We start from the raw sequence: 288,358 nt of genomic DNA on the forward strand, positions 1-288,358 counted from the left end.
TAGTTAGCTTCTGCAAAGAGCAAAAGTCCCTGGAGAGGCAGCTCCTCAGAACTGATGGATGGTACTACAGGCAGCAATCATACAGCCTTAATCCAGTCAGAGGCAGTGGCCTCCGAGTTGAATTTTTCAAGGTTCTGTAGACCCACTGTCTGGTCTGCTCTTTGCAATAACCTCTGAACTAGAGATTCTTGTCCCAATTCTACTGACAAGAGGTGGAAGCTCAGAGGGGATGGAGGACTTTCTGAATGACTGAGCTAAAAGCCAAGAGCTGAACTGAGGTTGGTCTTGGGCCAAAATCCGGAGTCAGAGATGACAGAGGGGTCTCGTGTTTGCCCCCAGTGCTGGGTTGGCCCGAGTTCTGGCCTTCTGTCTGCATGGTTGGGAAAGGGTTCGGTAGCCTCCTCATCAGCCCATTGCCATTCCTTCTTGTGGAAGACAGTTTCACACCCATCGTCTCATTCTGGCCCTGACATCTAGGGGGTGTCTGTTCTGTTTTTCAGGACCAGAAAGTGAGGCATCACATAGGATGCCAAAAAGAGGTCAGGTGAGTCTAAGGAGCAACAGATGACAATGCCTGGATCCCTGGGAGAGATGTCACTGGTGTCACCCTCTGAATGGTTGCAAACTGAACCTTTAGGGACAGAAGTTCAAGAGAGGAACAGCCCAGGGGCCAAGTCTCCAGTGGCCATAGAAAGCACCACCCCCCACCCCCGGCTCCTCCAGGCCACGTCCCTCCAGGCTATGCTCCCAAGTGGCTCCCCAGAGGGGTGTGAGTTTGGGGCTGTCCTTAGGTCTGAGGGGTTCAGACCTAGGACCTCAACACTGACTGGGTAACTGGGGTCAGGTCAAGGTGAGGCAGGAGATAGATGGGACCCAGGCTGACCAGCTGGAATCTGTCCCCTGTAGATGGATATACCCTTAGCAAGAGCAAGGAGGAACTGAATCCTGCTTAGATGAGATATAAAGAGACCATATATTTCTCATTCTTCAGGTCATGGAGACACCGCCCCCCCATCCCCAACTACACATGCACAAAAAATTCCTTAGAGGTCAGAGAAGGCTTGTGCTAGAAAAACCCTTCCTCTCTCACCCCACTGCTCATCCCTTTAGACCAATCACCCAGCAAGATACAGGAAGATGAGCATGGTCTTCTGGAAATAGAGCATCATCCTCTTCCACCAAAAACCTCTGCCAGTTTGTTTTGTTAAAAACTTGGAGAATGTAAATGAGAATGGACTTGAGAAAATTAGACTAGGAAGAAAGAAATAGAATTTTAGACTGTGCTGATTTTTATTAATGTGGTTGAACTGAGCAAAATTCTGGAGTCCCTGGGCTAGCCCGGGCACTGGGAAAAATGCTGTTGGCTGGGTCGTTGACTGGGAACCAGACCCAGTGCTGGCCTGAGATAAGCATTTGGAGATTCCTTGCACTAATGTGAGAATACCTGGTGGGTAATCTGCCTCGTGAGGCCCCCCACCCCACCCCTCACTGTCCCCTCTGAGGACGTAGAGGAGCCTCCCTTTACCTGCTCTCTGGGCAGTGCCAGAGTCCTGAAGAGAGATGTCATGAATGCCTTCCCCCAGCTGCTTGGGCAGCTGTAGGATTTGCGGTTGCTGAGATGGGCTCTGATTTCAAAGGAAATTATGGGATACTAAGTAGCAACACCTGACTTCCGGCCATCCTGGGATGCCTGGGACACAAATAGATGAGCAGCCCCTGAAGCCCTCCTTGGTCTGTGTGACCGAGGACATGTCGAGCCTAACAGGTGGAGACCGGGGTTGAGTCATCAGTGTGCAAACTCACAGTGCGTCACCAGCCCCCCACACCAGAGCCCCTGAAATTAGAGAGAGGGATCTCCTTGAGGTAAGCCTGCCTAAACCTCACCCAAGAGGCCATGGCCATTAACAGGGGATTGTGGAGGGAGTGATTGGAACCAAGATTCTAGGGGTTTGTCCAACACTAGTTCTGAGCTTTCAGGACTAAAGACCAGTTAGTAGGATCTAGTGACTACAGCCCTCCAGTCAGAGTACTGGCTTCTGGGAGTCAAGTGACAAAACAGGCTTGTGACTGATTCCATCATATAAGAGCCTTGTGGATCTGGGATCCCATCCCATGGATAAACAGTTGGAATCCCCACTGGCTTCCCACGTCCCAGGATGAGGATGGTCACAGCAGGAACCAGCTAAGTGCGTGTAGCTGAAGCTCCCTCTTCTTACAAAAAGTATCAAAGCAAGACTGCATCCCTGATCAAGTCAGAGATGTCATTTTCACTATCCAAGACTCAAATAATGCAGATTAATTATAGAGACCTCTTCAAATTGCCAAATTCGGTTGGATCATAGAAAAAGCAAGAGAGTTCCAGATAAACATCTACTTCTGCTTTATTAATTACGCCAAAGCCTTTGACTGTGTCAATCACAACAAACTGTGGAAAATTCTTCAAGAGATAGGAATACCAGACCACCTTACCTGTCTCCTGAGAAAGCTGTATGCAGGTCAAGAAGCAACAGTAAGAACTCAACATGGAACAACAGACTAGTTCCAAATCGGGAAAAGAGTACATTAAGGCTGTATATTGTCACCCTGTTTATTTAACTTATATGCAGAGTATATCATGGAAATGCCAGGCTGGATGAAGCACAAGCTAGAATCAAGATTGCCAAAAGAAATATCAATAACCTCACAAAGGCAGATGACACCGCCCTTATGGCAGAAAGTGAAGAAGAACTAAACAGCCTCCTGCTGAAAGTGAAAGAGGAGAGTGAAAAAGCTGGCTTAAAACTCAACATTCAAAAACTTCGGATCATGGCATCTGATCCCATCACTCCATGGCAAATAGATGGAGAAACAATGGAAACAGTGATAGACTTTATTTTCTTGGGCTCCAAAATCACTGCAGCCATGAAATCAAAAGATGCTTGCTCCTTGGAAGAAAAGCTATGACCAACCTAGACAACATATTAAAAAGCAAAGACATTACTTTGCCAACAAAGGTCCATCTAGTCAAAGCTATGGTTTTGCCAGTAGTCATGTATGGATGTAAGAGTTTGGACTATAAAGAAAGCTGAGTGCTGAAGAATTGATGGTTTTGAACTGTGGTGTTGGAGAAGACTCTTGAGAGTCCCTTGGACTGCAAGGAGATCAAACCAGTCCATCCTAAAGGAGATCAGTCCTGGGTATTCATTGGAAGGACTGATGCTGAAGCTGAAACTCCAATCATTTGGCCACCTGATGTGAAGAGCTGACTCATTGGAAAAGACCCTGATGCTGGGAAAGATTGAAGGCAGGAAGAGAAGGGGATGACAGAGGATGAGATGGTTGGATGGCATCACTGACTCAATGGACATGAGTTTGAGTAAGCTCTGAGAGTTGGTAATGGATAGGGAAGCCTGGAGTGCTGCAGTTCATGGGGTCACAAAGAGTTGGACACGACTGAGTGACTGAACTGAACTGAACTGAAGAGATCTCAGGATCCTGAAGGATGACAGTGGAGTTTTGAAATTTAATCAGATTACTTAAACTACAGCTTCTGTTCTCACTGTGCTCTTTCTGATGAAGTAAACTTCTCCAGCAATGGCATCTGTGGGCAATTATTGACCTGGGAAAGACCCTTTCTCTGTTTACATGTGCAGAGGGCACCAGAGATAGTCTGTTACCTGCAAGGTCTACAGTGTTCTTTTGCCATGAGACTGCTCTCTGAGTCCTTGCATGATGTGGTCATAGGGACTGTTACCAAACCAAACTTGGGTCTGCTCATCCAACACACAGTAAAACCAACCTGCTGACACGGGGTTGTTGTGAAGGAAAGTACAGTGTTGAAAGCAAGGCGCTCAGGGTGGGGCCAAATGAGGAGAATGGGCAACTCATGCACAAAAAAACCTGAGTTACCTGATGACTTCTGTGGAAGGGTTTGCAGAGGTCAGGTGAGAGAGGGTCCTGGTGTGCCTCATCAGCTTGTGGACATTCTTTGATTGGTTGGTGATGAGATAACTGGGTGACGTTTCAGTTCAGTTCAGTTCAGTCACTTAGTTGTGTCTGACTCTTTGTGACCCCATGAACTGAAGCACACTAGGCCTCCCTGTCCATCACCAACACCCAGAGTTCACCCAAACCCATGTCCATTGAGTCAGTGATGCCATCCAACCATCTCATCCTCTGTCATCCCCTTCTCTTCCCACCCTCAATCTTTCCCAGCATCAGGGTCTTTTCCAATGAGTCAGCTCTTCGCAACAGGTGGCCAAAGTATTGGAGTTTCAGCTTCGACATCATCCTTCCAATGCACACCCAGGACTGATCTCCTTTAGGATGAACTGGTTGGATCTCCTTACAGTCCAAGGGACTCTCAAGAGTCTTCTCCAACACCACAGTTCAAAACCATCAATTCTTCAGCACTCAGCTTTGTTTATAGTCCAACTCTCACATCCATACATGACCACTGGAAAAACCATAACCTTGACTAGACGGACCTTTGTTGGCAAAATAATGTCTCTGCTTTTTGATATGCTATCTAGGTTGGTCATAACTTTCCTTCCAAGGAGTAAGCGTCTTTTAATTTCATGGCTGCAATCACCATCTGCAGTGATTTTGGAGCCCAGAAAAATAAAGTCAGCCACTGTTTCCACTGCTTCCCCATCTATTTGCCATGAAGTGATGGGACCAGATGCCATGATCTTCGTTTTCTGAATGTTGAGCTTTAAGCCAACTTTTTCACTCTCCTCTTTCACTTTCATCAAGAGGCTGTTTAGTTCTTCTTCACTTTCTGCCATAAGGGTGGTGTCATCTTGGGACTCTCAATCATTAACCTTCTGGTTCCTACTGGTCTGGGGCTACATGTTGGTGGTCACCATGTAGCTAATTTCTCCACTTGATGAGAGAATTGCTGGTTTAATCACTAAGTTATGTTTGACTCTTTTCATCTCTGTGGACTATAGCCTGCCAGGCTCCTTTGTCCACGGGAATCCCCAGGCAAGAATACTGGAGTGGGTTGGCCATTTCCTTCTCCATAGGGTCTCCCCAATCCAAGGATAGAATCCCCATCTCCTAAAATGGCAGGAGGATTCTTTAATACTAAGCCACCAGGGGAGTTAGTATCTGTAAAACAACTCACGACTATGGCTCAGGATATTATCTACAGCCTTTGAGGAGGAACTAAAGATCCTTGCCTTTTTCTTAATGGCTAAACTATTGTTCTTTGGTCCTGCTTGACTGTTTTCCTTTGTTTCTGCATTTTCTCATTTCTCTGATTAACTTTGCTGTTTGGAATTTGGGGAAGACCTAGAAGGCTAAAGCTTTTTTACCAACAAGAGGCCAGAGATGAAGGGGGAGTGAGGAGGAAGAGTCTGTCCCTGGGAAGGCTTCACAGAGTCCTGCTCAGTTTTAGGTTTTGAATTGTTCCAGAAATTATCAGGCTGGACCATTACATTGATGGGACCTGGTGGGCAGGAAGGATCAGGAGTCATCTGGATGCTTTAGGAAAACACATGTGTATCAGAGGATTTGACAAACCCCTCCTGTCAGAGCGGAGTTTCTGGAACTGGTAGGCACATCCACTCCACACTGAGGAAGAGGCACAAAGCATGGGGAATCCCTACGGATTTTGGAGACAACATATATTCTATTTCCACAGGCTACTCCGTCCCACTTACTGAATAGCCTTAACCACAGGCTCTCTGTTTTACTCTGTGGCCAGAGTAAAACAAGGCTTCCTGGATGACTCAGGCCTCCAGGCAGGGAATTCTGCCATTTGGCCCTGATGGTCCAGCAGAGTCAGGGATGCCCAAGTGTCTGTGTGACACCAGAAGGCGATGAAGGGTCCTAGACCAGCCCTGGTGGAGGAACCACAGCACAGATGCTCAGCGTTTCAGAGCCAAGCAATGCTCCCATCTGTCATCAGCAAGTAACTGTTCTCCGTTTGAGAAACAAGTCCTAGGCTGAATGTCAGCCGCTGGAGATGCCAAGTAACCATGAGCCAGCGCGAGGCATCTTGAACTGAGTGTGGTCTGAGCCATTGAGCTATAGGTTGGGTGTGCCCAGCAGTAATTAATCATCAGGGAGGTGGTTGTACACGACTGGGCTTGAGAAGATCCCGGAGGCGCAGGTAAGTTGAATGGACAGGTGGCTACCCTCCCCATGCACCAGCTCCTGCAGCGTTACTGCCTCACCCCAGGCCCATCCCATGTCCCACTGGGGAGTCCCTGTGGCCAGTCGTGTTCCCCCCCAGGGTGGCTGTAACAAAGAAATCACAAACTAGGAGACTCAAAACATAAATTTATTGTCCCACAGATCTGGAGGCCAGAAGTTTGAAACCAAAGTGCTCCTTCTGAAACTGCAGAGGAGAATCCTCTCTAGTCTCCTCCAGCTTCTGGTGGTGCTCAGCAATCCTCATCTTTCCTCGGCTTGGAGATGGCAACCTCTGCCTCCTACACCTGCCAGCATCACTCCAACATCTGCCTCTGTGGTCCCTTCGTGTGTCTGCGTCTCTCCTCCTCTTATAAGGACCCCGGTCATTATTGGAGGAGGGGCCACCTTCTTCCAATACAATCTCACCTAAACGAAATACAGGCTTCCCTGGTGGCTCAGTGGTAAAGAATCTGCCTGCCAAGCAAGAGATGCGGGTTTGGCCCTGGGTCAGGAAGGCTCCCTGGGGAAGGAAATGGGTATCCACTCCAATATTCTTGCCTGGGAAATCCCATGGACAGAGGAGCCTGGTGGGTACAGTCCACAGGCTTGCAAAAGAATCAGACGTGACTTAGTGACAACAACAGAACTAAATACGTGGGTTAATTCACTTATTTCTAGACAAGTCATATTCTGAGGTTCTGGAAGTTAGAACTTTACAGTATCCTTTTGAGGGTAGACACTATTCAGCCCAGGACACCAGTGGACTGAGAGGGGATGTCTGAGCCTGGTTTAAGGATGGCTTGGCCTGAACAGCTGATGCCAGCACTCATCAGAGTAGAGTCCATGGTGCTGTAGACTTCCGTGGGCAGAGCCCTGAAGGCAGGGGACCCCATCTGCAGGGAGGCTGAGCAGCACACCAGGTGGTCCCTGTCAACAGTGAGGCTAGACCCATCGAAGCCTGGTTCCCTGGTCATCCAGAAACCCACTAAACTAGCCAATGCCCTGTGATAAATATCTTTGTGTTTGAACTAGCAAGAAGAATCAGTGTTACAGGGACAAAGAACCCCATGATACAAGTACTCCTTTGGAGATCGGGAAAAACAAATAAATAAAGATTCATCAAAGAGCTTCCTAAGGGGAGCTGATGCTAGAAGGAGGATCATAGGGGAGGTGAAGGAGAACGGGCCAAGGGGACAACAGTCTGTGGGCCGATTTGTACATTGGCTGCCCTGTTTTCACCCAAGCCATCTATTTGCAGAGAAAGAGGAAGAGAAAATGCAGGGTTTAGAGCTGGCCTGGTTCTCTGAGCCTCTCCAAGCCTCGGTGCCTTAGCCAATGAGAGGCTGTGAATTCCAGTTGAAATATTGCTCACCGGACCCATCTCCTCCAGGCCATGCACCTTGGTAGCTGCACACACACAGGAGATGGTCAGGATCCAGGCTTCCTGGGGCTTGAAGCATAGTCAGTCTGGGAAGCCCTACTTGAGAAGAAGTTTAACACATAATGGTGAGTCCAACATTGTGGGCTTTGTTCTGGAAAGTGGAGAAAGCCCTGGGGAAATGCAGCTGGAGAGAGAACTGTGAGGAGAAGTCAGGTCCAACCAGCAGCCCTCAGAACACTGAGGGCGCAACCCCTGAGGCAGGGGAGTGTGTCTGGGACCACAAGACCCGGAGAAGGCCTGCAGAGGGGCTGGTGTGTGTGTGTGTGTGTGCGTGTGTGTGTGTGTGTGTGTGTGTGTGTGCACGTACCACGCGGAGATGCTGGACCCTCTTGGGTACTCACCTTTCCCTCAGGGAGAGGAGGAGAGAGCCAGAAAGGGCCGGATCTGGGGGCCTCGGGTCTAAGGGAGAGCCGGAGTGATTACAGGAGAAAAAGATTCTGGCAGGAACACGGTGAGTAAATTAAAGGGAAAGCGACGCAGTGAGGCAGGAAGTCAGAGGGGCTGGCTCCTGGCTGCCCTGGGCGTGATGAGGAGATGATACTGGCCCAGGCCGTAGAATGCAGCTATTATACCCGATGGGTGGCGGGGGTGCGGGGGGGAGGGTAGGCAGAGCCTGGTGGCGGCCCCAGCGATCTGGGCCAAGGGGAGAGAAGGGAATTCCATGTGTGGGATCAAGGAATCTGCAGGGGAAGGGAAGGGGGCACCAGACAGAGTGGGGAGGAGATGGCACGAGCAGGTCTCTCCTCACCAGGCCCTCCCATCCGTTAGCCACGGTCCCTCAGGATGCGACATCAGCTCGCAGGACCAGGCACTGGCAGGCCAAAGATGCTTTGGAACCAACTCTAGAACATAGAGCCGTCATGCGGCTTCTCTCCCCACAGCTGCTGTTTTCAGAGCTCCACAGCGGGGCTCACGCCCTTCTGTTCATTTGTCTAAAGTGCATTTTGCCCATTTCAGCCCCTTAAAAAAAAAAAATCTCTGCATCAGAGGCCACAGCGGTAGTGCTGGGAGCGGTGCCTGGGGCTGGATAATAGAAGGAGGACTGTGAGAGGTCCTCCAGGTGTGCTCCCCAGAGAAGGACATCTTTCTTCACTGGGGGCAAAGGTGTCCTCCATGGCTGAGCCGGTGAGAGGTGGCCCTGTCCCGGGAGTTCTTTCTCCTCATTTCCAGACTGGGTGGCCACCTCGGCCACACTTGAGGTCCTCTAACCTGTATGCACCCCAACTTCACTCCCCCCAGACCACCCCCCACGCTCTCTCCAGCTTCCCTGTGCCCCGAGCCCTAGGGGAGAGCATGACCCACCCACACACCAGGAATATGGTGGGAGGAGACCCAGAAGGGGAAAGAGCGAGGTGAGAATGTAGGAAACAGCTCTGATTAGGCCAGGGGTCACCCCAGAGTGAACCCTCCAGTAGATCTGTTTCTGAATCCAGGCATTCTGAATCCATGGACAGGCCAGCCTGAGTCCACACTGTTCCAGCAGGAAAACCTGGTAAGCATAGCCCTGTGCTCCCACTGCCCAGGTGGGCACACTGAGGCCGGAGCTGGGACCTGAACCTGGCCCCTCTTCTCGGCCTTGCTGACCTTTCTGAACACTTTTACCTCCCACCCCTGGGCTTCAGGCTGCCCATGGAGCCTGCATGCTTCACGCAGTGCCAGTGCTAGTCGCTCAGTCTAGACTAGCCACAATTTGTGGCTAGTCAGACATTTGCACGATGTCCGACTCTTTGCCACCTTGTAGACTGTAGCCAGGCTCCACTGTCTATGGAATTCTCCAGGCAAGAATACTGGAGTGGGTTGCCATATCCTTCTCCAGGGAATATTCCTGAGCCCCAGATCAAATCTGGGTCTCCTGCATTGCAGGGAGCATTGCAGGCCGATTCTTTACCATCTGAGCCACCAGTAAGCCCTCTGTGCAAAAAATAAATCTGAAGCCCTGCACCCAAGAGAGAGAGCAGAGCTCAGCCCTTGGTGAGAGCTCTCAAAAAATGGAGGAATTGCAGTAACGCAGAACTCACTAAACATCTGATCTGAGGTTCAGCTAGCTTTCGGACAGCACAGCCCAAAGTGCTGGACCCTTAGGAGAAACCAGCAGCGAGATGTTCTTCCGGCCGTGGCCTCCCATGACCTGTAGCCGCAGTGTCCATCTTCCAGCTGGCAGGAGGTGTAGCTGGGTCCCCAGGGGTTTGTCCCAAACCCAAAAGTCAGCCCAGGGTAAAGAAGCACAGATCTCCCCACCTCCTCTTCCTGCCCCTCCCTGCCCTGTTGGGCCGTCTCCTGGGTACCATTCCCTGAGCACCACTCTAAGTTTATAATTCAGGTGCTTTTTATGATTATGAGAGCTATCTGTGCTCATGAGAAACTTGGAAAATAGAGAAAGTGAATGAAGGAGACAAAGCTCACTCATAATCGCACATGTGAGCAATCATAGTAGAGGTGTGGGGTCTACTTCTAGTTTCTTTGTTTTTCAGTGTATAAAGGTCACTTTTTAAAAAATCATCTCTTGGTAAATGTCACATTGCACTTGAAAATATTTGGGTTATTTTCAAATTACTTCTGATATTGATTTCTGACATAATTCCACAGTGATAAGAGAATAGACTCTATGTGATTTCAATACCTTTAGACCATGGAATTTTTTTGCACCTTGCTTTATGTCCTTGGATACGTGTCTCCTAGTTTAGAGTCTATGGGACCTTGAATAGAATTTGTATCCTGCTCTTGTGTAAAATTTGTATAAATCTTAATCATGCTGAATTGGTTCATGGTGCTTTTTAAGTCTGCCATATCCTTCTGCTTTTCTGTATATTCATTCTGTTAATTTTTGAGTTTGTTTCTGAAACTCCAACTAAAAATCTTAATTTATCTACTTAAAAATAATTGTAATATATAGTAAAATTCTATGTAACCTTGTGCTGTATTTTCCAAGTCTCTTGTAAATGTGTGATCACACTTTCACAACTTAAAAATAAAAAAGAAAGAGGGAAAAATAGTCATACTGAAATCACATCGCCTACTGTTTTCTATGCTGGGTTTTTTTGTTGTTGTTGTTTGTTTTTGGTAACTGAATATACTATTCTGTGGATTTTCCCACATCAATAAACAGTATCTAAATGCAGCATTCACTTAAAAAAAAAAAAACCTAAAATTTTGGAGAGGTTATGATACCTGTGGTGCCTGGCACATGGTAAATTCCCATTGCCAAATAAATGCCTGCATAAAAATGCCACTTGGTCCCTGCATTCCACAACTTCCACCTCTGAAAGCTGGCTGGTCTCAGGCTCTGACTAGGGCCAAGGAAGTCTGACACGAGAGATTTGGAGGCTCTTGTGTAATGAGGTGGGCTGAAGACACTGATTTAGGGATACACGTGTGTTATCCCATCAACCCACCCAGCCAGCCTGTCATATGGGGCAACAGCTCAGAGATGGCCTATTTCCCCTAGTATTTGTCCCCTTTCTTCCTTAACATTGTTGTTGTTCGGTTGCTCTTTCTGACCCCATGGGCTGCAGCACATCAGGCTTCCCTGTCCTTCACTATTTTTAGGAATAAGGATCCTAATTTTATCTGGACACACAGTTGCTGCAATCAAGATTATGTTCCTCAGAATCCCTTGTTGCCAAGTGAGGCATGTGACAAATTCTGTCCAAAGGTTTGTAAGCTAAAGTGTTGTGTGGGGGCTTCCTGTAAGTGTCCTTCAATGAGAGTCAAAGAGCCCCTCTGTGCTCCTTACTCCTTCTCACTAACTAGAAACAGGGCATAATGGCTGGAGCTTGGCAGCCATATTGGGCCTTGAGGTGAAAACGTCTTACTGAGGGTGGCAAAACAGCAAGAGAGAAGGGGCCCGGGTCCCTGAAGGTTGTGAAATCACCCTGCCAGACTGGGACTACTTACCTGTAGAATTTTACATGAGAGAGACATTTCTATCTTGCTTTATAAAAAAAAAGTAGTGGCAAGACTTTTGGAGCCCTGAGCCCTCTTCGTAGATAGTTCCCTGGTGTTAGGGAATGTTGTTAACATTTATTGATGCCGCCAGGCTTATTATATAACTTCTTCAATTAAGTTGAATGTAATTTAGCTTAACTTAATTTTCCCAACAAACCTCCAGAGTTAATATTATATAAGTATTCTAGAGATGAAGAAACTAAGGTTCAGAGAAGCTGAGGAACTTGTCTAAATCACACAGACAATGACAGAGCCTGACTTCTCAATTTCTCTTCTCACTCTCCCTTACTGCTAAGTTCTCCTGGCTTCATTTGATTTTGCTTCTGAAAAGAACCCTACCTAAGAAAGTCAAGTTCACTCGTGGTGACTTTATTTTCTTGTTTTCTGCCAGCCTCACATTTGAGATGAGGTTCCAGAAACTGAACCAAATTTCAGGGGGTTGAAGGAAAACTTGAATCATGTTTTAATATTGGTAAATTATTTTCTTTCTCTACTTAAGACAAAAAAAAAAAAAAGCCCATCATCAGCTATAATAAATCCAACTCAATTACCCTTATTATAGTGATTACTGTTCATGCCACTCTAATTGGCTTCTCTCGGCATTTTCATTAAGAACCCATATCTTCAAAGGTTTATAACGCAGACACATTTTTACTTGGAGCTGAAATTTGACTTTGACGGCCAGGTTGGGAACCCAGGCGCCGGAGGTGCTGCCGCCGAAGAAGCAAGCCCGACCTCCGAGCCGGCCCCTGCACTTCGGATGGTGCTAGCAGTTCTGCCCAAGGGCCGGTCTCTCTGCATGCTTGTCTCCACATGGGTCTGAGTCGTGGTGAGACAACCCCCTGGGCTTGTCGGAGAGCAGTGCGGCCGTGGCCTGGCTAGGGTCAGGCTCCAGCAGGGAGCTAGCAGCTCATCTCGCTGTGAAACAGCCCCTCTGTGGGAGGGGAAGGAAACAACCCCGTGTACTGGAAGGAGGAGTAAGTAAGCCTGGGTTCAGCGCTCTCCCTGCTGTGATCTCGAGTACCTAGTGCTTGGCCTTTCGGATGCCTCAGTGTCCCCATCTTCAGAGTGGACAGTAGTTGTCGTGAGGCTCAAGTGAGATGATTTCTATTGTATTTATTTCTTTATTTGGCTGCACCAGATCTCAGTTGTGGCATGTGGGATTTATTAATAGTTCCCTGATGAGGGATTGAACCCCGAGCCCCCTACATTGGGAGCATGGAGTCCCCACCACTAGACCCCCAGGGAAGTCCCCTCGAATGAGATTCAACATGGAAAGCACTTAAGGAAAGAGCTGCATAAATGTGAGTCTCTATTATGGACCCCAAGGCTTTTCTGTCTCTCTCAAGGGGGAAGCTAGGACAGGCCGGTTTTCTGGGCCCACAGAGACATAAACGAGAGTCAGTTCTGCCAGGGGGGCATTAGGCCATCAGGAGCGGCAGCCTGCTCTCAGGTGTAAGGTTCCCAGACAGTCAAGGGGCTCCTGCAGAGCTCTGGCAAGGCTGGGTGCTCCCCTTAGAACGCCCTGAGTTTGAATCCCGCCACTCCATTTGTTCTGGGCAAATCATTCAGTTTTTCTTGGACCCACTTTCCACTTGCAGAAAAAAATGTAGATGATAACATTCACTTGTATAAAATACAGGCTGGCACAGGCTGGCCAGCCCCACAAAAGACCTATTGTGAGTAGCGATGGGCAGCGTTGCTGGATTCAGAGAGACTGGTAAGCAGGGCAGGAACCGGCCCTGCCGACACTTTGATCTCAGCCCCAAGCTCGTCTGGGACCTCTGGCCTCCAGACCTGTGAGAATAACCTGGGTATTTCAGTTGGTAAAGAATCCGCCTGCAATGCAGGAGATCCCGGTTCGATCCCTGGGTTGGGAAGATCCGCTGGAGAAGGGAAAGGCTACCTACTCCAGTATTCTGGCCTGGAGAATTCCATGGATTGTAAGTCCATGGGGTTGCAAAGAGTAGGACATGACTGAGCGACTTTCACTTTCACTTCGAATCCGGGGTCAGTTTTTACAGCAGCTAGATAGAGCAAAGGAAATGGCAACCCACTCCAGTGTTCTTGCCTGGAGAATCCCAGGGATGGCAGAGCCTGGTGGGCTGCCATCTGTGGGGTCGCACAGAGTTGGACACGACTGAAGCGACTTAGCAGCAGCAGCAGCAGATAGAACAAACTGATCCAGAAGTGAAGCGGACTCACTGGGACCACAGGTCAGTCTGCTGGGGTGGGGACTTGACCCCGTGTCAGTGTGCGACCCCCATCACCCCTGCAGGGGTCACACCCTCTGCCACCACTCCCCAGACCCAGGAGTTGCTATGCCCAGCCCACGAGTTGCAGCACCCTCCCAGCAGGCTGTACTTGGCACGAGAAGCCACCAGCACCTGGCAAGACGGGCTCCTGCAAGAGGGGCCTTACAACGTGCATGAGGGGGTCTGTGCCTTCCAGCACAGTGCCTTTGACCTTAGCAATGACCCCAGCATCAGCAGCCACTCACCCTGAGGCCTTAGTTCTCCACCCAGGCCGCGGGGCTGCCTGAGCCTCTTGGCCTCCGCTCTGGTCATTCCGGAGCCCCCAACTCCACTTCCCCACCTTTCCCGGTGTGTTTGCCTCCCCTCCTCCATGCTAACTCCCTCCATCCTCCCCTGCCCATGATGGGGCCTGGAAGCCCCTTCCTGGCTTACCCAGCCTCCCTGGATGTATCGCTTCATCCCAGGGAGATGCCGGCCTTCCGCGTGCCCACCCCTCTTCTCTCCTGGACCGTCAGTCCTTCCAGGGCACCGACTCTTGACTGCTCGAGTAGGGGGCCCCACACCCTCACTCCATTCATTCATTGGTTCTTCACTCAATAAAGTTACCTGAGCACTCACCTCACCACCCCCCCGGCCCACCCCACCCCCGGAGCCATAGCGTCTCCATGCTGCAAATACATCTGTGCGCACGACGAGTCCCGCTGCAGCTGGGGCAGACCTGCAGCAAAGTACCAAGGAACGGCCAGCCATGGAAGACAGAGGGGCCAGAGCAGGTGGGAGGCGATAGGGTCCACATGGGGTCTCAGTGATAAGATGGCTCATTATGTCAACTGTGCAAATGAAGGATAAAATCACAGTGATCTGTGAAACTGAACAAAGTGCCCAAATGGCATCCTGTTATCTCACTGGTACCTATCTTCTCAAAGCTGTGCGACATCCACATTCCAGACCTCTGGCTACGTGACCATCCCTGCAGAGAATTCTTCATTGGTATAAGGAGGACTCTGCCAGAAAGGGAGGACATTGATGCTCCTTAAGAGCCAGTCACCCTCTCTTTTCCCTCTAATAGATTTCCCTTTTCTTGCCTGACTGCCCGGCTCACTCTCTCTCTCTCTGCTCTTTCCCAGCCCTTCTTCCTGGGAGGGCTGCTGGGGAGAGGGGGGCAGCAATGAGAAACAGGGGTCCCGGTAGAGCAGAGGTGGGAGGTGGGGGAGTGGGTCAAGCCAGTGTCTGGGGACTGCCATGGTGGAAGGAGCATGATGCAAAGGCCTGAAGGCTGCCTGTGTGTGTGAAGGACAAAAGGAGGCAGGTGAGAGGCATGTGGGCAGTCAGGGGGCCTGCAAGTTATAGGCCAGGCTGTGTGGTCCCTGCTGCTCCTGAAGTGACGCTGACTCATGTGGAAAACAGATGGGAGGTCCCTTCTGCGCTTCTCCTATGTTCCAGCCTCCCAGGGGCAGAGGCAGTACGGGGAGCAAGGGGTGTAGGCACAGTGGCTGGCAGGGTTCCCACTCCAGCATCATCAGAGCCGAGTGTGGAAGGGTGGGCAGGAAGCTGAGAGGGGACAGGTAAGGCCCTGACTCAGCTGCAGGCCTCGTTCCAGGCCAGCAACGATAATGGCTAACCCTGGGTGAGGGTTGCTCAGAGAGGGCCTGCACCAGGCCAGCACCCTCACAGCAATGCTTCCAGAGGTCTTATGCTTTTTGAGAATGGGAAACAGGAACAGAGAGGTTGACCAGCTTGCCAGGATCACAGAGCAGGTAAGCAGAACTGAGACCCAAACCCAAGGGCATAGGACGGCGGTCTTTTTTTCTTTTTCCCCAGATCTCTGCATCACATGTGACTGTGTGGACCATGCTCTCTTTGTCTTCTTCTTTTAAAAAATAATTATCTATTTATATCTGTGGCTGTGTCATGCAGGATCTTTTGTTGTGGCACATGGACTGTCTACTTGTGAGGCACGGGGTTTCAGAGTGGGTGGGCTCAGTTGTTGTGGCACTTGGGCTTAATTCAGTTCAGTTTAGTCGCTCAGTTGTGTCTGACTCTTTGAAACTCTGTGGACTGCAGGGTACCAGGCTTCCCTGTCTAAACCAGCTCCCAAAGCATGCTCAAACTCATGTCTATCGAGCTGGTAATGCTATCCAACCATCTCATCTTCTGTTGTCCCCTTCTCCTGCCTTCAATCTTTGCCAGCATCAAGGTCTTTTCCAATAAGCCAGTTCTTTGCATCAGATATTGGAGCTTCAGCTTCAGCATCAGTCTTTGCAATGAAGATTCAGGACTGATTTCCGTTAGGATTGACTGGTTGGATCTCCTTGAAGTCCAAGGGACTCCCAAGAGTCTTCTCCAATACCACAGTTCAAAGCACCTATTCTTCTGCGCTCAGCTTTCTTTCTGGGGCTTAGTTACCCCTAGGCATGTGGGAGCTTAGTTCACCAGCCAGGGATCTGAACCTGTGTTCCCTGCATTGCAAGGCACATTCTTAACCACTGGACCACTAGGGAAGTCCTGGACCACACACTCTCCTGAGAGGAGGACTTGCCCGTCCCCTTCCTATTCCTTGGGTCATTCCAGCTTTATCTTCTTACGCCTCACTCTCTTCAATATTCCAGCTCTGGGGCTCTGTCTTGAGCCCACGGGTCCTCCTCTCCTGATTTCTGCTCAAGCTCTGGGGCTCCTGCCTGCCTGATGGTGATTCCTGAACCTCCACGTTCAGATGCTTCTTGGTCCCCCACAGTGGTGTCCATCCCCTGGGCAGCTGGACATCTCCACTTGGACGTCCCACCCACACCACAAAACTGTCTCTTCCAGGACTGCCTCCTGACATCTCCTCCTGCCCCAGGCCCTCCCACTAACACCTTCTGAGCCAGGGCCCTGGGGGTCTTCTTGCCCGCAGACTCTCCCATGCACCACCCAGCCCATCACCTGCCCCTCCCAATTTTGCCTCCTAAATTCGAGGGATCTCTTCCCATTCCCTTCTTCCCTTTGGCTCCTCCTACGTAAGTAATTACAACAGCCCCTACTGTGCTCCCTGCCTCAGGGCTCCCTCCATGCCACTGCCCACGGGTCCGTGCCCATTGCCCGTGCATCAGTCGGGACCCTGCTGGAATGCCCCTCCTCACGGCCAGTACCCAGCACCACCCAGAAGTGCCCCCTGCTCCCTCCAGGGTGAGTGCGGCTGCCTGACAGGGGCCGGTCCCCATCCCCAGCCTCAGCTGGCCTCCCTCCAGCAAGAACACTTGGTCCTGGCTGCCTGCTCCGCATTGTTTGCGCACCTGCACCTTTGTTCAGGCAGCCCCCCGGCGACATGCCCTGCATCTCCTCCCTCCGCTTGGCTGATAGCTACTCTGCCTTGGACCAGGAGCACCTCTCTCACCGACCCTCCCGCCTTCCCAGGTAACGCCAGGTGTGTTCTTTCAGCAGGAAGCAGAGTGCCAGGGAGCCCGGAGTGGCCAGGCTCTGTACAACGGGGGCCGGCCCGTCTTAGTCTCCCCAGGTCCACTGGGTGCCATTCAGGGCCAAGCATTGTGTGATGTCTGGTTCTAAATTCACGAGGAGATTGATTTGCCAAAACCACCCCAAAGGCTGTGATAACCCGGGGATCCTTGGACCACCTGTGGGTCTCTTTCTTCCCAGTCCTTCCTCCCCTGGGTGGGGTCTTTCCAAAGTCCTTCAGATGGAGTGACTTTTCTGCTTGAAAGAATGGTCCACAACTCTGCAGGCACCAAGCCCAGGGCTTGGCTTTCAGGCCCTTATCATCCGGCTCTGGCCCTTTAGGCCAGCCTTGCCGCCGCTCTCCCTGCCACGGCTGCGAGGGCTGTTTTCTCTTGCCAGGAGTGCCCTGTCTGGCTCCTCCATCCACTGGGGCATCCTTACTGGGCACCTTGCCCTAGGGTAGGCAGTGGGGGTAAAAAGTTGAAATTTTACATAACCTCCTTCTCCTTCTGCCTCTGTAACTCTGCTTGCCCCTTGCAAAGTCTAGACCATGTAGGTCACATAGTCTCAGAAAGTGGGGACTTGCGATACTAGGAACTGGAGTTTATCTCACTCACCCTTGTCCTGCTCTTTGCAATCGCCCAGCCCCTGCAAACCTGCTTAATCATACCTGTCCAGGCCAGGCATCCCCTTTCCCATCTAGACTGCTGTTCCTGCATGCGTGAAACCCCTTAGTTTAAACTAGACTATTAACAATTAGTATTGTCCACTACCGTCTGTCTATAAAAACTCTGTAATTCCTTAGTTCAGGGCTCAGAGCTTGGAGTGTTAACTCCTCTGGGCCCGCCGGTGTAATAAACCTGAGTTCTCCATCTCTCCGAGTGTGATGCTTGGTTTCTCGAGTACTGGTTTCTGCAACAGGGGTAAACTGTGACCTAGGCATGGCCCTGCGCTGGAGACTCAAGAATCCAGGACCACTGTGCTCTGCACTGTATTGTTTGTGTTTATTCACTGAATCAACGAGTGAATCAACTGATAAGATAAACAGATGACTGAATTCAAAGAAAGTGCCCTGGGAGAGCAGGAAGGAAGAGATTAAGGAGTGTATAAGCAATGTGCTTTGGGGCATCCCATGGCGTGGGGAATGGGGTGGGGCAGTAGTATAATGTGTGACAGAAGGAAGGTCTGAATGCAGTTTGTTATAGAAGAATTGACGCTTTTGAACTGCAGTGTTGGAGAAGACTCTTGAGAGTCCTTTGGACTGCAAGGAGATCCAACCAGCCCATCATAAAGGAAGTCAGTCCTGGGTGTTCATTGGCAGGACTGATGTTGAAGCTGAAACTCCAATATTTTGGCCACCTGATGCAGAGCTGACTCATTTGAAAAGACTCTGATGTAGGGAAAGATTGAAGGCAGGAGGAGAAGGGGATGACCGAGGATGAGATGGTTGGATGGCATCACCGACTCAATGGACATGAGTTTGGGTAAACTCCAGGAGTTGATGATGGACAGGGAGGCCTGGCGTGCTGCGGTTCATGGGGTCGCAGAGTTGGACGCGACTGAGCAAATGAACTGAACTAAACTGAACAGACTCAAGGTCCTGTCATCTCACCCAGATTCTTATGTTGAAGCTCTAAGCGCTCCTCCACAAAGGGACAGTATTGGAGCTGGGGCCTTTGGAAATAATTATGTTTAGATGAGATCGTGAAGGTAAAGCCCCCATGATAGGATTGGGGCCCTTATTAAAAGACAGACTATCATGCTATCGCCATCAATGAAGCCAGCAAGAAGGTGGCCTTTCTACAAGCCAGGAAGTGGGCCCTCACCAGGAACTGAATCTACCAGCACCTGGATCTTAGACTTGAGCCTCCAGAACTGTGGGAAATCAGTGTCTGTTGCTCAAGACACCCTGTCTACTGTATTTTGTCATAACAGGCCATGCAGACTAATACACAGGTGAAATGCCACAGTCACACAAGCTAATAGAAAATGGCCTTATATGAAGTACACCTGCATTGAGTTGACAACAGGCATATACATCCCCAGATATCCTGGGGATGTGCCCACAATGGATGCTCTGGGCTCTGGGACTGACCATGCCCTGGGATCTCAGAGGAACCTTCCAAGACTTCATGGCCTTTGCTGAAGCTGTCAACTTCCCAACTTCCTCCTCTATCCATCCTCACTGACCTGATGCAGCTCTGACCTTGTATCAAACATGCCCCAAGCTTAACTCAAGTCTCCTCATATCCAGTCCGTTGAGGAACTTCTTTTATTTTTACTTTTGAGAGCAAAAACATACATTTGAAAATTACAGAAAATATTAAAATTACCTGTAGTCACACAATTTGGAATTAGTTACGGTTAAATTTTGTTGTATTTCTTTGCATTTTGGTCCCAGTATTTACCTATGGGCATTTCCCCACAAATTGTATCATGCTATAGGTGTGATGTCATGCTGCTTCATTCTTTGGTGTGATTGTTTAGCTTAACTTGTACCGTGAGTATCTTCAGCGTGTCGGAAGCTGTTCTTTCTTTTGTGGACTTTGATGTTTCACTCCTTCATTCATTCAGCAAAGGCAGATTCTGGACCAGCTGAGCTGGTGCTGGACCAGAATGGAAAGAAATACAACAAAATTTAACCATAACTAATCAAACAGATGCGGTTCCCGCCCTTGAGCAGGTTCCTGTCCAGTGGGAGAGCTGAGCGGTACATGGTCATTTGAAGGATGACAAGCATTATGAAGGTGGATGTTCTGGTACCGAGGAGAGGCACACCCACCTGTCAGGGGCTTCTGTCAGGAACCAGTGTTGAACGGAGACCATCTGGAGGCTGTGCTGTATTAGCCAGTCAGTCATGTCTGACTTCTGTGACTGTAGCCCTCCAGGACTCTGTGACTGTAGCCTGCCATGGACTGTAGCCTGCCATGGACTGTAGCCTGCCAGGCTCCTCTGTCCATGGGATTCTCCAGGCAAGAGTACTGGAGCGGGTTGCCATGCCTTTCTCTAGAGGATCTTCCCAACCGAGGGACTGAACCTGGATCTCCTGCATTGCAGGCAGATTTTTTTTTTTTTTACCACTGAGCCACCAGGGAAGGCTGTGGAGAAGTATCTAAACCAGTGTGTGCCTGGTAGGTAGCCCAAGGTCTGGGATGTGTGTGGTACATAGCAGGGGCCAGTTGGCCCCTTCCTCCCTAGAACACCACAACAAGGATGGTCTGCGCATCCACACACTCTGCCACCCACCATCCCAACTCACCAACTTCAGAAAGCCCTGACCGCCCCTCATCAGGCCCCCAGGACTGAAGACCAGAGATTCTTTGCCTGTGTTGGAATACGAAAAGAGGATTTCTGTACAATCACCAGTGGGCTCCCAGATTGAGGTCTCCAAGGATGGGCCTGTATATAAATCCAACAAAGGCAGGTACAGTATCTACCCAGTGGGTTTATTGACTATGCCACTGATACCTATCAGACTTCATCTTCAAAGCGCGGCAGGTGTGTCCTCTTGGAGCCTGGCCCTATCTGATGCTTCAGCTAAAAGAGAAAATACTAGGGTGTGACTTGCCAAAGGGATCATGAATAGGGAGGAAGCTCCTCTGATTCCAGTATCACCATCTACACCTCTTTCTGGCATGGAAAGAACAAACCCTAATGAGTTTCATCACCCAGAGGCCTGGCCTGGAAACTGCATGCTGTCTCTACTGTGACAACATCTGGACTTCCCTGCCGTCATCTGCATCCAAGCAGAAACTTTCTCAAGGGCAGTCATCTCTCCAAGGCATTTTGTGGATTAAAAAAAAAACCAAAAACTATAATTAAGAAAACCATCCTCCAGCTTAGAAGCCCACTGTTGGAGGCTCCCCCAGCAAGGAAGGCTCTTAGGTTCAATCAGTTGAGTTCATGATGCTTTGCTGGGAGGTAGGCAGTGGGACAGTGAGATCCCAGCGTGACAAGCACTGGCTGCCTCCCCCCAGCCTGTCTCCTCTTTTTCCTCTCCAATGTGATCCTGACTGTAGTCAGAGTAAAATGTGCTCAGTCCTAGGGGTGAACCAAGGCTGGTCTAAGAAATCATGAGGGAGCCTGGGGAGGAGGGGGTGGTTGGTGCTCTGGCCTCCCTGATTTAACAGACCGATGTGACTAGTGCTATCTTGTTCCTTTTTTCCTGCCTTGAACACAGACATGATCTTAAGAGTTATGGTGGCCATTTTATAACAACAACAAAAAAGAGAAAAGTCACCACAAAAGAAGAGAAATACAGAAAAAGCCAGGACCATCCCCCAACCCCGATGGCATTCTTGAGCAGATGCCCCAATACCACCAACTGTTTACCTCTAGACTTCTTATTTTCTAAGAAAAAAAAAAAAGCCACTGTTTGTCATGATTCTACCACTTGTAGTTGAAAGCTTTCCTGATTTATCTTCTAGGTCTAAAATCTCTAAAATTCCCTAAAGCTGGTTTTGTAACTTTTAAAGTTCCAGGGGGTTTAATCTGAGTAAGTACAATTGCTGATGTGGCAGAAAGAATGTCCTGTTTCTAGGAAATTTGAAATTTTTTGAAAAAAAATTTTTAATTTGAAATTTCATTTTATTTCATAACTTTCTGAGACTTAGCACATAGATAGTAGACTTATTACTGTGCTTGGAAGAGGAAAATTAACCCACCAGAATTCAAAATCTCAGAGCCCATGGAAGGTAGGGAATCTAGTAGATCTGCAGCCCATTATGCTAAAATGCTAAAGGGCTATACACCCAGGAGGAGTGTGATCAGAAGCAAATCACCCAGGAGGAGTGTGATCAGAAGCAAATCACCCAGGAGGAGTGTGATCAGAAGCAAATCACCCAGGAGGAGTGTGATCAGAAGCAAATGTTCCCTTCTTCGCCCACTTTGGAGGCTATAAAGACTGGTTTCTGGATGCTGAGGAGGTCAGGGGAAAAGTTCATCTCTGTGAAGTTGTAACCACATGCCAACCCTTGTGCAGACTGGTAGCCTGCATCACCTGAAGGGACCAAAAAAAAACCTCACGAAACAAGTTTAGAATAAAGTGATGCTGAAGGGGACATGATCCAAGGTACATGGCAGAAGCAAGTGCAAATCCTTTCTGGAAGAATTCATATTCATCCCAGGCCTCAAAAAAAAAAAAAATTCCCACTAAGTAATTTTTCAGTAATAGCAAGCCACAATCATTGAAATATAAGGAAGGAAATGAGGCAACAAGAACAAGAAAAAGCAGGGGAAAAAAAAATACAGCTAAGCTGACCCTCAACTACATCATATGGTAGGATGATAGGGAAAAAAACAACTGTTTATTATGTTAAATAAAATGTAAGCTTAAAAATATCTGCAGGAAACAAACTATAAAAAACTGATCTGATAGATTTTTTTAAAGAACGAACATTTAAAAATATAGATGAAAAATACAATAACTGAAGTTTAAAATCTAATGAATGGATTTACTAAGAAATTAGATACAGACAAAGAGAGAATCAATGAACTGGAGAGTGGGTCTGAAGAAATTATCCAAATAACAGCACAGAGGGACAAAAAGATGAAAATCATGAAAAAGAGGTTCAGGGACTAGAAGGATAGAGTGAGGATGTCCAAATACACTTAACTGAAATTCTGAAAGGAGAAGTAAGAGAGAAGGGGCAAAGGTAATGTTTGAGGAGAACTTGTCTGAAGAATTTTCAGAACTGTTGAAAGATGCCAATCCAAAAATTTAAGAAGCCCAGCAAATGCTAAGGTTGAGCAGGGAAAAAGGAAAAGCAGAAATTTAGATTTTGAGTGCCCATGATTGCCCTGTCTCTTACTGGTGGTTAGCCCCGTGATGTGTCCATGGGGCTGGTATTACTTGGCCAGTCCTAAGACATGGAACTCCTGCCAGAGGATGAGTAAAACAAGTACAATAAAGGTATCTGCAAAGCTCTTCCTTCTTTCCTGGTCTAGGTCTTCTGAGAACCATGATCACAACAGCAGCTGAGGTGCCAGTATATCCAGATCCTCCACTGCTTATTATTTATGACATAAGAGAGATGGATAAATACTGGGAACCCCATTCCTCCAAGGCTTGATTAACTTATTATTAAGATATCTATTATGAATCCACTGTTTTCCCCACCCTGCCTTTTAACTGAGTTTCCACTTCTGCCTTTGTAGTGCCATGCTCTGAGGATTTGATAGCAAACACTCTGGGAACTCTTGTCTAGCAAAAAAAAAGACATGTTGAGAAAAGTTTAATCTTGTAAATTCCTTGAATGTCATAGCTTAGGTTTGATGTGGTCTAATATCTCATTTTAAGGTGGAGAAACTGAGGCCAGAGAAGATAAGGAACCCAGGGGAATCTGGTCCAGGGTCTCCTGATTCCCAGTCCAGGGTACCGTTCACCTTCCAGTTGCTCCCTTCTCAGAGAATAAGGAGGTAGGAGATTTCTCGAGGATGGCATTTCAACAATGGTTTGTTATAGCATGTACTAGGGTGTGTGAAAAAGACTATTCCCCAGAACTTCCCAGGGGTGACATTGAAATACAGAGATAGACACCTCAGATCAAAACAGCTCCAATTACATAACTACGACAGCAAATGGTGAATCATTGCCATGTAATGAAAAAATCAGATTGGTCACTAGGAAAAGTAAAAGGATCACTGTGGTGAGTCACTGGGCCCACCCTCCTGCAGAGTCTCCAAAACGCTACACCTACTGGTTGATTCAGAGTCTGGGCTTTGTCTTCCTTTCTTCCACATCGATGTTTCGATGTTTCACAATGGAGATTCACAAGCGATGTAAATTTCCAAAGAAGGTTGGGCCAAAGTGCCACAATCTGTCTCTGGACTGTCCTGATGGGTGGGCTCTGCACCTACACCTAAGGGATAATAGCTTAAAAGATGATAATAATAGCTAATGTTATTGGGTGCCTACTGTGATTCAAAAAGACACTCTTGAGATTTGTAATCCTGACTAGTCCTCACAACAGCTCTATGAGTAGGTAGGCATTGTCCTCATTTCACAGATGAAAGAACAGAGGCTAAGAAGGATTAAGAAACGACCCAAAACCTTACAGTTAGTATGAAATGTCAGAGGTGGGATTCATCCCAGGCAAATCCATCCTAAGATCTACCCTCTTTCTACCAGAAGAGAAGACTCCTCCAGTCTTAAGGCTGCCCTCGTGATGTAGAGAAAGGCAGATGCCCCCCACCCGAGGTTGTCACAGGAAAGGACAGTGAGTGGAGGGGCCCTGCTCCACCTCCAGGGCTCCCAAAGGCTATGTAGGAAGGATGGGCTTCCCCTTTTGGTAGACTAGAAGAGTTGAGGTGGGGGAGAAGAAAATCAACCACAGCTCTTGGAAAAGACCTTTTTTGTTCAGTGGAGAACAAGGCTTCGATTGATCTGTTGCTTCTTTGTGGACCATGTTTTACGTTAGCCATCCGAGACCAAGTGGAAAGTTCTGGAAGGCAAACTTCAAGTCAACATTGATGAGGAGCACTTAGAGGGAGGTCTCCAGGCAACCTCCTGCTCTGGCCTGTGCCACATTGTGGAAACTCCCGTGAATAATATTTATCAAAGCAGCTGTCCACTTGGCAGGCTGGGTGTGGAGCATCACCTCTTCCTCAGGAAATGCCAGCTGAGCCACATCAAAAAAACGACTGTTTTGATGGTTTGAAGGGTGATTCACTTATTTATATAAGTTACTGGCATGACCCACTTCCTCAGGCACATCTCTTTAGCATTCAGATTAGTCAATTGAGCGTGCCTCTAACCAATTTCCTGAGAGTCACAGAGACTCAGTCCGAAAGGGCCAGACCCTCTGCCTCCACTTGTGAAGTATGAACCTGAGGCAGTTTCCCTCTAACAGTGGGTTCATTGTGGCCTTGAAGGGTCGTCAAGGCTTGACAGGTTTCCCCTCAGTTGGCCTGGAGGTGGTTCTGCAGGAAGGATGGAGGGGTCTTTGCCTGCGTCCACTCAGGCATGGCCGCCCCGACCTTCCTGTCAACAGGAGCACCCCGGCCTCCCTCAGCAGCAAGCCAGACCAAGGCCACCTGAGCCAATGCTCACCTGAGTCTCTGACTCCCAGCCCCGTCCACCTCTTCATAGCCTCAGTCTTTTTGGGAAGCAGCCAATGTGTTCTAGCTGGAGACCCATGCAGAGCTGAATGTTCAAAAACAGTAAAGGGGGTCTTTGGTGTAAGAAAGGTGGTTCCCCTTGGAAGAGTTGGTGACTGGGAAGGGCCATGAGGTGACTTCTGGAACATTCTGCATCTTGCTCTGGGTGGTAGCTTCACTTCTGGAAAGTTCATGAAGTTGTTTTGCTCAGAATTTGTGCACTTACTGATGTAGTCTCAGAGTCAAAATTTTTCTTAAAAAATAAAAAAGGGAAGACATCAAGATTTCCAATTCCTTTCTTCCAGGAGGTTTCTAACTGTTTATGAGTTTGCCCACCTTCTCACCCTGCTATGACCTTGAACCCTGTGTTTCAAGGAGAGTTTCCAGGAACGGCCTTTGTCTAGATGATGAACACCTGTGGTTCTTCCTTGTGCATAAGTATGGAGGTCACTCCAGGGCCTTTGCCCAGAAGAGAGGGGATGTGCTTTGCCTTTCCTGCTCGAGAAGCATCTGGCAGCTGTAAAACAACAGCTTCTCTCACCAAAGCAAGCAACAAACAAGGTTTGCCTCATATCCTGCACGCACACACACCATTTTTGGAATATCCAAGAACTGCAGACCCATAGAGAACATTTAGAAAATTTAGAAAAGAATACAGAAGGAAAACAAAAATCATCCATAATCCTATTACCCAGAGACAAAGGAAGTTACTATTTTGACATATTTTCTTCCAGTCTTTTTTACACGTATATTTTAGGAATACATTTTTAATTGCTTTATTGAGGTTTACTTTATGTACATTAAAAGTTGCCTGTTTTAAGTGTACAGTTCAATAAAATGAATTTTAAAGGTGTAAAGTTCAACTGACTCTCGGTAAATTTACATTTGTATAAATGCGTGTAAATGATATGCAACCACCAATCACCACAGTTGACTTTGAAAGCATCCAGCACTCTCCTAGGGTCCCTGGAGAAAGTGTGGCATTCCCACTCCAGCCCCAGGCAACCACTGATCTGCTCATTGGCTCATTGTCCTTTCTGGACATTTCATATCAATGGAACAATACAGTATGAAGCCTTCTGTATCTAGCTCACCTCACCGTAATCTTCTTTGTATTTATTTACTTTTATGTATATTTGGCGATGCTCAGTCTTCACTGCTATGCCGGCTTTTCTCCAGCTGTGACAAGTGGGGGGGGGGGCGTGCTCTAGTTTCGGGGCGTGGGTTTCTCATCGCGGTGGCTTCTCTTGTTGTGCAGCACGGGCTCCAGGGCACCCGGTCTCCAGCAGTTGTGACTTCTGGGACCTAGAGCACAGACTCCGCAGTTGAGGTGCACAGGCTTAGTTGCCCCAAGGCATGTGGGGTCTTCCCGATCAGGGTTTGAATCGTGTCTCCTGCATTGGCAGGTGTATTCTTTACCACTGAGCCACCAGGAAAGCTCTGACCATAATATTTTGAGGTTCATCTACATTGTTTTAGTAGTTTTTTCCTTTTGTGTTGAATATTATTCCAGTGTACAAATCAGCTGATGATCATTTGAATTTCCTCCATTTTTGGCTACTATGAATATAGATTCTGTGAAAATTTATGTACAATTTTTTGTATGGTCATATTTTTTTCATCCTGGTTGGGTAGGTTCCCAAAGGAGAATTACTAGGTTATATGGTAAAATTATGTTAACTTTTTAGGAAAATGAAAAACTATTTCTTTGAACTTTGAAAATACGGGATGGACAAAAACGTTTGCTCATTTTTTTTTTTTCCCTGTAAGATGACTCTAGTAGCACATAGCTGTCTAGCTTCATTTGAAGCAATTTTGTTAGCCTGTGCTGTGACAGCTGTTATATCAGAATGCATTTTTTAAAAATTAGCAAAATTGGTGAATTTTTGTGTAGCCATTTTAATACTGAAGATGAAAGGATAAAAGCAAAATTTGTGGCATATTATGCTTTGTTATTTCAATAAAGGTAAAAGCACAACAGAAATACAAAGCAAAAATTTGTGCCGTGTATGGAGAAGGTGCTGTGACTGACCAAATGGGTCAAAAGTGGCTCATGAAATTTTGTGCTGGAGATTTCTCATGGATGATGTTCCATGGTCAGATAGATCAGTTGAAGTTGAAACCAATCAAATCGAGACACTAATTGAGAACCATCAGCGGTAAACCACGTCAGAAATTGTAGACATACTCAAAATATCCAAATCGAGTGTTGAAAATCATTTGCACCTGCTTGATTATGTTAATCACTTTGATGTTTGGATTCCACACAAGTTAAGCAAAAAAAACCTTTTTGACCTCATTTCCACATGTGATTCTCTACTGAAGCGTAAGGAAAACATCCCATTTTTAAAACAAATTTTGATGGAGGATGAAAAGTGAATTGTGTATGCAGGTCAGGAAGTAACAGTTAGAACTGGACATGGAACAACAGACTGGTTCCAAATAGGAAAAGGAGTACATCAAGGCTGTATATTGTCACCCTGCTTATTTAACCTATATGCAGAGTACATCATGAGAAACGCTGGAGGGGGGATGAAGCACAAGCTGGAATCAAGATTGCTGGGAGAAATATCAATAACCTCAGATATGCAGATGACACCACCTTTATGGCATAAAGTGAAGAAGAACTAAAGGGCCTCTTGATGAAAGTGAAAGAGGAGAGTGAAAAAGTTTGCTTAAAACTCAACATTCAGAAAACGAAGATCAAGGCATCTGGTCCCATTACTTCATGGCAAATAGAGGGGGAAACAGGGGAAACAGTGGCTGACTTTATTTTTCTGGGCTCCCAAATCACTGCAGATGGTGATTGCAGCCATGAAATTAGAAGACTCTTACTCCTTGGAAGGAAAGTTATGACCAACCTAAGCAGCATATTAAAAAGCAGAGACATTCCTTTGCCAACAAAGGTCCATCTAGTCAAGGCTATGGTTTTTCCAGTGGTCATATATGGATGTGAGAGTTGGACTATAAAGAAAGCTGAGTGCTGAAGAATTGATGCTTTTGAACTGTGGTGCTGGAGAAGACCCTTGAGAATCCCTTGGACTGCAAGGAGATTCAACCAGTCCATCCTAAAGGAGATCAGCCCCGGGTGTTCATTGGAAGGACTGAGGTCGAAGCTGAAACTCCAAGACTTTGGCCACCTGATGCGAAGAGCTGACTCATTTAAAAAGATCCTGATGCTGGGAAAGATTGAGGGCAGGAGGAGAAGGGGACGACACAGGATGAAATGGTTGGATGGCATCACCGACTCGATGGACATGGGTTTGTGTGAACTCCAGGAGTTGGTGATGGACAAGGAGGCCTAGCGTGCTTCAGCTCATGGGGTCGCAAAGAGTAGGACATGACTGAGTGACTGAACTGAACTGAACTGAAAAGTGAATACCATACAATAATGTAGAATAAAAGAGATCATGGGACAAGTGAAATGAACCATCACCAATCCCACCAAAGGCCAGTCTTCATCCAAAGAAGATGATACTGGGTATATGGTGGGATTGGAAGGGAGTCCTCTATTATGACCTCCTTCCAGAAAACCAAATGATTAACTCTACCAAGTACTGCTCCCAATTAGACCAAGTGAGGGCAGCAGGTGACGAAAAGCATCCGGAATTAATCAACAGAAAATGCATAATCCTTCACCAGGATAATGCAAGACCTCATGCTTCTTGGATGACCAGGCAAAAACTGTTACAGCTTGGCTGGAAAGTTCTGATTCATCTGCCGTATTCATCTGACATTGCATACTAGGTATTTTGATTTTTACAAAATTCTCTTAATGGAAAAATTTCAATTCCCTAGGAGACTGTAAAAGTCACTTGGAATAGTTCTTTGCTCAAAAAGATAAAAACTTTGAGAAGATGAAATTATGAAGTTGCCTGAAAAATGGCAGAAGGGACTGAAACAAAATGGTGACTATGTTGTTCAATAAAGTTATTGGTGAAAATATAAAGACATGTCTTTTCATTTTCCTTAAAATCCAAAAGAACTTTTTGACTGACCCAATACATTCCTACCAGCCATGTTGACATTTAGTATTGCAAGGTCTTAAAATTAGATCCAGTGTGAGGTGTAGCTCATTGTGAAATGGTTTCAATTAGCATTTGTCTAATGATAGATGAGCCATTTGTTTATCTTTTTGGATGAAATGTCTATTCAAATATTTGGCTGCTTTTTAAATGAGTCATCTGTCTTCTTATTGAGCTATATATTCTGGGTACAAGTGCTTTACCTTGATTGACAAATAGTTTTCTCATAGTCTGTGGTTTGTCTTTTCATTTTCCTAATGATATATTTTAAAGTACAAAAGATTTTTTAATTTTTGGATGAAGTCCAGTGTATCAGGGTTTGTTTTTTCTTTTACCACTTGTGTTTTTGGTGTTGTATCTAAGAACTCATTGCTTAGCCCAAAGTCAGGATGATTTTCCCTACATTTTTTGTAAAAATGCTAAGTTCTTATACACATGTCTAGGGTCTATTTTCACTTAACTTTTGTAAGGTATCAGTTAAGGGCCTAAATTCATCTTTTGGCACATGGATATATAATTATTCTAGCACATTTGCTGAAACACCATTCTTTCCTGCCATATACATATACATATCCTTATGCCAGTTCTATACTGTCTTAATTATTGTAACTTTATAACTAATTTTGAAATTTGGAAGCCTGAGTTTTCCAACTTTGTTCTTCTTCTTTTTGAAAATTGCTTTGACTAGTTTGGGTTCTTTGTGTTTCCATAAAAATTTTAGGATTAGCTTGTCAATTTCTGCAAAAAATGCCTGATGGGATTTTTAAAAATTAATTTATTTTTTGAAGTGAAAGTTGCTCAGTCATGTCTGATTTTTTGTGGCCCTATGGATTGTAGCCTGCCAGGCTTCTCTGTCCATGGAATTCTCCAGGCAGGAATGCTGGAGTGGGTAGCCATTCCCTTCTCCAGGGGATCTTCCTGACCTAGGGATTAAACCCAGATCTCATCCATGCAGGTGAATTCTTTGTCATTTGAGCCACCAGGGAAGCCCAATTTTATTTTTTGGTTGAGCTGGGTCTTTGTTGCTGCATGCGGGCTTTCTCTAGTTGCAGAGAGCAAGAGCTACTGTTTGCTGTGGTGCGTGGGTTTCTCATTGTGGTGGCTTCTCTTGTGGAGCACGGGCTGTAGGCACACGAACTTGGCACTTGGGGTATGCGAGATTTGTTGCTCCGTGGCATGTGACAACTTCCTGGACCAGGGATCAGTCCTGTGTCCCCTGCATTAGCAGTCAGATTCTTAACCACTGGACCACCAGGCAAGTCTGCCTGCTGGGATTTTGATAAGTATTACACTGTATCTGTAATTCATTTTGAAGAGATTCAACATTTATCCAATATTAAGCCTTCCAAACCATGAACATGAAATGTGTTCGTATTCATTTGTCTTTAGCATCTCTCAGGGAAGTTTCATAGTCTTTGGTGTGTAACTTCTGTTAACTTTATCTGCAAGCATATTTTTTATGCCATGGTAAATGGAATTTCTTTGTTGGATTCTTAACTGATTTTTGGAAATTGATCTTCAAATTGTGACCTTGCTGAATTTGTTCACTGTTTCTAGGTGTTTGTGGGGGCAGGGAGGTGTATTCCTTAGGACTTTCTATGCAGGCATACCTCATTTTATTGCACTTCACAGATAATGTATCTTTTGCAAACTGAAGGTCTGTGGCAACCCTGCACCCAGCAAGTCTATTGTCACTATTTTTCCCAGCAGCATTTGCTCACTTACTACATTTTGGTAATTCTTCCAAAATTTCAAATTTTTGGTATTACTATATTATCTTTGATATTACTATTGCAAACAGATAACTCACTAAAGGTTTAGATTGTGGTTATTTAGCAATACTTAATGTTTTTCTTTAATTAAGGTAGGATTTTTTTTTAGACATAATGCTATTGCACAATTAATAGACTAGAGGGTAGTATAAACACAACTTTTATATGCACTGGGAAACCAGAAAAATTGTGTGACTCACTTTATTGCTATATTTGCTTTGCTGTGGTGGTCTGGCACTGAACTGACAATTTCTCCTAGGTATGCCTACATACACAATCATGTCATTTGCTAATAGGAAAATTTTGCTCTTCTCTTTTGAATCTGAATGGCTTTTATTTCTTTTTCTTGCCTAATTGCACTGGCCAGAACCTCCAGTAGAAGGCTGAATAGAAGTGGTAAGAGTGAACATTCTCATCTTGTTTCCAATTTTAAGGAGAAAACAGTCTTTTTACCACAAAATATGTTGCTAGTTGTAAGTGTTTATTAAAGATATTTTATTAGGTTGAGAAAATGTCCTTCTGTTACTAATTCGGTGAGAGTTTTTATCATGAATGTGTGTTAGAGTTTGTCTAGTGCATTTTTTTTTCTGTGTCTATTAATTGCAGTTTAGGGTTTTTATTCTATTGATATAGTGTTACATTAATTCATTTTCTCACATTCCTGGGAAAATTCCCAGCTGGTCATGGTGTATGCTTATTTTTTATATGTTGTTTACAGTTGATTTGTTTTACTAGTATTTTTTGAGAATTTTTGCATCTATTCTCATAAAAGATACTGGTCTGTAGTTTTATTTTCCTGTGATATCCTTGTCTAGTTTTGTTATCCCAGAATTTTTGGGTTCACAGAATGAGATGGAAATTACTCCCTCCTCCTCTAGTTTCTGGAAGAATTTGTGAAGGACTGTTGTTATTTCTTCTATAAATGTGAGGTAGATTTCACCAGTGAAGTCATCCAGGCTTGGACTTCTCTTTGTGGGAAGTTTTAAAATGACTGATTCAGTTTCTTTACAATATTTAGATTATTTCCTGAATTCGTTTTGGTCACTTGCATTTCTAGAAATGTATGCTTTTCATCTTAGTTGTCTCTTTGTTGATGCAGAGTTTTCCTTGGTACTCCTGATAATCCTTTAACCTGGGCAGAGTCAGCCGTGATGGCCCCTCTGTCACTCCTGGTTTAGGGGATCTTGGACGTCTCTCTTTCCTTCTTTGGCCAGTCTTCTTGCTCAAGGGTCAGTTTCATTAATTTCCTCTTTCATGTCTCCTTTTTCTTTTTCAGCGATTCCACTTTAATCTTCATTTGATGTGTCTAATTTTAAATGCAATTTGATGCAGACAGCTTTATTTTCCTTAAAGTTGTCATAAATATTTTCTCATCATTAAGCATTCCCTACATCCAGTTTTTTAGGGACTTAAAAGGTCAGTTTTCATTCCAATTCCAAAGAAAGGCAATGCCAAAGAATGCTCAAACTATCACACAATTGCACTCAATTCACACTCTAGTAAGGTAATGCTCAAAATTCTCCAAGCCAGGCTTCAGCAATATGTGAACCGTGAACTTCCAGATGTTCAAGTTGGTTTTAGAAAAGGCAGAGGAACCAGAGATCAAATTGCCAACATCTGCTGGATCATGGAAAAAGCAAGAGATTTCCAGAGAAACATGTATTTCTGCTTTATTGACTATGCCAAAGCCTTTGACTGTGTAGATCACAATAAACTGTGGAAAATTCTTCACGAGATGGGAATACCAGACCACCTGACCTGCTTCTTGAGAAATCTATATGCAGGTCAGGAAGCAACAGTTAGAACTGGACATGGAACAACAGACTGGACCCAAATAGGAAAAGGAGTACGTCAAGGCTGTATATTGTCACCCTGCTTATTTAACTTATATGCAGAATACATTATGAGAAACACTGGGCTGGAAGAAACACAAGCTGGAATCAAGATTGCTGGGAGAAATATCAATAACCTCAGATATGCAGATGACACCACCTTATGGCAGAAAGTGAGGAGGAACTAAAAAGCCTCTTGATGAAAGTGAAAGTCTAGAATGAAAAAGTTGGCTTAAGGCTCAACATTCAGAAAACTAAGATCATGGCATCTGGTCCCATCACTTCATGGGAAATAGATGGGGAAACAGTGGAAACAGTGTCAGACTTCATTTTGTGGGGCTCCAGAATCACTGCAGATGGTGATTGCAGCCATAAAATTAAAAGATGCTTACTCCTTGAAAGGAAAGTTATGACCAACCTAGACAGCATATTCAAAAGCAGAGACATTACTTTGCCGACTAAGGTCCATCTAGTCAAGGCTATGGTTTTTCCAGTGGTCATGTATGGATGTGAGAGTTGGACTGTGAAGAAGGCTGAGCACTGAAGAATTGATGCTTTTGAACTGTGGTGTTGGAGAAGACTCTTGAGAGTCCCTTGGACTGCAAGGAGATCCAACCAGTCCATTCTGAAGGAGATCAGCCCTGGGATTTCTTTGGAAGGAATGATGCTAAAGCTGAAGCTCCAGTACTTTGGCCACCTCATGCGAAGAGTTGACTCATTGGAAAAGACTCTGATGCTGGGAGGGATTGGGGGCAGGAGGAGAAGGGGACGACAGAGGATGAGATAGCTGGATGGCATCACTGACTCGATGGACGTGAGTCTGAGTGAACTCCGGGAGTTGGTGATGGACATGGAGGCCTGGTGTGCTGCGATTCATGGGGTCGCAAAGAGTCGGACACGACTGAGCGACTGAACTGAACTGAACTGAGCCTCACGTTTCACTTTCATGCATTGGAGAAGGAAATGGCAACCCACTCCAGTATTCTTGCCTGGAGAATCCCAGAGACGGGGGAGCCTGGTGGGCTGCCATCTGTGGGATCTCACAGAGTCCGGCACGACTGAAGCGAATTAGCAGCAGCAGCAGCAGCAGCCTCACGTTGCAGTACTCAGCCATCTCGCTACTGTTACACATGCTCTCATCATGAATGATGCTTAGATGAACTTCTTTCTGCTGAATCTAGTGACTGCTTTAAGGTAGTTTCTCAATAGCAGGTTTCCTGGGTCAAAGCATTTGAATACAAATTCCTTTTTGGAAAGCAAAGTGACAGTTGCTCAGTTGTGTCCGACTCTCTGCAACCCCACAGAATATACAGTCCATGGAATTCTCCAGGCCAGAATACTAGAGTGGATAACCACTCCCTTCTCCAGGGCTTCTTCCCAACCCAGGGATCAAACCCAGGTCTCCATTGCAGAGATTCTTTACCAGCTGAGCCACTGGGAAAGCCCAAGAATACTGGGCTTTCCTATCCCTTCTCCAGGGGATCTTCCCAATCCAGTAATTGAACCAGGGTCTCCTGTATGGCAGGCAGATTCTTTACCAGCTGAGCTACCAGAGAAGCCCAAAGGGTTTTACCAACTGTTGCTCTCACTGCTGCATTTGAAAGCATTTATCTGATTGTGCTTCCATTATGGATGCCTAAGTAGAAGCCCTAACCTGGGTTTGCAGGGGCTCAGTGACCCTGGGGTTCAGGGCAGTTGCAGGCAGGCTAACTCCCAGCACAGGTCCCTCAAGCTGCCTTTGGTTGGGGGTCAGTGGGGAGAGAGGTGAAGGATGTCCTCTCCCAGGTCTGACCTCTGAGGCCTGGAGACCAGCTGGCCAGCCTTCATAATTCACCACTTTGGAGCTAATGATTCTCTGCCTCAGTCTCTGCCAGTGGGAACCTCAGTGCTGGTTCGTGGACCTCTGGGAGTACGTGATTTTCTCTGGGTCAAGGGGCCTGTGTCTGCCAGTCAGTTCTGCACATACTTGTTACCCACTGGCCACCAGAGTGATCTTCCCAAAGCATAATGAGGTGGGTTCCCCCCACACTCAAAGGGCTCTCTCTCTTTTTCTCCTTTTGAACCTTTTATTTTGTGTTGGGGTCTTCAAAGGCTCTCTTTTGTCTGCAAGGAATGGTGTGCAGGCTCTTTGGCTTGGTGGTCCCCAACTTTCCATGACCCAGTCCCCAACTTACCTTTCCAGCTTTATTCATCCTTTCATTCATATATACAACAGACAGGAGCTCCTACTATGTGCCAGGTCCTGTTCTACGTGCTGGGACATGGCAGTGGTGCAAAGGGAAACCCTCGCCTTTGGGGAGCTTCCGGTGTCCCTGCCCCCCAGCGCCCTCGCTCTCCCGCACACCTGCGCTGTAACCACGCCAGTCTCCTGTGAAGCAGCTTCACCCTGCCTTCCTAAAGCATCCACCGCACCGTCTGGCTGTAAAGTTCTGCCGCCCAACGAGACCCTTCTTTACTTTTTTAAAGAAGATTACTTCTTTGAAGAAGGCTTCCCCGGCTCTGTCTGGCCAGAGCCCAGCCCTTTGCTCACGCTAGGTCATCAGAAATGTTTATTGAATTTAAGTGTGCTGGGCTGAGGGCCAGCTCCTAGCAGCAGCTTGCGTCCCCTGAACATGGGGCAGCTTTGATCCCTCAGCCCCTTCTTACCACCTGGCGAGAGTCACGGTGGGGCTGTGCAGGATGGTGGAAGCCTGGCTGGACACCAACTGTGTGCCCCTGGCAGGCTACGCAACTTCCTGGGGCTTTGGGTGCTGCTCAGTAAGACAAGGGCTTGGGCTAGACTGGGAATCCCCAGGAAGTAGTGACCTAAACAGTTAGTTCTCCCTGTGAGAGTTTTGTACAAAGTCAAGACTCCTGGTCCTGGCCTCTGTTTCTGATCCAGTGGGCCAGTAGCACAACCCAGGAGCCTGTACTTTCAATGACTGACTGCTCAGACGTGAGGTTTGGTGTGTCCCCCCACCGAGTCCCAGCCTGGGAGGCCCTTTAGAAGGGGCTCCTCTGGTCTCCCAGGAGGCCCACGAGCCACTTGCATCCTGCAGGGGTGGATGGTGAGGAGCTGTCAGACCCAGTGGGGCTGAGGGCAGGTGCTCTGAGCAGGGAGAGTGTGCCTCGGTTTCCTCATTTGTTCCATGGGAGATCCCTGCAGGCCTGCCCCACAGGTAGTGCTAGTGTGAGGGGCTGAACCACACCTTGGGGGAGCAAGGCCCAGGCTCCGCATCAGCCCTGGTGCTGGGCTTCTGGGGGGAAAGGCCAAAGAAGCAGGGATATGACTCAGGTGGGGGCCAAGTGGAGGCTGGACCCCCAGGTGGCTGTTGGGCAGAGGTCCGAGCTAGAAGTGGGGCTGGAGCAGTGCCTGGAGATGTCTCAACGACTGCTGGGGGCTAAGGGGCCATCCAGAGTGAGAGTGCCCCCCAGGGCTGCTTTCTGCCCCTTTACAGAGGTAGTGAGCCCAGAGACCAACCTGGGAGCACCACACCTACACAGGCCAGAGAAGGTTAAAACGAGCAAGGCCCACCAGGATGCCAGACACCTTTGCCTGAGCTAGAGATTTATGCAAAGTACAAGCGAGGTCAGAGCACCCATGACCGTGGGCATCCTCTAGTCCAAAGAGCCCATTTTACAGATAAGCAAACTGAGGCCAAGCAGCTAAGCACGGGATTCCATGTTCCAAATCTGGGACCATTTCTGTTCAGCTGTTACCTGAAGCTGATGAGTTCGACTTCCTGTTGGTTTTTCAGTCCCTTTCTCAGGTGGGCCCGTGACTGGGTGCTCCTGCCTCAAGACAAGCATGGGAGAGGAGCTTCAGATGAAGGTTCTGGGAAGAGGGGCTGTGGGCAGGTTTCATCCAGGCCCTCAGCTCAGCCTAGATGAAACTGTACGTGTAACGCCACTGACCTCTGCTAATTATTTACTTCCATTATCTACCTCAAGGCTGACCTTGGACTGAGGGCTTCTAGTTGGGGACAGCAAGGCTCAGAGGTAGGCATCTTTATCTCCTTTCCACAAAGATGGGAAGAGCTCAAAGTCACACTGCCTGTCAGCGAAGGGCTGGGATTTGAACCTTGACCCTTGGACAAAGACCAAGCTCCAGAAAAGGAAGAGAGGGAGAGAAAAGATAATATAATATACACACACAAAAAGAAAGAAAGAAAGAAAGAAAAGGAAGAGAGAAATCCGTAACTTTTCAGTATGTCAAGCTTGACAGATGAGCCAGGAAGCAACCTCAGGTCGTGTGCTGTGGTCAATAGTTTTCCATGTGTGTGCACACTCACCTCAATCATGTCCAACTCTTTGCGACTCTGTGGACTTCCAGACTCTTTTGTCCATGGGATTCTCCAGGCAAGAATACTGGAGTGAGTTGCCATTTCCTTCTCCAGGGGGATCTTCTCAACCCAAGGATCAAACCCTACACGGTCTCCAGCATCTCCTGCACTGGCAAGTGGATTCTTTACCACTGAGCCACCTGGGAATCCCTAGTTTTCCATGTATCTGTATCTAATTTTCATTTCTTAACTGTGACAATTCTGTGAGGAAGAAGTTGCTGTCTCCAAGTGCAGAAGGGCGAGCAGGTTCAGAGAGAGCCACGTCCCGTTGGGGGTCACCTGGCAGTGAGGATGGAGCCTGATGCTGCTTATCACCCGTTTCTGCCTCCGCTCAGAGCCTTCTGGCTAGTGAGTGGGGTCAGGGGTGATGCTGGGGTTGATGCTGCCTGTACCTGCCCATCCTACACTCAGGGAAACAGGCTAGGAGGGTAGGCCTGACGTGGCGAAGCTCACACCACTGGCACCGGGGTTCCCACCAGCTGACTGGTCCAAGACAGATGCATGAGAGGCCGTCTCAGGGTCTGCCCTTGCAGGGCCTTCTATGCAGACGGGGCGGGGGTGGGGGTGGGGGTCCAGGAGTGCCCAGCAGATGGGGCCATTTGATACTTTCGGCTTTTGGCAAATCTTGAAGTATCACCTTTTAATTGCTTCGTTTTCTGTATTCGTTCATTTTATTTAGACTAGCCTGAGGCTCTCCAGCCTGGCGTATTAGAGAACTTCTTACTTTTTAATAATAATACTTAGCTTTTATATAGTGCGTTTCATGTTCAAAGTACTTTACAGAGTTCACTAATTAATCGGAACAGCAACTGCCACTCTGGGCAGGTTTGACCAAGTTCTCAGGCTCCTAATTGTGTGTGTGTGTGGGGGGTGATTCTTCTTGCAGTCCTACCCCCGTTCCCTCTCTGGACCCCCATTTCCTCCTGCAGCAGAGACCCTGGACCATCGGTCACAGCTTGGGCCCTGTGGGCTGGGCCATGCTCAGGGCTGGAGACTAGGAGCTGGGTCAGAGAGGCTGCCCCATCTGGGAGCCCTCCGAACTTTGGGGACCAAAGCCTGTGTGCACACGAGGCTCATGCTGCAGTGGACGCCATCGGGGAGAGGAGTCCGGAGGCCGCAGGTGGGGTTGGATGGTGGGGCAGGCACCCAGGACATGGGACCTCCTGGGCCCCCTAGAGCAGGACTCCTGGAGGAGGAGGAATCGAGGAGTGAAGAGGAGATCTTCAGGCAGGGGAGGCAGGAAAGTCATTGTTCATGGAGGGAACAGCCTGTGCCAAAAAGGCTCATGTTAAGAAGCAGGAGTTCAGTATGGCAACGGGGAGAGAGATGCAGCTGGGCATGGAGACCAGGGGCTGGGAGGTGGCGGGCGGGAAGGCCAGTCGTGGAACTGGGAGGTGGACAGGAATTGGGGCAGAGGGGAAGAAGGTCATACCTCAGGGCCACTTGATGGGAGATGAACAGGACTCAGCGGGCAGTGGGGCTGTGAGCAGCCAAAGTACCCAGTCTTCGAGGGACGGACCCCAGGAGGACGGTGTCTGTGGACCTCCCACCAGCGTAACTGTAGGGAGACGTTTACTTGCCCACTCCGCAAACAGCTCTGTGGGTCTAGACCTCTGAGGAGGTAGGAGAGAAGGTCTGGAAAGACTAAGACTTGGGATCCGGGTGGCGTTGGAGACCTGGAGTTGTGTCTGAGCTCTCTGGGGAGGTCTGCACTTAAGGAGTAGCGGAGGACAGGGGCTGAGGTGAGGAGGACGGTGTGGGGCAGAGAGTCCAGACAAGGTCAGCTGGATGGAAGCGCCTACTGAAGCAGAAGAAGGAGGCTTTAAGGACAAGAGTGTGCGGCCAAGCCGGGAAAGGAGGACAGGAAGGGCTGATGACACATGGCCACAGGGAGGCGGGAAATTAGGTGGGGACAGTGTCAGAAGATGAGGGCACGGAAGAAGGGGGCCCAGCTGATGCGCGGTGGGAGGGCGAAGGGAAGAGGTGGTCAGGCTGAGATGGTGGCGAAAAGGGCAGCAGGAGGTTGTGTGCAGAGGGGAGAACAGAGAGAGGCAGGAAAGAAGAGGGAGCCAGCTTGTGGGAGTGGGTAAAGAAGAGCCTGGGGCCGGGGTGCACTGTCCACGGTGCGGGGGGTGTGATGGAGCATGTCACAGGGTGGCAGGCAGGAGTGGAGGGCGTTCCCATCTGTGGACGCTGGTTGCCCTGGTGGTGTGTGCATGTGCGTGTCTTAGTCGCTCAGTCGTGTCCAACTCTTTGCAACCCCAGGGACCGTAGCCCTCCAGGCTCCTCTGTCCATGGGACTCTCCGGGCAAGAATACTGGAGTGGGTAGCCATTCCCTTCTCCAGGGGATCTTCCCGACCTAGGGATCGAACCTCTGTCTCCTACACTGCAGGCAGATTCTTTACCATCTGAGCTGTCAGGAAAGCCCTGGTGGAGGAGGACAGAAACCCTTCCATGGGGCAGAAGGACCCAGCCTGGCACCAGAGTCCATGGGCCAGTCCTGGACCTGCCCCATCCTCTTCCAGCAGGGCCATGGGAACCCAGGGGCCGTCGGGCTGGATGGCAGGTTTGCTGCTACGGAGACTCATCCCAGGGACCAGCCTCGCCCTCGGAGGACTCCAGTGTTCTTCCCCTCCTCCTCCAGTTGGGAAGGAGCTGATGGTCCAACTGGGGCTCCCTGCCTTCCCACAGGCTCCCGCAAGGACAGAGCTCCCCTGTTTCACTGGGGCTCCACCCCAGCGCCTGGGCTGCTCTGTTGAGTCTCTGAGGCAAGTAGAATCAGCTCCTCCCAGTTGACCCTCAGAGTGGGGGTGAGCAACAGGGCTCAGGCACCCTGTCCTAACTCCCAGATCCCCCACTCTCCACCCATGCTCCAGCGAGAGGGTCGGAGATTAGGCTCGAAACCTGCGTTGTGGGCCTAGAGGGAGCAATGCCTCGGATCCCACCTCCTGCCGACCAGATGCACCCACAGCTGGATGAAGCCCACCCTGAAGCCAGCTTGGGCCTCAGTCCAAGGAGACGAGGGGACAGCAGAGAACTGAGGATGGGCCGGAGAGCAGGGCCCATGAGCTGGATCCCAGGTCCTGTGAGACTCTGCCCTGGCTGGGGGCACACGCTGCCTGACCCTTCACCTGGAGGGGGAGAGGGGATGTCTGATTGTCCAAGACAACAACACGGTGGGGCCAGAGAGGAGGCGCTGATTCTGCTGGGGCTCTGCCAGGTCTGTGGTGACTGGGCAACGTTGCTGCCCCGCAGGGAGGGAGGAACATGCGGGTCTCGTCTCCACTCAGGGCTCTGACTAAGGGGGTGCTCAGGGCCCAGGCCCAGCAGCCTGCCGGGCTCACGCGTTCCCGGGGCTGGGAAGGAGAGGAAAGTAAACTGAACAGCTAATAGGTAAGAGGCCCCGGGCCAAATAATAATAATTAACTTTTATTGAGCATTCTGCCGGCACTCCCCTTAGCCCTTCACATGGATTTTCTCATCTAAGTTTCATTGCGGCCTATGAAAGAGGAGCCAATAAGTGATGCCCCCACTTTGCAGATGGGGAAACTGAGGCAGGCATCTGCGGCCACTGCATCAGGACCAAAGCCAGTGCTGCACTCTGGATGCTGCTGTCCACCTGTGCAAGCAGGATGCCGAGACTCGGGACACCCAGAGGATGTGGAGGGTGTGGTGTGGTGTGGGGTGGGGTGTGTGTGTGTGCGTGTGTGCAGAACAACTTACTCGTCACCCAGTCATGAGCTTCCACATGGGCAAAATGAGCACTTTGGACCAGAAGTGAGCCCAGAGTTTAACCATAAACTCTTACTCAGTGGAAATTTCACATGGGATCCCCAAGGTATAAAACAGATCTAAAAGGAGCACTTCCAGGTATGGGCCAGAGCTGAATGGACATCTTTGACCTGCCCTGGATGACTCCAGACACCCAGGAAGGGCCTTAGAGATAGGAAGGGCCCCCACGCTGCCAGTCTTTGCCTTGAAGACCTCGGCTTTTGCTGAGAAATTTCTAACTTCCTTGACAGAGTTACCGCCTTTGAGCTGTATGAAAGCAGTCCACAGCTACGCAAACCAGATAGGAATAGCCCCAGCACAATAAGTTAACTTTATTTTCAATAAACCCTGAATATTCATTGGAAGGACTGGTGCTGAAGCTGAAGCTCCAATAGTCTGGCCACGTGATATGAAGAGCTGACTCATTGGAAAAGACCCTGATGTTGGGAAAGATTGAGGGCAGGAGGAGAATGGGGACGACAGAGGATGAGATGGTTGGATGGCATCACTAATTTGATGGACATGAGTTTGAGTAAACTCTGAGAGATAGTGAGGGACAGGGGAGGCCTGGCGTGCTGCTGTCTATGGGGTTGTAAAGAGGTGCACACGACTTAGTGATGGAACAACAATTTTCAGTATAAAGACATGCAAATTAATCGTGAGCTGGTGGTTTTTTTTACTTACCATTTTGCAGCTTCTCTCTGAAATGTAGTTTGAAACCAAAGCCACTTTATAGAAAAAACCATCACCGAAACGTTAACCCAGTGGTTCTCTTTGTGAAGCCCTTGGGGCCCGGCCCCCACCCCTGCAACTGCAGGAGACTTCGAGGGTGGGCCTGGCGCTTTTGAGGGGCTCCTGGGTGGAAGAGGCCCAAGGAACCCAAGGTCATAGCCGTGCTGTATTTTTCATTTATCCATGATATTTATGCATTTAAATTCAACCTACATACCCTGGGCACAGCCTGTGTAGGGCACTCAAAATTTCAGAGGGTAGGGTGGCCCGGGGAGTGCTGCTCTGCCAGCTGGTGAAGAAGTATGTCCCTATTTTAACAGCATAGACAAGCTGGGGTGCTTGGGGTGCACACCCCCGGACCCCTATTCTTCCACTTCTGCCCCAGACTCTGCTCCCATGTTTCATGGGATCCAAGGTGGTGGGGGAAGCAGCTGGGCGATGTGCTGGCCATGCCAAGGACCTGCCAAGGCTCTCAGAGCAATGCTCAAACAAATCAGCTTGGCATGACAGCTGGCAGGGCTTTCCCAGAACCCTGGCTACCCCAGCTACAGCTGGTGACACACCTCCCTCCAGCCATCCTTCACTTCCTCCTTCAGGGCCTGGCCTCCTTCAAGTTGGTGATTCCCATTTGCATGGAAAGGAATTCTGTGACAGTGGCTTAATGCAGTCATCTAAATGGGTTTGTCAAACCTGAATCCTTGAGTTTCACCACTGGAAAGTCCCCTGGCATTAGGCAATCCATAATAACATGACCTAAACAAGTGGATGGCCCACAATGGGAACATCATTACCTTTAAGGCCACCCTGTTCCACTTCTCAATGGATCTTGTTAGAAACTTTTTCTCAGATGTTCCCCTTAGTCATTTGCGGGGCTTCCTTGGTAGCTCAGTTGGTAAAGAATCTGCCTGCAATGCAGAAGACCTTGGTTCAATTCCTAGGTCGAGAAGATCTGCTGGAGAAGGGATAGGTTATACACTCCAGTACCCTTGGGCTTCCCTTGTGGCTCAGCTGGTAAAGAATCTGCCTGCAATATGGGAGACCTGGCTTCGACCCCTGGGTTGGGAAGATCCCCTGGAGAAGGGAAAGGCTACCCACTCCAGTATTCTGGCCTGGAGAATTTCATGGACTGTATAGTCCATGGGGTCACAAAGAGTCAGACACGACTGAGTGACTTTTACTCACTTAGTCATTTTCACCCACACATCCTTAGGGCAGTCCCAACCAATGTGCATCCTTTTCCTTGGAGCATTTCAAGTGCTAGAAAAACAGGACTCAGGTGGGCAGAACAAAGCTGCCATCACTTCCACAAGCCAGTCACATGCCCCCGCCACCATGAGCGTAGGACCAGTGTCAGCCTCTGTCCCTTCCATCAAACACGACCAGCCCCTTCGCTTCAGCCCCCCAGTCCTGCTGGGTTCTTGGCTTGCTTGCTGTTCTGTAAGAGTGCTGCTAGTTTCTGTTTCAAGACCATGAGTGTCTATTTTCATTGGTAGAGTTTGCCAACGAGTCCATTAAGGTGACCTTCTCCTGTGAGAGGCCTCTGCTGGTAGAGAAAGTTGGTTTCGTGGGGAGGGAACGTGTGGCTGGCTCCTGGGGTCCCGGCTGCTCCATCCACTCAATCTTAGGGACAGATCGGGGGTGCCTGGCAAGGACCCGCTTCTCACGCTGAGTCTTGTGTCCTGGTGGGAGGTTAGATCTCCCCAGAGGTGCAGTCGTTTCTCATTCACATGAAGACGGCTGTGAGTACCAGTTCCAGCCTCGCCAGAGAAGTCAGACGACCTCTGAGCCTCGCTTTTCTTATCTGTAAAATGATGACATGTGTGCTGGTGCCTGGCGGGGGCTCAGAAATATTTGAGGGAATGAATGGACGGGTGAGTGCAGGAGCAATAGCCGTCTTACCGGGCAGTAGTGAAGACAGTCAGCCCATGCATGTGTTATGCTGCTCCTGCCTCCCAGGAGGTCCTTGGTCCCTCCTTCCTTCGTCTCCTTCTCTAGGTCAGGAGGTGAAAACCATCCTTCACACACAAGTCAGTCTGCTTTGGGGGCCTGCCCAGCGTTTCCTTCTCTCCTGACAGACGCTCGGGGCCAGGACAGACCTAGCAGTCCATGTGGTTCAAGGCTGTGGCAGCGGCGGCTTCGCAGGGTTGGTGGAGGCATGGCGTCTTTGACATTGGGTGCCTGGCAGGTGGCCTCAGCCGTGGGCGCTGCCACCCCCGCCCTCTCGGGCTGTGGAGGCGATTAGAGACTGTTGACAGAGGAAGAAAGTTAGTCAGCGGCCTTGCCACCCGGCTGCAGATGCGGCAGGCCTGTTACATCACAGTCCGCACACCCGGCTGCCTGTCACCCACCCAAACACACGGGAAGACGCCCAGCCCCGGCCCGGGCCCCGGCCAGTGAGCCATCGTGACGGCAACTCCCAACCGCCTCCCCACGCGGCTGCGGGCCCCGTCTTGCCTCGGCACCGTTGGCTTTTCTTCTCCCTGAGATTGTTACCCGGAGATTGGCGGGAATAGCCTCTCTGTCTCCGGAGGCCAGGCGGCTCAGAGTGCTTGCACAGGGCTCCATGGGATCCCTCCGCACTGGCTCCCTGGGGACCAGCCACCAGAGAGGCCCAGGGGCCAGCTTCCGATGAGTGCTGCTGTAAGCTGTGCAAACGGGCCAGGGAGGGCTGGGGTATCCGCGGACGCCAGCTCTACCACTGACCTGCTGTGACTCCGTGTGCGTTTCTAGAATCTCAAAGCCCAGTTTCATCAGCTATCCAGTGGGGATAATAAAGACACCTATTCTGCACCCTGTTTTAAGTTAAAGGGGATGGGGACTTCCCTGGTGGTCCAGGGGTTATCACTCCGTACTTCTGATGCAAGGGGCACAGGTTTACTCCCTGGTCAGGGAACTAAGATCCCACATGCCATGTGGTACGACCAAGAAAAAGAAAAAAAAAAAAGGTTAAAGGAGATAATGCTTGATCTAAGGTTGATGCAGAAGCAGGATGCAATCATATAGAAAGAAAGAAAGTGAAGTCGCTCAGTCGTGTCCAACTCTTTGCGACCCCATGGACTGTAGCCCACCAGGCTCCTCCATCCATGGGATTCTCCAGGCAAGAATACTGGAGTGGGTTGCCATTTTGGCCTCCGTTGATTGCTATAATGACACTTGACTTTCTTTCCTATACTATTGGGCAAATAGCCAAATGCAAACATTTCACTTCCATGAGAGATAGTGGTGAAGCATAGAAACAAAAAAAGCACAATCTTTGAATTACAAAAATGATTAATAATTGAGTTGGGGACAACAGGTCATGGTAAGAAGGATGAAATAAAAATGGCAAAATGCGGATAATTATAACAGTGAGGAGATGACTATGGGGGTTCATTACATGGTTCATATAGTCTGTTTTCTTGGTATGTTTGAAATTTTTCATAATAAAATGATGAAATAAAAATCAGCCTGAGTCGGGTTGACACTTAGGTCAATTCAGGACACATGTGTTCTCTGAAATGGGACATGGATTTAATAAGGAGTTTTATAGAATTTTATGAGGACCTGGTGGCTCAGACAGTAAAGAATCCACCTGCAATGGGGGAGACCTGGGTTCAATCCCTGGGTGGGGAAGATCTCCTGGAGGAGGGCATGGCAACCCATTCCAGCAATCTTGCCTGGAAAACCACATGGACAGAGGAGCCTGTCGGGCTACAGTCCATGAGGTTGCAGAGAGTCAGAGATGACTGAGTGACTAAGCACACACAGCACATTCTACAGCTGAGGTATCAGAGACGAAGGAAAGAGGGGACCTGCTTGCTCAGTGCTTCCAGTTTAACTAGAGAGACAAAAGAACAGGTCATTTTTGAGAGGTGAGCACAAGACAAGGGCCTTCCTGAGATGAAGGTTCCAGGCAGGGATGGCCTTTTGCTGGTGAGAGCAGCCTGCATAAACGTGCAGGGCCCACAGTGACCCCTGGGATGGTCCGCACGAGGGTGACTTGTGAGGTCAGAGGTGGCAGGTGACAAAGCAGGGCAAGTGGCAGGCAACAGGTGGTCACTTAGCCAGCCTGCGTACCTGGCCACTCATCTGGAGGCCGAGGAAGAGCCCCAGGGGTTCCACCAGGTAAAAGAATAACTGGCATTAAGACGTGTGTCCTAGAAAGTTCATTTTCCAACTGCAAGGAGATTTGAGAGAGCCAAAGACCAGCTGGGGAGGTGCTGCAAGGGGAGAATGTCTCACCCCAGGCTGGTAAAACTTGACAGGAAAGCTGGCAGGACTAAGTTTGACTAGATGGAGATGGGGGCAGGCCCCTGGTCGGGCCCCGGATTACTCATTGGGATAGTTTGCAGATTCTGGATCCTGGGCAGGGAAGTGTGTGGGATGGCTCCCTAAGGAGGACAAATTTGGCTAAAAGCAAAGATCCCAAAGATTGGAGGCAAAAGGAGCCAAGGACACTGGAGGATGAGATAGCATCACCGACTCAATGGACATGAACTTAAACGAAACTTGGGAGATGGTGGAGGACAGGGAAGCCTGGTATGTTGCAGTCCATGGGGTCACACAAAGAGTCAGACACGACTTAGCAACTCAACAACAGCAACAACAAAGATCCCAAGGGACCTGCTGTTGGAAGTTTCCAGGAAGTGGACGCTTAATGTTTGTTTAGCCATGGCTGGAAATGGAGGTCGAACTTGGAAGTGACGGGGAGCAAATGGGTCACTCAGGAGGAAAACTCAGAAGTGAGAAAGGCAGAGGTCAAGTCAAGGGCATCTCAACATAAAGGATGATTGGGGCAGGCAAGAGAGAGCGATGTCGTGGGAACCAAGACAGAAGGTCAGGAATCATGTGGGACAGGAATCTACCGGTAAGATGTGACATTTGCTCACTGCACTTGTCAACACAGCCACCACTGGGGACTTCTCCCAGAGTTGAGTAGGGGCTGCAGCGAGTGAGCCAGGGGATGAGAAGCAAACATGAGGTCAGTCACCAGAACCCAGATGGAGGAAGTGTGGCTCATCCCACAAGGCAGGGAGAAGAGGGCGGGGGCTGAGCAGGAGGGGTTAATTTCAGGTGGGTTAAGTCCATCCTAAAGGAAATCAGTCCTGAGTATTCATTGGAAGGACTGATGTTGAAGCTTAAACTCCAATACTTTGGCCACCTGATGCGAAGGGCTGACTCATTTGAAAAGACCCTGTTGCTAGGAAAGATTGAAGGCGGAAGGAGAAGGGGACGACAGAGGATGAGATGGTTGGATAGCATCACTGACTCAATGGACATGAGTTTGGGTAAACTCTGGGAGATGGTTGATGGACAGGGAGTCCTGGCGTGCTGCAGTGCATGGGGTAACAAAGAGTCGGACACGACTGAGCGACTGAACTGAACTGAATTGAACAAATTTTCTAGGCAGAGGGGAAAGAGTCAGGAGAGAGGAAAGGATGAAGGTACAGCCGCATCCTTCTGCAGAAGGCTCCCACCCTCTTGTCCTGAGTGTGGGGCACATCCAGGAGGCCAGCGGCAGCCTGGATCCAGTCCTGCAGTCCTGCGGTATTGGGCTGTTTATACCACAGATACCCCACGACTCAGAGGAGGCACAACTGATTGTGCACAGTTGGAGGCACAACAGAGATTGTCCTGAACCAAGTGTCTGAAGACTTGGGTTCTGGCCCCAGCTCCACCAAATCCTCAATTTCCTCATCAGTGAAATGGGCACGAACACATGAGGCCATTACCAAGCTTGGGCCAGGTCAGGCACGCAGAAGACCTCAGCCTATGGCAAGACACACATGTGCACAAGGGCAGGGTCTTCTTGTGGGGTAGCACTGGCTACAACACATGGGGAGTCCCGTGGTGCTTCCCCCCTCGGGTAAACCTTGGTGTGCCAAGGGCCAGTCTCCACGATTCCGAAGGGGCAGACTGACATGTGTGGATGTGGCCATGGGCTGCTTTCCCTCGTCTCTGTTTCCAGCTCGGGGGGGCCTCATCCATCGTGTGGGCGTTTCCAGAGCTTGCCGGCGTCCAAGGCACCGACTTGAGTTTTACAACAGTAAACATGGCTCAGCCTGGCTGGTTCCCTGAATGGTCTGGGTGAATCAGTGGGACAGCTTGCACATCCTGTTACGTATTCACCCTCTCTCCCGGGGGTTCCCCTCTTTCCAGGAAGTGATTTGTAGAAAGTCTGCTGTCTTGGGATATGCTGTCCCATCCCGGCGTCACTGTCTGAATTGCACAAACGGCCTGCCTAAGGCAGCCGCTTGCTGCAAAAGGAAGGCAGGGCCCAGTGCAAGTAAAATCCTGGCTCCTTATACAACCACTGGTGACTCTTGCCCCAGCCCATGTGCTCCAAAGGCCAATTCTCTTTATTTTATTTATACTTGAGTATCAAACTTAACTCTAGGGAAAGACAAACTTGTCTGCAAATCCACAAAATGGGTTTGTCATTTCCCTATTGAAACATGGTCTTCCTTGTGGTTTAAAGAGCTCTGTACCTTGACAGTGTATAAGACTTAGTGCCTAGGAGGGTCATTCATGGCCACTTCTACTGAGGTACAATTACAAATAAAGCTGTAACTTATTTGAACTATACAGCATAGTGATTTTTTTTATAATTTAAATTTTGGTGAAGTTTATTTATTTTTTATTTTTGTCTTTGATGCTTTTGGTATTACATTTAAGAAATCATTGCCCATTCCAAGGGCATGAGGACTTAGTATCTAACAGTTTTATAGTGTTAACTCTTACATTAAAAAAAAAAACACCTTTGACCCATTTGAGATTTCTTTTTGATATGCTGTGGGAGAATCCAACTTCCTCCATCAGCCCCAGCGCCACTGAAAAGAGTCTTCTTTCCCCCATTGAATTGCCTTGGTGCCATTGTTGAAAATCCATTGTTCATATGGGATTTATTTCTACCTTCTCAATTCTGTCCCATTGATCTCTATGTACATCCCACTATTATTATCCCTCTGTATGTATATCGCTCGATTACAGTAGCTTTGTAATAAGTTTTGAAGTTAAGAAGTGGGCATCCTCCAACTTTGTTCTTCTTTATCAATATTGTTTTGGCTATTCGGGGCCTCTTCAATTTCCACATAAATCTGTGGATCAGCCTGTTAATTTTTGCAAAATAGCCATCTAGCATTTTGGTAGGGATTGCATCAACCAATTGCAAAGGTGAATTTGTGAGTATTGCCATCTCAACAATACTATATCTTCCAGTCCATAAACTTTCTGTTTATTTAGGTCTTTCTTTCAGCAGTGTTCTTCTTCTTCCTCTTGCTCCTCTTGCCTTTTCCTTCTAGTCAAAACAGCAGCAGTGCCCCAGGGTAACACATGAGAGATGGTTATAAGCCCCTCCACTGCCTGGATGGCCCTCTGAGATGTATTCCTGTTTGTCCAGGTCCCTCTGATGCTATGGAACTAAGAACCCTAAACACAGAGGTCTCACTGGCTTGCACGGCAGCTGGGGACAATTGCACTTTGGGGGTTCCATCGCACCCTAGAATGCCACGCTGACCTCCACCCTCACACTCCGAGGCCTCAGCTTGCTGATCTTGGGTTGTTGTCTGCCTGCGCCAGGACACCAATCAAAGCAGTGACCCAGGCTTGGCCAGCTCTGTGTCTCCAGGGTTTAACTCCAGGGCTTCTGTTAATGTTTGTGGAACAAAGAAGCTCCCAGGATCTAGACAACTATGAATTTCACCGAAGAGTTCAACTGGAGATGTTCCAGGGCAGGGTTGATCCTATGGCATGTCCGGTGAATGAAAATCTTCTCTCTTTGGAATCTAAGCATTCTAAGCCTGATTGGAGATTTCCATTCAGTCTCATTTCACAGCTTGCTTCCAACTGACCAGACTCAGGGCATTTAGCTCTAACTGGGAGCTTAAATGGAAGCATTGTTTGTTTTATGACTACCCAGAGGCTCACAGATGGAACACTTTAACTGCGATAAATAATAATAATAATATTAATAATAATACTCGCTTCTCCTGGGGGCTAAGTCTTTAAATTAAATGTTTCATTTGGCTGGCGCCTTCTAACACCCGCAGGCAACCTGCAGCACTTTCAGAAGGGAATTGCGAACAGTAAGAACCATGACTCAGTCGCAGGAGAAGCTCAGGAGAATGTCATCAGTGCTGCTTCTGAGATGCAGCGTCTCCAGGGACAGAAATTTCCCAGTAGAAACAGGACCAGACAGAACGGAAGACACCAGGCACATTGTAAACTATTAATAGATCCAGAGGCTGAATGAATATGAACATCATTAGGAAAGAAAGCTGTGACTCCTCTGAGAACCTGGCTCCTCACCTGGGAGGTTCTCCCCAGGTTAGCCCATCAAGAGAAACCCTGTTGACCCAGAGGCTGACATCCCACTGATGTTCAGATACCAGGTTGGTCCACACTTCTTTTGAGAGAAGTGAGCTGAATCCTCGCTGTACTTCGCTGGGGAGCTTTTGTTTGTCAGAAACTCCAAAGTAGATGCAGTGAGTGCTGCCTGGTCTGGTCCTACACTCTGGGGCGTCTTTCTTTCTTGGGGAGGGCACTACAGAAATCAGATTTTTACAAACTCCCATCAGGCTCTGTGTGAATCTGTTCTCAAATATTTGTTCATGGTATTTGGGTCCTATGTGTGTGCTTAGTCACTCAGTCATGTCTGACTCTTTGCCACCCCATGGACTGTAGCCCTCCAGACTCCTTTGTCCATAGTGATTCTCCAGGCAAGAATACTGGAGTGGGTTGTCAGGCCCTTCTCCAGAGGATCTTCTCAACCTAGGTATTGAGCCTAGGTCTCCCACATTGCAGGCAGATTCTTTATCGTCTGAGCCACCAGGTAAGCCTATTTGGGTCTGTAGCCAGGCTCTAAAATGAAAGAAGTTAGTGGGGGAAAAAACCCCTAATGTATCTTTGTACCAGGCTGCCTTTTGGAGTTGCCACCGGCACCAAAATAAAGACCAAAAAAAGGAGGGGGTCTAAGAAAACGACCCTCTTGCCCTGCCCACATGCCCAGGATTTCTAATCAACCTCTTAGCACGTCACTCTGTAATAGGAACATGCAATCAGGGATCTGGGACCTTGAAATACAGAGACCCAAATAAACAAATAAGCCTGAAGAGAATGTCTCTACAGGAGGAAGGGAAAATCATTCTCAGGGAACTCCTGAAAAGAATGTTAATTCCATTCATGAAACAAGAAGCAAATAATAGACAAAAAGAACACTCAGAAAACAGCTAACAGTTCTGGAGGGTTAAATATTTGATATTAGTAATGAAATAACCAAAGAACAGGAAGAAGAGGTTGAACACGTGTCTCACAGGAAGTAAAGTTGAAAGGCAAGGTGAAGGTCCAGGAGAAGACAAGACCATTAACCACATAATCCAGTTAAAGACAACTCTCCCCAAAGTAGTCATGAACGAATGTGAGAGCTGGACCATAAAGAAGGCTGAGCACCAAGAATTGATGCTTTCAAATTGTGGTATTGGAGAAGACTCTTGAGAGTCCCTTGGACAGCAGAGAACAAACCAACCAATCCTAAAGGAAATCAACCCCAAATATTCATTGGAAGGACTGATGCTGAAGCTGAAGCTCCGATTCTTTGGCCACCTGATGTGAGGAGCTGACTCATTGGAAAAGATCCTGATCCTGGGAAAGGTTGAAGGCAAAAGGAGAAGGGGGTGGCAGAGGATGAGATGGTGAGATGGTATCATCAATCAATGGACGTGAATCTGAGCAAACTCTGGGAGGCAGTGAAAGACAGGGGAACCTGGCGTGCTGCAGTCCATGGGATCTCAAGGGGTCAGACATGACTTAGAGACTGAACAACGAACAACTCAAAAAATAATCTAGAAAGACGAACTGAGAAAATGGGAGAGAAAATAATGGACGAAATAATTTAAGAAAAATTTCCCAAACTTAAGGGCCTGAATGTCCAGAATGACAAGTCCTCTAGCTCCAGCTCACTGGAGGCAAGTTGTCCAGTGACCAAGGCCTTCCTGGAAAGGGCTTGCTTTTATTTCTCTGAAAACTTGTCAGCAGTCATTTTGCCCCTGAAATGTGGGAGGATGGAGGCTTCTGGGAACCATTCCTAGTTCTGGTAGGTGCAAAGGCCTTGTAGCAGGAACGGAACTAAAGGGAGGTTTAGCGTGCCCAACCCCCTCCCCCCAACATGGCTCCCCTGGTAGCTCAGCTGGTAAAGAATGCCTGAAATGCATGAGACCCTGGTTCGATTCCTGGGTTGGGAAGATCCCCAGGAGAAGGGATAGGCTACCCACTCCAGTATTCTTGGGCTTCCCTGGTGGCTCTGGTGGTAAAGAATCTTCCCACAATGTGGGAGACCCTGTTTGATCTCTGGGTTGGGAAGATCCCCTGGAGAAGGAAAAGGCTACCCATTCCAATATTCTGGCCTGGAGAATCCCATGGACTACAGTCTCAGTTGAGTTCAGTTTAGTCTCTCAGTTGTGTCTGACTTTTTGCGACCCCATGAACTGAAGCACACCAGGCCTCCCTGTCCATCACCAACTCCTGAAGTTCACCCAAACCCATGTCCATCAAGTCGGTGATGCCATCTAACCATCTCATCCTCTGTTGTCCCCTTCTCCTCCTGCCCTCAATCTTTCCCAGCATCAAGGTCTTTTCAAATGAGTCAGCTCTTTGCATCAGGTGGCCAAAGTCTTGGAGTTTCAGCTGCAACATCAGTCCTTCCAATGAACACCCAGGACTGATCTCCTTTAGGATGGACTGGTTGGATCTCCTTGCAGTCCAAGGGACTCTCAAGAGTCTTTTCCAACACCACAGTTCAAAACCATCAATTCTTTGGTGCTCAGCTTTCTTTATAGTCCAACTCTCACATCCATACATGACTACTGGAAAAACCACAGCCTTGACTAGACGGACCTTTGTTGACAAAGTAATGCCTCTGCTTTTTATTATGTTGTCTAGGTTGGTCATAACTTTCCTTCCAAGGTGTAAGCGTCTCTCAATTTCATGGCTGCAGTCACCATCTGCAGCAATTTTCGGGTCCAGAAAAATAGTCAGCCATTGTTTTCACTGTTTCCCCATCTATTTGCCATGAAGTGATGGGACCAGATGCTATGATCTTCGTTTTCTGAATGTTGAGCTTTAAGCCAACTTTTTCACTCTCCTCTTTCACTTTCATCAAGAGGCTCTTTAGTTCTTCACTTTCTGCCTTAAGGGTGGTGTCATCTGCATATCTGAGGTTATTGATATTTCTCCCAAAAATCTTGATTCCAGCTTGTGCTTCATCCCCCCCAGCGTTTCTCATGATGTACTCTGCATATAAGTTAAATAAGCAGGGTGACAATAAGCAGAGCAAAGAAATAGAGGAAAACAATAGAATGGGAAAGACTAGAGATCTCTTCAAGAAAATTAGAGATACCAAGGGAACATTTCATGCAAAGATGGGCTCGATAAAGGACAGAAATGGTAGGGACCTAACAGAAGCAGAAGATATTAAGAAGAGGTGGCAAGAATACACAGAAGAACTGTACAAAAAGATCTTCACGACCCAGATAATCATGATGGTGTGATCACTCATCTAGAGCCAGACATCCTGGAATGTGAAGTCAAGTGTGCCCTAGAAAGCATCACTGCGAACAAAGCTAGTGGAGGTGATGGAATTCCAGTTGCGCTATTTCAAGTCCTGAAAGATGATGCTTTGAAAATGCTGCACTCAATATGCCAGCAAATTTGGAAAACTCAGCAGTGGCCACAGGAATGGAAAAGGTCAGTTTTCATTCCAATCCCAAAGAAAGGCAATGCCAAAGAATGCTCAAACTACCACACAGTTGCATTCATCTCACATGCTAGTAAAGTAATACTTAAAATTCTCCAAGCCAGGCTTCAGCAATATGTGAACCGTGAACTTCCAGATGTTCAAGCTGGTTTTAGAAAAGGCAGAGGAACCAGAGATCAAATTGCCAACATCCGCTGGATCATGGAAAAAGCAAGAGAGTTCCAGAAAAACATCTATTTCTGCTTTATTGACTATGGCAAAGCCTTTGACTGTGTGGATTACAATAAACTGTGGAAAATTCTGGAAGAGATGGGAATACCAGCCCACCTGACCTGCCTCTTGAGAAACCTGTATGCAGATCAGGAAGCAACAGTTAGAACTGGACTACAGTCTATGGGGTTGCAAAGAGTCAGACATGACTGAGTGACCTTCACTTTCAGTCCCTGGACCCCCAACACCCCTCAGAACATGCTCGATCCTTACCACATTGGGGGTCTCCTGGGATTTTTCTTTGAAGATTTCATGGGAGGAAACATTGGACTGAAGGGGTGTCTGATCAGTGGAGAGGGTTACTAAAGCAGCATGAGGCCTGACCTGGGTGGGGGGATCCCACCCAGGCTGGGCCTCGTTGTGGGGAGGGGTCCCACTCAGGCTGGACCTCATTGAGGGGAGGGGTCCAGGCTTCTTGATGACTCTCCCTGGGGAACTGAGGAAAAGAACCTGTTTCAGCAGCAGGTGTTGGGGCAGGAAGGGATCCTTGGTGGCTGCCACAGGGCACACCTGTGTTGGGTGGGGGACAAGTGCTTCAAAGGGATGTTGGCTGAAGGTACAGGTGACGCCATAGCATCATCCCCTGCTCGGCTTTTTTTAAATCCCTTGTCTGACGGCACACCTGTCCATGCAGCAGTGTGTCAAGACTGGATGAGCAATCCATTCACATCTGGGGTTGGGTGTGAAGAGACCGAGGCAAGGATGACAACCCTGGCCACTCGTTTGCCTCATGGGAGAAAGCGCTGAGGGCCTTTCTCCAAGCATAGGATTGATCCGTGATCCCTGAGTCACGAGCAGGCAAGTGGGAGAGGCTTTCAAACTGAGGCGTTGGAGAGAAGCGCAGGTTAGTAATAGAAGCGTAGTGAGCTGTTCTTGATATGATTACCACTCTTGGTAATTATTGTTATTACTATTTGACCTACTCAGATGGATCCAATTAAATAAGAATTGTTTTGCAATCAGGATGTTCTGATGATGGCAAAGCACTCTATATGTGGAGGCAAGGACAATCCCTTCAGTTTACACTTCTCTATATCTGTAGGGTTACCCTACCTGTAGGATCTCCTTTAGATTTTGATCCACACAACCAAGGAGATCAAGCATGACTGCCCCCATTTTATGAGTGAGGGATTATTTTAAGCTTCAGAGAGGCCAAGTGACTTGCCCAAGGTCACACAGCAGGAAAAAAGACAGAGCCAGGGCTGGCCTGGTCTTCTGTCCCCCCATTTTACACTTCCTCCAGGATCCCAGGACATGTTGCAGAGAACCTCTTGTCAGGTGGCACTGTCCTGAGGTAGAGGGACAGCAAGTGCTGGAAGGAGCAAGGAATTTGGGTTAAACAAGCAACTGTGATATAGGTCCTTATATTGGGACATATTGGGTGGCCAAGGAGCCCCTGAGCCTTCCAGAATCTGTAGTCATCAATTGAGCCCCACCAGGCTGTGAAAACTCTGGGTGCTGTTTACTTATGAAGGAGACATAAAATTCTTACTGTCAAGGGACTTCTCTGGTGGCCCAGTGGCTGCGACTCTGTGCTCCCAGTGCAGGGGGCTCGGGTGTGATACCTGCTTAGGTAACTAGAACCCACCTGGTGCAGTCAAATAAATAAATACAAACAAATATGAAAAATTCCTTCTATTGACCGACATTTCAAAGCTAAATTACAGATTTCCTCCTGATTATAACAGCATGACAAGTTTATTATAGAAAACCTTAAAAATACAGAAGACTATGAGGAATACCCTGAAGAATGCAATGGCAACCCACTCCAGTACTCTTGCCTGGAAAATCCCATGAACCGAGGAAGCTGGTGGGCTGCAGTCCATGGGGTCGCAAAGAGTCGGACAGACTGAAGTGACTTAGCAGCAGCAGGAGGAGGAACACCCAGATCTCTCAACACTATATTTCCTTTTGGTGGTCTCTCATGAATAGATGGGTATTTCTTTTTTTAGAAAAATAATTAATATCTTGCTGTCTATGGTTTTGCATTCTATTTTTTTCTCCACTTTAACTTATTTCACAATTCTCTTCTTATGACAATAGTTTTGGAAATATGTTATTTATTTAGTTTTTTGGAAATACATTATTTTAAATGATACAGTATTTCATCATGTATGAAAACGTCTTGATTTTTGTCTTTGAAAGACTATAGAGATGAATTAAAATAAGAAAGACTATGCTGCTGCTGCTGCTGCTAAGTCGCTTCAGTTGTGTCCGACTCTGTGCGACCCCATAGACGGCAGCCCACCAGGCTCCACCGTCCCTGGGATTCTCTAGGCAAGAACAATGGAGTGGATTGCCATTTCCTTCTCTAATGCATGAAAGTGAAAAGTGAAAGGGAAGGCGCTCAGTCGTGTCCAACTCTTAGCGACCCCATGGACTGCAGCCTACCAGGCTCCTCCGTCCATGGGATTTTCCAGGCAAGAGTACTGGAGTGGGGTGCCATTGCCTTCTCCAAGAAAGACTATAAGCCTATGTAAATTTCCAAACATGAAAATTTCTCCTTTAAAAGCAAAATTACAGCAATTCAAAGAAAAAAAATCATACACACACACAAAATTGAGTCTAAAAAGCATTTGGAAAAACTTAGCATCCTTTTCTTAAGCTTTAAGTCCTCAATAAAGGCAAAGCCATACCCTATTCTTGAATGGGAAGGCATAATGTTTAAACTCACCCCTCAGGGCTTCCCTGGTGGCTCAGTGGTAAAGAATCCACCTGCCAATTCAGTAGATTAGATCCCTGGTCTGGGAATACCCCACCTGCCACGGAGCAACTAAGCCCGAGCACCACAAGTGTGGAGCCTGTGCTCTAGAGCCCAGGAACCACAACTCCTGAGCCCATGCACTGCAGTTGCTGAAGCCTGCCCACCTACAGCCAGTGCTCCGCAACAAGAGGAGCCACTGTAATAAGTCCATGCACCACAACTGGAGGAAAGCCCATGCACCAACAAAGATCCAGCATGGCCAAAAATAAATAAGTAAATAAACAATTTAAAAAATAGCCACCACTGCTGCTGCTGCTGCTGCTGCTGCTAAGTCACTTCAGTCGTGTCCGACCCCATAGACGGCAGCCCACCAGGCTCCCCCGTCCCTGGGATTCTCCAGGAAAGAACACTGGAGTGGGTTGCCATTTCCTTCTCCAATGCATGAAAGTGAAAAGTGAAAGGGAAGTCGCTCAGTTGTGTCCGACCCTCAGCGACCCCATGGACTGCAGCCTTCCTGGCTCCTCCATCCATGGGATTTTCCAGGCAAGAGTACTGGAGTGAGCCACCACTGCCCACCCGCCCCCGGAACTAATGTACATATTTAATGAAATTCCAAATAGTATTCTAACAGAGTTTTTTCTTTAAGGGACAGATAATGGATAAAATAAATTCTTAAAAATATCAGCTTTTTGAAACCGAATAGAGGAATTTTGCTTTACAAGATCAGGACATACCAGAAAGACACACTACTCAAATAAATAAGGTACTGGCATAGGAACACAAACTAGATCTGGAACCAAATTGAGAACACAGAAATAGATTTGATGTGTTTATGAATCTAACACATGACAAAGATGGTCTTTTACTAATGGAAAAGAAAGTGAAAGTGTTAGCTACTCAGTGGTGTTTGACTCTGTAACCCTATGGGCTATAGCCCATCAGGTTCCTCTCTCCATGAAATTCTCCAGGCAAGAATACTGGAGTGGATAGCCAGTCCCTTCTCCAGGGGATCTTCCTGACCCAGGGATTGATCCTGGGTATCCTGCATTGCAGGCAGATTCTTTACCACCAAGGAAGCTCTAAAAGATGGATTAATTGGTTCTTAGCCTTATGACTTACACAGGGATCAATTCCAAATAACACATATATAAAAAGCAAGACAAAAATCTCACAAAAAGATACTCTTTATTTTAAATAGGCTACACAATAATTTAGCAGTAGGAAAATACTTTTATCAAGAATGAAGACTTCTAATCTATTTTTTAAAAAAAAGACAGACATGTTTGTCAATATTAAACCATTTAAAATTGTTTATGGCAAAAGATACCTTAAATAAGGTGCCAATTATATGTATTTGCAATTCAGAGGACAGACAGCAGCTTAGTATCTATTATTAATAGTTACAAAGACTTCATAGAAATTGATGAGAGACAATTACCCAATAAAAAATGGAAAAAGATGTAGAGAAGCAATTTACAGAAGAGCAAATGCAAATGACTAACAATTTTTTAAAGTTTATCAGAACCTTCGTATTATAGAAAATACGGTTCATATTAATAGCGAGATAATTCTTCATAAGTATCAAATGAGCAAAACTTAAAAACAGTAAGAATATCTTTTGCTCCTGGGGTTATGGGGAAATGAGTACTCAATTACTGGTTACAGCTTAATTGAGAGGCAATCTGACAACATCCATCAAAACTATATATATGTGTGTATATATGTATATATATATATATATATTCTTCAGCTTAACAATAATTCCAGGTCTGGGTATCTAATGCACAGAAATAAAAGCATCAGTATATAAGGCTTTATACTCAAGAATTGCATTGCAGCCCTGGAAAAATGTGGGCACAAAGGGGATACCTATCAATAGGAGAAGGTTGGATAAAGCATAGTTATTCTCACCCTAGAATATTATATAACCATTGATAAGAATGAATTGGAGCTATGAATGCTAACCTCTCTGAGAATGCTAGGATGCAAAAACCTGTATAAAGTATGATTCTGTTTTTGTAAACAATATTATCAAAATTTTGTATATGCTTCTGTATTATTCCATAAGGGAGAATATATTTTAGGTTGTTATCATAGATGTCCAGGGGAGTTCCAGTAAGTGTAGTTGGAAGGGGTATGAAGGGCTGGCAGAAAAAAAGGCAAAGGAAGAAAATTACCCCCTGATAAGAAAAATAAACCAAAAGGGATGGTGGAGATGGTGCATTCTGGGCCTTCTCCCTTGGCCTGGACCCAGGGAAAGTCCAGTGAAATTTGTAGTCTCTGCCAGTGAGAACACAGCATGGAGGCTTGTCTCTAGTATTTAGCAAGTAGGAACTGGGAGGCACCAGAGAAGGCAATGGCAACCCACTGCAGTGTTTTTGCCTGGAGAATCCCAGGGATGGCGGAGCCTGGTGGGCTGCCATCTATGGTGTCGCACAGAGTCAGACACGACTGAAGTGACTTAGCAGCAGCAGCAGCAGCAGCAACTGGGAGGCACAAGCTCACCAGCTCAGCCTACAATGACCCAGTGCTGGTCAGTAAAATCATTCCTACTATAGCTTCTTCATCAGTTAGTCAGTAGTGAAATCTCACACTGACCTGCCCCCGTATGGGTGATGAAATGTAGTCTTGTATTGCCTGTCCCACCATGAACACTGTCTTGGACAAACTTCCTCTCTAAAATGCCTATTGACCATAGGGCCATGAGATTCAGGTTTCAGCTGGATTCAGGATACACATGAGTGCAGAAGAGACTGGGCCCAGTCATTTGGTGATGATGAACTCTTGCATTGAAAGGCCATGTTGAGTTGGGGCTAGGGTGACTGTTTGCAGGTGAGGGAACAGGAATGAGAGAGTGATGGGGGAGAAAGGGTAGACTCTAGTAAGAACCATCACACATCCCCGGAGAGAAATTGAGAGATTAGCCACCAAGCCCTCAATGACTTCCTAGCCCCCAGCTTCCATTCCTATGAACTGGGCTTTGTTTCCATGAGCTTGCACTGTGCACCAGTTCTCCACTGCTGTGTAACAAACACCCCCAAGGTGTAGTGGCTTAAGACAGTACTTTTATGTAGTTCATGATTCTGTGTGTCAGTGATTTGAACTGGGCTCTGTGAGGTTGTCTTTCTGGGCTGTGTTGGGGTTGGCTGTGCTAGTTCGGTCACTCACTTGTTTGGGCATCCATCTCCATGTCTCTCATCACTGAGCAGGCTAACTGGGGCCTGGCAGAGAGTTTCTAGCTCAAGAGCAGAAATGGCAAACCTCTTCAGTTCTAGGCACAGAAGCCCAATGTCACTTCTGCCAAGGCCAGATTCAAGGAGTAAGGAAAAGACTCCACTGGCAATGGCACCCCACTCCAGCACTCTTGCCTGGAAAATCCCATGGATGGAGGAGCCTGGTGGGCTGCAGTCCATGGGGTCAGGAAGAGTCAGACACGACTGAGCAACTTCCCTTTCACTTTTTACTTTCATGCATTGGAGAAAGAAATGGCAACCCACTCCAGTGTTCTTGCCTGGAGAATCCCAGGGATGGGGAGCCTGGTGGGCTGCCGTCTATGGGGTCGCACAGAGTCGGACACAACTTAAGTGACTTAGCAGCAGAGACTCAAAGTTTCATGGAAAGAGCTTTGAAGAGCTGCGGCCATGTTTGCACATCTTGTATCATTTTGTTAACTACTGTCATTTCATTATGTTAATAAGTTTCTGACCCCTGAAGCCAGAGAAGTTTAGATAGAATGTGGATACAGAGTCCTTAAGGAGACCTCAAATCCTTCCTCTCTATATATCCTGAACCCTAAGAAATAGTAATAATTCTCATTTGTTGGTCACAAGAGGGAGCAGGTAGTTCTGACACGTGGACTCTGAGGAGGCTTTGCAGCATCTGGGCCAGGCTTGGAAGGAAAGGCAGGCATTCTCCCCACTGAGATGAGGTGCCACCAGGGCCCAGTGAGCAGGCAAGGGCAGGACTGGGCAGGACAGTGCATGAGGGGTGCTGTGCATCCCAAGACTTCCTGGTCCCAGCCCTGTTCAGGCTAATGAGGGAAAGCATGTCTCCAGGTCCCTGTGGATTCTGGAAGAGCAAGGGCCACCTGACTCTGGTGTCTTCTGCCTTGGAGGGTATCCCAGGCAGGAATAGATTTCTATAGGTGTTGAGCATCAGTGATGACGCAGATGCCTCCATGGACCTCACTGTGCACCGAGCTCTGCTCCACGTGCTTTCCCTGGAGAACAACCCTTATACACGCAGGCCACCCCAGCTCTGGACCCAGGCAGGGCTTCATTTCACTTACTTGTTAGCTGGTGGTGGCACCACATCCCTCATGGATTTCTGCTGAAGGAGGTGTCAAGCATTATACTTAGCACAGGGTCTGGCACTCAGCAAGCACTTGATAAACGTGTCATTATCGACGACCGAGGCAGTGCTCATTCATCAACCAAACACGACGATGAATTGGCTTCAGTGACATTGTGTGTTTGTGTTGACTTCCTTCCTTGGCTCCCCAATAACCTGCACAGAAGTTGGCAAACTTTAGATCACTTTATTCTACTAAAAGTATCACGATGTGCCACTGGGTAAAGGTGTGGGTTTGGGCCATCTTGAAACAAATTGGCAGTTTGTAAATATTCTTAAATGAGCATATCTATTGAGGCTAAATTGAATCAGTTTAGAGGCCTCCAAATTGCTAAATCATGGTTGTTCTTACTCAAAAATTCAAATATCAAGTTTAAATTAAGAGATGGCCCACACTCTATTTAAAATTTAAGTGACGATTGCTCTTCGCTTTAAATCCATCTTACCTTACAGTAAATTTATTTTACCTTACAGTAAATTTATTTTTACTGTCTTGAGAAGAGAGTCTCCATTTTCCTGTTCATAAAAAAAAAAAAATAGTGCTTTTTAAAAACTGAAATGTCCAGGAGAATATTCCACAGGCCCAAAGTTTATGACCTTTAAATAGTGGAAACTATGTTGGTTTTTTCTTACAATAGAGGTGCCTGTATTCATATTTGATAAACATTTCCCCTCTCATCTCCCCTCTCTGTGCTCATACCTCTTCATTTTTCTGCCATCACAAAGGTCAGATGAGGGTCAACAGCTCCCATGAGAAAGGAAAGCTGAACACTCCTCACCTCTTGCAGCAGGAAGACGCGGGCAAACCCATGGTGGTTTCTGATCAGGCTGATGTATGGGGTACACACCCACACACTGCTGTGTGGACTTGTTGTTCCCATGAAATGAGCCTTTCATGGTGGGAAGGGAATATTAATTTGTTTGATTGGATGCCTGTCAGCATTGTTCTGGGGGTGGGGGGAATGCCAGAAGGGCACCAGCAAACAGGCTTGACAAAGCATCAGCTGAAAATTGTTTCTCCATCCAGCTCAGCATTTCTTCACCAATTACCTCCTTTTTGGCCTTGGGCCTCTATACACACACATTTCATTCATTCATTCAGTACTTATCCAGTTTCTTCCATGTTCAGGGGATTCACAGACAATAAAATCCCCAGGTCCCACCTTATGGGGCTCACATTTAGCAGGTGGGCAGCAGAGGAAGACTTCCCTGGGGGTGGGCTTCCCTGGTGGCTCAGCTGGTAAAGAATCTGCCTGCAATGCAGGAGACCTGGGTTTGATCCCTGGGGTTGGGAAGATCCGCTGGAGAAGGGAAAGGCTACCCACTCCAGTATTCTGGCCTGGCGAATTCCGTGGACTGTATAGTCCATGGGGTTTCAAAGAGTCAGACACGACTGAGCACCTTTCACATAGCAGAAGGAGAACAGCAACAAAGGGCCAGTGCCCTGGGTCCTGGTAGAGAAAAGCTCAGCCTGGGACAGGACGGCTAGCAGAGTGAGCTGACACCGCAGCGGGGTCTGGAAGGATGAGTAGAATTCACCAGGAAAAGAACTGGCAGGTGGAAATGTTCAGAAGATGCACACAGAAACACTGTCATTATTTGTTGAGTTGTGCCTCCTGTCTACTGGACTATAAACATCAGGGCACAGATGGCCCTTCTTTCCTCTGTGGCCGCCCCAGCACCTCACAATGGGCTTGTTGCTGGTGGGGCCACTCAGTGAACGGAGGGTGAGTCAAACAAAGGCCATCGCTCAGTTGACCCTGCAGTGGGCGCCATCTTGTCCTGGCCCAGAGGGAACCTGGCGTCCTTTCTCCTTTTGCGGAGCCTGGAACTGGGCTTTCTGACCTCTCAGTGCTTGTTGGGTGCCTCCAAACATCAAGATTCTTTTTCTTTCTGTCCCAAACTGCAGAAAAATAATGAAAAAATGCAATTTTTGACTCTGAAATGCCAATGATGTCTCCAAAAGCAGAATGGGCTTCTCCTTGCTGGTCTATAAATTAATGTCAAAGGAAGACATGCGGGTAAAACATCACACCATTTGAAAAAAAAAATTAATTCTGTGATCAAAGAAGATTGTTTGGTAAACTTGCCCAGAGTTTGACTAATTGGTTTGAGAGCAGATAGAATCTCCCTGAGATGTTCTACTGTGAGATTAGTATTGGTCAAGATGTTTGAAGTTCAGAGGAGGGTGAATTCTCAGAGGAGAAGCCTATTTGACTAATTGGCATCACGTGGGTTCCCAAACACCGTCTCCCAACATGCAACCCTCCTGGAGAGATGAAAGAGACACCTTCCTATAACTGAGCTGACTCTGCTGCTGATGGAGACGTTCCCAAAACTTTTAAGAACAGGTGGCTTATTACTTTCTCTTGAAAACTGAGTGATTGAAGAGTACTAATAAGTGGGAAGAGAAACAGGTTTGAAAGGGGAGAGGCCTGCTCCAAAGTCTAGACCATAATGGGGTTTCTTTTTATCATTCCTTTTTTCCCCCTCCATCTTGAATCTCCTTCCCACCTCCCACCCCATCCCAACCCTCTAGATTGTCACAGAGCACCAATTTGAGCTCCCGGCATCGCAGAGCGAATTCCCACTGGCTCTCTAATTTTACACATGGTAATGTGTACGTTTCCTGTACCCTGCAGTGGGCGTCCCAATCTCTCCTTCCCCTACTCTGCCCACCAGTCTGTTCTCTGTGTCTGCATCTCCACTGCTGCCCTGCAGACAGGCACAGTGGGGTCACTTAACCTTGGCACTACTAACTTTTGGGGGTAGGTCACTCTTTGTCGTGCGAGCTGCTCTGTGTATCGCGAGATGTGCAGCTGTATCCCCAGCCTCTACCCACAAGATGACAGGAGAACACACCCCTTCCTGGCTGTGACAACCTGAAATGTCTCTGCACACAGCTTATGTCCCCTGGGAAGCCAGAAGCATCCTTAGCTGAGACCACTGGACTAGACCGATAAGATCTATTCTTTGGCTCTGAACAAAATTTGGTACCTGGAGCTTTAACCAAGAAGCTTCCTTTGTCAGAGAATGCTTCCTCCTCCTGATGTCTTCTTCCTAGCCTGTAGAGTGAAGATGGAGGTCAAAGTCACAGTTCTCCATGACAGATTTGCAGTATTGAAGCCTAGTCCTGAGTTGGGTCTCCTCCTTCCTCTGAGATCAAATGACCCTAACAAGCCCTCTGATTTTGCAGAGTCTCGGTGTCCCACCTGTGAAGTATAGACGAGGCCCATTCCACCAGCATGGCAGAGATTCCAGACACTGACGAAGGCGGTGCCCTGTACGTGGTAGAGAATCTTGCTGTGTGTACACTTCTCTTGAGCCAGGGAAGGCTGGGACCATTCCCAGGCCAGAGCATCCAGCCTGCTACCAAGTCCTTTGCTGTCAGCTTAACTCCTTCACAGCCTGTCTCATACATTTAGAAAGAGCCTGGAGAGAGACTTCGCTGGTGGTCCAGTGGTTAAGACTTCATGCTTTGATCCCTGGTAGGTTTGATTCCTGGTTGGGAATCTAAGATCCCACCTGCCATGTGGCATGGCCAAAGGACTTTTCAAAAACAAAAATAGGAAGAGTCACAAGACCATTCTCTCTGTGACAGGTACACAGGGGCTCTGGGGTCAGTCAGGCCACACAACCCCTGGCCCCACCATTGCCCCTCTGGGTCCACCATTGCCTCTCTGGGTCCAGGGCTGGGCAGCCTCACGCTTCTCCTCCCCTGAGAAAGCAGGGTTAATAGTCCCCGCTTCAAGAGGCCTTGGCAGGGATGAAGCAGGGCAGCACATGTTATCAGTTTGCAACACACAGCAGGTTCAGAGACACTGCAAACCATCACGTCTGGGTCAGTCAGAGTGACAAGCCCAAACCCCAGAGGCAGGGACCAGAGCAAACACAGCCCTTGACTCAGGGAGAGTTGACCAGGCAGCACTTCGCTGGAACGTGCAGGAACGGCTCCACCGCCCATGGGGCTCCTATGCAGCAGCACGCTAGGCACAAGTCAGTGTAAACACGCTAGGCACAAGTCAGTGTAAGTCGGCTCGCTGAGCACCTGGGTTTCCAGAATCAGGAAATGTCAGTCCTGAGGGACAGTCAGTGAGCATCTCCACTGGTGGTTCCAGACTGTCGGGGTTTTTAAAAGCCAGATAATTTTCTTTCAAACCAAGACATTTGTTCCTCCAAAGAGTATAAAGCTAACAAAGACTGTGGCCAAGAGTCTTTGGGGTAGGTGCAGAGCAGAGCTGGGTGGAATTCTCTGGGGTCTCCCCAAGGGGCCCTCGGACTCAGAGACACACATTTACCGGAAGCATTTACTACAACTACAACGTCTAGCTTTGGCATCCAATTTGCTTCAGCGTTCTCTTCCTCTGAGAACCTTGGTTCTTAACAGCATTGACAGTCTCTGGCTGTACACACTCACATGGGCTTGCCCGGTGGTTCAGTGGTAAGGGAATTCGCCTGCAGTGCAGGAGATGCAGGTTCAATCCCTGGGTCAGGAGGATCCCCTGGAGGAGGGCAGTCAACCCACTTCAGTATTCTTGTCTGGAGAATCCCATGGACAGGGGAGCCTGGCGCACTGCGGTCCACGGGGTCACAAAGGGTCGGACACAACTGACGCAACTGAGCACACACGCACATACATTCACATATGTCACCGTTTCAGAATCGCAACACCCACATCAGCACCACGAAGACAGTCACTAAAAGCAGTCTCCGTGGGTCCTTAGGAGGCTTAGTGTCACCAAGTTGTGACATCAAGGCACCCAGCAGAGGTTATTCTTCTCTGGGCATTTATGTCACCACATTGATATGCAAACTTTTATTTAACCGGTGTGTTGTAATTAATTTTGTAGATTCCTTTGCTGGGTTGTTTTTTTTTTTTTTAAGTTACCTTCATTTTTAAATTTATGTGAAATATGTGCACATTTCCAAAATTAGCACTGTGCATCAAGAGGCCCAGCTTCCATGCCTGAGTCCCCCTCTCCACCCATCTTGGCTCTCCCTCCTCCCTTGGGCAACCCTTTAAGAATAGATGTTTGGCTATTATATACAGAATGGATAAACATCAAGGTCCTACTCATCTAGCACGGGAAACTGTATCCCATATCTTGGGATAAACCATACCGGAAAAGAATATGAAAAAGAAAATATAGGTATAACTGAGTCACTTTGCAGTACAGCAGAAACTAACACAACATTGTAAATCAATTATGCTACAATAAAATGAAAGAAAGAAAGAAATGTTTGGTTTATTCTAGCATTGTTTCCTTGTGAAAAATAAGCAAATATATCTTTTGAGTCTGTTTATACACAGAATATGGAGCTTCCCGGGTGGGTTCGATCCCTGGGCCAGGAAGATCCCCTGGAGGAAGAAATGACAACCCACTCCAGTATTCTTGCCTGAGAAATCCCATGAACAGAGGAGCCTGGTGGGCTATAGTCCAAGGGGTCACAAATAGTCAGACATGATTGATCATACCTTGAATAGGTATATGTCGTGTATATACAAGCATATTTTAAAAATATAATATATAATATATACCGAATTTTTAGTTAGCTTGGTGCATAAGCACCATGCTTTTCTCTCAGTGTACTTTGAAGATCTCTTTCACAGCAGAATGTGGAGGTTTTTCTTCTTCCTAAAATCAACACCTACCCCCCTTTCATTCTGACAGGTAAGGACACTGGCCCAGAGCATCTCATCTGTCCACTGTGCCAGGGTGTGGGGAGTCTAGGGGACCAAAGGTCCAGACCAGGCCTTTTTCTACTACTCCTACACTAATCCAGGGCCCACTGAGACAAGAAGTCTTTCCAAGGCTCAGGCTGGAGCCCTGTCTGTGCAGTCCCGTCTCTTGCCCCAGGCAGAGGGTCAGAGCCCCGTGGGGACCTTATCCAGACCACAGTCCAGGGTACCCAGCCCCAGGCCCCAGAATGGGGGCTAGAAAAGGGTTAGGCAAGCCCTGAGTCCAACATCTCCCTGCACGGACATCTCTCTCTCTCCCTGAGGCTGGAAGAGACCCCAGGCTCCCCTCACTGACCCTGATCACGTCTCAGTCTCTGCCGGAGGAAGGGCCCGTCCCCCAGCGGCTGCAGAGCGTGGGAGTGGACCCCAGGAAACTGACTGTGCCCTCCCGTGCTGTGTGGCCCTGGGCCAACTGCCTAACAGCCCTGAGCCCTGGGGCCCGCATGTGTCAAACGAGACTCCCACACCCAGACTTCATGGCTGGCTGAGCCAGATGGCTGAGAACTGGAGATGAGCGTTTCCCTGCACACAACGGGCGTTCTATAATCCTTAGCCATGGTGTCTTCCGACGTGGCGCATTCAGGACGCAGCCAAACAGAGGAGAAACCCCAGCCACCTGAAAGCCAGTGTCGGGGTAGGGTGGGAGTGGGTACCGGTCAGGGAGCAGGGGTCATCTCCCCAAACCGCTTCCTTGTCCCTGAAGGAGGCCTGCCTCTGCTCAGGGCTGGGACCCCGCCCTGATTCACCCCGAGGAAGAGCCTCCAATAGAAGAGGTGATAGAAGCTCTTGGGAGTCCCCTGGGCCTCAGCGACCAGGGCAAGGCCCTGCCAAGGCCCCTGCTGCCCTCACATGACCATTTCTCCATGAGCAGGTCCAGTAGAGGAGGAGCACCAGTGCTGCACCCTCCAGCCCCTTCCTCTCTTGGTTGATAATTCCTGGTGGCCTCCATGCTCCCCAATGGCCTCCTGCCAGACTTTCTATTCTTATGGTCACTCTGGCCTCTTACTTTTGTCCTGGGGGACGGGCAAGGGAACTACTGTTACCCTGGGTTTGCAGATGGGAAAATCAAGGCTCAGAGGCCACCAAAATCAAAGAGTCAGTGGGAAATGCAGGAAGGGAACGTTGACTTTCCCTCTCCAGGGACATATTCGGGAAGCCCCCAGAACTGAGTCTCAGCTTTTCTTATCTATAAGATTGGGTGCGTATGTGCTAAGTCACTTCAGTCATGTCTGACTCTTTGTGATCCCATGGACAGTAGCCCTCCAGGCTCCTCTGTCCATGGGCAAGAGCACCAGAGTGAATTGCCATGCCCTCCTCCAGGGGATCTTCCCAGCCCAGGGATCGAACCCAGGTCTCCTATGTCTCCTGCTTTGGCAGGTGGGTCCTTTACCACTAGCGCTACCTGGGAAACCCGTCTGTAAAATTAGATGATCTCAAAATCCCTTCTAACACTCAACCCCTCAGATTCTAAGAGTCAAAGAACTTGGATTTCCTTCCTCTCCCCAATCTGTGTCAACCCCTTTGTTGGAGAAGAGGAAGTGGTCTCTCCCTGCTGAGAACCTGGGCCGACTCTGGGACCCATACCTGGTGGGAAGAGCGGCTGCCTTGGCCGGGTCTGCAAGTGTTCGTCCCTCCCTGGCTCTTTGTCACCTGCCCAGGGAGGCCGGCATGCAGGGACACAACAGAGAGTCTCAGACCCTCCTGATGGCCGGGACCTCCCGCAGTCCCTGCCTCCCACTCAGACCCTCACAGAGCGCTGCTCCCTGCCCTTTGGGTGTGGGGTGAGAGGTTTCACCTCTGTGTTCTGTTACATCACATGTTCTCTTTCGCTCTTTCTTTATAGAACAGAGAATTTCATGGGAAATTTTTTTTAAATTTATTTTGTTGAAGTATAGAGACTGTATGGGCTTCCTGGGTAACTCAGCTGGTGAAGAATCTGTCTGCAATGCAGGAGACCCTGGTTTGATTCTTGGGTTGGGAAGTTCCCCTGGAGAAGATATTGGCTACCCATTCCAGTATTCTTGGGCTTCCTTGGTGGCTCAGACAGTAAAGAATCTGCCTGCAATGCAGGAGACCTGGGTTTGATCCCTGGGTTGGGAAGATCCCCCGAAGGAGGGCATGGCAACCCATTCCAGTATTCTTGCTCGGAGAATCCCATTGACAGAGGAGCCTGGCAAGCTACCGCCCACAGTGTCACAGAGTCAGACACGACTGAGTGACTGAACACACACAGTGAAAGTATAATGTTAATTTCTACTCTTTAGCAAGGTAATCCAGTTATACATATGTATACATGCTTTTTCGTATTCTTTTCCAGTATGATTTATCCCAGGATATTGAATATAGTTTCCTGTGCTATACAGTAGGACCTTGTTCTTGTAGGAAATGATTTACTGAAGGTAAAATTAAGATCCTAACACTTGGGACTTCTCTGGTGGTCCAGTGGCTAAGACTCCGATTTCCCAGTGCTGGGGCCTGGGTTCAATCCCTGGTCAGGGAACTAGATTCCACATGCCTCAACTGAGTTAGCACATCACAGCTGAAAGATCCCCTATGCTGCAACTAAGATCTGATACAGATAAAATAAATAATAAATGAACATTTAAAAAAGAAAAGATACTAGTTCTTGACCTCATAGATTCCCAGTGGGGAGTCACTGAGTACACACTCAGAGGAGCTGGCCCAGATCTGGGCATAGCGGGTCCTCTTGGGACCAAGAGCCTCTGTGTGGGCAGTTAGCCCAGGGCTGACTGGCTGAATACTCAGCACGCTCTGGGGTTGGCAGGGAGAGGGGTCCCAGGGTTTCAGATCAGGAAACACCCAGATTAATTCAAACCCTCTTGAAGTCACAGACAGTGGGTGGCAAAGCTGAGATGTGAAAAAAGTGACTGCAGGGGCTTCCCTGGCAGTCCAGGGAACTAGACCCCACAAGTCACATGGTGCAGCCAAAAAACAAAACAAGCAAAAAAAAAAAAGTGACTAGAAATTATTGGACATTCACCATCTGTCGCCCAGAGGCAGTGTCTTGGGAAGGCTCGACCCGGGTTCTCCATTCAGTGGTCCACACTCGGGACCCCATCTCCAGGCTTCGCCTTCCTCTCCATCAACCAGTCCTGCCCCTTCCCCCTCCTAGCAAAGACACCTCCTCAGACACACAGAATCATGGAGTGAGCAAGACAGATACACCTTCCTCCTGGGGCCCCATTCATTTCATGTTATAATTTTCAAGTCTAAATGTGTATATTTTCATTTTCCAAGTAAGTTGTGATATTATATGACTATTCAGCCCACCCTGCACCCTCCTATTTTTCTGTGTATCTAATATACAAAAGAATAATAAAAATCACTCTTTTCAGTATCAGATGCTTTCCAAGCATTGACTAAGGGGCCTGGGGGTTAGAGAATTCGCCCCAAATTTTACACCTATTGAGGGGGGCAGCATGGGATTCCATCCAGTCTCCTTGGACCCCAGGGCGATGGTTACCCCACTCTGTCTCTGCTTCCCCCATGTAGAGAGCCCTCTTAGAGCCTGGGTTTGTCTGCTACCCCCACCCCAGGCTCCCCAGCCTGGGACTTAATTACACTTGTGGAAAGGCTTCAAGCAGACATGAAAGGGATCAGCAATATGGAATTTTCCACACATGGACCTCCCGTTTGAAAGCTCTATCTATCTATTTATCATCTATTAACTTTTTTTAAAAGAAAGTAATTGACTCTCCCAACAGAGCTCGGAGGCAGATGGAGACAGTCTTTCCTTTTTTCTTAGGAAGAAAGGAGGCTAGAGACACAGACTGGGTGGTTTTCTTGGGGGACTGGTGTTTGAACATGAACTAGAATATAGGATGGCAAGAACTCATTTTTCCTGCAAGACACCTGATCCCAGCCCTTGCCTCAGTTTCCCCTGTGGTTACCTCTCAAATCTACAAGGGGAGTTAGAGTGTCACCAAGCGCTCCTCAGAGCCTCAAGCTAAGGCCCGGAGGGGATTCTAGAGTTAGTCCTGGAGTCCTTGTCCTATGTTAAACTGGAGTGGTGACATTCACCTCATGGGGTGGTCAAAGGATTCCAGAACATAATTCATTCAGAGTCCCCAACCCAGGCCCTGGTACTCTTATTATTAGAGACTCATTATTATTAACATTTGCTGATCTATGACTGAAATCTGTAATTATCATGCTGCATTGATTATTGGTAGGGAGAAAACATGGTATAATTTTTAAAAATTATATAAATTATCTTCTAGACCTTTTTCCCCCACTTTCTATGACTATATCTGCCTTTGTTTCTGCTTGTATGGAAATTAAGTTTTTGCCTTTTCCTGCAAAATTATCTTTTATAGCCTACTGGATTATGATAATAATACTTTGTACTTTCACAGAACCTTTTATCCGGGAATCTCAAAGCACTTCATAAACTTTAATTAATTCTTGCAACAAGCCCCGTGAGGTAGGTAAGTATTATTATCCCCATTTTACAGATAAGGAGAGCGAGACATTGAGAAGTTAAGTAATCCGCCAAAGGCCTCAAAGCAGTCAGAAGCTAAGTCTGAACAAGACCACAGAATGCCTGTCTCGGGCCTTGCTTGGCCCACTGGGGTTGCCCTGCTGGTCTCCCCCAGCCCCAGGGCATGATTGATGGGGAGGCCTTGATCAATTGCAGGGCCCCTGTTAAATACATGTTGGACAGCTTACAGGCGTTACAGGGAATTATGTAGGCTGACTCATACACTTGGCCCCTGGGTACTGGCCTATCTTCAGGTAAGCCGAGCAAAGCCTGCAAACCCACTTCTCAGATCAGGATGCTCCTGCTACAAAACTCCATTTCCCCCAGATTTGGACTCAAAAAAAACATCTGCTCTGTGCCAGACAGGGTACTAGTGGCTTTTTTTTTTTTTTTTTTTTTTGCCTGTGCCATCTCTCTGACTTTATTCCTCTGGCAACTGTATGACTGACTACTGTTATCCCCATTTTATAGATGAGGACAGTCGAGGCTCGGAAAGTGAAGTGGCATATCCAAGGTCACACAGTAGAACTGGGATTACACACCAAGTTCTGGCTCCAAGATGGGTGATCTTGTCACATACCACGTGATACTTAGTGTCCAGTTGTGTGGCAGGGAGGGTAATTGATCCTACAAGGGCATTTCCAAGGGGTAATGGTAGATGATCGAGCTAATGGCTTCTGTTCTTAGATGGGTCAACTCACAAGGGACTCTTCTGGGAAGTTTTGATTGTATGCAAGATTTCAGAAAGGAGTACGGTTCCTCCAGAGACCCCTTCCACAGGACTGGAGGGGGCAGAAGGCTCCCATTGTCTGCTGATCCCACCCCACCTTTCCTGACTCCATGGCCTCTCACCCCCAGCAGCAAAACTCCTTCCTGCAGGCCTGAGACATCAGAGAGACTCCAGAAGCTTCACTTTCTTTCCTCCAAAGTGACGACTGAAGTCAAACAAGCCTGGATTTGAATTCCAGTTCTGTATTCATTCGTGGCTAATCTCGGGCAAGTCCCAACCCTTCCCTGCGCCTCAGTTTCCTCACCAGCAGAGGAGTTGCCCCAAGGATTCAGTGAGTTAATGAGCACAATGCATGAAGCACGGGTCAGGCATACAGTAAGTGCTTAGTAAATGTCCATGCCCGCTCTGCCTTCCTCTTCGTGTCTGATCACTGCCTATATCCTATCTGGGTGACTCAGACCAGTGCTGACCGATTCTCTTCCTGTCCTAAGTGACAGCCACCCAAGCCCGCCTCTCACCAATCTTGGATGTCACTCCTGTCCAGCCTTCCAGTCCTGATGCCCCAGGAATCCTCTGCCCTGATCGTCTTGGAGCCACAAGTTCAGCCTCAGGAAACCCGGTAGGCCCCTTCCCAGGGCCACTAGGTGAAGGATGCTCATACAGCCTGAAGAACTGGGCTTCTCTCAGGTAGGACAAATCTGAGAGAAATGAACAGAGTTATCTACTGGAGGATAGCTTTGAAAAATAAGAATCTTTACACAGTGGCACTTAAGCTTTCAACAAGCTCTGAAATCCCTTTCTCTCTCCTTTCCCAGTGGGTTCCCTTTTGCTGTTTCTTTCTGCTCTTCAGGACACACCTCCTTTTGGGCTCAGCTGTTGAATCTTAGTTTACTGTGAGGACCCCTTCCCCAGACGTGCTCAAGGTCTTGGTCAGCTAGGAATGAAAGATTCCTTTTGGATTGGCCTTTCCTCTGCTCCCGCCACAAACAGGCTGGGTAACTTGGCCTGCTTTCCCCCTTGTGGAGCACAGCTGGCTTAACCCTGCACAAGCCATCCAGGCCGAGTGGCCTGGAGCCTGTCAGGCACCTTGAGGAAGTGGGGGGCGCCTGTGGGATGGGGGCTTCTGGCAGCAGGAGCAGGGAGCCCATGAGAGGAACCAATGTTGCCAGAGGTGCTCTAAGGATGGCCCCCATCACTGAGGCTGGAGGGCAAGTCCCCAGAGGCCATCCTGAAGCAACCTTGGGCGGGCATGGTGGAACCTTGGGCTTCCCAGATGACGCAGTGGTAAAGAACCCACCTACCAATTCAGGAGACCGGGGTTTGATCCCTGGGTTGGGAAGATCCCCTGGAGGAGGAGGAAATGACAACCCACTCCAGTGTTCTTGCCTGGAGAATCCCATGGACAGAGGAGCCTAGTGGGCCACAGTCCTTGTGGTCCTCAGAGAGCCAGGTCACTGTACCTCTTAGACCAGGCATCCTGGGCCACTGCCTGCTGGACAAACCCAGTGGCCGCTCTCCCCCACCCCCGACTAAACAGTGGGTCCCACAGCTCAGGGACTAGGAGGGCATGTCCCAGGGGTGGCCTGTCCATCAACAGAAGCATGGAGTCTCCAGATGACCAGCCCTCAGAGGAAAATGGCACACATGGCTACCATACTGGTCCCAGACAGACTCTGACATGTGATGCCTGCAGCCTTGGAGAGCTGGAGTTGGTCACCTGCTTGCCCATAGCCATCTGGGGTCTTTGGCTCCCTGATAAACCTTCTATCCCCTAGGCCTCCCTACCTGGGTTGGCCTGAGCCAGTCCCTCGAGCCTTGCCTAGTAGGGAGTGTCTGGGCCTCCAAAGGCAAGGACCTGGCCACAGTCATCCCCACCCAAGTCCAACACCTGAGAACCCTGTCCTCTCCCATTCTCTGGGCCGTCTGCCTTTCTTATTTAAAGAGATGGACTTCCCTGGTGGTCCAGTGGTTAAGAGTCCATGCTCCTAAGGCAGGGAGCATGGGTTCGATCCCTGATAGGGGAGCTCAGATCCCACATGCAATCTGGCGAGATCAAAAAATTAAAATAAATAAAGAGTAGCAGCTTTTGAACTGTGGTGCTGGAGAAGATTCTTGAGAGTCCCTTGGACTGCAAGCAGATCAAGCCAGTCAATGTTAAAGGAAATCAACCCTGAATATTCATTGGAAGGACTGATGCTAAAGCCGAAGCTCCAATATACTGGCCACTTGATGTGAAGAGCTGACTCATTAGAAAAGACTCTAATGCTGAGAAAGATTGAAGGCGGGAGAAGGGGATGACAGAGGATGAGATGGTTGGATGGCATCACCAACTCAAAGGACATGAGTTTGAGAAAACTCGGGGAGATGGTGAAGGACAGGGAAGCCTGGCGTGCTGCAGTCCATGGGGTTGCAGAGAGCTGGACACGACTGAGCGACTGAACAACATCAACAGTGGAGGGACTTCTGTCCATGCCCCAACCCTTCCTAACCCCTGCTCTGCCCTCACATATGTCCTGACCCTTTCTACGCCGGGCTGCAGACCTTATCTCCCCTACTAAGAGCCTCACGTTTGAAGCAGAAACATCATATTATTAAGATGCACATGCCGTTCACTCCCCCCTCCCCCACCCCTCGCAGGACTGTTTCCTTCATCACATGGTGGGAGCAAAGTGTGGAGGACACAGCAGGGTCCCCAGTCCTCCCCACAGACAGGTTCCTCCCAGTTAGACACTCAGTCTTGCTAGTCACAGCTAGAGTGACCAGGGCTCACTGCTCAGGATCTGGGCCCTGAGACCCGCTGGAAGGACACAGGGACCGTAGAACTAATTTCTTTCTTTAGAGGATGGATTGTGTCATTTGCAGCAAAGGCAGCCCACCTGTTGCTTTTCCGTCTCATGCAGCACTCAGCAGCTCCCCACTTCTGGAATGGAGAGTGGGCTATAATATAAGGTTTTGTTTGAAAGCTGTGTGTGTGTATTAGACACTCAATCACGTCCGACTCCTTGTGACCCCATGAACTGCTGCTCGCCGGGCTCCTTTGTCCATGGAATTCTCTAGGCAAGAATACTGGAGTGGGTTGCCATTTCCTTCTCCATTTGCAAGTTAGTTATTTGGAATTTGAGGTATGTTTTACTATAGACACACTACTGTGAAAGTTGCCCCAAATAACCCACAAAACCAGGTTAGCCCATGTGTTTTGAAGCATTGCACACTTATCAGCGGCCAGGAATAGAAAAGAAGGGCCCGAGAATACCAACGAGATCTTGTCTGTGCGTCCAGGTGGGTCCAAACTGACCGGTGGATGAAGACCTCATTAGCTCCCTCTCACTTGCTCTCACAGTACCTCCAGCCCTCCACGTCTGCCCTGGGTTTCTCTCTGGGGAACTCGGGCTGTGGGTTCTGGTGTGCCAGACAGCTGAGAGTGTTAAGCCAAAAGCGAGCTGACTTTAGGCCCCTTGAGCAGTCTGTCTTCCTCTGGCAGCGCCACCTTGAACTTCATGACCCCTCAGGCTCCTAGGCTCCCCCAAGGCCCACCTTCCCCTTCACCTGAAGTGAGGTGCAATGGAGCCCCTTTACAACTCACCGCAGTGGACTGGAGTCAGATCTGAGAGTTGACCTCCATAGGTTGAAAGGAGTAGATTCTTGGATGTTGTTGGAGACAGACGATGCTTCGGTGCCTGGATTTTTCTACCGACGCCATCGAAAGAACTTTCCCGAACTCAGGGCATAATGATTTTTTTTTTTTTCCTGTATCCTGCGTCTGGCATAGACTGGCGATTCGATTCTTACATGATAGTATATATGTTACAATGCCATTCTCCCAAATCATCCCACCCTCTCCCTCTCCCTCTGAGTCCAAAAGTCCGTTATACACATCTGTGTCTTTTTTGCTGTCTTGCATACAGGGTCGTCATTGCCATCTTTCTAGATTCCATATATATGTGTTAGTATACTGTATTGGTGTTTTTCTTTCTGGCTTACTTCACTCTGTATAATCGGCTCCAGTCTCATCCATCTCATCAGAACTGATTCAAATGTATTCTTTTTAATGGCTGAGTAATACTCCATTGTGTATATGTACCACAGCTTTCTTATCCATTCATCTGCTGATGGACATCTAGGTTGTTTCCATGTCCTGGCTATTATAAACAGTGCTGTGATGAACATTGCGGTACATGTGTCTCTTTCAATTCTGGTTTCCTCGGTGTGTATGCCCAGAAGTGGGATTGCTGGGTCATAAGGTAGTTCTATTTGCAATTTTTTAAGGAATCTCCACACTGTTCTCCAAAGTGGCTGTACTAGTTTGCATTCCCACCAACAGTGTAGGAGGGTTCGCTTTTCTCCACACCCTCTCCAGCATCTATTGCTTGCAGATTTTTGGATCGCAGACATTCTGACTGGTGTGAAGTAGTACCTCATTGTGGTTTTGATTTGCATTTCTCTGATAATGAGTGATGTTGAGCATCTTTTCATGTGTTTGTTAGCCATCCGTATGTCTTCTTTGGAGAAATGTCTATTTAGTTCTTTGGCCCATTTTTTGATTGGGTCATTTATTTTTCTGGAATTGAGCTGCATAAGTTGCTTGTATATTTTTGAGATTAGTTGTTTGTCAGTTGCTTCATTTGCTATTATTTTCTCCCATTCAGAAGGCTGTCTTTTCACCTTGCTTATATTTTCCTTTGTTGTGCAGAAGCTTTTAATTTTAATTAGATCCCATTTGTTTATTTTTGCTTTTATTTCCAGTATTCTGGGAGGTGGATCATAGAGGATCCTGCTGTGATTTATGTCGGAGAGTGTTTTGCCTATATTCTCCTCTAGGAGTTTTATAGTTTCTGGTCTTACATTTAGATCTTTAATCCATTTTTAGTTTATTTTTGTGTATGGTGTTAGAAAGTGATCTAGTTTCATTCTTTTACAAGTGGTTGACCAGTTTTCCCAGCACCACTTGTTAAAGAGATTGTCTTTTCTCCATTGTATATTCTTGCCTCCTTTGTCAAAGATAAGGTGTCCATATGTGTGTGGATTTATCTCTGGGCTTTCTATTTCGTTCCATTGATCTATATTTCTGTCTTTGTGCCAGTACCATACTGTCTTGATGACTGTGGCTTTGTAGTAGAGTCTGAAGTCAAGCAAGTTGATTCCTCCAGTTCCATTCTTCTTTCTCAAGATTGCTTTGGCTATTCTAGGTTTTTTGTATTTCCATACAAATCTTGAAATTATTTGTTCTAGTTCTGTGAAAAATATGGCTGGTAGCTTAATAGGGATTGCATTGAATTTGTAAATTGCTTTGGGTAGTATACTCATTTTCACTATATTGATTCTTCCGATCCATGAACATGGTATATTTTTCCATCTATTAGTGTCCTCTTTGATTTCTTTCACCAGTGTTTTATAGTTTTCTATGTATAGGTCTTTAGTTTCTTTAGGTAGATATATTCCTAAGTATTTTATTCTTTTTGTTGCAATGGTGAATGGAATTGTTTCCTTAATTTCTTTTTCTACTTTCTCATTATTAGTGTATAGGAATGCAAGGGATTTCTGTGTGTTGATTTTATATCCTGCAACTTTACTATATTCATTGATTAGCTCTAGTAATTTTCTGGTGGAGTCTTTAGGGCATAATGATCTTAAAAACAGTTAACAACTATACAACACGAAAAGTGAGGCCTCATGGAAACTGCGGACTTGCATTAACAATAATGCCGTGATATCTCAATATTGGATCATCAGTTTTAATGATACTACACTGATAGAAGAGGGCTTCCCAAGTGGTGCTAGTGGTAAAGAATCTGCCTGCTAATGCAGGAGATGCAAGAGAAGTGGGTTTGACCCCCTGGGTTGGGAAGATCTCCTGGAATAGGAAATGGCAACTCCCTCCAGTATTCTTGCCTGGGAAATCCCATGGACAGAGGAGCTTGGCGGGCTACAGTCCATGCGGCCACTGAGAGTTAGACATGACTGAGCAACGAAGCACACACACACACTACACTGATATGAGATGTTAATAATATGGAAATGGGGCAGGCAAAGGAGTGCATATTCATTGCCAACAAGTTGATTTTTTTCCCTGTAAGATGATTCTAGTAGTGCTTCAGTTCAGTTCAGTCTCTCAGTCATGTCTGACTCTTTGTGACCCCATGAATCGCAGCACGCCAGGCCTCCCTGTCCATCACCAACTCTCGGAGTTCACTCAGACTCATATCCATCAAGTCGGTGATGCCATTCAGCCATCTCATCCTCTGTCGTCCCCTTCTCCTCCTGCCCCCAATCCCTCCCAGCATCAGAGTCTTTTCAAATGAGTCAACTCTTCGCATGAGGTGGCCAAAGTACTGGAGTTTCAGCTTTAGCATCATTCCTTCCAAAGAACACCCAGGGCTGATCTCCTTCAGAATGGACTGGTTGGATCTCCTTGCAGTCCAAGGGACTCTCAAGAGTCTTCTCCAACACCACAGTTCAAAAGCATCAATTCTTCAGCTCTCAGCCTTCTTTGCAGCCCAACTATCACATGACCACTGTGTTCAGTGTCTGGAGAAGGTGCTGTGACTGATTGAATGTGTCAAAAGTGGCTTGCAAAGATTCCTACTGGAGATTTCTTGCTGGATAAGGCTCCATGGTCAAGTAGATGGCTTGAAGTTGATAGTGATCAAATTGAGACAGTAATTGAGAACAATCATTGTTATGCCATGCAGCAGATAGCCAGTTTGGTGATGTTAATTGCTTTGATATTTGGGTTCCATGTAAGTTAAGCAAAAAAAAAAGAAAAAACCTGACTGTATTTCCACATGTGATTCTCTACTTAAAACTAACATAAGAGTTTCTTTATTAAAATCATTTATGACAGGTGATGAAAAGTGGATATTGTACAATAATGTGCAACGGAAGATATTGTGATACAAATGAAAGGAACCACCACCAATCACACCAAAGGTCAATCTTCATCCAAAGAAGATGATACTGTGTATTTTGTGGGATTGAAAAGGAGTTCTCTATTATGAGCTACTTCTGGAAAACCAAATGATTAATTCCAAGTACTGCTCCCAATTAGACCAGCTGAAAGCAGCACTCGACAAAAAGTGTCCAGAATTAATCAATAGAAAATGCATAATCTTCCATCCAGATAATGCAATACCACCTGTTTCTTGGAAAGTGAAAGTGTGAGTCTCTCTGTCATGTTCAATTCTTTCCAACCCGCACACTGTAGCCCTCCAAGCTCCACTGTCCATGGAATTCTCCAGGCAAGAATACTGGAGTTGCCATTTCCTTCTCCAGGGAATCTTCTCAACTCAGGGAATGAACCTAGGGCTCCTACATTACAGGTGGATTCTTTACCATCTGAGCCACCAAGGAAGCCCATATCTTGGATAACCAGGCAAAAACTGTTACAGCTTAGCTGAGAATTTCTAATTCATCTGCTGTATTCACAGACACCACACCTTCAGATTTCCATTTATTTCAGTCTTTACAAAATTCTCTTAATGAAGAGACTTCCTCTGGTGGTCCAGTGATTCCATCTTCCAACGTAGGGGTTATAGGTTCAATCCCTGGTTGGGGAACTAAGGTGCTATATGCTGCAGGGATCAGCCAAATTTTTAAAAATAATAAAAATAATGTTTTAAAATTATACTTAAAAAATTCTCCTAATGGAAAAAATTTCAATTCTCTGGAAGGCTGTAGGCACTTTGGCAAACCAAGCAAGTCCCTGTGGGGCTCCCAGGCACAGAGGCCTTTCTGTCCCCCATTTCTTATAGGCAAGACTCCAGCCTCCATGACCTCCCCTGAGCTCCAAAGGGCAGACTTGAACTGTTTCTGATAAAGGGAGGACTAATGCGAAGCTGAAGCTCCAACACTTGGGCCACCTGATGCGAAGAGCCGACTCATTGGAAAAGACCCTGATACTGGGAAAGACTGAATGTGGGAGGAGAAGTGGGCACTGGAGGATGAGATGGTTGGATGGCATCACCACCTCAATGGACATGAATTTGAGCAAACTCTGGGAGATAGTGAAGGACAGAGACTCCTGGTGTGCTGTGATCCATGGGGTCTGAAAGAGTCGGATATGACTTATGAACTGAACAACAACAGCCGGGGAGAAGCAGCCAAGACACCACCTGAGGCAGGATTACAGGAACCAGAAAAGCTCATCAAGATTAAGAGACCAACTACCTGAGATGAGATTAAGTGGGTGCAAGCCCTGAAGTGAAGTGAAGTCGCTCAGTCCTGGCCGACTCTTTGCGACCCCATGGACTATAGCCTACCAGGCTCCTCTGTCCATGGGATTTTCCAGGCAATAGTACTGGAGAGGATTGCCATTTCCTTCTCCAGGAGATCTTCCCAACCCAGGAATCGAACCTGGGTCTCCTGCATTGTAGACAGATACTTAACCATCTGAGCCACCAAGCCCTGCTCACACCCTAATCTTGTTAGGGACTCCAATTTTGACTCATTGTTATAAACTCCCCTCATCAAGTTCTCTGGGGTAGACACATTGTTTTTCGAGGCAGGAACCCTGCTATATCCCCCTTTGTCTGGCAAAGCAATAAAGCTCTCCTTTTCTGCTTCATCCAAAACTCCACCTCTGGGATTTGATTCCGCACGGATGTACAGGGAGGCCAAGCTTTTAGTTACAGTTGGAACAGTGCTTTGCTCAAAATGATAAGAAAGTTTGGGGAAGATGCCTGAAGTTGCCTGAAAAATGGCAGAAGGTAGAGGAACAAAACAGTAACTATGTTGTTCAACAAAGTTCTTGTTGAAAATGAAAAATGTGTCTTATTTTTTTAAACTTCAAAACCAACTGAACTTTTTGGCCAAACTACAAATGAGAACTCTGGATTTTCCGAGAAATATTTCTATAAACTGAAAACTGCTCTGAAAAATCAAGTCTATCAGGTGGTTTAGATGGTAAAGAATCTGCCCACAATGCAGGAGACCTGGGTTCGACCCCTGGGTCAGGAAGATTCCCTGGAGAAGGAAATGACTACCCAGAATGCTTGCCTGGAGAATTCTGTGGACAGAGGAGCCTGGAAGGCTACAGTCCATGGCGTCGCAAAGAATTGGACATGACTGAGCAGCTGACACATTCATTCAAATAAACTGGTACCACACAGACCCTGGCCAACAAGATGTACAAAGGGTCTCACAGGCCCCTGAGAAACGGGTAGCAGCTCTATCTTTGCTGAATCCTGCAGGTAGACTAGGAGGGAGGAAGGGTCCCAAGGTGGGGCGGGAGCAACAGTCAGAGGGCTCAGGGCTAAGGATTTATTTCAACATATAAACAACTGGTATGGCTCTAGCATCTGAATAGCTGCTCCAACTAGCAATAATATGGTTGTTATTTTATATGTGCATGCCTGCTTAGTCACTTCAGTGATGTCTGCCTCTTTGCGACCCCATGGACTACCAGGCCCCTCTGTCCATGGGATTCTCCAGGCAAGAATACTGGAGTGGGCTGCCATGCCCTCCTCCAGGGGATCTTCCTGACCTAAGGATCAAGCCAGTATCTCCTATGTCTCCTGCGCTGGCAGGTGGGTCCTTGACCACTAGCACCACCATGAGTGAAAGGCAAAAATGAAGTACACAAAGAAATGACAGCCCTGGAAAGTAGATAGTGTTTCCCTGTTTTACACATGAAGAAACTGAGGCCTAGAAAAATTGCAATTGTTCAACAGAAAACAGTTCAGATCTTGGGACCTGAACCGAAGATGTTCTACCTCAAAACCCAATCTCTTCTCAGAGGAGAAAGAGCTGTTTTGCATGAGACTGCTGCTGACTAGCTAACCAGTCACTGGTCTACCTCTCAGTGAAGGTGGGTCACGAAGCTGGTGTTTGCATAATGCCCTAAGGACAGTTCTGCTTGTGCACAAGCATGGAGCTTCTGCCCGACTTGGCTACTCACTCACTGGGTAAGTCTTTCCTTTCCCTTTGCTTCACTAAGAACATGGAGATAGTCAGCATCGTAAGGACACTGAATGCTCTGTATCATCAGCCCTCTCATTTTATAGATGGGAAAACAGTGAGGTTCAGAACAGGGAGGCAAGGGACTTCACTGGTGGTCCAGTGGTTGAGAATCTGCCTGCTCATGCAGGGGACGTGGGTTTGATCCTCGGTCGGGGAACTAAGATCCTACATGTGGCAAAGCAACTAAGCACCTAAGCTCCAACCAGAGAGAGCCTGTGAGCCGCAACGAAGACCCAGCCCAGTCAGAAAGAAAGAAAAAGAAAAAACAGGGAAACGACCGAATTCCCTGGCAGAACAGAGGTTAGGACACTACCCTTCCACTGCAGGGGCACAGGTTCAATCCCTGCTTAGGGAACTAAGATTCTGTATGCCATGTGGCACGGCCAAAAAAAAAGAACAGGGAAACAACAGAACACGGAAGAGCCAGGGCTAGAAACCAGGCCTCCGGATGCCCGCTGCCTGCTGTCTTGGCAGGGTGCAGGTCAGGACACAATAATTGTCACTCCCCAGGCTCCAGTGCACACGTGCAATTAAGCGGTCGGGAGCTGTCTCCCACAACGGTCAGCAGGCCAGGCCACAAGGCCGCTCTGTGAGCTGCACTCAATGATGTCACTGGGAGTTGTCCACTTGTGACTTCACAGAGGTGTGACGGTGTCGCGTTCACTTCCCCTGTGTTTCAAATCTGCAGTTCAGCATCTTTCTGGATCCTTCGTTCACAAAAGTGATGCTTAACTGTGAGTCCATTTCGAGTAATAAGGGGTTTGGTTTTATGACAGGAAGAACTGCCTTTGTCCAGCAGCAGGAAAAAATGGTTTTAAAGTTAAGATGACGTCATGGGGAGGCTCTCCGAGTCTGACAATGATGACACCTCAGAGGGGTGCTTTCTTCCAAAGGGAGGTCAGAGCTGAGAGGGTACAGCCTGTGGCTTTGGGAGCTGCTCCCACTTGCTTCTGAAGTTGCTGAGTTAACAGACCGTCCAAGGAATATCCTGTCCCAGGCCAGAGTCCTGCCTTGAGGGCACAGCTCTTAAAGGCCAAGTTGACGGGACTACGCTCCCAGCAAGGGCAGGTGGTCTTCACAATGCAAATGCTGTGGGGGTGTGTCACTATTTGCATATCTAATATCAACGTTTCTAGCTTTGACCTAAAACTGCAGCATCTAACATGGTGACCACCAGCCAGGCATGGCTATTTAAACTAATCAATATTAAATGTAATTACAGATTCAATTTCTCAATCACTCTGCTCACATTTCAAGTGTCCAGTGGCCATATTCGTAGTTGCCATGTGCTGTGCTGTGCTTAGTTGTGTCTGACTCTTTGTGACCCTATGAACTGCAGCCCACCAGGCTCCTCTGCCTCTGGCGATTCTCCAGACGAGAATACTGGAGTGGGTTGCCATGTCCTCCTCCAGGGGATCTTCCCAACCAAGAAATCGAACCGGGGTCTCCTACATTGCAGGCGGATTTTTTACTAGCTGACCTACCAGGGAGGCCCAGTAGCTGCCATACTGAACAGCAAAAATAGAGAGCACTACAGGGTTGAGAATCCGATGGCATTGGCCTAGAGGGGGAGCACCACTGGCAGGAGTGGGTGTAAAGAGTATTTAGAACAGACCCAGGGGACCCATCAGAAAGGCCTGAGCCATAGAGCGAGCCTGCAAGTGTAGATGCAGTGAGAAAATCTAGACCTGGGGACAGCGCACGTTATTCTCTGGTGTCAAATCAGTTCTGCCTGGAACAAGTTCCAGAATGAACCCCACTTAGTGGGGGGACTCACAAGAGATACAAAGGAGTCATAGGCATCTCTTGTTTTTCACTTTGCATGTCCTTTCAGTCCTAAAAATCCAGTTGTGAGGAGATTATTATAAATTGAATCATATTCTTTCAGAAAAATGTTCCCATTTATTCTGAGGGCATGTTTGCTCTCAAGGAACCAAAGTGACCTAGGTTAAGCAAAAGGAGATTTCTTCTAAGGAGCTGAGGAAACTTCATGACATCTGAGGGGGTCAGGACTGCCCTGGCGAGGCTGCAAGTGACCCCTTGCAGGCCTGGGGTAGCTGCCCCCCTGCATTCACTTTTTCCTGTTCTCTTGGCCACAGGCCATGGGCTTGTTCTCCGCATGTCTACCCTAAATGGCTCCCTTAGCTGCCTGCTGTAAGCTGATCCTGGCTGGTGGGTTCCCGGGCCTTTTGCCTCCAGGATGCCAGCACTCACCTCAGCAGTCCAGGCCCAGGCTATTTGACCCCTGGAATCTGGCCCCGCAGGTCTGGCTCAGGTATCTCTCCTATATCTGACCGGTTGAGCCTGAGGGTAGATTTACTCCAAGACTGTGGGAGGCGCACGTGCTCTAGGACCGCTGAAGAAGGAGGAAAGAATGGCTGCCCCTCTTCAATAGCACTTAAACCAAGAACTTCCAGATGTACAAGCTGTGTTTAGAAAAGGAGAGGAACCAGAGATCAAACTGCCAACATCCATCGGATCATCAAAAAAGCAAGAAAATTCCAGAAAAACATCTACTTCTGCTTCATTGACTAAAGTCTTTGACTATGTGGATCACAAAGAACTGTGGAAAATTCTTAAAGAGATGGAAATACCAGACCACCTTTCCCACCTCCTGAAAAACCTGTAAGCTGATCAAGAAGCAACAGTTAGAATCAGACATGGGACAATAGACTGGTTCAAAATTGGGAAAGCAGTACATCAAGGTTGTATATTGTCACCTTGATTCTTTAACTTATATGCAGATTAAATCACGTGAAATGCCAGGCTGGATGAATCACAAGCTAGCTCAGGACCTGCACACAGGCTCTCCATGTGGCCTGCGGTGTCTCCCCTCCTGATGGCCTCAGGGTAGCCCTTACAGGGAGAGGTTTCGAAAGGTGAGCATCCCAGCCAGCAAGGCTGAAGCGGCACCATCTTCCCCACATTTTCTGGGTTTGAACAAGTCGCATGCCTGTCTAGATTCCACTTCACTCCTTGATGAAGGTTGCAGCTGTCCTTGTAAATTCCAGTTCACCTCTCTTCTCGCTTGCCCTGTGTCCTGCCCAGCTGCTCCTGACTCTCCCAGCTCCGTCAGCCCTCAGCTGGGCCCTTCCAGGGACTCCTCCAGCTCCCAGCCTATCACAGGCCTGTTAGGCAGTCCCAACTCAGAGAGGATTTGGGGGGTGCAGCTCTGGGAGGGGCAGCAGATAAGAAGAGGCCTGTGACGTATATGGCAGCTGCTGAGTTCTGAAAGCTTCTTTCTACCAACCACCATGCAGAAGCTAGCTCCCTGGACTGTTGGTGAAAATGATTATTCAGACCTTGAAATTCCAGAGCTGACTTTTTTTTTTTTAAATAAAGGAAATCCCTCCTTGATTCACTGAATCCTTTTGGTCTTGTCTCATCTCAATATCTACCCTTTACCCTTCCTCCAGGAAGGTGGGGTTTGCTTTGCTTTTCTGCCCTCCCACGCTCCAGCATCCAGAAAAGTCAACAGAATGGAGACCAGGGGACAGGTCAGGAGGGTGGGAGGGAAGCCCGGCTGTGAGGGGAGTGGCCCAGCAGGGCAAGGAATACAGGTGGGGCAGTCTGCTGAGGAAGGGAGAGAAGGTTCTTCCAGGGAAAAGAGGAAGCAGGTCCTGAGGGGTTCAATTGCTGGAGACAGAGTCATGGAGACAGTTTAATGATAATGTATTTGTTTCCTGGTCTTCCCAGGTGACTTACATGTAAAGAATCTGTCTGCAGTGAAGGAGATCCAGGTTGGACCCCTGGGTGGGGCAGATCCCCTGGAGGAGAAAATGGCAACCCACCCCAGTATTCTTGCCTGGAGAATCTTATGGACAGAGGAGCCTGGTGGACTACAGTCCATGGAGTTGCAAAAAAGTCAGACATGATTGAGCCACTAAACAACAATAGCAAATTTGTTTTCTCAGACTGATGTAACCAAGTTATACAGACTGGGGGCTGAAACAACAGAATCGTATTTTCACACAACTCTGGAGGCTGGAAGCCCAAGATCAATGTGTTAGCAAAGTTCATTCCTTCTGAGGGTTGTGAGGTGGAATCTCTTCCAGGGAGGGCATCTCCAATAGCTTCCAAGGGGTTTCTAGCAATCTTTGGTGTTTCCTGGCACGTGGAAGCATCATTTTGATCCCTAGTTTCCCTGGGTCTTCAGCTCCACTTTCCTCTGTGCTTGTTTTGCTCTGTGTTGTAGCCATGCGTTCCGGGAAACAAACTCACTCAGAAGGACGATGCAGATAGTGGAGTGCAGTTTATTACACCGGCGGGCCCAAGGCAGAGTCTCCTCTTAGCCAAGGACCCAGACCAGTTTTTGTGAAAACCTTATATACCCTAAGTGTACTTGCGCAAACCCACCTCCCCAAATTCCTTGAAACTAGTCTGGACAAGGTAAAAGAGAGATACGATCAAAGTTAACCCATGATTCATATGTCATAAGACTAGATAAACAGTGAACGTTTATCAATAGGACTGTGGTCATATCCAGATAAACATAATGGAATTTACGACTTTGTTCTGTTACAGAGATAATTAGCATATTCTTTTAGGCAACGGAGAGTCCAAGTACAAGTCCCAAGGCTCTTTTATCCGGGGGGTTTGGTTTACCATTGGTATGCCACTTCTATAGACACCGGGCACAAAGTTCCAAGTCCACTGGGAGGGTGACCATGTGTGTAGCCTAATGTTCGCAGCCTGGCCTAAGATGGGGTCCAGCTCTGTCTGTTCTTCATCTGTGTTCAAATTTCCCTTTTATAAGGACCCCCAGTCGTGTGGGATGAGGGTCCATCTTGATGACCTCCTTTGACTTGACTGTGAAAACCCTGTCTTCAAATAAGGTCCCATTCCATGGTACTGGGCTGAGGATCTGAACGATGGATTGGGTGCTGTGTGCTCAGCAACTTCAGTCATGTCCGACTCTTCATGACCCCATGGACTGTAGTCCACCAGGCTCCTCTGTCCATGGGATTCTCCAGGCAAGAATACGGGAGTGGCCCAGAGTAATGGAAATAAAGGTAAAAATAAACAAATGCGACCTAATTAAACTTAAAATCTTTCGCACAATGAAGGAAACTATAAGCAAGGTGAAAAGACAGCCTTCTGAATGGGAGAAAATAGTAGCAAATGAAGCAACTAACAAAGAATTAATCTCAAAAATATACAAGCAACTCCTGAAGCTCAATTCCAGAAAAATAAATGACCCAATCAAAAAATGGGCCAAAGAACTAAACAGACATTTCTCCAAAGAAGACATACAGATGGCTAACAAACACATGAAAAGATGCTCAACATCACCCATTATCAGACAAATGCAAATCAAGACCACAATGAGGTACCATTGCACACCAGTCAGAATGGCTGTGATCCAAAAGTCTACAAGCAATAAAATGCTGGAGAGGGTGTGGAGAAAAGGGAACCCTCTTACACTGTTGGTGGGAATGCAAACTAGTACAGCCACTATGGAGAACAGTGTGGAGATTCCTTAAAAAAACTGGAAATAGGACTGCTTTATGACCCAGCAATCCCACTGCTGGGCATACACACCGAGGAAACCAGAATTGAAAGAGACACCTGTACCCCAGTGTTCATCGCAGCACTATTTATAATAGCCAGGACATGGAAGCAACCTAGATGTCCATCAGCAGATGAATGGATAAGAAAGCTGTGGTACATATATACAATGGAGTATTACTCAGCCATTAAAAAGAATACATTTGAATCAGTTCTAATGAGGTAGATGAGACTGGAGCTGATTATACAGAGTGAAGTAAGCCAGAAAGAAAAACACCAATACAGTATATTAACGCATATATATAGAATATAGAAATATGGTAACTATGACCCTATATGTGAGATAGCAAAAGAGACAAAGATGTATAGAACAGTCTTTTGGACTCTGTGGGATTGGGCAAGGGTGGGATGATTTGAGAGAATATGAGAGAATAGCATTGAAACATGTATATTATCATATGTGAAACAGATTGCCAGTCCAGGTTCGATGCATGGAGGGTGCACAGGGCTGGTGCGCTGGGATGACCCAGAGGGATAAGATGGGGCAGGGTGGGATTAGGGGTTCAGGATAGGGAACACATGTACACCCATGGCTGATTCATGTCAATGTATGGCAAAACCACTACAATATTGTAAAGTAATTCGCCTCCAATTAAAATAAATAAATTTTAAAAAAAAAGAATACTGAAGTGGGTTGCCATGCCTTTCTCCAGGGGATCTTCCTGACTCAGGGATTGAACCTGCATCTCCCCTGCATTGGCAGGCCAGTTTTCACCACTAGCGCCACCTGGGAGAATTAGGGGTGTGTGTGGGAGGGGGAGATACAATTTAAAGCCTAACAGATAGCATCTAGGTATCATGCTCTTCATGGGAGGCCTGAGGCCACACCCAGGGCTAGGGAGTGAATTGCCATCAGTTTATCGTCAGCCCTGGAGGCCCTACTCTCCTTTCCAGGGATGGAGAAGCAGAGAGACAAGAACAGAAGTGTCCTGAGGGAAATGATCTGTTAGATAAGAGGTAGAGATGTCCTTTCCCACTTTCCACCAACCTTCATCTTCTCTGTACCTGGTGCTAAGAGTTGGGCCATCTTGGAACCATGAGGGGAGCTGAGCCCACACTCAGGGCACAGAAATGAGAACGCTGGAAAGGTCTGGTCTCTAGCGTTGCCCTCAAGGTTCGGAGTGAATGATACTGGAAGCTCCCTTCCTTGAGCCTTCTCCTTAGAGCAGATGATTAATCCTCCCTGTTGCCTAAACCAGCCTATAACTTCACACTGTGCCCTTCAGACCCTTCTTGGGAAGTGACCTCCCGAGCAGGCAGGAAGGTTCTGAGAAGCCTTTGGAAAGGGAACTGGGCCTCTCCTTGGCTTGCTGGATCTCAGACCCATTCCCTACCCCACCAGGCCGTGGTCTGTGTCTCGTGAGTGGAGATGGGGGCCTACCCCGGGAAATCATGCCTGCCAGCTTTCTGGCTGACAAGTTCAGGATGGCAGGAGCTGATCTTTGCCCTCCTGTCTCTCTGCTTCAGGCAGCATCCTCTTTGTTTCAGCCCCTCGGGTCCCCACTGGACAGCCCCCAGGTCCCCTGCAGGTGCCCCTCGCTCGCCCAGCCCTGTGGGTGGTGGTGGTTCCTGCAGTTGTCAGATACCCAGTTATCTCTGGAGCTAGCTCCTGTCCCAGTTCAATTCCCTCTGCTGAACTGCCTTGCCTGCTCTGGCCTCAGTGATACAGGGCATGCTGAGGGGGGGAGGCTTTGTACTTGTATCTGCTGGCCCTTCTTGCCTTCTAAGACCACGGGGTCCTGAGACTTCCCTGATGGTCTAGGGGTTAGGACTCGACGCTTTCACTGCCTAGGGCCTGGGTTCAATTCCTGGTCAGGGAGTTAAAAATCTCACAAGTCTCTTGGTTCAGTTCAGTCGCTCAGTCATGTCCAACTCTTTGCGACCCCATGAATCGCAGCACGCCAGGCCTCCCTGTCCATCACCAACTCCTGTTCACTCAGATTCATGTCCATCGAGTCAGTGATGCCATCCAGCCATCTCATCCTCGGTCATCCCCTTCTCTTCCTGCCCCCAATCCCTCCCATCATCAGAGTCTTTTCCAATGAGTCAACTCTTCGCATGAGGTGGCCAAAGTACTGGCCAAAGTCGCTCGGTACGGCCGATAAATGAAAAAGTTGTCAGATCACTGGGTCCTGTTGTCAGTGAGGATCTGGCATGGCTGATGGGAAAAGGCAGGTTGGGGCCAGAGCCAGACTGTCCGCTCAGTGAGGCAATAGCCCCTGGGGGTCGGATGATACCCCTAGAGTGACCCCTGCACACCATACTCCTTGGTCCTCTCTTCAAGTGAGGTGGGGACCGTGGTGTTACCCCCAGGTCCTGTTCCAGTCCTGTGTGTCCCGGGCACCTCCGTGGCTCACCTCAGCCCTGGACGAGCCTCCCCAGGCCCAGAGGTCTCCCTGAGCTCTTCCTAGCATCCAGCTGGAGCTCACCCCTCTGCCCTTGGGCTCCACGGTGTTTGCCCTTGGTGACCACTGTCCCAGCGACCAGACATGCGGAGCAGAAACCCTGGGATGAGTCTCCCCTCTGGACTGTCAGTGCCTTGAGGGCAGGGGCCTCCTTTGCTCATCTTCCCCGCAGCGGCAGGAGGGGCCTAGCCTAGAACAAGGGCCCGCAGGCTGTCTGAAGGGAGGTGATGAGCCTCCTCTTTCGGTGTTCCTGCAGCCCCTCCTTGGGATCCCATGACTGTCTTGTGTCCAGGCCCCCCCCGGGGCTCAGGCCGGCATGACCCTGCTGGCTGGGTTCTGACAGCCAGCAGGTTCAGACTCGGCAGGAAAGTGATGCTCACCCCGCTCCTGGGAAGAGAGCACACACCTCCCAGATGGTTTAGGTTGTGCAAGCGCCTTCCGCGTGCTGTTCCCTGCCATGGGAGGAAGAAGTCTTGTAGACTCTGGGGATTCCCACAGGTGGGGCCCCACCAGGGTGCGGCTCCAGCAAAAATGGGGCCATGGCAAACCTAGCAGAGATGCTGCGGCATGTCAGGTCAGATGCAATCACCAGGAGCTTAAGAAAAAATAAAAGGAATCAGTTTTGTTTAAGCATTGGGGAGAAGGTCAGGTTTCATTGGGCACCCATCAGTTCCCTGCTGGTCCCCAAGAAGCCAGCCCACAGCTGCATCCAGAGGTGGGGGTCTTCCCTCACCTAGCACCTCACTTGCACGTAGCAGGCACAATATGAACGTGTGTTGAATAAACGAACAGATGACCAAAGGAAAACATTCTGAATCTTTTATCCCCTGACTTTCAGAAACTCCCACCAGTTTGCAGTCATGCAGCGGATGCACACCACAGATTTCTCAGGATGGCCCTAGTTTCAAATTAACATCAGCAACAGGCTTTTGTGTACCAGGTCCTGGGCTAGACACCTAAGCAAAGAAGTAAATCGTGGTCCTGACTTCAAAGGGAGTGGGAGTGGGAGACCCAAGGAGCCTGTCCAGTGTGATCTGGGCTGGGATGTCAGGCCTGCAGGGCTTGGGACAGCAGGAGGTGGGTGAGCCTGGGGAGGTGAGGAGGGCAGAGTCAGAGGGTCCTGGGTGCCAGCCTAAGGGGTTAGGCCTTTACCCTGTGGACCAAGGGCCACCAGTGAAGGATTTCAAACAAATGGCTGGTCAGATCTGAAACCTGTCTTGCTGTGAAACCACATCTGAGGTAGGTGGAGTGTCCGAAGCTGGACAGGCACACATTTCCTCAGACTCTGACTTCTGTCCACTGAAAAGGCAGGCGAGGGGAAGCAAAGCATCGCTACAATCAATGCGCCAGGCAAGTGAGTGCTTGCTTCAACCCCTGGACAGAGGCCACCTCTTCCCTTCAATGTACTGTGTGGCCACTGACCAGCCGCAGGGCCCTGCTGGGCTCCCGGAGGCCCTGACCCACTTCCTGCCAGGTGGCCCTTGTTCCAGCACCTCCCAGGGAGCCACACCAGGGTGGAGGCTGGGTGGGGCGGTGATGCAACAAGGCTTTGTAACACAAATGTCCTGGGGTTTCCACTGGTGTCTTTGGCTTCTGACAGGTATTTTTGGGGATGCTCCATTTCTCCGATGACGCCTGTGTGGTTCAGAGCGAGGAGGGCCTCCCCGGAAGCTCCCGGCTGCCCCAGGCACATCATTTGGAAATTGGCAAAGACATACACTTTCCGCCTCGGAGGGTGGATTGGACTTTTGGAAACACCTAAAACAATTCAAGGGCAGGGCTGGAGGGTTAGTGAGTGATGAACTTCCGAGCTCTATTTTTGGTCAAACGTCCACACGTGACAAGCTGTGTGCCGTGATTGAGTGTCATTTCCCTGAGTTAGTGGCACCCTGGCAGGACAGGTCCCCACATCCTCCTGTGGCCGGATGTCATGAACCTCACTCCACAGTCAACTCTTACTACACTCCTGGGAAGAAACTTGGTGTGGAATATGACCACGGACACGTGGACCGGATATAAACCCATTTTCCGAAAAGTTCTCGACGTTGATTGTTCAATATTGAGGACACGGATACGTAAATTCTTGCTGACTGTCATCTTTGATGTTACTCCTGTTCAGTAAAGGTGACTCCATGCATTTGTAATCATCATGTACCTTTTTTAGTCCTTTCAGATAAATAACTTAAGAAAAAACACCTTTTGTGCCAGACACATCCTCACTTTTGGTATCAGAAAACGTGGTCAGCAGATTTATACAGAGTTCTTTGTAAAATACGTCAGAGATTCTTAGGACATCAGAGCTTTGATCCAGTCCAGTCCAGCTACAGAACATTTTACCAAAAGGCCTTGAGATCCAGAGAGCAGAAGTGATGCTCAGGGTTTCGTGATGAGCTAGGTGCTGAAGGCAGCTAAAATAATTGGAGTTGGTCCCAGAACTGAGGTGGGATGACCAAGGGCACCGATCTTATTGGCATGTCCCACGTGCATTCGGATGTTTTTGCTTCCTTCTCTAAGTTACTGCCTCTGCACCAAACACAAAAACCTTATCTCCATGTAAGGGTAACTTCATAGTTTGCAAGGATATGCTGCTTTTAAGGAAAAAAAAAATTGTAAGGGAGAAGATAAAGTCTATGGAATTTATGCAGAAATACAAGAATGCCATGCATTTGAACAAGACCAGGTTTAGTCACTGTAGGTTTATCTTCTCAGATCCAGATTAGTAACTGGGTTTAATGACTCAGGCCTGCTGACTCCCAGGCCTAAGGCCAAAGTCAAGAGTCTGCCTGCAGCCCCAGGGCCAGCCCTCAGGGAACCAGCACCTCCTCCTTCCCTTGCTTCTGTTTCCCCATCTGGGTCAAGATGGGTCATCTGGGCGCAACATACATGCAGTTTGTATGTTAGAGGTGGGCTGGCAAGAGAGGCCGTGTGTGGGGGTGACCCGTGCGGGAGTGGCACGTGTGAGTGGCAGAGAGACAGACCACCTGGCTTCCTGAATCGAGAATTCGCCTCTTTGTTCTAGTGAATACTTCTAATTCTAAAATACAATCACAGGACTGAGCTGAAAGAGACCCTAGACCAGGGCCAGACCCTTGATGGCTGGAGACAGAGAGGCTCATACAGGGTCAAGGAGATGGCCAAGGTCACAGAACAGCAAGCTGCTGGCAGGACGGGGGTGGGGAGTGGGGGGGGCAGGGGGGCTGGCTGGCCTTCCCTCCACACGAGGCTCCCACTAGGATCCCACACTCGGAGACATCCGGTTCCCCCCACTGGAAGGAAGCCCAATAGCAGGGGACAATGATCGCCACAAGGACTGGTTGATTGATGGGCCTGGGAGAGCAGGGCAGCAGACAATGCTCCCTCTTGGCCTTGGCACTGGACACAAGAGACTTCCGGAGTTTGAGGGAAAAAAATCTGCGTGTCACTGGAACAAAATGTTTCTTCACAGAGCGGGGACAAATCCCAGAGTGTTCACCACGAAATCGAAGCTGTCCCACTTAGTGCCTGGGGCTGTAATGTTCTCAGATGGGACTGTTTATTGCATTGTTAATCTCAATCCCTCCTAGGAATTAAACTTGCTAGGGTGGAGTAACACTCCCCCCCCTGCACCCCCGCACTCTCCTCGCCACCCACCCCCCCACCCCCCGCCTCCCTAGTGGTACCTGGTACTCAGTGGTTGCTCAAGGACTGTGTAAAGAATAAATTGATCAGGGTGACCAAGAGTAAAGGCAGCTGTCATGTCCCCTCACATATGAGGACTTGCTGCTCTTTACCCTCTTCTGTCGTCTCTCTTCTTGATTCTGTGGAAGCCATGCATGGCCCAGGGAAAGTTAGGTTACTCATTCACTTCTGCATTCATCAAACTAGTACTCTTCACAAAGGAGGTTTTTGTAGCAGTGAAGATCCTTGGGTCATCTAGTCCCGTTTTCTCCTGAGGCCCAGAGAAGGGAGGTAACTTACCCAAGATCACACAGCAAATTGAGACCAAGGTAGACTATAGTACTGAGCTCTGCCAGGCTCGTCCCCTTCACTGTGTGGCTAGCGCTAGTTTCACACCTTTTTACTCCCACCGGCAGCCCTCAGGTCAGTCACACCCTACGTTGGGACATAATGGTGTTTGTTGGACTTTGTCTACAAGGGAAGGAACATTTTAAATGCAAGGGGGAAAAAGTGCCCCATGTGCCTCCCTAAGGTCGGCAGTGGTGGTGAGGGTGGGCAGCATCTGGGAGAGGCCAGTTCTCCCACCAGGGTCTTGGCTGCACTCCTGGGGACTCCCAGTTTCCCAGTTTTTGCCGTATGTATTCCTCCTGTAGACACTGTTGTTGTGTTGGGACTCACATAACTCTCCCAAAGCGAGCCAATCACAGCTGCCCTCAGAGAAGTCATTGATAAGCACCACCCAATACCCTGACAGACTTTATTATCTTAGGCTCCAAATCACTGCAGATGGTGACTGCAGCCATGAAATTAAAAGATGCTTGCTCCTTGGAAGAAAAGCTATGACAAACCTAGATAGCATATTAAAAAGTGGAGACATGACTTTGCCAACAAAGGTCTGAATAGTCAAAGCTATGGTTTCCCCAGTAGTCATATATGGATGTTGGAGTTGGACCATAAAGAAAGCTGAGCACGGAAGAATTGATGCTTTCGAACTGTGGTGTTGGAGAAGACTTTTGAGAGTCCCTTGGACTGTAAGGAGACCAAACCAGTCCATCCTAAAGGAAATAAATCCTGAATATTCACTGGAAGGACTGAGGCTAAAGCTCCAATACTTTGGCCACCTGATTTGATGAGCCCACTGATTAGAAAAAGACCCCGATGCTGGGAAAGATTGAAGGCAGGAGGAGAAGGGGACGCCAGAGGATGAGATGGCTGGATGGCATCACCGACTCAACCAGCAGGAGTCTGACCAAGCTCCAAGAGGAGATGGTTAAGGACAGGGACGCCTGGCGTGCTGCAATCCCTGGGGTCGCAGAGTCAGAAACGATTGAGCGACTGAACAACAATACAAAGGACAGTGGATCGCCCGGTGGCTTGCAGACCTGTTACCTCCCACCCCTTGCCCTAACGCCCTTAGACGAGTCTCTGGTTTAAGCGCAACGTGCCTCTTCGCATGTCCTCGGCTGCCTGCTACCTTCTAGGAAGACACCCGGGCATGTCAGACGCGGTTCAATACGCTCAGCGGCTCGAGAGCTGCCCAGAGCTGTGCCTCTTAATTTGCCCGCTGACCGCTGCCCCTTCTGCCTCCTGCCCCACTTCTTCGTGGGGTGGAGCTGCTCCAGGATCACCTCCAGGTCCTCCCACCGGCATATACAGACGCCCCGCAGAAAGAAAGAAGGGCCCGGGGTCCGCCAGGTGGGGTCCACGTGGCCCGCTCGCGCCCAGCGATTTCCGTTCTCTGCCCGAGGGCACGCGGCATTTGATGCCAGGTGGAAGGAGAGCGCTGGCTTGGAGCACAGGCTGCCATCCGGCGGGCGTTTAGAGGCAGGTTTTGCAATCCTTCGGCTGGCGTGCGAGCGGCTACCCGCCTTAGGCGGCCAGCCAGGCGCGCGGAGCCCTGGGGAGCCCGCGGCTGGTGCGCATGCGTGGGCCGGCGGCGGGCCCGGGAGGGGCGGGGTTGGGCGGGGCTGGGAGGTGCTGACGTTGATCGGCCGGCGACCCCCACCCCTCCCTCTCCCCGTCCCAGGTTGGCCCCGCCCCCTCCCTGGGAGGACGCCCGGACGGAACCGATCGCGGCTGGTTTGAGCTGGTGTGTCTCCATGACGACACGCGCGGCGCTATAAGTAGCGGCGCGGCGGCGCGCCGGGCTTTGTCAGTTCCCCCTCAGCCTCCGCCGCCGCCGCCCCTCTGCCAGCGCTCCGGCGCCACCTCGGGCCGGCAGTCCTCCGCGGGAGGGAGCGAGGCGGCGGGCGGCCGGGCGAGCGGCTGACGGGGGCGGCGGGGCGGCCGGCGGGTCCTTCAGCGCTCGGCGGCGGCGCGTTGTCTCCATGGGGTTGGCCCGCCGCGCCCCTGCGCTCTGAGGTAAAAGAGGGGTCGCGTCCGGGCGGTAGGGAGGCCGGCGGGCGGGCGGGCGGGCGCGGGTGAGGGGCGGGGGGTGCCGGCCACGTGTCCCGGAGGCCGGAGCATAGCGGGCCCTTGGAGCTGCGAGGACACGTGGTCGCAGAGCCCGGCCCGTCGGCCTTGGGGGTCCCGGGTGGAGCCGGACCCCGACCCCTCCCGGCTCAAGGGCAGCTTGGCGCTGGGGCGGCCCAGGGTTCACCTTTTCTGAACCACGTCAGTGAGGGTTTTCTGAGCCGGAAGCTCTTTGAGGAGATCGATCCTTCAGCCGCTATTTTTTTTAAACCCATGTGGTGGTCCGGCAGCAGGTGCAGGAGGAGGCAGGAGGCGAGCCCGGCACAAGTCTCGGGGTGCCGGCCTCCCGTGCACGTGCCGTTCCGCCGTGTTGCCCTGGAATTTCCTTTTTTTTTTTTCAGTTTTCCCCCCCCCCTGCTGTGTGTACAGAGCGAATGGCCCAATATAGAAAGCCACTCAGATCGCTAGAGCTGAGATAACCCGTGTGTAACTGATACTGCTCGGCCGGACTTAGAAATGTTGATGGAATCTTTGACTTAGTGATTTAGGAAAAGTCCTTAGATTATTACGATCAGACGAACGACTGAGACGTAGGAGCCAGTCACAATATTTTCCCCAAACGGCCGACTGTTTGAGAATCCGAAATAACGAGGGAAGATGTGGGGAGCAGAACCTTTTAGGAGTGTCTAGTAGGGAGGACAAAATGTGCTAATTTCATTCAAACCTAAAATTTAATCGATTTGTAAAATTTTCAGTTGCGGTTTGAGTTGGTACCTGTCTAACGTTTCCCAGTTGGCAAAAAATAATTTCATACCAGAGAAGGACCATGTTTTGCTAATCCATGTCAGTTTAAGTAACGTAGCCATATAGAAAAAAACACCCAAAGGTGTTCTAGGGTGAACTTTCTCTGTATCAAAAGTTACTGAAGAAAAGCTTTGAAAGATACAAGGAAGCAAAATACTTAATAGTGGTGTGTTTCAGAGAAATACACACTTGTAAATTTAAGCCTGAATGTTGTCTTTTTTTTTTTTTTAAACCCTAAACGGCCCAGTATATCACTGGTGACCCTATTTAAATGTTAACTTTTGTAGACAGAATGTGTGTGCTGGCGGTCTGTTCCCTTCCCCTAAGGGCAAATTAGGAAGCTAGGAGGTTGACAAAGCCAGCAAGTCACATTAGATCAAGTCTTGCAAGTTCTCCCATGCATGGTTTGGATTTATGGCAGGCTCGTCCCCCTGGGCCTCTCATAGTGTCCCATGCCAGAGCAAACCCGGCCCCGAACCATTGCCTGGCCTCTGCCAGTAGGCTGCAGGCACTGAAGTGGGTTGGACAGTGGAAAAGATGACCTCCCTATCAGAGATTAAATAGATTAAAATAATAATTTTAAGGTAACTCATTGACCAATGTCACATTTCGTGAATGCCAAGGACAGTGGCTCTGATGGTTAAATGAGCTTTATTTTTGTTTATTCAGAAATCATTGTTTGCTAATTTTTGTAATTCATAGTTGATAATAACTCCCAGGTGATTATCATTCATAGCCAATCATGTAAGTTAGAGTGCCTGTGAGGATAGTTGGGATTCCCAGAATCCCAAGTAGTTTAGTAGGCAGCGCTGGCTTTAGAATATCGATTGCCATTCAGATACAGCAGCTGTAATACATTCTGTTGATTTTTTTAAATTGCATTTTTTTAAAAAAACACATGCCTAGCATGAAAATTAGCTCATTTCTCAGGAAAATTTAGAGCACTCAGTAAATTGATAACAGTGCCTGTTGGTCACTAAAAGTTCTTCTGTATAAGACTTAGCAAATGTAGGAAATAGCAAGGTGTTTATATGGCAGCTTTGCAAAATTGCTATCATGGTGTTTTAATCTTCTAAAGAGAAACAGGTCTGAAATAAAGTAAGCTGTCATGAAGCTTTTTCCCTCTCAGTGGACTGAGTGCAGGAAAGTTTCTGAAACCTGTATTCTGCATTTTAGCAGGAATGTTTGGAGTGCCTTTTTTGAGGTGGACAGAACTATATATGGGCTTCCTTGGTAGCTCAGCTGGTAAAGAATCTGCCTGCAATGCGGAAGACCTGGGTTCCATTCCTGGGTTGGGAAGATTCTCTGGAGAAGGGCATGGCAACCCACTCCAGTATTCTTGCCTGGAGAATCCCATGGACAGAGGAGCCTGGCAGGCTATAGTCCATGGGGTCACAAAGAGTCAGACACGACTGAGTGACTAAGTACAGTACTATATATGGAAGTTGAGTTTGAAAAACTCTAGTGTTGAATCTGTGAGGTCCTCATTCCATTGAGATTTATAGAACCATTGGACTTAAACCTAGAAATATTGGGATTTCCAAACCCAGGGAATGAGCGCTCTGGAGGGTGCTTTAGTAGCCCTGCTGCTTGGGTGTGTGTGTGCTGTCAATACCTGATCTTCCAATTTAATGTGTTCTGAAGGTGGACAGCAGATTGTGTGTTTATCGAACATTTCCACTGCTGTACAGAGAGCACAGGCATCTTCGGTGGACTTGGAATTCCTGGAGAATTGCCTTTGTGAAAAGTTGGCATAATCCCTTTAAATTCCGTCTCTTACATTTTCTACGTAAGTATTTGTGATTGTTGCAAGTTTATCTTAGGAGTTACTAAGTATTAATAAAACTTCTGAGTAGATTTGTCTGCCCTATTTGCAGTTTGTTGTGTCTCAAAAAGACATCAAGAGACCATGAACAGCTTTAGTAATGAAGAGTTTGACTGCCATTTCTTGGATGAAGGCTTTACTGCCAAGGACATTCTGGACCAAAAAATTAATGAAGTTTCTTCTTCTGTAAGTATATATGAAGTCTATGCTGGTAGTGCAGCTTTGAGAATATTAGGCAGATGAATGGGAAACTTCAGAGGGGTCTTATGGAAATGTCCTGTTAGGGAATTGGGAATTTAATTGGCTGTGGATCCTCCTGTGACAATTGTGATTATCATGTCCATGATTGACTAGGGTTCATGAGAATGATGGGCAAGTGAAGGGAAGGCTGTGCCTTGGTCACATCTGTTAAATTGCTGTTGGGTCTTCTGTAACCACTCTTACTGCAGGATGATAAGGATGCCTTCTATGTTGCGGACCTGGGAGACATTCTGAAGAAACATCTGAGATGGTTGAAAGCTCTTCCTCGGGTCACCCCCTTTTATGCAGTCAAATGCAATGATAGCAGAACCATAGTGAAGACACTTGCTGCCATTGGGACAGGATTTGACTGTGCCAGCAAGGTGAGCAAAAGCAGCAGAACTCAAATGATGTCTGTAATGGCCCCTCCCAGCAGGGAAGATCAGAATTGCTTTGCTTGAGCAGAGGATGCTAAAGAGAGTGGACATGGGCCAGCTTGTCCATATATTAGCTACATGTGTAAATACCTCTTTTTCAGACTGAAATACAATTGGTGCAGAGTCTCGGGGTGCCCCCAGAGAGGATTATCTATGCAAATCCATGTAAACAAGTGTCTCAGATTAAGTATGCTGCCAATAACGGAGTCCAGATGATGACTTTTGATAGTGAAGTTGAGCTGATGAAAGTTGCCAGGGCACATCCAAAGGCCAAGTAAGTTATTCCATTTGAGGGCGGATCAGATATGGGACATGTATAATGTGAACAAACTCAAATTTCCAGTTGTTAGATTTCCATACTAGTAAATTATATGTGTACTGAGTTAAACCAAATTAGACTCAGACCACAGGGTATCAGAGCCAAGGAGTCTTATTTTAACCACGGCTGTAGGTGATCTTGTGTCGGTGGGAAATTTGATATACTTTTCTTGCTTCTAGGTTGGTTTTGCGGATCGCCACCGATGATTCCAAAGCAGTCTGTCGCCTCAGTGTCAAATTTGGTGCCACGCTCAAAACCAGCAGGCTGCTTTTGGAACGGGCGAAAGAGCTAGATATTGATGTCATTGGTGTCAGGTGAGATCTTGGTGATGGCAGGGATGGAGATGAAGTATTAGACAATGCAAGTTTTATAAGTCTTCTACCATGAATAGTTATTTCCAGAAATAGTAAGAAATAGTGTATTTTTTGTGTTTTTATTTTTGACACCAGCTTCCACGTGGGAAGTGGCTGTACTGATCCTGAGACCTTTGTGCAGGCCATCTCTGATGCCCGCTGTGTCTTTGACATGGGCGTGAGTATCTGTGAGCCCCATGTGTGAGGAAGGGGGCAGGGATGGCATTAACAACTTGTCCCAGTTCTAGAATTGACCTTCATAAAACTCATCTCATTACATATTTAACCTTAACCTGCTGTATACGTTTTTCATGGCTTTTTAATCTGGCTGATGGACTTAATTTTCTTGACTCTAGGCTGAGGTTGGTTTCAACATGTATCTGCTTGATATTGGTGGTGGCTTTCCTGGATCTGAGGATGTAAAGCTTAAATTTGAAGAGGTAATTTATAACGAAATTACAGTCTGTAGCTCTTAGCAGGTTCCTTTTTGAAATATTTCAAAACTTATATGTCACAACTAATCATCAGAAGGGACTGTACAAACATGAAAGTAAATGTCTTGGTATGGTATTTTGAATGACTTGGTCTGGTATTTTGAATGACTTCTGTGCTATTTAAAATTGTATTATGTTAGTTAATTAATCTCTCAGTTGTGTCCAACTCTTTGTGACCCCATGGACTATAGCCTGCCAGGCTCCTCTGTCCATGGAATTCTCCAGGCAGAAATCCTGGAGTGGGTAGCCAGTTCCTTCTCTGGGGATCATCTCAAGCCAGGGATCAAACCTGGGTCTTGTGCGTTGCAGGCAGATTCTTTATTCTCTGGGCCACCAGGGAAGCCCTGTATTATCTTACTAGTTTTCTAAAATAAAATGAGACAGTATTTTCAAAAGTCTTAGGAAAATTGAGGACTGTCACTGTGGAGTTAAGAGAACCTGCTGACTTTAGTACATCATTTGCTAGATTTTGTGCTTCCTTTACTTAGAATGTTGTTTTTTAGTCATTGAAGGTAAGCCATTATATGCTACTTACTTATAAAATCCATACTTTGTTGAAATTTATGTGAATAGGAAGAATACAGAGTTTACCTTGTTAGTATATATTTATATGTTAGATAAAAATATTTAGGCACTGGTAATAAATTTGTCCCATTGCTTAATAAAATCATACCATAACATCTTACTAAAGAGTAAAAAGTCTTGAGGGGAATCAAAATGAAACCACAGGATATGCAGACTGGTTTTCAGGGAGGTGTTTATCTTTTGCTGTTTGAAGATAAACCTCTGCTGATGGCAGCTCTCAATGTTTTTGATGTGTTTCAAAGCGCTGCCCCATGTGAGTTCCCCTTGATGACCAATTACTCTTTTCTGTCTGTCTCTGGTAGATCACCAGTGTAATCAACCCAGCACTGGACAAGTATTTTCCATCCGACTCTGGAGTGAGAATCATAGCTGAGCCAGGCAGATACTATGTTGCATCAGCTTTCACGCTCGCAGTTAATATTATTGCCAAAAAACTTGTATTAAAGGAACAGACAGGCTCTGATGGTAGGTATCAAGATTGAGTCATTGCACATATATACTGAAAGTTCGTACCTAAAATGGTTAAGTGGTAGCTGAGACTATTTCTGCTTTTCTAATCATTTTCTTTTTTTAAATTTGCTTTTCTAGATGAAGAGGAGTCTAGTGAACGGACGTTCATGTATTACGTGAACGATGGAGTATATGGCTCCTTCAACTGCATTCTTTACGACCACGCGCACGTGAAGCCTCTTCTGCAGAAGGTACCTTCCGAATGTGTCGTATACACCAGTGGGAAGATGGCTGGTCAGAACAAGTGTAAGCAGGTGTGTTTCTCTGTCTCAAATGTAGAGACCCAAACCAGACGAGAAGTATTATTCATCCAGCATCTGGGGACCGACCTGTGACGGCCTGGACCGCATTGTTGAGCGCTGTAACCTACCTGAGATGCATGTGGGCGATTGGATGCTCTTTGAGAACATGGGTGCTTACACTGTTGCTGCTGCTTCTACCTTCAATGGATTCCAGAGACCCACCATCTACTATGTGATGTCAGGGCCAACGTGGTTAGTGACAGTGTGTGTTTGGTTCTGATAAGAATTAGGTGCCTTCCAGGGTTGATTATGCTTGTTCTTGTCCAATAGAATTAAGAAATTGCTTAGAATTAAATAATAACAATTATTTTTTGTTTTTCTCCCCATATTAAGAATATATGCTTTAGAAATTTTGAAATAATTACAATGAAAGGAAAATTCCTCCAATAATAGTGATGTATATAGTTGCAGAATTTTAAGGCACAGTTGATTTAGAAAAGGCTGGTCAGTCTATTTCTGTACCTAGAGTACTTTAACTAGTGCATGTGACTTGTGGTTTCCTTCTTAGCAAAAAGATGGTTCTGAAGAAATGCTTGCTGTAGTATTACATTGAATTGCTTCCTGATGACATAGTAACCAGAGATGTAAATAGGCTCATGAATAAGTTACTGTGTCACACCCTGTGGAGCCGCTTGGTTAGCGGTGACTCAGGGTTTCTGACTGCCGCCTGTCTCCTGCAGGCAACTGATGCAGCAGATCCGGGCCCAGGACTTCCCGCCTGGAGTGGAGGAGCCGGACGTCAGTCCCCTGCCCGTGTCCTGTGCCCGGGAGAGCGGCATGAAGCGGCACTCGGCAGCCTGCGCTTCCACGCGTATTAACGTGTAGATACCACTCTTGTAGCTGTTAACTGCGAGTTTAGCTTGATTTAAGGGTTTGGGGGGGACCATTTAACTTAATTACTGCTAGTTCTGAGATGTCTATGTGAGTAGGGTTGGCACAGGTGCACCAATGTGGAAGACTGGGAGATGGGGTCACACTTATCTGTGTTCCTATGGAAACTATTTGAATATTTGTTTTATATGGATTTTTATTCACTTTTCAAACATGCTACTAAAGGCTTCAACTGCTGAGCAAGCGTTTGTGGCTTGTGTATCAGCAAGGTGGGCCAGAAGCTTAGTGTTGTGACCGGTTTTAACAAAAAGGAATAAAGGATCTTGACATAACTTGGCATTGGGAAGTTTTTATGGTGTGTTCATTTCAGGTGGCTCACCTGAGCTTGTGTTATAGGTGGGAATTTTATGTTTTTTTCCCTGTAGGCTGAGAAAATTGCCCCAGAAGACTGAGGAGTTGACACGTTCTTAATGTTTTAAAAATCCGTGGAATACTTTTTTTCTGTTTTGACATTTTTATTTCAAGTCTGAGTCCTGGAGAAAGTCTGATGTGGCGTCTCGAAGAGTAATGAGGGCATCTAACCCCATGGCAGGGGGAGGAAGAGGACAGGCGAGACCATGGGCAGCCTCGGCTGTTAGTGGTTCCCCACCCTGGATGCTGACTGAGCTTGGTACGCCAGAGCCCCTTGTTAACTAAGTGGTCTTTGCCTGTCACAGCAGCTGCCTAGGCGAGGTACACAGGGCCCTCTGAGCCTTGCCTCCAGAGACCAGTCTCATATTTGCACCTTGACTTCACACACAGGAAAAGGTACAGTTACAAACTAGCTTGTTACAGAGTTGCAGCTCTTATCTGACCTTGGCCTTTTGTATTCTCTTTTACCCTACACCTCAGAAAAAGGGTGGCAGGCTCGCGTTTAAATTTCCAAGAGGGAATTGTGAATCCCTGCTGTAGCTCTGGACAGGAGGGCAGGCCACGTAAAAGCCAGAGTCTCTTGAGTAAGTCTCTCACCGGCCCCATTCCCTGCAGGTGACATCGAGTATCTCGCCAGCTGTTAGAAGGACATGGGGAGAATAGCACACAGGCACAGACAGGGAGGCTGCAGCGTCTTGCCTCTCAGGGGCTGGATTAAGTACTTTTGATGCTATTAGTACCTTTGCCAAGGAGTTGAGGGGAGTGACTTCGTAGTTTCTGAAAAGCCGCTTTCCCCCAGGCCTGAGTTCCACCTGGACACAGCACACTGCTGTGACGCCTGTTGCCTCCTGGCCGCTTAGCCAGACTAGGCCTTGGCTCATCACCACTCCTGGTGTCCTTGGACCTGAGAGCACTGCTCTAGTTGGCAGACCACTGAGTGAGACCTCTCAGGAGCCACAGAGAAAGTAGGTCTGGCGAAGTCTGGGCGGAAGAGGCAGAAGAACTCTGAAGTGAACAGTCTGCCCCACTTCCTGTGAGCAGATCCTTGTCTGGGTCCTCAATCTGCCCACTAAAGTTCAAGATAGAGAAATTGTTCTGTGTAGATTAGTGCCAGGAAGTACAAGCTAGACACCAAGGTTTTGGTAGTCTTTCAGAAGTTGTACCTTGTTATTCCTAAGTGCTGATTATGGATTGAAAAGAGGGTTTCCCCTCAAAAAGTAGGCTGTACTGAGGGCTTAGGAACTGCTCTTCCCTCACTTTAGGTAAAGTAGTATGACCAGCCAGCCAGTGCTGGTGGGGACGGAAGTAGTCGCAAGAGGTCCCATGACAACCACACCACAGCCTCTGAACCTGGCTCCTGAGGGTTTGGTGAAGCCACTTGGAGTCTATGGTGACATGGCCTGGGCTGGCCCAAATGACCTCACCTGGCCCCTACACCTGGGCATGAGCATGCGAGTTTGGCAAGAGGATGGAGAGCTCAGACAGCTGGGTGGGCGTCAACACTACCTCTGGGACCCTCTTAGAAGGTTCTAGGTGGCAGTGCAGACTAAAGATAGTACTGTCTCTCATTCGCAGACACTTAGACCTTGGTTTGAAGTGGACAGCTCAGGCCTTCATAAGATGCTGACACGGTGCTGGAGTCCCCACACAGGCCCCCACTAGGAGGGGCTCCTGGTCCAAGGTGAAGGCAAGCCAGGCAGGTCTTTATTCGAGTTACTTGGGGGCGTCTCAAAACGCAGATTGCTGGGCCCACCTCAGACAGGACAGGGGCTGTGGGGCAACAGGTAACCCCCTGGGAAAAGTAGAAGGTGCTGATGCTCCTTGTACCACAATAAACGCCAGGTGTAAGTTTTCACTGTGATGGATTAGGCCACGAAGCTATTAGAAGAAAACATTTGAAGTAAAAAATGTAGGGGGCAAAGGGGAAAAAAACACACATAGAAGTAGCCGATTTCATTCATAATAAAAGTTCCAAAAAATCAATAAAAGAGGAACAATGCTGTAGAAAGTGGGCAAGATATGAACTTTTCACAGAAAACTTGAAACAAACCTTTAGAACTATGAGAATCTCAGCCATCAGTTTGGCAAAGATAGAATTCACTCCCCCAGCTGGGTAAGCGGGCAAGCTCACCCATGGCAGATGGGAAGGCAAGAATATGAATAAACTCTTGAGGGAATCTGGCAATTTGAAAAATTATCTAGGCTTCCCCGGGGGCTCTGTGGTAAAGAATCCACCTGCCAGTGCAGGAGACACAGATTCAATCCCTGATCTGAGTAGATCTCACATGCCGTGGGGCAGCTAAGCCTGTGTGCCACAGCTGGGAGCCACAGCTACGGAGCATATGTGTGCTTTAGAGTTGGAGCCACAACTGAGCCCACATGCCCTCGAGCCTGTGTGTCACACGAGAAGTCACTGCAGTGAGAAGCCCATCTCACCGCAACTAGAGAAAAAGCCGGTACGGCAACGAAGACCCAGTAAAGCCCCAAACAAATGCACAATTGAAAAAAGAATCCACATTTTCTTTGCCCCAAGAATTCTAACTTGTAAGAAATCTCGGACATGGCCACTTACTAGACTTTTCATTGTAACAGTGTCTGTATAGCACATATGAGAAGCAGATGTGTGTTCACCAGGAGGGAACCATTGAGATGATCACTGGGACACAGCCGCTGTGAGACGCAGGGCCCTGCCAGAGCTCTGTGTGGGGACCGTGGGTGTGTGGTGAGCTACTGTCTGTACAAAGAGCAAACCAAACTTTGTGCACACGCATACCTACCTGCATATACAGAAACTTTTGGAAGAACTGACAGAGACGTAGCAGGAAAATGGAGGGCCTGAGGAGGCGAGTGCAGACTGACTTCATGCGCACTTTTATATGTGTCTATTGCTGACTTTAAAGGAATTATAGAAAATATGCCTCCCAGGTGAGGAAACAGAAAAGTCCTGTTATGTGGCTCCTGTGCCCATGAACTGCTAAACAAGGGCCGGGGAGCTTGGTCGGGGTCTTGGGTGGGCTTGACCAAGGCCTCCTTGGCAACTTTTCAGGGTGAGGGGGCTCTGACTTGTGCCCACCCAGCTCTGGAGGCTAATGGAGACATCAGAGCCCCTGGGGATAAGGACTTCACCCCTGCCTCTCCCTCGCCCCCACCCCCGCCAGGGAGGGGGGCTCTGCCCCATCTGGAGTCACCCCCTGGGGCCAAGGTCAGACCTGAGTCTGCACCTAGACCAGCCTGCACTGCGAGCCAAGCCGGAAGCCTGCGCACACACCACTGTCCAGGCCTTCGACAGCCCTCTCTAGCCTCCCAGCTGACCATCCTTGGTGCTGCACAGGCTCCACTCAGCCTGTCCTCTGTAGCCCTCTGCTCCTCGTACCCCTCATAGTGACCCTGAAGATGGTGACCTTGCATGTCTATGCAGACTCCATCCCTCTCTGTCAGGTTTTTTTAGGTTACTCTACTTGCTGGCTGGTCACCCTGTTATTTTATGTGACAACCCTATCAACAGGGATTCCAAGTCCTGGGCACCAGGAGCCCAGCTGCACCTTCTGTTTGCTGTGTCTCACGGAAAATCAGGTCACCCCTGGGCCTCAAGCTCCTCACCTGTCAAATGGGGCAGAGAGAGAAAGCTCAGATACGAATCTGGTCCCGGAGTTTCCTAAACCAGGCTGGGGGGTTTGCGCGCTCAAGCCTAGACGGCCCTCCCAGCCACGGCCACCAGAGGGCAGCAGCGCCTCGTGCTTGAGACTCCTCTGTGGTCTTGCACTGCCACCAAGCTGTCAGGTCCTGCTTCCTTGATGGCTCAGTGGTAAAGACTCTGCCTGCCAATGCAGGAGACCTAAGAGATGCACGTTTGATCCCTGGGTCTGTAAGAGATGCACGTTCGATCCCTCAGTCGGGAAGATCCCCTGGAGGAGGGCATGGCAACCCACTCCAGTATTCTTGCCTGGAGAATTCCATGGACAGAGGAGCCTGGTGGGCTACAGTCCATGGGGTTGCAGAGTCCAACATTACTGAGTGACTAACACTAACATTTAGCCACTCAACAGATGCCACTGGTAGAGGCCTGACTGTGACAGGAGGGCTGTGGGCACTGGAACGTCGCCCAGCTCAGAGGGAGATCCAGGGCCAGCCACACCGGGTATCTAGGCTCTGAGGCTCCAGACAGCTTGTCCTGGACCAGGCTGCTTCCCCAGGTCATTCACTCACTCATTCAGAACTTCTGTTTTTTTTGCCTTTTGTTTTAAGCTGCTCTGCTCAGCTTGTGGGACCTCATGACCCCAACCAGGGATCAAACCCAGGCCACTGCAGTGAAGGCCCAGAGTCCTAACCAGGAGGCCACCAAGGGAACACCCTGAGCAGCTAATGCCAAGCCAGGCTGGGCACTGGCTCCGGGTAGGGGAAGGGGTGAACTGCGAGGTCAGTTCAAGGGGAAGAGCGCTGTGAGCAAGGCAAGTGGGGGCACTGTGAAGGGTACCCGGGAGGGGTGGGGTGACCTTCTGGAAGAAAGTTTTCAGCCCCATTGGCATAGAGTCTTGAGAAAGGCACGACGTTCACGGAGGCCACAAGCTGGGGACAGGGTCTGGGGCTGCCCCCACTGTGAAAGCAGCCCGGGCCAGCCGGGGCAGGGGGCTCAGGTCCCTCCCCCACCCACCTGGAAGGAGCTGCAAGGCTGGCACCCGACACAGCCTCACACTGGTCCCCAGGGGCCACTTGCCTTTTGCTGATGCAGGCTGGACGCACGGGACCCTCAACACCCAGTGTCTATGTGGGTTGTTCCTCGTGCACGCGTCCATGGCACTGCCCCGCAGGACAGACACATATCCTCACTGGACCCCCAAGTCCCACTGAGCCCTGCCTGCAGAAACCACACTGCCTGTCGCCCTGCACACACGCACACACACAGTGAAAGGGGCCACGTGGGGGGTGGGGGGTAAGATAATCTGACTGGTTCTCCTTCTGCCATTAACTTCCTGGGACCCGAGGGGTATGGACAGCTTCTAAGGGAGTCCCCGAGTCAGTGACAGGCCTGTGGGTGGTCCCTTCCCTTCCTTAGGGCAGGTCCTCATCGCCGACGACTCCCTAAGGAACCACCATGACTTCTGTGAGCTTCTGTGAGCTTCTGTTGGGGCAGGGCCCACCAGGACCCCAGATCCACATCCTTCCCATTTGTGTGGAAGCACAGGGATGGTTATTTTACGTCTGTGTGGCTGGGTCATGGGTGTCCTGGCGGGTGGTTCGACGCCATTCTGAGTGTGTCTGTGAGGGTGTTTCTGGATGAGGTTAACACTGCATTAGCAGACGTACTGTAGGGCTTCCCACCAGGGTGAGGACCTCATCCAAAGGGCCGACTCGAACAAGGGCTGAACTGAGGCTCTGTTCTCTGCCTGGCGGTCTTGGGCTGGGACCACGGGCTCCTGCCTTCAGACCCGGACTGGAACAAATGCCGTAGGCTCTCCTGGGTCTCCAGCTGGCCAATCTTGGGACCATTCAGCCCCCATAATCCTATCAGCCAGTTCCTTACAATGCCTCTCTCTTTCCCATCCCCCAACCCCAACCCCACCACCCATATACGTGAATAAGTATTCAGAGGGAGGCGCTTCCCTGGTGGCCCAGTGGTAAAGAACCCACATGTAGGAGACATGGGGTTCAAATCCTGGGTCAGGAAGATCCCCTGGAGAAGGAAATGAAAACCCACTCCAATATTCTTGCCTGGGAAATCCCATGGACAGAAGGAGCCTGGCAAGCTACAGTCCATTGTTGCTGCTGTTACTGAGTCGCTCAGTCGTGTCCAGCTCTTTGCGACCCCATGAACTGCAGCACACCAGGCTTCCCTGTTCTTAACTATCTCCTGGAGTTTGCACAAACTCAGGTCCATTGAATCACCGATATCTTCCAACCATCTCATCCTCTGTTGCCCCCTTTCCCTCCTGCCCTTAATTTTTCCCATCAGGGTCTTTTACAATGAGTCTGGTCTTTGCATCAGGTGGCCAAAGTGTCGGGGCTTCAGCTTCAGCATCAGTACTTCCAATGAATATTCAGGGTTGATTTCCTTTAGGATCAGTCCGTGGGGTTGCAAAAGTGACTTAGCAACTAAACACCACCACCGAGGGAGAGAGAGACATTCTGTTGTCTGTTTCTGTGGCAAACTCTGCACCTGCAGTCACTCCCATCTATGCCTCGTTACTGGGCAATATCCTGTTAGCAGCACTGCAGCCTCCTCTGCACCCCTCATCATGGCACCATCAGATGCGGCCTCGTGGTAGCAAGTGCCCCAGGTCACCTGGCCTCCCGCTCTCATCCCATCCCTGTGGACACTGCCCATGAAGGTTTGGACTTGGCGATGCCATTGACCACAAAAGCACTAGCAGACGGGGCTCACACTTTCTATCACAGGCATGGAGTCCTAAAAGATATTAAGTTGACTAAAAACAGCCAGTGTCTCTGCTGTGGGGCAGCCTACATGCTTGCCCACTTACCTCGATCACCTGCCTTTCTCCAGGTGAGACTCAAGAGCGGTCACCAGGCCCGTGGGCGGGTGTGACAGACACTGGAACCAGAATCTCAGTCCTGTCCACCCTTCCTGGTGGCACGCCCCCTGGGGGAGGGGCCCTTGTCACCCTGGGTGCCTCTAGGCACCTCACACTCCAGGCCAAGGCATCGAGAAGCCTGGCCGGGGTGAGGTGGGCGGGAGAATTTTGGAAAGTTCTCTTCCCTTTTAAGGAAGAAATAAGCCAGGGCCACTTCTTGTCCTGTCTTGGAAGGCTCCCGTGTCAGCCTCACTTACCCTGCAGGGACCCCAAGGATTCAAGGGTGTGGACAGAAGCTGCCTCAGAGGCCAGGGGCAGGGTGGTGGGGCAGCGGAAAGAACCAGGACATCCTTAGTGATGCCCCCCAGATGCAGTGTCAGCCAGGCTGAAAAGGTGGTGCCCATCTTGCCCACAGTTAAGGCCCCTTCTACTGCTTCTGAAACCAGAAGCATTTTGATGGCCACAGCCTGAGAAACCAGGCCTGCCCGCCCTCCTAGCCGGTGCGTATGCCCAGAGTCTAGGCCCTGTCATTGCTGGGGATGTGCAGTCTCACAACCTTGCTGATTAAACCATGGGGCTGGGCTGGGGGCGGGGGGCAGAGAAGCTGGGGGAGGGAGGGAAGGAGGCAGAAGCCTGGCCATCAAACCCCCAAGAACAGTCATGTTTTATTTCCACGTATTTCTTGGCATTAGGCAGAGATGGAAGGAGAGGTTGCACAGGATTTATAGACACAGTGACGGCCGCAGGGACATAGGGGCAGCCCAGTTTACAATGAGCAGCTGGACCCACAGAGGCCACCTGTCCAGAGAGCGCTCAGGCCACGGCAGCCGAGCAGGGGCTGTCGCAGGCCAACACAAGACTCAGACACCTCCTGTTTATTTGATCATTTTAATACAGGGAATGCCAGACCAATCAACAGGGAGGACAAGCCTCACAGAGACACCTGCGTTCACGACGCGGACAGGAGGGTCTCCACAGCCCTGGGCATGCATGCATGTCCTTTGGAGAAGGGCAGATTGAGGGCATAAATACCACAAAGTAACCAGGCTCAGGGGGGTCGGGGGGTGGGAATCACAGGCCACGAGGGAACCACACTTCAAAGGCAATCAAGGCATTAAATACGGAACCTACACGTTACATTTCACATCACCGTACGTATAATTTATATATTAAAAGGAGACCATGGTATATATACGTGCAAGCGGTTTTGGTCGGAGGAAACAAACGAGCTGGGTGGAGCCATGCATGGGGAGGGCTTGCCCGTCTCCTCTCCCTCTGTTCTTGCCCCCATCTTTCCCACAGAGTCACCTGCCATCACAGATCAATTGGCTGGCCTTGGCGCGATCTCAGAAAGTCCCACTGGTATCCTTGGCGTGTCCTCAGGGCTCCCTGTGGGCTGGGAGGTGCCCCGAAAGTGAGGACACCATGAGCCCTGCACGTAAACACATCCCCAGGATGTCGTCCTGGAGGGACCGGGGCGGGGTGGGGGTGGGAGGAGGCCAGGTGAGGAGTGGGGCACAGCTGCCTGGCAGGCAGGTGCAGTGACGTGTTGCCTGGCCACCCCGGGAGAGCAGGAATGATTGAGGAGGCATCCACTTTTGCAAGCAAAGCTTAAATGGCAAGACAAGCCTGTGTTTCTCTGCACTGTCCAGATGCCAACCCCTTAGAACTGACTTGCACTGCTGGGGTCACACTGTAACAACCGGACGATGGATGGGTCGCTCTTGGCACCTTTGATGAATTCTTCCAGGGACAGTTTGCCTGCAGGAAGGAGGACAGGAGAAACAGGAGTTAGCCAATGCTCACTGTTTGCCACCTTCGGGAGAACACACGGACAGCTCCTGGGTCGGGGAAGCTTCCTGGGGTCCAAGTCTCGAGCCCTCTAGAGGCAGGATGCTGTCCAGGCTCCACGCGCTTTGAAGGCATTTCTGGAAAAACCCGTTTGGCTTTCATTGATCACATGGTACTTCTCCCAAGATACAGATACGGGAGGGACCTAGGTTTGAAGCAGACCCTGCATTCTGGCAACCTGTGCCTTGGGGGAACCTCGGTCTTGCCTCTGTAGCTGTAAAACAAAATAGAGCCAGTGACCCCAACACAGGAGCTTGGGGCCATGCCCAGCACACTGGTGGGCACTTAGCTCTGCCTCCACAGGCAAGCGACCCACCTCTCCACGTCCCAGGGTCTTCATCTGTGTGGGGGGATCACAGCCATGCCTGTCTCAAAGGCGTGAACACCCCCAGAGCATCCCCAGCAGGAGACTAAACCACCCCAGGCAAAGGGATAGATTGGGAAGGGGAGCAGTCATCTCCCCGGCAGAAAAGGAGGCTCCTGGGATGATGCAGAGGACTACTGGGCTTTGTGACTGTTCATACGGTTAACGAAGACTTTACCCTGACCACTCAGGGCAAGGGGCTTCCCATGTAGCTCAGTTGGTAAAGAATCTGCCTGCAGTACCGGAGACCCGAGTTTGATCCCTGGGTCAGGAAGATCCCCTGGAGAAGGAAATGGCAACCCACTCCAGTATCCTTGCCTGGAAAATCTCATGGACACAGGAGCCTGATGGGCTGCAGTCCATGGGGATCGCAAAGAGTTGGGCACGACTGAGTGATTAACACTTACTTACTCAGGGCAAGGAGCTAATGAAAGCACTGGCCTCTCCTCTGGGCAGAAAGCGGGGCTGGCAAGGGGATGGGGACCCCTGAGCACAGTCTGTCCGCAGCCATCAGGGTGCTCCTGGTGCTCCGCCAGACTCAGGACCCGTGGCCTCAGCAACTACCTGTGCTTTCTGAGGAGGGGCCGGGATGGTGGGAAGGGTGTGGGGCAAACCCAGAGAAGGACGAGGGCTGAATTCTGCACACCCCTGCTTCACTCTCCTCTCCTCCAACACTGCCTCTCCTGCCCCCTCCCCAAGCTTCAGGGCCGATCCCGGGGCTCACAGGAGAAGTGCAGGCCCTGGTTCACGGACAGCCTGGGAAGATGCACAGAGCTGAGAGGTCAGAGCAGATCCTCTGGATCCTCACAACCACAAGAGACTGAATTATTATCCCCATTTCACAGAAGAGTAAACTGAGGTTCAGAAAAGCCAAGACTGCTGGAACAGATCTATTGAATCCAAAGCCTGTGCCTTGCTACCCTGGAGGGTGGAAGACATGCTTTGTGAATCTGCCCAAAGGCCACACCAGGCGCAAGGCTGTCTTACGTTGATCGTGTTTTGAAAACTGTCTCCATGGGTTGATGTGCTTGCAGCCCCACCACGCCCCTCCCCTGTTGGCTCAGTCATTTGCCTTCATCTGCAAATAGCACTTAAAGGTTCGGCCAGGGAGTGGGGGGCTTTCCCATGCATTAACTTATTTTCAGCCCCCAAGCACAGCACAGCAGGTATTTTCTCTTTTTCTTTTCTAAATGCCGCGTTTCTTTATCCTTCAAAAGCAAATTTGACATGGCTCTGGGGCTGCACTTTGTGCGGATCCATCCTGTTTCATGGTTACCCTCCTTGGCATGGACCCCAAAGAAGCTCACAGCTGAGGCAGAGAAGGAAACACAGGGCACGTCCTCCCTGCCAGGCTCTCATGGCCGTCCCCCACCAAAACCCACCACTTCTGCTGTGGTGTGGTCCCACCAAGCCTGGCACAGCTGCTGCAGGCCAGCACCTTCTGACAGTCGCCAGGGCCACTGGGGCCTGGAGGAGGGATGGTGGGGGGCCATCCATCCATCTACCACCCAGGACACCTGATTCCAACCCAGGTGCCATGGGCACACCTGCCTCTTCTTCCCTGGGACACGCCCACAGGCCCACAGTCTCCCCATTCTAGAAGCGACGAGACTACCGCTCAGGGGGCAGGACACTGGTCTCCGAAGCCCAGCTATCAGCATAGTTGCACTGGCCAGGGCTGGGCTAGGCAAGGTCCCAGAAGCTGCAGGGAAGGGTCCCAAACGCCTCTCTGCTCCCGGCAGCGCGGCACAGACATGCGGGGGTCCTACCGTCATTGTTGGTATCCATCTGCCTGAAGATCTTGTCTGTGCGTTTCTCCGGCGTGGACTCGTCCTCTGGCATCTTCATCACGGAGGACACCATTTTATATATCGCCTGCAAAGGGCCACACAGACGCGTGTGCTTAGAGGTTCTGGGTGCTCCTGGGGGGATGGGGCACAGGCCTGATCTGCCCCCCTACCCTCGCCCACGGCAGGAGGAGAGGCCGGGCTGCCCACCAGCTCCAGGACCCTCCCCAGCTGGAATGTTCCGGGGCTTTTCCCAATAGTGTGCATGCATATTGCAGACAGCTCGTGAGCAAAAGGAAGCCAGCCTCATTTATGTGAGGTTCAAGAGCAGGTGAAATGACCCACTCTGACAGCAGCAAGACTGGGGCTGTCTGGGGGCGGGAAGTGGGACAGCTCTCAGGCCTTCTGGAGGGGGGCGGCTGGGGACGCCCCCTCACTCACTCGGCAACACGGACATGTGTGTGCACAGTGCATCACGCGGCACGCTTAGCCACAAATATTTGACTATGGGATTGCTGTACCTCGGTGAGAAGCAAGAAAAGATAGCCTCTGCAACTCCCAGGGGAAACCACACCACCAGCCCCAGAAAGGACAGGCCCGGGGCCCATGGGTCTCTCCAGCAGGACCGAGAACCTTCTCTTCAGGATGCTGCCATCCGAGGGCTCGGCACCATGCAGGCCGTCTCTGTCCAAGAGTCCAGGCGTAGTGGTGTGTGCGTGTGTGTGTGTGCATCAGTGTGTGTGTGTGTGTGTGTGTGTGTGTGTCCAGGGGGCCATGATGAAGCCGGTGACCAGCAGCTCATCTGAGTAACATGCGAGAGGGAGGGGGCTATGCTACTTCGGATTCTATGTGGAAATGGCTTGACTGACTGATACTCTCATTCCTCAAACAACAGACCAAGAACAGCAGAAACCTGGAAGCTGTAATGTCTTAAAAAGCAGGTTTACAAAACCAAACCAGAAAGAATGATCCCAGGTGAGGCTTCTTGTATCTATTATACTCTGTACTCCTTGGCCCCTCTCCACCTGTAGGCAGGGGTGACAAGGCCTCACCGCACAGCAAGTGTGTCTTTCAGGGCCTCCTGGGACAGGCCCACCTCCTGGGACAGGCCCCCCTCCTGGGACAGCGCCAGGCACTCGTCCGAGTGCGGAGGAGGCAGAGCCAAGACCCTCCCTGTCTCTGCTGGGCTGTGATGAACTTGGAGCCCAGTCTGTTTTGATGAAGGTGTAGCAGCCAGGCATCCTGCTTAGCATCTGCCGACAAGGCGGGAAGGTGCTTAGGGCTTGGGAACTTGGTCTGGGGGCCTAGCAGCCAGATCCCATCTGGACAGGAAGGCACCCCTTTCGGCTCTCACGGCTCTGCCGTGTCTGTGAGCTTTGGCCCAGCCAGTCTGCTTGGCCAGTGACAGAGGAGGGTGAGGGCCAGCAGGTAGGTCGGGACAGATGATTCCCCAGAAGCAGATCTCTTCTTTCCACTACTGCTTGTCGCTAAGAGCCAGGATCAATGGCTGAAGGACAGTTTCCCTTGAACCTGTGCTGGTTTATTCTCATGCGTGCAAATCACCTGTTTGGGAAACGGGTCAGGCTACTTGCTGCTGATCAAGGAGTTCCTGAGTTTGATACCCTCTGTGTGTAGTTTAGTCCAGAAGTTTCTACTGTGTGGACTAGAGAACACCTCCTCTGAGGAATTCTAGAACTGAGTCCCCAGGCTCCAGGAGTGGGGGTGCAGGGGGTGGGGACCCAGGGAGCAGAGGCTCTGTGGCTCTCTACCACACACCTGGGAACCTGGGGAAGTGAACAAAACTTGGTTTCTTGCCAGAAAACAGCTTCCCCCGCCAGAGTCATTGACAGGAGAGAAGAGCTTTCTGAAGTGGCGCTTCCTGGGCCAGAGCTTATTCCGTCACCACTAATGTCTCAGTCTGGCTTTACAACTGTGTGTTCCTGAGGACATGACAAGCTGTCTATTGCATTCTTAAATAGGGGAATATGAAAAGGTCTTGGCAGTGCCTTTCGCAAGTGTCAAGGGTCCTCTCCTTTATAATTCCCAGCTCCATTACTTTGGCCACCTGATGTGAAGAGCCGACTCATTGGAAAAGACCCTGATGCTGGGAAAGATTGAGGGCAGGAAGAGAAGGGGATGACAGAGGACAAGATGGTTGGATGGCATCACTGACTCAATGGACATGAGTTAGAGCAAACTCTTGAGAGATAGTGAAGGACAGGGAAGCCTGGCATACTGCCATCCACAGGGTTTCAAAGAGTTGGACATAACTAAGCAACTGAACAATAACTGGTAACTCTCAGGAAATCATACCCTCGCACCACCAACCCCCCAACCATACCTAGTCTCAGAGTTTGTGAAATGCTGAGAATGACAACCCCTCCCCTTAGAACTGGGAAGACCACAGCTCATCAGCTGCTTGTAGGCCAGGGCTTTGTACCACCAATGATAGGTAAACAATGGTCCTTCTCCTGCATTGGCAGGTGCGTTCTTTACCACTAGCTCCACCATAGCTCAGGCGGTAAAGAATCTGCCTGTAATACGGGAGACCCGGGTTCAATTCCTGGGTTGGGAAGATCCCCCCTGGAGAAAGAAATGACAACCCACTCCAGTATTCTTGCCTCGAGAATGCTATGGACAGAGGAGCCTGCAGGCTACACAGCCCATGGGGTTGCAAGAGTCAGACAGGGCTTAGAGACTAAACCGCTGCTGCCACCACCTGGGAGGCCCAACAATGGCTTGTCTCATCACCATCTGTAAGGGCCCGCTGGTCAGGTGACAGTCATTTTCTGAAGGGCAAGATAGAGGGGCAGGCAGCCACGTGGCCCCAAAGGTCCAGAGGCGGGCCGAGGAGTCGCGCATGGTCCCCGAGTGGACGCGGTCTGCTGAGGCCCCGCCCCCGGTGCCAGCCCCGCCCCCCGGGCGCACCTGCACGATCTCCAACATCTCACTGCGGCTGATGTAGCCGTTGCCGTCGAGGTCATACATGCTGAAGGCCCACTTGAGCTTCTGCTCCAGCTTGCCCCGCGAGGTCACGCTCAGTGCGATGATGAACTCCCTGAAGTCGATGGTGCCGTCGCCATTGGTGTCGAAGGTGCGGAAGACGTGCTCGGCGAACTTGGAAGCGTCGCCGTAGGGGAAGAAGTTGGCATAGATCTTCTTGAACTCGTCCACGGTCAGGTGGCCGGTGGGGCAGTCCTTGAGGAAGCCCTTGTACCACTCCTGCAGCTCATGGTCCGTGAACTCCGTGTTCTCCCGCAGGTCCTGCAGCACTTCCGGTCGCAGCTTGCTGTTTTGCTTGCCCATGGCGGCCGCGGGGACACCTGCAAGACAGAGGCCGGGCTGGAGATGGGGTGGACAGGGTGCAGGGGAGGGCTCCCCACCTCCCATGGCCTCCCATGGCCTCCCAGCAGGTCGGAGGACTGTCCCCCAAGTGTCCCCCACCAGTGGCCAGAGAGACCTGACAGCTCACGGTGATGAGCTGTCCCCAGTGTGTGTAGGACCCCCGCAGGGAGGGGGACCCCGGAGAGGAGGGGGACCCTTAGTCTGTGTACCACGAGGAAGGGTGGGTGCTTCCCAAGTGGAGTCAGGAGCAGCCGCCTCGCACTGCAAGGTCTATCCTGACCTCCAGAATCGGAAACGTGGAGAAAACGGCCACATAAAATGAACGGGAATGAGGCCCTCATCGAGTGCCCAGCAGGGTTTGTACAAGATTGGAGGCTGAAACCCTTCTACTCATCACCCTCATCAGCTCCCAGCCAAACTGTCACCCTGACTGCAGCGCACGCCCCGTGTTCTGAGCATTTCTTTCCTCTTTCAGGCACCACATTCTGATTTTATCCTTAGAACAGGCATCCAGAAACTTTTAAGGAATCCCTTCTTGTTTGGCCTCTGAGAAACCCTGTGGTTGGCAGCACTGTGTGGATCTGGAATTAGCACCAAGAGGATGTATCCAGTGTGCATAGTAAAGTCCCAGGCAACTGAAGGCATGCAAACGCGTGCTCTCCATGGAGTTTTCCCCTAATGCCTGCACAGAAGACTGACCCTGCATGCACGCTACATTGCTTCAGTCGTGTCCGACTCTTTGTGACCCCATGGACTGTAGCCCACCAGGCTCCTCTGTCCATGGGATTCTCCAGGCAAGAATATGGGAGTGGGGTGCCATGTCCTCCTCCAGAGGAGTTTTCCAGCTCCAGGATCGAATCCACATCTCCTGTGTCTCCCGCATTGCTGGTGGACTCTCTATCACTGAGCCACCAAGGAAGCCCTTTTGAAGCATACAGAACAGAAAATGAAAGCAAAGGGTTTTCTGGCTTCCCTGGTGTCTCAGCAGTAAAGAATCCCCCTGCCAATGCAGGAGACACAAGTTCGATCCCTGGTCAGAGAAGATCCCTCATGCCACAGAGCTCTGTGTCACAACTACTGAGCCTGTGCTCTAAAGCCAGGAGCTGTGACTACTGAGCCCACCTACCCCAGCTACTGCAGTCTGTGTGCTCTAGAGCCCGCAACAAGAGAAGCCTGAGCACTGCCCCTAGAGAGTAAGTCCTGCTCTCTGCAACTAGAGAGAAGCTGGAGCAGCAATGAAGACCCAAATGCTGCCGCTGCTGCTAAGTCACTTCAGTCATGTCCGATACTGTGTGACCCCATAGACGGCAGCCCACCAGGCTCCCCTGTCCCTGGGATTCTCCAGGCAAGAACACTGGAGTGGGTTGCCATGTCCTTCTCCAATGCATGAAAGTGAAAAGTGAAAGGGAAGTTGCTCAGTCGTGTCCGACTCTTCATGACCCCATGGACTGCAGCCTACCAGGCTCCTCTGCCCATGGGATTTTCCAGGCAAGAGTACTGGAGTGGGGTGCCATCGCCTTCTCCCGAAGACCCAAATAGCCAAACATAAATAAAATTATAAAACACAACAAAGGGTTTTCCACCCTCGTCCCAGAGGTAACCACCTTGAACTGCTTTTTTTCTTTTTAACATCTTATCATCTTAAAAAAAATTTTTTTTGGCCACACTGTGCAGTGTGGGGGATTTAGTACCCAACGAGGGGACTGAACCTGAGCCCCCTGAACTGGGAGCACAGAGTCTTAACCACTGGACCGCCAGGGAAGTCTCTTGAATTGCTTCTTAACATTTATGAATCCTAAACATTATGTACTGAACCCCCATTAGGAAAGATATTCAATGCAGTTCACATATTTTCCCTGGCAGTTCCTCTTTCTTCAGTTTCTTCCCAGGTTTTATTAGTTTTATACATGTCACTGTTTTTACTTTATGACTTTAAGTTTACATACATTTAAATTTACAGAAATTTAAATTATAGAAAAGTTCCTTTTCTAAACTCCAGGTTGGAGGGGGGGATTGGGAAGATCTTTCAAAATTACAAACATGTTGCCATGGACACAGCAACCCTACTTCTAGAAACACATCTAGAGACGCTCCCACCTGTGCAAATAGCTTGTGTACAGCACAACCACTTCCAGGCTTCCCCAGTGGCTCAAAGGTAAAGAATCCACTTGCGACTCAGAAGACACAGGAGACCCTGGCTTGATCCCTGGGTCGGGAAGATTCCGAGAAGGGCATGGCAACCCACTCCTGGAGAGTCCCATGGACAGAAGAGCCTGGTGGGCTACAGTCCATAGGGTCTCAAAGGGTCAGACACGACTGAAGTGATGTAGCACGGCACACAGACCACTGCCTGCACTATTGTCTGTAATAATGAACAACCCAGACATCTGTCACTGCGACCAATGCAAAATAATCTTCAAGATGTATTTTTAAGTGAAAAGAAAAGGTGCAGGATAGCATGCAGAGTTTGTTACTGTTTGTGAAAAAAAGAGAAAATCTATGCATGTTGTTCATACTCGGAATGACTTCTTGGGAAATGATAACATTGGCCACAGAAAGACAAGGGTCATGTGGCGAGTTTTTACTGTAAATCTTTTTGTAACTTCAAATGTGGAACTCTGTAGTTTTATTCAAAATTAAAATAAACACATAAGAATCTTCTATGTCTCAGTCCAGCAACATGACAGGGATCTCTTGATTCTCTGGGAGATTAAGTTATTAATCCCCCTTTTAATCTCCCTCTCCTCCCCTCCCCCTTCCACATGGGCTTCTGTCCTGCGTGGGAACCATGACTTTCACAGGGTCAGGGTTTACCCTCTCCACTTTCTGTTCCGCTTTACCTATTGGTTGATCCTCATAAGTGGAAACCAGCAAGTCACTATGTAACATGGTTGTCAGTTTCCACTGGCCCCCAGCGCCTTCCACCCCCCACAACCCTACTCCCACCCCAGGGCTCCCAGGCTCGATCTAAGACACCCTGCAGACTGCACACATCCACCTACGTATTTCCTGCACTAAAAGGCTCGTCTGTGATCCTTTGCTCAGTTCAGCTGCTCTCAAGGCTTTGTATTTGCCATGCTCCTCTCAGTTGTGAGTCTCCCAGCCAACATCTGCAGGGAGGGAGAGCTGTGGTTTGTCTCAGAGGTCTCTCCTTCTGCCTCCTGCCTTTGGCTTCCAAGGCAGCCACCCATGTGCAGCGGGGGCTGCGATGTGGGGGGTCTCACCGCACCCACCCACCCTCACTCTTCACTCCTTCCGCTGAGACCTGAGGCTGTTCTGCTGGCGGTGAGCGTCCACATGTCCAGAGAGGTCAGCGGAGAGGGCCAGCTGCTGTCACGGACTGAACTACTCCCTACAAATTCACACGCTGACCTCCTAACTCCTGGACCTCAGGATGTGGCTGTATTTGGAGACACAACCCTCAGAGTGATCATTAAGATAAATGAGGCTATGGGAATTCCCTGGCAATGGTGAGGACTCTGCACTTTCCCTGCAAGGGGGCGGGGGGCAAGAGTTTGATCCCTGGTCAGGGAACTAAGTTCCCATATGGTGCAGTCCGGCCAAAAGAATTTAAAAACCAATCTGACTGGTGCCCTTGAATAGAGGAGCTTGGGACACAGACCCAGAGGAAAGGCCACCTGAGAAGAAGAGAAGAAGAAGGAGAAGACGGCTGTCGATGGGCCAACGAGAGAGGCCTCGGAAGGAGCCAGGCCTGCTGACACCTTGACCTCAGATGTTCAGCCTCCCAGAACTGTGAGAGAATACATTTCTGTTTTTGAAGCTGTCCAGTGTACAGTGCTAAGACAGCTGCCCAGGGAACTGAGCTGATAACACGTGGCATCAGTGTCTGTGGGGCAGAACCCCATGCTAGGGGCCGTGTGGTTCCAAAAGGCTTAACTCCTGACCTGCCAGCATTGGGGACAACCACAAGAAGGTCCCTAGACGTGGGACACTTTTGTTTTTAATCAGACACCTCGCCTGTATTCGTCCCGCTTCACCAGGGAGGAAGCCGACCAGGAGGATCTGGCGGCAAAGCCGGCCCTTGGACCCGATCATCTGGCCCCGTCTCACAACTTCCTGGGGGCAGCAAGGGGAGGAAGGGCCTGGGGAGGGCGGGAGGACAACATGGTCATGAGCGTGGCCTTGCTGGCTGCCTCGACAGGCAACGCATCCTTTCCCTACAGCATTCCTTTTCTTTTCATCGTGGAAACGAGCCGCCTCTGGGAAGCTCTGGGCTCTGAGCTCAGGGTCGGTCCTTTCACATCTTTGTGGGTTTTTTTTGGCTGCACTGCACAGCCTGCAGGATCTTAGTTCCCTGAGCCTGGATCGAACCCTGGGCCCTGGCAGTGAAAGCACTGAGCCCTAAACATTGGACTGCCAGCAAATTCCCAGGATCAGTCCCTTTAGAATCCATTCGCCTCAGTGAAAACCAAACCGTTGCTCAGAACCATGGTATGAAATGGCCTCAGAACATGTTGGTGATTTGTATTCTTTAAGATCCACAAGATGCCAAACTCCTAATTCCTCCTCCGCCTGATGTTAACAAACGTTTATGGAGAGGAAGGGACCATATCGGGGATGGGACAAGGACGGTCAACACAACTGCTAGGAGGTGACGGCCAGGGGCTCCGAGGTCTGCCTGGGAAGGCTTCAGCTTTCCCAGCCCTTCTCACGTGTCCCCATAGGCAGACATGCGAGGCTTTAGAGTCCTCTTCCTTCCCTCGGCCTGGCTCAGAGTGGGCATCGGTGTGGGAGGAGTGGGTCTTCCCGCCGTGGTGGTGGTGGTCCTGGTTGTGTACACAGATGTACACACACCTGCTAACGCTGGAGGCAAATAAGTGTGTTAGTCACTCAGTCGTGTCTGACTCTTTCTGACCCCATGGACTATAGCCTGCCAGGCTCCTCTTTCCATGGGATTCTCCAGGCAAGAGTACTGGAACGGGTTGCCATTTCCTTCTCCAGGGAATCTTCCTGACCTAGGGGTCGAACCCAGGCTTCCTGCACTGCAGGCAGATTCTTTACTATCTGAGCCACCAGGGAAGCGGTTTCTGGCAAAGCTGGCATTCTAGCAGAGCCTGGATGCATCCTGGCCCCTCTGGGGGGAGCAGTTCAGGGGGGCCCTTCCTGAGGGTTCTGGGGCTCACTGGATGGCAGGACCCTGAGATGGGCGTATCAGGCATGGATCCTGCCTTTGAACAGAGTTCCTCAAGGCCGGAGCACATGGGAGGCAGCATCGGTCCACTGCAGCATCAAAAACCCCACCACAGTCATTCTAACTGCAGCTGCAGTTCATCAAGCACTCAAGCTGGGCCAGGGGCTGCGCAGACCATTTTATAAATGGTGAAACCGAGGCCTGGGGGTGGTAAGTAACTTTCCCTGGGTCCCACGTCTGCTGGAGCTGGGATGTGACCAGGATGTGACCAGGAGTCCATCTTGAGCTTGACCACAGAGCTCAACAATTGACCCTGAACCCTGGGAGGTGGGCAGGGCAGGCCTGGCACTCCCAGCTGTACAGAGAAGAAAAGCAAGGTGGGGAGAATTTGAGGGATGTGTTTAGGAAATAAAAAAGATAAATTTTACTTGGTGCGGGGGGGGGGAACTATCAAGAAACCATGGGTGGAAAAACATGTTTTCCTGCCATTGTCTTGAAGGTTGAGTGAGTAATATCTGTGGCTGTCAAAGTCAGGGCTGATGGGCATCTTTTAGGACTGTGTGGAAGGAATCCATCACTGAGTTTCCAGTCTCCTTTAGGGAGACCTCACGGCTCCAAAGTAGGGCCCCCCGCCTCTGCTTTGATTTCTTGACGATACTCAGTCAGCTGAATTAAAGGGCTGACTTAGAGCGTTACCCTTTAAAAGTCAGTAGCATGTACTTTTGCCATAGGACACTGAACGATGAACTCCTCAGATCAGTAGGTGACCAATATGCTACTGGAGATCAGTGGAGAAATAACTCCAGAAAGAATGAAGAGATGGAGCCAAAGCAAAAACAACACTCAGTCATCGATGTGACTGGTGATGGAAGTAAAGTCTGATGCTGTAAAGAGCAATATTGCATAGGAACCTGGAATGTTAGGTCCATGAATCAAGGTAAGTTGGAAGTGGTCAAACAGGAGATGGCAAGAGTGAACATCAACATTTTAGGAATCAGTGAACTAAAATGGACTGGAATGGGTGAATTTAACTCAGATGACCATTATAGCTACTACTGTGGGCAGGAATCCTTTAGAAGAAATGGAGTAGCCATTATAGTCAACAAGAGTCCAAAATGTAGTACTTGGATGCAATCTCAAAAATGACAGAATGATATCTGTTCATTTCCAAGGCAAACCATTCAGTATCACAGTAATTCAACTCTATGCCCCAACCACTAATGCCAAAGAAGCTGAAGTTGAACAGTTCGATGAAGACCTACAAGACCTTCTAGAACTAACACCCCCAAAATACATCCTTTTCATTATAGGGGACTGGAATGCAAAGGTAGGGAGTCAAGAAACACCTGGAGTAACAGGCAAATTTGCCCTTGGAGTACAGAATGAAGCAGGGCAAAGGCTAACAGAGTTTTGCCAAGAGAACACACTGGTCATAGCAAACACCCTCTTCCAACAACACAAGAGAAGACTCTACACATGGACATCACCAGATGGCCAACACTGAAATCAGACTGATTATATTCTTTGCAGCCAAAGATGGAGAAGCTCTATACAGTCAGCAAAAACAAGACCAGGAGCTGACTGTGGCTCAGATCATGAACTCCTTATTGCCAAATTCAGACTTAAATTGAAGAAAGTAGGGAAAACCACTAGACCATTCAGGTATGACCTAAATCAAATCCCTTGTGATTATACAGTGGAAGTGAGAAATAGATTCAAGGGATTAGATCTGATAGATAGAGTGCTTGATGAACTATGGAATGAGGTTCGTGACATTGTACAGGAGGCAGGGATCAAGACCATCCCCATGGAAAAGAAATGCAAAAAAGCAAAATGGTTGTCTGAGGAGGCCTTACAAATAGCTGTGAAAGAAGAGAAGCAAAAGGCAAAAGAGAAAAGGAAAGATATACCCATTTGAATGCAGAGTTCCAAAGAATAGCAAGAAGAGATAAGAAAGCCTTCCTCAGTGATCAGTGCAAAGAAATAGTGGAAAACAATAGGATGGGAAAGACTAGAGATCTCTTCAAGAAAATTAGAGACACCAAGGGAACATTTCATGCAAAGATGGACACAATAAAGGTTAGAAATGGTATGGACCTAACAGAAGCAGAAATTTAAGAAGAGGTGGCAAAAATACACAGAAGAACTATACAAAAAAGATCTTCACAACCCAGATAATCATGATGGTGTGATCACTCACCTAGAGCCAGACATCCTGGAATGTGAAGTCAAGTGGGCCTTAGAAAGCATCACTACGAACAAAGCTAGTGGAGGTGATGGAATTCCAGTTGAGCTATTTCAAATCCTAAAAGATGATGATGTGAAAGTGCTGCACTCAATATGCCAGCAAATTTGGAAATCTCAGCAGTGGCCAGAGGACTGGAAAAGGTCAGTTCTCATTTCAATCCTAAAGAAAGGCAATGCCAAAGAATGCTCAAACTATCACACAATTGCACTCAACTCACACGCTAGCAAAGTAGTGCTCAAAATTCTCTAAGCCAGGCTTCAGCAGTACATGAACCATGAACTTCCAGATGTTCAAGATGTATTTAGAAAAGGCAGAGGAACCAGAGATCAAATTGCCAACATCCGCTGGATCATGGAAAAAGCAAGAGAGTTCCAGAAAAACATCTATTTCTGCTTTATTGACTATGCCAAAGCTTTCGACTGTGTGGATCACAACAAACTGTGGAAAATTCTGAAAGAGATGGGAATACCAGACCACCTTACCTTCCTCTTGAGAAATACGTATGCAGCTCAGGAAGCAACAGTTAGAAGTGGAACAACAGACTGGGTCCAAATCGGGAAAGGAGTATGTCAAGGCTGTATATTGTCACCCCGCTTATTTAACTTATATGTAGAGTACCTCATGAGAAATGCTGGGCGGGATGAAGCACAAGCTGGAATCAAGATTGCCGGGAGAAATATCAATAACCTCAGATATGCAGATGACACCACCCTTATGGCAGAAAGTGAAGAGGAACTAAGGAGCCTCTTGATGAAGGTGAAAGAGGAGAGAAGAAGGAAGAGGAGAGAGAAGAGGAAGAAGTTGGCTTATAGCTCAACATTTAGAAAACGAAGATCATGGCATCTGGTCCCATCACTTCATGGCAAATAGATGGGGAAATAGTGGAAACAATGGCTGACTTTATTTTCCTGGGCTCCAAAACCACTGCAGATGGTGACTGCAGCCATCAAATTAAAAGACATTTGCTCCTTGGAAGAAAATTATGACCAACCTAGACATCATATTAAAAAACTTTGCCAACAAAGGTCCGTCTAGTCAAGGCTATGGTTTTTCCAGTAGTCATGTATGGATGTGAGAGTTGGACTACAAAGAAAGCTGAGTGCTGAAGAATGGATGCTTTTGAACTGTGGTGTTGGAAAAGACTCTTGAGAGTCCCTTGGACTGTAAGGAGATCCAACCAGTCCATCCTAAGGGAAATCAGTCCTGAATATTCATCGGAAGGATTGTGCTAAAGCTGAAACTCAAATCCTTTGGCCACCTGATGCAAAGAGCTGACTCCTTTGACAAGACCCTGATGCTGGGAAAGATTGAAGGCGGGAGGAGAAAGGGACGACAGAGGATGAGATGGTTGGATGGCATCACCGACTCACTGGACATGAGTAAACTCTAGGAGCTGGTGATGGACAGGGAGGCCTGGCGTGCTGCAGCCCATGGGGTTGCAAAGAGTTGGACACAACTGAGCAACTGGACTGAACTGAACTGCCATAGCAAGTTCAAGGCAATTACAAAGATGTCAAAGTCCCCCTGGGGTGCCAGGTAAAAATCCAGGGTTGGGGGGATTTATGGCTGTAGAAATCCCCTAGGAGCAAAAGCCGAACTTAGATGAAAAGAGTGGAGATGACTGGTTGCGTAACAGTGTGAATGTACTGAATACAACTGAACTGCACGCTTAGAAAAACTGAACTGCACGCTTAGAAATGGCTGAGATGGCCACGTCTATGCTGTGTCTGTGTTTTACCACAAGTTTTAAAAGGGCGGGGTGTATTTCAGAGAGGGTCGGGCGGTGGAGGGACCACTCTGGGCCCCTTTGGGGTCTGATCGTCTAGGATCCCTGCGTCTAGACGTCCCCGGTCGAAAAACCCTGTGTCCCTCTCTGAGATGGGGAAGCCTCACCATATGGGCGAACACTCCCCTCCTCCCAAGAAAGGCAATGGAGTCAGAGAAGGTGCTGCAGCATTCCCTGGAAGAACATGGAAACTCGTTGTCTACGAGCCCTGCGAGCCTCATCACACCCTGCACCCGACAAACAGGGAGCAAATGTAACTGTGCAAATGCTTGTGCCCACGTGTCCACTAGCCGGTGCTCTGCTCCCCGTAAGCCTCAGCCCAGGAGACTTCTACATGTCCTCGGGGCCTGGCATCAGGCCAGGTGTACAGGGTGTGCCCAGAATACTCCAGTCCCCTTGGTCCTCCAACTGGCTGGAGACACAGGGCCTGTTCTCATGGCTCCTTGTGGCATACAGATGGGGCATAATAAGTGACACAAAAAGGTGGGGGGGTGAGCAAGAGGAAGTCCACTTTCTGAAGAGGAATCCTTCATTCCCACACAGGGCCAAGGCAGTCTGCTAAGAAGATGGCAGGTGGAAGCCACACTGAATGACAAGGAGGACTTAAGAAGCCACCGGAGGCTCGACCCCACAGGTCAGCTCTAGGGCACGCGGCAGATTCCAGGCACTGTAGGTAGGGGTCATGCTCGACCAGGCTGGGAGGAGGCAAGGCCATCTCCATCATCTGCATCTCAGAGACAAAGAACTGAGGCTTCTGGGGAGCAGAAGCTTGTCTGGGGCAGGTGGGGCTGGGAACTCCCCAGGGCGCTTTCAGTACCCGAGTCCATGGGCAGAGATGGAGGCCACCGAGGTGCTCCTAGCTGGTGACCACTTCCTCTGCACAACGCCCCGCCCCAACATTAAACTTCTCACCAGTATTGCAAGACAACCTTCCCCCTGGGACTCTCACTGTGAAGCCACGAAGGGGCCCACGAATTTCAAATAAAGCTCCATCAGCCCTCCCAGTCGGGCTTATTGGTGGCTCAAATGATAAAGCATCTGCCTGCAATGCAGGAGACCCAGGTTCAGTCCCTGGGTCAGGAAGATCCCCTGGAGAAGGGAATGGCTACCCACTCCTGTACTCTTGGCCTGGAGAATTCCACGGACAGAGGAGCCTGGTGGGCTACAATCTATGGGGTCCCAAAAAGTCAGACACAACTAAGCAACTAACAACACACACAGCACTCTCAGTTACCCCTTGCACAGGCCTGTGTGTGCTGCCCAAAGGCTCAGATGAAATATTTACGAAGAACCTTACTCCAGTTCTCTCTCCTGGAGGCTCTCGGCCTGAAGCAGGCAGCCTCAAGGGAACAGAGACAGTGAAACGCTGTTCCCCAGAGACCCTTCCGTTACTAATTAAGCCAACAAACCAACTTATTGACGATCACCTGGCTGGGAAAGATGGCTGACAAAAAGCAAGGCTTTCTGCAATGACAAAGCCAACACTCCCACTTCCCAGCAGAAATGGCCCCTTGGCCCTATTGTCAGGCAAACACCCCAGGCTTCATTTACCAGAAAATCTTAACTTTCATCTCCAGTGAAAGATGGGGTGCAGAACAGACGTACCGGGGGAGGGCAATTGATTCAAGCTCTTACTGGGCTTCAAGAGCATCATGACCAAGCAGGGCTCGGATTAGACAAGCAACAGCCTTCTGAGAGCCTCAAAGATGACATTTTATTCACAGTACTGGAAAAGTGGGGGAGGGAGTTAGTGTAGCCCTAGAAGCCATCTCTCTGGTTCTCAGTTACTCTGTTATTGTTCTTAATGTGCTAAATTGGAACAGAAAAAAAAAAAAAGTAAACACGTAGCTGGGGAGCCCTGTGAAAATATTTAACCCAGACAGTATTGCCTGCAAATTAAAGCCTTTTTTTTAATGGTGTAGTTCTATCCGCCGACCAGCGAGTCTCCTGGAACTGAGGGCTCGAATGTCCCATTAATCACAGCTCAACGCCAGCTGCCGGCGTGGGTAGACATTTCATCCCATTGCTCCAAAACGCTTTCATCAACCCAGAACTCCAAAGCTTGCTAGGCCAAGCAGACTCAGAAACACTTGGAGGGGAGATGATGGGAGAGGTGGGAGGAACCAACTGCTGATAAAAGGCCAAAGCTGGGGAGGAGGCTGGAGGGGCGAGGCCGTGAATTTGCACTTCAAGGTATGGGAGGGCCCAGATGAGACTGGCTTGTTCTGTCTGGGGCAGAGCAAGACACAGGGGAGTGGAAGCGGGCAAAAGAAAACAGGCAGTCTGTGTCGTTTCTCTTGCAGCACCAGCCTTGAATCTTTCTCCTGGTGACTCGTGGACAAACACTCCTGGGCTGAGCCCCTGTCCTAGGGAGAAAAGAGGCTGACCGCATTTGCGTCCTTCCTTCCTCCAAGTAAGCAGGTGGGGCAGCAAGCCTCCTGCTGCCTTGGCTTCTAGTGCGGCTGCTCTGAGGAGGGGCCAGTCCTGTTCCAAGGCCTGTGTCAGCAGCCAGGACCCGGTGCGCGGGCGGCGCTGGCTGCAGCGAGGTTGGGTGGACGCTAGAGGGTGCAGTCGGGCAGGCTCCCCAAGAGACCCCGCCTCCCAGCTTCCTAACCACGCCCCCGCCACGCCCCCTTCACCTGGCTGGCGCTTCAGTTTTTCCACCTGTAAGCTGTGATTTGTCCAATACAGGAACCATTAGTCACATGGGATTATTGAGCACTTAAAATGTGCCCGGTCTGAATTCATATATGTTCTCTAGGAGTAAAATTTACACTGAATTTTGACAACTTAATATGGGAAAAAATATTTCATTAATAGTTTTTCTCTCCTAATTACAAGTGAAATGATAAATGATACCACTTGAGATATAGTGGGTTAAGTTAATTATGCTGGTAACATTAATCTCATTTAACTTTTCAAAGGTGGCTACCACAAAAGGTAAAATTATATGTGTAGGTGGCTTGTGTTTTATTTCTAGTGACTGCTCAGCACTGGGTACATCCTAGGGGCCTGGTTTAGGGGGCCACCAAGTTCATTAGCACCTCGACTGCAGGCCCACTGCTAACTGCAACCCAGCTGGGAGAGGTGACCTGTGTTTATTTCACTCCTTGGTGCCCATGAGTGAAAAGATAATGGTGTTTTGCATGTCATAATTACAGGTGAGACCCACAAGTTTCTATTTTCAGCAGCTTCAGGAATTTTGCCAGAGACCAGCTGCAATGAAGACCTAGGTCTAGTCCCTGCTATGGGTAAGGATGGGAGGAGGGGCTGAAGAGACAGGGCATTTCTCCTCCTCTTCTGAGGGTGAACACGAAACCCAGGTAAGAACTGGGGGACGAGGGGGTCAGTAACACCTCTGGAGCCGGCAGTTCCCGGGTGTATCTAAATCTAAATTCAGACCACAGGCCTTAGGGAGCCCATTTCCAGAGGCTTCCTGAAAGCCTATTGCATCAGAGCTTCACCAGCTGGTTGGGCTCCAAGCAGTGACTTGGTTGAGAAATCCAACTGAGAGTCCTCCTGACTCCTGGATCCGCCCCAGCAGCTTAAAATCCCAAGACCTCCCAAAGCTTTAAAAAATATATAAAAGAGGGACTTCCCTGGTGGTCCTGTGGCTAAAACTCCATGCTCCCAATGCAGAGGGCCCAGGTTTGATCTCTGGTCAGGGAACTAAATCCTACATGCTGCAACAAAGATGGAAGATCCTGTATGCTGCAACCAGGACCCAGCGCAGCCAAATAAATGAATAATGAATATTTTTTTAAATATATAAAAGAAAGGAGGGAAGGAGGAGGGAAAAAAGAAAGGAAAGAAGGAAAGAAAGAGGCAGGCTGGCTAAGCAAGGCAGAGAAATCTCCTCCCTATCTGAGCCACTCTCCAGTTTCACTTTCCTGAAGTTGACATGCCCTCCGTGAGGCTGGGGTAAAGAAGAGGTGGAAGAAAGGAAAGGAGACTCCCCAAGAGGATGTTCTTTCCCTTGAAGAACCACTCAGTCAACAGGAAGAGGAGCCATGTAGCTTTCCCTGAATACCTTGTGCCTCTGAAGTCACCCGTTCATCCATGTGACTGCTCGCCTCAGCTGCCCAGCAAACACCTATTCATCCACCAAAGCCCAACTCAAATGCCACCTACTCATGGATGCATTTTCCAACCCCACTACAATTGTTCTTCCTTTTGTATTCTAGTAGCATCTTTTAACCTATTTCTCTTGTGACCTCAACTTTTAATACATCATTTACTTACGTTTTTCCCTCATTAGACTGTGAGTTCCTTGAGGAAAGAGTATATACCTCACTTATGCCAGTAGGAGAATATGCTAGCATGTTCTAGCCCCAAGGTCTCTGATTCTGCAGTTCCCCAAGGAGAGGGAGCCAAGTCCATGGGGTCACAAAGAGTCAGACATGTCTGAGCAACTGAACAACCTGGGCTGCCCTTCCTTCCCGTCCGTATCTGCAAGGCACACTCCCTCAGTGTTCACGTCTTTGCTCAAGTCTTCTTGGGGGAACCTCCTCCAGGGAGACCATCTCGAGTCGCATCTGCCCTCACCCTGGCCCCTTTCCGTGGCCATTCCCACTACTTGGTGCTGTAGTGATATATGGTTGACTCCCTGCTTTTGTTCACTGCTACATCTCCACAGTGCCCAGAACAGGGCACACAACCAGGGCTCAGTAAAAATATCTGAAATAATGCTTGTGTGACCAAGGGCTTAGCACAGTGCCCAAATGAATGAAGAGACGAATAAATGAATGGGTTTCCTCAAGGACCCTGTTGCTCTAACAGTTTGTGACTCTGTACCTGGGCTTCCCAGGGGGTGCTAGAGGTAAAGAACCCGCCTGCCAATGCAGGAGACGTAAGAGCCTCGGGTTCAATCCCTGCGTTGAGAAGATCCTCTGGAGGAGGGCATGGCAACCCATTACAGTATTCTTGCCTAGAGAATCCCATGGACAGAGGAGCCTGGTGAGCTATGGGCCATAGTGTTGCAAAGAATCAGACACAACAACATCAGGGATATGGACGACTTCGAGCTCCAAGAAGGGACATTCTGGAATTCAGACGTGGTGTTCTGGAAAGTTCCATCTACCAGCACAGGACCAGCTGCAGCAGAAGAGGGGGCCTGGAGGTGTCAGACTCGAAGTCCACTCACCAGGCTGGGGCCATCTCCTCCCTCCCCCGTGAACACACCCCAGCTATGCGGTCCTTTGCCTGGTGCGCCTCGCTCCGGAGCCAAGGTCACGGCTACTTGAATCCTCAGGGGAGGAGTGCTTTGAGCTGCTTCCCCAGGGAAGGAAGGCAGGTTGGTGGATCAGACATAAATGAGCTTCTGTGGGAAGAAGACGACAGGGAGAGGAAGAGGAAATGGCCTGGAGGGTGAGCCTCCCTCCACGGAATCGCTGACGCACAGGAAAAGGGCTCGAGGTAGGACCAAAACCAAGACCCTGTGATTTTCCTTAAGGCCGTTGTCCCCGCTACGCGTCCAGCCAGAGGTGAGGCCCACGTGTCTGCAGAGGGAGCTGGAAGCCCGGCCAGGGGCACAGCCAGCAGCCTGGTGAGGGCAGGCCTGAGCAAGCCTGGTGGGGGTCAACGTGCAGAGTCCCCACAGCCCGGGCCAAAGTCCCCAAAGTTCCTCTGCCCCAGCTGAAGCCTCATTTGAAGGCAGCTGTGAGGCTTAGGGGGAGCACATCCCTGAGCGCCAGGCTGGTGTGCGGAGGAAATCTGTTCCCTTTGGCCCACAAACATTCCTTCTGTGTCAGGCGTGGAAACGCCCAGATGAATGAGACACAGGGTCCCTCCCTAGGTGGCCCCTGTGCCCTCTAGCACACTCACAACAAGGGTAAGAGGCTTTCTTACAAGGGACCAGGCGTGCTCCAGGTGGGCGGACAAATGGAACAGGGTTTGCCAGGGCGAGGGGGCCGGGAGAGAACCCACCCCACACCACCGAGACCCGGACAGGAGTGGTGAGCCTGACTACAGAGTGCCAGGAACGCCGTGTGGATGGCAGAGGAGGGGGCTCATAGGGAGCAACAGAAGGGGGCTGCAAGGGGGTGCTGGTAATGCCCCCTACCCTCCCCAGCAAATGCCCATGCCCCCTGCAAACGCTCAGAATGAATCTAGCCCGGGACGCAGGGCTCTGCCCCTGCTCAATCCAACAACAAAAGCTCTGAAGTTGAAACAAACAAACGTTATGAATCACAGGGCATCTCCTTCTCAGGGACCCAGAGCCGGCTGCAAACAAACGCTCTTTTGAAGGAAACCTAAGAGGCCACAGCAGACTGGACACCGCTGGCTGGAGGCAGGAGCCTGTCTGAGACTTCAGCCCCTTGATAGATCTGCTCCCTCTTCGGTCAGCCCCCGGGGACAGAGTTCACGGTCGGGGGAGCGCCCTCATCCTCGTTGGCTTATTACGCATGGGGGTTTGGGCCCCCAGTGCGTGCACATCGTGGAGTAAATTCCTCCCAGCGGCCTGGGCCTGGCCGGCTGTGCAATGACTCATGTAAACCAAGCCCGTGTGGGAAAGACCTACAGGCAGGCGGCAGAGTGAGTCTGAAATTCTATTCCAGTGCTCCGAGCCGGACATGAGCTGCAGTCCTCCCGCAAGGCAACGTCCTCCCTGTGGGAGAGGAAGCAAGCGTCCCGGCCAGCGGGCCCACACCCTGCAGCCTTGATGACTGGCAGCTCTCAGGGAATGCGCTGGACTGGGGAATCAGGCAGTCCCCTGTCTCAAGGCTCCAGACGAAGCCTCTGTTTGCTCCTCTGTTAAATGGGACCACTGTCAGTTTCGGGGAGCTGAGTAAGGATGGGGACTGTGTACAGAAGGGACCCCCCCCTCACTGGGCCATAAATGGCCAGCCTGAGTCTCTTCCCAGGACCCCCTCTCTAGTCTTCTGGTCTTGGCTGTCTCTTAGCATTTCTGGGCCTCAGTTTCCTTGGCTGTAAATGGGAAGAACGGTCCCAGCCTGTTGATTTCACAGCATGGTGGTGAGGATAAAGGGAACTGAAGGCTGTGAAAGCGCTTTGACAAATAGGAAGCATCAAATATACGGAAGTTCTATCTCACCTTTTATGATAAAAGAAATGCGCCAGTGCTTGATGAGCTTAATCACAGTATCAGACAGAGCCAGGCTCAGAGGTGGGTCCACACTTTCCAGCAGACCCTCTACCTTGCATGCTCAGCCCACACAAGGGTGGGCAGAGGGGCTGGGATCCTGGGGGCTCAATACATGCAAGCAGGGGCCAGTGAAATTCCAACTCCTATTCTTCAAGAAGAAAATGAGGGAAGAGGACAGGAGAACCCAGCCCTGCAACAGCGCAAACCCCTGGCTCACACTGCCGGGGCAAATTGGGCTCTTGTCAAAGGTCCCCAGGATCAGCACAACAGTGCACACCCACTCAGTCACTTCAGTCGTGTCTGACTCTGAGACCCCAGGGACTGTAGCCCCCAGGCTCCTCTGTCCATGGGATTCTCCAGGCCAGAATACTGGAGTGGGTGGCCATGTCCTCCTCCAGGGGACCTTCCCGACCCAGGGATCGAACTCGCGTCTCTCCTGCATTAGCAAGTGGGTTCTCTACTGCTAGCGCCACCTGGGAAGCCCTCAGCACGACAGCGGGCGCCACAAAGGCCCATCCGCAGGAGAGAGGGGCCTGTCCAACTGCACGGTGTCTCCTGTGGCTTCTAGCTGGTTCAGGTCCACTTAAACCAGCTCGAGGATCCTGTGGACACTCAGGACAGGCTCCTGAAGGACAGGGAGCTTCCCAGGAACTGAAGACCAGCTCAGAGCAATCCCAGCGTTCCCGGGGGCTGGCCGCTCAGATCTGTGTGGACAGGGTGGGCCTGGGACACACCTGTGCACGCACACACCCTACTGCACACACCACACACATCACACACACCCCCCCCCACAATACCACCCCACACCATACAAATACACCACACCTCCCCACACAATATCACTACACACACACAGCCCCCCCACACCCTACTGCACACACCACACACGTCACACACACCCCCACACACACAATACCACCCCACACCATACACATATACCACTCACGCACACACACACACCCTACTGGACATGCCACACGTCACCCGCCACACACACACAGCCCCCCCCACACCCTACTGCACACACCACACACGTCACACACACCCCCACACACCATACCACCCCACACCATACACATACACACACACACACACACACACACACACACATATCCTACTGGACACAGCACACATGTCACACACACCCCCACACAACACACCCCCACACCATACACATACACACACATCATACTGCACACACGTCACACAATACTCCCCCACACACCATACACATATACCACACACACACACACACGCACATATCCTACTGGACACAGCACACACGTCACACAGACATCCCCCACACAATACTCCCACACACACCATACACATATACCACACAGACACACACTGTATTGCCCACCCCACACACATTTCACACACAACCCCCCACACCGTACACATACAGCACGCACACACACACACACTCGGCATGCCCCTTTCCTCCGCACTGCTGTGGCCCCACCATGCGCTGCCTGGAAGCCTCAGTCTGTTCTCTGGCTCCAGTGGGAGAGAAACCAGGTCTGGTGCGGGGGGGAGGTGGTGCTCTCGGGAGAGAAGGCCTTTCCAACACAACGGTGTATGCAACGACTAGGATTTCACCCCGGGAATTCAGTTATCTCGGAGAAACCAGTGTGGGCCACACTTTCAATTCCTTCATTCCCGCCACAGCTACTTCATACACGTCCTAGGCTAGCACACACTTTATGCACCAGGACCCAAAGGTGTGACTCGTGCGCCATGCGGGAGCCGAGCTCGGCTGCGGGTGGGTCCCCGCAGTAGAGGAGGGCTGGGGCGACATGCCAGAGGGCGTCGGCGTGCAGGGAGACACGAGTGTGCGGAACTGTGTGGTGTGGCCGGAGACGCACGGCCGGGAGGCGGGCGGGGCCTCATCTGGGCGGGGCCTCATCTGGGCGGGGCATGCAGGGAGCCGGGGGCAGCACTGTGACTTCAGCAGCTCTTGGCCGGAGCTTCTGGGGAGACCACCAGCAAGCGCCCCAGCCCTGCTCCACAGCTGGGCCTGTTACCTCACCAGACACCTTCCTGGGCAACGAGCAGCCTAACACATCAGTACCGAGCAGCACAGAACAGCGTGGGGCAATACAGAGCAGTGGAGGGGAATGAGGAAGAACGGATAGATTAACAAATGCAGGGTGCGGGCAGGAGGGGCAGCTGGGGAGAGAAGAAAAGATACCATCAACCCCGAGAAGTCGGAATTCGAACTAATGACCGGAAGGGCAGTTCACACTGGTAAAGTGAAAGTAAGAGTGAAGCCGCTCAGTCATGTCCGACCCTGTGGACTGTAGCCCACCAGGCTCCTCCGTCCACAGGATTTTCCAAGCAAGAGTACTGGAGTGGGTTGCCATCTCCAGGGGATCTTCCCGACCCAGGCATCGAACCCAGGTCTCCAGCATTGTAGACAGACACGTTACCATCTGAGCCCCTAGGGAAGTCCTTCAAATTGGTAAAGTCTGAGTCAAAAAATACCTGAACAACTGCCTCTGCATTCTTTCTCAGGCAGATGGTACAGGTGGGAATGTGGGAGAGCCCTGAGGGAGATGAAGGGTGTTCTCAGTGAGCAGGCGGGAATCAGATGTTACCAGCGCCGCTGCCCTTCCCCTGCCACCCCCGCCCCCGAGGGTGGGGTCGGGATGCCTGGGCAATCTTGGGCAAGTCACATGCCTCACAGCTTTACTTTCCTCATCTGAAAAATATGAGTTTGGACAACGCGGCCCCCGAGGTAAGTTCCACCCTCAAAAACGTCCTGGAATCTACTGCCAGTGGGAGCCTGGATGGCACCAGAGACGTTCACCCACCCGGCGACAGTGTGTGTCCCTCTCCCCAGGATCCTGGTTGGCAGACGCATTCGCTTTTCTCCCTGCAGGTGGGAGAAGGCTCATTTCTGCCAGGTTCCCACCTGAGCGATGACTCAGTTCTCAACCCATGGGCCCCAAATGAACCCGTTCCAAATTGTGAATTCCTGTGCCCCAGATGAATGAGGTTTGGTCACATTCTAAGATATCTTGGGTAGAAACGGAAGCAATGTCATGATGAACATTAGACTTGAGGGGTTTTTGAGACACCCGTGGCCTTCTGGGGTTTTGTGATGGTTGACACAGGGCTTCGACCTCAGGGCGAGGTCCCCCTCTGCGAGGTGCTGCCCACAGCAGAGCCCCTGGAGGCAGGGCTCCAGCCCAGTGCCGTCTGGCTTCACTTACATATGGTTCAGCACACCAATCCCGTTTTGTGTGTGTGTGTGTGTGTTTTGAAACTTGGAAGAAAACTTCCAGTGAATCATCTCATCTGCTATTTGATTCATGTTTAATGTCTTTGGAGAGAAATAAAAAACAGTAAGTCATTCTCCCGAAAAGTGGCATCAGCCTGGCCAAGACGCTGGGCGCACCAACGGTGACATGCCAGCTGCCTCTTAGTGGCCCCAGGGCTACAGTCTTGAGTTGTCATCAGAGAGTGTATTTATAATCCGAATGAAGACAGCTCCTAAACACTGCCCTTTGCCATTTTTATTCTTTAAATCACAGCACCAGAAGCCAAAGTTTCTGCAGGGAGAGCTGGCACCAAAGCACAAACTCGCACAGAAGGTGTCGGTCAGCACGCATGAACAGAGCACCTGCTGAGTGGGGATCATGGTGAAGAGGTGTGTGCGCGATAGGTTGTGAGCTGTGTCTGACTCTGTGTGACCCTATGGACACCAGGCTCCTCTGTCCCTGGGATTGTCCAGGCAAGAATACTGGAGTGGGATGCCATGCCCTCCTCCAGGGGATCTTCCCAACCCAGGAATTGAACTCTCGTCTCCTATGTCCCCTGCATTGGCAAGCGGGTTCTTTACCACTTAGCATCACCTGGGAAGCCCCTGGTGAGGTGCTGGTGAGGAGTTGGGGATACAGAAATGGACAAGGTGCCCCAGCTGGGAAGGAAGGAAGGTGTGAATCCCTCTTTCCTTCCTTACCCTGAGTTAGTCTGTACTCTGAGTCAAGCGTGGTGCTGGTGTGGTGGGGACAGAAAGGGGAGGGAAGGAAGGCAGCATTCCAGGCTTGTAGCTCAGGTCCTTCCCCGATTCTCTTCCCCAAAGACATAGAACTGAGTTTCAGTTTCTCAGGGTGTGGCTAGCAGTAATCCCACAGCCAATTAGCACAACATCTAAAGCACAGGGCAGCGGTGTAGCTGGTGAGAGGAAGCGAGGACAGAGGGTGAAAAAGGAGGCAACTAGGGCAAGGGAGCCCCTGGCAGGCAGCCCCAGATCCTCTGCAGGCTTACAAGTTCAATGCATCTGCGGCCTTGGCGTGCTGTTCAGCGTGCCCAAGGGCCCATCTTCCTGGCCCCTTAAGGTCTCCACATTGCCCATCAGCACCCCTCTGACCCCGATATTCTGTGACATCCGTGAAGGAGCCAGTTTCCTGGAGATCCTCTGAGGTCCTCAGAATAGCCACCCTGTGACATGGGTGTTGCTAAGTGACCAGCGTGCCCCTGGGGTCTGACCAGCCCAAGGAAATTTGAGGGGTCCACAGGACAGGAAATGTGAAATGCAGGCTGTCCCAGAAATCGTGGCCATGGGCCTGGGCCTGGGCCTGGGCTGGACGTGAAGGGAGAAGGATAAGTGTGGGCCCGATGGGAGAGGCGGATGACCTGTGGGCTCAGACCTGGCTCAGGGGCCTGGCCAGGGGCCAGCAGTCAGCGAGACCCTGGGGACATCACTTCATCCTTCGTCTGTGCGTTATGGAACCTCTCTCTGTCTCACCCCTTGGGAGCTGAGCAAAGACAGACCAGCAGGTGCCCTTCCTTTGACCCCTGCCTTTCTCCTTCCTGAGCAGGTGTGAGCCTGGGGCCAGGCCTCCCACTCTCGGCACGCATGCAGCCATCTCGGGCAGAACCCCACCCGGAGCAGAAGCTCAGGGATGTTGAAGACCGCGAGTCGCTGACCTGGGGCTTGCCATCCTGCAGGCGGGCCAGGACGTGGTCGCCATCCCTCCACTGACTGTGCAGTGGATGAGAACGCCAGCCTGTGTGCACCACCGTGTGTGCATGTGTGTGTACGTGCATGTGAGCACGCATCTGCCCACAAGGCCTGTCATGCAGGGCCCGTCCCTGTGGTTGAGGGTTGGAGGGGACACCCACAGGAAGTGATATTGCAAAGTCACTGCTGGTCACTCTAAAAATAACCCTCAACGTACAACCTAGGAAGGATTTCCCTTTCCGGGTGCCCTGCCTTGAAGCCACCGCAGTTTCCACTCTGAGGCCACGTCGGGACAGCCAGGTTGGACTGCATTCAGAGTCAGCTTGCAGCCTTGCTCTTCTGGCCTTTTGTCCTACAGAAGTCCTGTCTCCATTCCCCTGTTCATCCAGCATCTTTAGAGCAGTGCTTAAGTCTCTGTGAGCAACAATTACATGTGAAGTGAGCGAGGGGCTCCCCGGGTAGGGTGGTCTTGACTGCACTGAGATGCTTCTCCTTGTTGGGCTTGTGTTGTGAGTGTCCCACTCCTCACGCGTGAGCTACACCCCCAGCAGCTGTCTGGCCCATCCCCTCTCCCTGCCCTTGTGCATCCCCTCCAGTGACACGGATCTCTTTGCTGCCCCCAAATCCCTCAGATATGCTACTGCCACAGGCCCTTTGCACTGACTCTTCCTCTGATACCAAACTGCTCCCTTGCCTCCCCTGCATCTCTAGGCTCAGGGCACTTCTCAGTGAGGCCTTCTCTAACCCCTCTGTCCAAAGCTGTCACCCCAATACACATTCTTATCCCCTTTCCTACTTTATTTTTCCTCTGTATTTTACTGAATTCTCTCTCTCTTCCCTGAATATGGAGTCCCTGAGGCCAGGTTTTATTCAAGTCAGTTCTCCACTGGAAGCCCAGAGCCTGGACGCTCTAGTGTGAGTGATCAGTACATACTTTGTTGAGGGGATGAATGAGTGATTGCTGGCAGGAGGCTGGGACCTGCAGCCTTAGCACTCAGGTGCCTGCAGCAGGTAAACAGAGATGGAGGATTGGGGGGACAGGCCCTCCTGTCCATCACCAAAGGGAGAGGGGCAGAGAGAAGGGGTCCTCCCACTTCCCATCTTGATCCAGGACATCCCGACCAAGGACATTCGTTGTTAGAGGTGCCACCTGCCTCCCAGAGTTTCTGATCCTTGGGGGTGGGGGGTAAGGCTTACTGAGTCTTTGCTGGGTGAGAAATGAAACACCTAGGGGGCCTTGGGATGGAAGGAGACACCAGGGACCACCTCCTCTGCCCTCTTTGGACCCCTCCACCTGTTCCAGCTCCTGGCACTCAGCTACTAGCCTCAGGAGGACCCAACCTGGCCAGGCACCGCCCCTTGTGCCCACCCACCAGCCTCCAGCTGGGCCTCTGTACACAAGTGATATCCAGGTAGCCAGAGCCAGCTCCTGCCCCTCCCCATTTCCCAGCTCCAACAGGGCTGGTGAAAGATCAGACCAATGAAAGCGGCCGTGTCTGCTTCCACATGGAACTGTGTCTGCTTTCTTTGTGGAGAAAAGCCCAGAGACCCACTCTGAAGTCTGTCCCCAGACCCTCACCCTGGGTCTCTTGGCCCACACCGGCGAGTGCTTTCACTGGGTGAGCGGGGAAAGTGAGAGAAGGAAAGGCAGGGCAGCAGCAGAAACGCCCCTCCCTCAGGAAGTCCACACCCTGGTGTCCAAGCAAGAGAGGCAGGAAGGCCCCACCCACGGGATGTGGGGTCAGACTGCGCCATCATGGGGGTGCTGGGCAGACTGCCCCCTAAAGCCTTCCCCATTCTTTCCGCTGACTGGGTCAAGTCTCCACATGCTGGCACGTGGACAGGACCCCACAGAGAGGTAGAGGCCCCTCAGAGCCCCGTCCTCACCCCATCTCACCTGCCTCTCCCCTGCACCGGAGCACTTACCAAAGGCCGAGCAGAGGTGGAGAGAAAGCAGGGGTCAGAACCTCGGAGGCCGCTTCCACGTCCTGGCCCAGGCTGCTAGACCATGCCCTGGAAGAGAGGACAGACCAGTCACATGCGGCGGGGCCACCCGGACCCAGAGCCCACTGACTTCCTCGCCAGTCGCTTCCATACAATCTATACACATTTCTCCATGATCCTCCCATAATACAAGGTTCTCTTCCTCCTTGGGGGCTGGCAGGGCTCTCCTTGCCCCTGCAGAATGAGGGCTACATCTCTCCCGAACTGACTGTGAGCTCCACAAGGGCGGAGAGTCTGTGCCTTCATTTCTGGGCCGCCGGTGCCTGGCTCAGAGCTTGCACGCCGCAGGCGCTCAATAAATAACCTCTGTTTGAGAAATGAGTGCCCCCAAATGCATCCCATGGACATGACTGGAAGCACAGTGCACTTGTGCTCAGGCAGAATTCTACCCTGCTTCAGCGATACAGGGCTTCATATGCCCGCTACATCACTGACACTCACTGCTGGGTGCAAACACCATGCATCTCCCACCAGAAATGCTCACTGGAGGTCACTGACGTACTTTACGTATACACATATACACCTGTATATACCTACACGTAACACTCTTAATAGACTTTATTTTTTAGAGCAGTTTTTTCATTCTCAGCAAAACAGAGCAGAAAATACAGTGTTCCCACTTACCCCTTGTCCCCAGACACGGCCCTCCTCATGTTCACCGTCCTCCCCCTGCAGACTGGGATACCTATGTTACAACTGGTGGACCTACACAAATACATGTCATCGCCCCCAAGCCACAGCTCACAGGAGCTCGTTCTTGGTGTTATACATTCTGTGGGTTTGAACAAACGTATCCTGTTGTTCGGTTGCTCAGTCACATCTGACTCTTTGCGACGCCATGGACAGCAGCATGCCAGGCTCCCCTGTCCTTCACCATCAACGTTATAATATTAATATCATACGAGGCAGCTTCCCTGCCCTAAAATCCCCCTCTGCTCACCTCGTCCCCTATTTCTCTATAGGTGAGTTCACGTCAATGATCTCAGCTAAGTCATCTCATGACTCTGGAGCCCTGCTTGGACACTCAGGGAAATGAAAGCCTGGACAGGGTCAAGGGCCCTCCACAAGGTCACCCTGGTGAAAACCAGTAAGTTGGAATCAATGGCAGAATGTGCTAGAAGCAATGTGTCTGGTGGTCATTTTATCTTCTTGACCTCCTATCGGCCCTGGCGAGGAGGGTGCATTCTAACCCCCCAGTTTACAGAGGAGCAAACAGATTTGGGGACGCATGTCAAGGTTACACGTGGCCAAGTGGGGTGCCCAAAATGTACAGCTCTAAACGTATCTCTGCTCTTTCCAGATGCCCTCATCAATTACAGGTGCTTATAGGAGGCATGGGAATGCCGCAGGCAAGCACCCCCTCAGGTTAGGGGGCTTTTGCTTTTCCAGAGCTGGATCATGTGTGCCCCAGGCCTGTGGTCCTCTTGCAGGTGGTGGTGGTGGGGCTGGCGCCCTCCAGCCCCTCTGCACAATTAATGTCACAGGGGGGCCTCCCCCAGCTGCATGTCGTCTGCACAAAGGCCCCACCATTTCTAGCCTCTGGGGGACAGACCTGCATGAACATCAAGCTCAAGGATCAGCTCAGGGACGGTGACAGCATTCCTAGTCCAGGTGGACACCGTCTTGTCTCACCAGACACGCCCCAGCTCTCCCAGGAAGAGCTCTGTGGAGTGAGGACAGCAGAGGTGCTCCTCTGTGCCGGGAGGCCCCGTGACTGAGGTGGGCCCTGTGACCCCCGCCATCCTCAGTGTCCCTAGCTGTGACACGGTCGACGGGCCGGATCCCTTGGGGAGGCTGGGCCAGCTCTGATCCCAGGTTTCCCAGCAAGAGGAGCCATCCTTCCAGAAGCTTCTGGCTCCCAGTCTGCTTGGGAACACTCCATTAACTCGAATTGCAAATTTCCTCCTGGCTCTATCAGCTAAGCCACAGGGGCTCCCCGGCCACCAGCTTTCCTGTGACAGATACAGATGACAGTCATCGCTGGAGACGGAATCAAGGAGCAGAAGTCATTATGCAGAAATAATTATGTTGAGTTATGTCTGGTTGCTCCTGATTTCTGTCTCTCAATTGTCTTACAAATGGTCATGCCACTTCCTCTCTAGGAGAACAAACTGGATGCCTGGGTGATTCAAGCAGACCTCCTGGGCTCGAGCCTAGTGCTCCAAACTCCTGCCAGGCGGGGCATCAGCATCCAAAGGCTATGACGCCCTTTCCTTTCTCTGAGCACTTGGGAGAGAGGAGAGGTAGAAGACGAAAGCCCTGGGGAGGGAGCACACTCCTGACTCACGCACACACACCCCCTGCATTGGACCCTCCTTCAAGGCCTGCTTCACCTGGGTCCCTTTCTCCCGGGGCCCATCCTGACCTCCCAGCCTTTTGTTCACTTTATGTCCAAGGCACCTCCTTCTCCTAGGTCTGGGGTCTCTGGGCGGGGTTGGGGGGATGACTTAGGCCGTGACCAGCTTTGACTCATTTTGGTACTCCCAGCTCCTAGCACAGAGCAAGGCCCTGGGAGAGCAGAGAGGGCTCCGTAGTTGGGCTGCTTGGGCTCAAATCCTAGCTCTACTATTTCCTAGTTGTGTGACCCATTATCTACCTTCTCTCTGCCTCAGTCTCCCAGGATGTAAAATGGAGATGATGATAATCCTACCTAGTTCATCAACCTCTTAAAAGATTCCGTGAGCAAATGCACACACATACAAAATACTTGCTCATAGGAGATGCGATAAATGTCAACAATGACTAAAAGAGCAGAGAAGCCTTGAAAACACTCTCCTAAGAATCGAAGCCAACGTGAAAGGCACAAACTACTGAAACTGACTCAAGAAGAAGCATGTCTGCATACCTATAATGAGGCAAGAGCCTGAATTAGTAATCAAAAAACTACTCACGAAGCAAAGTCCCCACCAGGCCCAGATGGTTTCACGGCTGAGTTCTATAAACATTTAAAGAATTAATAACAGTTCTTCACAAACTCTTCCAAAAAGCAGAGGAGGCGGGAACACTTCCCAACTGGTTCTATGAGGCTGGTACTACCTTGATAGCAAAACCAGACAAAGTCTCCACAAGAGAAGAAAGCTACAGAGCAATGTCCCTAATGGACAAGGATGAAAAGAAAAACAAACAAGCCCTCAAACAAACAAACAAACAAACAAACAAACCCAGCATAGCAAATCCAGTAACATAAAGAATAAAAAAGTTATACATCATACCAAATGGGATTCAGCTCAGGAATGCAAGGATAGTTTACCACCTGAAAACAATTAATGCAGTATACCACAGGTAAAATAAAAAGCAAAAGTCACATGCTAATCTCAACGGATGCAGAAAAAGCACTTGACAAAATCCAACATCCTTCCATGATAAAAAACACTCAAACTAAGAACAGAAGGAAACTTCCTCAGTCTGACAGAGGATATTTGTGAAGAAATCACAGCCAACATCACACTTAATGGTAAAAATGCCAGATGCTTTTTCCCTTAGATTAGGAATGAGAAAAGGATGCCCACTCCTGTCACTTCAATTCAACATTATACTAGAGGTTCTAACCAGGGCAACTAGGCAAGAAAAAAATACAAGGTATCTGAATTAGAAAAGAAGTAAAACTATCTCTATTTGCAGATGACATGATCTTTTATATAGAAAATCCTACAGAACCCACTAAAAAAATGTAATAGAACTAATGACATAATTTAAGGAAGGTTGCTGGATACATGATCAACATACAAAAATTAAGTGTATTTCTATATATAGGCAATTAAAAATCCAAAAATGAAATTAACAAATTTCATTATGAAAACAGTTCTAAAAGCAATAGCATCAAAAATTATTTTAAAGTTTATAAAATAAATTTAACAAAAAATGCAAAATGTATTCTGAACACTATAAACATTGTTGAGAAAAATGAAAGAAGATCTAAATAAGTGGGAAAATATCCCATGTTCATAGATCAGAAGACTTAACACTGTTAAGATGACAATACCCCCACACTAACCTCCAGGTTCCCCCTCAGAATGCCAGCTTACTACTTTGTATTTGGCTGATTCTAAAATTCATATGGAACTTCAAAGGACGTAGAACAGCTGAAACAGTTCTGGAAGAAAAAAAAAAAGTAGAACTCACAGCTCTCAATTTAAAAACTTACTACAGGGGCTTCCCTGGTGGTCCAGTGATTGAGAATCCACCTTGCAATGTAGGAGACGTGAGTTCGATTCCTGATCCAGGAAGACTCCACAGGCTGTGGTGCAACTAAGCCTGTGCCTCCCAACTCCTGAGCCTGTGCTCTAGAGCCCAGGAGCTGCATCTACTGAAGCCCGCGAGCCCTGGCGCAACCTTACGACAAGAGAAGCCACTGCAGCAAGAAGCCTGAGCACCACGACCAGAGAGGAGCCCCCGCTCGCTGGAACTAGGGACAAGTACGTGCAGCAACAAAGACCCAACCCAGCCAGAATCAAATAAAAATTTTTTTAATGAAAGAAAAGATGCTCAACATCGTTAGTTATTAGAGAAATGCAAACCAAAAGCACAATAAGATATCATTTCACTCCCACCAAAATTTCTGGAAAAGAAAACGTCAGATCAATGCAAGCGTTGGTGAGGATTTGGAGAAATTGGATCCCACTGCTGTTGGTGATGTAGATGGTGCAGCCACTTTGGAAAGCAGTCTAGCAGTTTCTCAAATGAGTGAACATACGGTTATCATATAACCCAGAAACTCCACTCCGAGGAATACACCCAAGAGAAATGAAAACAAACGTCCATAAAAAAACTTGTTCATAGCAGCATTATTAAACAACCCAAACGTTCATTACTATATGAATGGATAAACAAAATGTGGTATTTTCATACAGTGTAATATCATTTAGCCATAAAAAGAAGTACTGACATGTGCTACAATATGGATAAACCTTGAAAACATTATGCTAAGTGAAACTAGCACAAAAGGACAAATGTTGTATGATTCTGTTATAGAAAATGACCAGAATAGGAAATCTATAGAGACCGAAAGTAAATTAACGATTTCTTAGGGCTGGGGAAAGGTGGAGAGGGGAATGAGATGTGGTAGCTAAAGGTGGTAGCCAAAATTGTACCCACTTTAGTATGTGTATAACCTATATATACAAAAAAGATCTTCATGACCCAGATAATCATAATGGTGTGATCACTCACCTAGAGCCAGACATCCTGGAATGTGTATCACTACGAACAAAGCTAGTGGAGGTGATGGAATTCCAGTTGAGCTATTTCAAATCCTGAAAGATGATGCTGTGAAAGTGCTGCACTCAATATGCCAGCAAATTTGGAAATCTCAGCAGTGGCCACAGGACTGGAAAAGGTCAGTTTTCATTCCAATTCCAAAGAAAGGCAATGATTAAGAATGCTCAAACTACCACACAGTTGCACTCATCTCACACGCTAGTAAAGTAATGCTCAAAATTCTCCAAGCCAGGCTTCAACAATACGTGAACCGTGAACTCCCTGATGTTCAAGCTGGTTTTAGAAAAGGCAGAGGAACCAGAGATCAAATTGCCAACATCCGCTGGATCATGGGAAAAGCAAGAGAGTTCCAGAAAAACATCTATTTCTGCTTTATTGACTATGCCAAACCCTTTGACTGTGGATCACAATAAACTGTGGAAAATTCTGAAAGAGATGGGAATACCAGACCGCCTGACCTGCCTCTTGAGAAGCCTGTATAGAGGTCAGGAAGCAACAGTTAGAAGTGGACATGGAACAACAGACTGGTTCCAAATAGGAAAAGGAGTGCGTCAAGGCTGTATATTGTCACCCCGCTTATTTAACTTATATACAGAGTACATCATGAGAAATATTGGGCTGGAGGAAGCACAAGCTGGAATCAAAATTGCCGGGAGAAATATCAATAACCTCAGATATGCAGATGACACCACCCTTATGGCAGAAAGTGAAGAAGAACTAAAGAGCCTCTTGATGAAAGTAAAAGAGGAGAGTAAAAAGTTGGCTTAAAGTTCAACATTCAGAAAGCTAAGATCATGGCATCTGGTCCCATCACTCCATGGCAAATAGATAGGGAAACAGTGGAAATAGCAGCTGACTTTATTTTTTGGGCTCCAAAATCACTGCAGATGGTGACTGCAGCCGTGAAATTAAAAGATGCTTGCTCCTCGAAAGGAAAGTTATGACCAACCTAGACAGCATATTAAAAAGCAAAGACATTACTTTGTCAACAAAGGTCTGTCTAGTTAAGTCATGTATGGATGTGAGAGTTGGACTATAAAGAAAGCTAAGCACAGAAGAATTGATGCTTTTGAACTGTGGTGTTGGAGAAGACTCTTGAGAGTCCCTTGGACTGCAAGGAGATCCAACCACTCCATCCTAAAGGAAATCAGTCCTGGGTGTTCATTGGAAGGACTGATGTTGAAGCTGAAACTCCAATATTTTGGCCACCTGATGCGAAGAGGTGACTCATTTGAAAAGACCCTGATGTTGGGAAAGATTGAAGGCAGGAGGAGAGGGGGGCGACAGAGAATGAGATGGCTGGATGGCATCACCAACTCAATGGACATGAGTTTGAGTAAACTCCGGGAGTTGGTGATGGACAGGGAGGCCTGGTGTGCTGAGGTTCATGGGGTCGCAAAGAGTTGGACATGACTGAGCGGCTGAACTGAACTGAAAAGGTTTGGGGTGGAGGAGGAAATGACAACCCATTCCAGTATTTTTGCCTAGAGAATCCCATAGACAGAGCAGCCTGGTGGACTACAGTCCATGGGGTCTCAAAGAGTCAGCGGACACGACTGAGCAACTAAACTACAACAGCTGTGTTTTAGAATATTAAGAACAGGGTATCAGTATCACATCTCAGTTCAGAAGGTGATAGTGTGTGGAATGGCTGTGGTCATCTCAAGCAAATAAGTACTGCATGAAGGTGTTATACTTCCAAAGAGTAAGAACCATTCCACCAGTTTAAGCAAAATACATTCTGAACGTTGCTTGTTTTGTGATCCTGGATCTGGACTTTTTGAGGCGTCTTAAATTTATAAAAGAATAAAATTGTAAAATACTAAGCAATGTGGCTTTATTTTGAAGTAATCTGTTACTTTAAAATTAAGAGAAGCATTAAGAATCAATAAAACAAGATACAATGATATCTAGTTATTATAAATTCCATCTGTATTTAAAGTATTCTAAAATAAGTTATTGGTAGCTGTTTTTTCTTAGCAGGATGAGTAGAATTTTCTTGACTATAGGTATAGTTTTATTTTTATTATTTCTTATTTTTTAAATGGCCCATATGGTTATGAACAGGATGTGTATGGCCAGCTTCTGTTCTTTCACCAAACTTGAGATAAAAATTATTTTGACTGTCACCTTATATTAGTCTTTAAAAAATGGGAAATGTTAACTTAAAAGCAGCATATAGTCAATCAGTTTGCTGCATGACACCGATCCCAGGGAAACTTGACAAGCTTTCTTTTGTCCTAACGTAGAGAAGTACAGGTCAAAGTTCTGGAATAATTCTAATTTACTTTAGTGAATTTTACCCACTTTAGTATGTGTATAACTTATATAAAGCAAAAAAAAAGAATTTAATTATAGTGAGCAATGTAACTTTGTTCATATTATCTGATGTTCGCTAAAAGAAAAATATGAGATGAATGAATTAAATCAACAAAAATAAATAAAGAGTATGGGGTCTCCTTTTGGGATGATGGAACATTCTTTCTGGGTGACGGCACATTCTTTCTGGGTGACGGCACATTCTTTTGGGGGTGATGGAACATTCTAACATTGACTGCAGTGGCAGCTGTACATGTATTTGGTAATGTACTAAAAGCCACCGCATTGTATACTTTATATGGGTGAATTGTGCGGTATGCGGATTGTATCTTAGTAAAGTTGTTAAAAAACAAACAAACCAGAGTCTAGGCCAGTGTTCTTGTACTTCTCTACCCCAGAAGACACAAGGGCAAAGAGCAGGTTCACAGAAACAGGGGGGCAAAGCACGGGGCCTCCCAGCTCTGCAGCCAGGGGACACAGCTCTCAGAGCTCGTCACCGTGGCTGACCATGAGAACTGGCAGCCTCAGATCTCAGCTGAGCTGCAAAACTGCCTTGGAGACACGCTCCCCACCCTGCCCCCAGCACGCACCCCACACACTTGCTGAGTGCCTGCAGAGTGCGTTAGGTGCAGGGGGCACCGGCCCGACTTTCAAGGAACCCACAGCCCAACCGGGTACCCTCAGATGTCATGTGCTGGATGTCGGGGATAGGCAGTCAAACCAAGCTCCAGGGATCGCTTGTGTTCCAGGAGGCGATCTGGTGCACTGGGGGGCGGCTGCGGAGGGGGAGTCCCTCTGGATACACGCTGGGTCCGGGTCCGGGCTGAAGGAGTTCAGTCTCTGAAACCACCCAGTCCGCCACCCCAGCGCGCTGACTGCGAACCACCAGCTAACAAACCAGGGTTCTAGGGCCATTTCTGGGGCTAGTTCCTCCTCTAGGGGCCAGGCCTGGAGGGCTCAGTGCCCAGCATCCTTGCTGGCCAGTCCTTGAAAGGCACTTACACGAGCTTCCTCCTGCCAGGGCTCAACACCTCCTCTCGCCCAGACCCAGGTCTCCTGGGCTGACTCTGATCTGCCTGCTTGCACCAGGGGCTAATGTGTGCTCAAGAGATGACAAATTATTTTAATATGTCCTGAAATCCAACTTAATTAGGAAGCAAAGTCCCTGAGGGAGAAAAATACAATGGGTCTGGAGTCAGAGACGGATGGGTTTTGGATTATGACTATTTCTGAGGTGACTGTGGTTTTAGGATGACTAATTCCACCACAGTCCCCAGGTAATCGGGGTAGTAGCTCGCCGAATACTTTCACACATTCGGCACAACACAAAGGCATTTTCCTCCACTGCTCAATTCAATAACTGAGTTAGAGGGATTTCCCTGCTGGTCAGGGGCTAAGAATCCAGCTTGCAATGCAAGTGACAGGGGTTCAATCTCTGATCTAGGAACCAAGATCCCACATGCCGCAGGGCAACCAAGCCTGAGTGCCACAACTAGAGAGACGTGCATGATGCAACAGAGATCCACGGGCCACGATTAGGGCCTGATACAGCCAAATAATAAATATTAAATAAAACAAAACTGAGCTGAAGGGGCTGTGTATTCTGCAGATGTCCCCAGGGATGGGAAAGCCATGGAACATACCACGGAAGCCGAGACTTGCAGGTCAGACCACACAGCCGGAACGCTCCATGAAAGAGGGCAGAGCTGGAGAGGGCCCCAAGGCGGCAGTGAGCTAAACCCTGAGCCCTGCGTGGCCAGAGCCAGCACCTTCACCAGCCCTCTGGTCATCTGCGTCCCTGGGCGCCTGCTGCATTCCCGGCTTCCAAGGAGCGCTCATGACATCTTATGGTAGCTCCCGTGTCCCCTCCCATCACCGGGACACCTGAGCTGGGGTCACAAAGCAAAAGGAACCTACGATCTCCAACCATTGTGAAAAAATGACATATTTACTAAAGATGACTACACAAACTCCATGGCCCAGAAATTCAGCTCCTTGATTTACTCCCGACAGAAAGATGGACATAGGTCCACCAGTGACACAAGCAAGAAGGCTCACAGCTGCACAACTTATAAAAGCCCCGAGAGGAAACCGTCCTCACGTCTACCTGCCATCGATGGATGACAACCTGTAGTGTGCTGGTACCTGGAGGACCACAGGACAATCGGAAAAAACCTCCACGACACACAACACAGATGAAGCTCCAAAAGGTTTCCTTTCTAGTAACAAGACAGCAGCGGAGAAAGTAAGCAGGTCACCAACTGCTAGGGAAAGCATAAAATGAAGTGGTCTGATGAAGACTGAGGGTGGCTCAATGGTCAAGAATCCGCCGGCCAGTGCAGGAGACGCAGGTTCAACCCCGGGCTGTGGAAGGTCTCCTGGAGAAGGAAATGGCAACCCACTCCGGTACTGCTACCTGGGAAATCCCATGGACAGAGGAGCCTGACAAGCTACAGTTCACGGGGTCACAAAGAGTTGGACACGACTGAGCAACTGAGCACGCCAGGGTGGGTTGGGGTCGGGGCGATAACTCTTGCTTGGATGCTCAGAGTTAGGGACACATGTGAAAAGGAAAGGATAGACTTATGATGAGGGCTCTCGGCAGAAGGGGCAGCAAATGCAAAGGCCCTGGGGTAGAGCATGCTTGGCATCGTCAAGGAACAGCAAGAAAGTGAGTGTGGCCGAAGCATGGCCAACAGGCAGAAGTGGGGAGCAGTGGGGGGTTGGGGGAGCAGGGGCTCAGAGGACAGGGCAAGGAGTTCACCTTTTTATTTCAAGCACAATTGTTGTAGAACTCTGACAACCAGAGAGTGCTACAAAAATACTGGGTACTGGGGAAAGGATGGTAAGAGTCCCTGGAAGTGAGGGTGGCAAAAAGGGGGGACCTCCTTAGGACCCCGCAGTGGTAGGGGCGGGGGTAGAGGTGGCAGGTCACTTCTAAAGGCGCTGCTTTTCCTTCTGACATAAAATCCAAGCTTGTTCACTCCTGATTCTCCGTGGGCAGGAACGAAAATAAAATGGCTCATTGCCCACTAATGAATTCTTGGAACCTCCGGAGCTCAGGCCACAGATCCACTCCCCCCCGCCGCCCGACCAGCTCCTGATGCCAAAGGGACCGGGGGCCATAAAATCCCTGCCTGGAGTTCTTCCCGGCGGCGTCTAAGGCGCCTCCTGTTCCGGAGGGAGGAAGAAAAAGCAAAGCTTTGCCAACAGAGAACAATGAGGCGGCCACGGGGGAAACACCGGCTGGTCCAGGGAGGCGGGGAGTGGGGAGGAATCCAGAGCCTAAGCAGCCATTTCTATGTGGGGCACGTTCTGCCCACAGACAGGCCCACTGTCGTGGCCAGTCTTAGCCGGGGCCGGGGGGTGGGGGAGCCCTTACGGCACCTGCCTCCTCTGGACAGCAGGTACTAGAGCACCCGAGGTGGAGGCTGGGGACCAGGCACCCTCTTCTCATGGAAATGGTCCCAAGAGTGTCGGACTTGGACTCTGACATGTCACCATGTGGCCCCAGGCAAGTGGTCCATCCTTTGGGGCTGCTCCCATCCCATGAATTCCCGGGGCGGGGGGTGCAGGAACCACAGGAGGTAACACATTCACATGGAAGCTCCTTAAACTCTTAGCATTTAAGGCTCCACCTCAGGATCACAGGGTGCACTCACATCCTGCCCCCATCTCAGGATCATCGGCCACCAACAGATAGGCTCAGAGAGGTTAAGCCACTTTCCCAAGGTCACACAGTCAGACAGTGAGTTCTATGCCAGCGGAGCCGACCAGCCCTGCAGGCCACGGGACCTGCCAGAGACTAAACCCTGCCCTCCAGGAGCAATAAAGGAGCAAGAGTGGCACTAATTATTTAAGTGTAATTAAGCAAGACGTGCAAACCAGGGCAGAGGGTGGGCCCTGGGGTGGGGTCTTTGTACAGGCAGGAAGGGTGGGCTGAGGAGCTCCCAGCCAGGCTCCCCGAAGAGCAGTCTCCTCAGGTCCAGGCTCCAGATACTCACCCCTCGCCTCTCTGAAGCCCTGGTGGTCCCAAGGCCCCAGCACTTTCCATTTGAGGACCTGGGTAATCAGGCCCCAGTCCAGGTGCCCTCGGAGCCTCAATTCCACCAAGAGCGGTAGGCTGAGGACATGGAAAAATTCAGAGACTTTCCCATGCGGCCTCCCCTCCTTCCTGGGGCTTCTGGGGGTCCATGAGGCTGCCCGGAAGCCGCCTGCTGGGGCTCCTGGCCCTTCTAGACTGAGCTCTGGGAGGGACGCATTCTGCTCCCACGTCTCCTATGCACGGGGCCTGGAGGCACACTGACTCTCAGTTGGTGTCTAATGAGTGAGTCAGCAAGCAGGCCGCTCAGAGGGAGAGGAGATTCTAGATGAGGCTGCAGCGAATGACACAGCCAGACCACGGAGGACCTTGAATGTTGGGGCCAGGTGGCTTGTGGCCAATAGGGAGCCGCAGAGGGCTCTCGGGCAAGGGACTAGGAGGAAGATGGTTGTGGCAGCCTGGGCAGAAAGAGTAGCAGAACTGAGGCTGGAGTCAGGAAGGTCACTAGGGGAGTGGGGACGGGCAACGTGGGAACTAGCAAGCGTAAAAATAGGGGATTCTTAAGGGTGACTGCAATCGTGTGTAGCTTTCAGCTGGTCACACACAGAAACTGGAAACCTCCCCCTCCCCGTCAGAACTCGACTGCATCGTTGGTGTTAACACCTTAGCTGCCGGTCCACCCTGAAACCACCACCAGGCCAGCTGGTGCCCAGGCTGTGCTTCCTGAAGCAGGTGGCCAGGAGGAAAAGTATAACTTTCCCACAAAGAAAGGAAAAGCACCAGAGAGGATCTGGGCATCCCTGAAACGCAGCCTGCAAAGCAGCCTGCAAACGGGCGGCCGTGGAGGATTAAGGCAAGTCCTCCCGCGAAGCCTCTTATTCTGCAGCCAACAGAGCGCGCACAGCTGAGCCGTCGTATCCGTGATGAAGGGATAAGTCATCTGAAAACACAAATAAATTATTCATTCCTCCGCAAATGATCAGCTTCTGGGTTGCTGCGGCAGCCGAAATGCTCTGCGAATCCTATTAGCGACACGGCTCAGCCAAGCGACGCAGAGTCCCGCCACCACCCCGGTGTAGACGGCTCTTGCCGGGAGCTGCCCACACGGCTCTCCATTCCACGTCCACGACTGAAACCAGCCCAGTGTCTCGTGGGGAGATCACAACCCCTCCGGCCCGGCCCGGGAGGCTTGGGGCTCCTGGCAGAGCATCCATACCGGAGGACTCGGTGGCAACGAGATGCCTCCCACCCACAGTCTCCTAAGACCTCCCCTCCAGGGCCCACCTCCCACCTGTCAGGACACAAGCCTGGAGCTGGCCTGCTCACTCAAATGCAGATGCCTAGGCCCTGCCCCCAGACACCCTATGGGGTTCAGCCCGGGGCACTGCATTTCTGACACCTTGGAGCTGAGAAAGTGCTGGAGTCCCTGAGTGCCCCACTCCGATCGACCACAGCAGCTCAGCTGCCTCACAGACCCGAGTAGCCAGGGTCAAGTCTGTGGCCCCTGGGGGCCCCAGGTGCTCAAGGTGGGGGGCTCCTGGAAGGACGACAAGAAAGAACATTTGCAGAGCAACTGTCATGCACGGGAGCTAGGCGGAGCCCACTCGTGGGGCTCTGCCTGCCTCTCGTGCCCGTGTTTGTAGCTTTGATCCCAGCCTTGGCTCAGTTCACAGCGGAGAAGTCTGAGGATTCTGACTGCCAAGGCCAGACCCAGCACCGCTATTTCCTCGGTCCCCAGGGTCCCTTCCTCAGGGAAGCTTCCCACTCCCCCTGGCTCAGTCTAAACACACTCTGTTGGGACTGCTACTTGGTGTCTTAGCATGGGGGAGGGGCTGGGGAGGGGACGGGGTCCCACAGAAGTGTAGGGGTGAAGCAGTGACCACTTGAGAGGGGCCACTGAGGACCCCATCACTAAGGCCAGCTGAAAGCTGCCTCTTGTAGACTGGTCCCATGTGATATGAGCCTGTCAGGTCTGTCCCTCGGTCCCTGTCCTTACACCGGGGTCTTCTGGAAGAATTACACTTCTGGGCCTTCCCTGGTGGTCTGGTGACTAAGATGCCACACTCCCAACGCAGGGGGCTCGGGTTCGATTCCTGGTCAGGGAACTGGGTCCCGCATGCTGAAACTAAGACCCAGTGCAGTCAAATAAATACATATCTTTAAAAAAATGACACTGCTCACCTCTCTCCTTGTGGGGGAGATAGGGCTTATCTGACCTGCCTGGAGAAACGACATTCTAACCTGGTCCTTCCCCACACTCTGCCCCAACGGCAGAGGTCAGCAGTGGCTCAGCCATCTGCCTACAACTGCAAAACCGATACAATATTGTAAAGTAATTAGCCTCCAATTAAAATAAGTAAATTTATATTAGAAAAAAAAAGAGTGAGGCCGAGAATTCCATGGACTCTGGGGTCGCAAAGAATCAGACACAACGGAACGCCTTTCACTTTCACTTTTTCAAGTAGCAGGACGCTGATTCTGGCCATGGAGCAAGCTTGCAAATCCAGAACTACCAGGAAAAATGGTGTGTGTGTGTGTGTTCGTGTCTGGAGACATTCCTGGTCATTATAACTGGGGGTGGAGGGGGGGCGGTCATCTACTGGCACCTGAGGGGTAAAGGCAAGGATGCTCCTAAACACCCCACAACACAGGTCACCCCACAACAAGCAGTCATGCAGTCCAAGCTGTCCACCAGGACAAGACCCTGATGTAAACGCAGTCCCCTGCGGCTTGTCACTGGGGTCCACTTCTCCACTGGTTTCAGCGTCTAGGGGCCAGAAGAGTGCGGAGCTCATGGAACCACGCTCTCACCCCCAAATGCTGGGTGGAAGGTCTTGCAGGGCACAGAGCCACCCTGCCCCCACTGCTATGGAAGAAAGGGAAGTCGCTCAGTTGTGTGCGACTCTTTGAGACCCCATGGACTGTAGCCCACCAGGCTCCTCCGTCCACGGGATTTTCTAGGCAAGAATAATGGAGTGGGCTGCCATTTCCTTCTCCAGGGGATCTTCCCAATCCAGGGGTCGAACCCAGGTCTCCTGCATGGCAAACAGATGCTTTATCATCCGAGCCACCAGGGAGGCCCTCACTGCTGTAGGGTCTCACATAAAGAAACCCCCTTCCCCAGGCTTCTCTGAGATCTGGAGGGGCTACAAGAAGTACTCAGGTCCCAGGCCTGCTGTGGGCAGGCAGGAATAGGAGGATGGGCAATCTTTGCCGCTGGCCTGCTGTGGAGACCACACCCACGCTTTACATTCACCCCACTCAGAGGCAGTGGGCAAGGATTCAGGAAGCCCCGCTCTCGGGGTAGCATAAGCCCCATGAGGGCTGCCTCTGTCCCAGTGACCCAGGCCAACCAAAACACCAGTGGTTCCCACACCTGACCCTTCCCGTGGGAAAGGGTGGTCTCGGAGATGAAATGGAAGTCTCATCCGTGCATCCTTTCACTCATTCAAAACACATTTAACCGAACACCTGCTATGTGCCAGGCACTGTCCCAGGTGTCACGATGCAACAGGGAATATGTATAATTCTTGCTTTCAAGGAGTTCACTCAGGTGCATCAGATTATGAGGCAAGTGACAGGTGCCATGAGGATAGTGAGTGCAGGATTTGAGGGGGCCGTGATGAGGCTTTCAGTCCTAAGGATCCAGGAAGGCTTCTTGGAGGAGGTGACATCTAAATGGAGACCGAAAGATGAATAAGAGCCAGCCAGGCAGAGACAGGAAATGCAGGGGGTTGTGGACTAGGGAGCAGCTTTTCCGAGGACTTCTAAGACACTCCCTCATCCAGGCAGGGGCAACTGACACATCACAGGTCAGTGGGCAGCTGTGGTCAGCACCCGCAGCTCCCAAGTGAAAGGGGGCCTAAGAGGAGCATGACAGGGAGGTCTTTGCCAGGGGCCCACAGGTTTATGTCCAGCAGGGCTGGCCTGGGGGGAGAAAGCCAGTCGTCTTAAAGACACAAACAGCAAACACACATCCATGCCCGCCCAGCCCACAGCAGCACCGCTGCACACTTTCTGGCCCCCTGAGAAGGCTGGCCGGCCTCTGGCGGCCTGCCCACTACCCCCTCACCATCTCCAGGACACAGGAGCCTTGTATCCCCAGACCACTCCAGCCTCATGCACTTGCTGTCTGAGAGTTGGACTTCTGAAAATTGTCAATTTACTGTGGTTAAAAGACAACACAACCCACAGGTGCACAGCTGGCTTGGCCAACACCTCTTCAGGGATGAGGCATTTGTGCTGCGAGGACAATGCCTGCCTGGACCTGCAGGTGGGCCCGGTGTAGGAAGCCCACCTTCCCTTACAAGAGGGCCCCCTGGTCCCCGGGGAGCTCTGCCCAGAAGACCCCCAGCCAGGCCTGCTGCAGATGCCAGCTCGGGGGCTGCTGCGCTGCCTGCGGAGACCGACCAGGAGGAGCCAGGATTGCATGTGCACAGAAGCCTCCCACATCTTCCCATTTTTTTCCTCAAACCTGAACATTCATGAGTGAATGAATCTGTGCTCAACCGAAGTGCAAAGCTTACCTTTTACCCTGTTAAATTCATCTTACATCCCCTCCTCCTTTCAACCTACCAGCGCTTCTGGAATTTGACAGTACTCCGGTTTTGTACCCTCGGCCAATCTGATATGCATCATGTAAAGCGGTGGGCAGACTTGGTCAGCAAGCGCCACCCCGTCACTCAAGGCCTCTGGGGGTCGGTCATCTGACTGCCGGTGAGGCCATCTAACCCCCAATATTCTGCTCCTGTACCCAGAGGCCCAGCTGTGCCCGGCTTGAACAGCTGGGCCCACAGCTGTCCTCCGACAGCCCAGCCCATCAAAAAGCCGGGGTGTGTGCCCTCATGTACGGCCACCCTCATACCTGTCTCCCAGCACCATCAACACCTCCCCCCTCAAATTAACTCCCAGACTTCCCTGGCGGCCCAGAGGTTAAGACTCCATGCTTCCAGTACAGGGGACACGGGTTCGATCCTTGGTTGGAGAACTAAGATCCCACACGCCGCACAGCCAAAAAATAAACATAAATAAGAATAATATCAAATCTTTACAAAATTAACTACCACAAGTAACACCTCTATCATCTGCACAATTTTTCTGAGAAACACAGTGAAGGATGTTTTATAAACAGAAAGAGGGAAACAGGGTTCCGGGGCCGCGCGGTGACGTCAAGACCCGTCTCTGGAATCATTTGCTCAGGCGGACAATCACAGACCCGTGCGCCAGAGACACGAATGTACATCTGGCAGATGAAGGCAGAGGGACCCAGGGAGCTGGGGTTCGGGGCTGGGGGGCAGCTCACAGGGTCGCATCCAGTCCCAACGCCCACCCTGCTCTGATGTCCCCAGGAGAGGTCAGGGACACAAGGGCCTCCTTCCATGGAACGAGAAGGCTGGGAAGAACCATTGCCAAGTTCAAAACCCTGTGATTTTGCGTTAAACGTTTACAGACACTTTTTAATGACATGGATAAATGGGCTGAAATGATACTAAATGGAAAAGGAGGGACATGACATGGACATTACATGACATCGATGACAACATACCGCAACGTCTCTTCACCTCTCTGTAAATAAATACTGACCAGAAGACACGGCCCCAAGTGTTAGCTGTGATAATCTCTGAACCGTGGGCCTGCATTGCTTTCTTCTTTCGCTCATTTTTGCCCTTTTCACAATGAGTCTTTCACATGTGTACTCAGAGCAAAGACACTTTGAAGGACATGCTTCTCCACAACAGATACCCAGAGGACAGCAGGCTCCCCCAGGCCCCACGTCCCGGACCACACGCAGGCACCTTCTTTGTGGGGAGGGGGGTGCAGACAAGATATAAAACTGACAGCTGCAACCACATCTCTGTGATCCCCTTGGGCCTTGGAAGTGTCAACTCCTCAAGCAAATGAGCCCCATGCTCCCGTTCAAGGTAGCCCCTTCCCAAACTTCCAAACACTGAGACTATCCCTTCCTCCATTCTGTAGCTGTTGAGTCCCGGTGCTGGAATATGCCAGGGAATCCAGATAGCTGAATGCAGCCTCAAGATGCTGCTTTGGCCTAAATCCAAACCAGTTATTCCACAGGGCCAGGGTCATCCTGTCCCCCCAAAACCTGGCCCACAGGAGGGCACAGGCCTGGAAATGACCACCTTGCTCAACAAAGGCCTTTAGTCTGAAGGGAAGAGGCCAGCCCAGCCCCATACCTTCTGCTCAGGCAGCTCACCCTCCTTTGCACCAGCTCCGATGCCCTCTCCCCTGGTGCCTTCCAAGGCCCCTCGGCCGCTTGTGCCCCCGAAAATGATTCTCAATGTTCCTGTGCGTTCATGTGTTTACTTTCCACCCTGGGCTAACAGTTCTTCAGAAGAGAACTTCCTAAGAACCACTTTTGTGTCTCGGTACCAAACCCAGCACCTGGGTGGAGTGGAAGAGGGGAGAGAGGCAGGCAGGTCTGGGTCATGCATTTTGGTGAATAACCTTGGCCCTGGGCACTGCCCTAGGAGCTGCTCGTCTGCTCAACATGCAGGAGGGAGATGTGAGCAGAGAGGAAGGGAAGCTTCCAGAAGGGAGGGCTTGCAGGGGGTTGGGGCTTGGAGACCGACCAGGAGGAGTGGAGGGAGCCATGCCCAGGTGGGAGGGGTACTGTGTGGCCGGGCACTCGGGTGCCAGCCAGGTAGCTGCAGTGGGCAAGGCCACTTTACTAGAGTCCACAGACTGGGATGCAAACTTCGCAGCAGCAGCAATGTGGCATCTAAAGCAATGGAGAAACAGAATAAACTCAGAGGGTCCAGCAAGTCTGGACACACGCGGCACCGGCCTTCAGCTGTGGTTCAGGTCCGCCCCCTTCCCATTCGGCCATTTAGGGCGGACATCACCCTCGTTGTCTGGCTTCCCCCACACTTCTTGGTATCACCATCTAGAAGGAGAAAGCGCTGAACAGCAGGGCATTGGTTTAACAAACTGTTGGGCCCTCAGAGGAATGAAACAGTAACAAAGCCTGCAAAGTCGGGCCACAAAGGATGATTTTAATAAATAGACTAACATTTTTCAATAAACTATTATGCTGCTTTACAACACAGTATATAAAAGATACAGCCTCATTATGGTAAACTTTCATGAAATATGCACTGTGTGACAGTCACGAAGGGGGCTGCCCTGCTCGGTGACAAGGGTTTATGTCCTCACTCATTCAGATTTCCGAGGCTGCCCCGAATTGCTCCCTGTCCGCCACGCCTGGAAGCTCCCCTCCCCCGGGGGTCTGGTACTGGCTGGGCCTGAACTACCCTCCTGGACACCGGTCCCCACACTTTGCTCACTATCACCTTCTTGTTTTTTTTAATTAATTTATTTTTAAATTGAAGGATAATTGCTCTACAGAACACATATCACCTTCTTAATGAGGTCTCCCATCACCGACTTGCCTAAAATTATAAGACCTTCCAGCAACTTGCTTCCTCTCCCCACCACCCTGCTCAAAGCCTTCCTGGGGCACATAGCACCTGACAGGTGGTACAGTTTATTCCCTCATCACATTTACTTTAGGTCCCCCCAAGAAATGTGGACCGCTTGAGACGAGAGATTTGTCATTACTTTTCAGGTGGGTCCTCAGAGCCTTAAACAAAGCTCAGCACAGAGCAGGCACTCAATAAATGCCTGTTGAATGATGAACTAATGTGTATAACTTCTTGTAGCAAGGAAACAAAACTGGAATATTTAAATGTCATTTTTTTCTTCATCTGCTGCTGCTAGACCTGGCCATTTTCATATGCTTTGTTGGCATTAAAAATGGGGTCTGTTTTTTTTTTTTAAGTTAAGCTCTTTAAGGTATAATTCACATACTATAAAACTCACTCATTTTAAGTATATGTTTCAATGGGTTTTGACAAAGGTATATGGTTGTGTAACCACTGACATAACATTTTCAGCACAAGAATGGGATCTTTCAAAATTATATATTAATGAGTGGTCATGGCTAATATGAATACGTATCAGCTTTCCAACAACTCTCCTGATTATTTCAGGAGAAATAATTGATAGTTAAATAGAAAAATTAATTAATAGTTTTTCAGTTGATTTCCTCGTATTTTACCAAACACAAAAGAAGGGCAGAAAGGCAGCCAACATGTGCTTAGCACACCGTGTGCACAAGGGCTTGTCATAGACACTTTTTTGGGGTTTCACTTTCTCCTCCAGTTCTCAGAAGGAGGGACTGTCCCTGACATACATAAGGGAGCTAACTTATCCAAGGTCACCTGGCTGCAAAGAGGATGATCAGGGGCTTAAATCCAGGTCAGTTCCGACTTCAGAATTCACATTCATCCCAACAAATAATGATACAGTTAATGTAAGTACCAGCAGTGATGATGGCGTAGCGGTAATCTGTGTTCTTCCTCTGTGGCTTGTCTGACAGCTTTGTCTTGAGTTTCTTGAGTGATATGAAGTAGGGGTGGGGGCCATGTCCATTCTTTCTGCCACTGTGCTTCACCCAGACTGCCGTGACACACGGCTTGGGGCCTGAGAAAAGCCCCCACCCCACCCCCACCACCACCCCAGCCCCAGGATGAGTAGCAGGGTGTCCAGGAAGGACAGGTTCCTTGTCAATACAGTGCTGCTAGGTGAACTGTATAGAGAACAAAACATCGCTAATGAAAAAAAACACACACACACACAGGCTCTCTGACAGTAGTTGAGGAATTATCCCACATATGAAATCACGTCTGTAGGATTCTGGATCTGTCTGGGGCATCCCAGGGTAGCATGTACACCAAAGTGTTGCCTCTGCACTGGGAGGATAGGTAGGAATTCTCTCCCCTCCCACACTGCCTTGTTTTTGTACAATTGTCTCATTTTTCTTCTCAAAAGACAGCTGACTAGGGAAGAGACCCCCAGACCCCCTCTGGGCTCAGATCCCCCTGCAAAGACCACCCTTCTGGATTCTTCCGTTGCACAGATGTCAGCCTACCACCCCTCCCTGTCCTATCTGTCCAGGCAGTACTTTAAGGCATCTCTTCCACGTGGCCAGTAGGCCAACAAAGTCCCGTCCCTTGGGCATCCTCCCCGGAGCAGAAGAGACAGACCATCGACCAATCACAGGCAAACAGACAAGGTAATTGCAGACTGATCCTCACCAGGGAGGACGGCGGGGTTAGGACACCATCTCAACGCTGCTGCTGGTGACATGGAGACGGGGGTGAGGGGGTGGGGTTCTGTCTGCCTCCTCTCTGTCCCACCTTAGCTCCCAGGCCCTTCCAAGAGGCCATTGCAGAACCTACAGTCAAAAGCACTCTCTCCCTCTGCACCCAAGAGCTCTTCTCCAGACTCCCTCCTGCCTCACTTGGACCCTTGTCACGTGTTTATCTTTAAACTTGATGTACCTGTGTCTGTCCACTTGCATGACCCTGGGAGCCAGGCCTCGCCTGCACCCAGCTCTGGCCAGGCAGGCACAGGGTGCTGGCTGGCTCCAAACCAGGCCTCCCATCTGGAGGGTCATCCCCTAGGGGGCAGGACAGGGCCCCATCTCTGCATCCTGTGCACCATAAACAGTGAAGAGAAACAGCCCCCGCCCCCCAGGACACTCTGTAAAGACCACCAAGAACTGCCAAGTGAAGGGCAACAGGCAACCCTGGAAGGCAGGTGTCGACCCTGAAATGAAAACAAACAAGACGAGAAGGGAACACACAGAGGAGAGAGGGCCCGTGCAGGGAGGCCACCATCAGTGATTTTTTTTTTTTTTTTTTTGCCCTGTATTCTGCCAACTTAGGTTGTTACATAACTCTTCTAATTAAAATAAGTGTGTTATGTGGCCCTGTCCCCTGGGCGCTGGCGTTCTGCCCCAGTGACCCGGAGGTCATGGCCCAGCAGCTCAGGGGAAGATCTAGGACACCCAGAAGGAAGGAAAGGGGAGGCACAGGACTGTAGGGACATGGCGGGGGGCGGGTGGCTAACCCAGCCAAGTCACCCCGAGCTTGGGGACAGCCAGTCAGGGGAGCGAGTGGGGGTGTGAGGACTCATCCAGCTGGATTTTCCTAGAGGCCCCTGGGGGGAAAACACAGACTAAAATGCATCAGAAAGTCCTGCCTGCCTCTTCTCTGTCCCAGCTCGGCTCCCATGCCCTTCTAAGAGGCCGGTGCAGACCTACAGGCCAAAGCACTCTCTCCTTTCCACCCAACACGCCCCCTCCAGCCCCCAGTCCTGCCTCACCCGGACCCTTATCATGGGTTCATCTTTGAGCGAGACACACCCATGCCTGGGAGACAGGCCTCGCCTGCAGGACCCAGGGGAGGCAGGGTGGGGGGCTTGGATTAAGAATCCCCAGGGCCCTCTGGTTAGGAATGGGAACATCCAAGCCTTCAGGGCAGGGGCGCTGCTGGGGCAGGCCAGGGCTCTCCGCTTCCCACGGGCCTGCAACTGCCAAGGGCCGGGCGGAGGAGCGTCTACTCCCTGAGGCTGGTGCAGGGGTGAAGGGGACTCTCAGTGAGAAGGGGGCCTCAGGTCCAAGGGGTCAGCTCTGGACCCCAGCAGGAAGGAGCCACCCCAGGGCCACGGAGCCTGTACCCAGAAACCAAACCATGGTGTGTGACTCAGCCTAGGCCTGGGACCCAGGGCACTGAAGATGGGGATCTCCTCCAAAGCCCCCCGGCCCTGGAATCAAGGGACCTTTTGTCCCCGACTAAGGACTCTGAAACATTAAAACCCACCCACTCCAGGGGCTTTTTTGTCTGCTACCATCTGTCCTGGGACCTGCTCCGCCACCCAATCTCCGGTTTCTAGGAACATTCCTGTCACTTGTCACTTTAGATCACTTTAAATTTTAATTTTTCTATTATCAAGTCAGATGATAACAATGCTACATCGAGGGCTCTGACCATCTCATGTCTTATTCATGGAGAAGCGGCAGTGTCTTGAATGTGCTGGGGGGTGGGGGGTGGGGTGCTGGACCTGTTCCTCCCAGGACAAAGCCCGCTGCTCCAGGCCTCAGTTTCCTGCCTGCCTCCCATTCCAGTCGGCCCGCCCGCCTCTCCCAGCCCACAGGCTGCTCTCCGTCCTGGAGCATCCTAGGCACCCAGGCCTGCTGGCCTCAGTGGCCCAGCCTTGGCTGGAGCTCTCAGCCCCCAGTATCACACCTGTTCAAGACTGTCCCACCTGCTGGGCAAGGCCAGCGTGGAGACAATGAGGCTGGAGGTGGGGGGCCCTGTGGTGCTGATCTGCTAACTCAGGGAGGCACTGAAACATCAGGGGCAGGGAGAGTCCAGGGGGCTTCCAGAGGCCATGGGGGGCTAACCATCTCCCCCAGGACCAGCTTCAGCTTACAGGCCAGGGAGCGTGGGCTCCCGCTTCCCCAGCGGCAGTGCCCACGACAGCGTGTCTCATATATGCCTCCCTGCTCACCTCCCAACCCACCTGGGCTCTCGGGCATCAAGCCTCACCCATCGTGTGCCCCCCGCATGGAGCGCAGCGTCTGGAACACAGTAGGGGGTTAATAATTGATGGAGGGCAGGGAACGGGCACTCAACACACTCAGGCAGAACCAAACTGCGCCCCGAAGAAGCACCCCTCCACCCTCACCTGAGCCACGTAGCCCGCAGAGCCACGCGGCTCGCACCCCAGAAACGCGGCACATTAGATCTTCAGCCCCAGTTGAAGAACGATCAGAACCGGACATGGAGCCAAGGGGCGAGCAGAGCCAGCTGGTGAAATGAGACTGCGGTCTGTTCACCAGACACCGACAGGTAAGCCACGGGGCTCTCGGGCTTTTTAGGTAAGAGAGCGCAGGCCCTCGAGGTACATTTCTGCACCTGCAGGCTCGTCAGGCAGAGGAAATAAGGATGGGAAGCAGCCTGTTAAGGAGCAGAGAACTGTCCAAGTGCAGTGAACCCAGTCACAGCCTGCCACCCACTGCGGCTTCCTGATCGGGACCGGGGCCAAACCCGGCCTGGCGCCATGGGGCTGCCAACACGAGGGACCCCACTCAGCTCTGAGGCGATCCAAGCCACCCGGAGGCCAGCACCTCCTCTTCCTGCCTGCAGCCCATGAACCGATCCTCAGAGAGACAGTCTGGTTCTGCACACAGGGGCCTTGAACTTCCACAGCTGGGGACAAACACAGAACAGCCAAAAAATCCTAACCCCAAAGTCCCCTGTGAGCACATGTGCACACACACACACCACACACACACACCAGGTTCCGTGCATGCAGCCGTGGACACGATGGACACACACTCACAGGTGCTGCGGCTCTGTCCTCCACCCCACGCCCCAGCGCCACTGGGATGGCTGGGAACCAGGCTGGAAGCGAACTAAGAAGAGGCGTTGGGATGGGGAAGCAGGGACTAACCAAGGGGAGAGGGGGACTCAGGAGAGAAAGAAGAAAAGGGCTCCTAGGTTCATTCCGCTCCCTCCACTGGGGCCCCCTCCAAGGACAAGCTTGGGCTGCCCTGGGCAGGCTGCCAAACATAATACCTGAGTCCCCAGCAGCCCTGGGGGCCCAGCCCAGTCGGCTCTCAACGATAAGTGGACCAGGTAGGTATGTGCCTGCATGTGGAGATAAGGGATGTTGATGGAAGGAGAAAGTTGGTTTTTCCAGAATGTTTAGAAGTACATTTCAAGGAGTGGAAAGGTTTCAAGGACACACTGGGAGTGGCCCAGCGAGGCCAGTGCCTTTCGCTTTTTTCAAAATCCCAAGTCGAACCTCTTAAAGCATAATTAATTCCGGTCTAGTTGAAGTCATGCTTCCTTTGAGCTCTCATGCAGCTTTCTCTGGTGGATCCAAACACAGCATATACTATTTGATTAAGGAGGAATCAAGGGACTTTCCTGGGGGGCCCAGGAGTTCATACTCCGTGTTCCCAATGCAGGGAGCATAGGTTTGATATCTGGTCAGGGAACTAAGATCTCACATGCCACATGGCACAGGCAGAAAAAATAAAAAAAATAAATAAGTAACATACAGAAACAACAAAAGAGGGAATCAAACAGGTGACAACGTTGACTGGCTCAACTGCCACCTCCTCCTCAGGTCCCTCCCACGGCACTGCTTGTCACGGGAGCCGTTTCAGGACCACTGTAAGGACACCTCTCACTGGCCAGAGAGCCCCTGGGGCAGGAGCAGGTTCCGCGGTGGTTGAACCTGCTGTTCATCAGAAGGAACTGAACCAGAGGCAACCAGGAGGTCCACGGGCCCTGCTCGTTAAAGCGACCACAAACAAGACCTGTGTTATCAACCTGCCTCCTGCGCTGTGCCAGCCCCCTTCTCACTTCTTGGAGCTTGGCTACACTCCCGCAGGTCCGTGTCCGGAACAGGGCTCAGGCCCCACATGGAAGACAAAAGCGGGTTCCCAGCCCTGGGAAGCCCCTGGTGGCTCAGATGGTAAAGAATCTGCGTGCCAAGGCAGAAGACCTGGGTTCGATCCCTGGGTCATGAACATCCCCTGGAGATGGGCATGGCAACCCACTCCTGTATTCTTGCCTGGAGAATCCCATGGACAGAGGAGTCTGGTGGGCTACAGACCATGGGGTCACAAAGAACTGGACATGGCTGAGTGACTAAACAATAAGCCCTGGGCCTGGATCCCATGGAGCCTAACCCTACGCCTAAAACCACCCAAGCAAGAGGCTCCAGCTACGTCCTCAGGCTGAGAACACGGAGAGAAGGGCCCCAAAAGAGCAGAGGGGAAGGAGGGCAGGAGGCGGCATCGAGCTGTCCTTCCTGGCTCAGAACCTCTCTTCTTAAGTTCATTAGGAAAACTCACTTCTTCCTGGACACCGGGGTCTACACCTGCTCCCTGTCTCACTGCTGGGAGGGGTTCCCCCGTCTCAGCAGACACGTCTGGGCTCACGCCCTGGACAGGGGCCAGGCCAGGGCTCAGCTCAGCTCCACACAGAACCCAGACAGGTGCCGAGGGCAAGTGTCTACACTCAACCAGCCACTGGACTCCCAGCCAGAAGGCAGAAAGGCAGATGTCCTTGAAGAGCCAAGAAGGGTGCCCTGCGACCCTGACAGGTTCGCTGATATCACAAGGCTGGGAAACCCCAGAGAGAATTTCCTAGGAGGCAGAGGAAGCAGCAGTCAGCCATGGGACATGTGAGCCCCAAAGAAACAACCTGGAAGAGGCGAGATGGAGCCCAGAGATCAGGCCTGGAGAGTCCTGATGCAGCTTCAGGCATGGCGGGGTCGCCCCCGCTCCCTGGCCCCTCAAGCGGGAGGAACAGACCTCTGCCTTGGCCGCCACCCCAGAGCGGCACCTTCAGCCGGTCTGGGTGCTGGGTCAGCTCTGCCACACAGGGCAGGCTGGGCAATCGGGCACCAGGGGCACACAAGGTAGGCCCGGGTCCTGCCTGGAGGCAGCCTAGGGCTTCTCCCCAACCCCAAGAAAAGGCCACCGGCTTGGGAGACGCGCTCCGAGGACAATCCAGGGCTTGTGGCATTCCTCTGCTGTCTCTCCCCACAAGGGAGGGATGTTGGCGAAGAAACGGAGCCAGTTGTGGCAATGACTTCCAACAGATATAATCAAATTATCTATTCCTGGATTCTGCAAGTACTGAAATGTCGTAATTCAATTCCTGAAATGTCATTTGGAGCTGCTGGTGCGGGCAGCAGGGAAGCTCAGTAAACACGCATCATTCAAACCCAAACACACACCCGGGACCCGGAGCCCCGGCGCCCCACGCTGTCCCTGGGGGCAGTGGGGGAAGGTGGCGGTGACCCAGAAGAAATACTGCGGAGACCATGGGAGGTGTGCCAGGGAGCAACGAGGACGTGACACACGGAGCTCCGGGACTGAGTGCCTGCAGCATTGTGAGGCGTCAAAAGGATCCTGAGAAAGGTCCCCAGCAGTCACCAAAGCTCCACTGACCATGGGATTAAACGCCAGTCTGGGGGACAAAGAGGAGAGGGACCTGCCCTGCGCTCGGGGCCTCCAGTCCAGTGACCATGGGTGCACACCTGTGGGCAGGCACACACTAACACACACGTGCACACGTGCACTCGCGAAGTCCCGGGGCACACACTAACACACACGTGCACACGTGCACTCGCGAAGTCCCGGGACAGGCACTAAGAACCATGTGACTCACGAGGACCCTGGGCAGCGCAGGTGTCCAGGGCAGACCCTCCCCCAGCATGAGGCTCACTGCAATTCCAAGGATCCATGGGGGGCTCTAGTCAGGGGGCCGTGCAAGGGGACAAGAGCTTTTCTGGTACTTTAACAAAAATTCAGGGGCTCCTGCAGCTCTAGCCTCCTTGATTTAAGGTCAAACACTGGCGCCAAGTGCCAAGGGCTCCCTGCGTCCACTGCTGGAGGCTCAAAGATGCACAGGCAGTGTCCATGCCGAGGAGTAGAAACCAGGACAGTATACAGTCCAGGGGAGTGCAGGGCTGCGGGAGCCTAGAGGCAGGCAGGGCAGGGGCCAGAGGCCACCGAGGTAGGGCTGGAGCCACTGAGGTGGGAGGCTGAGGCTATGGACGGGCCACGGAGGAAGGAAGCTTCAGATCAGGTGGGCCAAGTGCCGTCAGCTGGGGATGGCCAGACACATGTTCTCTGGGAAAACCAGAGCTGTAGGTGAGTTTTGAGATTTTGCTATTTGCAGGAGCCCAGCAGGGAGCGCTTCTGGTGCACAAAGCACCCCTCAGGGTCTACATTCCGGTCTGGTGGGCGCTCAGGGCGGGCCCACAGGACACGGGTCGTGGGGACTTGCATCCAGCAGGAGAGGTGCAGCCTCGGGAAGATGGTGGGAGGAGCGGGCTCCAGAAAGCAGAAGACTCGGGTTAGGTCCAGATCGGCTTCTCGGGGCTCCCTCGTGCCCTTTCTTCTCAGAGCCTGGGTGAAACTTGAAGGCCTGGGGCAGGTATATGGCGAGGGCACCCACTCAGCTGGTAAAGAATCCGCTTGCAATGCAGGAGACCTGGGTTCGATCCCTGGGTTGGGAAGATGCCCTGTGGCCTGGAGAATTCCATGGACTGTATAGTCCCTGGGGTCAAAAAGAGTTGGGCACAACTGAGCGGCTTTCACTTTCACTTACTGTCCAAGAGCATCACCGGGGAGGAGCAAAAGCAGGGTCAGAGGACCTGAGTTCTAGTTCCAAAGTGTGTGTGTGCGTGTGTGTACGTGTGTGTGTGTGTGTGTGCAGGGGAGGGGGAGTGCGTGTGTGTGTGTGTGTGTGTGTGTGTGCAGGGGAGGGGGACACAAATCTCTCCCACCCAGCTCCCTGGGCAAGTCATTTTCAGGCTGGTGTCAGAGGGGCCAGGATGCACGTGCCTGGTGACACCTAGGTGACCTCCCCTAGATGCGGGAGCGTGCAGCTCAGGAAAGGGCCTTCCTGAGTTCAAGGTGCCAGCTACTAAAGGATACACAGTGGGAACACAGGGTGGTGGCGGGGGGTGGTGGCAGAACCCTCATCTCTTATAAGCAGGTGCTGCCCCTGCCGTGGGAGGGCTGCAGGCACAGAGGAGGGGGCTCGGTCCCCCTAGGAAAGGGGGAAAGGCATGACAGGAGAGGCAAGGACACTTGGGCAAGGAGGCAGTCAGGGGAACGGAAGGGAAGTGCCGTGGAAACCAGTAGGGGAGAGTGTCCTCTCAATAGGTGTCAGGTTCAGGTGGTCCTGGGGGCTCCTCCGCAGGCACCAGGCCCTCCATCAGCCACTCCCAGTCTGCGGCTGCTCCGGAGGGCAGAGGATATGACGGACAACACTCGGAAAATCAGGAGCCCCAAGGGAAGGGCAAGCATGTGGGTGCACTCCGACACCACCTCCCCAAGCAAGAAGCCAGCTCTGAGTGCCCCTCAAGAACCCCAAGTTCTGGGAGCCCAGATACGCGACAGAGGACCAGAGGGCACCATCTCCAGGAGTCCCTATAGGCTCTTCGTAAGCTGCAGCTTCGAGGCCCTAAACACAGTCTCTTCCCCAGTCCCAAAGGCCACCTCCTCTGGGAGGCTGCTCATGGCCAGACGCCTTCCCAGCGGGCACATCCCACCACCCAGTGCCTGCACCCCTCTGCACCCCAAATCACCCTGCCCTGATCACCAGTGAGCAGGCCCACTGAAGTCCGCCACGCCCCGGGCACTGAACGTTTTCTACACCTTAGGCGATCTTGACCTCCAAGGCAGGCATGGTTTCTCCGCCTTACACACTAAATCCCAAGGCTCAGGGACTGGGAAACGGCTGATCTGAGGGCACAGCCACGGGGCAGGCTCAAGATCTGAACCTCCGTCCTGGCTCCAGGTGAGGGGCGCTCACACCTTGCTGACCTTGGGAGATGGTTTAAAATGCAGGTTCCAGGCCTCGCCCTGGGGATTCCAATCAGCAGGTCTGGGAGGTCCCAGGAGTCTCACTTACCCAGCCAGCTCCCCTGGTGGTTCTGAGGGGAGTGGGTCACCTCTTCCGGAAACACAGAGACGCCTCAGCATCTCTCATAGAACTGAAATGCTGCAGGAAAAGTTTACGAGAGAGAGCGCACGTGGACACGGCCAAGTCTGGGGGCTGCAGAACGGAGATGATGGCAGTGGGGGGACTTCCACCCACCCACGCTGGTGGGCACACTGCTCCCTTCACGCGGCCAAGCCCTCTGAATCAGAAATGCTCTTCCTCCTGGCCACAGTGTCACACTGACCTCAGAAGGATGGCTACACTGCTCTTTACTACATTTGTCTTAAAAAAAAACAAGAGAGAGAGAATCCAACTTATCTTCAAAGCCCATTTCAAAAAAAAAAAACTCAAAAAACTCAGCATGAGCTAGAGAGAATGGTTCCGCAAGGCTTTGTGTCTTTGGGAAAACCACTTACCCTCTCTGAGCTGGAGAGTCCCAGCCACGCAGTACCCTAAGATCCCTCGCTACTCAGGAATCACCCGACCTCATCCTTTCTAATACAGGCCAGTGTGAAAGTGAAGTAAAAGTCGCTTCAGTCATGTCCGACTCTTTGCAACCCCGTGGACTAAAACAGTCCATGGAATTCTCCAGGGCAGAATAGTGGACTGGGTAGCCTTTCCCTTCTCCAGGGGATCTTCCCCAACCCAGAGACCGAACCCAGGTTTCCCGCATTACAGGCGGATTCTTTACCAGCTGAGCCACAAAGGAAGCAATACAGGCCAGGGCTCTGCTAAAAGCCACCATTCAAAGCAGTCCCTTAAAGGAGCACTTCTATCTGACAGAGGACAGGGTAGGCAGCGCTCCCCACTCCCTTCACTGTGGGGGCCGGGGCAGGTGCCATGCAGGTGCCCCCCGAAACAAGCGGGCATTTTGCACAGCCTTGGGGCCTGCCTCCCTCTCTCTGCAGCGGCAGAAACGGGATCCCTTGTCTGCAGATAAGCACAGGGACTGCTACGCTCCCCCGTCTGGCTGCCGACTGGCTGCAGCCCACAATAGCACATTGTGGAGGCCCGGGCCTCCGTCCATCCCCAGGATCACCTTTCTTTCCCGAAGGAATGAAGGCTCATCTAAACAAGGGAAGAGCAGAAATGGTCCTGCCCCATTCTTGCCACTCTCCCTGGATGTCTCTCCATAGAAACAGACCCCCAAGAACACCAGCCTGAACCTCTCAGGGGAGCAGGACCCAGAGGCATTTGAGGCTCTGCCTGCTGCTATACTAGCCTCCCACAGGTGCTGTCCCCACCTGATGGTCCAGGCGCCACCCACACACCTGCCCAGGGCTCTTCCCCTGGCCTGAGGCTGCCACCCTCCCCCAAAGCCACCAGTCTGCCTAGCAGCTCTGCCTGCTATTGCCTGCACTCCACTCTCCCCTTTGATACTGCCTATAGCAAGCGCTCAATAAAGACTGGCGGGCCCGAACTCAAGGACAGCACAGTCAAATCAAACCAGCACGGAGGTTCTGCTCAACCGTGTATCAGCTATGTGAACTTAGATGCATCACTCAACCTCTCTGAGTCTCGGTTTCCTCCTTATGAAAGAGAGGCGAGAACCCCAGGTCCTGGGGATATTGCATGAATCAAATTAGCTGATGTATATGAAAGCACTCGGCAGGCTTTCAAGAGCCATGGAAATGTTATTAACGTGATTATCGAAAGACACAGTCACCATAAGAGAGCCCTGCTGCTGCTGCTGCTAAGTCACTTCAGTCATGTCCGACTCTGTGCAACCCCATAGACAGCAGCCCACCATCCCTGGGATTCTCCAGGCAAGAACACTGGAGTGGGTTGCCATTTCCTTCTCCAATGAATGAAAGTGAAAAGTGAAAGTGAAGTCGCTCAGTCCTGTCCGACTCTCCGCGACCCCATAGACTGCAGCCCACCAGGCTCCTCCGTCCGTGAGATTCTCCAGGCAAGAGTGCTGGAATCGGGTGCCATTGCCTTCTCCATATGAGAGCCCAACCTTCGGATATAACTGAGCAACATCTACAACCTAAGAAAGGCTGTGAGCAGAATGTTAATAAGCATTACACACACAGCTTAGGGAACAAAGTAACTGACAAATCAACCATCTCAAGTCCCAGATGGGACTGGCTTCACGAAAACAATGAGGAGAGAGCTGGGCTTGGCCAAGATCCTTTGCTGGGAGTTCTCCCTTCCAATCATTTGAAAGCAATTAAGGTAACTGATGTTGAAGCTGAAGCTCCAATACTGTGGCCACCTGACGCAAAAAGCTGACTCACTGCAAAAGACCCCAATGCTGAGAAAAGATTGAGGGCAGGAGGAGAAGGGAGCGACAGACAATGAGATGTTTGGATGGCATCACCAACTCAGTGGACATAAATCTGAGCAAACACCAGGAGGTAGTGAAGGACAGGGAAGCCTGGCATGCTGCAGTCCAGGGGGTTGCAAAGTGTCGGACATTACTTAGCAACTGAACAATAACAATGAAAGATAACTGATTCAAATTTCAGAGAAAGCAAGATGTGAGTTCTTTTGCAAGCATTCCTCACTAGATGATGGAAAGAAAATGAAACCAGCTTGTTCTTTCTTTCATCCTCCACCCACTCCTGACCAATCCCCCATCACCTGGGAGACTATGACCATCTAATGCCCCAGGGTGGCCATGTACACCAGGGTTTCCAGGATAGTCACATCCGTCCTGATCTAATATTTATAGGCACAGAGGCCCCCAGCCAACAGGCTAGGTGATGAGGTCCATGAGAGCGGGGCTTGCGTCTGGCCATCTCACTCCCACAGGGTCCCAGCTACTCACTGATGCATGGCCCAAGCCTGAGTAAGCTACTGAGAGACGGCTGCTGACTAAGTGATGAAAAGTGTGATGAAAGGAAGAGAGAAGAGGAGGACCAGAGGGAAGGGGAGAGAGAGAGAGGGGTGAGACCCCCAGCAAGCCACCCTGGACCATGCGCAGGGCTCAGGCCTCGTGCTCGGAAGATGGCTGGTTTCCCATCAGAGGGCATTCATTCTCCCAAGCGAAGTTTGATGAGGTCTGGTTTTATTGTCCTTGCTTTCCACTTTTCAGTATTTCATAAAAGGCCATCAGATAGGCTCCAAAAGCTCAGCCCACCCTTCCTGGAGGTGGTGGTGGGGGGATGTCCATGGAACGTCTCAGCTTCTTGAACAAGGCTTCACGTGCTTGGACCCCCACCCTCCTCCCTACCCCTAGTGAGCTCTCCCCTCACAGCCCCTCCCAGGAATGCCTCCCCGACACCCCGAACCTTGAGGGAGTCAGGCCTCCCCCTTTAGCCTCCATCAGGGTGCTCCTGGGGTCTGACCGCTCTTGAGAGACTGGGAGCCTTTGCTAATGACCAACGCCCTCGAAACGAGATCCAGGGGAATGTCAGCTGAAGAATGAATGATGAAGAACAAGTGAGTGAAGGTTCAGTCCTCGTGCTAAACCGAGGGTGATAATGTGCAAGGAGGCGGAGAGCAAAGGCAGGGTCTTTCAAGATGGGGAAGAAAGAGGAACCAAACTTCCGCTGGAAAGGGTTTTCCGTGTGTGTTACTGCAACCCTAAATATGGAAACAGAATCACCCACCACTGCTGGGATTGCTGGACTTGGCCAGGGTGGAGAGAAGCTGGCCTGACATTAGGGCCACAATGGCACTAAAGCCAGGGTCCTGGGCAGAAAGGAAGTGGGTGCTGTGGATGGTGTGGGTTTGGAGGGTGAGGTCACCCACCACCGGCGGGACTGGAAGGCTGGCATGTTCACAGTTCAGAGACGTGGCTTCCTGGCCTCTGAGGCCCAGGTCTCTAACCAGGAGGCTCTTTCTGCAGAGAGACGGGCCCTAGTCGCCGGGGCTCAGGGCAGAGGGTGGGAGAAGGACTCTCCGTGCTGACTGTCTGAGCTCAGCCAGGAGGACGGGGTAGGATTGGGGATGGCTGGGACACAAAGTCGCCTCATCTCAGCTTCTTAACTGCCGGTCTTCAAACTCTCTCCTGCAGGGACTACCAAGGAAAACAGATGCGGGAGAAACCAGGTAAAAGGCAGGCCTTTGGATGCAAAAGCACCCGGCCAGGGGTGGCCAGAGCACCTGCCAGGCTCAACTCCATCTGGAGGAAGGGGAGTGGGCCAGCCTGCACCTCTGCCCACCAGACAGCTACTGTCGTGACCGCCAGGAATTTCTGAAGTCAGAGGAGGCTCTTCAGATGGTTCCACTACTGATTTATTCTCGTTTCTCTCCTTGGATTTTCTATTAAAAGAGTAAGTCTAGACGCAGCTATCCTGACAACCTGACGTTACATACCTGTCCATTATAAAGTGGGACCAGAGTCATTGCAAGGACCATGTTTAGCTAGAGACGATCTTCCTTCTCCCGACAATTCATTGTGGACCAGAACAAAGGCTTCTGGGAAACCGTGGAAGGAAGCAGGCTGAGAGGAAGATGAATGGTGAGTGGTATAGCTCAAGGTCACAGCTAGTGTCTGCAGGTTAGCAGGCCTGAGCAGGGGGTGGTCCACCTGGGGAGGTGCAGCCGCTCCCCACCCACCCACTCCCTCTGCTGCTTATGCTTTCTCTTCCCTGGTAACAAAACATTCTTCCTGCCTAAAGAGGTTGCAGCGATTTCATAACAGGAAGACGGTTCTCTTGTTATTGCTGTTGGGGATGGGACTGTATGGGGAACAGAACATGATTTCTTGATTTTCTTCTCTAAACTGCAAGTGTGGAAAACAACAGGAGTAAATAACAAGTGTTCTGCAAACACCTCGTGGGAAGGGATGGTCGTGATGTTTAAGAGAACATTCTGGTTCTACGCTTAATTTACAGGAATCTAATAACGATGCAAGAGAGGGCATTTCTGCCCTCCCTAATACACTCCTTGGGGGAATCGCATCACTGGCGATGATGTGAAACTGACTGGGGCAGAATTCTGTGGACACTGTGTCCCAGCCCACTAGGGCCGGCTCCCTCCCATATCCGTCTTGGGTCGTTTATCAGCACCTGCTGCAGCCTCTGCCCACATCAACACCACAGAAGGTGTGAGACTAGAGCTGGTATCACTCAGCTCACACAGTAGATGAAGGAGTAAGATAGGAGGCACTGCGAATTAATAAGGAAAACACTTGTCCAGGAAAGAAGGATACCAGAGAATGGGTACACATGACCGGGGCTGGGCCAGGGCGCGTGAACTCCACCACGTGGCTGTCACCTGCTCCCCCGGCCACCTCCCAGCTCCTGTGGGTGCCCAGCAGTCCTCCCCGACCCCCACTCGGCCCCGGAACCTTTATAAAAGGACACAGTTGCCTGCACGGATGATGTGAGCTCACAGTAGGAGCAGGAAGAGTCCATTGTACAGGTGGAGCGCATCACTGTTTTGGCTTGTTTGTTTTTTATTTTGTCTGCATCTGGTCTTAGTTGTGGCATTCGGGATCTAGTTCCCTGGCCAGGAATTAAACCTCAGCCCCCTGCTTTGGGAGCATGAAGTCTTAGCCACTGGACCACCACGGAAGTCCCAGCATCACTGTTTAAGCAGGTTTAAAGACGAGGAGGATTTACAGCTAGGATTGAGGGTTGGGTAACCAGTGAAAGTGTGAGCCCCCAAATGTGGTGGAGCTTGAGACACTCACGGGAGCCCAGGGGAGGAGCTGGACCTGGGGGAGTGGGTGAGCTGAGGTCTGGGGGAGGCTGCCGGGCCTTGGAGCCTACAGGAGGCATCGGAGAATAAAGGTGAGAGCTTCTCAGTACATTGGACGCTCGCTTAGAGCTGCCAACACTGGGGAGATAACTCGGGTGCTCTTTCCCCACTGGCCAAGCCCCAGGGTGGTGTGGCCACAGGTCATGGGCTTGCTGTGGGGCCAGACAGACTGGATCCCCATCCCATCCAGTTACTGAGCCTTTCTGAGTGGCTGCAGGTGAAGGGGACAGTGTGTGTGAGGCCCACACCCAGGGGTCCAGCATAGAGCAGATGCCTCTACCCCTACAGTGTCTGGATCACCTGTCCCACCTGGAGCTTCTCCCCCCAACCTGTCCTTTGAGGCCTAATTCAAAGCCACCCCCTAGACCCTGGGGCTAGAAGACAGTCTCCATCCTGGACTTGGGAGCTATGTGTCCTTAAGCAGGTTACCTAACCTTGCTGGGTGTCAATTGATAGATAAAGAAAGTGAAGTCGCTCAGTCATGTCCAACTCTTTGCGACCCATGCACCATAGCCCACCAGGCTCCTCCGTCCATGGGATTTTCCAGGCAAGGGTACTGGAGTGAGTTGCCATTTCCTGCTCCAGGGGATCTTCCCGACCCAGGGATCGAAGCTGGATCTCCTGCACTGAAGACAGATGCTTTACTGTCTGAGTCACCAGGAAAGCCGGTGGCCACGTGGGCAGAGCTGGTGCACCGAGTACATCCTCGTTCACGGTACGTGCCCCAGGGTCCAGGGTAGGGTATCCACTGCCTCTCTCCCCACCCTGCCTCTGAGTGTCTCCATCTGTGCGTGTCTCTCTCCCTGCCTCTCCATCTCTGCCATCGTGTCTCTGCGTCTCTCTCCCCGCCTGTCCCCACTTCCTTCTGTGTTTCTCAGTCTCCCTCCCCCCGCGTCTCTCTCCTACTCTGCACGTCTCTTTCCGGCTCTCATTCCGTGTCCGTGTGTCTCTCTCCGTCTCTCTCCGTCTCTCCCCTCCCTTCTGTCTCGGTCTCCTCACCTCCTTCTCTCTGCAGGTCTGTCCGTGTCTGTCTGTCATTCCCACCTTCTTTCTCTCTGTACCCCGCCTCCATCATCTCTCCCTCAACGTGTGGGGGGCAGCCCAGGACCTCATCTGGACCGTGGAGTCGGCCTTCGGACAGAACGTCTTCAGCCCAGTCCTCTTGCCAATTATAAGCAAGGATATTTTGCCAAATGGCTCACACATCAATACCACCCCACTCTGTACAAGTCCTGAGGTAAATGAGTGTTACGTGACTGCTGTTCCACAGACAAGAACACAGTCTGCAAAACAGAGCCCATCGCCTAGGCCAGGGGCCCCTGCCTCCAAATAACAGAAAAAGAGGACCGATTTCTGAGACCTCAGAGCAAGGTCAAACGGAGCCAGCAGAAACCATTATTAATAAGATCTCTCTTTATCTACCTGGAAAAAAATGTGTATGCCCTCGTGGAGTTTATTCTTCCAACATCTTTGTAAAACTACCTTCTCACTCTCCTTGAGCCCTGGGCAGTAAGTAAATAAAGGAAGTCAAACAGTTACTGACTTTCCCAGCTGTTTCCAGGGTGTCGCCGCACACACTAACACAGACAGTCTCCAGGACTGAACACCACTGTTGATCCTCGCCTTTTAGCAATCTGCTAATTGCATGGCTGTCCTGGCAAACTCTTAGGCACCCTTCAAAACCCAATTCGAAAAAGTCCTCTCAGACCTCCCCAGTAGCAGAGAATAAGAATCTTCCTGCCAATGCAGGGAACACAGGTTCGACCCCTGGTCCGAGACGATCCTAAATGCTGCAGAGCAACCAGATCATGAGCCATGACCCCTGAGCCCGGGCTCTAGAGCTGGAACCGCAACCGCTTAGCCTGTGTGCCCCAACTACTGAAGCCCTCGTGCCTAGAGCCTGGCTCCACAACGAGGGAAGCCGCCGCGATGAGAAGCCAGTGCTCCACAACTAAGAGTTAGCCCCCGCTCTCTGCAACTAGAGCAAGTAAGACCCAGAATAGCCAAAAAAGTTTTTAAATCTTTGCTGCCACCACCCACCCCAGGAAGGTCCCGCCCGTGGTTCCCAGTGGACCTTCCCAAGGCTGGGTGCACAGGCCCGCTTTATCCCCTGACCTTCTGCTAGTCTGTGAGCTCCCAGGATACAAGGTCACCATCTCCCTCATCTCCGTCTCCCCAGACTTAACATGGTGCCTGGCACCTGCAGGAGGCTCAGTGGACCGGTCCATCGAAGGACCTATGAGGAGGTGACCACAGTTTGTGAAACAAATTCTGCATCACAAAGTTTTCTCACTAGACCATCCCATGGGGTTGGGTATTTGGGGTCAGGCGCCCTTGACAAATCTCAGGCACTTTGTACAACAAGCCCCCATGTGAATCTGCCACCCTGGGGTCTCCAGAAGAACTCAGACAGGGGCAAAAAGGAGTCAAGTAGTTGGACCCCTGGTCCCTGCCTTGACTGTATGACATGATGGAAAGAATGAGGACTTTGAAACCAACAGACCTGGCCTTGACTCCCACCGGCCAAGCAATGAGCCCGGAAGCCTGGTTCACGCCTCCGTCCAAGGAGTGCAAGGGAGCCCCCGGGAGCCCTGGCAAGTGGTTGTGTGACATGGCTGACTCTGACCTTGGCCTTGATTTGGGCACGCGGGCCCTAGTTTCAGCCCAGAATTTCTGAGAAGAGATGAGAGGTTCTGTTTAAGAGAGCAGTGGAGGGAGGCAGCCTCTTACGTGAAGGGAAGAACGCGGTCACCTGGGGCTCCCAAGAGGCCTCTGAGCTGACTGGCAGGTAGGAGGCCCCCAGAAAACATTCATGGAATGAAGAAAAGAGGGAGCTGGCGTACGGGGCTGAGGGCCGAATATGGCGGAGAGGGTGGTGGGCCCCGGGGGGTGAAGATGAAGACCGCCTGTGAGTCAGACAAAGACACGCGCTATATGATGTCGCTTGTATGTGAAATCCAAAAAAAGACACATGAAATTATTTACAAAACAGAGACAGACTCACAGACAAAGAAAACAGACTTAGGATTACCAAAGGGGGCAGAATGAGGGGGGAGGGATAAATCAGAAGCATGGGATTAGCAGATACACACTACTATATTCACACCACTAACCACCGAGTCCTACTGGGTAGCACAGGAAAATATATTCAATGTCTTATAATAATCCAAAATGGAAAAGAATCTGAAGTATATGTACCATGTACATGCATACGTATAGCTGACTCATTTTGCTGTATGCCTCAAACTAACACAGTATTACAAATCAACAATCCTTCAGTAAAAATAAGGAAGGAAATAAAGCTTAAAATAAAATGCCCCTTCTATTATAAAAGACTAATAACAGTAGATGAGAATGTTTTATGTCCTTATGTGATGAAACTGGAAGTTAGAAACCCTATCTTGGCCCTAACTTTAAAAAATAAATTTTTTTTTTAACACCAGTTCACAGAACCCTTAAATCTGGGAGCTACTGCCCCCTCTTTGGGCTCTAAAAACTGACTTTTCCTTCTCTTGACCCCACCCCCCACCTCACCTCTCCAGAACCCACATGAAGCACCTTTGTGATGTCCCCAGGCTCCCAGCCAGCCCAGGGGGAGGAACTGAGGAGGCTGCAGCCTCACGGGAAGAGTGGCAGGGGCCAGGGGGGTGCGGGGGCCTGCCTCGCCCTGGATGTCACCTTGACCCCATGGTCCAAGGCCCCAAGACGCCTACACAGACCCTCACTGCTTGTCAAACCAAATTTCAAGGCCAACAGGGCAGACATACTTCGCACTAGACAGATGAGGAAACTGAGGTGCAAAAAGGCCAGTGACCTCTCCAAGGTCAAATCTCCCAGCAAATCAATGGCAAGCTTCACAGACTGACGACCAGCACAGGGTAGTGGGCATTATCTCTGTCCGCATGTGAATGAGGTCAAGCAAACCGCCAACCACTCTGTCTCCACAGAACCAACCAAGCACAATTCGCATGAAAAGTCTTCGTTTTCAATGATCAATTAAGAATGCCTTTAAAGAGCTTACTATCACTACTACCAATAGTTGGGCAGAAAGACTACAAGATTCTTCTAAGGAGTAAGCTCTTTAAGGGCGGGTTCCACCTGATTCGAAGAGCTGACTCATTAGAAAAGACCCTAATGCTGGGAAAGATTGAAGGCAGGAGGAGAAGGGGACGACAGAGAATGAGATGGTTGGGTGGCATCACTGATTCAATGGACATGAGTTTGAGCAAACTCCAGGAGCTGGTGATGGACAGGGAGGCCTGGCGTTCGGCAGTCCATGGCATCACAAAGAGTTGGACATGACTGAGCGACTGAACAACAATTCCTGACATTAAAAACAACCCCACCTCTCTTTCCCCTGGAGGTCTGTGCTGGATGCTGCAGGCTCTCCTGGCCTCTTGGCAGTGAGACCAGATTCCAGATGTCCCCAGAGGGCTACAGAGGAAGAGACAAGCTTGGGTCTTGCCGCAGCACGCATGACCTGTGCCAGTGGAACCAGCTGATGGCAGATGAAGTCAACCCCTCCAGGATAATTGACTTAGATCCAGACAGCCCATTATGAGAAAACGAGATTCAAGATTAGAACGGAAAAGTTTCAGTGATGTGTGGGTGGGGAATGAGGCATATTCTACTTTCTAAGAAGGGGCCTAGAGGGATGGCAGGGGAGAAAGAGGAGGGTCCCTAACACTTCCAAAGGAACAGGATGCAAAAGACCTCCCTCTGCTAGAAATCTGAGATGGGCAAAGAGGGAGACTCTCGGCAGTGGGGGTGGTGGGGGAGGGATGGATAGACAGCAGTGGTGTTGGTGTTTTGTTTTTAAAATAACGGCTAGTTGAGATATAATCTACATATCACACAACTCACTAATTTCAAGCATATAACTCAATAGTTGCAGAGAGTTGTGCAACCGTCAGCACAACCTTTTAAGAAATCCTGTGCTTATTGGCAGTCACTCTCCATTTGCCCCAACCTCCCAACCCCAGTCCTAGGCAACCATGAATCTATTTTCAGTCTCCACAGATTTCCCATTCAGGACATTTCACATAAATGGGATCACACAATATGCGGTCTTTTCGTGACTCACTGTATTCACTCAGCAGATTGTTTTCAAGCTCTGTGTTGGGGCGTTTGGTTGTTGCTGTTTAGTTGCTAAGTCACATCTGACTCTTTTGCAACCCCGTGGACGGTAGCCAGGCTCCTCTGTCCATAAGATTTCCCAGGCAAGAATACTAGAGTGGGTTGCCATTCCCTTCTCCAGGGGATCTTTCCACCCTAGGAATCAAACCTGCACCTCCCGCATGACAGACTGATTCTTTGCCACTGAGCCACCGTTTCACTCCTTTTTCTTGCCAAATAATATTCCAACGTATGGACACATCACTTTTGTTTATCCACTCATCAGCTGATGGACATGAGTTTTTTCCATGTTTATGTACAGGCTTTTGTGTGTACATCGTTTTCATTTTTGGGGGGTATATACCTGGGCGCAGAATAGCTACATCCTATAGAAACTCTGTTTAGCCATGTGAGGAACCACCCGACTATTTTCCAAAGCAGCTCCACTATTTTCATTTCTACCAGCAGTGCATGAGGGGACCAATTTCTACAAATCCTTGCCAACAGTTGTATTGATCAGACTTTTTAATTCTAGAACTCTCAGTGGTGCAAAGTGGTATCTCATTGCGGTTTTGATTTGCATCTCCCATGATGTTGAGCATCTTTTCACATGCTTATTGGGCTGTGCTAGGTCGCTTCAGTCGTGTCTGACTCTTTACAACCCTATGGACTGTAGCCTGCCAGGCTCCTCTGTCCGTGAGATTCTCCAGACAAGAATACTGGAGTAGGTTGCCGTTTCCTTCTCCAGGGGATCTGCCCCATCTAGGGACTGAACTGACGTCTCTCAAGTCTGCATTGACAGGTGGGTTATTTACCACTAGTGCCCCCTGGGAAAACCCACATGCTTATTGGCCCCCTGCATATAGTCTTTGGAGAAATGTCTATTCAAAATCTTTACCCATTTTTTAATTGGTCTGTCTTTTATTACTGCGTTGTAAGAGTTCTTTACGTATTCCAGATAAAATTCTAGAAAACATATGATGTGCAAATATTTTGCTTCATTTTGTGAGTTGCCTTTTCACTTTCTTAACAGCATCTTTTGAAGAACCAAAGTTTTTAATTTTAATGAAGCCCAATTTATCTAAAGTTTATGCTTTTGGTATCAGATTTAAGAAATAATTGCCTAATTTAAGGTAAAGAAGATTTAGATCTATTTTTCTTCTGGAGTTTGACAGTTTTAGCTCCTATGTTTAGTCTTTGATCCGTTTTGAGTTTATATATAGGTTAATAGTGTAAGTTATAAGTGGAGTGAGGCTGAGGTCCAATTCACTCTTCTACACATAGCTATCCAGATATATCAGCACCATTGGTTGAAAAGACTATTCTTTCCCTATTGATTTATCTGCTATCTTTGAAAATCAACTCACTGTAAATGTGAGGATTTATTTCTGAACTCTCAATCTTATTCCCTTGATCTATATGTCTATCCTTGTGTTGGGACCACACTGTCTTAATTACTCTTGCTTTGTAATAAGTTTTGAAATCAGGAATAAGGGTAAGCCCTTCTACTTAGTTCTTTTTAAGACTGTTTTGGCTATTCTGAGTCTCTTAGGTTTCCATATGAATTTTAGACTCAGCTTGTCAATTTCTGCAAAGAGTCCAGCTGGAATTTTCATTGGGGGTTGTGTTGAACTTGCAGATTAAATTTGGAAGCAGGGCTGTCTTAATGATATTAAGCCTTCCAATCCATAAATATAGGATGTCTTTCCACTTAATTAGGCTTTTAATTTGTTTCAAAATATTTAGCCATTTCCAGAGTTTAAGTCTTGTATTTCTTTTGTGACATTTATTCCTAAGCATTCTATTCCTGATGCTCCTGTAAAAGACATGATTTTCTTAATTTAACCCTCAGATTGTTCACTGCAAGTGTACAGAGATGCAATTCATTTTTCCACATTGGTCTTACATCCCACAGCTTTGCTGAACTCATGAATAAGCTCTGAGAGTTTTTCAGTAGCATCCTTATACAAAAATCATCTCACCTGCAAACGGTTTTACTTCTTCCTTTCCAATCTGGATGTCTTTTATTTCTTTTTCTTGCCTAACTGCTGTGGCTGGAACCTCCAATACAAGGTCAAACAGAAGTGGATGTCAGACATCCTTGTCTTGTTCCTGATCTTAGAGGGAAAGCTCTCGATCTTTCATCACAAGCAAAATGTTAGCTGATGCACGTTTAAGTTAAAAACTGTAGCCTGGAGTTGATAACATTATGAGACCTCTCCCAGTAGTTAAGAGGGGAAAGCACACAAAATTTTCCATATATAAAAATGAGCATAGACAGGAAAAAGATTAGGAACAAACCCCAGAGCTTCCTTAACTTTGTCCCCTGAGCTGTCCCTGGATTGTGTGAAGTGTCCAGCCCCCTCTGTGAGGCCCATGGCCTGCTGGATCTCGGGGCAGGCTGTACTCTGAGCTCACCAAGACACGGTTGAGTTTGTCCTCAAGCCTGCTTATCCCAGTTGTACTTCTGTGATTACCTGACTTAATTAAATTGTACATCAACTGTTGCAATAAGCGTTAGAAAGGAACTGTTTTTACAAAATGAGTCGAATATTTGAGGAAGATCACTGTTAAATTAGTCGTGAACAAAATAGCTGAATAAATTTAGAAATATATAAAAATTTGCACTTATTGGGCACTCAGTTCCTACTTCACTTTATAGAAACCAAGAATCGCAGAAAAAGTATGAAAGGATGCTACAAAAAAGATAATTCGGACATCATCCAGTGGACCCATAATTCAAGAAAAACCTGGGGCTTAAATCAGAAGGATGAATGAGAGAATGAACACAGGCTTCATGTTAAAATGAAATATTACACATTAAAATAAAATGCTCGAGGTATGCCTGTATCAGGGGCTTCCTTGGTGGCTTGGTGGTAAATACTCCACCTGCCAATGCAAGAGACGCGGGTTTGATCCCTGGGTAGGGAAGATCCCTGGAGGAGGAAATGGCAACCCACTGCAGTATGCTTGCCTGGGAAAATCCCATGGACAGAGAAGCCTGGCAGGCTACAGTCCATGGGGTCGTAAAACAGTCAGACATGACTTAGTGACTAAACAACAATAACGCCTGTGTTTTATTTTCATCATTTTTATGATTCTCTGTTTCATACTCTTTTTAATTAAAGCAACTTGTTGCCAGGGCTGATGGTAGCAGAAGAGGGCTTTTTCTGGGCATGAATATACAGAGGTTACCTGAGCAAGTATGACAAGATGTCATTTTTTCTCTCTCCTTCTCATCATCTAGTATTTTCAAGATGTGCTAATGAGTATGTGCTGCTTTCATAGCAGAGAAAATGTGCGATGGATTTTCCTTTTTAAGATTCAGATTCTATTACTTTCAGCTAGTAATGGGGAGAAATTCAGGAATGCCACGCTGTCCCAGCCAACACTGCCCCCGGAGGTACCAAGAAAGCACCCCGGGGCTACACAGGTAAATGAGATACGGAATGGGAACAGCATGAATCAAGGAACACATCAGGACTCCCTGACCTAATAAGCGCTGAAATAGATTCCTTAATTTGGTCGAAACTAAGAGGGGCCCCTGTGCTAAGTATACTGGGTCAGCAGCTGAAGAGCGAGGCTTGCTTTTGGAAATGAGGCAGGGCCTGCTGGATCAAACAGGCTTGAATAACATCATGCCACACAAATCTGGATTTCCTGGGAGAAGGCCAGAACCCAGAGTAATTCTAAAGAGACACTAGGCTTCTGGGGTAAGAGGTCGGTCTCACTGTACCTGAAGTCCTCCGCTGCCGATCTGGCTTTCACACCCCCAGTACCGTGCTGGGTTTCTCGCGGGCAGCTAGGAAAGGGACGAAAGAACGAATGATGTGCCGGAAAGTGGCTCAGCAGGACACTGGTCCTTTTCCGGCAGAGCAGGCCTTCTGAAACTGTTGAAGGCCTGAAACAGCAGAGGCTGTTGAAAAACATCCTTCTGTTATATACCCCCTCCCCACACTCTCAGACGGGCTTCCCAGGCGGCGCTAGTGGTAGAGAATCTGCCTGCAGGAACCGCAGGAGATGCAGTTTGATCCCTGGGTCAAGAAGATGCCCTGGAGGAGGGAATGGCAACCTGCTCCAGTATTCGTGCCTGGAAAATTCCATGGACAGAGGAGCCTGGTGGGCTACAGTTCATGGGGCTGCAACTGAGTGACTGAGCATGCACACACACACACACAAGCACATTTGAAATGCAGTCTGCTAAGCCAGGACCTAGTCTGAAAGATCAAAGACATAGAAATAAAGGAACTGCGGTGCTTAAGGTAAGTTGTTTTGGACTATACATAGTGGCACATATGATGGAGGCCTCCAGGAATCTCTAACTTCTCATAGAAGGAGGCGATAACCCAGGTGTGTTTAAATCTGTAGGGGATCGACTTTCTTGGCAGTCCAGTAGATAAGACTCTAACCTTCAGGGGGTGTGAGTTCGATCCCCATTCAGGGAATTAAGATTCCACATGCTGCATGACATGGCCAACAAATAAATAAGTAAATCCGTAGGGGACCAGGGACCAGCAGAAGAACCCAGAGTATCTGAGCTGAGCTTGAAGGAGAGGACTAACATCCCTAAATCAGATCCTGAAGCCCCAGGGTAGCAGGAGGCACTTCCAAATGAGGAGTGATAGGTGTGGCCATTTGAAAACTGCTTTCTTCCCCTCACCTCTGCCCGCCTCTCCTCCTGACCCCATCTACTCCTGTGGCTGCAGCTTAGCAGGAATGACCATCGTCAGTCCCTAGGAGGGACATTTTTTACCTAACATGAAACCACTGTGATCCAAGCCAGCCACCAGCTTGGGAGAAACTGTTACCAGATGCCCTGCATCCCGGGCCCCATGTGGTCCTGCCATGGCCAAGAGCCTGGCATCGAGGGGATGCTCAGAAGCGGGGGCTAGTGGGTCGAAGACCAGATAGGTGACTGTGCGAGCAAGTCCTTGTAAAGATCAGGGCTTACCACTTGGACCCCAGGGCCCAGATGGTCAGACACACTCTTTTTCACGAGGTTGGTCTGTGTGGCAGGCTGAACTCATGTAACCAGCTTTCACCACCAGCCAGCACTGGGGCAGGTGTTGCAGAGACTTCAGAAAGTGAATCCCAGTTTGCAATACTCAGGCTTATCTGTGAACGCCATGTCCCTGGACAGATGAAAACAATTTACACCCCTCTTCCCCAAGCAAGAAAATACTGATTCCTCAGAAACTAGTCTGGGCAGTGGGGTGTGGTGATGGAGAGGGGGAGAGAAGGGGAGGGAGAGGGAGGACCAGCATCCGTGTCGGGGAACCTGAGGCTTTAATAGACGTGGAAACCCAAAAGGGAGAGAAAGAGAAAGGGACAGACTGGGTCATGTTGTCAGTTTTATACTACCGTCCTGCAAATACAGTATGTTTAGTTCGGCTTGAGGGTGACCACGCTGAAGGCTCTCCCAGCACCCAATCAACATAAATAACACTTGTCCCCGGCCTGGGGTCCTCAGTTCCATTGTCCAGCCAATGGGGGAGACTCTTCACTGATTGTTTATACCAACTGACCCGCAACTGAAGGCACAAACACCTTCAAGAGCATCTGCAGATTTGTTTTGCTTACCTGTCTTGGGAAGACAGAACAGCCTCCCAATCCAAAGAGGGAAGAAGCCTCTTGGTGGAGTGGGGTGGGGTGTCAGACAGACAGAGCGAGCCCTGGGGGCTCCCAAGGCTGGGCCCGAAGGAGGCAGGCGGACCGTGATGGGGTCGAGGACTGGTGGGGTCGGGGCATCTGGGAATGGATTCCTCGCCCACATCCCAGAGCTGCCTGGCCTGTGCGGAGCTGGACCACCTGGGCTGCAGCATCGCTGGAAACGAACACGGAGGAGCCAGCCGTGTTCCCATAATCCCCCCTTAACACCAGCACCCCGCCTCCTCTCAGAGAAGGGTACCGAGGGGACAGAACTGGTGCTCCATCAGGGAAGCTGCAGGCCCCTACTCAGACCGAGGCCCCCCTCTGAGGACCCCAAGGCATTGCACACACATGTGAGCGTGCACACACACACACACACACCCCCCCTCGGGAGCACACGCAGACGTCCCCACAGACTCACACTCCATTTATATCCCAGTTACTCCTCCTGGTTTGTGCACACAGACCATCTGTGTGCTCAAGTTACTTAGAAAACCTTCCCCAGAGCGGCCAAACGTTCTTAGTGGTGGACCCTTTGGAAGGAGGGGGTGTTACACATTCTTCATTCGTTTTCTAATTTCTTTATATTTCCTAAATATTCCACAGCGAACATGCATGTATCACATTTATATTCAGGAAAAGTTCAAGTAGACAATTTTGAAAAGTCTTCCTAAGTCAAGTAGTAAGCAGCATCAAAGCAGGATGTGCTCAGATATGAATCTCACTCTGATTCATGTAACAGCGCTGAGCGCCTCCACATTACAAAGGAACAAACCAAGGATGAGAAAACAGACAGGGCTGCCCAAGGTGACCAAGCTAGAAGATGGTGTCTTACTGCTGGGAACTGGCTTCTCTGATGTTTCCCAAAGATGGCCGAGTGAGCGAGCGAGACAGAGAGACAGAGATGGACGGACAGACAAAAAGAGGAGAGACAAGGAAAGAGAGAGACAGAGAGAGCGTTGGGAGGGGCACGGAGGGGACGCTGTGCACTGGGGCGTGCGAGAAACCCGTCTTACTCATTTGATTATAAAATATTTCTGAGCCACCAGATGGTATAATAGCGGCTACAGATGCTCCGTAGCTTTTCTTCATATCTCTGCAGCAGGCTTCATTGCAGGGACCTGCAGAGCAATATTCAAGAAGCTCTTCTGGACTCCACGAAGACAGTAACTGTACAATTTGAGAAACCCCGTTTCAGGGATCCGAGTAACAGATGCATCTTCATTCCTGCTTCCCTTCGGCTGATCCTCAGGTACCTGGGGGCACCCGAGCAGGAGTCTTCCAGGGCCCCTTTGCGGCGCGGTCGCCCACCTGGGGATCTGGGCTCTGTTACATAATTCATCTTTGGCTCAGAGGGGTGGCACCGCCTTCACGGATGGATCGACTCAGCGGTGATGGCTGTGGGGAGAGCCCGCATCTCCCTCCTCCTCCAGCATCAGGGTCTCGGGGCTGATGAAGTCACCGCGGCCCTGCCTGGCTGGCTCTGCTTTCTTTTTGTTTGTTTGTTTGTTTGGTTTTTAATAAGGGAACTGCATCCCTGGTCCCTCTACTGGTTAAAAAGCAACTGGTCAGGGCCCCAGGCAGAAGCGCTCCGCAGCCTTCTGCCCTGTTGGGTCTGTACTTCAAAGCACTGTGTACTGAGGTTCTTAATAACCTGGGAAGGAGCTCCGTCCTCCCAGAGTGCAGACCTGCCAAGGCTCACTCCGGCATTACCTGCCTAGGAAGCCTGTGGCCTTCGGCCATCTGTCCAGCCTCCAGGCTCTGCCCTTTTTCTTTCTTCTCTGGTCACTCCACTCTGTTTACCCCGCAGCCACCACACCACACACCCCCCACCCCCCACACACACACGAGAGGACAGTAGAGGGACTTTATATGAGACCGACGGTCCATCTAAACGCCCCTCTGCAAGGATGTGTTTTGCTTCTGGCCTTCATACTCAGTTTTAGTTGGTTCCAGCAGGGTTACTCAGCGGGGTCCACCTTTGGCCATCCACCATCCGGGGTCTGCAGCAAAGGCAGCTGTGCTAACCCGTGTGCCAGAGGTCCCACCCAAAGCCCCTCCTCATTCTGCAAATGCCGCAGACTTCAAGGAGCCTCCGAACACAAAAGCAGAAGAAAGGACCATCCTGAGGACAATAGGAAGAGCTTACATGAAAGTCTGTGGGTCATGCTAGGCTGGCTCACCTGTCCCCCTGGTGGGCCATCATCCAAACTTGCCCCTCACACATACACACCCAGGGACTCTGGGGGGATATGGTGCCATCAGTCCTTCACACTCTAGTGTGAATTACCACCAGGTTGCATTCATCTTGCCCCAGAAGGAAGCCAGTACTCTGGGCATGGACCTTCCTAGTGGAGGGGATAAGTAGTAAGGTGTGTTTCGGGGGGATGGGACAGGCCTCCGTGGTTGCCCAGAGGAGAACAGTCTTGGGCAGGATGTGTACAGGAGGGGAAGGGGGTACAAAGAGGAATGGAAAGGACCCAGTGTTTCCCTTCTTTTAAAAGTCTGCCAAACTCAACTTGACCTTAGTTAGGAGAAGGGAACAGTCTTCCTCCTTCCTCCTGTCCCACGGGGTTGGGGATCCCAATCAGGAACTGGCCGCCTCCAAAGCCTGTATTTCACCTGTGGTTCAGCCATACCCTGGCTGGAGCATCGGCCTATCTGCGAAGGGGTTTGGGGGATACTTCGGGGAGAGATGCAAACAGCCACTTAAACGTCACAGCCCTGGATTCTGGATTCCAGCTGCGGGATAGACAGATGGAGAGAATCCTCAGAGGCCGGGTTGGAATGTTCTGGCCAGTCTCCAGAGGGGTGGACGGCTGGGCCCGGGACAGACTGTGCTTCTCCTTGGCCCGAAACAGAACCAAACCCAACCAGAGACAGAACTGGGGGCACAGAAGGAGCTTCAGCACATCTGGCTGGGCGGCCAGATGCCTCAGCACATGCTGTTCCTTGTGCCTGGAATGCACTCACCCCAATTTCCTCCCAAGTCAAAGTCTAGCATCCCCAAAAGCCCAGGGTTGCAACTCTCTCGGCCGCACCCTGCAACAGGCCTCTCCCAACCACTCCCCTTCGCAGAGTTAATCAGTCCCTCCTGGAGCTCTCTGGGCACTTGTCCTTGTGAGCTGTTTTATTTACGTTCATCATCCCCATCAGGCTGGAGGCCAGAGGCTGAGGTGCTTTATCACTACCTCCCGGGACCCAGAGCTGCCCGGCCATGCACTCGGGCGCCTGCACAGGGAAGAGAATGGGGAAGTGAAGCTTGGGGCTTGAGCCGTGCAGAGCCTCCACCTTCTGTGACGAGTCACTGATTACTCACCAGAAATAAAAAATCTGCCTTAAAGCCTATAAAATCCCTATCTAAATCAAACAGCCCAGCTCTGCAATGAAGGACCCCTGAAACTCCAAACTCCTGGATCTTTTCAAAATATTTGAATTTTCTCCAGGGTGATCAAAAAGGCGCTGCTTTAACACAGTCACATCCTTCTGGAAGCACTTGGCCATGCCAGCTTCTGCTCTATCTGAGCCTTCCCGCTTCTCCCAGGCTCACGGTCTTAGAACACAGCCTGAGCAACCCTGGAATCACTTCCTGATTTTCTAAGGGCCAGCAGCTCCCAGTTAGGCTTCCAAAGTCTCTGGGCAGCTTCCATGCCTCTAGGGGAGTTTTGTTTAAAGATCTCGCCCCCACTGGGCAGTCGTAGCTGAGCTATAATTAGAGAAGCACTCCTGTAGTTAAATTTCTGCCACATTTTCCATTTTACATCTAGACCCTTAGGTAGTCAACCTGGGTTTTAAGAAACTTTGCCCCAGATAGCCAATTTTAAGCACGACTCCGCTGAAAACCTCCCCTCCAGATGCATTTATATGGAGCTTAGGGTAGTGAGCCGTCACGTTATTTATTTGGAATTTACTGCATGTCCAGTACAGTATCTGGAATTTATGACAGATGTTCTAAGGAGCACCAGGGGATGGAATGATTTAGCTCAAAAAAGAGAAGTCTGAGGGTTAATTTAATGACATTGTCTTAATTATAAGTGCTCTTTCTTACCCAGAGGAAAGTTAATAGGACAGGGACACAGGGACAGCGGAGGAGATGGGCTCTGGGCGCTGGTGCTGTGCTCAGTTGCTCAGTGGTGTCTGATTCTTTGTGACCCCAGGCTCCTCTGTCCACGGGATTTTCCAGGCAAGAACACTGGAGTAGGTGGCCATTTCCTCCTCCGGGGGATCTTCCTGACCCAGGGATCAAACCCGTGTCTCTTGCGTCTCCTGCGTTGGCAGGTAGCTTCTTCACTAGTGCCACTTGGGAAACCCTGGGCATAGGAGTCAACCAGAAACAGGTCTGTGTAAGCTTGCAGGGCCTGCAGGCTGCAGGGTTCCTTCTGAGAGGCTCTTTAGAGATCAGACTAAGTGCCAAAGGAAACTCCCCTGGTATCCGAAGTGAAAGCATAAAAGCAAAGCTTTGAAAGTGATAAACTCGGAGTTAGAGGCCAGGTAGACCTGGTGCCCCGGCCAGTTCAGCACCCTGTAGCCTGCACCCCCATGGGACAAACAACGCCACCCCTCCCTCCCCAGGGACAGTCCCACATCCACTTACAGGTAGCCTCTCAAAGCCACCGCCTCTACAGTTGTAAGTGACATTCCGAGTTATCCAACATTAAAGAAATATCAATAACTAGATCACGTCTCCAAGGCCACCCAGCTGGTGAGGGGGCTGGATTTCACACTCAGGTCTGCGTCTCTTTTCTGCTCTGCAGGTGGGCAGGGGGAGGGGGAGAGAGGGGAGAAAGCAGGGCAGACGCACACGCCCCCACCCCCAGTGGACTCCCCAATTTTTGAAAGGTCATAGTATGAGAAACAAAGTGATGTCACGTGCCCACAGACTTCACCAGATCAACATAACCAAGGGCAAGTACTTCATCTGAAAGTCAGGAAGGCCAGGGTCTCTAGAAGTCCCCCTGCATTTAGGGGCAGAAGGAAAACGCCTTCCCTCTTCAATCCCCAGCCTTTTATCTCCCATCTGTCACACAGCCGGGCTCTTTTGGGGGAGGGAAGAACAGGAGGTGATCAGCCAGGGTTGGGTGGCAGAGAAGCCCCAGGCCTCGACGGCTCTGGCGGTAGGAAGAGCTGGTCTCAAGTAAACCCAGGAGGCCCGCTGGCCCGGGAGACCTGGTTCCCAGGTTGGTTGCTAAGGCCCAGCGTGCAGAACACTATCTCTGCGTCTTGCTGTATAACCATGTATGCTCTACCATGATTTCCCCACGTGTAAAACAGGTAATAGTGTTACTGGTTTATAAACTTTTTATTTTAAGAGAAAATTCCAATATATACAAAACCAGAGACTAGTGTGATGAACAATGGTCACCTATCACTCAGCTCCAGACGCCCCACATCTTGTCTCCTTTGGGGGGCCCCACCACCCCCACCCGGCATTTCCTGGAAACATCCCCGTCCATTGCTAGCTCTCCCAGGAGGCCACAGGGCTGCTCTGAGAACTAAAGAGATGGGACAAGTAAAAGCACTCAAATGCCAGGAGGGGGCTCAGAGTAAGGACTCAATAAACACTAGCTTGCGCTCCTCCGCTTCGCTAAATCAATGAGTCCACGTGACCACGCTGCCACCGCCAGCACCCTGAGCCAGGCACCCAGAAGGCACCCCAACAATCCCAGCCACCACTCCGTGAGTGCCTGCCAGGGCCAAGCGAGACAGGCATCACCTCATGGAGTCTGCCCTCCAGCCCTGCAAACTGGGCACTGTCCCCACGTCATAGGTAGAAAGACTGAGGCTCAAAAAGAGTAAGCGATCGATTCTCTAAAATCACACAACTACAGTCCAGGCCAGTCTGGTCCCAAGTCCACACTCCGTTCCCTGATGTTGTCTTCTAGTAATTTGTCAAAATACTGTCCACTAATATTTGCATGGTTTGTTTTTAAGAGTATACAATTTAGTGATTTCTAGCACATTCATAAAGTTGTACAGCCATCACCACTATCTAATTCAGTACATTTCCATCATCCCCTAAAAGAAATCCCACATTCCGGCAGTCTTCTCCCTCCCATCCTAGCCCTGCCAACCATGAATCTATATTCTGTCTCTTTAGATTTGCCTATTCTGGCCATTTTATACAAATAGAGACATACAAGAGTGGCCTTTTCTGCCTGGCTTCTTGCACTGAGCATAATGTCTGCAAGGTTTGTCCATGTGTCAATACTTCATTCTTTTTATGATTGAATAATATTCCACTGCATGGATATACCATATTTTGTTTACCCATTCACCAGTTCATGGACATTTAAGTTGTTTCCACATTTGGGCTATCATGAATAATGCTACTATGAATATTTTAATACATGTTTTTGTGTGGACATTTGTTTTCTATCTTCTGGGAATGGAACTGCTATGTCATATGGTAACTCTATGTTTAATTATTTGAAGAATGCCAAACTGTTTTTCCAGGGTGCTCACATCGTTTTAGAGTCCCACTGGCAATGCTTCTATTTCTCCGTTTCTTCTATTTCTCCACATCTTCACCACCACTTGCTGTCCAGTTTTTTAGCCATCCCGGTAAAGGCATCCATTTACATTACATGCTTCTGCGGTTCATCTTAAACGTCCGTTAAATCTCACAGGCTCCTCCCAGCAACTATACAGAGTAGGCAGAGAAGACTTTTCTACATTTGACACATGAGGAAACAGCAGGTTCAGAGGAAATGAATAACCTACTTGAAAGATGATAGAGGGTCACTTCCATCTCAAAGAGATAAGAAACAAGAAGACGACTCTGAGTTCAGTTTCTCCTTTGCTCCAAAGACTGGCCAGACAGTAGCAGTTCCATGAAGGACTGAAGAAGGAATCCTGCTCTTTATAGTGACGGCCCCGCAAGGTTTACATAGAGTTCAGCACCTAAACATCACTCAAACCAATCCCTTTGGTCTAAAATCCACTACTCCTAAGAAAAAGCCACTCTCCTCAATAAAGACTCTCATCGCTTCAGTTCTGCCCACTTTAAGGATTTATAATGCTCCCTTAACTTTTTCTAAATATAGTAAATCCCCTCTCCAAATCCAAAGATGGTCAGTGATACAGATTAAGCCCAAGCAGCTCGTCCTCAGAGGGCAGGCTCTGCAGTGCCGCCAGGAACCCAGCCTCCCGGGCCTTCTTGGCCAGGGCCCAGCCCAAGGGCTTCCTTCCCAGGGACCTTGCACCCAGCCACTGGGCACAACTGGAAAGGGAGGTGGGGAAGGTGAAGAGGCTGCTTGGGGGTGGTGGAGGGGCAGGGGGATGGGACAGAGTCTAGCCTCAGCTTCCCCAGGCCAGAAGGGGAGAGAAAGAGCCCAGGGCTGGACTGGTATCTGTCAGGGCCTCTCCGTATCACCAGCTGTGAAGCCCTGAGTAAATTTCTCAACCTCTCTGAGAACCTCAGGTATCTCATCTGTAAATAGCAATGAAATACCTGGAACACCGAACCTCGCAAGGTGGCCAGGAGAAGTAAATAAAATATGAAAACAGTCTGACAACTATCAAGCTAGATGAGTTGTTACAGTTACGGGGAGGGTTAGGGAGGGCAGTGAAGTATTTTCATGGAATAGTACTTGTTTTCTTTTTGAAAATGGTCATTGGACTGATAATTACTTATAAATTCACAGCAGACACGCAGCAACAGTTAAAACACAATGAATAGCAAAAGCTTAACAAATGTGCATATTCTGAACCTAGCAACTCTGCTTCTAAGAATTTATCCTGAGGCACAAACACATAAATTGCGGGAGGGGTAGAGCAGTGTTCATCCTCCCACATGGAAAATTGTAACATTCAAAACAGTCACTGTCCCCCGCCAACAGCAGGGTGGGGGGTGGGGAGGAGGTGCGGGCAGGTGGGGAGGATATTTCCCACCCCACTGACATCAAGCCTGGTGGTACCCTTTGCTTTAGCTAATGAAATGCGATGGGAACTCACATGTGGTACATGTCAATTCTCACCTCTGAGCAGGAGCTTAAAGAATCACTGTGTTCCACCATGTTTTTTCTCTGCCCTGAGACCAGCAATGTCTCCCATGGGGGCTTCTCTGCAGGCCAGGGTCCCAGAGGAACAAGGATATTAAGCAGAGTTGCAGGCAGCAGGGGATGGTCGTGTAACTTGAGTGAAAAAGAAATCCATGATGCTATAAACCATGGAGACTGGGCGAGGGGGTCATTTGTTACCAGAACATAACTAAGCTGACTGACACACAACCATGTTCCTGTTAATGCAAAACTGCAAACCACCTAAACGACCAGCTAAACAAACCCTACCTACCTATGTATTTATCATCTCTCTCCAAAATGGAAGGCCAATAAAATGATGCATACTTTTTGCGTAGAAAAGCTTTCTCAATAAGTTAGTTTTAAAAAGCAGAAGATAAAATAATACTACTGACAATATACAAATATCTATAAATCAATGAGAAAAAGATAATTACTCACAAAATGAAACTGAGCAAAGGAAATGAACATACAATTCACAGCAGAGGAAACAAAAAAGGAAAATAAACATAATGAAAAGGTGTTCAGCCTCACTAGAATTCAGGAACATATAATTTAATATAACTGCGAAATACTGTCTTACACCCATCTGTCATGTTTACAAGTCTTTACAGAATCATGAATCAAAATAAGTGAAAATATGATGTGTTGCTGTGGTTGTTCAATCACTAAGTCGTGTCTGACTCTTTGCAACCCCATGGACTGCAGCACATGAGGCTTCCCTGTCCTTCACTATCTCCCGGAGTTTGCTCAAACTCATGTCCGTCGAGGCAGGGACGCCATCCAACCATCTCATCCTCTGTCATCCCCTTCTCCTTCTGTCCTCAATCTTTCCCAGCATCAGGGTCTTTTCTAATGAGTCAGCTCCTTGTATCAGGTGGCCAGAGTATTGGAGTTTTAGCTTTAGCATCCGTCCTTACAGTAAATATTCAGGGTTGATTTCCTTTAGGAATGATTGGTTTGATCTCCTTGCAGCTCAAGGGACTCTCAAGTCTTCTCCAGCACCATGATATGATGTAATTTTTGCTAAATATATACATTTGTATTACAAGTATCGACAGGGCATCTATGAAGTCTGGACACACGACATTCTTTTGTTCCTTCATGGACTGAAGACGTTCTTGACGATGATGTATCTACCTGCCTGTTTCCAGACCTCGTGGACTCCTTTATGTAGACAGGAATGACTCTTACAGGGTACACGACAGCATGCTAGCAAGAGAAACAGGGTGGACAGGGTAGTTACAGGGGACTTTTTCCCTTCTTCCTTCCTTTTCTATGTTTTCCAATCTTATCCAGGAATATCTGTGTAAAATAACAATTTCTTCAAAAAATTAAGTTAAGTTCAAAAGCAAAATGGCTTCCCAGGTGGCACCAGTGGTAAAGAACCTGCCAATGCAGGCGACGTAGAGAGCTGGTTCAGTCCCTGGGTCGGGAAGATCCCCTGGAGGAGGGCATGGCAACCCACTCCAGTATTCTTGTCTGGAGAACCTCATGGACAGAGGAAACTGGCAAGCTACCGTCCACAGGGTCACAAAGAGTCGGACACGACTGAAGCGACCTTAGCACACACACGAAAGCGAAATGGTCACGGGTGAACACTGGACATGTCAGCTTTGAGAGCGTGAAGGGATTCCAGTTTACACGGAAGGTCTGGGTCACAGGAAAGAATACACCTGCCTCCTTGAGAAGACAGGTTCTGGAAGCTCAGTGTAGGCGGCAAACCATCCCCCCACCCCCGGGCGTGGCCAGGTGAAGACGCACCTGACCTCAGGACCCTAGAGAGGCTGCAGCGGCTCCCACCCCTGGAGGGCAGGTTTCTCTCGCCTGTGCTGAAGCCAGGAGGCTGCTGAGACCGTGGGCTTGGCTCCCTTGGCTTCTGGGGCAGGCTGTGCTCTCCCAGGAGGGTTCACAGAGACAGGGGTCAGAAGGACAAACACCAAACCCTGGAGCACAAGCAGCAGGCACAGGCCTCTGCAACTCATCGTGGCCCCTGACTTATGCTCCCCTCTGCTTCCCCAGCCTCAACAGCGCGAACACACTGCTTTTATCGTCACTTCAGTCGTGTCCGACTCTGTGCGACCCCATAGACGGCAGCCCACCAGGCTCCCCCGTCCCTGGGATTCTCCAGGCAAGAACAGTGGAGTGGGCTGCCATTTCCTTCTCCAATGCATGAAAGTGAAAAGTGAAAGTCAAGTTGCTCAGTCCTGTCCAACTTTTAGTGACCCCATGGACTGCAGCCCACCCAGCTCCTCCGTCCATGGGATTTTCCAGGCAAGAGTACTGGAGTGGGGTGCCATTGCCGTCTCCGGCTTTTATTATAGGGGAGCAAATACACTCTAAAAAGAGAAGTAGCTTTGCCTGCATCTGCCCGAAAGGCTGATTAAAGACCAAGCCCCGCAACCCGGCTCATACCCGGACCTCCACTCGCACACGTCCGGCCCTCCTCTCCATGAGGCCCCTCCTGGTTTCCTCCTGCCTGGCCCAGGGCTGTTGATGGAGAATCCCCCCACCCTGGATGATATCTGAACCCCCAATCTCTGACCACGTTCCTCATCCCCCGCCTTTGAGGTCCAAGTCATTGACCTGCCAGTAGCAACAATCCTGTTAGACTAGCTCAGCAAGACTCCCCCAGCCCCAATGTGTCCTCTTAGTAATTTTCCACCCATTGACCTTTCAACCCTGTTCCTTGTCCTCGCTACATTCTCTCCCATTTTAAAAAGGGTTGACTCCCTTTTCAATGGTCCCGAAAAACATCTCCTTACCATTTAGCAAGTGTCAGGATAACCTGTAATAGCCCACGGGCTGGCTGGGTACAGGGTCCATGGGGACAGAGCTGCCACAAGAAGTGGCGAGATCAAAGAAGGACTTGCAGAGAAAGCTAGATGGCGGGGGTGCAGAGAGTGGGGACAGTAGCTGGTGGGAGGAGGGAAGTTCTAGAAAAAAACAGAATCCTGTTGGGTACAGGGACATAAACACACTTAAAAAAAAGAGTCAGAGAACACGATGAACTTCGTGGTCCTCTAACAGAGTCTTTACTGGAATGAGATGGTAAATGCTTAGGAGGAAATGAGAAGGGAAGGGAGGGGGGCTGGGGGCGTGCGGAGGAGAGAAGGGAGAGGAGGAAGCCTCGGGTCCAGGGGTGGCTCCAAGTGGGTGACCTCAAGCAAGTCACTTCCCCAGGACTGCCCTCTGTCATCTTCAACAGAAGGAGGAAGGGAGGAAGATGAGATAACACTCTTTGCTTAAAGAGTGTTTAGGAACCACGGTGGCTGGGAGCCCACAAAACAAGCGATTCTGATCTCACATCGTGGTGGCGGTGGGCACTCCAGTTTGATGCTTATGGCAGGACAAGGAAAATCCATGCACCGTGGTCTGTCTCCACACATCACAGCACCAATCAACACTCAAAACTACACTGAATTCAACACGGCTAGATGCCCTCCTTTAGAAAGCCTGCTCCTGCTCATCGGCCAGCTGCCAACTCTCAGGACATGCTGATGGCGGAGTCCTGTCTCACCCAGCTCCCCTCCCATCTCCCATCAGCTGGAGACCCTGATCTTTAAAGCTGTATTCAGCCCCTAAAATGCAGGTCACATTTGCCACACTGTAGGGAGGGGACAGTTGCAGCCTGAGTCAGCCACGTGGCCGGTAGCATGTCTGTGCAGTGGCTGTCAGGGACATGGTGGACGCTAACGGCCAGGACGGATGCTCAGCTCCCCACCTCCATTTCACACCCAGGGGGCCACCCATCACATCCCAAACTGCCCCTCCTCTCCGCCGTCCTCACTCACCCAGCCTGGGCAGCCAGGACAGCTGTCAGGGACAGTGGGGGCAGGCCCCCTTATCTTAGTGACCTCCCAAGAATACCCCCCACAGTTGTGGAGGGGATGTGCTTTATAAGCCAAAGAAGGTGAGCATTGGAAGGGCCTTGGAGACTGTCTCAGCTAGTGTTTTCAAACATTTTGGCTAAGGATTTAAAAATGAAATCTTACCCAGGACCTCGATGAAATGCAGATGTGGGGTGAGGAGGGTGGCCAGGGCAGGTGAGGAGGCTCACCAGGGTTCAGGCCCTCCCACCCCAACCCCAGCATCCCCAAGGGCCTCTCTGCAGAGCGGGTAACAGTGATGGCTCAGCCCACCCCCACTGCGCCCATGGCAGTGGGCACAGGTGAGAGCCAGGTTAGAGCCCAGCCAAACATCACAGGGCATGACAAGACGACAGGTGACACAGCTCCCCCAGGGGAAATGACAACAGGTGATACAGGCCTCCCTCACAAAATGACAACAGGTGAAGAGAGCTTCCAAGGAAAATGACAGCAGGTGACACACGGCTCCCAGTGAAGTGATGACAGACGACACAGGACTCCCAGTGAAATGGCGACAGGTGACACGGGGCTCCTAGTGAGATGATGACAGGTACACACAGCTCCCAGCAAGACGATAGCAGGTGACACAGAGCTCCCTCCCCCAGCCCTGCCCAGGGCACACCACCAGCACGAGCCAGAGCTCAGCCAGGGCCCACCACGGTGTGCCCAGTGTGGCTGAGAAAGGGATGGAGGTTTACTGACTTCCAAGTCCAAGATCAGAAACATCATGTCAGAAGAGAGCGTCTGGAGATGACACAGCGCCTGGAGCAATCGAGGAGACGGACAAGGCGCAGAACACGCAAACTCGCGAAAGTCAACTATCTCCGGCTCCCCAGGAGCTCATCTGACAAGGAAAGCTGTCCAACCCAGCTTTTTCAGGGCCCGTGGTGCAGCCCCCAAAAAGGCACTGGGAGTTCAGCGCCTACCCTGGACAATCAGTCTGCATCCACTCAGCCAACAGAGATTTCCTGAGGGTCCCCGGGTTCGGGGGACACTGCCCGGCGCCCTAAAGGGCATGAAGGAAGCCTAGTGCAGTGCTTGAGGACTCAGGCGGGAGGAAACGTAGGAGGAGGGTGACAGGCGGGGCCCCCCGGGTGACAGCAAGGGCATGTGGAAAGCCCAGGAGGGAGGGGAGGCTGACACTGTTCCAGAAGGCTGGGGCCACGGCCCCTGGGGAGGGGCGGCAGGGTTGGGGGGCAGGAGGCAAGCAATCCCAGAATTGGAGGTGCTCCCTGCAGATGACTGGCACATCCCCAAAACATGGACCGGGATGGTGGAGCAGTCATGTGTGGCTTTATTTTCTGTTCCTCCTGCAGTTGGGAGACTAGATGAGAGTCTGCCCGGGGAAGTGGGACAGCGTGGTCCATGCAAGGCGCCGCGCTCACGACGAGACAGCAGGCAGGAGGGGTGTGGACTGCAGAGCGCTAAAGAGTCAGGATCAACAGGGCTTCGGGCAGCGGTTCTCCGACTGCAGTCCCTGTACTTGCAATATCTATTTAAGAAACAAGTGCCCAGACCCCAACCCAGCAGGTTCTGATTCCAGGAGCCCGGCGTGGGGCCCACATGTCTGCATTCTCAGGTACAGAGTCAGGGTCCATGCTGCAAGAAACAGGCAGGGAAACAGGCTGCTCTGTGCCTAAGCGTGGGATGGCCCAGCAAGGACCCTGACCCAGCATAGAAGAGGCACTAGAGAAAGAGGCCTTTCCCAGGTCCGTAGTGACTGCTGGCTGCCACCTCCTGAGTGTGCTAAGCACTTAAACACATTGCTGGAATCAATCCCTTACCAACTGCTGAGTTATGTCCCCCAAACTCCTATGCTGACATCCTAACCCCCCAACCAGACCTCAGAATGTGACTGCATCTGGAGACAGGCTCTTTAAAGGTGATTAAGTTAGAACGAGGTCATCTGGGTGGACCCAACTAATTCCACCTGACTGGTGTCCTTCGAGGAGGTGATCAGGACCCTGACATGCACAGAGGGGTGACCAGGTGAGGATACAGTATAAAGATGGTCATCCACAGGCTAAGAAGAGCCCTTGGGAGGAGCCGACCCTGCCAATACCCTGCTCTCAGACTTCCACCTGTGAGGCCATCAGGCTCTGTCATTTAAGCCTCCCAGCTGGAGGAAACATGGAGAGAGGTGTAGGTAAGGAACTGAGACCAGGTGGCCCAGCGGTTAGGGCTCTGCACGCCCACTGCCAGGGACCCGGGTTCGATCCCCATTCCGGGAACTAAGATCCCACAAGCTGCTGCACAGTGGACAGGTGGGAGGGATAACATGGGAGCCAAGTCCCCCAGCCCCTCCAAAGCTACTGCTCTCAACCCCCACCCTTAAAGGGCCAAATGAGAATCTGCCTGTGAAAGCATCCCAGAAATGTAAACACCTGCCCCAAAGTTCGGGATTTGCCATCGTTCCTCCTGCTCAAAGGTGGCCACCCTGGGACCATCCTGGCCACACAGAGCCCCATTACAGGCCCTCATCACACACGCTTGAGATCACGGGGCCACTCTGAACAGGAACGCGCCTCTGGCTCACCACAGACACTGCACAGAGTCTTTAGTTTAAAAGGGGGAAAAAAATCAAAAGAACCAAGATTTAAACAACAGGAACTATTCTGCAGGTGGGAGGCCCTGCACAGCTTGGCTAATCCCAGAACCAGACTCTTGGAACTGAGCGCCGAGCAGTGCAGCCACTGCCCGCTCAATCCAAGCAGACCAGGTGGACAGGGCTCGTTGCTGCTTTAATAGGAAAAAAAAAAAAAGTGGCAAATCTGAGGCTTAGTTGGTGGGGCCAGCATCATCTCAAACGCACACTGTTAGAGGAACTGCAAGGTTCCTGCAGCTGGGAACTGTGCCAGCCCAGGACCTGCCTGGAGTCCAGGGAGTGGGCAGGGGGACCAGTGGGCCAGGGGGAGAGAGATGTGCTGGGGGGGAAACATGGAGTGATGCGGGAGAGATGGGCTTCACTGAGAGGCAGGTGTCGCTGGGCTACATAGTTCTGGAGGCCCCAGGGGAGGATCCGTTCTCTGCCTCTTCCAGCTTCCACCAGCCGCCCACAGCTCTTGGCTCGTGGCCCCTTCCTCCATCTGCAAAGCCAGCCGCAGCACTGCACTGTGTCTCTCAGGTCACAGTGCCACAGGACTGCCGACTGCTGGGAAAGCCTCTTGCTTTTTAAGAAGGCACCCCTGGTCCACCCTGGCCATGCCCTGGTCTACCCTGGCCACCCACTCTCCCCACGTCAAGGTCCTCAGTCTTAACCCCATGGCAAAGCCCTTTACTGTGTAAGGTATCATAGTCTCAGGCTCCAGGGACTAAAACACGCATCCCTTTTGGGGGCCCCTACCCAGCCTGCCACAAGGCTGAACTGGATTCCACAAGGCTGGAGCCCAGCATTTCTAACTTCCGGGAGCACGAGCCCCACCCCCACCCTGCCACCTGCCCACCCCCATCCTGCCTCAGTTCAGTTCAGTTCAGTCGCTCAGTCGTGTCCAACTCTTTGTGACCCTATGGACTGCAGCACACCAGGCTTCCCTGTCCATCACCAACTTCCAGAGTTTGCTCAAAGTCATGTCCATTGAGTCAGTGATGCCATCCAACCATCTCATCCTCTGTTGTCCCCTTCTCCTCCCACCTTCAATCTTTCCCAGCATCGGGGTCTTTTCCAATGAGTCAGCTCTTCGCATCAGGTGGCCAAAGTATTGGAGTTTCAGCTTCAGCATCAGTCCTTCCAATGAATACTCAGGATGGATCTCCTTTAGGATGGACTGGTTGGATCTCCTTGCAGTCCAAGGGACTCTCAAGAGTCTTCTCCAACACCACAGTTCAAAAGCATCAGTTCTTCAGCACTCAGCTTTCTTTATGGTCCAACTCTAGAGTAATCTTCCCTGAGGTCTAGTAAAGGTTAAAGACTCTGTGCTTCCAACGCAGGGTTGGAGGGGGGCAGTGGGTTTGATCCCTGCTGGGTGAACACACTGTGTGTGGTGTGGCCAAAATATTGAAACAATAATCATTCCTAGCAATTCCCCCACAGGCCAGAAAGTCTGGGCGAGAAAAGCCAGGTGCGGGAGTCACCCAGATGGAGGGGGAGGGTTACCGAGCCCCTTCTCCACACCAGGCCCTGTTGCAGGCTACCGTCAGAGTCACCTGAGTTCCCACGCAGAGCTGTGACCCCTCGGAGAAGTTAGGTAACCTCCCTGGGCCTCTCAGTACCGTCCTCTGTGAAATGGGATCCTCCCCAGTACCCACCTACTGCAGAGGGTGCCCAGGAGACAAAGTAGACCAAGCGTGGAGCCAAGTGCGGGCGCCCCTTGTCTGTCCCACCCATCCCAGCAGGCCAGGCGGCCTCATACCACACGAGCAGAGGACAGAAACGGCCTCAACTGGAGTCTTTTTACACTTAGGAAATCCACCAGGCCCATTACAGATGAAGCTTCTGCTACATCAGTCAGGAAATGAAAAGTTATGGGTCTGGTGTATAACCATAAATCACCCACTTGTGAATACATATATAGTAAGTCATTAGCACTAATGCCATCTGCAGAGAACGCCACCCAGAGAACCAAGTCCCGAACAGTTCGGCTCTGAATAGCACCATTCTCTCCTGGAATAAGACAGAGCTCTGGGCCAAAATTAAGTCCTGGCTGAAGGTGAGACCACTTACACCCACAGATGACTCTGGTAAATTGGTTCCTGTCCAGTTTTAAAACAAAAATAAATCAGAAAAAAAAAAAAAACCAACAACCTTGAGCCCCAGCGTTACCAAGATAACTCACGTGAATATAATAGCACTTTCAGATACCCTCGCTGGTATAATCCTCCTGACAGCCCTCTGGGGTCAGGATCATTTATGGAGGCTCAGAGCAGTGAACGGACCTGCCCCAGGGCTCACAGGGCCAAGAGACCGAGAGAGCCAGCAACTCACCCACCACCAGCCATCACTCACAAGGAGAGAAGCAACTGACCCAGCACCCCCAACCCTGCATCTCTCCCCTAAAAGCCTCCTGGTGAGCTGCCTTACACATTTGGGGGTAGCAACTACTGTGCACAAAACACCCATTTGGAAATTGCATCTCACATGACGTAGAATACTAAGTACTTCTCTAACTCTTGGCTGTGACTGCTAATCCCAGGGGTCAGGAGGGAAGGTGAAGCTGGATTGCAGGTGGACATGGATGACGCCTTGTCACAGCAGCACAGGGTCTTGGGCCACAGGGAAGAAGGGCCCTGGCCCATGTCCCATACGGGCTCATCTTGGAGGACACTGCCATGGTGAAGCTCTTGCCCTCTCTCCCTCTAAGACATGTAAAGTGAGAGTAATAATGAAGTCATTCAGTTGTGTCTGACTCTCTCCAACCCTATGGACTGTAGCCCACCAGGTTCCTCCATCCATGGGATTTTCCAGGCAAGAATACCGGAGTGGGTTGTCATTCCCTTCTCCAGGGAATATTCCCGACCCAGGGATGGAATCTGGGTCTCCCGCATTGCAGGCAGACTCTTTACCATCTGAGCCATCAGGGACGTGTGCTCCACATGAGAGCCAGGGTCAGCTGCATGTGCTCCGGACACCCAGACAGAGAGCTGGCTCCAGCTTGGGGAAGGAGGGCATCCCAAAGGAGCCAAGTCCTGCTGCTGAGCCAAAGGACAAATAGCTGGAGGCCAGAAGGTCCATCTAGTCAAAGCCATGGTTTCTCCAGTAGTCATATGTGAGAGATGGACTATAAAGAAAGCTAAGTGCTGAAGAACTGATGCTTTTGAATTGTGGTGTTGGAGAAGACTCTTGAGAGTCCCTTGGACTGCAAGGAGATCCAACCAGTCCATCCTAAAGGAGATCAGTCCTGAGTGTTCATTGGAAGGACTGATGCTGAAGCTGAAGCTCCAATACTTTGGCCACCTGATGCGAAGAACTGACTCATTGGAAAAGACCCTGATGCTGGGAAAGATTGAAGGGAGGAGGAGAAGGGGACAACAGAAGATTTGATGGTTGGATGGCATCACCGACTCAATGGACACTCCGGGAGTTGTTGACAGACAGGGAAGCCTGGTGTGCTGCAGTCCATGGGGTCGTAAAGAGTCAGACACGACTGAGTGACTGAACTGAACTGAACTGAACTGAGAAAGGGATACATTTGGGGGATGGTCATGGTCCAAACCGGCTGGAGCTCAGTGTGGACCTGGGGTGAGAGGCCACAGTATCCAGTGGCCCCGGCTAGAAGCCCAGAACATCTGTCAGAAAGCCAGGTCAGCTTCAAAGTGCATGGGGAGAGGGGAAGGGAGGCAAGCGCTATATGAAAGACAGAAGGTGTCAAGAGAGACCACCCCAAGTCTCCCCAAAGAAAGAAACCACACCTGTCATAAGTGCCGCTGCTGAGAAAGAAAGTGAGGCCCTCACGGAGGACTCCACAGGCAGTAGCCTGCCTCTCTCACCCTCTCCCCTCTGATTTGCACCCTGACAGCAGCAGGTACAGACAGGGTGGCTCAGGGTACAGAGGCAGAAGGCAGGCAGGCCTGCCACCACCAGGCCACTCACTCTCTGCCCAAGAGTTCTGCCAATACCACCTGACCTTCACCCCCATATCCAAAGAGGAAAGTGTGTTTGTCACTCAGTCATGTCCTATTCTTTGCAACCCCATGGATTGTAGTCCACCAGGCTCCTCTGTCCATGGAATTCTCCAGGCAAGAATACAGGAGGAGGTGGCCATTTCCTTCTCCAGGGGATCTTCCCGACCCAGGGATTGAACCCAGGTCTCCTGCTTTGCAGGCAGACTCTTTACAATCTGAGCTTCATACACAAAGAGTGGCCATCAGAGCTCTGAAAGCAGTACCCGCCACAGGGTTCCGACTGTCTGCTTTAAGAGCCCGAGGAGGACGGGGATCACGTGCCAGCCTCTTTCAACACACGCTGAAACCAACCTCCTACCTGCCCCGTGATGTGCTGGGGCAACCAGGCAGCATTTGCTCAGTCCCAGTGGCCAGCAGCCCGTGAGGCAAGGAGACGCCCTCTGTACTCACTGTGAGAAGCAACCTTAAGACGCACGGCTCAGGAAATTCACCTGTACACCCCCAAGCAGGCCTGGGAGGGAGGCTGTCTGCTGCCCCTGCTGTATGCTTGTTCTGTCCAGGATGTATTTGGGGGAGCCCCCAGCAAGTACAGGCACTGAGGCAGAGTCCTGCCACCACAGGCCCATGGCAAACATCCAACTTCACCCCCTCGTGTTCTCCTGGGCCTCACCTCACTTTCAGGGGGCTCTACAGCAGGTTAGACATTAGAGCAACAACCTGTCTCTTGCACAGAGTTTTAAAAATCCCCAACTGCCTCATTTCCCAGGAACCGCACCCCAAAAAGGGGGAAAAAGCCCAATGCGATCTCATTCAACAAGGACCCAGACTGCAGCCCCAATTTAGCTGGGAGAGTGGGACTGCAGGGCAGGGACAGTGAGTCAGGCAGTTGGCACTTGAGCAGCCCATCCTGGGCCTCCTCCAGCCAGAAGAGTTGATACTTAACACACACCTGCAATTCCGACTCATGACTTCCTAAAACCATGCATGGTGAGGAAGCTTCTCTTCTCTCCAGCTAAAGTTGGCAATTTGATCTCTAGTTCCTCTTCCTTTTCTAAACCCAGCTTGGACATTTGGAAGTTCTTAGTTCACATAATGCTGAAGCCTACCATGCAAGATATTCAGCATGACCTTACTAGCATGGGAGATGAATGCAATTATCCGATGCTTAGGACATTCTTTGGTACTACCTTTCTTGGGAATTGGGTTGAGGATTGACCTTTTCCAGTCCTGTGGCCACTGCCGGGTCTTCCAGATTTGCTGACATGAATGCAAAACCTTGATGGCATCCTCCTTTAGGGATTTGAATAGTTCTGCTGGAATTTCATTGCATCCACTAGCATTATTAACAGCAGTGCTTCTTAAGGCCCACTTGACTTCACAAAGCTTCTCTGCAGGACACACCAAAAGACACACCATGGCAGCTCTGGGCCCAGCGCTGGTGGCTGAGGCCTGGTCAGCCTGATGCTGGGAAGGGAGGCCCACTGGGACCTACTCTGAGCAGTCCAGTTCGGAAACAGGTGCAGGGAAAGGTCAAGAACCCTGGGTTCCCAGAGGCCCCACAGAAACAGCCCATCCTGGCCCAGCACCCCGGAGCTCACATCCGTCCTGATCTGGCCTCCTGGAGCCAGAGAACTTGGACAAGCCTCCTTCTGAATCCCCGTGTCCTCATCTGTAAAACAGAGGTGGCCCCAGAGAAAACTCCCTGAGAAATGTGATAATGGCAGCCAACGGGTTAAAAGCACTGAGTTCAACCCAACAACTCCCCACCCTCCACACACACACACACACACACACACACACACACACACACACACACACAGAACAAACAAGACCCGGGCAGTTATTCACCATGATGATAAAGAATCCTATTTTCACCAAAGGTCAGTTAGACAGGTGAGGAAGGAACAGGAAATGTTTCTTCACCCTCCCTGCCTCTCTGGGAGCTGGGACCTGAATACCAGACCACTGGAGCCAGAGTGCTGTCGTCGTGGCAACCAAAGTCTTAACAACTTTGGCATTTCCACAACCTGTGATTGATCCAGCTCTCAAAATTAACATTGTACAATGAAACAGCATTTGCATTTAATTTATTTTAATTGGCTTTTACATAACTAAACATCTTGGTTTCCACCCTTAATAACAACAGGGTGAGTGAGTTCTGAATAGTGGGACCCTTTAAACAGCAAGATGAAAGCAAATAATTTAAAATTTTTGTGTTTGGAAAAATATTGCACTGATTTGCTAGAAGCACCTTTTTGCTTAATTTTCCTCTTTTTTTCTGAGAGGACAGCAGGACCTTCTGCATCTTGAAATTCATCAACTGAAATTCAAACTGTTTCTGCATCACATTTAAAAATTAATGATTGGAATGTTTTTGGTGCATTAGTGCAAGGTGTGGAAAGCAGCAACAAGAGAAGTGTATGTGAGTTCCATGGGACAGAATCTCTTTTCTTCCCCCATTGATGTACCTCTCGTGCCTAGTAGAGTCCCTGGCACACAGTAGGCCTGAGATAACCATTTGTTGAATGAGTGTGTACGTGTTCAGTAGCTCAGTGGTGTCTGACTCTTTGCGACCCCATGGACTATAGCCCACCAGGCTCCTCTATCCATGGGATTTTCCAGATAAGAATACTGGAGTGGGTTGCCATTTCCTCCTCCAGGGGATCTTTCTGACCCAGGGATCAAACCCACATCTTCTGTATTGCAGGGGGAATCTTTACCGCTTGAGCTATCTGGAAGTGAAGACCAACTCTCATTACTGAGATGAAGTGTGTATAGCACTCAGCTCAGTGCTAGGTACTTGAGCTTTTAGTAATACTATTTTCATTATTATATAAGTGAGCTGAGGCTGCTGCCCGCAGGCGCTGCTGGGCCTGAAGATACAGACACAGGTGGGAGAGTAGGGACCTCACCTAGGGGCCAACACCTGGAACTGCCTCAGGTGCCCACCACCTGCAACAAGTCCAGCTGCAGATCCATCTACCAGAAGGGCTGCTTACAGGCCTGATGCAAAGTCCAACATAGACCAGACTCTCTAGCGTGCTTAGTCGTGTACGACTCTTTTCAACCCCATGGACTCTAGCCCTCCAGGCTCCTCAGTCTATGGGGATTCTCCAGGCAAGAGTAGTAGACTGGGTTACCACGCCCTCCTCCAGGGGATCTTCCCAACCCAGGGATCAAACCCAGGTCTTCCGCATCTCCTGGTGGCTCATTACCGTCTGAGCCACCAAGAAAGCCCAGACTCTCCAGACCATGCATGTTTGATCTCTGTTCTCTGGGGAATTCTGTCTACTGGGAAGAAAGACGTGTTGTTGTTTTTTTAACTGAGGTCCCCCCCACTTCCCCCAGAGATGCTCTGACACAGACAAAAGAGTCAGGTGCACAGGGAAAGGGATCAACTGACATGAAAAGCCCTGCTCGATTCTTGAAGGATGTGTGGGTGCCTCCTGGGGGAGGAGGCAGTCAGGGATTCCCAGCAAAGGGAACGGCAAAGGCCCAGAGGAGTGAATGGTGACAAGGACCTGCCAGTCAATGGAGTTCAAGACCTCACGTACTGGATGAAGGGTTGGTCAAGAGGGCAGGCAGGGTCGAGGGTCACAAGGAGGGCTTCTCAGGCCATGCTTAGCATTTGGACTTTGCAAGCAAGGATTTGAGAGCATGGAGCAGCGCAGAGAAGGCTCGTGCTGGGCTGGAGCTGGGGGGTGGGTAGGTCTGGAGGGGTGTGGGGAGAGGCTGGGTCAGGAGAGCCATCAGAAACTGACCATCACGCATGCAGGTGGTGAGTGCAGCACAGACGATGAAGCTGGAGAGACTGGGATGCACCTGGGGCATCTTGATGACTAACTTAGAGACCAGCTTGAAAGGATGGAGGGAAAGGGAAGCTGAGAAGGGGCTAAGACGTCTTCCAGCCGTTCCCCCCTCCGCCCCCACATATCTGAGCAGCAGTGGTCTATCTGGGGGCTTGGGAATAGTAGATTCTGTTTTGGACATCCCATGAAAACAACCTAAAACCCAACAAACTGTGGCTTAAACAAGAAAGGCTTTTCTTTGTGTCCAGGGTGTGGGCAGCAGTTCAAGAATGCCATCAAGGACCGAGAGTCTTTTTCTGCTCCACTATCCTTAGCACATGGATTTCAGCCTCGTGATCACAGGATGGCTGCCCTATTTCCACAAATTACGTCTGCTTTCCAGGCAGGAAGATGAATGGGCCAAAAGCTTCCTGTCTTGGGACTCTGGCTGTTTATTCAGGAAGGGGATAGAAGCGCATGCCAATGGCCTTGAACTCATCTCACTGGCCAAAACTCCCTGGGTTCTCCTGGCTGGAAGGTGGCGCCTTTCGTTGTCCAGTCTCTGGACAACGCTGTGCCTGCCACCCTGCTCAGCTTCCACAAGACCAGCTCCCTCATCTTTTCCAGTCTTTGCTCAAATGTCACCTTCTCATTAGGCTTTCTCTGATCGCTCTACTTAACATTTCATTTCTCACCATCCCTCATCCAATACCTCTGGCCCTTCACTCCACACCTCCTTCTTTTTCTTCTTTTTGGCTGTACCATATGGCTTGGGATGTTAGTTCGTTCCCCTGGGGATCGAACCTGGGGATCGAACTAAATGCCCAGAGTCCTAACCACTGGACCGCCAAGGAATTCCCCCTTTGTTCCCCCCCACATCTTCTATTATCACTATATTATACTAAATCACCATATTTTATTATGTATATACTATATTATACTCCGTGCTTACCAGGTGGTGCTAGTGGTAAAGAACCCACCTACCAATGCAAGAGACATAAGAGACGCGGGTTCGATCCCTGGGAAAATCCCCTGGAGGAGGAAATGTCAACCCGCTCCAGAATTCTTGCCTGGAGAATCCCGTGGACAGAGGAGCCTGGTGGGCTACAGTCCATAGGGTTGCAGAGAGTTGGACATATCTGAAGCAACCTAGCATGCATATTATACCATTTACTACAGTATTACAGTATTATGCTACATATTGAAAGTTTACATATACTTTACATATAAAGCAAACTTTAGTTTACTGCTTCTTGTGTCCAGCTAGAAACATAAACCCTGAGAGTGCAGGATTCCCACTGGACATTCTCTAGTGCAGAGTCCGGCACACATTGGGAGCTATGTGAATGAATGAATGAGGGTCGGCTCGTGAGAGAGCACTTTTCCCAACCTAGGGATTCTCCCCAAGCCCAGTCTCTGCTTCAAGGGAGACTATTCGGTACACGGTTCCTGCCCTTAGGAGCCCCAGGCTGGGAGGTGACTGGCCAGGACCAGAGCTTTGCATATGGTGTGGCTGTGTGAGCCAGAGCAGCAGTGCCCCAGGAAGAGCAGATGCCTGAGCAGGCCCAGGGAACTTCTTGGAGAAGGCAACCCCTGAGCAAGGCTGGGAGTTGTGAAGGCAATCTCAAGGGGTACAAGGGGCAAGCAGAAGGGTGTAGCAAATGTTCCTCTCCTCAAATGGTAGCATCGAAAATCATAACCCCAAACCCTAGCACCAGCTCCCTTAGCAAGGAGGCCAGATATGAAGAAAGTCCCTTTCAAAAAGAAGAATAAAGAACAATGTCCCTGAGAGTTTTCTACCAAGTCCCCATCCCACCCCTCTGTCACAGACAAAGGTGGACCACACAGCTGGCTGTAATCCAGGAGCAGGTTTAAGGGGAGTTGCTTGCTCATATATGATCTGACCTGAGCCAAGCTGACTGCCCATATTTCAATAAATATCTTTAATCTGAGCAGTAAGTTCCCAGGCTGCCCAGCACACAAACAGCCAGTCACTCCCCTGCCCAGCAGAGGACAGGAGCAAAGACAGAGCAGATCCAATGTTCCAGAAGGATGGAGGAGCAGATACAGATTTCCACATCCATTGTGAGGCTCGGACAGTACATTCCCCAGCTCTCTTCTATGGACTAACATCTTGCAGGTGGAAAATGAAAACCACAGGTTAATCCCACATGACAGAAAGGAAAAGGATATAAGACTGGGAATTCAAATTCCACAGAGGGAGCCAGAAAGACCCTGCTCTTTTAGGCAATCACGTGTCAGGGGCAGCAGGATGTGAATAAAAAGGTTGGTAATGATGATGATGGTGATGGTGGTGATGATGATGGTGATAATGGTGACAGTGGTGATGATGATGGTGGTGATGATGATGGTGATGATGATGATGGTGGTAATGGTGATGATGGTGATGGTGATGGTGGTGGTGGTGATGGTGGTGATGGTGATGATGGTGACAGTGATGGTGGTGATGATGACAGTGATGATGATGGTGGTAGTGGTGATGGTGGTGATGATGATGGTGATGATGGTGATGATGATGGTGGTGGTAATGGTGATGATGGTGATGGTGATGGTGGTGGTGGTGATGGTGGTGATGGTGATGATGGTGACAGTGATGGTGGTGATGATGACAGTGATGATGATGGTGGTAATGGTGATGGTGGTGATGATGATGGTGATGATGATGGTGGTGGTAATGGTGATGATGGTGATGGTGATGGTGGTAATGGTGATGGTGATGATGATGGTGACAGTCCTTACATTTATACAGCAATTTGGAGTTTATAAGAAATGTAATGGCTATTTTTACAACAATCCTTAGAGGGAGGTTCTATACTTCCCATTTCATAGATGAGGCAACAGATGTTCCGGGGCAGTGCCTGGCAGACCCAAAGGGGGACCTGCATGAAGAAGGTGAAGGTGGGTGGTGTTTGAGCCTCAGGGAGGAGAACAGGACTGAGACAGAGTGATAGAGGTGGCTTTTTTTCCTTTGAAAAGAATGACTCTGTTCCCTATCCATTAGATGGGAAGGAAGTCAAGGCAGGATCAGGAAGAGACATCTCCAGTTCCTTTCAAATTGGAGCTCAACTAGGCAGGATGTCCCTAAGCCCAAGGCATGTGGGGCCTGTTTCTCTGTTCAGATCACAGCATCCTCTGAGGCTATGAGACCGAGATCTCTGTTCAAATCACAGCACACACAGAGGGTGGAGTCTGCCACTTTCTCAGCCTCACCGACACCCAGCAGAGTCACCAACTCTGTTCCATGACCAGGTGCAGCCTCTTCAGGTTCTGACAATCCCAGTCAAGGTCCCAACCAGTTAAGGAGCTTGTGCAAAATGGGCTGTCCAGCGGTGGGGCTGCAGGAGGCCTGTGCTCATTACCAACCTGCAGAAGGGAAGGATAAGAGAGGATGTGCCTCTGCTGAGGAAGTGACTGCAAAGAAGCACAGGGTGGGAGAGAGAGGTTGGGACGCCCACCATGGGCCTCCAGCTGCTGATGCTGGGACAGGGGTGTGGTGCTCTGTTTTTGTGAGATCAGAGAATGCTGAAGCCGAATGGGATGAAGCAAGGAAGGAAACTGCCAGGTTTTTGACAAGACCCAGGGGGTACAAGGAGCTTTCGACATAGTTAACCATCAAGCGATTGCCTTTAGAAACTGTTAGATGGAGAGAGACCCAAGAATAGGCATGAATAGAATTTTTTCATGTATAAAATTATGATAAGCAGACTGATAAAGCACTGTTGCACATTCTGAAAAAATGCTCGTGAATGAAAACAGCTCAAACAAGTCAGCAGCTATGTCATCCCTCCAACAAGGCCCAGCCCCCTCACCCTGTGGGACAGTGAGCAGGGTTCAAGGCCCCTGGTTTGGCAGCGGCTGACAATATAAACCAGGGCAGCTCAGACCAGGGCCCCCCTTGGCTTCCGGTTGCCTTGGGTCACAACCTTAATATAAGCTGCACAAGGGCAGGCCCACCACCATCTTGCTCATCAGTGTATCCCCCAGCTTGGCTTTTGACACAGAATTATCAAACTAATTTGTTCAACTGTCAGGGGCAATCACATTCACACAGAAGAGAGCATTCTTAGCTTTATTAAAAGATTTTTTTTCCAGTTGCTGTTTCGGGATGTGTGTTCCTTCAGTGCATTTTAAGCATTTCGATAGGAAAAGGGTTATATAGCATTACAAATTAAGCAAACAGAACGAAGGGCAAAATTATGTCAGAAATCCCCTTGTAAGTCAATAAAACATCGGACCTTTGTTTAGAAAAATTTAATTCACAAACACAATTTCAGGAATATCACAGAAAGTGAGGTTTATTCCTTCTCCAGGACAAATGAGATACCCAGGAAAACAGCGGGACACACCCAGTCTCCATGGTAACCTACCTGTTTCCAGTGACAGGAGAGCTTCCTTCCTGCCGCCTTGTGGAATGACACAATAACCCGACAACTGGCTTTCAAAAATAACAATTTCAGAACACAGGAGCCAGACTAATTTTTTAAAAATATGATTTCCTCATGGTGAGTATTCTGAAATAATTAACCAGATGTGCATGTAATTTTGCTGGCAATTATATTTTTTCTCAAGATCATAAATATGGGTACTAGATTATCCAAGAAACTATAAGCCGGCACTAAGCGAGTAGCAGAGGCAGCCTCTGATTTCTCACATTTTATAGCAATATTATTTGCCTAGAGAGACAGCCCAGCCCCCAAGCATCCCTCCCTTCATTCACTCTGAAATTAATCTTATATTAATCTTATATTAGCCTTGTAAATATGATGGGAAAAATTGATGGGAATAACAGCCTAAGAAGCCTTCTGGAGGGACACGACTGAAAGTCAGGCATGGCCCCAAGAAGTACTAAGATGGCCCTGTTCACCAGCCCATAAGTAAAAACAGTCAATCCAATGAGAGCCCAAGGTCAACTCAAGTCAACCCAACATCAACCCAAATCCAAGGCTGGAGCAGCAAAGGCAGGGGGCAGGGGGCAGGACCATGCCTGGGAGTCCTTCAATTCATAGCTGAAGACCAGCAGTTCCATTTGGGGGGAGTCAGGAAGGAAGAGCCCGGATGGGGTACCAAAAGAGTTATTTTCAAAAACAGGAGCTGAAAAACAACAGCATGAGAGACAAATAGTAAAGGAGATTATTCCTGGAAGAAGCCATTGCATGAGCACTCAGTGATGAGAACAGAGAAGGAAAAGCGGGGACAGGTAGGTCTGAGGACATCAAACCACCTCATTAAAACACCCAGCGTCAACACAGCAGGATGCTCGAAGCCTCCGTCCAGGTCAAGACACAAAGTGAATGCCCAGATCCAAGCAGCACCTGCTAGATCATATACAAACTCTACCCCTGCCATGTTGAAATGGTGAATTCCTTTGGAGACTTGGAATGAATTTTTTATATCCAAGTTAATAGAGTTACTCAGTATTGAATTTAGATGAGATTAACAAATTCTAATAATGTAGTATGATAAATTTCCATTAATTCAAATCATCACAAGTATGGAATTTATGGGTTCCAGCCAGTCTGACTATAAAAAGAAACTTTGCTAAGTAAATTAAGAGGATAAACAAGATTATCAGAGGAATGCCTTCTTGAGGTTCCTTTTTAAAACCTTTTTTTTTCTCCCAATTGCAAAACAAATATAGGCCCATGGGTGAAATTTTAGAATGTAGAGCAACACACGCACACACACACACACAAAAAGAGAAACTCATGATCCCATGGAGCTTCCCAGGTGGCTCAGTGGTAAAGAACCTGCCTGCCAATGCAGGGGACACAGGTTCGATCCCTGGGTCGGGAAGAGCCCCTGGAGGAGGAAATGGCCTCCAGTATTCTTGCCTGGGAAGTCCAATGGACAGAAGAACCTGGCAGGCTACAGTCCATGGGGTCACAAAACGCTGGACATGACTGAGCAACTGGGCACGCACGCACACACAATCCTGCCAGACTCACCTGCTGTTAACAGTTCAGCATATTTCCTTCCCTTCTATTTTCTCTGATCTTTTTTCCCCTCCTAAATATAATAGGAATGAAGTTGTCTGCACAGTTCTACATCTTGCTTTCCAGCCCTGTATTTAGACGACACATTTAAATTGCTTGTTTTCAACCCCTTTAGCAAATACCTACTAGCTTACTATCAGAAATGTGCTCATTTCAAAGAATTCTCTGTAACTCATTAAAAAGACCAATCTGAGGTGAAAGCCAGTCAAGAATTTACATCAGTACATACACTCTCATCTGAAAATAATACAGTCACTCGTTTTCTACAAGACTCCCTACTTTTGACATCTCTCTGGTTCACAGTTAGTCAAAATATGAAGCTCAGTTCACCAGTTTCTTAGATCGTGAGTGGCATGACCTCCCAGAAAAAAATAGAAGTGCCCCATTACACCCAGGAGGGCAACATCTACATCCTCTAACTGGCTTTTCTTGCCAGCGTGTCCTCTTAAAAGAACTGTAAACAGTTTCCAAGAAAGGCACAGATCTAGACCCTAAGATCTCAGCTCAATCACCAACCTTCTTCCATGCTCCCACAGCACATACCCTGCTGAAATCAGGCTCCTCCTTGGTACCAGGAGTCCTTGTCTTCTTAATCTCAGTTTCCTTAAGACATGGCACCATCCCGGGCACAGGAAGTTATAAAAAGGCCTTGAATGGATGGATGGATGGTTGGATGGATGGATGAAATACAAGTCCTCTCCCTAATCCCAGTACCTTCTGCCTGACCCCTTCCTTCTAGTTTGTGCTCCACAAATGTGTTCTTCTGTATTCTCAGTCTCTCTGAATGGTAATGCCGGCTCCTCACATAGCAGTTGCATCTGTTTCCTAAGAGGTTTTTATTTGTCTTTGTGGAGGGGGCTGACTCTTCCTTGTAGTGTGTGGGCCTCTCTAGTTGGGCGTATGTCCTGAGACATGTGGGATCTTAGTTCCCTGATCAGAGATCAAACAATATCCCCTGCAGTGGAAGTGAAGAGTCTTAACCACTTGACCATCAGGGAAGTCCCTCATGTTTACATTTTTAAGCATTTTTTCCTGGTTTGTAGAGTAGGCAGAGAAGTTAGAGGCTGTCTAGCCCCAAGCTGCTTTGACAAATGAGGAAACTGAGATCTGGCGAGGAAAAACCTCTCACACCAAGTGAAAGCCAGACAATAACAGGATGGGTGGGCGGGAGTCGGGGGGGGGGGGGGGGGTTGGGCCGGTGTTTCTCTCCACCAGCCCATGAAGCCGCAATGCCTTTCAGACCTCTGTCCTGTAGTTTTCATGAAAGTGTAAAACACTCGCCACCAGTGACCGCACAGAAAGCAGCATTAGTACACCAATCACACATTCAGGCCTGCCAAGCAGGCCCCTTAGCCAAAGTGCTAAGTTTTAAATAATTCAATTCACTCACCACCCTACAATTGAGAGAAAGGGATGATGGTTCAGCCACACATCTGGACATCCACTGTGTCCCAGGCTCAGTGCCAGGAACAGGGGCGCCATGGAGAAGAAACCCACAGGTCCTGGCCTGCAAAGAGGCCCACTGCCCGGGGAGAGGCAGACAGCTCGGTACTCAATCTTCGAGGTCAGGCCCTGGAGATGCTCATCAGCAAAGGACCTGGAGAACACAGCTGGGAGCCTGAGCTGTCCTCCCAGGAGGGGCAAGGGTGACACTGGCTCCCCACTGGGCCTAAAAGAATGAGGGGTGAATCAGCCAGGGTCCTCCAGTTAGACAGATAAGCATACCTCTTATATCTTGTGCATGCACACACATACATGTGTGTGTATGTACACACACATACACTAGTCCCCCTTATCAGAGAGGGATACATTCCAAGACCCCCAGTGGATGCCTAAAACTGCAGTCAGTACTGAACCTTATATATGCTATATTTTTTTCCTATACAAATACCCCTATGATAAAGTTTAATTTATAAATTAGGCACGGTAAGAGATAAACAACAATAACTAATAATAAAATAAAACAATTATAACAATTCACTGGAATAAAAGTTATGTAAATACGATCTCTCTTTCTTTGTCAAAATATTGTCTTATACTGTACTCATCCTTCCTGTGATGACATGCGATGATAAAATGCCTACACGAGATAAAGTGACCTAATGACATAGACACTGAGATGTCATGTTAGGCTCCTACTGACCTGTTGATGTGTCAGGAGGAGGGTCATCTGCTGTGGGTGGTCCTGGATCACTGACCCAGGGAATCCCAGGGGGACAGAGTGGGACAGCATGAGATTTCCTTATGCCACTTAGAATACCACGAAATGCAAAACTGGGGAATTGCACATTTCTAGAATTTTCCCTTTAACATTTTTGGGCCACAGTTGAGCACGGGTAATTGAAACTGTGGAAAGTGAAACCATAGATGAGGGGAGAAACAAAGTAAAGTCGCTCAGTTGTATCCAACTCTTTGCAACCCCATGGACTGAAGCCTACCAGGCTCCTCCATCCATGGAATTTTCCAGGCAAGAGTACTGGAGTGGGTTGCCATTTCCTTCTCCAGGGAATCTTCCCAACCCAGGGATCGAACCCAGGTCTCCCGCATTGTAGGCAGACACTTTATCGTCTGAGTCACCAGGGAAGTCAATGATGAGGGGAGAGTACTCTCTAGACATGTATAGATTGATTCATTATAGAAATTGGCTTACACGGTTTGAGGCCAAGAAGTCCTAGACTCTGCCATGTACAAGCCAGACAGCAGTTCAAGTTCAAAGGCCCAAGAACCAAGAACACTGAAGTCCAAGGACAGGAGAAGATACACATGCTAGCTCAAGAGAAGGAGCCAATTCTTCCTTCCTCCGTCTTTCTGTTCTACTCAGGCCCTCAGTGGATTAGCTGACGCCTCCCCACATTGCTGAGGACCATCTTCTTTACTCCATCTACTGAATCAAATGCTAATTTCTTTCAGAGACACCCTCAAAGACATACCCATACATAATGTTTTACCAGCTACCTGGGCATCTCTTAGCCTTGTCACATAAAATTTAAAAATAAAATTTAATCTGACACGTAAAATTAATCATCACAGATGAGATCTTTCTAAGCATCGTCCCGATTAGTTATTCTCCGAGGCCACTTTCAGAGTAACATTCCATCATCCACCCATTCGGGGGCTCTGTGCCTACCATCCTGTCGTAACTCTCTTCATTAACCCCCTAATAGGAGGGGGCATCCCCCAAAGAACAGCTAATATAGCAGAAACAGGCTAGGAGCTGCAGCAGCCAAAAGCTGGGAAGCAATGCTGAGATTGAGTAATGATGATAGTTATAGTGATGCTAGTGATCATGATGGTGATGGTGATGATGAGGATAAGGATGATGTGGTTGAACTAGAGAGCCGACAACTGGCCCAGGACAACACACGGAGGAAGGAGCTATGAGTCGAGGGGGACACAGTGAGACCTTGACCCTGCTTGAGTGTCCTCGGTCCAGAGAACCTGGAATCCCTTGCCTGTGCTACACTTTCCCCTCCCCTACTCCCACCAACAATGCTGAAATAATTCCCAAATGCCCAAGTTTTCACTTTACAGCTAGCTCTGAGAACGATCAGCCAGGCCATATTGTTTTTAGGTCAGGTAATAGCGAATTGCCGAGAACATATGCTAATAAAAAGCCACAATCCTTTATCCTGCCTTTAGAGAGAAAGAAGAGGAAAATGCAATCCCCAGAGAAAAAGAAAGCCTAAGTTTTGGCCAGCAAGAGAGCGGGGGCCTCAGCATCTGTCCCAGGCCTGCCTGTGCCTTTACTTACCGGGAGGAAGAAAGACCCCCAAATGAGCCGGAGCAGCCACTACGTCCTGCCCTCCACCCCTGGACACTGTGCCAGGCTGCCCAGGCTGCGTCACCAGCAGTGGCACTAACCCCGGTCACTGAAGGATCTTTAATAAAGCCTGGCTCCTGCCATCACCCCATGCTCTGGGGAGGGCTGGGAGGGACAGAGAGGGCGAGCCTACCACCAGTCCTGTCCCCCTTCCCCTCGGGGGACACTACCTCCTGCCCCCCTACGACTCAGCCACACAGGTAAATACAGAAAATTGCACGACGCTGTCACAATCATCTTGAATCCCAGGCAATTGATTCGGAGAGGTTCTCAATTCTCTAGAAACGTAGGCAATTGATTCGGAGAGGTTCTCACTTCCTCCAAAAGTAGATTACAGAGCAGAGAGGAGAGAGAGGATGGGAGTGACAGGGAAGGGTGGGGAGCTGCCGTCAATTCTGTTTTCTGGAAAAGTCCTGTTAAAGCACAGGAAGGAAGCAGAGACCTGAGCATTTTGCTGATGGAGGGAAAACGGCGCTGTGATCCATACCCATGGCTGCTTGGAACCACAGTCCTGCCCACATTGCCAGCAGTCCCTTCAGCCCATCGGCACCCACCTGCCCAAACTAATAAATGCTTTCCAAGCGCCCCAGGGGGAAAAGAATTGGGAGGGTGCTTCTCCTAATAGCTGCAGAAGAACCCACAGCCCTCCAAGAGACTCTACAGAAGATGCAAGCTGGGACAATCCAACGTGGCAGCTCCCCAAACACCAAATCATGACACCCCTCCCGCCCCACACACCCAGCTCCCTTCCACACACATTCACAGGCTCTCACATCACATGCCTGGTGACCTCAGTCTGGGTCAAAATGTGCCTAATGAAACCAAATTTGGAAAGAAATCCTCAGTGCCAAGGAAGAACTGCAGCCTCCTTCATTTCTGCAGACAGGTGACCAGCCCAACGCAACAGGTCTTCTATATCCAGGCTTCATGAGATTGTCTGATGGGAGGCCCAGAACCCCTTCTTGTTCCTGAGTAAGTTCAGGCTCAGAAAGCCTCACTTGGCAAATAAACCACAGAGCAGAGACAGACCGGAAGCCCCATCCACCTGACCCCATCCCTGGTCTTTCCACCTGACCCCACCCCGACCCCACCCCCTGACCCCATACCTGGTCTTTCCCTGGTATATTCCTGCAACAACCCTGATCCTTCAAGAAGAAACAAGACACCGCCACTGTCCACTGTGAAAGTTCTCTGCATCAGTGGGGGAGCAAGACCACTTGTGACCCAGGGCCCACACCGGGCCCACGTGGACCCATACACACTGGGTGCACAGTTTCCGTGTCTCGGGCTGCCCACCTATAAAATGAAGTTTCCTTCTTCTGCTCCTTTCCTCAGAGAACAAAAATGATGCAAGAAGAAACTTCTGAAACGCACAAGGCGTGAAAATGCAAGCATTCCCTCCCTCCCCCAGGGCCTTCCTCCATCTACAGACCAAGAGACCTCTCTGCGTGTCTCACACTTACACTGAGTCACTCCTACCTGGTCAGCTGTGAACCAGGCATGAAGGAGTTTACATTGCTTGAGAGGCGATGGCAGGAAAAACTGCAGGGCAGCCCCTAACTAGCAAATATGCATGGAAAAGAAAGTAATTCTTGGTTCCTCTATTTTCTGATTTGGGCATTCTCCCTCCACATTTTCATTTCAAAAAATGGGTTTGATCCCACTTGCCTCACACGTACCTGCTGAACTAATCCAGTGCAGCAGGGCCTCACACCACAATGACACATGCTGCATTTTTTTTTTAATATTTATGTTTATTTACTTCCTATTGGCTGCACTGGGCCTTCATTGCTGTGCACAGCGTGGGAAGGTGGCCTTTCTGTAGTTGTAGAGAGTGGAGGCTGCTCTCTAGTTCCGTTGCTTAGGCTTCTCATCGCAATGGCTTCTCTTACAGCACAGCGCAGGCTCTAGGGCACACGGGCTTCAGCAATTGCAGCACGCTGGCTCAGTAGTTGTGGCTTGTGGCCTTAGTGGTCCGGCGCAGGGGCGATCTTCCCAGACCAGGGATCAAACCAGTGTCCTCTGCATTGGAGGGCAGATTCATAACCACTGGACAAACCAGGGAAGGCCACCCTGTACCTTAAATTCCAATTCCTTGTTGGATACTCAGGAGTTCACACAAGAAACTTAAGGGAGGCAACTTCATTTAGGCCAGTCAACGTGCCCTGAGCCTCCCAGGTGCCCGGTGCTGTGCTAGGTGACAGACAAGGGGCCAGTGAGACCTGAGGCTCCTTCCAAGAGCTTGCCAACTCCCAGGGAGAGAGCACTGGCTCCTTCAGAAGCCAATTCTAATTGGAAGACTCCAAGAAGGCCTCCCGGAAGAAGCCCTCAAACCAGATCTACAAAGCAGGGAAGAAAAGGCAAATCAAGAGACAGAAAGCCAGAGGATGATTGCCCGTGGCCAGGGGTGGGAGTGACAGCTTGTGGGCATGAGGGAGCCTTCCGGGCAAGGGAAACATTCTAAAACTGGGTTGTGGTAGCCATTGCACAACTCTGTAAGTTTACTTAAAAGTATCAAATAATACATGATTTTTGGCTGTGCAGTGAGGCTTGTGGGTTCTCTAGATCCCCAGTTCAGTACAGTTCAGTCGCTCAGTCATGTCCGACTTTTGCGACCCCATGAATCGCAGCACGCCAGGTCTCCCTGTCCATCACCATATCCCAGAGTTCACTCAGACTCATGTCCATCGAGTCCGTGATGCCATTCAGCCATCTCATCCTTGGTCGTCCCCTTCTCCTTCTGCCCCCAATCCCTCCCAGCATCAGAGTCTTTTCCAATGAGTCAACTCTTCGCATGACGTGCCCAAAGTACTGGAGCTTCAGCTTTAGCATCATTCTCTCCAAAGAAATCCCAGGGCTGATCTCCTTCAGAATGGACTGGTTGGATCTCCTTGCAGTCCAAGGGACTCTCAAGAGTCTTCTCCAACACCACAGTTCAAAAGCATCAATTCTTTGGTGCTCAGCTTTCTTCACAGTCCAACGCTCACATCCATACATGACCACAGGAAAAACCATAGCCTTGACTAGACGGACATTAGTCGGCAAAGTAATGTCTCTGCTTTTGAATATACTATCTAGGTTGGTCATCACTTTTCTTCCAAGGAGTAAGCGTCTTTTAATTTCATGGCTGCAGTCACCATCTGCAGTGATTTTGGAGCCCCCAAAAATTAAGTCTGACACTGTTTCTACTGTTTCCCCATCTATTTTCCATGAAGTGATGGGACCAGATGCCATGATCTTCGTTTTCTGAATGTTGAGCTTTAAGCCAACTTTTTCACTCTCCTTGTTCACTTTCATCAAGAGGCTTTTTAGCTCCTCTTCACTTTCTGCCATAAGGGTGGTGTCATCTGAATAACTGAGGTGATTGATGTTTCTCCTGGCAATCTTGATTCCAGCTTGTGTTTCTTCCAGTCCAGCGTTTCTCATGATGTACTCTGCATAAAAGTTAAATAAGCAGGGTGACAATATACAGCCTTGACGCACTCCTTTTCCTATTTGGAACCAGTCTGTTGTTCCATGTCCAGTTCTAAATGTTGCTTCCTGACCTACATACAGATTCCTCAAGAGGCAAGTCAGGTGGTCTGGTATTCCCATCTCTCTCAGAATTTTCCACAGTTTATTGTGATCCACGCAGTCAAAGGCTTTGGCATAGTCAATAAAGCAGAAATAGATGTTTTTCTGGAACTCTCTTGCTTTTTCCATGATCCAGCGGATGTTGGCAATTTGATCTCTGGTTCCTCTGCCTTTTCTAAAACCAGCTTGAACATCAGGGATTTCATGGTTCACGAATTGCTGAAGCCTGGCTTGGAGAATTTTGAGCATTACTTTACTAGTGTGTGAGATGCGTGCAATTGTGCGGTAGTTGGAGCATTCTTTGGCATTGCCTTTCTTTGGAATTGGAATGAAAACTGACCTTTTCCAGTCCTGTGGCCACTGCTGAGTTTTCCAAATTTGCTGGCATACTGAGTGCAGCACTTTCACAGCATCATCTTTCAGGATTTGAAACAGCTCAACTGGAATTCCATCACCTCCACTAGCTTTGTTCGTAGTGATGCTTCCTAAGGCCCACTTGACTTCCCATTCCAGGATGTCTCGCTCTAGATTAGTGATCACACCATCATGATTATCTGGGTTGTGAAGATCTTTCTTGTACAGTTCTTCTGTGTATTCTTGCCACCTCTTCTTAATATCTTCTGCTTCTGTTAGGTCCATACCATTTCTGTCCTTTATCGAGCCCATCTTTGCATGAAATGTTCCCTTGGTATCTCCAATTGTCTTGAAGAGATTGCTAGTCTTTCCCATTCTGTTGTTTCCCTCTATTTCTTTGCATTGATCGCTGAAGAAGGCTTTCTTATCTCTTCATGCTATTCTCTGGAACTCTGCATTCAGATGCTTATATCTTTCCTTTTCTCCTTTGCTTTTCACCTCTCTTCTTTTCACAGCTATTTTTAAGGCCTCCCCAGACAGCCATTTTGTTTTTTGCATTTCTTTTCCATGGGGATGGTCTTGATCCCTGCCTCCTGTACAATGTCACGAACCTCATTCCATAGTTCATCAGGCACTCTACCTATCAGATCTAAGCCCTTAAATCTATTTCTCACTTCCACTGTATAATCATAAGGGATTTGATTTAGGTCAGACCTGAATGGTCTAGCGATTTTCCCTACTTTCTTCAATTTAAGTCTGAATTTGGCAATAAGGAGTTCATGATCTGAGCCACAGTCAGCTCCTGGTCTTGTTTTTGTCGACTGTATAGAGCTTCTCCATCTTTGGTTGCAAAGAATATAATCAATCTGATTTTGGTGTTGACCATCTGGTGATGTCCATGTGTAGAGTCTTCTCTTGTGTTGTTGGAAGAGGGTGTTTGCTATGACCAGTGCATTTTCTTGGCAAAACTCTATTAGTCTTTGACCTGCTTCATTCTGCATTCCAAGGCCAAATTTGCCTGTTACTCCAGGTGTTTCTTGACTTCCTACTTTTGCATTCCAGTCCCCTATAATAAAAAGGACATCTTTTTTGGGTGTTAGTTCTAAAAGGTCTTGTAGGTATTCATAAAACCATTCAACTTCAGTTTCTTCAGCGTTACTGGTTGGGGCATAGACTTGGATAACTGTGATATTGAATGGTTTGCCTTGGAGATGAACAGAGATCATTCTGTTGTTTTTGAGACTGCATCCAAGTACTGCATTTCAGACTCTTCTGTTGACCATGATGGCTACTCCATTTCTTCTGAGGGATTCCTGCCCTCAACTAGATGTAATGGTCATCTGAGTTAAATTCACCCATTCCAGTCCATTTTAGTTTGCTGATTCCTAAAATGTCAACATTCACCCTTGCCATCTCTTGTTTGACCACTTCCAATTTGCCTTGATTCATGGACCTGACATTCCAGGTTCCTATGCAATATTGCTCTTTACAACATTGGATCTTGCTTCTATCACCAGTCACATCCACAGCTGGGTATTGTTTTTGCTTCGGCTCCATCCCTTCATTCTTTCTGGTGGCAGCTGGGAGGAGCCACCCACGGCCAAGGCCAGGGCCGGCGGCCGGGAGGAGCAACCAGAAGAGTAGTGGCTGCACAGGCACAGGAGAGCCTAGAGGAGCTAGCCCACGTTGAAAGTCAGGAACGGCAGCAGTAAGGAGAGACCCCTCGTCCAAGGTAAGGAGCAGCGGCTGTGCTTTGATGGAGCAGCCGTGAAGAGATACCCCATGCCCAAGGTAAGAGAAACCCAAGTAAGATGGTAGGTGTTACAAGAGGGCATCAGAGGGGAGACACACTGAAACCATACTCACAGAAATCTAGTCAATCTAATCACACTAGGACCACAGCCTTGTCTAACTCAATGAAACCAAGACATGCCTGCAGGGCAACCCAAGATGGGTGGGTCATGGTGGAGAGGTCTGACAGAATGTGGTCCACTGGAGAAGGGAATGGCAAGCCACTTCAGTATTCTTGCCTTGAGAACCCCATGAACAGTATGAAAAGGCAAAATGATAGGATACCAAAAGAGGAACTCCCCAGGTCATTAAGTGCCCAATATGCTCTAGTTCCCCAACCAGGGAGTAAATCCTTGCCCTTGGCAGTGAAAGCATGGAGTCCTAACCACTGGACCACTGGGGAAGTCTCATCGAACAATACAGTTCAAATGGGTAGACTTTACGGTATGTAAATTACACCTCAATAAACTTTTTAATAACTACCTATATATAGAAAACTATAAAACACTGGTGAAGGAAATCAAAGAGGACACTAATAGATGGAGAAATATACCATGTTCATGGATCGGAAGAATCAATACAGTGAAAATGAGTATACTACCCAAAGCAATCTATAGATTCAATGCAATCCCTATCAAGCTACCAACGGTATTTTTCACAGAGCTAGAACAAATAATTTCACAATTTGTATGGAAATACAAAAACCTCGAATAGCCAGAGCAATCTTGAGAAAGAAGAATGGAACTGCAGGAATCAACCTGTCTGACTTCAGGCTCTACTACAAAGCCACAGTCATCAAGACAGTATGGTACTGGAACAAAGACAGAAATATAGATCAATGGAACAAAATAGAAAGCCCAGAGACAAACCCATGCATCTATGGACACCTTATCTTTAACAAAGGAGGCAAGAATATAAAAGGGAGAAAAGACAATCTCTTTAACAAGTGGTGCTGGGAAAACTGGTCAACCACTTGTAAAAGAATGAAACTAGAACGCTCTCTAACACCATACACAAAAATAAACTCAAAATGGATTAAAGATCTAAACGTAAGACCAGAAACTATAAAACTCTTAGAGGAGAACATAGGCAAAACACTCTCCAACATAAATCACAGCAGGATCCTCTATGACCCACCTCCCAGAATATTGGAAATAAAAGCAAAAATAAACAAATGGGTCCTAATTAATATTAAAACCTTCTGCAAAACAAAAGAAATTATAAGCAAGGTGAAAAGACAGCCTTCAGAATGGGAGAAAATGATAGCAAATGAAGCAACTGACAAACAACTAATCTCAAAAATATACAAGCAACTCCTGCAGCTCAATTCCAAAAAAATAAACGACCTAATCAAAAAACAGGCCAAAGAACTAAATAGACATTTCTCCAAAGAAGACATACAGATGGCTAACAAACACATGAAAAGATGCTCAACATCATTCATTATCAGTTCAGTTCGGTTCAGTCGCTCAGTCGTGTCCGACTCTTTGCGACCCCATGAATCGCAGCACGCCAGGCCTCCCTGTCCATCACCAACTCTCGGAGTTCAGACTCGTGTCCATCGAGTCAGGGATGCCATCCAGCCATCTCACCCTCGGTCGTCCCCTTCTCCTCCTGCCCCCAATCCCTCCCAGCATCAGAGTCTTTTCCAATGAGTCAACTCTTCGCATGAGGTGCCCAAAGTACTGGAGTTTCAGCTTTAGCATCATTCTCTCCAAAGAAATCCCAGGGCTGATCTCCTTCAGAATGGACTGGTTGGATATCCTTGCAGTCCAAGGGACTCTCAAGAGTCTTCTCCAACACCACAGTTCAAAAGCATCAATTCTTTGGTGCTCAGCTTTCTTCACAGTCCAACTCTCACATCCATACATGACTACTGGAAAAACCATAGCCTTGACTAGATGGACCTTTGTTGGCAAAGTAATGTCTCTGCTTTTCAATACACTATCCAGGTTGGTCATCACTTTTCTTCCAAGGACTAAGCGTCTTTTAATTTCATGGCTGCAGTCACCATCTGCAGTGATTTTGGAGCCCAAAAAAATAAAGTCTGACACTGTTTCCACTGTTTCCCCATCTATTTTCCATGAAGTGATGGGACCAGATGCCATGATCTTCGTTTTCTGAATGTTGAGCTTTAAGCCAGCTTTTTTGCTCTCCTCTTTCACTTTTATCAAGAGGCTTTTTAGTTCCTCTTCACTTTCTGCCATAAGGGTGGTGTCATCTGAATATCTGAGGTGATTGATATTTCTCCCAGCAATCTTAATTCCAGCTTGTGTTTCTTCCAGTCCAGCATTTCTCATGATGTACTCTGCATAAAAGTTAAATAAGCAGGGTGACAATATACAGCCTTGACGTACTCCTTTTCCTATTTGGAACCAGTCTGTTGTTCCATGTCCAGTTCTAAATGTTGCTTCCTGACCTACATACAGGTTTCTCAAGAGGCAGGTTAGGTAGTCTGGTATTCCCATCTCTCTCAGAATTTTCCACAGTTTATTGTGATCCACGCAGTCAAAGGCTTTGGCATAGTCAATAAAGCAGAAATAGATGTTTTTCTGGAACTCTCTTGCTTTTTCCATGATCCAGTGGATGTTGGCAATTTGATGTCTGGTTCCTCTGCCTTTTCTAAAACCAGCTTGAACATCAGGAAGTTCACGGTTCACGTATTGCTGAAGCCTAGCTTGGAGAATTTTGAGCATTACTTTACTAGTGTGTGAGATGCGTGCAATTGTGCGGTAGTTGGAGCATTCTTTGGCATTGCCTTTCTTTGGAATTGGAATGAAAACTGACCTTTTCCAGTCCTGTGGCCACTGCTGAGTTTTCCAAATTTGCTGGCATACTGAGTGCAGCACTTTCACAGCATCATCTTTCAGGATTTGAAACAGCTCAACTGGAATTCCATCACCTCCACTAGCTTTGTTCGTAGTGATGCTTCCTAAGGCCCACTTGACTTCCCATTCCAGGATGTCTCGCTCTAGATTAGTGATCACATCATCATGATTATCTGGGTCGTGGAGATTCTTTTTGTACAGTTCTTCTGTGTATTCTTGCCACCTCTTCTTAATATCTTCTGCTTCTGTTAGGTCCATACCATTTCTGTCCTTTATCGAGCCCATCTTTGCATGAAATGTTCCCTTGGTATCTCCAATTTTCTTGAAGAGATTGCTAGTCTTTCCCATTCTGTTGTTTCCCTCTATTTCTTTGCATTGATCGCTGAAGAAGGCTTTCTTATCTCTTCTTGCTATTCTCTGGAACTCTGCATTCAGATGCTTATATCTTTCCTTTTCTCCTTTGCTTTTCACCTCTCTTCTTTTCACAGCTATTTTTAAGGCCTCCCCAGACAGCCATTTTGCTTTTTTGCATTTCTTTTCCATGGGGATGATCTTGATCCCTGTCTCCTGTACAATGTCACGAACCTCATTCCATAGTTGGCTCAATCGATAAGGCATCTGCCTGCAATGCAGGAGACCTGAGTTCAATCCCTGTGTCAGGAAGAACCCCTGGAGAAGGAAATAGCAACCCACTCCAGTACTCTTGCCTGAAAAATTCCATGGATGGAAGAGCCTGGTGGGCTACAGTCCATGGGGTTGCAAAGAGTAGGAGAACAGTGTGGAGATTCCTTAAAAAACTGGAAATACAACTGCCTTATGACCCAGCAATCCCACTGCTGGGCATACACACCAAGGAAACCAGAATTGAAAGAGACACGTGTACCCCAATGTTCATTGCAGCACTGTTTATAATAGCCAGGACATGGAAGCAACCTAGATGTCCATCAGCAGATGAATGGATATGAAACTGTGGCACATACACAATGGAGTATTACTCAGCCATTAAAAAGAATACATTTGAATCAGTTCTAATGAGGTGGCTGAGACTGGAGCCGATTATACAGAGTGAAGTAAGCCAGAAAGGAAAACACCAATACAGTATACTAATGCAAATATATGGAATTTAGAAAGATGGTAACAATAACCCTGTATGCGGAGAGAATAAAAGAGACACAGATGTATAGAACAGTCTTTTGGACTCTGTGGGAGAGGGCGAGGGTGGGATGATTTGGGAGAACGGCATAGAAACAAGTATAATATCATATAAGAAATGAATCGCCAGTCCAGGTTCAATGCAGGATACAAGATGCTTGGGTTGGTGCACTGGGATGAGCCAGAGGGATGGTATGGGGAGGGAGTTGGGAGGGGGGTTCCGGATGGGGAACCCATGTACACCCGTGGTGGATTCATTTTGGTGTATGGCAAAACCAATAGAATATTGTAAAGTAAAATAAAATATAAGGAAAAAATAATAAAGTTGTTAATTTAAAAAATCTTTAAAGACTGAAGTAGGAATTTAGTGGATCCAGTCTGGGTGGGAGGAGAAGGAAGACACCGTGTCCACTGGCCTGCCTCACCCTCGGAGTCCCACTTCCAGCCTCCCAGGGCCCCCACCTGCCTCCAGAAACACGTCATCCTTCAGCTCAAACAGTGCTTCTCCCCAGGCCTAGGGCCAAGGCAGGAGCTACTCTCCAGGCACCTGTCAACTCCACCAGCTCATTGGATGGTCTCCCCACCCCACAAATGCAACCAAGCTCTCTGGACAGGGATGAAGCCCAGGCCTAGCTTTCAGAGCCAGGCTTGGAGCAGGGCTACAGGAGGTGTTTAGCAGTGGGCTTCTCTGGTGGCTCAATAGGTAAAGCGTCTGCCTGCAATGCAGGAGACCCGAGTTCAATCCCTGAGACAGGAAGAACCCCTGGAGAAGGAAATGGCAACCCACTCCAGTACTCTTGCCTGAAAAATTCCATGGATGGAAGAGCCTGGTGGGCTACAGTCCATGGGGTTGCAAAGAGTCGGACACAATTGAGCGACTTCACTTTCACTTTTCACTTTCACTGAAGAAGAGAATGAACCTGGGGGGTGGTGGGATGGAAAGGGAGATGAAGAAATTGAAAAACTGACCTGAGGACAGCATGCCTGCAGCAAAGGAATGCAAGCCGAGCTCCAGCCTGAGGGATGAGACTTGGGAAGAAGAGGCATGAGGGTGGGGAGAGGGGTGGGGCAACAGGGGGCTGACCCATTAGATGGGTAGAGAAAGAAGGGAGAAGGGGCCAGAAACACAGGGTGGGGTGGGAGGTATGGAGGGACTCTAGGCTCTGCTGTGATGTGTGGTAGCACAGAGCACTTCAAACCAGTCCATCCTAAAGGAAACCAACCCTGAATACTCACTGGAAGGACTGATGCTGAAGCTCCAATACTTCGGCCACCTGATGCGAAAAGCTGACTCACTGGTTACGACTCTGATGCTGGGAAAGATCAAAGGCAGGAGGAGAAGGGGACGACAGAGGACGAGGTGGTTGGATGGCATCAAGTTCATGAACTTGGGCAAACTCCTGGAGATGGTGAGGGACAGGGAGGCCTGGTGTGCTGCAGTCCATGCGGTTGCAGAGAGTCGGACACGACTTGGCGACTGAACAACAATGAAGTGTGAAGCACACGCAACAGCATTGGGTCGGAGCAGTGGAGAGCTCACCGAGGTGACAGCAGGTGCCCGACCAGGGGGACACCTCCCTTGCTGGAGGGGACACACAGCAAGGGAAGACTAGCTAGGATAACAGGGTATTCTGGCAATTGGGGAAGACTTCCCTGAGGGGAACGACACATCCCTCAAAACTTTATTCCTGTGTCTAGGATCATGGCGGCTTTATCCAAGGAGTAAGCGTTGAACAATCCTGAGTGTTTCTTAGCCAAGGGTCAGAAACCCGTCACTAGCTCCTCAAAGAAGACTTCTCATCTAACGAGGCAGGCCCACCCCAGTCTCCTGGCTTCCTGCCAACTTGGGTTGTACCTGAAACTATAAAAAGAAACAAATACCCAGAAAACACAGCAACTGGATTAGCAAGTGGGGGTGGGGGTGAGGGGTGCACTGGGATTATGAAGGAATATAAGTACAGCAAGCGAAAGTCGCTCAGTCATGTCCGACTCTTTGCAACCCTATGGATTGTAGCCTGCCAGACTCCTCTGTCCATGGGCTTCTCCAAGCAAGAATACTAGAGTGCAAAAAAAAATAAAAGAATACTGGAGTGGGTAGCCTAATCCTTCTCCAGGGGATCTTCCCAACACAGGAATCGAACCAGGGTCTCCTGCATTGCAGGCAGATTCTTTACCAGCTGAGCTACCAGGGAAGCCCCTATGAAGGAAAATGAAAAGGTAAAAAGAAAGCATCTTGGCCACCCCAATGCAGCAGGGGACGGAACCTGAGGCCTTTCAGAAAGTGTCTTTACTTAGTCACGTGTCACAAACACCAAGATGTGAACATTTGCCTCTGAAATTCAATTTGACTTGAAATGACACAGCCAAGGTGAGGCTCTCTGAAAGGAGTCACTGTGCTTTTCAGATGATTTTTTAAAAAATTCTTTAGACTTGCACCTTGCTCAGTGCATAATACATGTTCCACCTGTCAAACTGTATGGATTACTTCAAGTTACATGAAATACACACTAGTAGATTCCAATGCTTTTTTTTTCCTTCTTTTTGGTGGAAAGTGATTTGAAAGAGTTTTTTTCCATGGGACAAGTGGCACCAAAAGACCCTAAGTCCGCTCTGCTGTCTCCATACACGATTACCCTCCATCATCCTGATTGGAAACTGAGCCCAAAGAGAAGAGGATAAGACCCGCACGAGATGCACAGATGTGCAGCCTTGTGGGTGGGCATGAAAACATACAAGGAACCCGACGAGACTACAGGAGAATGGTGAGCCCCAGAGTAGAGCGTGATTAAGCCTCCAAGGGCTCTCTTTCCCCAGCACAATGACATCAGGGGCTGACAAACTAGCAAAACACACATAATCCTCCATCAAGTCTGAGCCGGCAACTCATAAACTGGAAGCATCAACCTGCAACAAACAAGCACAGTTTAGTTCTTGCTGGAACGCTAAACTCTCATACAAACCCAATCCTCAACCTAGATAAAATGTCAGCTGCTGAGAGGCTTACTCTCCGGTGCCAAATAAACTCTGGGGCTCCTTATTAATTTAGTATCCTGGATTATCAGACTGTGGCACTTCACCACTTCCAAAGGGGCAAGGCAAGTTCTTATCGTAAGTTTGGGGGAAGGTCTGTTGGAGGAAGGGGAAGACAGACTACTCCGATGAACAAACACTCACCATCGTATTTCATGGGAATGTTGAAATTATGTGTGAAGAGCCCTGAGGGCAGGAATTACAAGCCCTGGATGACACCCCTACCTCTGCACCAGATGAAACTCCACAGAAGCTCCAGGTAGAAAGGGGGCTTGGTGAGTGCAAGGCCGGGGCTAGGGAGTGTGGGCCAAGAGACCCCACTCCTTGACCTTCTGTTTTTCTAATTCTGCACAGCCCTGCGGCCAGAAAGGGACTTTAGGAGAAATCCTGAAGGAATTCGTTCAAGCTTTTCATTTGTCTTGGAGTCTCTCTCGAGAAGGGCTTGTTGAAAATGAGTGGGTCACTGGCTAGTGTTGGGGCAAATCTCTGTTCTTCTGGGCATTTGACTCCCAAAGCCAGGTCTCCCAAACTATTATCACACATTGACGTATGCTTCCCAGCTTACAAAAATCGGAACACAAATGGAGCAAGCAAGGCAAGAACATGGCACCACATCCCATGGCAAGCGAGAGGCAGAGTCCCTGGCCTTCCTTCCAACACATTATCCAATAAAACCTCAAGAGCTCAGTAATTACAGGCGCTTTCAAAAGTGAAACAGAAATAGATCTAAGTCCATAACACTGGTTTCCTTAAGACAAAGGCTGGTTTTAACTCAGGGGGAGGGGGAAATCCCGGCTTTTGGTCTGTCTTATGAGCAGACAAAGTCAGACTGATTTTTTTTTAATATTATTGTTGAAATCTGATTATGGGGATGAGAATAGGATTCAGATCAAGAGCCCTCTTCTCCTCTAGGATATAAAATCTTTTTATGGAAACATGAAAAGCAGGTTGCATTCTAAGTGTGCTCCTGACAGAACTGAGGATGACAAATTAGCTTATTATTTGGTTCCCCTGGCCTGCAATCACTGTGGAGATCTCAGGGCTTGGGTCCCAACGGAAGGCAGACCAAAGGAACCGAGCCAGAGGTTTCTGCTCCTGTGTCATAGAAGCCTGCGGAAGCTTCCTTGAGAACACAGCAGAGAGCATCAGACACTTGGAAAGGCAACCGGACCCAAACGCAGCCTCTGCCCACTCCATGCCAGCCTTTCATTTTGAGAACCACATGTACCATGAGGTCAGCTGCTCCCTTGGTGAAAGTTGTTTTTTGGTTTTGTGTTTCTTTCCGCCCCCCTCCCCGCCCCCGCCCCGTCTGAGAAGGGTCCTGAGAGGAAGAAACCAGAGATGAAGGGGAGGAATTCCGGGCTATGGCAGAAGGCAGGCGGCAGAGCAGCCCTGGCCAGCTCGCCCTGCTGGATCTGAGCAAGCGCTCTGGTGTGGCTGGCCCGACTCCGCCTGAAAGCGAATGCTGGTTAGAGCTGCGTTGCAGTCACTGCAGTTCAATGAGCAGCAGGTTTGACACTAAACATTAAAAATTAAGGCGTGGAACTAGGAGAAAAGAGTCCCACGCAGACCCTCAGCTTCCTGCACAAGGCTGATCAGAGGGAGAAGGGATATTGGAGGGCGGGGGGTGCAGAACGTAGGACGTTCGATGTCAGCGCCCAAGGCAGGACTCGGCATCCTGACAATCATGCTCCTCTAGGGGGTAATGGATGTTGGCGGGGAGGAAAAGAGGGCAGCCTTCCGCGTGACCAGGCCTGGTCAGGGATGCCCCGGGAGCCCGAGATGCGTCTCTGCGGGGAGTGCCACTTTCTCACCGCTGGGCTCCCAGATGGCAGATCCGCACGCCCGCGAGGAGTACGCACTTGTTGAACAAAAGGGCTCCTGACTCCCGCAGCCTCTGCTTTCGGCCAGGAGAGGGACCCCCGCTCGGGCGCGCCAGCCTTAGCGGCTGGAGAAGGGCGGGCGCCCGGCGCTGCGCACTCCTGCACCTTACAGGCGGCGCCGGCCCGGAGCAGCGGCGGGGAGACGGCGCAGCCGGGCGCCTAAACTTTCTCGGGTCTCCGAGCTTCGTGGTTAAGTTAGGGCGGCGGGAGAAGCACACGACACACAGGGCGGGGGGTGAGAAGGGGGGTGGAACAGGAGCCTCTCCCAAGATAAAGGGGGAAAGAAAGGATTTTTTTAGTGAGATGCTAATCCAGTTAACATAACACCTACTGTGTGCCGGCACACGGCCGAACGAGAGCGAGCTTCGGTGTTTCTCATTTTAACCGTCAAGACAGACCCCGAGGGAGGGGGGAACTGTCCCCATTTGATAAGAAAACCGCGATCCGGGATGGTGGCGTATCGGGCACAGGCGGCGCGAGCGCGAGTCTCCGCGATGCCCCGGCTCCTAACTCCGCCGCAGGGCTCTGCCCGCCACCCCTCCGCCTGGGAAGGGACGAGCAGATGGCCGCCGCGCCGGCCCCCTCCCCTGGCCAGAGCGCACAGGCGACTCACGTGGGCCGCGTGGACCTGTCCCCGGGTGGGGGTGGCCCGGCTGTCCCCGAAGCCCGGGCTAGCCACCCCCCACCCCCGGCCTCGGATCCCTGCTCTGTCTGTAGCTCCGCACTGCGCCGGCCGGCCGGGACCCGCGCGGCTCTGCGCTCGGGTCTGGTCCGCCCACGCCCACCTTGCCCATCCGCACCCCGACACGCACAGCCGCTCACACACGATACACACTCCGCGCACCGGTCCCCACCAGCGACTGCGCCCCGACACGATTTCACAAACGCAACCCCAAAATGTGCCGATTCCAGCTGCACACACGGATTCCCCACGAGGACACGCCATTCCAGGGACACACCGCCGTACTCAGTCAACCACAACTCCACAGCGCAGAGAAACACAATCACCGCCGGCACACAAGCACACAAGCACACACACGCGCACACACACACACACACGCAGAGAGCCCGACCGCAGCACACGCCCCGTACCATCCGCAGCCCAACCCCTTTCCTACCTGCTCCGTCGCAGGACTCGATCTGCCGAGCTCCCCGAGCCCAAGTTCCGCGCCGCCGGCGCTGGGGGCGGGCACGGGCCGCTGCGAGGGACTGGCGCGCCGAGGCCGGGGAAGGGGTGCCTATGAGCGCGGGCCTCCGTGCGCCCGCAGCCGCCGCGTTGGCCCTGCGCTCATCGCCTCGCGGAAAGACAAAAGGAAGCCGGCAGAGAGGGAGGGAGCGAGGTGGAGGCGCCCGCGCGTCCGCAGAGCCGCCTGTCCGCCGCCTGCAGTAGCCGCGGCCCGCCCGCCAGCCCCGGGAAGGAAGGGGACGCGAAGGCGGGGCCCGGAGGCGGGGAACGGAGGCGGGGCGCGAGCTCAAGTTTCCTGAGGACACGCCCCGCTCGACCCCGCCCCTCCATTTAGCCCCGCCCACCAACCCACGGCGATCCCGCCCCCGACTCTAACCCCGCCCCCTTCTGGCTCCGCCGCGCCACGCCTCCGCCCTCTCCACGCTGGCCCCTTGCTGTCTTGACCGGGTCGCGGCCCTGAGTGGATCTCGAGGCAGGGGGCGGAGCCAAGCTCCAGCTCCGCCTTCCTAACCTTTGGCCCCTGGCCTGTGGGTGTGGGAGAGGCCTGTGGGGCGGTGCCCGGGAGAGGACCGCCCCGCGTCCTCCCGGGTTCTCTGCCAGGAAGTGTGGCCCCGGTGGCCCAGGAGGGGGAAGAAGCCTCTCAAGTCGCCTCCGGCCGCTGGCCAGGCCCCTTCTGGTACCACCCCCCTGCCCGTCCCGCAAGCAGGTGTCACCAGCCTTCCCGCGCCTGGTTCAGGGAAGGAGCCCGGGGCCCTGGCGGAGGGAGGCCTGGGTTCCAGTTCTGGTTGCCTTTGCTGACGCGAGGCCGTTTGGACAGGTCCATGGACCCCTTCGGGCTTCCCTGGTGGCTCAGCTGGTAAAAGAATCCGCCTGCAATGCGGGAGACCTGGGTTCGATCCCCGGGTTGAGAAGATCCCCTGGAAAAGGGAAAGACTACCCACTCCAATATTCTTGGGCTTCCCTTGTGGCTCAGCTGGTAATACACCTGCAATGCGGGAGACCTGGGTTCGATCACTGGATTGGGAAGATCCCCTGGAGAAGGGAATGGCAACCCACTCCAGTATTCTGGCCTGGAGAATTCCAAGGACTGTACAGCCCATGGGATCACAAAGGGTTGGACACGACTGAGCGACTTTCACTTATTTCACTTAGTATAACATCCTGAGGTTCATCCACGTTGGAGCATGTGACGTGATTTCCTCCCATATTAAAGCTGAATACTATTCCACTATATGTAGAGGGCTTCCTTGATAGCTCAGTTCATAAGAAATCTGCCTGCAATGTGGGAGACCTGGGTTTGATCCCTGGGTCAGAAAGATCCCCTGGAGAAGGGAAAGGCTACCCACTCCAGTATTCTTGGGCTTCCCTTGTGGCTCAGCTGGTTAAGAATCTGCCCGCAGTGTGAAAGATCTGGGTTTGATCCCTGGGTGGGGAAGATCCCCTGGAGAAGGGAATGGCTACCCACTCCAGTATTCTGGCCTGGAGAATTTTATGGACTGTACAGTCCATGGGGTCACAAAGAGTCGGACACGACTGAGCGACTTTCACTGACTTGGACTCCTTCAGCCTCGGTTTCCCCACCTGTAAAATGGACAGGAGCAGGCTTCTTCCAACCCCTCACTCCCTGACATTCAGTGGGTCTTCGGTCTCTGCTGAAGAAGGGGCTTGGTTGCCACCTCATCCTCTGGGCTAAGAGCCCCTAGGTCTCAGGGGGAGGTGGACCCGTGTTTCATGCAGACTTTCTCGTCTGCCTGCCATGTGGTGAGCAGCTAACAGGCAAAAATGGGGGTCTGTGCCTCCCAAGGCCCCTTGCCAGTGGCTTCAGAAAATCTGGGTTCTAGAAGAGCAGATAGGCACACGCCCCCACCTCTACCATCACCGCCTACCCCAAACATCCCCAAAGAAAGGTAACCACAGAAACAGCCATAAATGTGGAGCTGGGCCTTAGTGTTAGGCTGAGACAAACTGTCTTCCTAGCGTCTCCAGGGGAAAACTCAAATCTCCATCAAATCCTCCTCCACAAAAGCACGGTGAGTGGAACCCCCACCACGCAGGAGACTGCAGAGAGAAATGGTGGTGGGTGGTTTTGGGGGGAATTGGCTGGTGGCAGGGGGCTGGCAGGCAAGGTGGTCTGAGCGCAGACCCCTCTTTCTGCAGGCAAATGACAAAACTGTACCCAGAGGGAGTAAGTCTCTTAGGCGGCCCTGAGTGAAACCTTAAATGCTGCAGGAGGGCTCTCCCTGCTGGTGCAGTGGGCAGGAGCCGCCTGCCAGTGCAGGGAGCACAGATTTGACCTCTGGCTCTGCATGATTCCACATGCCACCAAGCACCTGAGCCCAGGAGCTACAACTACTGAGCCTGCATGCCACACTTACTGACCCCTGCTGCCTAGAGCCTCTACTCTGCAACTAGAGAAGCCACGCAATGAGAATCCCATGCGCTACTAGGAAGAATAACCCCAACTACTCTTCCTAGAGAAAGCCCACATACAGCAACAAAGACCCAGTGCAACCAAAACAAATAAATAAATGTTAAAATGCTGTAATGACAGCAGGAACAGTACCGGGCTGTGATGACATCATCGGAGCCAGCTGTGGTACCCAGGGTCTCCATCTTTCCTTCTCAGCAGAGACCAAAGTCTTTACAGGCCTCTTGCCTAGCTTCCGTAGCTTCGGGTGTCTCTTGGCTTGTAGGTGGCTGTCTTCTCCCTGTATCTTCACATCACCTTCCCTCTGCGTGTCTGTCTCTGGTTTCCCCTTTTATAGGAACTTAATAAAGGAGATCAGTCCTGGGTGTTTTTGGGAAGACTGATGCTAAAGCTGAAACTTCAGTACTTTGGCCACCTCATGTGAAGAGATGACTCATTGGAAAAGACTCTGATGCTGCAAGGGATTGGGGGCAGGAGGAGAAGGGGATGACAGAGGATGAGATGGCTGGATGGCATCACTGACTCAATGGACGTGAGTTTAAGTGAACTGCGGGAGTTGGTGATGGACAGGGAGGCCTGGTGTGCTGCAATTCATGGAGTCACAAAGAGTCGGACACGACTGAGCGACTGAACTGAACTGAACTGAATCAACTACAAAGACCCTATTTCCAAATAAGGTCACAATTCCAGGTACCAGGGGGTTAGGACATCAACGTATTTATGGGGGATCTATTGGACCCATACAGAGAAGGCAATGGCACTCCACTCCAGTACTCTTGCCTGGCAAATCCCATGGACGGAGGAGCCTGATAGGCTGCGGTCCATGGGGTCGCTAAGAGTCAGACACCACTGAGCGACTTCACTTTCACTTTTCACTTTCATGCATTGGAGAAGGAAATGGCAACCCACCCCAGTGTTCTTGCCTGGAGAATCCCTGGGACGGGGGAGCCTGGTGGGCTGCCGTCTATGGGGTCGCACAGAGTTGGACACAACTGAAGTGACTTAGCAGCAGCAGCATTGGACCCATAACAAGTGTCATATAATTTGTCTTCCATTCGATGGCTGTGGAAACTTCAAGTCAGGAATGATTCTGATTATTCTTAATGATATTTGACTTACTTTTGTGCTTTTTTTAAATTGAGGTATAGTTGATTTGGCTTTCTTGGTGGCTCAGACAGTAAAGAATCTGCCTGCAATGCAGGAGACCAGGGTTCAGTCCCTGGGTGGGGAAGATCCCCTGGAGAAGGGAATTGCTACCCACTCCAGTATTATTGCAGAGAAGGCAATGGCACCCCACTCCAGTACTCTTGCCTGGAGAATCCCATGGGCAGAGGAGCCTGGTGGGCTGCAGTCCATGGGGTCGCAAGGAGTCAGACATGACTGAGCAACTTGACTTTGACTTTTCACTTTCTTGCATTGGAGAAGGAAATGGCAACCCACTCCAGTGTTCTTGCCTGGAGAATCCCAGGGACGGGGGAGCCTGGTGGGCTGCCGTCTCTGGGGTCGCACAGAGTCGGACACGACTGAAGCGACTTAGCAGCAGCAGCAGCAGCCAGTATTATTGCCTCGAGAATTCCGTGGACAGAGGAGCCTGGCAAGCTACAGTCCACGAGGTCACAAAGAGCTGGACATGATAGAGTAACTAACACTCTCACGTCAGTAGGTAGTTGATTCACAATGCTGTGTTAGTTTCAGGTGTACAGAGAATTCCCTGGCAGTCCAGTGGTTAGGATTTCACTGCCAAGAACACAAGTATATGTATGTGTGTATTCTTTTCCAGATTCTTTTCCTTTATTTGTTATTACAAAATACTTGCCTTTTTTGTCATTATTTCTAAGATCTCCTTGGAAATGAAAATTCCCATTCACCTTCTGCATAAGACAGATATTAAATATTTTCATCTATTCTATTTTGTATGTACAAAATTTGTTTTTAGAGTCTATCTTCTTTTTTATTTAATTTATTGAAGTATAGTTGATTTACAGTGTTTCAGATATACAGCAAAGTGACTCAGTTTTATATATATATGTGTGTGTATATTGTGCCCAGTCACTCAGTCGTGTCTGACTCTGTGACGCTATGGACTGTACCCCAGGAGTCTCCTCTGTCCATAGGATTTTTCCAGGCAAGAATACTGGAGCAGGTTGCCATTTCCTCCTCCAGGGGATCATCCTGACCCAGGGATCAAACCCAGGTCTCCCGCATTGCAGGTAGATTCTTTACCACTGGGAAACCCTTATGTGTATATACATACATATACATATATGTGTGTGTATGTGTATATATATATATATATAATCCTTTTTCAGATTATTTTCCTTTATGCTGCTGCTGCTGCTGCTGCTAAGTCGATTCAGTCGTGTCTGACTCTGTGCGACCCCAGAGACGGCAGCCCACCAGGCTCCACTGTCCCTGGGGTTCTCCAGGCAAGAACACTGGAGAGGGTTGCCATTTCCTTTTCCAATGCATGAAAGTGAAGTCACTCAGTCATGTCCGACTCCTAGCGACACCATGGACTGCAGCCTACCAGGTTTTTACAAAGTATAGTTTCCCTGTGCTGTATAGTAGGTCCTTGCTGGTTATCTGTTTTATATGTAGTAATGCGCATCTGCTAATTTCAAACTCCTAACTTATCCCTCCCCACCCCCTTTGCCTTTTGGTATTCATAAATTTGTTTCCTGTGTCTGGGATATGATGCTGTTTTTGAAGCACTCTTACATATGCTATCTCTAACATTCTTGAGATTCTTTACCCTGTTTATAGATGAGGACACATCTGCTTGGAGAAATGAGGTGTCCAGCGTTGCATATACAATCAGTGATAGCCAGGTTTAAAGCCAATTCAAAATGTTACTGTGCTGGGCCCACACAGGCATTGGGGAAAAAAAAAAAAAAAAAAACTACTTAAATAAACTATTTGTAGTACTTTGCTGAACTTGAGTGCCTGTCTTACTAGGGAGGTTGTTTCAAATAAATGAAGTTCTAGCTCACAAACCCCTGCTCCTGAATGTTTGAGAAAGCGGAGGCCAGCGTATTTCCAGGTCCTCTTTTGATTCATTTGTAATTACGATGTAGCTACCAGGAACAGAGTGGGCAAGGTGGCTCCTCTGGCTGCCCGCCCTTCTCCCGACCCCAGAAGCTCAAAGCAGAGAAAGCAGGCGGAGCACTTGCTGGCAGCACCAGCAGGAAGGGTCACTCGATTCTGCCTCTGGTCAGCAGTGATCAGAGGTGCAGAAATGAACCCTTAACCATCTAGCTTATCCCTGACGTCCACCGGTGTTCGTGACCGCCCCTGAGGTGGATGCTGCGAACTTTGGGGTCACCCAGGGAATGTGACTCGGGGGCACGTCACCATGGGTCTCCCTTTCTCTTTTATCCTTGCAAGCTCTGGGGCGGTGGTGGATGGTGGTCAAGACTAACTAGAGTGTCCCTTCCCCTAGAGCAACCACCCTTCTCTGGACTGAATCAGGTCCCTCCACCCCCCAGCAATTGATACCCTGAAGCCCGAACACCCCCAAAGTGCCTGTTTTTGAAGCTAGGCCTTTTAGAAGATAACTAAGATTAAATGAGGTCATAAAGCTAGGATCCTAATCCCTTCGGGTTGGTGGCCTTGAAGAAGAGGAGGAGAGAATGTGATCTCTCCCTCAGTCCCTACAGGCCATGTGAAGACACAGCAAGAGGGAGGCCATCTGCAAGCCAGGAAAAGAGTCCTCACCAGATTCTCAATCAAATGGCGCTTCCTCCTTGGACTTCTGGCCTCCTAAGTTGCGGGAAATGACCATGTGTTCTGTAGGGCCCCTAGTCTGGGGTCTTCCGATATGATCCCCTGAGGTGCCTCAGACACGCCTTACATATCTTCCCATCTTCTGTTTCCCATCCATCTGCCCTGCTGTCCCTCTCTAATCCCAGGGATGGGAGCCCAGACCCCAACCTCAGGACCAGGGGCTTTCAGGACCTCGTTCTGTTCCTTGAGCAGGGCGTCGGCCTCTAGCCCTGCTTCCTGAGCCCTCCCCAAGCTTCTAAGGAGCAGGGTAAGGGTGTGGAAGGGAGACTGTCTGCTGTGAGGGCTCAGGGGCCGACTCCTCTCCCATCATCACCAAAGGCAGGCTCTGAGGAGCAAAGGGAAGTCGACAGATTCCAGGTTCCTGCAGCCACCCTCGTCAGGACCCTGCAGAAGTCTTCTCAAACCAGAAATGGAACCTGTGTCCCCTGCAGTGGGAGCACGGAGTCCTTATCACGGGACCTCCAGGAAATTCCTGGGAGATTCCTTAAATTCACTGAATCTCTCATTGGGGAGGTTGAGAGGCTTAAATGAGCAACATTAAATGTGTTTAAAAAAAAAATTAACCCCTCCCTCCTTGACTTCTCTTTCTTCCTTCTCTCTCCTTTAACAATCCTAGAACATTCTCTTCAATAACCCTAATGGAGCCCTAATGCAGAATCCAGGGTTCTGATCTCCTAATTTGTAAAATGTGGATATTAATGCCTGCCTTGGACTAAAAGAGGTGATGTGTGCACAGAGCCTATGGTAGGAGAGAAACTCGATAAATGATCAGCACCTTCCCTTCATCGGCTTAGGTATCATCACACTGAAGGCTGGCTGACTCAGAACAAAGGTGTAAAGAAAACTATGCAGCGACTGTCAGGAGACCTGGGTCCTGATTCTAGTTCCAACACGCATTGGTGTGTTGCATGAACAAGACGCCTACCATCTCTGAGCTATCTCCTCATGAGCGCTCTGCCCTCAGGTGGCTACAGGAAAGGGGCCCACGTATGCGGCAGAATGGGAAGTGGCTTTGACCCCTGTTCCAGTGCAGGCCGGGGACCGAGTGTGTCGATCTTGAAGCAGTGGCCCCACTAGGAGAGGTGGGCAGGCTCATCTGGAGCCCCCAGGGCAGACGCTCACTGGGGGTTTGTGGAGCAGGATGGACCAGGCCATGTGTTCAGGTGCCGCCTGCCATTGGATGTCATGACTACCCATTACCGGAGGGAGCTCGGGGCCGCAGTCTGCCAGCAACCCCCTGCCCCCGAGGTAAAGCCGAAGCCCCCAGCCCTGGGCTGACATCTTTTCTATATTGGTAAAGGAGGAGGGGAGCAGCCCAGAGTCTGTTTGGCTGCATAAGGCTCGATCGAAAGCACAAAACCTGAAGCCAGACTCAAATAGTGGCTTTGACCGCTGTTTCAAACCAGTTCAAACCGGAAAAAGCTGCTTGCCTTTCCAGCTCTGCTCCTAATGGCTTCTTCTCCGGGAAACAGAATTCCTGGTGCCTGAGAAATTGGTCCATGCCCGAAGCAGGAGGATAGGTGTCTGCCTGAAACAGTTCCACGACTAAGGTGGGGTGGAAAGAACAGCTCCGCAGCCCTTTATGTCTTTTATTTCTTCTTCCAAGCCAACATTGTCCAAATCCTGACAGGAAGAGGGCACAAGCCACATATGTAGGCACGTTTTAAAAAGTAAAATGACCCAGATGAAATTAATTTTAATGATATGTTTTATTTAATTCAATCTATTTAAAACTGTTACTTCAACATGTAATTCATCTAAACATTATGATGTATGATGATATATTTTGGATTCTTTTTATTTCACACTAGGCCTTTGAAATTCAGCATGCATCCTGTACTTATAGCACATCTCAGTTCAGATTAGCTGCAATTCAAGTGCTTAATAGTCTTTTTGACAAATGGTATTGGAACAAGTAGGTAGCCAACTTGAAAAAGAATGAAGTTGGACCCCCTACCTCCCGCCATTTGCAAAAGTTTGACTCAGAATGGATCAAAGGAGCTTCCGTCAAATGGAAGCTCCATTCTTTACCACAGCTCAGTGGAAAAGAATCTGCCTGCCAGTGCAAGGGACATGGGTTCAATTCCCGGTCCAGGAAGTTCGCACATTGGAAGGGATAATGAAGCCCGTGCACCATAACTACTGAGTCAGCAGTCTAGAACCCATGCTCTGCAACAAGTGAAGCCACCACAATGGAAAGTAGTCCTACTCACCACAGCTAGAAACAACCCATGTGCAGCAACGCAGACCCAACACAACCAAACAAATAAATAAATGAATCTCTTTAAAAAAAAAAATAAAAAAGGATGGATCAAAGACCTAAATGTAAGAGCTAGAACTATAAAACTCTTAGAAGGAAACATAAGCATAACTCTTTTTGATTGGATCAGAGGATGTTTTCTTAGCTACAGTCCCAAAACACTGACAACCAAAGGAAAGGCTGACAGGTTAGACGTCATCAAAATTAAAAGCTTTTGTGCTTCAAAGGACACTCTCAAGAACATGAAAAGACAGCTGTCAAAATGGAACAAAATATTTGCAAACTAAATATCTGATAAGGAACTTCTGAGATAAAAAGAATTCTTACCACTCAACAATAAAATTTCAGCCCAATTTAGAAAGGGAAAAGGGTTTGAATGGCTGTTTCTTCAAGGAAAATATACATAGAACCAATAAGCACACAGAAAGAAAGATGATCAACATCATTAGTCATCAGGGGAGTTCAAATCAAAATCTCAGTGAGACTACTCCACACTCACTAGGGTTGCTACAAAAAGATGGACAATAACAAGTGTTGGTGGGAATAGGGGAGGTGATATAAAATGGTATGATGGCTGTGAAGAACAGTTTGGCAGTTCTTCAAACAGTCAAACATAGAGTTAATGTGTGTGTGTGTTCACACTCAGTTGTGTCCAACCCTTTGCGAACCATGGACTGTAACCTCCCAGGCTCTTCTGTCCATGAAATTTTCCAGGCAAGAATACTGGACTGGTTGCCATTTCCTCCTCCAGGGGATCTTCCTGACCCAGGGATCCAGCCTGCATCTCTTGTATTGGCAGACGAATCCTTTACCAACTGTGCCACCTGGAAAGATCAGGTGTTACCATACAACCCAGCAATTCTGCTGCTGCTGCTGCTGCTGCTGCTAAGTCACTTCAGTCGTGTTCGACCCTGTGCGACCCCATAGACGGCAGCCCCCCAGGCTCCCGCATCCCTGGGATTCTCTAGGCAAGAATATTGGAGTGGGTTGCCATTTCCCTCTCCAATGCATGAAAGTGAAAAGTCAAAGTGAAGTCGCTCAGTCGTGTCCGACTCTTAGCGACCCCATGAACTGCAGCCTACCAGGCTCCTCTGTCCGTGGGATTTGCCAGGCAAGAGTACTGGAGTGGGGTGCCACTGCCTTCTCCGTAATTCTACACCCCAGCATATAACCAAGAGAATTGAAAATAAATGTTTACCCCAAAACTTGTGCATGAATGTTCATAGCAGCACTATTTATAACATCTACAAAGTAGAAATAACCCAAAAGTCCATCTACTGAGGAACGGATAAATAAAATGTGATCTTGGGGATTCCCTGGTGGTCCAGTGGCTAGGACTGTGAACTCCACAGCTGAGGGCCTGGGTTCAATCCCTGATCGAGGAACTAAGATACCACAAGTCTTGCACCACAATGTGGCCAAACAGGAAAGACAGAAAAATGTAGTTTATCCGTAATAGTGGAGTATTATTGAGCCCTAATGAGAAATGATGCACTAATACATGCTACAGCATATTGAACCTTGAAAACATCATGCTGATTTTAGCGCACCACAGGAAATGTCCAGAATAAGCAAATCCATACAGACTGACAGTAGATTAGTGGTTGCCAGAGTCTGAAAATTGAGGGAAGGCTGACTTTTGTGGGCACAGGATTTCTTTCTGGAATTACATAGGGATGATGGTTGTGCAATCATGGGAATGTACTTTCAACCACTGAATTGTACACTTGAAAAAAGAATAAAATTTAAAAATCAGAGCGGAAGACATTTGCTCCAAATCACGCAGATAATAACATCCAGGTGGAGCTAGACCCCGTCGTAGCCTCCTATGTGAGATTTTCTTCCCATGGCCTCACATGACCTGTGGGGCTACACTTCTTTCTTTCTTTATTTTCTTTTTCTTCCCCTCCTTTTTTTTTTTGTACTGGAAGAACATGACATTAAAAGAAACTTAGGACTTCCCTAGTAGTCCAGTGGTTAAGAATCTACCTACCAATGCAGGGGACCCCTGGTACAGGAAGATTCCACATGCTGAGGGGCAGCGAAGCTTGTGAACCCCAACTACAAGCTTGCGTGTGCCTAGAGCCCATGCTCTGCAACAAGAGAAGCTGCCACGGTCAGAAACACACACACCGCAGCTAGAGAGTAGCCCTCGCTTGCCTGCACACTGCAGCAAAGACCCAGAGAAGCCAAAAATAAAGACTGAAAACAAAAGAAACTTGAAGGGCAAATCCTTTGATAAAGTGAAAAAGGAATTGACCCAGGAGAAATAATCCAAGTGGTCAATATGAAAGATGTCCAACCCTTTCAGCAGCTGAGACAAAATAAAGTAACCTCGAGACAGAGTTACCTCCCCAAGGGGACCAAGTAGGGAAAAAGGTTGAGTCGGGGGACTTGAGTATGCTGAGGGGAAGAGGGTTAATTGCAACAATCACTTTAGAGGGCAATTTGGCAACATCTAGTAAAGCTGAGAGGCAAACATCCCTCTGCTTTTACACCCCAACCAAACCTCTGTGCAGAAGCCAGAAGGCTTTCTGCAAGAACATCACTGCAGCAAAGGAGAATGAAAATTGAAAGCAGCCTCAGTGTCTAGCGTTTGAGGGAAGGAGTAAATGAAGCATTTACTTCATTTACTTTTGGAATGCAGCCCTCACACGATGGAATATAAAATAAATGACAGTTAACATCAAGTAGCTAGATATTTCTGAATTAACATGGAAACTGTGGTACATCACTGTTTAGATTTATTTAAAACATACAATGCAGTGTACATCTGTGTAAATGTATATAAGTGTAGCAAAAAGTATCAAAATGGACTGAAAGAGAATGCTGCTCATTCACATTAAGAGTTGTTTCAGGGATAGGACATGGTGGAAAAAGACTGGAGTGAGGAAGCAGGCTTTGCCAGCACAGTTCAGTTCAGTTCAGTCACTCAGTTGTGTCCAACTCTTTGCGACCCCATGAACTGTAGCACGCCAGGCTTCCCTGTCCATCACCAACTCCCAGCTGCTGCTGCTGCTGCTACTAAGTCGCTTCAGTCGTGTCCAACTCTGTGCGACCCCATAGATGGCAGCCCACCAGGCTCCCCCATCCCTGGGATTCTCCAGGCAAGAACACTGGAGTGGGTTGCCATTTCCTTCCCCAGTGCATGAAAGTGAAAAGTGAAAGTGAAGTCGCTCAGTCGTGTCCGACTCTTAGCGACCCCATGGACTTCAGCCTACCAGGCTCCTCCATCCATGGGATTTTCCAGGCAAGAGTACTGGAGTGGGTTGCCATTGCCTTCTCCACCAACTCCCGGAGTTTACCCAAACTCATGTCCATTGAGTCGGTGATGCCATTCAACCATCTCACCCTCTGTCATCCCCTTCTCCTCCTGCCCTCAATCTTTCTCAGCATCAGGGTCTTTTCAAATGAGTCACCTCTTCGCATCAGGTGGCCAAAGTATTGGAGTTTCAGCTTCAACATCAGTCCTTCCAATGAACACCCAGGACTGATCTTCTTTAGGATGTACTGGTTGGATCTCCTGGCAGTCCAAGGGGCTCTCAAGAGTCTTCTTCAACACCACAGTTCAAAAGCATCAATTCTTCTGCACTCAACTTTCTTTATAGTCCAACTCTTACATCCACACATGACCCCTGGAGCACAGACATGCATTATTTCTAGAACTATGAAGCCATCACGTCCTGACAGCCACTCTGTTGGGAATCCGTATATGTTTGATATTCTCTGTACTTACCTAGACTTTAAACATTAAAAAATAACATGAATAGTATCCCCTGACCCTCATTTAATCTGATAAGTCTCCATTCTGACTTATGGGATTGTCTGGCTAATGTAAAAGTCAAAGTGCCAGGAACCTCAGCCTTTTGGAATGCAGCTCTCAAACCTAAGAGAAGAGCTCTTAGCACGGAGGAAACATTGTTATAACGCCCAGGTACCCAATTCAGGTAGAAACTTCAGGCTTAGTTGGTAAAACAAGGCAGAATATTAGAAACAGTTCTCACAGTGGAGGAGTTGTGAGTAGCCCAGGAGGCTGTTAAGTTTCATGTCTTTCTAGCAGGGTCAGTGAAGTCACTGTAACGCTCACAATTAAGAAAGGGCTGGACAGGGCAGGGGCGGGGGTGCGGACATTGCCAAAGTCGGGGTGTGCAAAGACAGCCCCTTCCAGGGGCAGCTTAAGAGACAGGAAGAGAAGGCATCTGCCCCCACAACCTCCCAGGTGGGGGCCTGCCTAGACAGAACCCAGGAGGAGGAACCCAGGGAAGGTCCCACAGAAGCAGAGCAGACAGCTTTGTGGGGAAACAACTTCTTTGACAACTCACGGCCCTGTCCCCAAGATCAGGCCTCTGCTGTTCTGAGAGCTTCAGGGCCCCCAGAGCCAGGCATCTGCCCAAGAGGGACATGAGGTCTTTCCCAGTACGTACATGCCACTCCCACGCTGCTGAGCTGCCCAGAGGACACCATGTCCTCAGAACCTGAGGAACTCATGTCACTGTGGCGGCCGTGACATGCCTCCCAGACTCTGCATCAGACCCGAGACACTGCTGGAAGTACTGACTACTAATAGCTTAGTACTAACTACTAAGACTGACTACTGACTACTGATTGCGCTTGGCTCATGCCATCCTGGGAACTGCCCTTGAGTGAAAAGAGCTGCCTGGGGCTTTCCTGGTGGCCCAGTGGGGCTAAGAATCTGCCTGCCAGAATGGAGGGGACTCGGGTTCGATCCCTGGTCCAGAAAGATTCCACATGCTGTGGGGCAACAGCTATGGAGTCCTGGGCTTTAGAGCCCACAAACCGCAGCTGCCGAGCCTAGAGTCACAACTGCTGAAACCTGCACGCTCTAGAGCCCGTGGTCTGCAAGCAAGAGAAGCCCCTGCAATGAGAAGCCGAGCACCGCCATGAAGGGCAGCCCCCACTCTCTGCAACTAGAGAAATCCATTGTGCAGCAATGAAGACAACCGAAAATAAATAATGAATAAGCAAAATAAATTTTTAAAAAAGAGAAAGAAAAGAGCTGCCGCGTCTAAGTTTCAACACTCCCCAGGGATAACCCAGATCCAGGAACTGTTAGCTTGGGGACCCAGCTTGGGATGTCTCTCAAGGTCTACCCAACCTCACAGCTCCCTGTGGGAATAGCTGAGGCTCTTTTATAAGAGGCTTTCTTATAAGCTATTGCTGCCTTATTCTGTGTCTCTTACTTACTGCAGAGGTGTGTCCCCAAGGATGCTCCTTAATAAACCTCCTGCTGAAAATCTCATCTCCAATCTGTTTCCCAGGGAACAATCAAAGACACAGGATATCTAACAATGGTCTGAAGTTACCAAAAACGTATTACAATGTCTTTAGGAGCCTCTATCTCAGACCGTGTGTAATATATCTATATTCGGTTCTACATTAGAATCAGCTGCAAACAATAAAGCCCCCCCCAATATTGCCTTCAGCAAAATAGACCCTTAGTTCTTTCTCATATAAAAGTAGCCCAGAGCAAAACTAATCTAGAGGACAGAAAGCAGATAGAGTAGATATATGGGAGAAGGGGATGGGGATTGACTACAAAAAGGCACAAGGAAACTTTTGGTGGTAATGGGGAAACACTCTATCTTTACTGGGATGGTAGTTGCATATGTCAAACCTCATTGAACGGTACACTTAAAATGGGTATATTTTATTTCATGTACCTTATGACAATAAATTTGAATAGCCCAGAGACAGGAAGTCTGGGATTAAAATGCTCCCAGGTGTCAGAGACTCATTTTCTTGTGTTTCTCTTCCTTGCAGCCTCTTTAGTCTCAAAATCACCTCATGGTCCAGAATGGCTGCAAAAGCTCCAGTACTTACATACTTTAATTAGGCAGAAGGATGAAAACAGGGGAAAGAGCCATCTCCCTCATTTCTAAAGAAGTAAGTGCCACACAATACTTCTGCTCACATCTCATTGGCCAGAACTTAGTTATATACAGCTACACCTTCCAATGGAAGCTGGAAAATGTGTGGTCCTTAAATGAGATCTTTGCAGCTCCAAATGAATTTGGGATCCTATAGGGAAAGAACAGGAGGAATGGCTACTGGGGCAATTCTCAGAATATCTTAGAAAGATTTCAATGAAAAAGTAGTTGAAATAAAAATACTTTGTATACTTTAAGCGGAGAGCATCAGGCTGGAACACTGACTAGGGGAGTCTCAGGGCTTTCCCAGTGAAGGGAAATGTCAGAATGTCAGCACACTTACGTATCTACACGGTTAAGACAAGTTTAGGATCTGCAAAGACCTAATATGCAACATAAAAATCATTTTATTTTCTTGGCAGATTCATGGTTTCCTAGGGTTGGAGGCAGTGTTGGAGTGAAATGGGCAGTGGCTGCTGAAAGGTTTATTTTTGGGGTAAAAAAACTTTTCTGGAGAATTCCCTGCTGGTCCAGAGGTTAGCACTTGGTCCTTTCACTGTTGGGGCTCAGGTTCAATCTCTGGTCAAGGAACTAAGATTCTGGAAGCAGTACAATGCATCCCCCCCTCTCAAAAAAAAGTTCTAAAATTGGTCCTGGTGATGGTTGCCCAACTCAGTAAATAAAGACCATTATTTGGGTACTTTAAATGGGTGAATTGCATAGTATCTGAACTACATCTCAATAAAGCTGTTAACATACACAAGGGCACAAAAGATTTTCTTGTATCCTCCTGGCAGGTCAACTGAACAGCATTCCTGCCTCCAGGCCTTTGCATACAACTGTGCCCCCGACCTGGGACCCTCCCTCCCTTGTTCCTTCCACTTGTAAGCCATTTTAGCCTTGAGAGTTCCTAAGAAGCCCGAGACATGCCTGAGCCTCAGGCTGAGGGAAAATACACAGTGGTTAAGAGGATAGGACGGTCCAGCGGTTAAGATGTCTTTTCCTGATTAGATTGTCATATAATATTGAGCAGAGTTCCCTGTGCTGTACCGTAGGTCCTTGTTATGCTCTGGGCTTAGTTGCTCAGTCGTGTCCAACTCTCTGCAACCCCATGGAATGTAGTCCACCAAGCTCCTCTGTCCATGGGGATTCTCCAGGCAAGAACGCTAGAGTGGGTTGCCATGCTCTCCTCCAGGGGATCTTCCCAACCCAGAGATCAAAACCAGGTCTCTTCTGGATTGCAGGTGGACTCTTTACCGACTGAGCCCCCAGGGAAGGCCACGTCCTTGTTGGCTATCCTTTAAATACAGAAGTGTTACCTGTCAAATCATGTCTTTTGACTGTAGGACTTCTGCTTGCATCTCACTTGGTTCAGATACAGGAGGTATTTGGATGAATGTACAGAGGAATATACCAGCAAATTTGGAAAACTCAGCAGTGGCCACCGGACTGGAAAAGGTCAGTTTTCATTCCAATCCCAAAGAAAGGCAATGCCAAAGAATGCTCCAACTACCACACAATTGCACTCATCTCACATGCTAGTAAAGTAATGCTCAAAATTCTCCAAGCCAGGCTTCTGCAATATGTGAGCCGTGAACTTCCTGATGTTCAAGCTGGTTTTCGAAAAGGCAGAGGAACCAGAGATCAAACTGCCGACATCCACTGGATCATGGAAAAAGCAAGAGAGTTCCAGAAAAACATCTATTTCTGCTTTATTGACTATGCCAAAGCCTTTGACTGTGTGGATCACAAGAAACTGTGGAAAATTCTGAAAGAGATGGGAATACCAGACCACCTGACCTGCCTCTTGAGAAATCTGTATGCAGGTCAGGAAGCAACAGTTAGAACTGGACATGGAACAACAGACTGGTTGCAAATAGCAAAAGGAGTACGTCAAGGCTGTATATTGTCACCCTGCTTATTTAACTTCCATGCAGAGTACATCATGAGAAACGCTGGACTGGAAGAAACACAAGCTGGAATCAAGATTGCCGGGAGAAATATCAGTCACCTCAGATATGCAGATGATACCACCCTTATGGCAGAAAGTGAAGAGGAACTAAAAAGCCTCTTGATGAAAGTGAAAGAGGAGAGCAAAAAAGTTGGCTTAAAGTTCAACATTCAGAAAACGAAGATCATGGCATCTGGTCCCATCACTTCATGGAAAATAGATGGGGAAACAGTAGAAACAGTGTCAGAGTTTATTTTTTGGGGCTCCAAAATCACTGCAGATGGTGACTGTAGCCATGAAATCAAAAGACACTTACTCCTTGGAAGAAAAGTGATGACCAACCTAGATAGTATATTCAAAAGCAGAGACATTACTTTGCCGATTAATGTCCGTCTAGTCAAGGCTATGGTTTTTCCTGTGGTCATGTATGGATGTGAGAGTTGGACTGTGAAGAAGGCTGAGCACCGAAGAATTAATGCTTTTGAACTGCGGTGTTAGAGAAGACTCTTGAGAATCCCTTGGACTGCAAGAGATCCAACCAGTCCATTCTGAAGGAGATCAACCCTGGGATTTCTTTGGAAGGAATGATGCTAAAGCTGAAGCTCCAGTACTTTGGGCACCTCATGCGAAGAGTTGACTCGTTGGAAAAGACTCTGATGCTGGGAGGGATTGGGGGCAGAAGGAGAAGGGGACGACCAAGGATGAGATGGCTGGATGGCATCACGGACTCGATGGACATGAGTCTGAGTGAACTCTGGGAGATGGTGATGGACAGGGAGGCCTGGCGTGCTGCGGTTCATGGGATCGCAAAGAGTTGGACACGACTGAGCAACTGAACTGAACTGAACTGAACTGAACGGAGGAACTACACAGGGACTTCCCTGGTGGTCCAGTGGTTAAGACTCTGAGCTTCCACTGCAAGGGACACGGGTTCCATCCTTGGCCAGGGAATCAAGGTCCTGCATGCTTCTGCTGTTGCTGTTTAGTTGCTCAGTCATGTCCAGCTCTGCGATCCCATGACTGCAACACACCAGGCTGTCTTTCACCATCTCCCAGAGTTTGCTCAAACTCCTGTCCGTTGAGTCGGTGATGCCATCCAACCATCTCATCCTCTGTCACCCTCTTCTCCTCCTGTCCTCATTCTTTCCCAACATTAGGGCATGTCTCTCGATGTGGCCAAAAATTAAAAAAAAACAAAATAGTATCTGTCTAGATGACAGAGTTGTGTTTCATTTTGTATGTGAGATGAGTGCCTTGCTCTTCTCACCCTGCCCCCAGTCCCTGAAGTCTCGAGGCCCCAGTCTCCCTTCCTGCCCCTCTCCATTTCTGGAGAGTAACACAGAGCAGTCATCTGAGTCCATTTTGTCTCCCAGAGAAAGTTGGGGCCTGAGAGCCTCAGCAGGCCTGGGCTTATCCTTGAGGATATCTCAGGCTGATGGGCAGCTTCGTGTCCCGACTTGGGGAGGAGATGGTTCCTTCTCTGCCCGCTGCCCCTGGAGTTCAGACCCGCTGCCTGCAGAATCTGCAGAATTACTGCCAGCCTTTCAGGCACAAGGTCAAGAGGCTCACAGGAGGCTCCAGGGGTCCAGGGTCTGAAGCTTCCCCGCCGCGTGTCAGTCACTGGTGGAGGGAGGTGAGAGCATGGCAGGGCCCCACCGTGAGCCGCTGGAAGCTCCAGAACCTCGGTCTTTGGACTGCACCCCAATCTCTGTTGGTCCCTCCCTCTTTTGCTTTGCCTGGAAACCACCGGGGCAGAAGCTATCAGTATCCCTTGTCTTCAGGTAGGGGGAGGGGGTGGCCTGGACACCAGCAAGGAAAGAGAGCTGAAAGCGCTTTGCAGACAGTAAAGCACCTGGCCTAGTGGTTCCTCTTTTCAGGGTTGAGGCCGCAGGAGTGCTGCGTGGGGCTCGGCTTTGGGAGGAGAAGGGGATTGGTTGATTGGTTCCAGGGCTGCTCCCACCTCCACCACCTTCCTGGAAAGGCTGTCCTGGTTTGCCAGAGAAGGCTGCGGTTCAGAAGGAGTCGGGGCAAGTGAGGGCCAGGCCCCACCTGCGGGAAGCCAGGTGAGGCCCCGACAGGCCCACTGTCCAGAAAGGACTCCCCATCAGAGCCCAGCATTTGGGTTGGAGTGCACCTGCTCAACCAGACCTCCATCTTCCAGTCTCTGTGAGGACGTGAGATGCTGGGCCCTCTCAGGCACCCTTGCCACCAGCCACTCCCAGGGCAGGAGCCCTTGGCCAGCCTTGCCTGCTGAGAGTGCACCCAGAGCCTGATCAAAGTGGAGCCTCCTGAGAACTCAGGGACCCCACGAGTCAGCCTCCACTCTCCCTGCCCCACCCCCTGCAGGCCAGTCTGCAGGGGCCACCCTGGGGGTCTGTGTCCCCACGTGCCCACCCTGCCCTTGTGGGGAAGGCCCTTCTCACCTTTCTCCACCCACCAGGCACTTTTCATCCTTCAGACTCATCTCAAGGCTCAGATGTGGCCTTCTTAGCACACACTGGCCTCCAGCTCCGGCTCCCCCAGACCCTCGGGCCCGTGTCCCTCTCTCAGCCCTGTGTCCCTCCTTCAGCACTACGGTCAGTCTTCCAGAGGAGGGGTTACCTACTGGTGACACCCCCAATTCGAGAGCACCCTGAGGGTGCGCCAACTCGCCATGGGTCAGCCCTGCCCACGCACGGGTGACGAGGGAGGGTCAGGGCTAGTGGCCTGGGAGTTGGCCAGTCCGCAACTAGACAGGCCACTCGGGGCTTCTGGGAACCCGGGGGAGCCAAGGAAGCGGTTACCACGGCCCAGGCAACCACCTTCCTCCTGCCCACACCGGCCAGGGGCCAGAGTGACTCAGCACTGGGGGCCGGCTTCCTGCTGAGAGCCCTGAGAGCTCTGCTGCTTGCTCCAGCTGGCCAGCCAGCAGAGAGCTCGTGCTTACCAGGGCCTGGGCCAGCCTTTCTGAGATGCCATCTCCAGACCAGGGTTCAGACTTTGGGAACTAGGCTTCTGAGTATCCATTCGCAGCTGTGTAGCCTTGGGGATGTTGCCCAACCTCTCTGAGCCTGGGTTTCTTCATCTCCAAGAAGTTGGAATTAGAACTCAGCATTCTCCCCAAAGCAGATATGAGAAATTATCAATAAATAAGAGTGACCTCTCTCCCTGAACATCTGGCCCCTTGTCTGCAGGCCCCACTCTCTCTTACCTCTCAGAGCTATTCCTGCTCTTACCTGGTCAGGGTTGGACCATAAAGAGGGCTGAGAGCCAAAGAACTGATGCTTTTGAAATGCGGTGCTGGAGAAGATTCTTGAGAGTCCCTTGGACTGCAAGGAGATCAAACCAGTCAATCCTAAAGGAAATCAACCCTGAAGATTCATTGGAACGACTGATGCTGAAGTTGAAGCTCCAATACATTGGCCACCTGATGCAAAGAGCAGACTCATTGGAAAAGACCCTGATGCTGGGAAAGACTGAGGGCAGGAGAAAGGGATGACAGAGGATGAGATAGCTAGATGGCATCATTGACTCAATGGACATGAGTCTGGGCAAACTCCAGGAGATAGTAAAGGAGAGGGAAGCCTGGCGGCTGCAGTCCATGGAGTCACAAAGAATCAGACATGACTGAGCCTGAACAACAACCACCACCTGTTTAGATAGTTCTTTCTGCTCCTGATGCCTCGTCAAAGCCCCCCACAGGAGGTCAGGCCTCTCAGCTCTTGGCACACCTCTCAGCGTTGGCACTCAAGGCATGCAAGGTGGCTGTGTGCTCCCCCACTTTCTGCTCTGTGAGGGTCTTACAGGGTCCCCAGGGATGGCCCAGGGAGGTGCTCAGCAAGTTTTCCTTCTTGCAAGAGAAGTGCAGTGGTGGTGTCAGAAAAGCAAAGGACTCCAGGTCCCTGATAGAAGTTCAGACACAAATTCCTGCCCCTGCTGCGTGCCCCGAGGCAGCTCCTGACTCCTCTAGACATCTGCCTCCAGCCTCGGCAGGCAGGCTGTCCGTCTGGGTTTCTCTGCAGGACTTCATGGGGAGTGAAGGAATCCACCTATGGGAAGTGCTCCCTGTGATGGAAGCTTCCAGATGTTAGTACAGCTGGAGAGGACAGATCATGAAGGTCACACGTTATCTGCACCCCCGTCGACGTCTTGGGGCTCAAGCTGGCATGGGATTCGTGGTTGTATTTTCCAAGTCAAAAGTCAGGAGACCCAGACTGATGGTGGGATGGATGCTCTTTCTGGAGCACCTGAGTCCCGGAGCAGCTGCAGGTGTGTCTGCCAGGTGTGCAGGGGGGCCAGGGAGGCTACACATCATGGCCCACATGGAGCCTGGGGAGGCATTATCCACAGGACGTGAGTTCCCTGCAGAACTCTGCTTGTTTTCAGCTGGCCCCTGAACTGAAGTCGCTCAGTCATGTCTGACTCTTTGTGACCCCATGGACTGTAGCCTACCATCCATGGAATTTTCCAGGCAAGAGTACTCGAGTGGGTTGCCATTTCTTTCTCCAGAGGATCTTCCCAACCCAGGGATCAAACCTGGGTCACCTGCATTGCAGGCAGATGCTTGCATCTGAGCCACCAGGGGAGGCAAGCTGGCCCCTGAGGGTCTGTTAATACCTGCCAGAGGACACATGTGGCTATGTACTCAATCCGGCATCTTCAACAACCTCTGACAAAAAGACCCATCACAGGCCTCTGGTCCTCACACCATCATGACAGAGGGCCTGGAGCTTTGGTGGGAGGGTGTCTCAACTCAGCCTCCTATGTCTCTGAGTTCCAGAGGTGCGGGGCTCAGTCTTCCTGAAGGGGATGCCTGGGTGCCCTCTCCCTTCTTCCCAGGGAGGGTGGGACCCCCTGTCCCACCCCATTTCCATGCCTCAAGGTCTGGGTCATGGAGCAGCGCCTGGGAACCATCCCCTTTTCCTTGTAGCTGCCGCCCTTGCTCTGAAGTCACCAGGGGCCCTGCACACCCTTCAGGCCAGCACCTCCTCCGCTCTGTGACTTGGTCTTTGCTCAGACTCCATCAAGGAGCGCTGAGGGCAAGAATCATCTCATTCTTGTCTGCATCCCAGGCTTCTCATTGGTGCTGGACAACAAATGTCTGCACAGCGTAAGATGGAAAACATCTCCATGGTGTGCAACTTGGCTTGATATGGAAACTATCATTTTTTTTCCCTTGTTCATTTTCTATGTTGCCGAAGAAAGATCCAATACATTCCAGTGTCGAACGCACCTCCCAGGAGAAAAATGCAAATGTTTTCCTTTATATCCAGGAAGTATCTGGAAGTTAAGCTAGTTAAGCCTTTGCAGAAAGGATCTAACATGAAAGAGAAAGAGCACGTTGGGGGGTGGAAGAATAAAGAGGTGAAGGTAAAGGGGGAGCGGGGGTGCCATGCTCTCAGCTCTTCAGGCTGGGAGCTGGTCCTGCTAGGAAAGTTCCATTTTGGAGGGGTGAGCAGGGATGAGCAGTTGCTGGGAGTGGCTGGGAGAGGGCCTTGAGAAGGACAACTGGGGGCAACATGGGGGAGGGCATCAGCAGCCAGCTATGGAGTGAACCCTTGTTGAACAAACCCCTCCCTACAGGCTGGCATCTATGGAAGCCTCCCGCAATGTCCAGGGTACCAGCAGCCAGAGAGGGGGCTGTGGGGCTCTCAGGGGTGGGCATGTGATGGGAAGCCCCTGAACTGGGTTGTGTTTGGTGACACCCAATAAATACTGAAACAGTGGGGGTGAATTCCTTGGCGGTCCAGTGGTTAGGACTCCATGCTTTCACTGCCAGGGGCCTGGGTTCAGGAACTAAGATCCTGAAAGTCGTGTGTGTGTGTGTGTGTGTGTGTGTGTGTACACACAAGTGCACGCTCAGTCATGTCCACCTCTTTTGCGACCCCATGGACTGTAGCCCACAAGGCCCCTCTGTCCACGCAATTTTCCATGGAAAGGATACAGGAGTGGGTTGCCATTTCCTCCTCCAGGGTATCTTCCCCCCACCCAGAGATTGAACCCACATCTCTTGTGTCTCCTGCATTGGCAGGAGGATTCTTTACCAATCACACCACCTGGGGAGATCCTGAAAGTCATGTGGCACAGCCAAAAAAAAAAAAAAAAATTGGGGAAATGGTGGTGTAAAACCATAGACTTGCTAGCCCCTGGAAGTCAGCCAAAGGCTCTGTTTGTTTCAAGGTCAAGGCCGTGACACCCCGTCCTCCCCTACCCTTCCCAAGCTCCTCTGCCAGCTCCATCTGAGCCGAGGATCTCCCCCATCAGGTGTGGGGTTGAGAGCCCACAAAGACAGGGGACCACCAGCCCTCACTGTCCTCAGTGTGCAGGGGGTGAGGGCTCCCTCCTCCCCGGTCGTCCCATCACCTGGGGACGCTGACACAGAGGGCTGTGCAGAAAGAGGAATTTCACTTGCTGCTCATGGTTTTGGGCACAAACCTGGCCTGTGAGTCTGGTCTAGCTGCATCTGGGGAAAACTCCTATGTTCTGTTTGCTGCACGCTAAGTCGCTTTAGTCGTGTCCGGCTCTTTGTGACCCCAGGGACTGTAGCCCACCAGGCTCCTCGGTCCATGGGGATTCTCCAGGCAAGAATACTGGAGTGGGCTGCCACACCCTCCTCCAGGGGCTCTTCTGCACCCAGGGGTGGAATGTGTGTCTCTTGCATCTCCTCTATTGCCAAGTACGTTCTTTACCACTAGTGTCCCCTGCGGTGGCCCTACAGAACATTCTGAACCCCACATGTACTGGCTTTCCCAGCACATAATCCTGCAACCCCAGCTGGGTGCCGTACAATACCATTCTGACACTGTCTTCCTGGAGGGAGGGGGGAAGTCCAACAGGGGAGGAGTTCAGTCCCCCGACACCACTCCCCACCCCCTTCAGAGGCCAGTCACAAGTCCAGACTGTGTCCTGTGCTTCTCACCACCAGAGATTGATTGGAGGTTCCTGTGACCCTCCTCGGATTTGACTAATTTGCTAGAGGGACTCACAGAACTCAAGAAGGCAGTTTTGACGGTCAGCTATGTGTTAGTCACTCAGGTGTGTCTGACTCTTTGTGACCCCATGGACTGTAGCCTGCTGGGCTCCTCTGTCCATAGAATTCTCCAGGCAAGAACACTGTTGCCATTTCCTCCTCCAGGGAATCTTTCTGACTCAGGGATCGAACCTAGGTCTCCTGTATTGCAGGCAGATTCTTTATCATCTGAGCCACCAGGGATGTCCAGATTACCAGTTCATCATCAAAGGGTGTAACTCAGGAACAGCCAGGGTCAGAGATGCTTGGGGCAAGGTTCATGGGAAGTGGGAAGAAGTCTCCCCGCCCCCTCCCGGGGTTCCACCTCCCAGCACCTCCACTAGGAAGCTCTCCAAACCCAGAACTTTGGGGATTCTTATAAAGCGTCATGATTCATTAAATCATTGGCCATTGGTGGTTGAACTCACTCTCCAGCCCCCTTCCCTTAGGCTAGGGGGAGGTGGGATGAAAAGTTCCAACGCCCAACCACTCTGTGGGTTTCCCAATCAGCTAATCCCTCCTGTGGGGGCTTTCCAAAGTCACCTCATTAATATAAAACTCAGCCTTGGTTGAAAGGGTATTGTTATGAATAACAAAAGATACTTTTATCTTTTAGGAAATTCTAAGGGTTTTAGGAGCTCTGTAGCAGGAAGTGGGGGCGGGAGGGAGGAAGATCAAATATGTGCATATGCTAAGTTGCTTAAGTCAAGGCTGTATATTGTCACCCTGCCTATTTAACTTGTATGCAGAGTACATCATGCGAAATGCTGGATTGGAAGAAACACAAGCTGGAATCAAGATTGCTGGGAGAAATATTAATCACCACAGATATGCACATGACACCACACTGATAGCAGAAATTGAAGAGGAACTAAAGAGCCTCTTGTTGAAAGTAAAAGAGGAAAGTGAAAAAGTTGGCTTAAAACTCAACATTCAGAAAACTAAGATCATGGCATCTGGTTCCATCACTTCATGGGAAATAGATGGGGAAACAGTGGGAACAGTGACAGACTTTATTTTGGGGGGCTCCAAAATCACTGCAGATGGCGATTGCAGCCATGAAATTAAAAGACTCTTACTACTTGGAAGAAAAGTTCTGACCAACCTAGATTGCATATTCAAAAGCAACAAAGGTTTTTCCAGTAGTCATATATGGATGGAGAGTTGGACTATAAAGAAAGCTGAGCACCAAAGAATTGATGCTTTTGAACTGTGGTGTTGAAGACTCTTGAGAGTCCCTTGGACTGCAAGGAGATCCAACCAGTCCATCCTAAAGGAGATCAGTCCTGAATATTCATTGGAAGGACTGATGTTGAAGCTCAAACTCCAATACTTTGGCCACCTGATGTGAAGACCTGACTCATTTGAAAAGACCCTGATGCTGGGAAAGATTGAAGGCAGGAGAAGGGGACGACAGAGGATGAAATGATTGGATGGCATCACCAATGTGATGGACATGCAAGCTCCGGGGGTTGGTGATGGACAGGGAGGCCTGGTGTACTGCAGTCCATGGAGTCACAAAGAGTCGGACACAACTGAGCGACTGAACTGAACTGAACTAAAGTCGCTTCAGTCTTGTCTCTTTGTGACCCCATGGACTGTAGCCCGCCAGGCTCCTCTGACCACAGGATTCTCCAGGCAAGAGTACTGGAGTGGGTTGCCACATCCTCCTCCAGGGTATCTTCCCAACACAGGGATTGAACCCGCTTCTCTTATGTCGCAAACCCGCATCTCTTATGTCTCCTGTATTGGCAGGCAGGTTCTTTACCACTAACGCCACCCACCTGGGCGGAGGGAGATCAAATATATATTTCTTATTAAAAATCACAAGTTGCCATTACCAAATACCACAGTCTGGGTGACTTAAACCATAAACATTGATTTCCCACAATTCTGGGGGCTGAGATCACAGTGCTGGGGGATTTGGTTTCAGTGAAGTTCTCCCTAAAGCTTCCAAGGGACCAGAGGAGGCGCCCTGGTCAGGGGAGCTTCCGTGGAGTGACCTGCACTAGCGCGAGATGGGAGGCTTTGCAGAGAGATGGTGAGTTTGCAGACACATGTCCTTCCTCGCTCTCTCTCTCGGCTGTGCCTGGTGCTGGGGAAACCACTGCTGTCTTCTAGCGGCAACTTGGGGAGGCACAGTCATCTCACTTCTTGTGTCTCCTCACCCTTCCCACCCTGGGCTTTCACTTCCCAAATAAAGAGGCAGCCCTTGACTCTTTGCTCCAGTTTCCAGAGCCTGTGGCTAGGGCACGTGCTGCGCCTGTCCCTGTGTCCAGTGGCGGGAGATCGACAGGAGGCGGTGATTATAGAGACAGCCATGCTTGTGAGACGCCGGCAGTGCCCAGGAGACTTTCCAGGAAGAAAGACAGACGTGAGTGGTCACTACCGCTCCCACCCTGGACGGCAGCCTCTCAACGGCTTTCTTGACAGAACAACCTCTTGTGAGATGGTGACCCTGTGGTCAATCTCTGAAGCCATCGGCTTGGGCTGCTCTTACAACACGTTGCGGCATGGGTGGCTTAGACTATAGACATTGGTTTCTCACACTTCTGAAGGCTGGGAAGTCCAAGATCATGATGTCAGCAGATTTGGCTCTTGGTGAAAGCCCTCTTCGTGGCTTGCAGATGGACACCTTCCCACTGTGTCGTCACAGAGGGAGGAGGGACGGAGAGGGGAAGGGGAGGGAAACGACCCTGGCCTCTCTTCTTCTTATAAAGGCACTATCCCCTTCTTGGGGGCTTCCTTGCTGGCTCAGCCGGTAAAGAATCTGCCTGCAATGCAGGAAATCCCTGGGTGGGTAAGATCCCTGAAGAAGGGAATGGCTGCCCACTCCAGTATTCTTGCCTGGAGAATCCCATGGACAGAGGAGCCTGGCGGGCTACAGTCCATGGTGTTGCAAAGAGTCACAACTGATTAAGCATGCATATACAATCCAGTTCTTGAGGGCTCCACCCTCATGACCTAATCAACTCCCCAACCCTCCCCACCCTCCAACCCACACCACCCCCCCACAGAGCCCACCCCGCCTCCAAACAGAATCACAGTGAGACTGGGGCTTCAGCATATGAGATTCAGGGGAGCAGTCACTCAGTTTGCAACAAGCTCACAGCAAACCCAACTGTAAGGGATAAGCACCCTCTGCTATCCCCCATCTGAAGAAAGGGTAGCAACATACCCTTCCCAGAATTCTACGCTCCTCTCCATTTACTACCCTCCTTCTCTTTTCAAATGTCTTATAATTTGAAAGGACTCATGGTTTCCACCCACATGGTCATGCATCTGCACTTCCTCTTGCTCCTGGTTCAAACTGGCATTGACCTTCACCTTGAATGTGGGTGTCATCTGTGTTCCTTCCCTCTCTCTCACCTCCTGCATCCAGTCCACCACCAAGTCCTCGTGGTCCACTTTCCAGAATATTCCTTACATCTATCTGCTTCTTTCTGCCTCCACGACAACTGCCAGCATCTCAAACTTGACCTTCAGGAAGACCTTCTCTCCGGTTCTGGCGTCCACTCCACCCTGTGGGACAGATCAGCTCTCAGATCATTGATTAGATGACTTTGCTCTCCTGTGTAAAACCTCTAAAGTCTCTCATTGCTCTTAATAATATGGTCCATGAGGCTTTGCCTGAATACCCACCGTGACCTCAACAGCTTCATCTCCCCACTCTGGCAAGGCAGAGCCCATGTCGCCCTCTTCCTGTTCCTCCAACATCCCATAGTCAGCCTCAGGCCATCCACAGGCACCATGGTCTCTGCTGAAATGCTGTGCCCTCACCCCAGGATCCTCCAGCCTGGCCCCTGATCCTTAGATGTCACCTGTCAGGTGGCTTGCTGGAACCTCCCTTCAGTAGGTAGGATCCACCCCCTTTTACATGTCAGTAGCACCCATGCAATTGTGATCAATCAACCAGGTAGATGATTATCCGATTAAAAGCACGTTCCCCACCAGGTGTGAGCTTCCTCCGGTGGGGACAATTCCTAGGACAATGCCACCGCACAGATGTCTGCTGAAGATGTGAATTCATTCTTAAGTACAGAGACATTGAGGGTTGGTGGAGGGAAGTGGTCAGCCTGAGGTCCCACAGCTGGTGCCCAGCTGAGCAGAAACTGGGATCCAGGTGTCCTGGCCCCCAGGCAACCACTTTTGGTGGGTACTTGAGCCTTGAGAGCAGAGAGGGAGAGGAGAGGGCAGACGGGATGGGCAGGACTCTGTCTCTGATTGGAAGGGAGAGGAGTAGGGGAGAGAAGAGGCAAGAAGCCCAGGCTCCTGGCTTAGGAGAGGGGTGGGTGCTGGCACCATTTGCCAGGCATAGGGCTGGGGAAGGAGGAAAGGAGGGCTGGGGAAGGCGAGCTGGGGGCATCCACAAGATGGTGGGATGCCTGGGCGAGGAGCAATTTGGGGTGGCAGCCGGGAGGAGGCAACTGACCCTGGTGAGCAGAAGCACCAGGGAAGATGCAAGGGGGAAGCAGAGACGGAGCCATGAGCCTGTGAAACCAGCCACAGCCACCCTCCCGGGCTGCGGGAGCTGCCAGGTCTTTTCTCAACCCCTTTCAGTTCATGAAAACTCAAGGGAAGAAACATACAGTTCTCTCCAAGCTGACAGCTGAGCGGAAGGACGGGCGGGGGCAGCCACACCAGCAGATGAAAGCACTCCGTGGGAACTCTCTTCTTACTGGTCTGGCCCACCTGTGTTACTAGTTTACTCATTTAAGCCACTTTAGGGCTTGAACCCAGATTAGGTCAAAGAATCTATTGTGGGCCCTTTTGGTGTAAAGCTATCTAATTAGACATTTAAAGTATAATTTTGGGACTTCCCTGGTGGTCTGTGTTGTGCTGTGTTGCTCAGTCATGTCTAACTCTTTGCAACCCCATGGACTGTAGCCCACCAGGCTTCTCTGTCCATAGGGATTCTCCAGGCAAGAATACTGGAGTGGGCTGCCATCCCCTCCTCCAGGGGAATCTTCCCAACCAAGGGATGGAACCAAGGTCTCTCACATTTAAGGCATATTCTTTACTGTCTGAGCCACCAGAGAAGCACCCCCCAAATGATTTAAAACCACCAGGCTCCTCTGTCCATGGAATTCTCCAGGCAAGGATACTGGAGTAAGTAGCCTGTCCCTTCTCCAGGGTATCTTCCTGACCTAGGGATCGAACCGTGGTGTTCTGCATTGCAGATGGATCCTTTACCATCTGAACTGCCAGGAAAGTCCCCCCTGGTGGTCTAGTGGTTAAGAAACCATGTGTTTGATCCTGGTCAAAGAGGATCCCACATGCTTCGGACAAGTCTAAGGGCTGAAACTACTGAGCTCACGCGTCACAATGAAGAATCCACCTGCCACAACTAAGACCCAACACAGCCAAAAAATTATATATATATATATATATTAATTAAATGTTTGGGTGTTTGATTGATAGTCAACCTTCCAGGTCATTGCACAATGGGCCATCCACTTGTATATACAGAATCCCATGGACACTCTCTCTCCCCAAGCTTTCTGGACTGGTGTTGGTTTGGTTCATAAAAAAGTGAGTCCCAGTGGAAAATAATTTTTGAAAATTCAAGCACACCTTAACATCTTTAACTTAAAGCATGTAGCAGTACATTCATCAGTCGAGTGACACGAGGGCAAAGCCTCAGATGCCGGGTCACGAGGTTGGAGCGTGAGTCGCCTTCTCACATCAGTAGCGCCCACACCGCACTGCTTATGACTCCTACTTCCTGCCTCTTTAAGGCTGAAGAGCTCTTAAAACAACCTGAGTGCAGACGCTCCAGACTGTTACGATTTTTTCTTCAGTTGTCTAACAGAGCCCATCCCTGTGGGTGCTGGTTGCTGTTGCTCAGCCGCTCAGTCATGTCTGACTCTTTGCAACTCCATGGACTAAAGCACGCCTGACTTCCTTGTCCTTCACTATCTCTTGGAGTTTGTTCAAAATCATATCTACTGAGGCGGTGATACTATCCAACCATCTCATCCTCTGTTGTCACCTTCTCCACCCACCTTCAATCTTTCCCAGCCTCAGGGTCTTTTCCAATGAGTCAACTCTGCATCAAATGGCCAAAGTATTGGAACTTCAGCTTCAGCATCAGTCCTTCCACTGAATCTTCAGTGTTGATTTCCTGTAGGATTGACTGGATGTCGCAGTCCAAGGGACTTTCAACAGTCTTCTCCAGCATCATAGTTCAAAAGCATCAATTCTTCAGCCCTCAGCCTTCTTTACGGCCCACCTCTCATATCTGTCTGTGACTGCTGGAAAAATCATAGCTTTGGGTGTTGGCTATTCATTGCTATGTTACAAATCCCTTCAGTCCTCAGCGGCTGGAAGCAATGAGAGTTCTTTCTGTCTCAGTGCCTGTGGCCAGGAATTCAGGAGCAACTGGACCGTACTAGCGTCGACTGGGAAAAAACGGACAATATAAAAGTTTTGAGTTATGTTTTATTTGGGGAACTTCCTAAGGACTGTAGGCTTCCCAGGTGGTTCAGGGTGTAAAGAATCCGCTTTCAATGCAGGAGACACAGGAGATAAGGGTTCAGTCCCTGGGTTGGGAAGATCCACTGGAGGAGGGCTTGGCAACCCACTCTAGTATTTTTGCCTGGAGAATTCCATGGACAGAGGAACCTGGTGGGCTACGGTCCACATGGTCACAAAAAGTCAGACATGACTTAGCAACTGAGCATGCATGCACACACTAAGGACCATAGCCCAGGAGGCAGCCTCTCAGAAAGCTCTGAGGGACTGTACCAAAGAGGTAAGGGAGGAGCTAGGACATATAAGAGTTTTTACTGAAAAAAAAAAAATGTAACCGAAGTATTGCTACTGGTTGCCAAAAAACCGACATAGAAAAGCTAAGGAAAAGTATACTGCTGTTCTGTATATGGGCAGAGGCAAGAGTCTGGGCTACTGACATTATTCCTCTCATATGTATCTTATCTTAGGCCAGTATCCTACTTTTCTCCATCCTGAAGTTCCACCAGGGTGCATGTTTGCTGATGGCCTGATGGAAGGTAACATTGTTTGCTGAACTAGAGGGCCACGTTTCTCATCCACATATGTCTGCTCAGGATTTCTTTTTTTTTTTTCCGCTCAGGATTTCTTACGAGGCTGCTGCCCGATGACAGCTAAGGCTGCCCTCATGAGAAGGATGGGGGCACTGCAGGGTCCACCCCCCATCTGCTCCGTCAGAGCCCAGGGGCCGGCTGGCAGTGGGAGGCTTCAGCCCCGCTCTGCGCAGGCCTCTCCAAGAAGCTTGAGTGTCCTTTTGGTAGGATGGCTGCCTCCAGAGCAAGTGACCCAGGAGAAACCAGGCAGAAGCTGCAATGCCTTCTGTGACTTCACCTCAGAAAACACTCAGTGTCACGCCGTTGCCCCTCAGTCTCACAGAGCAGTCTTGATTCAGTGTGGGAGAGGGTCGCACAAGATGGGAACACCAAGAGGGCCCTCCTGGAGACTGGCTATGGCAACAAGCTTAATTCAGGAGCAAGACATTGAAAGCAACTCACCTAGAATTAATCCTTTTCAAAGCATTTAACTTAGCATTCAAAGAAACAACTCTTTATATGTATGTTTATTACACCAACTATTTTTAGGAAGAAGCATAATGGACAGAAGTGGATTCGGGGATGTAATGGATTCACATGAAGACAGGTACTAGCAGCTGTCACAGCCCAGTGAAATAGGGACACCGGGGAGGCTATGGTGAGGGCGTCACCCAGGACTGCAGAGCATCAGTCAAAAGTACCATCAGATGCCCCTGGAACTCTCGAGAAGGCTGAAGAATCTGTGTGCCCAGGCTCACTAGTCATTTCTTCTGTGACCTTGGGAGCTGTAGAAAGTGTGTGTGTTTGAAGAAAAGCTTAGTTCCCTCCGATAAATGATCTAGGAAGAACCTAGACATCTGGACCCTGAGGGTGAGATGAATTCTTCTCCGGGGAAGTCAGCGTCCAGAGAGGGAGACATCAGGGTAAAGGGTGCATTTCAACACAGGGCTAGCTGGCAGGGCAGGGGTCAGGGAGGCGGGAGGGCAGTGGGGTGTGTTAGTCTCCTGGGGCTGCCATAGCAAATGGGAGAGGGGGGCTAAGTCCACAGCTGGGGGCTTACACCACAGAAATGTCTTCCCTCACATCTCTGGAGGCTGCAAGTCTGAGACCAAGGTGTCGCGGGTGGGGAGGCGGGTGGTCCCTGGGGTCTCCCTCCTTGGATTGGAGTTGGCCGTTTTCTCCCCGTGTCCTCATGTGGCCATCCCTCTGCCTGACTTCTCTGCAGCCTCATCTCCTCTTCTTACAAGGCCACCAGTCATGTTGGACGGAGGCCCATTCACATGACCTCACTTCACCCTAATTACCTCTTTAGGGCCCTTTCTCCAAATCTAGTGCCATTCTGAGTTACTGGGGGTTAGGACTTGATAGTATGAATGCAGAGGGGGCACAGTTCAACCCTAACAGCGAGGGAAGGGTGTCTCCTCCAAATTGGGAGCCCCCAGTGGGCTTCCAGAGCAGGCCATGCCTGCACTGAGTCCTGACGGATGAGTAAATTTTCCTGGTAAAGAGGCGGCAGGGTGGGGAGATGAGCTCTGCGTGGACAGTCGGAGGGGTGGGGGCCACGGCCATTCAGTGTGCCGTGTGGGGTGGGGCAGGGGAAGCCCTTTCCTGCAGACCGGGTGCCCGGTCCGCCCCCCAACCCGGCCCCCAGCCCTGCCTTCTCCCTCTCAGAGCTCTGCTCCTGCCTCTGGGAAGGAGGTTGGGATTTCCCCGCTCAGAGCCCGGCCTGAACCAATGGCTGCCACTGCATCTGTAGGGAGTCGCTAGTGTGTAATTTGGCCTTGAGCGTGGAAAGTTAAATCAGCTGGAAAGAGTAAAAGGAAGTTAGAAAAAAAAAAAATTAACCCAGCCACAACCACAAGAGATGGTGAGGTCACTAGGGTTTTTGGAAAATATGAATCGGCCAGACGGTCTGAAGGAAAAAGAGAAAAGCAGGGCTGGGTGAGTCCCACCCAGGCTTGTGTGTGCAACCCAGGGGGTGGGTGTGGGCAGGCTGTCTGCCTGGCTTGTGTGGGGTCTGGCCCTGCGGGACGCTGTCCCCCTTTGAAAGAACCTGCCCCATCAGGCAGGGGTCTCCAGGTTTTCTGCCATTGGGTGTCTGACTCCAGTTCCTGGGAAGAAGGCAGGTCCATCTGTGATCGTTCTAATCTAAGCCTCACAAAGGAAGGAAGTTGCTCACAGGAAGCAGTGGGGGTGGGTGAGACAGGAGGGGAGGGAGCAGGGCACAGCCTTTACAAGAATACATCCAAGGACACAACACAAGCTGATTAGGATCAAAGTATTCCACTCATGGAGTCATGGGATGGGACATACAGCCATGAAGTCCACTTTGACAGGGACTTGGTACTACACATAGAGCAGAAGCCCAGCAGGGTCTTCAGCTGCTATGTTTACCAAATGGCATGTGACCCTGGGGAAGAAGGAGAAACCACAGACAAAAGGAGTAACACAGGTCACAATAATTTTAAATTTTGAGATGTAACTTATGAGACTTCTAGCCAAACACCCCAGGAGCCATGTCCAGTCCTCTTTTTTATCATCTGCACAGTATATTCGCCAGTGTTTTCCAGAAAAGGTCTTGTGTTGACTTCAGACGATCGTGACTTCTTTTTTAAACTCTGGCCATATAAGGTGGTGAGGACTTCACTTTATATAAAGGTTTTTACAACAACATCCCAAGAAGCCTAGCATTTTGCAGTTTTTTAGGTGGGTAGCGATGCAAATATAAAATACTAAAGGTCAGAGAAGGAAAGCTAATTCTAATTATTTGGAGGTCATTGAATAGGGGTTGTTTAATGGCACCCCACACCAGTACTCTTGCCTGGAAAATCCTATGGATGGAGGAGCCTGGTGGGCTGCAGTCCATGGGGTCGCACAGAGTCAGACACGACTGAGTGACTTCACTTTGACTTTTCACTTTCATGCATTGGAGAAGGCAATGGCAACCCACTCCAGTGTTCTTGCCTGGAGAATCCCAGGGACAGGGGAGCCTGATGGGCTGCCGTCTCTGGGGCTGCACAGAGTCAGACACGACTGAAGCGACTTAGCAGCAGCAGCAGCAGGTCCAAGACGGCAGCGGAGTCAACTTCCAGGAGACGGTGAGCCTCAGCACACGCTCACTGGAACACGTCAGCAAGCTAAGTGACAGGCCCATGGGCGTCGTGATGGCTCTGAGGCCGACCAGAGACCCAGAAGTGGGCAGTGGCCCAACTCCTGGAAATCCCCGCCCCTTCCCCCAAACTGCTGAAATGCTCCTCCCACTCATTAACCTATAAAATTCCCCCTCTTGTAACAACGGACGACCCCATACCCTGGTGTCACTCTCACCAACTGAGATGGTCTGCACCTTGTCTGTGGACCGTGTGTCTCCCTTCTTACCCATCACTTTGTCTCTCACCGATTTCTTTCTGCCATGAGGCGTCAAGAACCTGAGCTTCATTAGGTCCTAAGACCAAGTGTGTGATCTCAGTTAAAGGACTGTGGATTCAGGTCCCAATCTGAGTTACATGGTTTCATAGGTATACCTCTGCATGCACACACACACACATATGCACACACCCACACACACACACATGCACACATACATACACATACATAAATACATACACACACACACATGCACACACAGGAATGGATTCAGCTTCCTGAGGTCATGGTCAAGTTCCCCTCATTACCAAATTCCCTGTACTCTTGTCCCCCCACCTCTAAAGTGGAGCTGGACCATTAAAGCCTGACCTGGGGGCCTCCTTCAGGACTAAGAGTTCCTGGCAGACTGCCCACAGGGGACAGCCAGGATGCGGGCCAAGTAAAGGCTGATGCTGCCAGCAGGGAGACAAAGCCTGAGCTCAAGGGTGAAGGATGAAGAATGGATCCCTCTAAAGTTTTAAGCAGAGCGTAGACCCCCTGGGGGTGTTCTGGGTTGGGGACAGCCCACTGATTGTTAAAAAACCAGCTCCTTGGTGTGATTTGATTCATCCTTTTAAAGTTTCTATTTGGGAATCATTTCATAATTTACATAACACATCAGCACAAGAACCCTTGTATATAATGAGAATGAATAACCGTGCACACAATGGGGTGCAGGCTTGCAACCTCTTTCCTGCAGAGGAGCATGGTTGTGACACCCCTGCCTGGCACTCAGGGCTCCAGGAAAGCGCGGCTGTAGTCCACCCTCCTGTGAGGTCTCAAGGGTGAGCCCTCCCTCAGGGGCGGGAGCTAAAGGGGTGTTGGGAGCAGTCTGACTCTGTCCTTTTCCTGAGGTCAAGGAGGAGCCAAATAGATAAGTCCTTCTTGTATAAACAGAGGCAGGGCATACGCACGCACATACACACACTTCCCACTCAGCCTGGGATGCCAAGTTTGCAAGATCTGGCTTGGGGCATCTTGGGCGAGGCTGACTTGATGAGGCTCCTTGCTGACCGGAGGAAGGGGACTGGCACCAGGTGGAGCGAGGCAGCCTTGTGGGCTGGATTCCTGGTCACCTTCCCTCTGAGAGAAGCCCTTAGAAACCTGGGCAAGGCACCCCATGGAAAGTGCAGACCCCACAGCAGACTCCAGCTCTCTCATTTCATGGCTGGTGGACTGAGGCCCTGGAACAAGAAAAGACATGCCCAAGATCACCCAGCCAATCAGCCACAGCTTCTTCCATCCTTGGCCCCCTATGCCTGTATGTCCAGCCTCACGTGCCCAAGGATCCTGGGGGTCCACCCAGGAGATGACAGGGTGGGGTCCTTCTTGCTGCCAGTCTTGTCCCAGCTCCACTTGCTTGGGAACAAGACTGAGGACCAGCAGAGAGGAACAGCCTTGTCCTGCCCTCCACCCTCAAGCCCTCCCCACCTTTCAAAGTCAGAAAACCTGTCTCATCTGACTTACGCCAAAGCTGGGGGCCAGAAACAGGCCAACACCAGAGTGCCTCCCACAGCAGGTGTGCACGTCTATGTGAGTGTACAAAATCACTCCCTGCCTGCCGTTTACACAGCTTCTGTAGTTTTGGCTTCTTGTTAGTGACACACCCCTGATACCCAGGGAGCAGCATGTAAGGTGGTAGAGTCAATATCTGCATGGAGCTTACAGCTTTGAAGCCATGTGCCCCTTGGCCATACTTGGCATCCTCTTGGGTCCTCACTGGTTCTGGATTTTCCTTCCCTTCCCCAGATCTCCCTGGGTGTGGGGAGGAGATGGTAGGGTTCAGAGAAACCACATGATTTGCCCAGAGCCACATGTGCCTGGTGTGGCCGAGCCTGCCCACGAGCCCTGTCTCCTGCCACAGGCTTGGAGCTGTCTGCAGCATCCCCACGTGACACAGCAAAGCTTTTATGCTCTGGCGGGGCTGGCCTCGACCAGCATTCTCAAACTTTCTGGTGTCAGGACTCCTTCCACTCTTCAAAATTATCAAGGACCCAGGACTTCCCTGGTGGTCCAGTGGCTAAGACTCTGAGCTCCCAGTGCAAGGGGCTGGGGTTCAATCCCTGGTCAGGGAACTGGATCCCACATGTCACAACTAAGTCCTGGTACAGACAAATAAATTAACAAATAAATAAATACATATTTTAAAAAATTATTGAGGACTCAAATGATACTCTATTTGGGGATTATATTTATCAATATATTGAATTAGAAATTAAAATCTCAAATGTTTTTATTAACTTAAAAATATGTCTGTTACATAGTAACATTTTAAATTTTAAAAAGCCTCTATTTTCTAAAATAAAATACATTTAATGAGAAGAGTGGAAGGCATTCTTTTACCTTTTTGCAAATGCCTTTAATGTCTAGCTTGACAAAGGATTAATATACTTGCCCATTTAATTTACTATAATCATGCACACATTTGGGAAACATCACTGTACCTTCAGGAGCGAACTAGAGTAATGAAATCAAATGTGCCATACGATTGCTATGGTAATAGTTTTGATCTGCAGATCCTTTGTAAAGGTCTTGGGGAACCCCGGGTGTGCCCTTGGACTTGGAGAACTGCTGCACTATGCTCTCTGAGATATGGTTCACCTCACACTTCATATTCATTCACTGTATCTCCTTAATTCTAAGCTGCATCCTCAACCCCTCAGCCCACACACGCATGATAGTGCGTGTGAAAATCTAGTGGATCTCCCAGTTGCATGTGGTTTGGCCCCTCCCTTCATGATCTTTTGAGATCGCGGGTGCATCTTTCTGTGTGCGTTAGTTGGTCAGTCGTGTCCGACTCTTTATGACCCCCATGGACGATATCCTGCCAGGTTCTTCTGCTCATGGAATTCTCCAGGCAAGAATATTGGAGTAGGTTGCCATTTTCAGTAGGTGGCCTCTTAGAATCAGGGGTGTGGATAATAATCACTGACAAGGAGATTCAGTGGGGTCCTCTCAACGCCAATGCTGGAAAACGCTAGCTGGAATGTAAAGGCTAGAGTGCAGGCCCTGGGATGGAGGTGGAGGGGGCCCCTGACCAGGTGGGCATGCTCACCTGCAAGCGTGCTCACCAGCCCCAGCCTCGCTTCATCGCCTCCCTGGACACCTCTTCTCCCACCACCCTCCAGCGTGTGCGTTCAGTCTGGGGACAGAGCCGTGGCGCTTTGTCCTGGAGTCTGCCTCCCACCTGGCTGAGGTCTTTTGCGTCCTTACAACCCAAGTCCTGGCACTGAGCCACCCCCCACCGCCCAGACGCAGGAGGAAGAAGGCCGTCCGTTTCCACCCTGACAGCTCAGGAAACCTTAGTTCCCAGAGACTAATTCCCGGGAGCAGATGGAGAGCAGAGCCCTGAGAGGGGTTGGTCCATGCAGGGCAGCTGCTATGCGGCCAAGCCAGGGTGTAACTCGACCCAGAGTGAGGTTCTCTCTTGGCAGCATTTCCAGCCTCTGAAGATGAGCTGGGTGGTGCCAGCAGGCAGGGAGCTCCGCTCCACACAGAGCTGCCAGGTGGAAATCCTGCTGAGTTCAGCCAATTCAGGAAGGTGATGTCTCCAGGGACGTGCAGGGGTGTCCTCTGCTGGGCCATGGCCCCTCCCTGCCCGGGACGCAGCTCCTGCCTTCTCAGAGCCACAGAAATCTTTCCCTGGGGCCCCCAGCTCGGTACCCATCCCAGTGCTTGGCACCAAATAAGGGTTTGTGGGACTGAAAACTTTAAATGCACCAGGAAACATGTGTTGAAAAGGATCTGCAAGGTGGCTTGGCTGCCAAGTGCAGTTTTCATCTGGCCTGGGAATAGCGGCTGACTCATGTGGGGTTTTCTATATTGGGTTTGCTTAAAACGGAGCCCACTGGGTACTTGTAGCTAAGGCTGCTGGAATGTTCAGGAATTCTCAGCAAATCTGGGCAGAACGTCTTCAGAGAGGTGAGCTGGACTCCTCCTCCAGGGGAGGTGACCCCTTGAGGAAGACCCTGAAAGCCCAGAGGGCCAAGCCCTGGGCAAGGCCAGAGGAGTGTGGGGCAACCCCAGCTCTTCGGAGCCTATTGACTTTATTTTAAAATTAGCATTCCCATATATTTTTAAAAATTTTTGTTATTTATTTAGGCCATGTGGCACAGCATATGGGATCTTAGTTACCTGATCAGGGATGGAACCTATGCCCCTTGCACTGGGAGCCCAGAGACTTAACCACTGGACCACCAGGGAAGTTCCTGTTATGCTTCTATGTGGCCCAGGCCCCTGTCCACGTGCGGTCAGCTAATGCTCCCACCACCCAAGGCATCCACCCACCCATCCACATCCTAACCCCTAAGCCCATGAACGTGATCATATATGAAAAGAGTGTCTTCGCGGGTGTGATTAAGTAAGGGATCTTGAGATGAGGAAATTATCCCGAATTACTAGATGGGCCCTAAACACAGCTACAGGTGTCCTTAAATGAGAGAGAGAGAGAGAGGGAGCTTTTGCCAGGGAGGAGAATGCAACGTGAGACAGAGCAGAGAGGCCTGAAGACGCTTCACTGCTGGCCTTGAAGTTGGAGGGGGGAGGCCCGAGCCAAGGCATGCAGCTCTGGACAGAGAAGAGGCCTGGAAATGGTTCTTCCCCACATCCCCGAAGGTGCCTGCGTTTCAGCCTCTTGAAACTGATTTCAGACTTCCCACCTCCAGAACTATAAGAGAACGAAGGTGCGGTATGCTTGTTTTTTGACAGACTTTATTTATTTATTGACTTGGGCTGCCCTGGGTCTTCACTGAGGCAGGCTTCTCACTGCAGTGGCTTCTTGTGTTGCAGAGCATGGGCTCTAAGTCTCGCGAGCTTCAGTGGTTACGGCCCCGTGGGCTCAGTAGTCTAGGCTCCTGGGCACTAGAGCACAGGTTTGGTAGTGGCCCATGGGCTTAGTTGCTCCCAGGCACGTGAGGTCTTACCAGACCAGGGATCAAACCCATGCTGTCTGCATTGGGAGCCTGAGTCTTAACCACTGGACCACAAGGGACCCGAGAAACCTTATTTTTTAGAACAATTTTATGTTCACAGCAAACCTAAGCAAAAAGTACAGAGATGTCCCACAACAACGCAAATTCTCTGCCCCCAAACCAATACAACCTCCCCATCTGATGGTTCAGATGGTTAAGAAACTGCCTACAATATAGGAGACCCATGTTCAAACCCTGGGTCGGGAAGATTCCCTGAAGGAGGAAATGGCAATCCACCCCAGTGTTCTTGCCTGGAGAATTCAGAGGAGCCTGGTGGGCTACAGTCCATGGGTTTGCAAAGAGCTGGACATGATTGAACGATTAACTTTCACTTTTATCAGCAGCATTCTCTCCCCCAGAGTGGGACATTTTTTACAACTGATGAACCTACGCTGATGCATCACTGTCACCAGTGTTTATAGCTTACATAAAGGGTCACTCTTAGTGTTGCCCACTCTATGGATTAGCACCAATGAATAACATATATCCACCTTTACAATATTGTACAGAGTGGTTTCACAGCCCTAAAAGTCCTCGGTGCTCTGCCTGTTTATTCTTCCCTTCCCCCAAACCCTGGCAACCACTTTTTACTGTCCCCATCATTTTGCCTTTCACAAATGTCATATAGTTGGAATCATACACCAAGTAGCCTTTTCAGATTGACTTCTTTCACTTACACTAACACGCATTTGTTTCCTCTACGTCCCTTCATGGCTTGATAGCTCATTTCTTTTTCTCGGTGAATAACATCCCATTGTCTGAATGCACCACAGTTTATTTATCCACTTACCTACTAAAGGACATCTTGGTTGCTTCCAAGTCTTGGCAATCATGAATAAAGCTGCTATACACATCCATGTGCAGGTTTTGTGTGGACACAAGGTCTCAGCTCCTTTGGGTAAATACCAAGGAGTACAATTGCTGCATTGTCTGCTGAGTTTTGTTAGACACCACCAAACTGTCTTCCAGATATTGCACTATTTCATATTCCCACCAGCGATGGATGAGGGTTCCTGTGACTCCACATCCTCTCCGGCATTTGGTGTTGTCCTCATCTCCAATTTTAGCCTTTCTGAGAGTTGCCCAGTAGTGTCTCATGGAGGTGTTAATCTGTGGTTTGCTAATGTGAAAATTAACATGTGACATGCGACGTGAAGCGTCTTTTCATACACTTCCTTACCATCTGTCTGCCTGCTTTATTGAAGTGTCTGTTAAGGTCCTAGGCCCACTTTGTAATCAGATTGTTGGTTTTCTTATTGTTGAGTTTTAAAAGCTATTTGTATATTTTGGATAACAGTCCTGTATCAGTAATGCCTTTTGCAAACACCTTCTCCCAGTCTGGATCACATCTTCTCACTATCTTGAATATGTGTTGTCTTAAGCCACCAAGTTTGCTGTCATTTGTCACTGCAGCTATAGGAAATGAACCCACTCTCCAGGAAAGAAATTATCCTCAAGTTTGATAAGTCATGATTAACTGGAGGCCAAGTGTCCACCCACTTTGCTGGGCCAACATGACTGGCAGAAGGTATGGCCTAGTGAGGATCAGGTAAGGATGATGCCCAGAACTCCCCAAGAAATGCAAGGGGGTCTGAGTGCCTTTGGAGCTGGTGCTGCTGGTGGGACTGAGATGGGCAGGGGCCTCCTTCATTCGGAGACTGTGTCACCCTACTTCCTCCTGACCCTGCGCCTTGGAAAGCATCTGACGACTGTCAACCTTTGGAATTGTGTTGCAATGCAGAGCAAAGAGGTCATAACTGTGGAGATCTCAGAACAGGGCAGATCCAAGTCTCTTCAGCTGATTATATAAATCACATAACTTTTGGAAGCTCTAGTCTCCCACCATATCCTGCCCTGCCCTGACTCCTTCAAAACTTAGGCCCATATAGCTATAACAGCCTGGGGGGCCCATGATCCCAGAAACTCATCTGACTGTAGCTGCAGGCCCATAGGCTCATCCAAGCTTTGAAACTTTCCTGGACGGTCCCCCTTGGCCTGCCCACAGACTTTGAATTCGACTTTCTAAAAGCTGACTTTCCCCTCACTCCCATCACCCCTCCTTCCTTGGAAAGACCCAAACAAGACCAGACAAGAGAGAACAAGACACGTAAATGCAGGAAGTGGGGACCTAGAGAGGTCTGTAAAGGACAAAGAATCTGAAAATAGAATAAAGGATGTATGACAGATGAGGGATTGAAAATGAAAGGAAAAGTAAGTTAGGCCTCAATTAGAGGAAAAAATGATTAATTTCCTCTCTCCTCTGCTGTGACTGAAAGTTAAAACATCAGCAGTCACAAATTTCACACAAAAGGCGCATACGTGCAAGCATGCATGCTCAGTCGCTTCTCGTGTCTGATTCTTTGCAACCCTATGGACTGTAGCCCACCAGGCTCCTCTGTCCATGGAAATCTCCAGGCAAGAATACTAGAGTGGGTTGCCATGCCCTCTTCCTGACCCAGGGATCAAACCCACATCTCCTACAACTCCTGCATTGCAGGTGGATTCTTTACCTACTGAGCTACCTGGGAAGCCCATACAAAAGATAAACCTAAAAGAGAAAGCTTCCATTAACCTGAGTCCAGACCAACCCCTCCTCTCCTGAGTTCTAATGTCTGACGACTTCTCTTAAAGAGAATCCTTTCACTGGATTTAGCGTTAATCAGGAAACAAAAATTGTCAAGGAAAGGAATAAGCTTCCTCGTGGGATTAACAAGAAGAACCCCTTCCCCATGAGCTCAGGGAGCACTCCTTTAAGCTGGCCCAGGCCTCCTGACCCTCCCCCTTCTAGCCCCACTGCGCCCCCAGGGTAGGTCTTCCCTTCAAAAGGCTCTGGTTACTCCTCCACTCAAATGTCCGCCATGGGTCCCACTGTCCCCAGAATGCAGGTCACTGTTCCTTGGACTTGAATTCTCAGGCTCCTGCCCAAAGTCCTTCCTCTGCTGACCGCTGCCTCGGAGGTCTTCCGCCCCAGGTTTGTCACCTCGGCTTTGTGCGCTATTAGCACAATTCCACGTAGACGCACACTTAGATGTCCCCCAAGATTCAATTCATTCCTCCCCACACTTCCTCGCCCTGCAGTCTTCCCTGCCGGGTTCCCCTAGGCCCCAAATCCAGTGTGGCACAAGCTGACCACTGAGTCCACTGCCTCTTCTTCCTGGACACAGAGTTTGGACTGTGTTTCCCAGGCTCCCAGGTGTGAGCAGGCAAAGGAGATAGAGCTCAAGAAATTACAGCAAGAGTGATTTATGGATCTTCTAGGCTTGGTCCACAAAACCTTCCCCCACCTCTTCCTCCTTTAATTTCTAGTGGGTGGAAGGAGTCACCCCCAGGGTGACCTCAGGGAGCCACACATTATAGTGAGTGACTCCCCAAGAAGGAAGAACCCTGGATCCCCAAGTCTCTGCAGCCAGCAGCTCAGGAGAGCTGCCTCCCAGGACACCCTGATGGACCCCTGCTTGAGCGGGAGACAAGCTTCATGGTGGGAGCCACTGAGACGCGTGAGCTGACTGTCCTTATCTGGGCACTTGGTTTCATTCTGGACTCTTCCTCTTGTTCACCTCCCATCAGAAAGAAACCAGTTCTTGTCCTTAAACAGTGTGGGATGTCTCCTGACTTATTCCCTCGTTGCATCCCCTCTGTACTAGTTCCAGCTCAGCAGCTCTGTCCCCTAAGGGTCTCCAGTTTTTGCACCAGCGCCACTCCCCAACCCTCATTTATCCCCCAGGGTGATATCAGTGCCACCTGCCTACCGGCTGGTAGGATCATATCACACCCCTCCTTAAAGCCCTTTACTTGCTTGCTGCTTAGCCGCTCAGTCATGTTCGACGCTTTTGCGACCTCATGGATTGTAGCCCGCCAGGCTCCTCTGTCCATGGGGATTGTCCAGGCCCTGCCCTCTTCCAGTGGATCCTCCTGACCCAGGGACTCTGTCTCCTGGGCCTCCTGCCTTGGCAGGCAGATTCTTTACCCACTGAGCCATCAAGGAAGCCCTTGAAGGATTTGCATTGCCTTTGGGATAAACTCCAGACCCCTTTACCCTCTGCGTCTGCCTGCGGCCTGCCCACCCCTACCCTGGCTGCAGGCACTCACCTCCCTGAACAGAGGTCCGCCCCCTGCTTGCTTGTGGATAGCTGGTTCCCTCTGCCTGCAATGCACCTCCTCCCTTAGGGCTCAGTTTGGGTGCCTTATTCCAGAAAGGCCTTTCCTGGCCACTCCAGGTTGCATTGTCCCCTCTGAGTTCCCGAAGCCTTTGGTGGTGGTTCACATCCCTTGGTGGCTTCTGTCCCATGGAGGCCATTACTAGCCTTCCTGCCTGTAGAGGAGGTTGTGGGGTCTTGTCTGCCCAGAACCCTTTTCCAGCTGGGGAGCTGTCCCCTCATTCTGGCATTCCATGTGGTTTGGGGGCACATCTGTCAGAGTGTCTGACCCTCCCCCTGGCTCGGGTGTGGGTTTGTCATCCAGACCTAACCCATCATAGGGGGAAGGGCTGTGTCCATCGGGGTCAATCCTAACAGCGGTCAGTGCGTGACTGGCCCCAGCCCTACCCTCCTACATTCACGCCTCTGCCGTCAGACTTTGCGGTTTCTCCATCACACGAACCCTTTGGGTATGGCCATGTGTCTCAGTCTGTTTGAGCTGCTGTAGTATAGACCAGGTGGTTTATTAACAACATAAATGTATCTCTTACATCGCTGGAGTCTTGGAAGTCTATGGTCAAGGCACAAGCAAATTTGGAGTCCAGTGGGGGCCGGCATCCCGCATTGCGGATGGTGTGTTTTCTCTGAAACCTGACACAGCAGCAGGATTCCCTCTGGGCACTAATGGGGGCCCCACCTTCATGACCTGGGCATCTCCTGAAGGTCCCAGCTCTTAGTACCATCACCTTGCATGTTAGGATTTTGGGGCAGGGGTAACACATGTGGACCACCACACTGTGGGACTTGCTTCGGGCTGTGAAATTAGGTGGGGGAAAGAGGAAGGGAGTCCTGAGCATTGGCTCCGGAGGCCTGGCAAGCAGCCATTCAAGCTCTCGCATACCCACATCAGTATGAAAAGAGCCTCCTCCAGATGGCAGCGGGCTTCCCCCCTGGTCAGCAGTAAAAACAAACAAACAAACAAAAAATCTGCCTGCCATGTAGGAGATGCAAAAGACCCTGGTTTGATCCCTGGATCAAAAAGATCCCCTGGAGAAGGGAATGGCAACCCACTCCAGGATTCTTGCCTGAAAAATCCCATGGATAGAGGAGCCTGGTGGGCCACGGGGTCACAAAAAATCAGACGTGACTGAGAGTCCCCTCCAGCCAGGGCCAGCTCACACAGACACAGGGCGAGGGCCTGAGCCCCAGACTCAGAGAGGAGCTGCATGCAAACATGCAAGAGACCACCAGCCAAGCCCGGCCTGGGTCAGCTGACGCCTGCCGAGCCTTCAGCCACGTGGTGTGGAGCTTTGCTCTGGATGTCCTGTGTGTTGGTCTCAGTCGTGTCTGACTCTCAGTGAACCCGTGGACTGTAGCCCGCCAGGCTTCCTTGTCCATGAGATTCTCCAGGCAAGAATACTGGAGTTGGTTTCCACTTCCGCTAAATGGTGCAGCACTTCTCTTCTGAAATTCCATACAAGCCTGCTGAAAGAGGGCTTTCTTTTTCCTTTGGTATTTTATTTGGCTTAGGGCTGGGAGCAGCCATCTTTCTCTCTAAGTATAGGGCGTGTCTGAAGCAGGAGGGTGTGAAACTGACATACAAAGGGCAGCAGAGACATGCAGAACCGGAATAGGAGGAGACAAGGGCCCAGGAGAGGTCACCTAAGGCCTGCACCCCTCTTCTGGACTCCCCACTCATGAGAGCCCAAGACAAGTCCTTTTTAGTTTCTCCTTGATTTCTTCCACAGGCAACTGAAAGGCTCCTGGCTCTTGAGACATTTCTATATTTCTTAAGACTGCTCCCCATATCCTTAATTTCTCAGGGACAATGATTTAGGTTTCTTATTATTGTTTTTAATTGAAGTATAATTGATTTACAATGCTGCATTAATTTCTGCTGTATGAGCAAAGTAATTCAACTATACACACATGCACACACACACATATATGTATATATTCTTTTAAAATTTCTTTTCCATCATGATTCATCAAGGATATTGAACATAGTTCCCTGTACTGTACAGCACAGAACCTTTCTGTTTATCACAAAGACTTAGTTTAATTCACCAATGCATCTCCAAAGCATAGCATGGGGCTGACAAAGAGCTTGTACTTACTAATATTTGTAAATTTTCCACAAGTGTCCAGAGACAAAAAAATGGCCCAGTGCTATCTGATTTAATCAAAAAAGTCACAGGATCCTATGATTGATTGTCAAAGGGCATTTTCTAGAAAAATCCAGGCCTCAATGGGTCTCTTGATTCTCATTCTAGTCCAATTTGCTTTCTGCTATGCTAGGGTTTTTGATCAATAAACCCAAAGCCTGCATTCTCGACATAGCGCAGTTCACCGAGGCTTGACTACAAAATCAACAAAAATGTCCACTGGCAACTGGGGTGGGGTGGTGAAAAATGGCAAAAGAAACAAGGAACAGGAATGGGGAAGCCAGGCAAAGTGCGATTTATTGACAGGGAAAGCACTGCACGGGAAAGCTTTGCAGAAATGTAGGGCTGTTTAAAAGGCGATAATTTGTTCCGCTGTAATTGCAGGTCTCTCTGCGGATGGAAGGTCTTTGTGTTTCTAGAGAAATTTAATAGAGCAATAGCAGTTTTAATAACACCACTCCCAATACTGTTCACCCCACCCCTGGGTGCCAGACAGTGAAGGTGTGCCCAGAAAAATAAGCATTAATCATTCTTCTGGCATGGCTGTGCCCCAAAGCCCAGAAGGCTTGTTTCCATTTTCCTCTAAGCCTTCAGAGGTGGGGTAAACTGAGGCAGGAAATGTCCACTGCACTTTGGAGTGGGAGGTCAGGGGGACAAGGCTGATGTAGAATATGACCTGGGTGTTCCTGCCAGGGCAGCCATGATGAACATGAGGGGGTCAAGGGCAGAGGTCAGGAGCAAAGACACAGAACTTGTAGCCCCAAAAGGAGTCGCTGGCCTTTCCCACCAGCAGGAACCCTCGATCCACTCCTGGGCTCTGCTGAAATATATGGTCATGCAGGCAAAGCGCCCGCTAGCAGAGGCATACACACCCACACCACACACATACACACACATCACACAACACAGAGAATCATAGACATGCACACATGCACACCCCACAGACCACACATGTACACACCACACACACATCACACAACACAGAGAATCATAGACATACACACATGCACACCCACAGACCACACATGTACACACCACACACACATCACAGAGAATCATAGACATACACACATGCACACCCACAGACCACACATGTACACACCACACACACATCACACAACACAGAGAATCATAGACATACACACATGCACACCCCACAGACCACACATGTACACACCACACACACATCACACAACACAGAGAATCATACATATTTATAGACATGCACACCCCACAGCCACACACTTGCACACACCCCAGCAAACAGCTCCCTGATGGAGAATTTCTCAAGGAAAACCATGTATTTCCCCATATCTCCTCCCCGGTCTCCCCAGTGCCCCAGCCCAGCTGGCATCAGAGCTGCTGGCAGGTGACTGGTGGACACCTGGCTCCCATGGCCCAGCAGTGACTCACCCTGTGGCAGTTGGCACAGCCCTGCCCATTAAGGGAGAGGAAAGCCATCCTGAGGCCGCAGAGACAGATTGGCCAGGATTGGAGGGGCAGGATGTCAACAGACAACTTTGAGCCTATACCCTATCTGGCAGGACAGCTCCCCCTGCCCAGGGAGGGGACACTGGGCAGGGCCCAGATCCACTCTCATCAGGCCGCAGGGGTTCTTCTAAGACCTCACTAGGCCAGGAAAGGGCACTGAAAGCAGAGGCTTTCTGCTGGGGTTCAGAACACGGGCTGGCACCTGGGAGAGAGGGGGACAGCTCCCTTCAGGCCAGGGGTGGCCTCCTGGAGGTAACTAGGGGTGTCAGGACCGCTTCCTCTTGGGACGTGGCAGGCAGATGCTGGGCGTTCCCCCTAGCTCTGTACACTGCTGCCTTTCCTTGTTCTAGATGTCAGCTTCTCAGGGGGACTTCCTCGACCCACCCCACCTGACACCCCACCTGCTCCCTCACCCCATCCTGCCCATTGCCTGGCACAGGAACAGTGGTACCTCTCAGAGCAAGCAGCTTTCAGGCAACCCTTCCTTCCCACCACCAACAGGCTCTGCCCCCAAGGCCCTAACCTTCCCTGGATTCTGGAGCTGAGGAAGCAGGGAACCCTGAGCCCTGTCTGTCCACCTGTCCAGTGTGCATGAGGCTGAACAGGCACAGGTCCTGGCGCTCCTTTGCCTGAAACCCGCTGGAGGCTCCCATCTCACTCAAACCAAACTCCCTGCCAGGACTGGCCCTGCTGTAGCCTCTGCCTGCCATGACCTCTCCCAGCACAGCCTCCCCAGGGCCTTTGCACGCGCTGTTCCCTCTGCTGGGGTGCCTCCTCCAGGTGTGCTCATCTCCGTTCTGTTTCTGCCCAGAGGACCTCCTTCTGCCCCATGTAGGCCAACAACAGTGTGTGCTAAGTTGCTAAGCCATGTCCGACTCTCTGAGACCTCATGGACTGTAGCCTCCAGGCTCTTCTGTCCATGGGATTCTCCAAGCAAGAATACTTGAATGAGTAAGTCATTCCCTTCTCCCGGGGATCTTTCCAATCCAGGCCTCTTGGATTGCAGGTGGATTCTTTACCGCTGCCACCAGGTTAACCACAGAGTTCCCCCCAATCTCCCCCAGCCTCCTTTTACCCAGCCTTCCCCATCCTCCTTTCCCCTTTTACCCCTGACATTCTATTTTCACTTGTCTCTTCACTTCTCGCTGTTTGACTCTCCGCAAACGCAAACCCTAAGGAGACAAGGTCTGTTTCTGTTTTGTTCCCTGAGGAATCTCTATCTCCCCCAAAACGGTCCTAGTACAGAATAGGTGCCCAGTCAGTGTTTATTAATAGAACGAAGAGCAGAAAATGTCTACTCAGCAGAGTACTTGGCATATCTAAAGGTGATCAATAGATACCCTGGCACATATGGTTGCCAGATATAGCAAATAAAAATACAGGATCCAGACATTATTTGGAACACATATGAAAAAATTACTTGGTGTTTATCCAAAATTCAGAGTGAACTGGGTGCCCTCTATTTTCTCTGGCCACCCTGCTCACGTGGCCCCTGCTCTGGCAGCTAGCTCCTTGCCTTTCTCTCCTTGGCACCAGTGACCCACGCTGGTGGTGACCCAACTCTGGGAAGCTCTGAGTCCTCACCAGGGCAACTGCCCAAGCAGAGCAGCAGCCCTAAAGGAGGTGCTGGGCCTACTCTCTGGGGCCTGGGGCGATCACAGCACTCTGCCCCATTCATGCCCGGTGGGCTTAGGCCCCGCAGCCAGCCCTGCAGCTGTCCCCAGCACTGTCACCCTGCTTGGAATGTGGGATGATAGATGTTCCATTGAAGGCTTCACTGGGAGCACAATCTAATGAATCCACTGGCAGGAAAGTCCTGGAAGCCAGAAGTCAACCCTCCTCCCTGATGAGAGGAAATTGGTGGTCATCCTGGAAACCTGCAAGGCCTTTTAGGGGCACTGTGCCCCTGCTCTGCTTCCTGTCTGCTCTTGCTGTCCCCAAGGGCTGAGGTCTGCACACCACTGAGGGTGGTGTACTTCTCCACTAAGGATAGACCCTTCCCACCACCTCTCCCTCCACGAGCCCCTGGGGTGCTTCTCTGTGACCAGGGCCACCTCGTGGGCCTCAGGGCTCTGGCCCTCTCCCCCAGGCCTCTGCAGCTGGCCGAGACTGTGTAGGAAGACCCCGAAGACCCCACTCAAGGCCCGCTTGCACTGGACTCACCTTTAAGTCAGTTAAGCCTGCAGAGTCCTGACCCCACACACATTTCCCAGGGCAGAATCCCCAGGCCTTGGGGCCCAGATTGCCCCAGAGAGTGTCACACACACTGGAGCCGGAGAGCCTCCAAGCAGGGGAAGAGCAGCCAAAGGGCACACAAGGACAGGGTGCCGGAGGCCAAGGCCACTTCCTCTGAGAAGCCCTCCAGGGCTGTCCCTGGGGAGACCTCACTCCTGGTGACCTCTCTCCGTGACTCTCTCCTGAACCATGGCTCTTGCTGAGCTGTCTTTCTCCCCCAGACTGTGACCCCTGGCTGGGGTCTGACTGGCTTCTGCCTCTCCATGGCACCAGCAGGGAGCTGGCACTGGCGTTAGTTGGTTTGTGGGATCGACCAATGGGCCAAGCACCTCACCAGCCTGTCGGTCACTGGGACCCAAGTCCCAGCTGGGAGGATGGCTTCAGGCGCCCAGGAGTGGCCAAGCATGCGTGTCATCACCACTATGGAACAGCTGGGCCAGTACTTCCTGTATCTTCAAAGCCCAGGGGCAAAGCCCAGCCTGGGAGCTCAGCCCAGCTTCCATCAGCTGGTCCAAGCCCTGCAGGGCTGAGTCCTACGCCCACAGGACACCTCTCACGAGGGCTCTGCCCCAAATCGGGATCGGGAAAGCCCTGTGTCCCCAGAGAGAGGGTGAGGACGTGTTCTCCCCGGCAGCTGAGAGCAGCCCTCTCCTACCAGCAGGAGGGGAGGGCAGCGCCCCGAGGCCTCCAGAGAAACAGACAAAGCCCCTCCAGTCAGCCCTGAGATGGCTGCGTCTGGGCTTTTGTTTTGTCTCCTTGTTTGTTCTATGAAACGATTCTCCCCTCCAGTATTCAGCGTTGTGTTTGTATTAGGAAATATTTCAAATAGATAGACCAATACTGTGAATGGACTTAATCATGTACTCAGCGCAGTGACTTAGCATGCATGCATGCATTCAATTCAGTTCAGTTGCTCAGTCGTGTCCGACTCTTTGCCACCCGATGAATCGCAGCACACCAGGCCTCCCTGTCCATCACCATCTCCCAGAGTTCACTCAGACTCACATCCATCGAGTCCGTGATGCCATCCAGCCATCTCATCCTCGGTCATCCCCTTCTCCTCCTGCCCCCAATCTCTCCCAGCATCAGAGTCTTTTCCAATGAGTCAACTCTTCGCATGAGGTGCCCAAAGTACTGGAGCTTCAGCTTTAGCATCATTCCTTTCAAAGAAATCCCAGGGTTGATCTCCTTCAGAATGGACTGGTTGGATCTCCTTGCAGTCCAAGGGACTCTCAAGAGTCTTCTCCAACACCACAGTTCAAAAGCATCAATTCTTCGGTGCTCAGCCTTCTTCACAGTCCAACTCTCACATCCATGCATGACCACAGGAAAAACCATAGCCTTGACTAGACGGACCTTAGTCGGCAAAGTAATGTCTCTGCTTTTGAATATACTATCTAGGTTGGTCATAACTTTTCTTCCAAGGAGTAAGCGTCTTTTAATTTCATGGCTGCAGTCACCATCTGCAGTGATTTTGGAGCCCCCTAAAAATAAACTCTGACACTGTTTCTACTGTTTCCCCATCTATTTCCCATGAAGTGATGGGACCGGATGCCATGATCTTCGTTTTCTGAATGTTGAGCTTTAAGCCAACTTTTTCGCTCTCCTCTTTCACTTTCATCAAGTGGGTCTTTAGTTCCTCTTCACTTTCTGCCATAAGGGTGGTGTCATCTACATATCTGAGGTGATTGATATTTCTCCCGGCAATCTTGATTCCAGCTTGTGTTTCTTCCAGCCCAGCGTTTCTCATGATGTACTCTGCATAGAAGTTAAATAAGCAGGGTGACAATATACAGCTTTGACATACTCCTTTTCGTATTTGGAACCAGTCTGTTGTTCCATGTCCAGTTCTAACTGTTGCTTCCTGACCTGCATACAGGTTTCTCAAGAGGCAGGTTAGGTGGTCTGGTATTCCCATCTCTCTCAGAATTTTCCACAGTTTATTGTGATCCACACAGTCAAAGGCTTTGGCATAGTCAATAAAGCAAAAATAGATGTTTTTCTGGAACTCTGTTGCTTTTTCCATGATCCAGCGGATGTTGGCAATTTGATCTCTGATTCCTCTGCCTTTTCTAAAACCAGCTTGAACAGCAGGGAGTTCACAGTTCACGTATTGCTGAAGCTTGGCTCGGAGAATTTTGAGCATTACTCTACTACCGTGTGAGATGCATGCAATTGTGCGGTAGTTTGAGCATTCTTTGGCATTGCATTTCTTTGGAATTGGAATGAAAACTGACCTTTTCCAGTCCTGTGGCCACTGCTGAGTTTTCCAAATTTGCTGGCATATTGAGTGCAGCACTTTCACAGCATCATCTTTCAGGATTTGAAAAAGCTCAATTGGAATTCCATCACCTCCACTAGCTCTGTTCGTAGTGATACTTTCTAAGGCCCACTTGACTTCACATTCCAAGATGTGTGGCTCTAGATTAGTGATCACATCATCATGATTATCTGGGTCATGAAGATCTTTTTTGTACAGTTCTCTTGTGTATTCTTGCCACCTCTTCTTAATATCTTCTTCTTCTGTTAGGTCCATACCATTTCTGTCCTTTATCGAGCCCATCTTTGCATGAAATGTTCCCTTGGTATCTCTAATTTTCTTAAAGAGATCTCTAGTCTTTCCCAAGGTAAGAGAAACCCAAGTAAGATGGTAGGTGCTGCAAGAGGGCATAAGAAGGCAGACACACTGAAACCATACTCACAGAAAACTAGTCAATCTAATCACACTAGGACCACAGCCTTGTCTAACTCAGTGAAACCAAGCCATGCCTGCGGGGCAACCCAAGATGAGTGGATCATGGTGGAGAGGTCTGACAGAATGTGGTCCACTGGAGAAGGGAATGGCAAGCCACTTCAGTATTCTTGTCTTGAGAACCCCATGCATGCACTGGGAAAGATAATGGCAACCCACTCCAGTATTCTTGCCTGGAGAATCCCAGGGACAGAGGAGCCTGGTGGGCTGCTGTCTGTGGGGTCGCACAGAGTCTGACATGACTGAAGTGACTTAGCAGCAGCAGCAGCAGCAGTGTTGTCTGGTTAATTTCAGGGAAAATCACCCCAGTACAGTTCCAGATTATATAGACAGTCAGTCAGAGCCCAAAGGGGGAAAGAGCCAGCCTCTAAACCTTCCCCTCTTTGTTCTTGTGCCCTCCACCTCCATATCCATCCCCCGGAGCCCTGGGGCTGGGCTGTCTGGTCGGTCTGAGCCCACAAGGGCTTGGATCCTGGGTGGGTGCCCGGGCCTACCAGCATCCTCTCCATGTCCTTCCCAGTCTCTCTCCTGTGTTGTTTCAGGGCGGGAGGCCCAGCAGCATGAGGAGGACATCACATTGGGATCAGAGTCCACCCAGGCCTAGGGAGTCGGCCGGCAGAGACTCCTGGGCTTGTTCCCAGCCGGAGGCATTTCGGGAGTGTTCAGTGCCTCCAGTCACGGATGAGGAAGCCAAGGCCCTGCACCAAGGCCTGACACCCAGCCCCCTTCCTGGACCAGGAGAACCACCAAGCAGAGATCACTCGACCTCCCATCTCAAGACTGGGCCAGGTCGGCTCCTGATTCAGGGGAGGCTTCACAGACAAGCAGCAGGCAAGAGACGGAGGCTGCGGCGGGGGAAGGAGGCGAGGCTGCCTGGGAGCACATCAAGGGGCACCAGGCATGTGGCGGGAGCAGCGGGGGAGCTCTGGGCGAAGCTCAGGACTGTCGGGGGCTTGCTGAGCCCAGGGGTGTCTTATCTGGGATGTTGGCTGGGTTACGTGGTGCTAACTTAGTTGTTGCAGGGGCTGTGGGATACGCCAGCCAAAGCCCAGCTGTATGGGCACGAAGTAACTGCTGCGGTGAGCGTGTGTCTGGGAGCCCCCCGCCTCTCAGCCTCTTTCACCCCCTTGCCCCCCACCTCCCCTCCTGCTCCTCCTCGGCAGCAGCCCCCCAAGCCCCCACCTGGCACACACGCTGGGCCTCCCCTGGAGGGGCCCGTCTGGCCTTTCTCTCCCTGCCCACCCTCTGCAAATATGGCTCTCACGTCACACCACTCACTGGTCAATATTAATAAGGAAAGTAATAGCCGAGATTTATTAGGCTCCTTATATGCTGGGCAATGTGATAAGTACTGTATAACCATGAGGGTTCACTGGGAGGACTGATGCTGAAGCTGAAACTCCAAAACTTTGGCAACCTGATTCAAAGAGCTGACTCATTAGAAAAGACCCTGATGCTGGGAAAGATTGAAGGTGGGGGGAAAAGGGGACGACAGAGGATGAGATAATTGGATGGCATCACCAACTCAATGGACGTGAGTCTGAGTAAACTCTGGGAGTTGGTGATGGGCAGTGAAGCCTGGTGTGCTGTGGTCCATCGGGTCGAAAAGGGTTGGACACGACTGAGCGATTGAACTGAACTGAACCATGAGGGAACCCTTCCATGCCCCACTCAGTTGGGGTCCTTCCGGGGGCACTGCAGGGTAGGGGGTTGGCCCCAGGGGTCCTTCCTTCTGGTCCACTTTCCGGTGAGATTGGTTGGCTCCATATGATTATTGCAGCTGGGTACTTCTCTGTGTATGGCCTCAGCCAAGTCACCACCCTCCGTGGGCAATTTTCCAGTCTGTAGGATGAGGGACGTGGTGGATCAGGTGCTCCTTGGGGCCCTTCCAGCCCCACAGCCTCTGATCCTGGACTAAAATAATGACAGTAGTGCGAGGGCTTCCTGGGCCTATCGGAGCCTGATTTTCACCGCTTCCATTAATAAGCACATATTTTTAACATCTTCCGATGCCCTCAATTTGCTTTCTCACTTTCATCCTCATTTCTATTGCCCCCTGGGTCTTGGGACCTAATTTTAGCGAAGGTCAAATGCAGTTTCTTGGGCCGCCCCCTGGATACCCACCTCTGCAGAGCAGAGCGGCAGCCGGTGCTTCAGGCCTTTCACGCTGCCTGCATTTGCAGGCAGCGGGGACCAGGCTGGACCGGGCCAGGCAGGGCGAGGGTGCAGGGCTCTCTGCCTGGCAAGGGGTTGCTCAGCCCGCTGCCACATGGAAGCCTGGCCAGCAAACGCTAGACTCTGTGTCCTTCAAGAGGCCCAGAGCTTCGAGTGATCTCTGCTTCAAGCTTCTCACTTGTGATGGGGGAACCGAAGTTCTGGGAGAGGCTGGTATAACCAGGCCAGGATTCGGCTAAAATTCATCAGGCGATTCAGCACCAAAGGAGAATGAAAGCACACGCAGTCATTCCCTGTCCACCTACAGAAGTCATCAATGGCAGCATTTCCATGCGGCACTGGGAACTCTGCACTTGAGTCTGAGTGTTTCTTAGAAACCCAAGGTTGAGTCAGCAGTGCCCTTGGCTGTGTGGGTGAAGAGATCCTTGTGCCCCAAGAAGAAGCCACCTGAGTGGGTGCAAAGATGCTTGTGGGGGTGGGGGGTTGGGGAGCTGGTCACAGGGGAGGGTTTCCAGGGCACCGGTTTCCTCAAGTGGCCAGTGGGGCTTGAAAGTGGATTTGCTTGCCCACAATCTCTGCTCCCCCAATCCCGCTGCAAGCCCCGCCCCTGGAGTGGTGGTGGGGGTGTGGCGGGGGTGGTGAGGTTCCCCACCTCCTCCTAGGCCTGTTCTGGCACCTTTAGAAGCCGCAGAGACCAGCATGCCGGCCTTGCGCCCTCGCGGTCTCAGCCTCCCTTCCTCTGCTTTGCCAGCAGTGCGGTTAACACCCCACCATGAGCATGAGTGGGTGGTGTTTGCAGATGACTGAGCTCCAAGGCCAGGCCTCTGGAAAGTGAAAACTGTAGGCCTTGGGCAGGGCTTTTAACCCCTGGGGACATTAAAGGGGAGCAGGCAGCACTTCCCGGAAAACACTCCGGGCTCAGGACCCCGGCCCCGAGACTGGTCACTCCCTCACCCCGTGCTGGGTATGTAGCGGTCTCCCCGAGGTCTGTAAGGCAGGATATTCCCTGGCACGGCCTTGAAGAGAGTGCTCAGAGCCCTAGGGGAACACAGGCCAGGGCAGAGGGGCGAGAGGCCCCGGGAAGGGACCCCGCAGCCAGCCATGCCCGGAGCTTCTCCCTTCTCCAGAGCCATGGCCATCATGCCCTGGGCACCTTCAGAGGGGCTCAGGGCGGAGCCCCTCTCCCTCAGGACCCCTCACGTGGACATACACCATGATGGGGAGGAGAGAGCGTCATGGAAAATTCTGCCAGTGGCTTCGCCTCCTCCCGGCACTCAGACCATTTCTCTCAGCCGCCTGCCTAATTGCTCAGAGCCTGTGAAAGCCTTTCAGAGCTTCTGGGACCTTCCCTTTTCTATTTTCTCCTTCCATTTGAAGGAGAATTAAGTAGGTGTGGGAAATGCAGCCTGAGCACCTTGGGTTGGGGGTGGGGTGGAGGACCTCGGGGGCCCTACCTCCCCACCCCC

The 288,358-nt window shown here is 50.0% G+C and overlaps 2 protein-coding genes across 6 annotated transcripts; one reads left to right on the plus strand and one right to left on the minus strand.

The window, feature by feature from the left end:
• Positions 95,506-102,810, plus strand: ODC1 (ornithine decarboxylase 1). Of its 3 annotated transcripts, none has more exons than XM_018055661.1 (12): positions 95,512-95,713; positions 98,213-98,357; positions 98,425-98,579; positions 98,843-99,016; positions 99,172-99,344; positions 99,569-99,703; positions 99,839-99,920; positions 100,099-100,182; positions 101,124-101,286; positions 101,410-101,522; positions 101,611-101,825; positions 102,314-102,810. In XM_018055661.1, exons 3-12 carry the CDS (start codon positions 98,478-98,480, stop codon positions 102,456-102,458), a joined length of 1,386 nt encoding a protein of 461 aa, XP_017911150.1. In that variant the 5' UTR covers positions 95,512-95,713; positions 98,213-98,357; positions 98,425-98,477; the 3' UTR covers positions 102,459-102,810. The 3 variants fall into 3 exon arrangements, with proteins under 3 accessions (XP_017911151.1, XP_017911150.1, XP_017911149.1); XM_018055660.1 differs by having other exon boundaries at positions 98,446-98,579; XM_018055662.1 differs by lacking the exon at positions 101,611-101,825 and having other exon boundaries at positions 95,506-95,713; positions 98,446-98,579; positions 101,410-101,585; positions 102,314-102,803.
• On the minus strand, positions 110,277-233,460 carry HPCAL1 (hippocalcin like 1). Of its 3 annotated transcripts, none has more exons than XM_018055663.1 (5): positions 233,155-233,460; positions 139,939-140,025; positions 116,333-116,727; positions 113,387-113,492; positions 110,277-111,163 (listed from the first exon to the last, which is right to left on the minus strand). In XM_018055663.1, exons 3-5 carry the CDS (start codon positions 116,708-116,710, stop codon positions 111,066-111,068), a joined length of 582 nt encoding a protein of 193 aa, XP_017911152.1. In that variant the 5' UTR covers positions 116,711-116,727; positions 139,939-140,025; positions 233,155-233,460; the 3' UTR covers positions 110,277-111,065. The 3 variants fall into 3 exon arrangements, with proteins under 3 accessions (XP_017911152.1, XP_017911153.1, XP_017911154.1); XM_018055664.1 differs by lacking the exon at positions 233,155-233,460 and adding an exon at positions 163,805-163,875 and having other exon boundaries at positions 110,504-111,163; XM_018055665.1 differs by lacking the exon at positions 233,155-233,460 and adding an exon at positions 159,935-160,074 and having other exon boundaries at positions 110,504-111,163.

The sequence above is a fragment of the Capra hircus genome, chromosome 11 (genome assembly GCF_001704415.2).
Source record: "Capra hircus breed San Clemente chromosome 11, ASM170441v1, whole genome shotgun sequence".
Taxonomy (NCBI): Eukaryota; Metazoa; Chordata; class Mammalia; order Artiodactyla; family Bovidae; genus Capra; species Capra hircus.

What these genes read in the sequence shown, in the direction of transcription:
- HPCAL1 (XM_018055663.1), bottom strand. Translation starts at nt 116,710, where the DNA reads ATGGGCAAGCAAAACAGCAAGCTGCGACCGGAAGTGCTGCAGGACCTG. An exon ending in AGATGTTGGAGATCGTGCAG is followed by an intron (nt 113,493 to 116,332) that starts GTGCGCCCGGGG and finishes GGCCCTTTGCAG; the next exon opens with GCGATATATAAAATGGTGTC. An exon ending in GATGGATACCAACAATGACG is followed by an intron (nt 111,164 to 113,386) that starts GTAGGACCCCCG and finishes TCCTTCCTGCAG; the next exon opens with GCAAACTGTCCCTGGAAGAA.
- ODC1 (XM_018055661.1), top strand. Translation starts at nt 98,478, where the DNA reads ATGAACAGCTTTAGTAATGAAGAGTTTGACTGCCATTTCTTGGATGAA. An exon ending in TAAAGCTTAAATTTGAAGAG is followed by an intron (nt 100,183 to 101,123) that starts GTAATTTATAAC and finishes TGTCTCTGGTAG; the next exon opens with ATCACCAGTGTAATCAACCC. An exon ending in TGAAGCCTCTTCTGCAGAAG is followed by an intron (nt 101,523 to 101,610) that starts GTACCTTCCGAA and finishes TCTCAAATGTAG; the next exon opens with AGACCCAAACCAGACGAGAA.